The following is a 288,358-nucleotide window of genomic DNA, read 5'->3' as shown; positions in this document are numbered from 1 at the left end:
GTTCTAAAAAGGCTTATTATCTGTCATTGCTGTCTCAGCCAGCATATCATAATGAGTTTTGGATTATTCCTGTCAAGTCTCAGTGAAAGTTCCCTCTTCAAAGAAACAAGCAGCATCATATCTTTCCTCCCATATGCTGCTGCTTTTTACTCCCATCAGATCTACAAGGTATGTGGTATGTAAAAGGGGGTGCAAAATAGTTTTGAATTGGTATTAAAATGTTGATTTCAGTGGATGTTAAATACTGATTCTTCACATCTATGTTCATCATGAGGGAAGGTAAAAAGTTTCCTGTCATGAATGCCTCCTGCACAGAAAGTGAATTTAACACCTTTTAGGACAAGTTGATTAGAATAAGTACAAATAAGTTGAGTAGAATAAGAATGTAGTCTTGAAGTAACTGAAATTTGAAATTGTGTAGCTAAAACTTGTGGTTAAACATTTTTCTTAAAAGTCTTATCTGAATAACTGGTGACACGTTTTGGGATTGTTTATTGGGTTTTCTTTCATTCCTCCCTACACCTCGAAAAACTCAACAAATAATGATTTTCACATTCTTCATTTTAGTTCATGATTATGGAGCAGGGTGATTTGAGTAGTTCATTTGGGTTTACAGAGGGCTTTCAAAAAGATCTCTTGCAGAGTTACAGAGAAACAACACACCTGAAGATGTAAGTATCTTTTTTTTGAGGAGCAAATCTCTAGTGTGGAGGAGAGAGGATTGAGGATTAGTATGGGTGGCCTCTAAAATCACAAGTAATCCAGGGAAAACTGTATAATTCACTGGCTTTTAAACACGCACATCAACAATCTCATAAGTACATTTTCACGTAGCAGGTTTTGAAATTGATTGGCAATTTTTTGGCTACCAAAACTAGCTTTACACTAGATTCAATATAAGGAATGCATGTTATAAAAATCTGCATTAAATATAAAATAATATCATGTTTAGTAATATCCCTGACCTAAATGCTGCTGCAGCTAGGGAAGTATCCTAGAGTATCCTGCATCCTTGGAGTATTCCTGTTTTTATCAGCCACTGCCAAAGCTGGTTTTGTTCAGGTGTCTATCCTGACCTGGCTCAGAATGGCTATTTTTTGTACTGTCTGCCATTATGGCATTCCAACATTGTATGCTATTGTGTTTTGTCAGTGTTTTGTGATAATTAAATACATCTCTTGCAGTGAAGAAGTGACCACAAACAGTTCCCACTTTGAAGCTGAGCAACATTTACTGTTGACCATCATGATCTTTAGTGATCATCAGGTTTCTTAAAACAGGTTATTATATTTGGATACCTACACGTGACCAAATTCCACTGATTCAAGAGTGTTCTCTAGGACTTCAGAAATACTTAAATATAGGTACATGTACGGTTTTCCTCCTAAAACATTCTGGTAAAACAATGGCTAGTCTTGATAAATAACTACAATTATTCTTAAAAATATGTCACTAAGAAGTAACGAAAACTGTTTATTGTGGTACTGTGCCTGTAAATACTGGGAAGATATTTTCATTTCTCTGTTATTATGTAGAGAAAATGAGAAAATTCTTATCATGTCTATCAAGTAAAGCAGTTGTCTTCTGGCAAGCCTTGGTTGTCTGTTACAGGAATATGTATGCAAAGTTGTAGTCAGTCTACTGAGATGATTTCTATAATTGAATGCAAGCTTGTCATTGCTGCCTTCTTCCTTAACCAGCTAAGGGAAGTCAAACATCAAACTCAGAAGTACTGTAAATTTAAAACCAGGACACACTTCTTATTATAAGTAGTCCCTAATAAATTCTGATTTATTTGATCAGTTCTTGCATGCTTCACGTTTTTGTTTACATGATCCAGTGTTGCTGCCAAATAGTTTTGTCAAAATTACAATCTGCATATGAATGAATTTTTTTTACTTTCTTGTGCTTTCCCCCACCTGACCACTTCTATTGCTTCACCAGGGATGTCTGCACAGTGCTCGAGAAAATATTTTTGAGTATGACTGGAGAAATGCTAGTTACAGTGCCCTTTACGTTTCAGAATGTCTTATTCATTACTCTGTAGCGTGGTACATCCAGGTCTTAGCTTTTTGATGGTGCATTTTCTGTCTTTCCAGTTTACTATTGGGATATGATAGCAACATTCCTTTACCAGTCACCACCCCAAAGTACAGCCTTCAGACATACAAAATACTCAATTTCAAGAACAGACATAAAGTCTCATCACAGTCTAAGGAGCTTCACAGAGATAATGCTGGGGGGGGGGGGGTGGGGGGAGTGGGAAGGGGGTGCAATTTCTTATTTCTAATTATTCTTAGTTTGTGACTGCTGTTTGCAGTTACGCATAAAAAAAAACCTAGGAGCAAAAGATATGTATGCCTCAACCTAGAATACTGAACCACAGCACTGAGAATGCACAGTAACTGAATTCCATAGGCTGCACTTGCACAGGTGTAATAACTACCCAAGTAAAATGATTTTTTAAAAAATTACTTAAAATAACTAGGCTATAAAAAAGCAAAATTTGCTACTGTTAATATAATCCAAAATTTAAAAGTTACAGTAAATGGAAACAACTTTGCTGCAGCCCATCAGTGTAACTTGGAGTAAAATTGCAAATCCACAATCTTACAAGTATTTGTTTTAAAAGGAGGAGAAGTGCAAATTGCCCACCTATTCACAATATGAGGATATTTACATATATTCACAATATGAGGAACTTACTGAGTTTCTTTAGTAGCTGGTGGATTTAGATTAATTTAGCTAGTGCAGAAATCTGAAGAGGTGACATGCATGGAACTATAGAAATACCTTCTTGTCTGTTGCCGTGGGTGTGATATTAATGAATGTTAAAAAGTGCATGTCTCAAAAGAGAGACTAAACAAGTTGTTTGGGGGGGAAAAAATACCCTGAAGCATTTTTAAACACATAGCAGCCACCTTCAGCATAGAATTCCCTAATGCACAAATGGCTGAAGGCTGTCAGAATAAGCAAAAGAACACGACTCAGCAGGCATCCATGCAAAGCTAGACAGCTGTCTACATTTGCTCCCCTTCTGAAACAGGACCTGGACTAGACGGATCCACTGTAACCACCTTTTGTTCTTACATGACTGTAAACAGAGACCAGTTAAATGACTGCCATCTAAGGTGTAAACACCTGAAGTTCAGTCATCAATACCACTCTTCATGTCTGAGAGATAATTAATGTCTGTTGAATTAAATATCATCTGAGTGATGATTAAACTGTTGGATTTATATCTCTATATCTGAAATTCCTTGCTTTGCACAGCTTAGGGTTGAATTACATACACATTCTTATTTTGTTGTGTTATCTCAAGTTCCTTCAGGTTTTTATCCTGCCTGCTTTAAAAATGATGGCTGAAGCATCCTTCGCTGTTACTAAGAATGGCTAAAAATTCTTTTTTTGCTTTTTTCTTTCCTCCAGACTAGTAGTTTAGTTTGGTGTCCAAGTCCTGCCTATGTCTCAAAATTCCATATGAGGCATAGATGCTACCAGTCAGTGCAACGGAGACTTGGAAAAAGTTGGGTGTAGTCAGTTCTCTTGATGTGCCCTCAAAAATAGCATCTTCACATCAGTGCCTGTCTTCAGATTTCAGGCTGATTAAGAAGCACAGGAGATAGAAATTGCAGACCCAGTATTTGAAATCAAACCTTTATTTTCCTGAAGAGAGCCAGAAGACCAAAAGGAAGCTAATACAGAATTTCATTTCAGGAAGGGCAGATGACTTACTTTACAACCTGAAATTATTTGAAAGAAAGAGCCAGGACAATTTTTAGATCCAGTCATGCCTGCTTTCTATACACTGGAAAGCAGGTTATGAGGAAAAGCGGGAAACAAATACAATTACCACTTCTTTTGCTGATTTTTACATGTTAGAACAGGGTAGAAAATAATCAGCACCTGGCTCCACCACCCACCAATCACAGAATACACCTTAGGAAATTGTCTCAATACCAGGTTTCACTTCTTGCCTTCTTTTCCCACACTACATGATGGCTTATCTTCAAAGCATTCCCATTTCACTATCTTCAGACAATTCTGTTTTGCAGGTGGAAAGCAGCTTTTTGTTTTTCCTCAGCTTTGATCGTTACCATATGGTCTTTCATACGTGCTCAGGGTCTCTTTCCAGGATCACAATTTATCTTCCTCTCACTGGACCATTTTTCTGACCGGTTCTCTGTACGAAAAACTACTCAAAGTGATGTGGTTCTTGGAAATATTTTGGGTTTCAGGCAGAAACAATTGCGTCATGCCAGGGGCATAGACCAGTGGCCTGGCCTAAAGATGAATGTTATCAGGTAGGAGGCTTTATCTCAGAGGAATGTTAACCTAAGACAAAAATACCCGTAAGAGAAAACAAATGGTGTCACAGAAACAAAAATCCAGTTCTTACTGGCGCCTCATGGGCCTTTTATTCTTTTCCATAGGCATTGCCTTAAAGATTCACAGTCTTTGAGTGATGTGGTTGTGTGTGCTCTATTCTGCTATGTGTTTTCTGGAGTTTGGAATTTTTTTTTTGGCCAGTAGGCTCAGCGTCCCACATTGGTGCGCTTAAATGACCTTCACCATCTCCTGAGGGCATAAAATGGCAGTGTAGCCAACTGTCTCATCTGTGATTAGAATTGCTAGTTGTGTCTAGGTTCTTGATTCTTTTCATCTGTAGCATATTGCTAATCTGGTAGCAGTCTAAATCAAAAAAGTTTTGGTTTTAGTTGTCATTTTAATTTTTTTTCTTACCTATTACAGCCCTGCTGTTTGAATTGTCAGCAGTGTAAAAAGTTCTCTGAGTCTTGGCAGCTTGGAAATATTCTGTAAAAAATTAGGTAATATTGGGAAATGTTGATTTGTTGAAATCATTGTGATTTGGGGAAAATTCTGGCTGCAGTAACATTAGTTTTGAAATATTTTGCAGCCTGGGAATGATTTCAGATCAAAGCCTCTAAACTTGCATGAGAGTAGCCAGTAGCAGGAAAATACAGTATCTGGGGGGTGCAGTTAAGGGTGTGGCACATGCTGCTGCTACAACCCAGGTGAATTCCCTGTTAGGCTAAGGAATTCCTCTTTTTTGCTGACACAATACCCAGTTATTTACAGGAAATAGAACTGTTCTAAAGAAGTGACTGAAGCAAGGAGAATAACGATGGGATACTCACTCATGTTATGTAGGAATGACCCAGGTCTGATTTGAAGCCAGAACTTCAGTTCTGAATCTTAATGTCTCCTAGGAAGCTGCTGTGACTGTTAATTGCTGTAGTTTATTTCTATCTTACTATTTTTCTGTTTTTCTTTGCAAGGAACTTCAAAAGCTCCAGGTTTTATTTCCAGGCAAGGTCCTCAGGGATAATATTTCCCCACCCACTTCTAATTAATTTAGAGTATCTTCTTTGCCAGATCACAGGCAGAATATGCTGCCTCACAATTCTCTGCCAAAATCTGGCTTAGAAAGAAAAAGAACTCCAATTTCTAATGCCATCTTACAGAAGCAAATTTGTGAACTTTGGCTTTGAGAGCATCAATAGCAATCAGTAAAACTTGCTTCAATTTTAAAGAAGTCCCTGGGCAATAATAACCTGAATAAGAGAATACTTAGTCATGTGACATAGGTGCATTTGTTTCTCTTGAAGCCAAATTTTGTCTTTGTTATGTGCAAACGTTTCTGGCCTGGCATCCTGGTTCAGAGGCTAAAACATTCTAGCATATCAGGTGGAACAATCCTCTTGCAATATATATAAGACTGTTCTCACAACCTTCACCTGCAGTGATGCTGATAAAAAGATTTGCAATCTTACATTCATCCAAATAAGCTGTATTGCTGTTTCCCTGAGATCTGGGTAGTCTGAGCAAGTTTCAAGGTTTCCTTGTGCTTAATTTAGCAGCTATTAGTCCGGCTTCTTGTAATCTCAGAAGCATTACTGTGTGTACACTCCGCAGTTATTGAGCCCTTTGTTCTTATCATTACAAGTGGAATGTACAAGGACTGCTTTTTAACTCTTTTTTTTTGTTTCTTAAATCTTTGTGTGAATATAGGATTCTTCATGCGTATTTTGATTCTACTTCTTGAAAACCAATAGAAGTCTACCTTACCTTAACTCCAAAATAAAATTTCTCCTTAAAGTAGTGTCTTTCTTATGTCAACAACTTCATCACTATTAAGAAAATCTCTCCTCTGAAGACAAGCTGAGAGAGGGCTGCACAGTCTGGAGAAGGGAAGACTTTGGGGATGCCTTAGAACAGCCTTTCAATACCTAAAGGGAGCCTACAGGAAAACTGGTGAGGGACTTTGCACATGGGTGTGTAATGATAGGACAAAGGGGAATGATCTCAAACAGACTAAGAGCAGGCTTACATTGAATATTCTGAAGAAATTCTGTACTGTGAGGGTTACTCAGAGAGGTTGTAGATGGCCCATTCCTGGAGGTGTTAAATACCAGATTGGATAGGACATTGAGCAACCTGGTCTAGTACTGGCAGGGTTGGAGCTAGATGATCTTTAATGTTGGTTCTAACCCAAACCATTCTATGGCTAGAACACTTTACAGTTATTTGGATCTTACCAAAACATTCCCAACCCTGATTGAGGTGACTGGCTTTGTTGAAAGAGAGAAAGAACAAACCATTTTGCAAGCAGTATTGCAGATTTTCTCCCAAAATGAACCCATATGGATTGCTAACTCAAATACTCTATGTTAACAGATAGCTAAATGAGAACCTTCTCCCCAGTCAGATAAAGATTTACTTCATAAAAGCTTCTGCAACTTCTTTTGGAAATATTCCCATCTTTGGAGTATGTGCTATGCCACCTGTTTATGTATTTATGAAACGCTGCTCCCTGCGGGACAAGTCTGGGTTGTATGCTTATTTTGATAAAGCACTACTTTAATCTTCAGACACTAAGTAATTATCTCCTACCAATGAAGTTATGTCCAGAAGTAAAATATATTATACCTTTTCTCTCTCATTTCAATTTCCCCAAATTAACTGCTCGTTGTATACATGTAGACAGTACTGTGCTATTTCAAAGCTTTTAACAGAATTATAAATGAAGGAGATACCTGGGACTCCACTGAACACCATCTAACAACTCAGGACAAAGTATTCTGACTGTGCATTTGTGGCATGTGTGCAACAGGTGAAGAATCACTGCACAAACTGGTGTTGTAAAGCAGTGATCATCAGGGCAGCAGTGGAGTCTCCTTTAAGTGAGTGTTCATGTGTTTCACTGTTGGTACCTTGCAGATGCTAATCTGGTGATAGGAAGTGATTTTTACCATCCAGCTAAATAAAGATTGAAATGTTGCTTAATCAAATAAGCTTATGTTCAAATGTTTCCCTGGGGGTGTTTAACTGGTTTGATGTCTGCATACTGTTAGCCAGCTCTTGGTATTCTCTCTACATCCCCTTCCATTTTATCCACAGCTGAGCTGTAATTCCAGGTAGATGCTACTAACTCAATACTAGGAATATATAAATTATTCTTCCTTTCTGGGATCTTCACAATTCTGCTCAGTGAATGGACATCATATTAGCTCCAGCAGGCTGGTTCAGAGAACTTTCCCAAGACTGATCCTTTATTGAATAACTGTTATGGTTAGTCAGTATGTTCAACAGAAAATTCGTAATATATTGCAAATCATTTTTAGCTCTGGGATTTCTTATGTTCAAGGGAAAATAGGATTTCCTGTTGCTGTGTGTGTGGCAGCATCATCAAGGTGCTGATAAATACATAGAATGAGCTGGGTTAGTAGAAGTGACTGTTCTTCCTCCAAAAAATGTCTCACTCATCATAAATCTTATTGTAGAACTAAAGGTTGACTTTATACATCTGGAAGCAATAAAAGAAGTGGCCTATACTCTCCAAGTGTCAAGACGAAGGATAGGAGGTGGTGAATGACATCTTAGAAAGCCGAGCAGGGACCCTACTTCACGTTGTCCAATCTTTTACATTGCTTTCAGAATGGTACCAGAAAATACCAATGCTAAGTAAGTTGCCAAGATGGTTTTTATGCCATCTGGCATAGAAGGCTATGACTCTGACCTCACATCTTCAAAATCATTCTCCAAAGACCAAATCTGGATGCATTGCCAACATGCCTACGTGCTGAATTTAGAATGGAAACGTAGATGAAGTGATTATTACAAACCTGCATCCCCAGAAGCTAGAACTTACTCTTCTAGCTGATCAACTGGTGAAACAGAGTTTAGGAGATTGCAAGAGAATTAAGAGTGTCTACATTATAAAAAACCAAAACGTATCTCCTCTGCAAACTCCACATTCTCAGAATGTTCAGGCAAAGGACATATGGAGCAGTTCACTATGCTTAATGTTCCTTAGGGCATCAAACATTTTCCAGGTCGTCACACACACAGAGGTTTGACAACTCTTTGGTGATCTTAAATAATAAGAAACACAAGTCTTGAGGGCCCTGGAATCAATCACAGCCAACTGTGGATATATATTCTGCTGTTGTCTACAAAAATATCTGCTGTAAATGCAGATTCATTATGAAGGAAAAACAAAAAGAAACGAAAAAATCACACCAACCACCATGGAGGATAATATGTGAGAGTAAAATTGGAAAAATTAAACATGCCACATGGCCTTAGCAATAGGACATTTTTTAAGAGAAGCTGCCTAGTGGATCTAGAAAGTAAGCACTGCCTAACCCCATGTATAAAGGCGGAAAACAGACAGGACTGTTAACTCCATTATGAAAACAGGGTAGGAACCTCTGTGGCTACAGATCTGACAAAGTCCTCTTTGGACCTCATTGAAGAGAAGCCGGCAAGGGTTTTTTTTTCAATATTATGAAAATACTAGTAAATTCTGCCCCAATATCCCATCACTTTCTGTGCCCCTTTTCTGATGCTTCAAAAGAAAATAACCCTGTCTTCCTTCATTCCCCAAAAGCCAAATTATACACTGAAGGCAAATGTAAATCTGGCCCCTGCAGGTAAACAGCTGGCAGCATTAAAGTATTTAAAACATGGTGCAAAAAAGATGTATGGAAATGCAGTCTCCTTTCAAGGCTCTACTACAGATACAAGAAGTTAACCACTCAAAGATACAAATCACAAGTTTTAACTTGGAACAACAGGATCACTTATATCCTGTCGTCAAGTCCCACTTACACACTTGTGAGTTGCTAACATAAAATATTTTATTCCTCGTGGTAATTATTTCAAATGCTACTCCAGAATGGTTTATCTTCAAAACTCTAGTCCTATTTACAAACTAGTTTTATTTATAACCAGTTTATATAACTTTCCACTTAGGTGCTTTAACCAATATTCCCTCTCTGGTAAGGGCTTTCTGAATTAAAATACCTAATCAGATTCCTTTCTAGGATTTGATTACAAACTAAGCACATCAAGCTCTTTCTTTAATCTCTTCTCAGGCCAGTGGCTTGTCATTTGCCAAATCCTTTTAGTAGCCATTGCTTTAATTTCTTTTATGCATAAATCATGTCCAATGCAAAGTCAAAACATAACTCAGACTGGGAATTGTAATTGGTTGTTGTCATTGAGTTGATGAAACGTGTTTCTGTCGCAAAGTGCAGTTAACCCTAACCAGCATTTCATTAAGTATGAAAGATCACAGACTAAGAATTTTCTCAGAAGTAGAAGATGTCATAAATTTGGCAGTGACTTGTGAATCAGATTCTAAAGTGGGGAGTCTGGAATACCAGTCTGGTCAATCTATTAAATGGAGACACTGAAAATTTTCAGCTAAAAACTGGGAAAAATAAATTGCTGCTCTGATTTTTATTGTTTTATTTTTACTTCTTAAGGAAGTAATTTGTAGCTCATTAACAAGTTGCAATCAAACATGGAATTGATTGAGTAGTTTTTAACTGCCTTCTGATGGCCCTGAAGTACTTTGGGTTTAGCAGTTTTATTTCAACATGTGAGACGTGTCCAGAGGCTAGAACAAATAAATACATACATAAATAAAACAAATAGCTATTTAGAGCATTGAAACTACTGAGAGTAGGTCTCCATTTTCACTTTCTTTATTGAGTTGGTATTTTTTCCAATAAAATTCTATCATCAGTTGGGCTGAAAGTGTTGTCACCTCTCCCTACAAACTTCGTCTTATGAACTTCAAAACAAGTGGAGAGTTGACTGAATATAGTCAATAAATAACAAATGGGAGTTGTTTTCCTACTAGAACAGTGCCAGTGGTGGTGATTGGTCTACTAGTATTTACCTTCCATTTGCAACACAGTTTGCCAATCTGATGATTATTTGTGTATAGTCACAAATAAGATAGATGAAGGAGAAAGGGAAGTTATTCATCAGGAGTGCAAACTGCAATGTGACAGCAGTCAATGTATATCAGGATTGCAACTGTTGAAACAAATGCTGATTTGCTAAACCCAAATTGTTTAGGAAAGGCAAAGTGTTAAGATTTTCCTTTGATAGCTTCACTGTTCTGGTCCTTATTTAAGGGCAGAAGAAAGAAATATGCATTATAAAAAGTGTAAACTTTACTTGAAAGCATACTTCCTTAATCACTTAACTGCAATTTAACCTTAGAGCTAAGAACACCACCATAATTAAATATGTAGGTTTCAGTGAAATTGATATTAAAAATTCAGTTAATTCATCCAGCTGCCTGTTTCCAGTCTATAAAAGGCTTTACTTTCCTTCGAAACTTTAGCAACAACTTTCTTTTGAAAGAAGCCAAATATGTAAGCAAAGTAAATTTTCATCAGATTTTCATCCCAATCCAGGCAAAGTTCCATTTTTGTCAGACTACTGAACAGTATGTAAGCTTTAGCATGAAATTCCAAAGTTCTGTGACAAAATTTATTCTTTGAACTTGTTAGTATTCAAAAACTGACAACAGTAATATCCTGAACAGGTTACTATGTACTACATAGCTATTTTAATTAGCTGCTTTTCTTTACAGTTTCTAGGAACTTTAAATGCACTGCCATATAATTTCTTGAGGTAGCTTTTCTACAGAAGGAGATGCCAGGTGATGTACACGTAGGTATATATTCTAGTTTGAATACGGGAATGGAAGAGGAACATGGGTGAATGATTAGACCTGATAATCTTGAAAGTGTTTTCCAACCTAAACAATTCTATGAATTGCTGAGACTTGACTATGTCCACAAGACATTCCATTCTGCTCTGGCATTGAAGTGGGTTTGGAAACTACCTCTCAATCAGATGGCATTTGCAACACTTTTGTTTTATGTGTCCATGTTTTCAAAATTGTATCAAGAAATCAAATGGTTGCTTATCACAGATGTAAAGTATTAAACCTGCATGTTTCAAAGTTTCATGGTACTGACACTGGCAACTTTGGAAGACAATGAAAAAGAAATGCATGAAGTAGGAATGCACGGAAGAACAGTTTCTCTTTTTTAACTGAAATGCATGGGCTATTTTTTGCCACAAAATGCAGGGTTAGAGTGTTTCAGTGAAGAGGAAACTATTGCTCCTTGCACAGGAAGAGCTGTTGGAAGGAGATTAATTATCTGAGTTGTCAGAAGTAACATACCTTGACTATAATATGAAATAGCAGCATACAAACAATGGAAATAAAAATATAAGAATAAAATGCAGTGTGTTAGCTAACCAGTCCTCAGTGTTCTGCCAAAGTCCCCATTGTCATTAAGGGCAAGCTGAAGGATTCCAGAAGTGAGACAAAGCTGTGCAGATGAAATCCTCAAAAGAGGGCATGACTGGCTCTTCTTTGTTGAATGATGAAGTTACTGCTATGTTTTTGAACATGGTATCTTAAAGAGCATTCAGAGCTGGTAGACTAGGAGAAAGTCTACTCATCTTGTTGCCTTTACACCATCTGCCAAGATAGCATCTGGCCTAAGCCATTGAGACAGCCCTGCCTTTCAAAACACCAGCAAACTTTCTTTTCTTTATGCATTTTGTGTGTGATTAAAACTGAGTTGTTGGTTGGTACTACAGCACTGTTGGGGTGGTGTTCTTAGCTCTAAGGTTAAGTTGAAGTTAAGTGATTAAGGGAGTATGCTTTCAAGTAAAGTTTATACTTTTTATAATGGGCCATGATAATTTCTCAGCAAGCCCCATACCAGAAAAAGATAGAACGATGCTGTAGTGAAAAATAGACCCTGTGAGTGGCAGGACCATGGCAGGGAGCAAGACCTGTGCTTTTAATCCAGCATGGTAAACCAGTGAATACAAAAAGCAATGTTAACTCAGCTGAGCACTACCTGTCACTTGTGTTCTTTTCCACGTGGTGTTTTTTATTGTTGGGTGTATCTGATACCTTTGTCATGAGGCATGGCAGAAGCTTATGGCAAGATGAAGTGACCTAAATTAACCAGGCAAGGATCAGTCTAAATGTATTTAATTCTTAATGTGAAAGAGTCTACATGCCAGTCTGCATTATTGTTGTAAACTACTTGTCAGGTGCACAAGATTAAGAAAAGGTCCATGGCAAAGATCATTCCCATAAAAGGAGGAATTCATCAATAGCTATAGGCTGAGTAAAATTCCTGTAGGCTGAGCAAATTCATAAGGTAGGGTGCCTCTTACGCAGGAGACTGTTCCCAGCAGAGCTGTATAAACCTTGCTCAGTCTTTGTCGTTGTTCCTCAAATGGAGGCTGTAACCTCATAGGAGTCTGCAAGAACTGAGGCAACATGTAACACATTTCCATAGACTCCGGTCTTTTAAGGCATAAATGTTTCAGCCAGTTGCTGTGCATTATGCAATAGCCATCTCCAGGGATTTCATTGGCTGTCCCAGAACTTGCACAGAGGAGTATTAATCGACTTGCACTTCACATTAGGGAATCAGAAGGTAATGGGTATTTTCTACACTTCAATGTATAACAACAAATTATCCTCATCCTGATATTATCTGTATAATGAATAGTCTGTTCTCGTTTTTCTCAGTACTGTTTTTTAAAACCTCCAATGCCTGACATACTTACACTCACAAGTCTAGTGCAAAACTTCCTGTTGAATGAGCTGCCACTGTACTGCACCATTACAAGGAAGAGCTTGTCATGGTTTCTGGAATTAAAATCCACTTCCTCAGAAATAAATCAAAACTGCTGCTAAAGAAGTCTCAACAAATGCTCTTAGTCTTTGGACTGGCAATATGTGAGTAACAATTAAAGCAGGCATGATTACTCAGTAGGAAAATGTACAATGCTCACAAAATACCTTTGGGCAGGGAGAGGCATATTGCTTTGGCGTACTCTGAAAAAAGCTGACATATAATTCAGGTCTATCATTTTATGCTGCTATACTACTACATTACTGCTGTATTGCAGATAAATTGTGATTTCTAAATAAAGCAGTAATTGAAACCTGTGTGTAGAATATGAATCCTATGTGGATTCTTGAACACATCACATGTCTCCACTACAGAGACACACAGAATTCCACTTTACCAAAAGAATAATGTCAATTTACTCTTCTATTAGAAAATACGTCCAACGTGAAAATTGAAGTTTTGTTGTAGCTCCTGGCTTATATAATGCAATATACAGCAGGTGCTCTGAAACCCCAGTGGTTGTAGCTCTGAGTTGTCTTTCTTTTATTACTTTGCACAAGCTCTCTTCTAGAACTGTAAGGAGAGGAGGGGTTAGAAACATAAACAAAAAATGAAGTGGTTGAGGATACCTATACAGATACATCCATTTTCAAGTTCAGACTTCAGTTTTGACTCTCAGTGTTAGACAGACTCTGCTGGGTTTTGTGCATTTTGTGGTCCACAGCTCCTGTGTGTATCACTGTTGCAGAGGAATAACAGAAAATGTAACTATTTCTATATTGGCTAAGAAAGACTATTTAAGACCTCTAAAATAGAATTTACAATATAAATAAATAAATAAAAAGCATTAGCAGCAAAATTAGATGGGAGCTAAGAATTCCAAAGAGCCCATAAAGTAAAATAGTTTATGAAAAATCACAAATAATTTTAAAATCTGATAGTAAAAGGATGTTGAAGTCCAGCTAAGTATATGATTGGAGAAATTTAGAACTCTTATTAGATATTCTGTGTATTGTCTTCTTGCCTTTTTTGGGTGCTTGTCTTGCTGGCTTTGAAACAACAGTCTTATTTGACTATATACATCTCTGTGAATCACAGGAAGCCCTTAAGGTTCATAAAGATAAACCACCTGACTCTATTCCACAGTCCCCAAAATACTTCACAGCAGATCAAAATAGTCTTATACTAAATTTCAAAATGCCGAATCTGTTTGTAAGTCTATCTAGATTTTTCTAGCAAAATTACACTTATTTTCCCAGAGTTCTTTTATACCCAAGCCTCTGCTTGAGTGTAAAAGCAGGTAAGAGGTCCTCTAGATCAGTTACTCATTATGTAACCTCATGCAACACAGATGAATAGGTACCCTAATTTTTTTCAACCTTCAAGCATTACAAGCAAGCCTTTCAGAGAAACAGACAGCACATGAATAATTTTATTCTTTTCATTGGCAGGCTCATGACTTTCATTTTTCTGTTGGACTCTGAGGTTGTAGGGAAAATTCAGTTTCCCTTTCTTTGTACTGTGTGTATATGAATGTCAGGGATCAAACTTCCTTTGAGCTTTTCAACAAAGAATGAAATGTTATTGGAACATATTGCCCTAAGAATCATTGCAAGAACATGATGATCCCCAATAGAAATGAGTATTAATGGTCTTGCAGTGTTTCTAAATATTTTCTCCTGCCAAAAGTTTACTTATGTTTTCCTGATACTGACATGGAAAACATTGTTGAATTTAATAAATACCTAGATTAGATGTTAAACTTACCATCATTTTCACTTACTCATCTCTGAGTTGGTCTGTTCCAAGGAATGATTGCTGGCAATTGTTTAATACATCAGTTATTCTAGTACTATACATTAGATAGTAACTCCACATTATCAGGAAAACACATTTCTGAATCTTGATCCACTGAAGGGTGATAATTGGAATTTTTTTTAGGAAACACTAGAAGGAGACTGAGAATAAAGTAGTAATTTAGCTCTTTCCAAGCTATTTTTGTGCTTCTGGAAAAATTGTGTGGGTTTCAACAAATCATTTTGGTTAAAGCAAGGTCCTTTTAGTCACAGATTACAGCTTTAGATTAAATAATTTTATTTTTTTAAGACACATGTGTCTGAATTCTGCATATCTAGAAATACAAAGAAAAAGGAATTGAAGAATGACAGAGGCAGGAATGTGATGAACTTTTTTTCTCAGCCTTGGAATATCTAGTTGGTTTTCATTAATGCAACACAGATCAAGGAAGGATAAAATGGTGGAAATGGATCATAATGGTCACAACAAACCCAGAAGAATACTGAAGAGTGGCTGGAAAGCTGCCCCATGGAAAAGGAGCTGGGAGTGCTGGTGACAGCAGCTGAACATGAGCCAGGCTGTGCCCAGGTGGCCAAGAAGGCCAATTACATCCTGGCCTGGATCAGCAATGGTGTGGCCAGCAGGGCCAGGGCAGGGATTGTCCCCTGTGCTGGGCACTGGTGAGGCCACAGCTCCAGTGCTGTGTCCAGTGCTGGGCCCTCACTGCAGGAAAGACACTGAGGAGCTGGAGAGAGTGCAGAGAAGGGCAGTGGGGCTGGGGCAGGGGCTGGAGCACAAGTCCAGTGAGGAGCAGCTGAGGGAGCTGGGGGTGTTTATCCTGGAGAAAAGGAGGCTCAGGCTTTATCACCCTCTACCACTGCCTGAAAGGAGGCTGTGGCCAGGTGGGGGTTGGCCTCCTCTCACAAGTAGTAGGTGATAGGATGAGAGGAAGTGGCCTCAAGCTGTGCCAGGGGAGGTTTAAACAGAAATTTAGGAAAAATTTCTTCATTGAGAGAATTTTCAAGCATTGGGCCAAGCTGCTTTGGGAAGTGGTGGAGTTACCCCACCTGGAGGTACAAAAGGCATGTAGATATGGCACTTGAGAACATGGTTTGGTGTTGGACTTGGCCATACTGGGCTAACAGTTGGACTCATAACCACTGTGTGAAGATGATGTCACGGGAGGGGGGGAGGTGTCCCCACATATTTTTTTAAGGCAGGAATTTGCCTGAAAATTTAGCTAGAATATTGTTTTCAAAATTAGTTATATACTGTGATCCCATAGGATTTCACAGAAGTACAACTTAAGGCTGTGCATCACGAAGGTCTTGTGGCCTTAATTAGCATAGTCTAGCAGGCACAACCAACGTGTCCTAAACCTCATGTTTGAGTTATGCCTATACAAAAAGATTAAGCTCTGAAGAAACACAACTCCAATAACTGAAAGGAAAAGCATTGGCGCTTAAACCCCTTGGTAGATGATGAAAGACTTGAATGGAAATGGAGATGAGAGAAGACCAGAGCAATTTGCAGTACTAAAGTAGTTACAACTATGGAAAGGCGTGAGCTAATGTCAGTATAGATGCCATAAGGGCTATAAACAGATCAGTTATCCTTAACTGGGAACACAAACCAGACGGGAAAACAAACAAAAAAAAATAGAACAACAGGCAGGAAAATAGAGTAGGAAAAGGACTCTTATCGCCTGTGGGCGATAAAGGTAGAAAATTAAGAGAAAAAGAAAGGTAGAGAGGTTTTACAAGAAGGCAACTGATAACAGTTTATTTTTCAGTCTGGGGTGGGGAGGCAGTTTGAAAGGTGGGGAATATGGTGAAGAGTGTGCATGAGAAAAGGAACTGTAGAGAGATATTTAGGGGAGACATTTTAAGGTCATTCGTTTCTGTATATTGGCAGTAATCCATTGTGGAGAACAGACAGCTACTGTAGTTGTTAGTAAAGATAAATGTCATTGAATTATAGATGAACATAATGGAAAACTTCATGTCTAGCCATTGTGTAAAATTAGGAGTGGGACATACTGGCTGTGTGGGCTTGGTAAATGCCAGGTGCATGGGTGAGTCGTGAGCATGGGGAAAGTCTGTCTTATTCAAGTGGTCTATTCAGTTCTTACACCAGCACTGTAATGTCATTATTCTTTTTTAATGCTCTGTCTGGTGAGTACAATCCAAAGAATAGTAAACACTAAGTGCCTTAGTGACTATCTCAGCACATCCATATGTTTCTGCTTGCATGTTCAGTGCAATGGCAGAGGGGAAATGACTCACCTTTAATGTGGTGATTGTTCATAAAGGCCTCTGTAATCACACCTGCTAACTACATGACATGACGCTGCACTGGGTCACAATGCATAACATGCTAGTCAGCCTCAACCAGTCATTCTGAGGTTACAACTGAATAAGTATTTAACTCTTTATCTCTTCTGACATACAAAATTTTCTTTACCTAAAATGCATTATTTTTGCATATATGTGAACATTTACTTGCCAGTAGTCTGGAAAAAGTCATAGTGGAGGTGTTTCTCCCTCTATGCCCGTGCCATACAGCTGTTACTTTCCATGTACCATTTTCAGCCTGTTTTCATCTTTGGCTGTTTCCCCCTCATACTATTCTTTATATCACACACTATTTGTCCTTCTGCATGTTATGTTTGAGAATGATTCTTCCCTCATAACCATTAAATGTGTTGATACCCCACTTGCCACAGATTGCACTGCCTTAATACAGAATTCAGTTTACAATGTTATGTTTGAGAATGATTCTTCCCTCATAACCATTAAATGTGTTGATACACAGGTTACCATGGGTTGTGCCTTATGTGAAAAATGACCAATTGAAACAACTGGCCTACTCAGACAGGAGATTGATAAAGAGCAGTTGGAGAATGAACTACAAACAGCTAGCCATTAAAGGCAGAATTCTATAAAAAATATGAAGGCCTGTTATCTACAGACATAGCTTAAGAACCCAAACATATTGAAACATACTAGCAACATACTTAAAGCAGTAACTGAAAAGCTGTTATATTTTCTAATGCAGTTTCTGCATGTTTAAGTAAAATACATCTGGTTTTACAGAAACTAGTAGGGAGAAACAAGGAGTAACCTAGATTGCATTAGTAAAAAGTCCTCTTAAATTCCTTTAAAATAAACCCCCTACAGACTAAATCCTATCACTTCTTTTTCCTGTAACAGACAGAGAGAGGATTACAAATGGTGTTCTGGAGTGGGTAGCTTAGAGGAAGTATGTCCCCCTCTTTAACATTCAAGGTGAAATATCTGGTAGATATTTCCAAGGTGCATCTACCAGGTTAGGATACAAGTAAACATTCCCTGCAGTCTGACCATGCCCACCTCCTCCTGGTACTCCTTCCTCCTGGGGACAGAAAGTCACCTCCAGACAGAAAGTGTTTAAGACTTGAAATCATTTTACTTTGCAGCTCCTCCCTGACCATTTCTGCTTGGCTTCAATTCTGCTTGAAAGTGAAAAAGGGGATATGATTTGGGTAGGGGCACACATCTTCCATGATTCTCATTCTCTGATTTATGGTAGAAAAAAATCCACTGTCCCTGTGTCTGTGATTGTCAGTTATTCAAATATCACTTGTAGAAAAGGAACATTAGAGATTTATAGAACATAGAAAAGTAAGCACTACAATTATATTATTATAGCAAAAAGGGGGAGGTGGTGGGAGAGAAATGGCACTTCAATATAGGGAAAATCCGTGTCTATAAGTTACTGCAAACTAGAAGACTATCCAAGGAGTTATCACTATATGCTATGTGTTTCATATAATCTTCCCAAGACATCTGCTGTCAGATACAGTTGAGATGCACTGTTGCTTTTACATGCTACATCTGTTCTTTATACTCACAGATTTAGTTTCTCAGACTGGATTTTGCCTCCACGATAGTTACCTATCGTGGTAACTCTGAAAACCACACCCTCCCAAATATGATCCTCAGGATAAAACCCCTAGGAACTCAAGTAAAGAGGCCTCTTTCCTTCCAGCCAGGCCCATCCCCTTGTATCAGAGGAACACAGTCACTTGGCTCCAGTTCCAACATACATTATCACTTATTCCTGACACGAACACTTACAATCTGTGCCACTTTCCGGCCACTCAGCCACCCTTTGCTTCTATGATTCAACTTCTGAAGGTTGCCGCCAGTCTGAACGCCTCCTCCGTGACAGCTACACAGTGTGTCCAACACGCTGTAGGAACTACCCAGGGAAGGGTAAGGTTCATATCTATGCCATGGACAACTCTTGGATCTTGCATAACACACCCAACTCAATTAAAATTGGCAAAAAATCTGCAAGTGAGGAAAGTATGAATGTACACATCTAGTCTACACTTCTAATCTACACTAAGAAAATGCAGCTCACTCCAAACTAGACCAACATGGAAGAGAGTACTTCATTATATTAAGTACTCTGGCTACGGAAGACAAACACACTTGCTATTTCTGACCTACTTGCATAAGCATTCTGAAGTTCCATCACAGAAGAAACTCCTGCCACATTCTTTCCCAACCACCTAAATGTTGGCCTGCACCTAAAAAAGGTCCACACTGGGCTGCATCCAGCCCTTTGTGCTGCCCCACCTACTGGTGTTAACATAAGAGCTGCTCCCAAACCAGAACAACCTGGCGTGGCAGGGGTTAATGGGGTGATGGGGAGGGGAGGGTGAGACTAAAGAAAATAGCCCGACACTCTTCCCAGCTTGTTTGATGGAGATGCGACCTGGCAGCATTGAAAAGCTTCAAGATTAATGGAGAAAAGGCGGAATCTGACAGCTTTTCCGCTGGTTTCACTCCTCCTGGGTGGGCCGATTGCTCTTGAATGTCACTTGCTACTTAATCTTGTGTATCTGAAACAGACTGATGTGTTTGGGGAGCCCTGCTTGCTCTGTATAGACATCAATTGGCAAGGCAGATAAAAGGAAACTGCATTGAATTACTCTCTTATGCCTTTTATAGAGCACTTTCTGACTACAAAATAATTAGTAGCCTCATCCAACAAAACCCATCGTGGCTAGGGTGCTCGTTAAACACCCAAAGTGAGGAGGAGAAAGTATTGCTTATTCTCTTCCAGCTCTTTCCTAGAGCTACCATCAAAGCAAGACATGTTTATACTCAAATGAAAACATCTGTAGTTAATACTGTCATTTAATATCACCTCACTGTCTGTGGGATGCTTGCATTGATTTTTTTTTTTTTTCTGGATGATTATTTCTGTTTGCACATTATCACTACAGAGTTAACAATTTATGTGCTACATTCTCTCACTGCAGAGCAGAAAACCCTTAAGTACTCTTTAAAAATGTAATATATCTCCCACTCAGTGAACATGATACATTTTCTCTTGTAGTATATAAAGGAGGGCATGGGAGACTAAAATGTAAGGGTTTTTTTGTTTTTTTTTTCTCCATCTGTGATGAAATCAGATGGTGACTGTCTTGAAAAGGACATTTGACTCTTTTTTTAATCCTGGAATATCAAGTCAAGTTCTTCTATGTCTTTCACCCATGTCATGCCATTTACAGCAACCTAGAAATAGTAAAAAAAATTTAAAAAGCAGCCTCTGATGTTTGTAAAATTTGCCTCATGTCCCACACTGATTCACGTGCTATAAATCTGAGTTTGTCCCTATTTGTTACTAAAACTTCATTTGGAGCTATACTAGTGGTATAGCACAAAGCTGACATTGCTGTTCAAGTCTGCAGTCCACAACACAGGCAAAACTCTGGCACTGAGTGAATTGAAAGTTAACATTTTAACTTTTTAGGCATCTAAATATTTAGGAGTTCTTTGTTTTGCCAAATTACCTTCTGCCCTTTGATAGACAATTGTCTGAAATAGATGCACTGAGCCAATTTGACACAGGATGTATCTGTCATAAAATTCTATTTTTTCCTTTTCAAACAACAGAAGTAATCACAGTTTAGTCTTAAAACTGTGGATTTTGTCACACCACCTTCTAAGTAAGGAAAAGTATCCCAGATTAAACATCAGCACCACCACTGTATTTCAACTGGTACCTAAAAAACAGTTAATAGGAGACGACTGTGCCTTCAGCAATTACACAGACCTGTTCAGTTGGCAGTGGGAGAGAAATAGCTCTGTTCTCTGCAGTTTTTTACAATATTTTTCCTCAGACCTAAGTGGCCCTTTTTAGAAAGAAAATGTGATTTTATGCATGCACTTACAACAAGTCGGAGGAATAGCAGCCATTTCAGTGGGGGTTTTTTCATCTAATTTTTATGCCTCTCTTAGGAATATAGGAAACATAAACTGAACAATTAATCACTAAAGAAAAAGCATCACTAAACTCTGTATTATATTTATTTACTACAGTTTTTTTAATAGGGGAATCTGCAGACACTTTACTGTTTTTAAACGAGCAGCTGTTATTTTCTGATTTTTTTCTGTTTCAGCTGCACAGGACTACTAAAAGTATAGCATATAATTTAAACAATATTTAAAAATTTTATAAGCTGTTTGAGAAATTTAGATTAGTAAAAACTTCATAAAGTCCAACTGTTGATTTTTTTAAAATGTTTGGCTGATGATTGTGTTTTAATAAATGAAGCATAATTACACATTTAGTGTAAAAATCAAATCAGTATCTGTTTTCCCATATTGACATTTCAAAGTTCAGATTAATTCTCTACTTTAAGTTTGTTGCATGCATTTCTCAGCCTTAAACCTCTAACAAACATTGTAAAAAAGGTAAAAAGAGCAACCAAACTTAGTTATGATAATTTATAGGAAATGGATCCCATATCAGGTATACGTTCACTTTATAAAGATTCAGGAGTGAACAAAGAAACACTAATGAAAAAGAGGCTATTAGAACCTTTTGGCAATATTGTGAAAAACAAGCAGCATGACATCCTAGAAACTAAAGGGTCTTCACATCATTTCCCTTCCCCCTTCCCTAGAAGGATGACATTTGCATTGTTAAAAAATACACAGGACTTTAAAGATATTTGCTAAATTTTGTTGAAGGCTCTTAAAAAAAATTCTTTCTGCAAATTTAGTCCAGCCAAATTTATATGCTATTTGTCAGGATAAATCTTAATCTTTCTATATTTGTTCTTGTTTACTAAACATTTTTAAGATTTTTAAGAGCACTGATCAAATTCTACATGCACATTTAACTTTACCAGTTAAGTTCATGAGACCTGGCAAAAATGAAGGTGAGCCTGTGCCCAAGTGCTTACAGGACCCAGATCTTACAAGTAAAGCAACCTGAAACAAGCTATTCTATCCTTTTTAAGGATTAAGGCAAGAGAATCTCTGTTAATTATATGCATATCCTTTATCTGTAAAATTTATCACTTATTAACATGCTACCAATGTTTTAACAAAGTAAGAGTAGGGGATGCAGTCAAACCTTAAGTAATTCATACAAAATGTCTTTAAAGTTTGTTTTCACATTTGGCCACAAAATGGAATTTCTTGTCTAAAGATTCTTAGTGCAACATGTTGCAGCTATGCTTTGATTTGCAGCCTAGTTCAAACTACTTGAAATCATGGGTCATTACACAATACACCATTGCACTCCCTGTGAGTCCTCTTCCCTGCTATTTTGGTGCAGTGTTTGTTCCTCCTTCCTAGCAGGATCCAGGCGCAGTGACTGGTAAGCCACTGATATGTGCAGATACACACACACAGGTGCATAAAACAAAAACCAGAAAGAGCTTTGTTTTCCTTCTGCTGCTATTCCACGTGAAGATGCAATCACAAACCAAGAATGCCTGGATGAACAACACTGGTGGTAAGCTTAAATGGCAGACAAAACAAAGTCTGATCTGTTTAAACTTTTATACTCCTACAGAAAAAACAAGAGGCTTCCAAGGCCGAGTTGGGCTTCACAGTGACACAGCCAAGGGCGACAGAGATGTTGTCTGGAATTGTACTGTCAAATGGAAGGAGGCCTCCACATGCACCTCACTGCCCCTGTGCAGCCTCACTCCACTGCCCAGCACAGATATGACAGCTTGGCAATTGTTGTTTCCTGTAAAGAAAACACAACACAATTTTTTTAACCCCACTGCTCTATATTGAAACCCATGTTTTAAAAGGTGGTTTCAAACTCCTGAATATAAAGGCTGGAAGGAAGCAAATCAACAAGACAAGTTGAGTTGAAGGCTGATAAATCTAAAGGTAGAACTTGTCCTGTTGCAAACACCTTTGGCTATTATTCTGACCTGGAAGCTGTCAGAGTGGGATGACTTTCAGGATCCTGTCCTATCCCTCCAATTCCCATTTCATTATGCCATAGTGAGATGAGAAGGAGAGAAAGTGATCATGGTGCAAGAACTACTTTCTCTTCTTCCTAGTAGGATTGTGCAAGACAAAGGGCATACTCATAACATGGTGCTCTACAAAGATAGGACAATATTGTAGTCAATAGTTTTTTTTCTCAAAACTGCTTCATTGCAAAAATTCCACGAGAAAAACTTTTCCTTTGCAAAATGGGCCAAAATTCCATGTTACCATTTTCTAATGTTGTCATGTCCCCAAAATATTATTTTTCCCTGTGATTCATCCTCAAAAAACTTGTTAATATTTATTTCAAGTAAACAGTTTAAAATGTGCTAGCTTTTCCCAGGAGCTCCAAGGCAATATTGTTCCCTAATATTTAAAAAACTGAAAGGTATCATTGCAAGTGTAGGAGGAATATACAGTCCTGGCTGAAAATCCATGTTACTGCCAAGACACAGCATCAGATGGGCTGCAGGGTCCCAGACAAGAGCTGGAGCTGAGAAAACCCTGAGTGGTGCTCTCTAGGCTACCTCACGCTCCCTGTGTAACAAGAAGGCAGCACGTCACAAACACTGGAAGGGAACAGGGCTTAGGGAAAGCTGTGGGCACATCTGACCCTCATTCAGCAGGAGAGAAAGCAACACTAAGGCAACATCTCTCATCTTCCAAGCAGGGGACTGAGAGTCCTTGTGGGAGGTCCAGCCTGCTGGAGTGGGACAGCATGAAGGTTCTGGGTTTGGGGGGAAACAGCTGCTGTGGCCCATTGGTGCAATTGATAAAATGGAGAATGGGTACGTGTGGGTCTGTCAGAGGAAAGAGTAAAAACTTGGGAAAGGTAGGAAAGGGGCTCAAGCAGAAAGGCTGTGCATCACCAAGCACCCCTTTAGCTTTTGCAACACAAGCTAAAATATCACTTAGTTCCATTTATGTGAGAGAGTACTGAGACAACTAACAGGTTTCCATACACAAGCATTTGTGTAGATATTTTAAAAACTAAATAAACTATATATAATTGTCCTAAGATATAATATTTTTGTAAAGATTTGGACAAAGTGGCAAAATGACCAGGACTCTGCAATGCTTGATTTTTTGCAAAACCACCCTCCTGCCCCCATAACTCCGAAGGCTGGGGTTTTATCTATCATCCTTTCATAGGGCCCCAGCCTATACCCAAGGTCTTGGCTCCCATAGTGTTGTTTTGGAAATAGAAATTAAACCTCCTTTCTCATGACTGCCAGGGAAGCAGGGCTCTTGCAACCAGTTTCAGGAGCCCTTGCCCTGGTGCTGTGTTCCTTTTGAGGTCCAGCATGTGATCCAGTATGCTTTACTCTGCTCCTGGCCACAGGCTGCACTCAGACGGTCACTTTCCAACCCCCTGCTGCCTGACTCCATGGAGGAGTAGAGGGAGCACGCCTTGGAATTCAATTACCTCCTCCCCATAGGGAAAGGAGAGGAGGTAAGAGGCAAATCAGAAGACAGAAAACAAAAGGTTGAGCAACTGCCTGCAGCAAAATAGGGAATTCCACGAGGGAATGCTGAATTTGGTGGCACCCTGATGAAATGCCAAATTGTGTAGCCGTTGCCTTGCTGAGCACAGGGGCCCTGAGCCTCAGGGAACAGGACTAAGATAAATTGGATCAATTCACACAAGTTAGAGGCATTGTTTCAGATTCTCATTGGAATCATGCACATGACATTGCAATGGATTACACCATGTATTTTTAAGTTCTTCTTCTAAACTAAAAGGGTTGTTTGTTTATTTTCCCCTCTGAGCAAAATTGTAAATTCCATTGCTATGAAATACATGGAGCTATTTTAACAAATCGTTGCTGCACATAAACTATTGCCAGTCATCTAATGGATTATTGATGATATTTTAATTAGGCTGGCCACTTTACTGAGACCAACTGTCAGTGAATCATATCTCGTCTAATTTTAAAATCCTTAACTCATTAGCCTCCTTCTCCTCGCCTCTCTTACTTTGCATCTGTATTTTATATATGTGTATATATATATATGTATTTACTACAGCTACATATCTTTTTCACATTAGATTAATTTTACTAATACATCAGCCCATGGTCCAGCGGGAACCATCTGCAATGCTGGTTCAATGCATACTGGTTCAGAAACCCCTCATACTGCAAAGCTGTGATGCAGTGAAAACTCCCACTGCTGGGTCTAGTTTTCTGAAGTGTTGCTGGGTAATGCTGCAACCATGGGCCTTGTCCCTTCTGCAGCTAGTGTGAAGCCAGCATGTATTTCACACTGTGAGCTGTGATCAGTGTGACAGAAAAGTTCTGGTGCACATCAAATTAGGTGAATGAGCCAGGGGTGATCTCATTCTTACTTCAGAGACTACTTACTAAGACAGACTGCTGCAAGTGCTTCTGTTCGTAAGATGGTCTGTGGAAAGTCATTTATCTGTCTTATCCAGAGGGAAAAAGAGCTTCCTACTGCTCAAGGGTACCTTCCCCAAAGTAGGAGGTAGTGTCATGTCAGAGACTGGACATCAACATCAGGTTGATTTATTTCATTTATAATGAAGCTTTTTTCTTACTGTGCACTGTGAAAGCATGTGAGCTGCAGCCACACCCGAGGGGACATGAAGGACAGAATAAAATGTATGGGATTTGTGCTTAATACCTGATATTTAACACCCTGGAAGGATCATTTCCCTGTTTTCATTTGTAAACCCTGGCTGGAAAATGCTTAATCTGGGGCAGGGAGAAGCCCATTTCTCAACGCTTTTCTGTTAGTCTTACAGTTTTAGAAAAGATGTTGGTTATTCTTTTCTCAGTTCCGGAGGAATCTTAGAAGTACCTACCTACCTGATGAAGTGCCTCTTTATCCCATTGCAGAGTTTTCACTATGAGCTTCATTCACTTTTCTTCATGACTCATGGTGTTTTATCTCCCAGGAGCAGAAGTAAGGCACCTCTGAGATACACACTGATGAGACTGGTTCTTCTGGTCATCTGCCAAAGCTTGTGGTTATCCAGTTTCAGAAGACAGTGAAAACCATGGTTGTTTATATCAGCCTTTAATTAAATTTATGGCAGACTCTAGAGTTTACTAATTTAAGGTAGTTGCCTAAGTTACAGTCCTGTGTTAATCTCTGTTCCCATTACTGTTCAATATATTAAAAGTGGTGTGAGAAGGCACTATTCCTGCTCTCATACCTTCCAACCATTCCTCACTGGTGCTCATATTTTGTGTATCCCAGCTTCCACTGTTTCAAGCAGCCACACAATGGTTTTTTATTTTACAAACAGAGAAAATTTGTTACTCCCAGAACGTATGATCACAGCAAAGTTCCCAGTGCCTGAAAAGGTGGTCTGTGATGGCTTTGCTGGCAAACTCATAACTTTGATTAGTAATGGTGAGATGTTAAATCCCCATTACATTAACCTCCATTCTGTCTCAAGTACTTGGAATACCACCAGGCCTTGCAGAACACAATTTTTTTTCTTTCTCTTTTTCCCAAGTTTCCAGCACAGCCTGGAAGGGCAGCTGACTCTGCCTTGGTGTGTTAGAGGCACAGTGCATACCCAGCTGGCTGTTTGACAGAATTTGCTGGGCAAAGGCACAGAGAAACTGCAGCGCAGTCCAGAAAGCTCTGATGAGCACTGGGATAAAATAGATAGTTTCTCATATGCCTGAAGTCTACTTTTGGAATAAAGTATTCCTCACTTTGCCCACTTGTTGATTTGCTTCCTCTGCTCTTGATGCCCTTCTATGTTTCCTTTCTTCCTCCTCTTCTCACCACCTTTGTCTGCTCTTTTCCTCACCCTCCTCCCCCACCTGTATCCCCTCTGTCCTTTTCCTGCCCCTCCTAGAGTTATCCTGCGTGAGGAGCAGCCAGTACTTGGATTTCATGTGCAGTCCCTCATGCCAAGCGCCTGGTGCCAAAGCAAATGTTACATGCTGCCTGGCTTTGGGCTGGTGAGTGCTACACAATGGGCTGAGAACTGCTGGGAGTTTGGCTGGGGCTTGGCAGCAGCACCTGGGACACCTCTGCCCACCCCAGCTCACCATGCCTCCCCTCTTCACTGCCCGTGTCCCATGGACAGGGCACGTTCTTTTACCTTCCAGCCTGGGACAGAGGAGCTGATGTCTTCCTTTCCCATGGTGTGGGACTTTGGAGGGCACCTTTCATTAATTGTTTGATAAAAAGCTATTTTGCCCAAGTATTTTTGCCAGTGTTTTTCTGATTTTTTTATGCCTAGTAGAAAAATTGATTAGAAGAGAAAATAAAATCATCTTACATATTTTCCTCACTCATTCTTTCAGGCATATTCTGTTTCATACCACTTTTATTAACAAGATTATTACTGATAGTGGATGAATCTGATAATCACAGCAAGGTTTCTACAATTGTTGACCCTAAAAGAATCTCAATTTCCCTCTACAGGACTATTTTGCAGGCTAATCAGAAAGAAGGGTCTGCTCTTTGAACTGTTTTCTCTTCGCTAATCTGGTATTCAAACAAATTAAATTAATAAATTTAAACTGACATGCTGATTTATTTTCAAGAGCAAGGTCTCACTTTGTAATATTGTTTGAGAAGATTGTGATTCCTCCTCAGCTTTATTTTCTGAGTTCCAGACAGAGGTTGTATAAAAATAGTAACACATGCAAAAAGATGGTTTTTTTCAAGCCATTATTCTTAATTACACACATCCTTGAACCATTCTTTTTTTCCTTAATAGTTACACCAGTCGAATGTTTGTGCATTGTTATCATCTCTCCTATCAGTCTCATAGCTCCACATGACTAACTCCCCTAATCTTCGTGGCAGGGAGGAGCAGTGGAGATTGCAATTGTTGTGTATCCCCTGGCAGCCTGACAGATGAAACAATCCCCACACAAGGCTCCGCTATCAGCCGGCTCCTCTCATTACCTGGCAGCAAACTGGCCGCCCTGAGAGGCTGCTGCCCACGAGAAACTCCACCGTGGCAGCCCCCGGTGGGCTCAGCCAGATTCCTGACTCCCCTGCTGGTCTCAGCTCAGCACTTTCACAGCTAACTAATTTTACAAGTGTCTCGCACTGAGACAAAAAAAAAGGACACTGGTGCAAAAGAGAAGGAGAGAGGCAAAGCACTCAGCAGTGTAAACTGTGGAGGAACATGTGCTGGCCAGAGGGGCTCGGCCTCTGTTTAAAGTCACTGATTATATGCTGTCCTCATCCTTCTGCAAGAAACCTTTCCCCACTGCCAGCCCATGGGTGGGCAGATTCCCCAACCATGACTTTTAAAGTGGAAGAAAAATGGCACTTCCACAATAGGATATGCAATTCTGTTTAATTTCACAATAGATGTAGTTAAGGTAAGCAATGACTCTTATACTACTGGCACAGCTCTTTGAGAGGGACTTCCACAGAGGCTACACAGCTCTTCTTCCAAAAAGTAACAGTTTAGTGTGGAGAAAGCACCTCTCTCCTTCTTTACAGAGGGGTGATTTAGGTATTTCCATTCGCTTAGAGCACTGACCTGGATGTTCCTACCAAAAAACTGTCTTGGACAAAACACTGCACCACTGCTCTCCACATCTTAACAAGAGGTGGACTTTCTCCAAACAGTGATTGAGGTCTGTCTCAGTTTTGCCAGAATGGGACAGTTGTGGCTAAGGAAAGAGGCCAGGTCCCCAAAACTCCCTATTTCTCTAGCTCATATAACAAACTAGTTTAGTTTCTGATGGCTCAAAGTGAGCATATATCGAGCCCATTAATAATTACAACAAGGATGTCCAAGAAAAACTGGGAGAAAAACATTAGGAAAAAACCCCCCTAAAACCTCCCAAAGAATCTAATCATGATAGGGTGAGAAAAGAATGTGGCTGTGGATTGATGGATGATGTGTAGATATTTTTTGTTAGAGACTTATGAAACAAGTAGAAAGTCCAGATGTTTCAGAGACAGTAAATAGTTCAGTGTTTCTGAAATGGGTGTTGTCAAGGGAGAAAGTTAACACTGAGATGCCCAAATAGGTTATATCTTCTACTTGGCTTTATTAGTTGGTGTAGCTGAGGTTTTCTTCTATAAAGAAAAGCATTTTGAGCTTCATCTAAGCAATTCTTTTTTTCAGTTTATTTCAACTAAACACATTAGGCTGGAAGTTGTAACAAAATTGGATCTTAGTGTAGGACCAGGTTGCTGCTGCACATGACCAGGGGACAAGAAGCATGATTGTGGGTTGGTGTGATCTTCAGTCCAGTTTTATCTGTATTGTAGAAAACCAGAGGCTGAACATTTCACTCAAAGGCACAGAAATCGCTCTGTACTCACACATTTCTAACTTAGAAGGTCACTTCCTGTCCTCCTCCCAGTTCCTTATAGATTTGCACCTAGCCAACTCAGCTTGGAAATGCTGTTCTGCACTTTTACTATCCCCATCTTTTGTTTTCCACTGTCAGTAGCCCTGTTGCTCTTTCTGTTGCTATGTATCTTCAGCCTTCAAGAAACTCTAGTTCACTCAGCCAGCCACCATTAGTGGGCTTCTTAAAAGACAAACTTAAATCCCAGCTTTGATTTGTGATTTGCTCTGCTAATGCTTTAATTAGTAATAGTTCTTCAATACTGTGACAACACCTAATTAAGCACAGCTCTGCAATAGATGTGTCTTGACATTTTATTTTGGTGGATTTTCAAACAGAGATAAAACCTTGCTTCCAGGCTTTGGTCCAGTCAACCCAGTGGCTTCCCTAGTAGCAACACACCTGGCAGTGTCTTCTGTAGTCTACAGAAAGTTTTCTCCATCACTGCTGGGGTTTGGCGGCTGGTTCACTGTTCCTCTCAGCAGGCTCTTACTGCTTGGTGCCAGGATTTTCATCTGCAGTCTCTGGGCTGTCCTTCCACCAGCTCTGCAGGGATGGAGGAACAACTCTGCCTTCCAGAAAGCACTCTGTGTCCTTCACAGATGTTCACAGGTGTCTTTTTGAAACTCTCCACGCATTAATCTTGGGTAAGTTCTTGACCTGATAGGCATTGGATATTTTGACTTTTTGTCCTTTCTGGAAGAAGGGTTTTCACACCCAACAGTCCTTGCAAACTTTCATGTATGCATTAGTGAATGTTCTTCCAGTGGCTTGGAATATGCATATCTACTCTTTCCCTGGGAAAAAAAAAATAGTGGGCTGTACTCATTCCTTCCTCCATAATGTTGCAGGCTTTGTGCTATTTATGGCTCAGCACCCACCTCCAGAGTCTGTTCCCCCAGTTTACTGCAGCATATTCTGTACCTCTGTTCACACCCCAAGGAGTCACAATTCCTTAAGATGAAGAGATCGCATACTGCAAGTCAGATAGACGATACTTTCACCTTAGTAAGTGCCTTCCTTCAAAGAATTTTAAGTCTTTAGGGGCACAAGGCAACTCATACTCACACCATCTGAGATAGACTGGCAGGTTTTGCTGCTTCTTGTCCTCTCTACAAGGAAAATATGCTCAGAAATAGAATTTAATTTACATTTTAAGATTTCTACCTATTTTAATTTTTCTAATTCCTAATGGCAGTTCTGAAAAGACTAGTATCATAAATAACATTTTCCTTGGACCTGAGGTGTGGTGTATGTGTGAGTGTGTTGCATAAAGACAGATTCACACCTCTTCCTTTTTATACAAAAATATTGTTCCTCAGCACCTGAGAGCACCTGGAGCATTAGTAATGCTTGGAGCAGAACAAAGGACAGTATGTAGGATCAAAGTGTGACCAGTGTATGCAAAATGTAATCATAGTTGGGACCACTAAAATTGCATGACCAGCAATGATTTATTAGTAGTGCAGAATCCAGGGAAATACTCCCCTCTAAATTATTGTTTCTCTGGCTCTAAGCATTCAATACATTCCCAGCTTGAGCCAGGGAATTTATTCTCTCCTCTCCTCTGTATTTGTCTGTGGTTTGCATTATCATTCACTAAATATACTTGGACATGACATTACTTTTCTTGAGCCACAGATTTGAAAACTTCTGTGACTCTCCCTTTGACCCTCCACCATTTCAGGAATTTCATAATTAAATCAGTAACTCACACTCACTTAATGAATGGGGCCTCTTTTTTGGCATTAGATAAATTATATACTTTTCAAATAAGAAGGGAAGAGTAACAAAAATTATCCAAAACTCACAAGATTGAAAGACTTGAAATATATAATTTTCATGTTTACACAATTCCTCTCTTTCTTCTAGAAAATATGTGAAAGTAAAGTGGATAATCTGCCACTGAGACAGCTTAATGGTAGATCTAAAATATAAATGTCTACCATTTTGTCTGAAAAGCTACCATACTTCTGTCACTAACTATTTTCATTAACAGCTTTCATGCTTCATGGAAATATTTTTCTGTACTGATTGTTCCAATTTTCAAGAAGCCAGAGGAGGAAGCATTTGTCACCAAGGGCCAAAAAGAACAAGTTACTTGGGTCTTAAATGAGCCAGACCAAAAAGTATCTTACGTTGCCTAAGGTATAAGTATATGCTCAATTTTATAAGCCAGTGATGTCAGGTTTGGTCAAAATTAAGTTTGTCTTGGCTGTGAATTTGCTGAAGCTATTACCAAATACACTGAGGGCTGGGGAATCTGCTGACTGCGACTTCGAGAAAGGAGGGGGCAGACTCAGCTTTCAGAGAATCTGTCCACACCCACTGGTGTTTCATGGTGGACTTTGCAGAGCTACTGCTAATTGTGAGATGTGCCCCACTATTGCACTAACACCAATTAAGGAAAAGAAACAGCACACAAAGTGAAATTTCCAAAACTCAGTAAACGTGTTTTGCTGCTAAAGACAAAGAAGAAAGAGATTCCAGAGTGTGCTGGATCTTGAGATGGGTAGCTTGTGCTACATCCATTGCAAAAGAGGAAGATGAAGAAGAAAATATCTGCCAGAAATGGGATAATATGGGCCATCTAAAACAACAGACAAAGATACATCAGCTGAGCCAAAAAATCATTAATTGGGATGCTGGTCTGGGAGTTCATGGCTTTGTAGCCTTGTAAAGGCTGGTGCTTGACTCTTTCTTTTGCTAGGATGCTAGACAAGTTCATCTTTTGAAAATTAGCACATGTGACTAAATACACAATGATAAAAGCACTTATATTATTTCCATAAATTCCCCTGACAGCCATTTGAATGCAAATTGAGCAGAAAGAAACCCTGTTTAAATGAATTAACAAGGAAAGGCAGCGGGGGGATGTGGGGGAAGAAACAAGACTGAATACAGACGTACTAGATACAACCTCTTAAAAATAGAGTTGGTTCATATTCAATATAATTGAAGAAGGCATTTCCTATACCTTTATTTAGGGTCAGAGCACTCTTAATTTATCCAGCTTGAGTACACTGATACAGTCAAGATAGTGAAATATTTCATCTATTTAATCTATTCCAATACTGCAAACCAGGGACTGCCTGTTATGTGTTTGCTTTCTTGCTTTTGTCTCCATGAACAAAAGAAACAGCAACCTCTTAATTGAAAAGATAATATCACAAAATTGAAATGATACAGCACAAAAACTGTGCCACATGTTTAGAATCTGCAGTAAACTTATCTCATTTTGGTGAGCCTCTGTTACTGTGCTTGCTGACCTGGCGTGTGCAAGCTGTAGAAGATTGATGACTGTTAGATTTACAAGAAAGCTGAAGTTAAGCAGGAAACCAGTTTATTTTATCTTGAAAACTGTGAATTAAGCTGAAAGGTTATTCCACTTCAGAGTGTGGTAGATTATTTAGACTGGGGTTTTTTTGTTTTTTGTTTGTTTGGTTGGGTTTTTTTGTTTTGTTTTGTTTTGTTTGTTTGTTTTTGTTTTTGTTTTTGTTTTTGTTTTTGTTTTTGTTTTTGTTTTTCTGAGAAGGGGATACACTGGTCAGTGCAAACTTTTGGTTCAGTGCTGCTGCTCTACATTGCCATAGAGGAAACTGAGGCTGTGGCACTGGTGCTAACACCAAGGGATGAAGATGAGGAGTAAGGGCAGAAATAAACTTCTTCTCACAAATTCACCACCAAAGAAACCAGATGGAGACTGCAGGTTCACCTGGTGTTAGTCATCCCAAAGCATTTCATTGGAAAGAATTAGTGAAAATAAGATGAATGGAACTTAATCTTGTATGAAGTAGTACGGAGAAAAGAACTCCAGAGGGAAACCAGAAAGAAATAAGGCATATACTCTCTCCACAGGTACCTAAAAACAAGCATCTGCTGCAATATATCTGCATGCAGTCCTTTCAGACCATGAAGAGCAGTAGGTAGGAGCAGACCTATTGAAAAACCAAGTACGGGTTGCAAGAAGTGGCACTGGTGACTCACTGTTGAACAGTGTTCAATTGCCATTCAGCTCTGGTGAGTCAGGGATAACTGTACAGATGGATATATCATGTTCAGAAGAGATGTAATATCATGGCACATCAAATTCACAAGCATATTTTCATTTGAAAATAAGTTACTTAATCATAAATAACTTCAACTTAAAGAAAAATTTAATTTCTTTCCCTATTTTTTCAATAAAATTGCAAACTATTTTACATAGTTCAAAATATTTGAGGCTGATGTGGCCACATAGCACAATTCAGCTTAAATAGAATAATTTTGAAGTTTGCCTCAAAATTAGAAAATAGTTGTTTTGAATTATAGCAAAAAACAAATGACATATTTAAATATCTGTCCATCAATACAATAGCAAGGGCTTGAAATAGGCAACAGAACAGATTGAAAACTGTGAACAGATATCATTTCTTTATGGCTAACTGGGTTTGACTTCACATGGTTAAAAGATATATGTGAATGTCTAGCTACAGCTGAAAGGAATTAACTACATCCAACAGATCCTTTGTTGTACAGACCACATAAAAAGATAAATCTATTAAATGCTTAGCCAAATGACTCTTTAAAATTAGTCTTTCATGAAAACCATCATTCAATCATCTTCTTAATGTGACCCAAGATGTAAATATGCAATACCTGTACCAGGTGAAATTACACCGTTGTACACATTGCCTACCTAAAACCATAGTGCTGCAATGCAAAGCACAGATTTTCTCCAAAGGACTCTCTGACAAAACTGAAACTCAAGCCATGCTGGGGACACAACCTTGTCTCCCCTGCAGAACAGCTGCAGAAGAGAGTCACAACTGTTTGCAAGGTGCAAGAGGACTGCATGCTATTTGTGATTAGTTAAATCAAACCCCTTCTTACCAGACAAATTTCATTGAGTTACCAAAGTGAACTCAAAGCTTGGGAAGCTTAACATGAAAGGATTACAAACTTGCTTTGCTGGTCTCATCTGTGGGAGCCTTAGTTGCATAGGGAAAGCACTGCAGTGAGAGTCTATGCTCAAGCACCAGCACTGCTTCAGAGTTCAGATGATCTTTAGGTCAAAATTATTCTGCATTTTATCTCTCCCTCTGCCAAATGGAAAAAAAAAATCCTCACTTTTGTAAAGAATGGAGCGAGGCTTAATGCTGCAGACTTGTAAAGCTATTTGAATAACAAAGAAGACAGAGCTATAGTTAGAATAATGATACTAAGTTAGGATGTTCCAACAACACAAAACTATGGCACTGATTAAATATTGATGTGAGAAAGAGAATTGATAGAAACAGATCACTATGTCAGACAAAACATCTTCCCTAGAGAGCTAATAGCTAGTACTGCTCAGACAGACATTCAAAGGCACTCCATGAAACCTAGATAAAAATGGGGAAATATTGACACAAATTAATCTATTTTAACCATTGTTCTGTCTGGATTGCAAGATACTACAGGTAATGCAGCAGTTGCTGTCTGAAAATATGCATGCTTCAAACTATTACCTACACCTGTAAACTACTGCTCATGTGATGATGGTCTGAATGTCAGCAGCATGACGGGTCTCAGCTCATATCCAATAGACAAGGGAGACTCTGTGGAAGGCTCCAGACAAAACTGGCATCCTTGAAGGACAGCACTACATCCTTACCACTCTCCACACTAAGCTGTATGTAAAATTTTTAAAACTGCCCTTTCTCCCAACAAGATTTAAATTGCTTGAGATGGGGAGAGAGAATCCGAGATAAACAATCAATTAAGGAAATATTTCCCAGAATTATTTTGAGGTGTTGTCTGTCAATGGTCTGAGCAGATGTGCCTTGGTGTTGTGCCTGTTAAGGGGGCTAAGCTGTGCTGTTAGGCAGCCTCTGTGCTGAACTGTGCCACAGACACTACCTTCCAAGGAGAAGATGTTGTCTGCAGCCAAGTCACTGCTCAAGGCATTCCCAGGCCTCATAGTTACTGTGGCTGTATGAGAAGGAATCACATCCTTTGGAAGTCAGGGCCTTATTTGGGATCCTGAAGACCAAGAAATGAAGCAGCACATCTAGAAAAGTTTGGTTGGTTTCTATGCTTTTAGCTGAATAGTTAAGGTGAGGACCAGCGTTCTGAACCAGGCAGTTTCTGACCAGGCACCAGACCCACCACTTCAGGGAACTGCCCAATCCCTTGAGATGAGAAAAAAATAAAGTAAACCTGCCTGTCCTAGTGAAAAAAGGCCTAGAGAGTGACCTGGCCAGTCAGAGAGAAAAAATTTGCCCCTTCTACCTATCTTCAAGACCCACATCCATGATACCATGACCAAGGTTGTTTTGAAGGTGATGGACCAATAAACTAAGCCTCTGTTTCTGAACTACATTTATCCTATGTAGGGAGGTTGATACTTATCATCCTCTCTAGTCAGGCAATATAGATTTGCTAAACTCACCCTGCACTCACCCTCTGCTAAGGAAATGCTCTTTTGCTCCAAATATTTTTGTCCATCTTTTCATTCATTAAAGACTTTTCATCCACTGGACACTCATTCCATGCTGTGTAAATGCTGCAGATATGCAGTGAATTCACAGATGGAAGGAAAAAGGTATAATCCCAATGGTTTGTGAGACCATCAGTACCAGAGGGAACCCATAAAAGGGTTGACAAACTGCTTTAGCATGAAGGTAGGCCAGTCATGACCTAATTTTGACATTTGGGATAACTGCAGGAGGATAGGGAATTTTACTGGGCATCAAAACCACACAATGTGCAGTTTGGAAAGGTGTGTAACAAAGACATACAGAGAAATGAGGACAGATGACAACATTTCAAAATAAAGTTATAGTTATGCTTATCTGAGACTAAAATAGTTCTGGTAACAGAATCTCATATTTGCATCCTTTGAAACATCAGTGAAATATTTTTAATTGTTTTTCAACGTATTTTCTCATATAAAAGGATCTTTCCTACAGGACTCTTTAAATGAGTTACTTTGGTAATATTTTTCTCTCTGAATTTTCTATAACTTTTAGTTCAAGAAGCTGAATCTGATATACTGTAGCCTTAAAGTAACCACAGAATACAGACATGCAGAATATAGATACTGCTCAATAGAAGCAAGTCATTTTGACAGGCGAAGAAAAATCTGAGCAATTCTGAAGGAGAAATAAATATTGAAACAATTTATGTACTCCAGCTATCACAGCCCATAAATGATTACATGAAAGAGATATTTTACAAAACGCATGTAGACAAGATTTTTCCTTTGTTCTGTAACCACAGATACAGCTTAAGTTTCCTCATAGGAAACTTTAAAATGGGGAAAAAATTATGGTATTTACCTTACCATATGGAGGTCTACATATTTCAGTACAATGGTGGTATCCAACATGCTTATCTGCACTCCCACTTGACTCTACATCTGTCTAACTACCCAGGAGAGTGATGCATCTGGAAAGGTTGAAAAGGCCAAGGGAGTTTACATGTATTTTGCAATGTTCTTGAGAAAATTTACTGGAGGGAGGTCAACATGTCTTTTTTCTTGTATCTCTTTGCCATTAAATAAAAACACATTGTATGTTATCTGAACATCCTGACATCTAGGTTTATTTGTTAGTTTGTTTGTTTTCACTAAAAATGCAGAAATGTATTGGAAAGTGTTTCCTTTTGAAAACTTTGTATGCAAGGGGAATGCTTGAGAGGGCGTAATATGAGGATTAGTACTGAGTAACAGATGTAGATGAAGAGATAAAACAGGTTTCTGATGGAACAGATTACAGTCAAAAATGCTTTTTGAAGAAGTTCATAGAGTTGCACTCCAAAAATTAGCATCTTTGTTATTTATGGTAGTGATTCATGATAGCCTGTGACAGAATGCAAGGGAATGGGGCACGTCCCTGTGAGAAATGGTGGGGAGGGCTGAGCAGTGCCAGGAAAAAGGACTTGCCCTGGGGGTGGGGAGACCTTTCACATGCCTCCTCTGGCCATGCAGCCGGCCAAGGCACAGGCTTTGATCTGCCCAGGATGACAGTGAGCCAAACTGTCCCTCATTCAAATGAATCCACCAGACAGTTGTGAGACATTCCTCAAAGGGTCACCAGCACAGGGCTGCGGAGGAGGGCAGCTCTGGCCATGCTCCTGCATAACATCTCCTCACAGCCACACCACCTGCTGCAATTTCCCCCCACATCAGGCTCAATTTGTATGCAAATCCTCCCTCATTTATTCTTGCTCCCTTCGGAAAGGACAAATTAAGTATAATAACGGTAATTGCTTTAATAACATGAAGAAAATGACACCTTTATGGGACCAATAATCAAAGACTGAGACTGTAATACAGCATGACAGGTGTGAAGGCATGCCACCAGCAGTGATTTTCCCATTTCAGTATTTCTTTCGTCACCTTGAAAAGTGCTTGTCTCGGTAAGCCAGGCATGGCTGGTCCCTGGCTGCAAACTCCGCACTGTTCCTGACCAGCCAGGCGGGGTTCCCGTGGCAGAGGCACCACTAGCAAGCAGCAGCTCCACTGGAGCAGCAGCTGCAGATCACCAGCACCAGGCTCTGGAGGATGTGGGTTGGCATTACCTGGTGAGGTAGAGCTGCTACCAAGGCCTCCTCAAACTGGTGTCTCTCCTCAGCTCTGCAGTAAACTAATATCTTATGGCTGACAGGTCACGGGCTCAGGCAGATGGCCATCCCTGAGGAGGCCTCAGTGTCTGAGGTCTCAGTGCCATTCAGAACAGTGGCCCAAACCTCACCAGGCTCACCTTCTGCATTCCTTATGCAGAACCAGACATTATCTAATTTTGGCAACTTTTTCTGGTTTAATTCTGACATTAGTAAATGAGAATGAACTTTCAGCATGGTCAGCTGGAGCAAGGCACATTTGATCTTGGCTTTTAGTTATAGTCAAAGTCATCTACTAATGGTTACATTTTTTAGCTATTAGTATTGCAACCTGTAATTAAATCATAAAAGAGAGTCTCACAACTATCCTCCTGTAATAGTCCCTGCTTTAATGAAAGATAAACCCAGCATCAAAGATCAATTATTGCATGAACCAGAGTTCACACCCAAAATAAGCAGATATGGAAACACAAAAGATCATGAGAAAACGAGCCTTCATGCATACTGTGATGAAGAAAGAACAGAATACTGTGTCTCATGACAACCACGAATGAACTGGTCCCTGGGTGCCAGGGGAAATCCAGATCTGTGTTAACAATTGCTCCAAGGGCACACTTGTGTGACACGGGAGAGAGATGTGCAAATAGATGTGAGCATCAAGAGGTTTTAAAATGTTATAGCAGGCAGAAATTAAAAGGATTCAGTCACTGACTGGAAACATTGACTTCTAGTGAACACCTCCTCAGGCCTTAATCAGGTTAGATGCGAAGTGGCTCTCACAGACCAAGTGCTTGAGAACATGCTAATCACTGGTATCCACATAGTATAAAGTACCACACTTGAAAGAAAAAACAGTTTCTGTTTAATTTGCTTTGAACCAAAACCTAAAAGCAAAACTGCCTTCTGAATCTCTCATAAGCAGACAGAACAAAATTTACCATCCATTTACCATTACAGAGGATTTGTCCTCATTATTGAGAACCTAGAAAACAAGATATTTCTAATCTACAATACATCTGCATACATTTTCTTAAATGTCTATGTCACTAATACATCTACATATGAAACCACCGTATTTGACCTTGATATTAAAATTCTTCAGAGATCAAAAGCAAGTGCTAAAAATAGGCAAGGTATTTATATAGCCCATAATAGCAGAATCCTATATTACAGGCACCTCTCAGTGGAGACAGGCCTGAACTGAAATTTCAGGTCTGCACATCATACCAGAAGAAAGAAAACAAATAAACAAAGAGCTGATGTTCTGTCTCAGGTCTCAGAAGTTTACCAGGAATGTTCCTGGTAAGAGGTAAAAGACTTTGGTGCATGGATGTTTGGTGTTCTTAATGCTCCAGAAATTTAAAAAAAAAAAAAAAAGAAAAAGAAAAAATCAAGAAAAGGAAAAGAAGCTCTCTTTAGTCTGAGAGTGAGCCCTGAAGTCAGCATGCTATGTGAATGAAATGAGAGAGCCACCCAAAAAAAAGCCTCAGCAACACACTGCTATCTTTGGGTAAACATTTGTTTGCAATATCTTTTAAAAATAATACTGTCAACTTCAGTGACTGACGATTTCACCCCATTTATCACTGACAACCAGAATTATTTTTTCAGCTGTGGATCATGTTAATTGTGGAAGCTAATAGAAAGGAATGTGAGGTAAATGGTCTCAATACCTTTAGTACATGTGATGACTTTCACAGACTTGCAGTACTGTATTTACTGTAACCAAAAGGTCATGCTCTATATCTTAAAGGCAAAAGTGAACTTTCCTGCATCAATCATGTTCCTGCAAACCATGCAAAAAATATTATAGAAAAGGCAATTAGCATTTTTAAAAATCAACCTTAGTTTCAAATAACTGAAGGAAGTTCAATTCAATTCTTTCAATTCTGACACACATGTGTAAATCAGAGAGGATTACAACTACCTAGCTGGCAAAGTAATTAATTAAAAATGGACTGTTAAATGCTGTTATAACTCATGCTACTCATGCTAATTTCTTCTCTGCAGCAATATAAATACTAAGAAAAGGATGATATTGCATTTTTCATTCCACAGTTAGACCAAAAAAAAGAAAAAAGAAAATTTTTCCAGATTGTGCAGTTAATCAGTGTTAATTTTAAATTGTGCCAATCCCATAAGCAGGGACCTTGAATGTCCGGGTCCTACAAAAATGCCATACATGTCAATGCTATAATAAAATAGATCTGATGTAGTTTTGCAAACAGGTATTTGTTTTCATGAGCATTAAAATTTGATACTGTCAGAAATGGGGTCTTTGAAAGTTACAATAATACAGCAATTTGGGTATAAGTTTCTCTGAGGAATGTTAGGATATGTGCTTTCAAATAAATGAGAAGGTGACAAAAGACAGAAAATGCTATTTTAGTGTATGTTAACAGAACACAAAATGGATTAATTTCTATAGAAGAGATTTTTAAAGTGTCAACTTTAATGCACAGCAAGAATTACTACTTTCAAGAGACTATGTCAAAATTAACAAGCCCAAAATGTAATCTACCATAAAATTAGACTCTTTACATTTTTTTTACAGGATGCCTTTTTGATCCTGAAATATCTATCAACCTTTCCAATTCAAGACAGTCATATTGTGAAAACACCAAATACTTTGCTGTGTGATTGGCCATTAAACTTGTTTTGGTTTTCCAACATTTGCATGCAAGTCATGATTTCTTCTCTCCTGCCTTCCATCTCTGGGATTATGCATTTGAACAGCACCAGACCTTTTGTCTGGGATTTCCATGATTTAGCATTTCAGCTGGCACTGTTTTATAATGAAGTTCCAAAGTTCCTGTCCTTCAATATTCAATGCTTCCTTAGAAAGATGGCAGCTCTTCATATGTGGAAGTTGCAAAACCACAAAAGGATTTTTTGTCTTCTTTTACTTATTACATACAAATGCTTTCTAGTGCACACTGAAATGCAATAAATTATAGTTACATTGCATGGTAATAAAATTAACAACAGCATTTCACTTTTGCAAGGTGATAGGTGAGGAAAGAAGTACTGTGGTGGCTTTCTTGGTTTTATTTGTTGTCATTTTTAGATACAATTCATGCCTCTTGCCCCTTTGCAAGTGGGCAGGTTTTCAAAAATATATATAGTTGTCTATATAGTTAATTTCATGTGTGAGGACATGTTTCTGTGCTTAGAAAGTTATTGCAACAGCTTTTTATCATAAATAAGGTCTTTACCAAAACCAGGCCGGAGAAGAGGAGACTGAGGGGAGATTTCACCAGAGTCTACAACTTCCCCATGAGGGGAAGAGGAGGAGCAGGCCCTGATCTCTGCTCTGTGGTGAGCAGTGACAGGATCCAAGGGAATGGCCTGCAGTTGTGTCAGGGGAGGTTTAGGCGGGATATCAGGAAAGGGTTCTTCATCCAGAGGGTGTTTGAGCACTGGAGCAGGCTCCCCAGGGGAGTGGTCACAGCACCAAGTGAGACAGAGCTCAGGAAGTCTCCTTACAATGCCCTCAGACACATGGCACCATTCTTGGTGATGGTGCTGTGCAGGGCCCGGAGTTGGACTCAATGATCCTTGTGTGTTCCTTCCAACTCAGAATATTATGAAATTCAGGCTATTTTCAGGTGAAGAGTGTCTCTTTTGCCATAATCATCCCAAACCCGTGCTGGGCCTTCTGCTGATTACTTCAGTTGTGTTTTCTGTAAACCTGAAAGGATTAGAATACTTCTGTTCTCTCCCAATTTACTGCTACAGGTAACTGGAGGTCCACAGACTACTGTTAGCACCAATATTGACATTCACATATCTGCCTTTCCTAGAGAGACCCAGTGATTAAAAAATCAAAGAAAAATAAAATATTTAAGACATTATAAATGGAAGTGCTGAACATGATATCCCATTCAAACCCACCAGAATACCACATATAGTACATTTTCCTATGAAATTTATATATAATGAACAAGCATTACATAGCCTATTTTGGTTTCTCTAAACATAGCTGTGATAAAAGCTAAAATACATTATAAACAGCTAGAATTAAGAATAAATGTCTCAGAACTATTTAAATTAAACTTCAGTCAAACCCACACAAGAAATTAGTCAGTTCACTCATGAGGGCAGAGGATTGAAAAGGGTAATGATATTCTTCAGTTTCTTCACCTAACTGCACAGCCTATTTGATTTTAGGTGTCCTTTTCATCTACAGATGCTGAAAAAGGTATGGTTTTTGTTTTCATATTGGATATGGGACTCCCTCTTATCCTCATGTTGACCTGGGCCCTGGATGACTAACCCTACAGCTGACACAAACAGATGTTTTTATTTGTTTAAACTATTAGGTCAAAGGGCTGATGAGCTAATGAAAATTCTTTTAAGAGCTATCAAATGAGGTATGATTAGCTGGTTTTCAGTCCCTATTTGAATAAAACAAAAGAATTAAGAAGAATTCTCAGTTTACAAATCTTTCATTTCATTCCTAGTCTTGGTTAAGAGGCAGATTTAAAAAACAGTGACATGAGAAAAGCATACCTCAGTAACTGCATTACCAACTCCAGTCTAGTTTAGCAGTGGTGTTTTTCCATCAGCTGTTACAACTTGCATTGTGAGAGCACCTTCTACTCAAACAGTGTTTGACAGGATAACATTGAGCCGTTTCAGCAACCTTCTGTTTTTCCCAGAATACATTCCTTTGCTCAGCTTCTGTAACTTCTGTTTTATATACGTACTTAGCTGTGTCATTTATTGAAAAATAATTTCTAGTCACATAAATAGGTCCCTCAGTTTAATATTCTGGAATAATTGTGTAGGGATGACTCCAATCTCTGTTTCATCAATAAAAGTGCAATATCTTTCAGATATACTCCCAGAGTAAAAACATCTTGCTGTGGATGAAATCAGCTGATTTTGGAAATTTCTATTTCATACATATGTATGTGAATTTGCAACTCTTTATGATGTACCAATAATTATACCGTAGTATTTGTTTTCACTTATGAGTAAATAATTTATCTTGAAGAATCCACATCAAGGTAATATGCCATGCTCCCAAACTGGCTACTTTCTCAAGAAACAAAAACTTATCAAGTCAGTTCTACACAGTGTTGATTTTATTTTCTTTTTCTTTCTTTTTTTTTTTTTTTTTTGATAGTGGAAAGTATAAATCACAAACAGTACAAGTTCCCCATGTCAGCAGTTGACCACTTGATTGGGTCAACTTCTGTTGATACTGTATTTTTAGTATAAAGTCAAGATAATATGGCAGTTAACTAATACTTTCGACTACAGTAAAGATACAAACTTTAGTAATATAAATTAATTGCCATTACAAAAAGGCAACTGTATTAAGTAATACGGTACAAAAATCTGCAACTTCTATAAATATAATGAAATGCAAGAAGTTAAACGAAATAACACATCACAGATTTTTGTATAGCGCATTTGAATAGGCAAGCTGATACACATGGAGCATTATACAGCAAGAAAGAATATCAAAACCCACTAAGACTTAACTTTTAAGCCATACAAATGCTAAAAGTACAAGTACAGGACACAACATGAAGCAGTTAAAATTACCAGCTCAGAGTGGGCAGACAAAGAAGCCTTACTGATGAGTTGTAAAGCATTAGGCAGCAGACAGAAGGTTGTCAAAACCAGCTGTTGTTGGATACTGATTGATAATGTTTTCATTCTGACGGCTGAGACACCGCAGACAGCCACAGGTCTGAGAAGAAGCCCAGTGTGGGCACACACACACACACACACACACACACACAAAGTAATTTAACAGATGGCTAAAGAACATTAAAGCACAATATCTTTTTTTAAAAAGACAATGTTCACTCCTTAATGAACTTGCACGGAAAGAAGAGCCTAGTGCCCAAGTTTATTCCACCTAAATGACAAACACATGTGAAAAGATTAAAACAAACAAACAAAAAAACCAAAGCAGTTAAGATTGGTTATCTGAAAACTGCATGGTGCTTACATATTCTACCATAGCCAGAGCATTCAACAACACTACAGACAAGGAAGTGTGACATGAGCTGCTATGAACATTGTTATCCCCTCATAAAAAGGTGAAGTTGTTTATAGACATTTAAAAGGTACACATCCATTAAGTCCATCTACAACACAAAACCACAGAAGTACTACATTCAAAGTAAAGTTAAGTGTTGGTCTTAGCCTTCAGCACTTATGAGGTATTGTTCCAACCTGTGATGAGGAATGTTCACTATATTAGTAAGAAAAAGCATACTCAAAATAATTCTGAAAATTAAAATCACTGCTTCTGTGCAGTTGACATGTGCCTACAGAAAAAACATTGAAGTATCAAAAGGTCCTAGTCTAAATGGCCACTGGCATTCTCCAAAACCACATTATCAAGGACTTCTTGGGCATTTCCATGCAAGTTATGTAGCACCTTCAAACAGTGCATAGCTGGGAGATCATGACCAAAAGTTGGAGCCACTAAAGTTTTTGGACCAGACAAACTCACTGATGGTAGAAATAGTACAGTTTCAAGAATGCAATAGAGTTGGGCTTATTTTCATTTCCTGTACCTTTTGGTCCATAACTAAACAAAAGCAGGAGAAAATAGTAAAAAAAAAAAAAAATTATTTCACATCTTCTAACTAATGGCCAATGAAAAAGCAGTAACGTCTTGGAATCCCACATTTTGCCTCCCCAAACTGCCTGCCTTGTCTGGGAAATAATGCTCCTACTCCTCCTCCCTGCTTATTTTTCATCGTGCCTAAATAAAACAGAAACTTGGCGATCTTGTGGAAATCTGGGAATTCTGTAGCCTTTAAGCTCATGTCAGCAATGAGAGAGTTTGGAAATGTAAATTAGATCCAGTTCCTCTTTAAAACCAGGGAAGGGAACCTCCTTAGCCCTCACAAGAGAAACTGATGGGCAGCTGGTCGTGACTAAAGTGTGCAGAGAGAACTGAATCAAAGCAGGGCTCCTCTGTACTTTAATATGAACAATTCCAGTTCTTGGTTGTTTCCAAGAGTATTAGCAGTGAGACGACTGACCTGACAGGAAAGAGAACATAAAACAAAGCAAGGACATGCCCTTCAGGCTTCCTGCCTATTCCATCTCAAAATTAAACAAGGAGTTTACCAGTTTTCCCAGCTTCTTTTTGACAATAGGAAGCAGTTACAACAGTGGGAGCAATGCAAGAAATTCATGGAAATTGAAAAGTAAACTAAAATTCCTATGAGAAACATTTTGTTTAACAAAGAGCAAAATTACAATTAATAGAGAAATGGCTTTTATGAGCCTTCAAAAGCTGATGTTTACTATTTTCTTATCCCCAAATAAACTAGTAAGAAACTACAATAAACTTCAAACAGAAGATAAATGCTCAGAGTGGAAAGAAATGTTGCTTAAAGCCCCGAAAACAAGGCATTGTGTGTTTCAAGACGGAAGCAGAGTTGATGAGCAACTAATGACACCTCACTCGAGTTTGTGTTTGCAGACACTCATGCACAAGGGTAGCTGAATGCACAAGGCACAGCATTCAAGGCATGCACCAGTCCAGTGACTGGTATCTGCACATACCCTGTTGTCACTGTGAACCAGTGGCCTGGCACATTTCTTCAGTGGACAAAATCAGTTTATGAGTTTTTTAAAAATCAACAAAAGGTAGCCAAAATACTGCAAATCTACAGTGGGAAAACACAGAAAGAGGAAAAGTGGACTGTGTTACGTGACCCAAATCAATTTTTTCTAAATGTATTACAAATGTTGTTTCCAATTACTACTTTTTCATCTTCTAAGTAACATTTAGCCCAGAGGAAGTTTGAAAGAACAAGATATAATCCCCTTGAAAAGAGAAGCTTATAGTACAAACACTGGAAGACCCTTAATTACTGGATAGATGCCTTGGCAATGTTACAATAACAATAGGAGCCTAAGAATGAGTGATAAAGGAAGTATTTAAAATCACTTACACTTTTAACTAGCAATAAAGCCTCCACAGATGAACAAACAGATATTTGCTCTGCTTTTCTTATGGAAAACTACTTTCAATGAAAATTATTACTTTATTCAACTTCTGTATATTTCTAAAATCTTTCATATACTTCTAAAAATCTTTTTATTTAGATCACCTGTTTATATAAACTGATTTCCCCAAGTACTGTTATCTGTGCACATCTGTTTGTTAATTTATTTTTCTGCAAACTTCCAGCAAAACACCATACTGCCTCTAGCAGGGTTTTGCAGTGACTTTAGAAGAGACTCAACTACCTTGTGGAGTCCACTACTTCAACTGTGTTTTCGCTTAGTAAAACTTCAGGAATACCCTTTGCATTAACATGAAACTGGTTGCGTTTTAGGTATCCTATTAAGGTTCTCAGTGGCTGTGCTTTTCCATAATGTGAGGTTAATAAATGAGCTAAATTATACTCATAAATTCTTTAGAAACATTGTTTTTAAAATTCAAGGTAACACGTGGAATTCATCCTTTATGGACTATGTTGTTTTTGTGCGTGTAAATTTTTCTACCAAGGACGATCGCGGTGCAAGAAAGCAACATGCAGTGTGCAGAAATAGTGGCAAACAAAGAGGAACTTTCTACTTCAGTAGTGTAGACAACTTTACTGGAAATAGCTGTGTACCTGATTCACAGGACATTTATTTTAACCAAAGGACATTCTGCATTAACTCTGTATGAACAACATATCACAGCTCAGCCTTGATACTACACTGTAATTAAGCTGTGACAGAGTGAGCAGGTACAGCGATGCGTGGGAACCTCTTCTTTCTCTTGGCTTTCACATTCTTGAAGGTTCGAAGTCTCTCTCTTCTAGCAAGTTTATTAGAAGGGAGAAGCTGTCTTTTACTGCCTCCATATCATCCAAGGAGCAGGGTTTAAGAATCCAGCGCTTTCCACGTGCAAGTGGCTCAAGTTCAAAATATTTTTTTATCTATTAAGAAAAAAAAAGAGACCAATGTATTATACTTGACAATTCTCTGTCTCACATCTAAAAAACCAAACCAAACTAAAACAAACAAAAACATGCAAAAAATCAGGATATTCATTTTTAGAATCTTACCCACAGCTGTTCTTATAATACAGGTTATACAACATGACCTGAAAGTGTTTTCTTTAGGGGTGCTTGGAAGCTACCATTCTACCCATACATTTAACAGCATGGGAGGTCTGAGGAAGAATTGTACTGACTTCAGGCAAACAGCAAAGCACATGAAATGTGCACAAAAACATATCCAAAACAGCAAAAGTAAGTAAGAAATTGTGTTTGTATTTCAACGTTAAAAATGTATGTTTCATTATACTCCTATCGGTAAACACTTAAGATGTAGAATTTGTCACCATACTACTGTAACTTCACAAATTAAACATAAAAAATTTACAGATCCTAAACATTCCTCTCAAACATGAGCTATAGCACAGCATCTCTTAGTGACCAAGAAAATCCTACAGAAATAAAAATTCTTCCAAAATTGCTTAGTTTTTTAAAAATTAAACATAGAAGACTAACACACTAATGTTAGTAGGATGGTAGCAAGTATTATACATAAAATGTCATGCAGTTTCTAGGAAACACCAATCATTACTGACACTGCAATCACTGTCAAGACATAAATACAGACCCAGAAAGACTGAGAAAGGAAAGATTTTAATTTGGTAGTATATTCAAATTACTTTTCAAAATAGAATGTACAATATCAAAAAAAGGTTTTGATGTCTCTTAGAAGAGAACAGCAGCCTGCAGGTTATACTGGTCCACAGTTTACTGTTTTCATTAAAATTTTAGTCTTCAAAGCTATTTGACCGAACAGTCTACTCATGTTTGACTTGTCCACTAGAATTTTAGTTTTTACATCCAAAACTACATCCCTTGGTTCCTGCTACTGTCTGTATATCAACAGAAATATTAATTCCTGACTTATTTTGCACAGTTTTGTTCATTGTAATTATTTCAAAATACTCTTAATTTTCTTTTAGCAGAGACTGTGCTGTCAATATGCAGCACAATCACAGGAATGGTCACTCACAACTTGGTAGGCAGTAGAAGCCCTAGACAGGCAACTGGAGCCTCGCTGTGTAAGGCTCCATGGGCAGAAGGAATGAAGAGAGGAAAGAAGAAAAAATGGCTTTCAAAGCCCATACAAACTGCAACGTCTCTGTGTAGCTCTTATAGTGTCTACTGATAACAATTTTATCTATTAATGAATTATAATAGAAAAAACCAAATTGAGTATCAAGTCACATAATTCAAAATTCAACCATGATCAGGCCGACTATCTTATTTTTTGGAAAGGAATTTCAACCAGAATGTTTAGTAACAAATATTAGGGAAAAAAAAATTGTGGTTTTGAGATGAGAATTTCTGCTAACCCAGAAACAACACTGTGAAAAATTTTAAATATGTCTTTTCATTGAAGTAGAATTGTACCAATAACGTTTGAAAATGAAGCATAGTACTTGACATTCATTTCCCCTCAAACAAATTTAGAAAACATAGAAGCTGAAATAAATGGGGCTTCAACAAACCAGTATTTTAATAGCAACACACCAACTTTTTAGCATTGCTATCTCAGTGCCACATCAGTATCTGATATGTTAGTACAATTATATGTCATAAAAACCAAACTAATATCTACAAGGGATGTATTGCAACTTTTCCAGCAGCTTGAATTTACCCCCATTACTATACTGAGTTAATGGCACTGATCACAGTATTGGAAAAGCGGGGTAAGGAAGCTCTGTTGCCTGCTCCAGCAGCAGCCTCCTTGACTGTCACACGAGGGGAGAAGTAAAGGCTGCACGGAAGGATAACAAAGCAAGGTGTCAGGGCAGCCAGCGGATAGAGCTGCCCGCTGGTGTTAAGCTGACAAATATGGCTGAGTAATCTAAGATGTTTCAGACCCACAACCCAGAGGATGTCCACCACACCCCCTCTACTGGAAGACTGTTGCCATCAGACCCTGTAGCTCACTGAAGGCAGTCTGCAATCTTCGTTACACAGCCTCTTGGATTAGGGCTCTGCCATGTGAAGGAAGGGCATTACATTGTAAGGATAGCGCTTGGGTTCAAAAGTAGAAACAAATGCTCAAGGAAATGATGGCACTAACTAGCACTGAGTCTTGTGCATTTGTGGGCAAATACAACACAAGATACCAAGGTAGCCTCTAGCCAAGAAAAATACAATGCCTTTAAGCCATATTTCAGTGACTGCAGATGCCAACAGGTTTAGTGAAACAAAGTTTGCAAATAAATTATTTAGATAACCAAAGCTGATCAAAATGTGGGTTTTTTTTTTTTTTTTTTTTTCTGTGAAATCAAAATGTTACTAAATTAGTGATGTGCTGTCATCATTTTTCACACTAAGGACCAGTTCAGAGTATCTGCAGTAATAGGTCCTAGATTAATGCTGAAATGTTTGTTCAAGTTTGTTAGGTGGTTGTTTTTAAAATGTGAGGGTTTGATACTGGCATGAAAGCACAACTGCTTATATTCACAAGTAAGAGTTATTTCATTCATACCTTCTGCAGAAGAAAAGAAAAAGATTTGCTGGATGACTAGTGTCTAATACTAATCTAGAAAAATAACACTAATTGGCTTACAAATAATAACTAACTAAACCAGAAGTAGCACAGAAGTGATTTTTCACAACCCAAGGGACACTTTGTGGTCTGTTACTATACTTCCTCATTTAAACTTCATACCACAGTGGAGTTTGCTAAACCTCAAGGTTTTGCGAGCAGGCTCTCTGGACTTTGAAACTTCCAGAAAGAAGTTTGCAGACCCAAATATTTTCCAATTTACTGTAACTTCTTCTCCCGTCAACTCAGAAGAAGTCATTCTGTTCTAAAGGCAAGTACTTTTTTTAGACTTGAAAAAACAACCGTTTTTTTTACATGCAACAGATGAAACATGAAAAGATTGACACAATCAGATGCCCAATTCTTTTTATACAGTTGAGTTTTCCACTGGAATGCACTCAGCTCTCCATCCATGTTTGGTTTTGTAGTTCCTTTCTGCCCCACTGACCATCATCCACACTCATTCCCTGCAGATTTCCTAAGAGGATGTACAGTGATCATCTAAGTGTCCAAAGAAAGCTGAAATTCATGGAATACTCACATACCTAGGTAGTTCTTGCATAATCAGCAGTTACTATTTTACAGCTCCCTTCAATCACACTAGAACAATGGGGTGAGATTCTAAGAGAAGCTCTTCTGTCTTCCACTCTGCACAAACAGTGAAAAGCGTTCTGCCTGTTCATGGACACTGAAGTGAAATATAAAGACTCAAACATTTTTCAGAAGTCTGATGCATTAGATGCACATTTACATGCTGGCTTTGCATTTTCAAGAGTTTACTTTGAGACTGCGAAATTTTTAAAGATATAATCTTAGAAGAAAATACAACCAATTAAAGACTTCTTTACTAATTTTTACAGGATATCATTGTATGTCTTGACTCCACATGGGGGCCTTGTTTTATAGAGAACCTGACATTGTATTTATGCCACATTCTGAAGTCAATAAAATCTAACAATACACGTTTGCAATTCCCACTCTTCCCACACTCCACCTTCTAAGTCCTATTCTACTGGCACAATACACTAAACATATGGTTATCAAATGTTGCTTAACCTACGTGCTAGAAAAGTCAAGACACAATAAAAAGGATCAGTGCCCAGAACCTCAGCTGGTGTAAATTATCATAGCAGTGTGGAACTGATGTTACTAAATTGATATACGTAAGCTGAGTGACCAGGCCCTGCTGAAAGCTTTTCTATGTTCTATTAGTGAACTTCATCATCTAGTCAGTTCACCACCCTTGTGAACATAAGATGTATAGGAAAACTTAGATGTTCCAATACATGAGAAGTGTAATCTCTATTATTCAATATGAAAAAAAAGCTCATTGAAAGCATTATTTTTCATTTAAATTCAAAATTATACTACCAAATTTCATCAACATAGAAAAGCCCATTGTGATTAATCTGCTGTAAACAAATACAAAATTCAGATAGTCACTTACATTACCAGGCTGGTAAATGGAGAACTTAATGAAAAAAGTATTTTTTCATCATTGCTGTTTTGTTGAAAATTTTCATTTGGGACAAAAAAATTGTAACAAAACATGTATATTATATCCAGTCAAAGGCTACCTGGTCTTGTCAGTGTCCTCAATAGACTAAATTTTTGAAAGACTTTCACAGGATTTACCAATTATTACTGCAAAAGGTATGAATTGAACTAAAATAATCTAATTTGCTGAATCCATGTATTAACCATAAGACTTAGTTTATTCATCCATTCCAAATCTGCATGGACAAGAAACAAAATAATAATGGGAGACTGGAGTAGCCCATATTAACACTGTGAAAGTTTCACTGAGCTGTGATGCTGATAATATCCTTTCAGACTTCATAAAAATATGCTTTTTGGAGCAACCAGTTAGAAGATGCAGCAGAGAGAGGGAATTTTGCTTGCTGCCTCTACAAACAACAGGCAAGCTGCCTGTAACAATTCTTGTGCAAATTCAATATATTTGGAGAAGAGAAAAAGCCAAGAGTACTTTACTTTACATAGCATTAAGTTTTAAAAAGGGAAACTACATAAAATTTGTAACTTAAAGAAAATTAACTGTGCAGCTAAAAAAGTAAAATGCTTGCAGGTGGCACAGAAAAAAATACTATAATTAGGGGCTCAGAGTATATTTATACTACTTCAGAAGACTTTAAAATAAACAAAAAAAAAGTTTTCACCAATTGCAGCAAGGAAAAGGATGGCATTAGAGGTAACAGAAGTCATGTCTAAAAAAAGAAAAGAGAAAACAAAAGAAAGGAAATTCTGGCAAATTAAATAGAAACCACAAATGTTGACCTACTAACCATAGAGTAGAACTCATTACTTAAATCACCACTGACGTTAAAAAGCAAACTGAAATCCACTCTAGCTTATGTTGGTGTGCTTGACTACAAACTGCACAGCCTCCCAAGCCGCTGCATGAACTTTTCTGCTGGTTCTTTTCTGAGCACAGTGATTTATAGGATTGTGTGGAGTGGACTGATAGCCACTTAATCTTAAATCAACTAGTTCAATCCACTGTCACACAGGAGTTTACATGTCCATGCTTTTCCTGAAAAATCTGCTAGAAAGCTTCTTATCTGACAGTCCACTTGGCTAAAAAGGACCTCCTGTCTGACCAGAGCAGCTGTAACATGCACAACTCTCAGCCAAAGTTTTGTAATATTTATTCATCCTACAGAGACACTTCACTTCTCCTAAAAAGATACTTCATGTATGCCTGCTCGTATGCTTCTTCTTAACAGTGATCTCATCCTTGTCTAGAGGGATCCTTGTAATGCACCTATGCATCATAAGCACTCCTCCTAAAGCACCTGTACCTCATGTTTATTGATTCCATATGCAAGATCTCTTACACAACAGGGAGGGGAATGAAAGTGCCTCCGCTGATGAGAAGGGATGGTGATGTGCTGCGGTCTGGAGCAACATATGCACAGGGCTACTCCCTGGAATGCCAGCTGAGGTCCAACAACACTATCAGCAACAGAAATGTTTTTATATTCTAGCTCTTTGAGAATATATATTTCACTGCTCACCGACTTTAATGTGCCAAGGAATCCAAAGTCTGTATGCACAATGTTAAAAATTTGCAATGAGTTCATTAAATACATATGATAATCAGATTTATGTAATTGAGCTGCCTTTTTCTAAACTTTAAAATATAACCTGCTGAAGTAAAATCAAAAGAAAAAATAAGTCTGTCTTCTTCAGTATTTCTGTGTCATGGAAGGGTAAGCAATTTCTCTAGACAAGACTACAAAACCATCAGAGGCTTTTTAGTACATTTCACAAGTAGTGGTGAATGCTTTACAAATTGGTATTTCTAGTTTGTACAGCTTTCCAATTTTTTTTTTTTTTTTTTTTTTTTTTAAGATTTTGCCTTTTATAAAAGACTACCTGAAACACATCCAACTCAGCTTTGTAAGAGAGCTGGATGATATTTTTGGCTTCTAAGTCTTTACAAAGGGGAATACAGTCACTTAAAGTAATGTACACAGTGCTTTGTGCATGTTTCCATCCTTGTTATCTCCAGTGGCCACAAGTCACAACACTTTTCAGATTACAAGTGATAGTTGAAAGAAACGTATTTTAAATAAGATAACTAACTATTCAGAATGAAGAAATAGGATGCCTGACAAATCCACAGAGCCACACTATTCCAGAGAGCACAGAGTATTGGCAAATGCAAGCAGGAGACAAGAAAAGGGGGAATGAGCTAAAGAGCTGGAAGGTTTTTAAAACAGAGAAGTTGGGGTGGTTTTTTTACAGACCGACAATGGGTCTGGAAAAACAAGATGGATGAGAGTGAGGACAGAAAATTGCAGAGGTTGCAGAAGTACCACTGAGATTTGTATGTGGATGGAAGCAAAGATAGGCTTTGAGAAGCTACTAGGATCCATCAACTCTTTGCACACACTCTTTGAGTTACCACATAACAGTGTACTACAGTGCATTAGATTTTTTTAGATTCTGTTATTTTGTACAAAAGAAATAGTAAATTGTGTAGCTGCCAAAAACATACACCTGTACTTTGCCTTCCATGTCTTATCCACCCAGGATACTCCTTTCATATAAGCACGGCTTTTCTTACAACTGGAAGAAATTGAAATAACATGAGAAGAGCAGCAGCATACCTATATAGGGAAAACCAGACTTCCAGGTGAAGACTCATATAACTGTATAACCAGATAAGTTAAAAAAGATAAGGACTCACAATTACCCAAATCTAGAGTGAGTGAAAGAGCATCTCAAGTGATAAGGGAAACAATAACAGAGAAGAGAATACTGTACAAAAATGCATGCAATGAAAGCAGAGTAAAATATTTTTCTCTAATGCCACTTTAATTCTTTATTCTACTTCAAAGAATTACTCAGAAGTGAAAATCAAACATCACTTTAAGTTACTGCTCCTTTTGCTTTCTCTCTTACCCACTGTGTTTTATTAAGTACTGTGGGTTGCCACAGATACTGTCTGACAGTTACATACTTACACATAAAGTGTTAGAATATAAAATCCTAAAGAGTAATGCTGAAAATTAGCCCTGGTTAAAGATAGCTATTTGGAGGTGTCATGGATTGACCCTGGCACGGTGCCAGTGCCCCCATGAAAGGTGTATTTCCAAAATGGTTACTGTGAGATGTAACCCAGAAACAGAACAAAGCAGGCTCCAACTTGGGAATGGAGAGGAAAAAACCCCAACACTTTATTAATCTACAACACAGAGACAAAAAGAAAAAAAAAACAAAAAACAAAAAACCAAAAAACAACAAAAAACAAAAACCCACACACAACAATCCACAATGGAACACCTCCAAAACACTCCTCCCCCCACCCCTTTAACACCCAATTCTCAGTCCAATACCGTCCTCCACACAAGCTCCCCCCAGTCCATCAGGAGAGAGGAGTCTCCCTCTTGCACCATGGGCCTTCCCAGGAAACACAGTGGAACTTCTGTGCTTCCATGTCACACACGGCAGATGCCTAAAGAGAATCTGCCGTGGTGACCATCTTCCTTCCATGTCCAGTGCTCTCACCGCTGTCCATAGATCCAAACTGCTCCTTAGGTCCTTTTAAGAATGCCTTGCCCAGTTCCAAGAAGTGGCCTTCTCTCACCATTTGGGACGCCTGTCCCCCCTATATTCACTCCCCTGGGGCCTGGGGCTCTCAGGAACAGAGATCCTTCTCCGCTGAAGGCAGAGGGCTCCACCACACCCTCCCCCCTCAGTCTCTGTTCCCTCTACTTCTCTTAATGGCCTTGTCACTCCTGGCTTCCGGCCAACCGCTTCCCCCGAGGTGCAGTCTCTGCATTATCGGAAGAAATTGGTTTCGTCCCATGGCCATGTAAGAGAAAAGTCCAGCTAAAGCCACTCCAATCATCTCCTCCATCCAGGGCACTTCTCATCTGCTGACATTTCTTCACCTACTCAAGCCTTCTTCTTCTTGTTCATCCTCCGTCCCCTCTCAATTCTCAGCTGGGGAGGATCAGTGTTTTTCCAGCTTCCATTGTCTCAGGACCAAAGGGGTTAAAACCTCAGCCGCAGTCTGCTGGCGGCTGGACACCTTGCCCCCCCCCCGGCCATGGTGCCAGCACAAGATATCAAACTTCCAGCCAGCACAGTCTCTCTATCACTCTCCCGAGGAGGTGGGGTGGGGGGGAGCTGCCCGAAACATCCCAGAACTCCTCCAGCCCTGCAACTTGCAGGGGCTCTGGCCTCCCTTCCCACAGGCCGCATGGCCTCCCCCTCGTCCACCCAGATGCAGCTGGGCAGGGGAGAGGTCAGATCAACTCACCGACCAGACTCAAAAGAGAAAGTCCCTCCAGGAATCCTCTGCTTTTAACCCCTGGGGGTTCTCAGAGGTGTATCCACATCACCAGTGGCCACACCAGGTGCTAATTTTCAAATCTCACCACTGATTGGTTTGACCATAACTTTCCCAGAAACTCACTTCCTGGTCAAACCACGACAGGAGGACATCTAAAATTCACATATCTTTCTTCCTCCACACAGAGCACAGACACAAAATTGCCAATTTACTGTATATAAGGACAATTTTCTATTTTAGTGTATTCATAGCACATCCTAGTATATTCTTAAGCTATACTGAAAATGACTATTTGAATATAAGATCAATTTAAACTTAGGATAACTCATTTAAGTTGCTATTGCTGCTCTAATCTGTTAAGAAAAGTATAGAATGGAACATATCCAAAGATAATTTTATAGGAAATCTACCGAAAAATTTTACTACACCACCAGTCATCTCCTCTCTACAATCTCTGACTCAGGTTTATTTTTGCTATAACTTCAGTTAAATAGCTTAAGTAATTCAAATAACTAGTAGAGACTCAACACTCAAGACCTTTAGGAAACATGTTCCAGAAACTCAGAGTTTTTGTAGCATTCTTTTTTCTTAAATAGACTGCAGGTACTCATGGTTTACTTCAGAATATAAAACTTCTGACAGAGTATGCTGATTTTAGCAGCAAAATGTGCTAGTTTTACCTATAGATTGTGGTTTGATCTAGTAACAACATTGAGACACAAGTACTGAGATTTTTCCCTCCCCAACCCAAAAAAGTTTACCTGTGATATTGAATGTCAAAATAACCTTTAGAGTAATGAGAAGTCCAGAGACCAATCCTTATTATGACATCCTTTCTGCAAATAGCATGTTTTCTGTTCCAATAGCAGATAAACAGTATTTTCTGGAGAAGTGCATATGTGATGATTCATCTGCATTTGCCTGAACATGTACATAAATCTAGCACTTGAACAAATAACATCTGTATACTGTGCCCGCATCTGCAGAGCACGAAAACATTGTATGGACATGTACCCTTGTATCAGCAGCAAAAGAGCAGGATTTCTAAGGGCTTTGTGGTTGGCTCCTCACATTCACACTGCTGACACTGTTCCAAGTTAACAGTCAGATTGAGCACAAAAGAAAAGTCACTCAGCCGCAGCTGTGGTTCTGTGAGGTGTGTGCTCCCACAAGCACACGCCGACAGTAGTTGTGCCTATTTCCCTTGCTCCTTACAGGGCACAGCATGTTAATATAGGATGGTTCCGACCTCCCTTGAGGTCTTTTGCCAATGGGAGAATTATTTATTATACGAAGTGTGCATAGAGGCAATGGAAGCCCTGAAATAACTGCAATTAACCATTTCTTGTTCAAAAGCAAAAAAATGCATAATAAATCTATTTGAAACAGTTAACATTAAATACTTGTTAAGCAAAAATTGTTCCCAGAGACCATGCCACTGCCAGGTTCAGTTCCTGGCTGTCAGAACGCCACAGGTTCTGTGACCTCCCAGCTGCTCCAGCACCAGGAACTTCTTTCTGAGGATTTCTTTCTGCCCTGTGGTTAGAGGATGCAAGTCTGTACTTTGTGTTTTCTAGATCCATACCTCTGAGAAGATTAATGCCTCCAAACTCACAGCAAGCCAACACTTAAAACTACTATTCCAGGCAGCTCCATACTCATCTATTTTTTGATACTTTTAACTCTCCACCTGCAATTATGGCAGAACTTCTCCAGGTTCTCTGACCAGGGCTTGCTTGACTATGACCCCCTCACTGCTTCCAGATTTCTTCATAAAACACAAGGATACCAAGAGAAAAAATACTCAGCTCAATTCAAATACAGTCCTGTACACTGGAGAACATCCATGTGCAAAACAAATATGCCACTAACCCTAAAATGATAAGAAATGCATGAGCATGAGAGATAGGAAAAAAAGTGACCACTTTACAGCAAGACAGGATGTTTTAAGTCAAGTAAATGGGAAGTAATATCAGCAAACTAATTTGCATTGAGATTTGCAGCAGTGGTGCTGGAAAACACATGGATGACCAGATGGAATTGGAGGAGGTGGGTGAATACAATGAGATGCTAAAGAAGAGTATTGCTCTTTTGACTCTTAAACTTAAAAGATTTTCTCTGTTTTTTAAGTGCCAGAGTTATTTCTCCCATTAGCATAGGTTGCAGCAGGGAATTCCACCTTTCTGAAAAGTCTTTTTAGTAAAATTATTCCATGGGAAGGGATAAGAGAATGAATGATGAATATTTTTCTTTACTGCATTGAGAGATCACTTCCCTACATTATATTGATCTACTCTTCAAGCAAAGAGACTAAATGATCAAGAGTTGTGCATACAAGAAAGAAGAGAGATATAAAGATACCTCAGGAAAGATATCAACCTTGACATAAAAGAATCCAAACCAGCCTCAAGGTACCATAAAATGGCTTGGGTTGGAAGAAACCTCAAAGATCATCCTATATCAACCCCACTGCCATGGGCTGAGACACCTTCAACTAGACCAGGTTGCTCAAAGTCCCATCCCACCTTCAACACTCCTTGGGATGGAGCATCCACAGCTTCTCTGCTCTCTTAAAAATTACTGTATCCATCCCCACAGTAAAGCATTTCTTATCAATACCTAATCCAAGCCTGTTTTCTTTCACTTGAAAGCCATTCCCTCTTGTCCTATCACCACATGCCCTTATAAAATGTCTCTCTCATCTCTCCAAAGAATGGCCAAACTCTGACTGACAGCATTTGTAAAATTTATGGTTTTCTTAAAGGAGAGCTACTGAAAATTATATTGAAGGAGCGTAAAACAGGTTTTGTAATAAAGCTATTGTTACTTTAAGTGAATTAAGGCTTTCTTTTGTACATGCCACTGTGGAATACCTTTAAAGTCACTGAAAAGCCATATTATTTCTGAAAAAAAAACAACACCAGGAGACAGGTGCTACGTCCTAGTAATGCCCCAATTATTATGACTGTACCAATGAAAAACAAAAGCAGATTCTTGTCAAGTGATTCTAGCAGAAAGGGAAATCTGGCTTTTACAAGCTGACAGACAGCTCCTTCCCTCCACCTTTGGATGTGACTTGCCAATTTACCAACAGGCCCTAGCGTTACACCTGAGGTAAGCACTGCACGGAAAATGAAATCAAATATAGCAAATGTATAGCTGGCACTAAATTTTTATGAGGATGAGAATATTAATATCATTTGACTAAAATATCTTAATGCAACAGATTTTTCTAAGCATTCTTCACTTACCTTAGAGAGCAACTTTTCTATTCAAAACTGGGGTCTAATAGAAGTAAAATCACCTCTTTAAATTCTGAGGTTCCGGCGCTCAGCTTAAGTCAGAAATCTGCACATTTGCAATTCCTAATTGAGTTTACTTTACATTAGAAATCATAGGCTAAGTTCTCTGACTACTAGTGACAAACGAAAATGTCATAACCACTAGCTTTTACAGAACATATTCAAAATTGGTACCATTTTACCACTTCTTGATAATGAAATATTATATATGTCTACAGCTAAAAAGACCTTAACTAAATACTCCTTACCAAGCCAGGAAATGTTCTGTGTATTGAAGCTAACAAGTTTAAATTTCAAGCTCTCATATGAGAAACAACCAATTATCCCGTCTGAAACACAGGCTTGTAAAACTCTCAGTTACTTGTAAAACGGTCTGCTACACACGAGTAAGATGGTGTTTAAATGAGTTGTTTGACTAGATGCATTCACCATGAAATTGATTCTTTTAAAGAATTATTTTTAAACTTGATACACGTTAACTGCATAAACTGAAAATGGGAAAAATCTGGCATTATAAAGTGTAAGTTGCAGTATGAGTTTAGTATTTTATGAGGTCGAGGGTTACTTGAATGAGAAACCCATCAAAAAGAAACAGCCATTTGTGAGGCAGTAATTGAAAGGTTTAATATGATTAAACTATTCTGCTATTTCTATGCCAAAATGTATAGTATATAATCTATTGTTATATCACCACTGCCTGTGCAACTCCAAAGTTTTACAAAGGCAATAAAACAACAAATAGAACATCTTTCAACCATAAACACCAAAACCAAATCTGAGTTTTGATTTTTCTATAGTCTGAAAGTAGCACTATATCATAGCTTTTTTCTTGGCACTTCCAGATAGATTTAATATTTACTATCGTGTTATGTCTATTATTCAGTGGGTGGCATAACGGGATAACTAGCAACAGGTTACTGAATATTCTTCAATCTTCAGCTCAGAGACACAGTTTTCAGCTTTATATGGTCAGATTTCAAAGCAAAAGAAACCATTGTAAGTAGGTAATGAATTTAAGTATATCTATTTAAAGAAAGTCCACTAAAAAAATGTCCTTCAATAACATTTTAGATTTGAATGTTTAGTACAGTCCTATATAAACAGACAGACAGATCATGCCAGCTTTACTGAAAAGACTAGAAATTGTAACTAATGTTTTATGTTTGCTTCCATAACTGAAAAATGGTTAAATTGCTTTATAGTGAATCAGTTTACTAATGGTATGCTGCTAATAATTCAGATGCTTTAGTGACTTATAACAAAAAAGGTCTACTTGGTAAAGAGCTAGAATTTGAAATATTAATAATGCAATGCTTCAAACTGTCTCTCACTAAAGAGATAACATTCTTGCAAGATGAAGCATTAACAACAATTTAAAAAAATTAACATTGCAAAGTGTTTTACACATTGCTCCAGAAAAGCGGGGAAAGATGCAATGCTGCAACTGCAATACTCTTTTGGAGAGGGATCAAATTCTTAAGACTTCAAATAAATAAGTATTTGCACATTGTTCAGCAATTTACTCAACATGCAATGAAGAGTGCCACCAGCCACATTGTTTTATAAGACCAGCTGCAGACAGATTAATAGAAAGGACAGTGTCATCATCATGTCAGTCAGACCACAGGCAGTGCAGCAGGAATTGGAGAGGGTAAGTAGAGATCAGCCATATAAAATGGCTTTAGATGATTTACAAGCAATAAAACATCCTGCTTCTAAAGATGTCTAATCCATGACAGCAGAAATTACTTCATATTAAAAAAATTGCAGTCCAGCTGGTAGTGTATCAGCTTGATGTTTGCCAGCTAGAAAGCACGGATCTGCAAAAGGACTTGACAACATTTGAAGAAGAGTATACTGAAAAGTGAACAATGCTTAGAAAAAATCAAGATTGAACAGTGATATCTATCACAGAAAACAAAAAATGTTTCCTTTGTTTCTTTCACAAGAGTTTAAATGTATTAACAGTATTTATCAGTAAAAGAAAGTATAAATTAAATCAATTGGGTTTAGATTAAAGACAAGCATGGACAAACAAGTACAACTGGATCCTATTAAAAAAATCCACTGTCCAGTGGTCTGATTAGATCTTCAGCTGTTCTTGTGGGAGGGAAGACAGCAATTCTCACTAAGAGAGAATTCTCATTGAATTCTCAATAAAAGAGCTCATTTCATAAAAAACATATGCAAGACCATAATGCTTCTAGTAGGATTTGAATACTTTTTAATTAAAAGTATTTTAAATTAAAAGTTGACATATCTGACTTTTCTGAATTTTACCAGAACTGTTAGACAAAACACAAGGTTCTTTCTCTCTTAGCCTTGTCTGGTTTTATGCACATAGTATATGAAGACAAAAAGTCAGTGAAACTACATTTGAGGTTATACTGTTCTAGTTACATAGCCTGGACACTCACAAGGCATATATATGTAAACCAATCCTTATTTCTGTGAACACTCTGTCACTTACTTTGCCCCATGAATTTTCTAATCTAAATGGCAAACATGAACAGTTAATTATTTTTTTGTTCAGTATTCAGAGTATATGATTGATCAGCTAAGTTGTTTGGTTTGCCTTCTTCACTAGATGACATTTTAAAGCATGTCAGTAACAGACAGATAATCCAATAAACAACAACGCTCATGTTTGCACACAAACGCTCATGTTTGTGCCCTGAATAATGTGCAACTTCTCATTCTCTATTTTCTTTTCACTACAAACATTCAGAGATATTATTATCAGTTATTCAGGTGATTCATGCTTGATATAGCAGTGTAAGAAAGGTACTGGATTGCTCTTTAGATATCAAGTACACCTTAGTCTACAAGCAAGAACATCTCAGCTTGTATCACATAAAAACATGAAGTGACATTATCATTAAAATGGCTGCCCAAAAATGCACAGCTGAAGCAAAAGGAGAAATACGATGTCTTGTTAATGACCTATCCAATACTGCTATGTCTTGTTAAGCTCTTCTAATATCTTGATGGGCTATAAAAAAGTAAAATAATTTCATAAAAAAAATTTATTAATAGAGCAGTCCATCTACCTATAACAGTACCAATATGCAAAACACCCAGCACAGCAGAAACATATTTTATGGGAAAAAACCCCAAACATTTATGGTCTTACACTTTGATATTGGCACATACTTAGCACTCACACTTTGCAAGACACTGTGATACCACAATGATGTAGACCACGCTCTGTGTGATACAGACAAATCTGGAACATCTTGAATCTAGTTGGTGCTTAAAGCTGATGAGATTAAGAAGGAAACAGAAAGAAGAAAAATTAGCAGAGACATCAAAAAGAAGGACAAAAAAAAAAATCCCTTTGCCGACAATTGCTAGCATTAAAATATTTTACAGCCGTGATCTAGGCCACCTTCCTGCAGAAGGAAGCTAGTGTAAAGAAGTGGGGGTCAAACCTAGAGTGACATGGTTCACTGAATGACGAAACAGAGGTCTACATATTTCCTTTATGGCTGCTGGCACTGGTTTTGGCCTAGAAACCTCTAATGAACAAAGAGAGCTCTGATCCCTTCTGGAGCCATTCATATGTGATTAAGATTCAACAATACAGCACTTTGATCCACTGAGTTACAGAAAGATTGGATGTTTCCTGAAAAAGTCATTTCGGGTGAAAAGGAAAGAGAAGAAAAGAAGAAAATTTTCCTGATCAGGTCAAACTTACTGAGACAGCACTCTTCTCACATCTGACATTCATTGTATTCTCTTGAGATTTTTGAAGCTTTGGAAAGATGACAGATGACTGAGGTAAGGAAAAGAGGAGTGAACTGTGGCATCAGTGTCTCAAACTCAAAGAATAAATTTAACTTTTTGAAGATGGGATAAGATTAATTTTCAAGAGAAGGAAATTGAGTTAGGTAATGCAAGGCATATTGCAACAAAGGAGGACATACAACCACTACAACAAACTGGATGGCATCTTTCATAGATATGTTTGAAAAGCTTGCAGCACTTGTTTGAAAAGCACAGTCAAAAATACATACTTCCTCGTGCTGATGTAGCTGAAAACAGCAGGAGATATATGGGTAAGTCTATAAAAAAAAAACTCAGAGACTGAACACCTGGTTTCTTTAAAGTAATCTTTCTATCTTGACACCAATATACTTCACATAACCCAAGAGAATTAAAGGCCTGTTTGAAGTTAGAAGAGCATGTTCTTGACATACCATTTGGAGGAGTATTTAGTTTTTTTCAACAGACATAAGTATTAAGCACAGGTGATGGATTCAGATCCACAGGAATGAACGGAGGCTGGAATGTCTAGACAACCAGGAAAGCATAACACAGGTGTGACAACTCTGCTTGACTATCACATTCCAACATTTTCAGTATAAACTAAATAACTTCCATCATCTGTTGATATAAAAGCAGAAGAGGAAAAACATATTTGGCTTTGTCTATTACAAATGTCTACTCCTAATAATTTATTTTGGAACCTAACTCTCCTGTTCATATTTGGGTTGGATGCTTCTAAGTCCACCTGGGAATGGCTCAACTCTCTGGCTATCCAGGACAACAGTTCTTAGTTCAGAACACTTCAAGTTATTTGTCACTGGTACAGTCAGACTGCTCATACTTGAATGCTTTTCATGTGGCTGTCCTACTGGACAGCAGGTGATGGTGATTTTTTTGCTCAAAAACAAAATCTTCACAGTTTAAATTTAAACTCTAACTTCTTGAATCCTTTGCTAATGTATGTGTTCGTGATTCCTCAAGTACAAAACAAGCAAAACACATCATCTTTCCCCAGATGATTTTTAAGAAACAACGATGTAGAGCTGCACTGACAGCCAACTACCAAAACCAGGAAAGCTGAGGTGAAAGCAAAGGGAATCAACAATGTGGTAATCCTAAAAGTAAAATCTAAAGGAGAGTTGCCACCAGTCTTGTACCATGAAAGATAATACCACCCTCTATAAACTCCTCTGTTTTATAGTGCTATAATGCCAGATGAATATTAAATAAATCTTGAACTATTATGTGCAGTACCCATGGAAGGCCGTTAAATAATATGCTCCCTAAAACAGTATGACTAAAAAAACTTGTGTGAAAAAAGCATTTTCCATTTCTAACTGATTGAAGTACAGTTTACCTGTTTTGGAGTTGAAGTTATGGAAAAGTTTTACTTTTCCTGATGTCTTAGGATTTTAGCTTTTATATTTTTCATATATTTGTAATCCTGTAATTCTTTAGTGTGTAACTCTAAACTCCATATTCATTGTTAACTACTGTCTTCACATTTTGGTCAGACAAAACAATTCCTCTCTAGGCCTGGGAATCAAGCACACCTTACTGTCTCAGGCCCCAAGAAATGTAAACAAAAGTGAGCTGGGGGCGGGGGAGCAAACTTGGGGTAAATGACTTCATTACCTGAAGCTGTAATTGGAAGATAAACCCTCAATATGCAAATTGACCAAACTTACAAAAGTGTGAAAACCTGTGACCATCATCCGTTTGTGGTTGTAGCCCCTGGGTGGGCTCTGTCTGCCCCAAAAGTACCTGAAGACCCTTCAATAAGTATTACTGCTTTTTATTTTCTTAATTTTGTCTGGCCTCTGTTTTCAGGTAAGCCTGAAAAGGCATCATTTCTATCACACATCTGCAGTATAGCATGTTCAGCAGACAGCTGATCAGTAAAATCTTCTGTAATTAATGTTTGATTACTCCTGTCATAATTTCTTCTGCTTCACAGAAGATAATCTCTAATTAATAATTTAATTTTAATCAACTAATTAAAAATGTATAGAGTCCATTTGCTATTACAAATCCATGAAAAGGAGACACTTTAACAAATCCATTAGACAAGTACAGATACAATTTTTGGAGCTATACAACTGTAGAAAAAAACCAGTCTCTTTTGAAAAACTGACAGTGGACTGACCTATGAATTACCAGAGGGGTAGGAGTCTGGACAACAGCACTCTCCCATGACATTTCAAAGCTGCAGTTCATCAATATCACTGCTAAGAGCAGGGCTTGCTCTGAAAAACCAAATCAACTTATTGATCCTACTTATAATTAACAACAAAGGATAAATTTTAATGGCAAGTAAGTAGTTAAGCCAGCCACTAATTACTGCAAACCTGCAACTGGACGCAGCAACACACCTGTGCTTTCAAAACCTCCTGCAGCCACATACAGCTGAGATGTCTGACAGCCTAAGTGCAACTGCTCTTATTCACCTTTAGGAGTTTTCCGCTTTCCAAAGCTGTCTGTACTGCAAAAGTACCCCATGTATAATTGTGTGACAATTTTCATTATTTTCCACATATTCTCCACCTTGGAAAGTCTGTCTTGTTCTTTTCTAGTGACTGAGGAATTGATTTTTTGACATCAGCTTTCAAACAAAGAAAAAAGCACTAAACTAAAGGTTGTTATAACAGATTATGATAATTAAAAATTGCATACAGAGTACTGCTGTTGAAACCCTTAAAGAAGCTTAGTTATGCCCAGCTTCTTGAGGAAGCTTTCCCAGAAAGCCCTCTGACTTCCTTCGTCATTTAAGTTCAAAGTAAAAGACATAGCAATCTTTTGACTGAATTTGTCTAAAATACATGTGGCAAAGTGGAGCTTTCACTTGGAGAGCTCCAGCCCACCTTTGGCTCCCAAATACCCAGCTGCAACTAGGTTGAAGGATGAGAATTTGGCACATCAACAGCAGTCAAATAGGAAAAAGTTTACTCCCAGGCTCCATAGCTAAATGATTACCATTTTAGCTTTGACTGGCCCCCTGGAATAAGGGAGACAAGTTTTTTCAACATTCACCAGCCATGAGCAAAGTCTGCTTTATTTCCTATTCAAATTTAACTGTAGCAGTAGAATGGTCCGTGTTAGTCAGGGACAAAGGTGAATGCTGCAGGACTGAAGCCCTGTGCAAATGCTGGACTCACAAAGGGTGACTAAAGCTCCATTTGTGGGCTTACATTAAAATCAAGTCAAGTATGCCCAACAGAAATGAAAGAGAGCTAAGAGGTCTACACAGTTGTGCAGTTGTGGGATTTTTGTTGTTGTTGGGTTTTGTTTGTTTGTTTGTTTGGGGTTTTGTTGTTTTTTTTTGGGGGGGTTGCTTCTTTTGGGACTATTTGTTGAGGATTTTTAAGTGCAGGTGGGTTGTTTATTTGTTTTATTATTTTTTCTTTTTATTTGGCTGGGTTTTTTTGTTGGTTGGTTGGTTGAGCTTTTTTTCTCATTTTCTTGTTTTCGTAATTCAGCTCAAAAGAGAACTCAGGAATGTAGGAATAGATGAAGAAATGGTAAAGGAGATACACAGCAAAAGAAAGATTATTCCATTAGAAACAGAGGAAAAGACACAGATCTCAAACCAGAAAGCTCAGATCATGATGAGTTTCAGATTAATTTTGTTTACTAGAAATTGCAAGAGGTCAGTATGAGCCATTATTGCATAAAAACTCCGTCTTCATTACAGCTACTCATTCCTCTCCAGTGTTTCCCATTCATTTCAGTTGAAATCTTTAATTCCATAAAGTCCGTATTTTGGGTCATAATCCTGGGTTTTAAAAAAATTATTTTTAAATAGTACTATCTACTATTAAAGAGATATTCCTTTAATATCTCTTTAATAGAGATATTAAAGGAATACCACACTACTCCCTGTCTTTCAGACCAACGTGAATCTGGAAAACCTTCAATGTGAGTGGTGTTTTTATAATTCATGCTTACTCATTAATGCAAGTACCAACTGCAAACCACTTTACTATCCACTCTAGTTCAACAATACCACTGCTAAATGCATGTCATCATCATGATATACCTTGAAAGTATGGCTAATAAAACAATATGGTAACATCTCCCATCCTCATACACAGTTACAATATCTAATATTCAGCCAAAGGAACATCTAGATAGATAACCATATACATCATATATAGAGAGAAGGTAATAGATTTGAACCATGTCTTCAATAAATTAAAATTCAGATCTTGGAATATTTTTTAACATAACTGTTGAGCTTTGGCTTCTCTACTTCTCTATCACTTGGTTTCATTCTAAGAGGGCCCACATCTAAATGATGACTACTACTTTGGGCATCATTTAAGGAGGCATAAACAAGCTTCAGAATTGACACAAATTACGATAGGAATACTAGCTCTCTTTCTCAAAAATACTATTGAATTTTTGAAGACTTTTGTGCAAGAATACTATCTCATGCCCAAGATATTAATGAAGGAAATGTCATCTAGCCCCGTGAGCTAAATAAGTACTGTTTTCCCAGTCTTGCAGATGGAAAGTGAAAAGATTACAATCCTGAAATGGCAAGTTACTTCACCAAGTGTTTGATTACCAGTTTTGAACAGCCCCACTCAGATGGGTAAATACTTCACTTCTGACTTGCAAGCAATTTTTTCCAATTTTTCCCAGCCACCCCCATCCCAAGTATGTTGGAATAAGCTCAGCCAGGTAATGGCTAGCCAGAAGAAAAACAACACTTCTTTTTAGGAACTCACACCAGCTCAGACTTGTTCTTTTCTGAGTCTGTGCCTTGGAGAAGTTCAGGAAACTTGTCATTTCTACACAGAAACTGCCTCCTAAAATAGACTCACTTACAAACAGGCCCTGGCAGCACCTGGATCTGGCACATCTTATAACCCCAAAAGGGGAATGACACAGGTGAGTTAGTGAGGAGCTATGGCATGTTTTTGGATTTTCCTTAGACCCCTTGGCTTTTGGGAAAACAAGAGGCATTATTAGTGCATATCACCTAGATATTTAATCAATTCCTTACAGAGGAGTGAATGCATCCAAATTTGCACTCAGTTAGCTAGCCAAAAGTTGGACTGCCAGGGAGGGAACAACAGAAAAAGGTGTAGAGGGTTGGTTTCCTTGGAGGACAAAGGAAGACCTATCTCTCTTTAGGTAATCTCTTTAGATGCACAGAATGGCCTGGGTTGGAAGGCACCTTAAAGATCATGTACCTACAGGCACCTTGCCATGGAGACGGATGCCATCCACTAGCCCAGGGTGCTCAGAGCTCCATCCTACCTGGCCTTGAACATCTGTGGATCATTCACAACTTGTCTGATCAACCTGTTCCAGTGCTTCACCATCCTCACAGTAAAGAATTTCTTCCTAATACCTATTCTAAACCTACTCTTTTCTCAGTTTAAAGTCATTCCCTCTTGTCCTGTCACTACATGACCTTGTAAAATGTCCCTCTCCAGCTTTCTTTAGGCTCCCTTCAGGGACTGAAAGGACACAATTTCATGACCTCAGAGACTTCTCATTTCCAGACTGAAAAATCCCAATTCTTTTAACTTTCCACATAATAGACATGTTCCAGCCCTCCAATCATGTTGGTGGCCTCCTCTTGACCTTCTCTAACAAGGTGGTGTCCTTCTTATGTTGGGGACCCCAGCTCTGGATGCAGCACTCCAGGTGGGTCTCAGCAGAGCAGAGCAGAGGGGCAGAATCCCCTCCCTGCCCTGCTGCCCACGGGGCTCTGGATGCAGCCCAGGACACGTTTGGCTCTCTGGGCTGGCAGTGCCATGGCCGGGGCATGTGCAGCCTCTCACCCACAGCACCCCCAAGCCCTCCTGGGCAGGGCTGCTCTGGGGCTGTTCATGCCCAGCCTGGGCTGATACCTGTCCTGATCCTGGTGCAGCACTTGGTCTTGTTAAATCTCATCAGATTCCCATGGGCCAACTTCTTGAGCTTGCCCAGATCAAATGCTGGGAAGCAGAAAATTATAGTAATTTAGAATAATGAAAAAATTAGGATTTTTAAAATTAAGTTCTTTCCCAGTATTTACTACTAAGATGAATTTTATGTTGTAAACACAGTAAGCTTTCTCATCTACACGTCTCAACTTTTTTGCATAATTATGATATGTCCATATTAAATGTTAATTTTTTTCCCTTTCAGGTAAGTTTGAATCCACAAATTCAGTGGGTATAAAATAGTAAAACTAAGTTTATACAAATCAGGTTTTGTTAGCAAATCTATCTCTTTATTTTCATGGGTAAATTTATGCATAAAGAATTGCAGTATATTGAACAAATTTTTGCCATTTTCTCACATTAACAGCTATATTAGGAAATCCAGTGCTACATATATGTCACACATATAGTTGTTCCAAAGATAGCTGAGACTTCTGCTTGGCATGAAGCCAAGGAAACTAGATTCTAAAGCCCATTAACAGTGTATCATGACTGGGAATTAAAGACTCTTGTGGAACCATAAACTGTCCAGAAAGAAAATGAGAAAAATAATAAAATTTGATCAGAGGGTTTATATATTTTTATTAGTGCCTGGCAGCAGACTAGTAATAGACCATTTAAATGTGTACAGCAATATAACTATATTGTGTCGGATGCACAGTGCTGAAAAAGTCTGCAGACAGTAGAGTATGCATGCCCTAGACAGTAGAGTAATAATAATTTAAAATACCCAATCAGCCAACCAACCATCTAAAAAATTACCAAAAAACAAAACAAACCAAACAACAACAACAACAAACAAAAACCCAAACAACAACAACAAAAAAAAACCCCAAAACAACAAAACTAACCCAAAACAAAACCCCAACCCCACAAAACCTGACTAGACTTCACACAGCTCTTATCTGTATTTATCAAGGAGATATTCTCTGGAACAAGGAGATTTTCTAAAGGAATCAAAACCAAGTGTTTCCAGACTATCAATGTCAATAATTACATAGCAAGCACTGCCGGGAAACTAGAATTCCCACATTAAAATCCCAATCTAAAACACTCAAAGCATAACTACCCCACCAAACTCTGTTTAAATAAGGTAAAAATAGCTGTTTGATGCACAGCAAATTTGCACAGTACAGAAGATGAATGCTTCAAGGTAGAACTACCTCTCTGTCAGTGGCTGTAAAAAGTAATATTCTGAAGTACAGCTGGCACATTAGTCAAGAATATCATAGCAAGTCAAAGGAATAAAATACTACTTTCTTCATAACAGAATATAAAATGAACATAGAGTAATATTTAAGTTAGACTTTATGTTTCCTAAAACACTCAAGTCCTGAGAAGCCAGATTTTTTTGGTTGCAAAGTTGTGTGTTTAAATACCAAAAGGACTGTATTTAGAAAACCAAGGATGTTTAAGAAGTTCCAGGATTTTTTTTTGTTTTCCCATTTAAGTTTAGTGACACTACGAACCTAATATTAATTCATCTTAGTTCCCAACACATTTGAGACGTTTGTGGATGTAGAGTTAATGAACACAACAGAAGATTCTCCAAGTAAATACAAACAGAAAGTCAGAACTTTAACTGATTATGGAAACATTAACGGTAGGTTTTTGTTGTCCTCCTCACCCACTAAAATGGTCTTACTGTTTACTTGTTAAGATATTTATATATATTTATACAGAATTTAAAGATAGAAAGCAAAAACTTCAAAGAAAAAAAGAGAAAATAAACATGGCTTGTTTATCCCTCTTCATTCTTTCCCCTGTCCCCCCAGTCAAGTGCCTTTCCTGTGCTTACCTTGTTCTGATCTTTCAAATCCACCCAACTGGACAAGAACCATCTGCTGCAGCACCACAGCCCACAAGGCCAGGAATAGCATGGAGAACCATAGCATCACTTAGCCCACAGGCTGTTTTCTCACGACTGCTGAAAACATGTCCAACAGCCAGGTCATACTGCCTTCCATCTCCCACAGAACAGATTGCAGTGACTCAGGATCCTTCTGGGTCAGAAGACCGCTGGGCCAACCTGCTGCTGCCATACACAGAACTAATTCACTCTCTCATAGCCACTCTACCAAGCCTATTTTCAAATCATTTAAATGCATTCTGGCAGACAGCTATGACAAGTAAATGCCTTTTAGCAGCAGACTGAAATGAAGCTTTGGGACATTCAATGAAAACAGATGTGCAATTCAGTTTAACACTGGACAACTTGTTTTTCTTAACATGCTTTTTTCTTAAATGATGCTTCACCAAACTATAGCAAGTGTTGTAGTGATATCACATTTTCTCTGCATTTCTGGAGGACCTCTTAGAACTATACCTGGGGTCTTAACACCCTGCTGTGCAAAAACTGGTTATTTTAGTGATTTGATTAACCCATTATAGGTCAGTAAAGCTTGCACACATTCATGTTAGTTGACTTCACAAGTTGGCTATAAAAATTATACAGAGAAGGGGAGTGGTTACTGCCAGAGACAGAAGAACTTTAAATAATAAAAATTAATAAACTCTACAGCATAATAATTCAAATGTAATTATAATGTATGCTTCCTTTTTGTTTCCTGCTTACTATGTAGTAGAACTTATATTGGCAATTAAATCACAGTAAGATATATGTTTATGTACTGAGCTTCCCTTATGTTCTCCTCATCCTCTCCCTAAACACACAAACCAAGAAGACACAGAAATTAACCAAACTGCAAAAAGTCCCACAACTCCTAAAATAGTCTGAAAACCATTTGCTTGAAAAAGATGCAGGTACCACCTGAAGTCAACAGAGAAGTTTTCCTATTGGTACCTTATATGGAAAGAACTGAGATGTGAAGTCTTCATACAGAAAGACAGCTATTAAGCAAGATAAATAGCATTGTCTTTCCTTGCTATTATTCTTCACTGCTCACCACAGTCTTATACACTCTGATAATAATCCACTGACAGCAGAATGAAAAATGCATTGAGAGCCTCTGATATAAAGAAACATAGTGAGTACCTATTAGTACCATAAATATTACATATTTTTCCAATTAAAAATATAAACATTAGTTCCATAAAACTTTTGTATTACATTAAACCAAGTTTGAGATACATGAATTGAAGTACAGGAACAGTGAAATTCCTTGTTTCCCTACTTTGAAAAAATATTTTAAAAGTCGATATAGTTCTGGAACATCACAGCAAGACTGATTTCAATACAGTATAGCAATAATGATAGCTTAAGAACCAGTAAAAGGAGGCAAGAAAAAAAAAACCCAAGGAAATTATTTTCTGAAGCAACTGTGATATCTGCAAAAGGACAGAATGAAAGTGATTGGTAGCATCAAGACATGTAATAAATCTAAACACTCTGTGAAGGCACCATGCTCTGTACACCTCTGCTGAAAATTGCAAATTACTTTCAGTAGTGCTTTTTTACTCCTGAAACGTGTTCCAGCAGTTTCAAACACAAAAGGACTTTAAAAACCAGTCCCAGCTTTGCTGGCTGCTTGTCTGAACCTTTTGCTGTTGTTTCCTTAATAGCTATAGCAAAGATGATTTGTAGCAAAGATGAAGACTTGATGACTTCCTAGGTGTTCTGTACACAGATTTCAGGAATGGTGGGAAAAGCTCTTCATCTGGCACAAATCCTCCTTTCTGAGGAGAAAAGTACAGTGGAAGTTGTAGCTTCAGACAATTATGTTCTTTTTCCCACCCAGAGATCTGTGGTTCTTAAACACTACAAGTTACATGGCTCTTTACTGACAGCAGTCTTCTCATGTAAAAGGTAAAAATATTCTGGTGCTAATGAAAAAAGTGTAATGTACTTAGAAACCAACTAGATACCACGGGTCACAAAGAAAAAGCTTGTAGGCAATGGGCTGAAAGCCAGAAAGAAGCCCTATTAATCTGTTTGCTGCAGCTGGTGCGTCTTTCTGCTTCTCCTACTGGAGAATCAGGATTATACTTTGTCCATGCCAGGACTACTGAGGCATGTGGAAAGGTAAAGCACAACTCAGTCAGAGAGTGAAAACAGACAGCTACTGTGCTACCCAAGCAATTATTTCTGGATACTGGCTTTCTGTATCTCCAGGCAGGCATCTCAAGCTCAAAGAAGCTCATTCTCTGTTTTAAAAGCCCTGATACTCCAAAAGAGATATTGTTAAAAAGACTGCTGAGTCTCAGTAACTACCACCAGTGCTGTGATAATGAAGGAAGAACTGTTCATAAACACCATGTCATCTCCTGCTCCCTGTGAGGGCAACTTCTAGTTCAACTGCAGCCATTCACATGTGAGGCTCTGCCAGGTTATGCTTGCTTACAGACTGCTCATGCAACAGCAGCAGTATGACTGAGTGCAAAATCTCCCAACTGAGAATAAAGAGCTCTTAAGTAAAAAGAGAGAAATGTCAACCTGAAGAGACTGGGCTTTTTTGTAGTGGGAATATCCCCATGGAAATTCCTTCAAATCGAATATGTAGGACCACACTGTTTTTAACTAACAGTTCAGGAGGCTAATTTAAATTATTTGCACAGAAAAAAAAAAAACAAAAACCAAAAAAAAAAAAAAAAAAAAACCCAAAAAAATAAAAAAAAAAAACCCACCAAAACCAAAACCAAAAACAAAACAAAAAAACCACCCCAAAATGAAAACAAAACAAATAAAAAAACCAAAAAACCCCCAAAAAACCCAACAGAACACAAATGAATATACATAGAAAGTTCATTAAAAGAATACCAGCTGTGAATGAAAAAATCAACTATTGCACAAAACTTATCTACAGAAATAAAGACCCACATTTTTATTAATTTTAAGATCCAGACATGCATAGTTTGCTTTGTCAAACTTTGTAGCATTTTACAGCACTTTCCAGAGTCAAAGTGCCTATTAAGTCTTTCATGGTCAATATTTACCATAGAAAAGTTCTCTCAAGCTGGGTGTCAAGAGAAGAGAACTGAGAGAAAACACAAAAAGGAGCCACTAAAAACCACTAGGTTTCAATGACCCATTTGGCACTAAACAAACAAAATCTATGATAAAGACAGTCAGATAGAGAAGCCTTCAATAACTACAACCACATAGTTCTTTGCGCGTTGCCTTGCACATCCTCCCAACTTGATCCTATTCCTTTCTTAAAGAATCACCAGTAAATTAAATAGAATCAGGATTAAATAGAATGATAAGTAAAATTTTAAGCACATGCTGAACTTCAAATATTTGAAATGTACCATTAATACATAAAAAGAATTTAAGACATTTAAGGACCAGAGATAGGACCCTTATCATCTCTAAAAGTAAGTCCTTGTTTAAGAGCTTTGAAAAATCAAGGGTTAAAGACTAATAAATATTCTTAATGGCTGATTCCTAGAAGAATCCTTGCTGAATCTTACTCTTTTGCCTTACCACCAAAGTATCTGCATGTGCTTCAGACTGTCTGATGGCCAATTTTTGGCTCTCCATACTTGGTACTAAGCTCTGTGAAGCACATCTTTCAGAAAGACACTGAAGAAGAATCTGCAGAAGGAAGTTTAACAGCCAACGATGTCAAGAGCACAATATCACATGATTGACATTAACACTTCACCAATACAGCATGCCAAAAATAATCAGGAATTAATTTAGGCTCGATTTGTCAAATGAGATGTTAACAGTTACATTCCTAACCCAGGAATGCTGATTTGAATGTTGACTTTGAATGCTGACTTAGTTTTCAGAGGTGTTGAGAACTTGCAAAGTTCAGGGTTTCAGACCTTGAACATCACACCATTTGTTGAAGTACCTAAATATAAATTATGTAACATAACTGGAGGTTAGGTTGAATTGCAAACAAGGTTGAATTTTCTCATCAACAAAACAAAATTTTGTTGATGAGAAAATTAAAATTAGTCACTACTTTATTCCAATGAAACAACCAACAGAAGCACCCAGAATTATGTGGCAACTGCGGTTTTACAGCAGTATGGAACCACAGCACTGTAGCTACATGAAACCAAATCATGGTAGCTAGAAAGCCACTTTAAAAGTATTTTCTACAGCAAGTTTTCAACCTGGAAACAGAAAGAAATAACACTGATGTTCTTTGTTGTACCCAATTTTGAATCACTTTTTGGGAAGATGATTGTAAATCATTTAGGCAGAGAAAACCTTTCCATAGATGGCGACAGCTGAAATGTATCCACACAAAAACTAAAAATAAAACAGAATTATGCATCAAACTAACATAAGTGTTATCTATTACAAAGTGCAAAAAGAATGCAGCTCACACTGAACATAAACCATAGCATGCTCAGAAAGAAGACCACACTAACCTACATGCAACCAACTGAAAATGTAAAATCAATTACAACTTTAAAAAATTGTTACACAAAAGTCACCTGTGTGCACTGTGTGGCATGGGTCCACACGGACTTCAGTTAATCTGGTCACTGTCCTTTGTTGTTGATGCAAAGATTAGCAGAGAAACAGAAACTTACAGATGGAAATGTGCCTGAAGCATAAGCCCTCTCTCCCACATACCAATAAGATTCTATCTCATGTACTAACTGGAAGCCAAGCACACAGGGCAGAACCTTAGTATAGGTTCCAAAAAAGCAAATTAACTGTTTCTCAAAAGAAGCAATTTAAAATAAGAACAATTAGAAGAGAGAGAAATCATTCATACAAGAGAGAAATTCTGTTCAATGTGGTACCACTGGCCACTAAAATCACCCGCCAATAATCATCTATGCCTGACAAAGTATGATTCTGTTACCAAATGAATTTGCAGCAGGATGGAAGAGAATATAGAGATAGCAATATTTCCCCCTTAAAAACAACAATAATAACGTAGCTGCAGTAGGCGTGTTGTCAGACATTTTTTTCTTTACATTTATCTATATATTAGAAAACCCAAACACTTTACTTTAGGAAAAATAATGTTTTTCTCCTTCATATGCAAATGCTCATCTATCTACATAAAAACAAATTCTTGTAGACTGAGAGGGAAAATTCTCTCCCTCCTACAATTTCGTTTTTCACCCCCAAATGTCATATTATACATAACAGCAAGTTACACATATGTATAGAGTAATAAATGACTTCATACACTGTTGCATCAGAAGACACATGGAATGTTTGCAGTAGTCCTTACAAAATGCCATTTTTAGGATAGCCCACATACTTGAGCATTTGCTTCACTTTCATCTGCCAAAATATGTAATAGGATGAGTGTTTGGCACTTAGAACTATTTTTTGGTTCTTATTTGTATCTGGAATTACAAAACATTTTATTAGGAGAAAATGTACCTTAAAACGTAATTTATGGAGAAGCAACTTCAGTGTTTTCACTGTATCTGTTTCCTCTTACACAAGCCATACACAATATGTAAGAAATGGATAAAGCTCAATGAAGGAAAATCTACAACTAAATCCAACCACATCAGACTGATCTAGTTAAACAAGAATACATGTTGCAAATTTTGTCTCCCCAGTTAGCATTTTTGGTGTCTAAATTTCCATCAATGATCTACCTACTCATGAACACGGGTCCTTTAAAAGGATATCCCACAGACAAAATAAAACCAAACTGTGAAACTCACTACCACAGAATGCTGTGGATGCCAGAAGTGTAAATACATTCAACAATTAATTTGAGAGATTCATGGAAGCAGCATTCTTTTAGGTGGAAACTATGAACGCAACACTGCACGATTAGCAAGTACCTAAAGATCACTCAAAAGTGGGATAGGATGATGGGTAAAGCATCACTGTGTACCTACACTGGTATAATGGCACTGCAAGCCAACCATGGTCAGAAAGGGGCACTGGGAAAAATGATCCTTTGGTGTGACGCAGTGCAGCAGTTGGTGTCTTGCAGTTCCATACCGAAGCTTTTATCCGAAACACAATGAACTTCCATTCTGTGTATCATACCTAGATCTTCTATATATAAACTGAAGCAAACATCAGAGTGATGAATTGTCTAGTGAAGCTGATGCACAGAGAACTGCATGAACCTGTTATTCATGCAGTCTCTACATTCATACTTCACTAAGAACAACTCAGTATACCTGTCCTTACATTGTCTTGCCAATCAAAACACCCATATTGAACCTATATTAAGAAAAGTGTTATTAATATTTTAAAACAAATAATTATTTAGAATAATTTAAAAATAATTTCGAATATCAGAAGATATCTTTGCCATAATTTAAGTCCAAGATGAGATGGTTCTATAAAAAAAAAAAAAAAAAAGAATGCTCCATACTTTCTGAACACACAAAATTATGCTAAAGCATCTAACACAGATACAGAAGTTTTTGGACATGACAGCACATAAAAACACTCATTCCAGGAGCAAAAGACCCCAGAGTATGGAAAATTTTTCTTATCCAATGGCATCATATGTCAGTTTCCTTAAGCAAGAAAATACAACAAAATTCCCTACGTAATATTTGAATGCAAATGAAAAGCAACCTTTATAAAATCAGATTCAAAAATCCAATTATTTTTGAGGAAGAAGATTACATTCAGATGGTAGAATAGGAGCATAGTTTTGATTAAAAACAAAATAGAATTGCTTTTAAAGAGAAAAAACTTAGCCAAAGCAATGCCATGTAGCAAATGTTCTTGTGGGGCTACACTCCTCTCATGATCCAATGTAAATAAGGAAAAATATCCATATAAGAAAAGAGCTGGAAATCAGAGTTTGTGACTTTGGTTTTCCAAATTTGATGAGGAAAAATAAAATAAAACATGAAAGAATTTAATGCTATTAAAGGTCTAGTTTTTTTAAACAAGGGAGCCAACCAACTGAATGTAATGAAACGAAAGCTAAAAAGAGATAGAAAATCATTACCAAGTCTTGGACACCAACTGCAGATTTCTACCAACATAAAATAGCTATAAACATTTCAAAATAAGTGCGAGGCTGAACCATCAAAAGTGTAAAAATCCCTGTACTTCAGGGGAGGATTGCAAGATTGAGCCAATAGGGTGCAGCTCAATACTCTAGCAGAGAAGGAGGGAACATTCCTCAAGTATAAACCACTAGTAATTAGGCTAATATATGATGTGCACAGCAGCTTCCAGGTTTCTACCATATAGCATTCTAGTTTATATAATTAACATTACTTCAGTAAAAACCAATAGCAATATGTGTTGTAACCTGGTGTTCTGGATAGTTGCCTGTTGGACTTGACTTTCAGAGGCTTTTTGAGTGCAGGATATTTGACATAGTGTGAAAGGCCATAAATAGTTTTAACATCACTCAAAACTACTAAAAGATATCCACAGATGAGCTACAAACTAAAGTGGAGGAACTCATGCAGACAATACAACCTTGGCAGTCAGCAAAGCTTAGACTTCCCAAACTTCCTGGTTGTTTTTCCTCTTGCTTTGGGTATATAAAAAAAGAGGAAAACACAACCTTTTAAAATTTACAGTCTGCTATTATGTTTCTTAGCAGTCATCCATGGGTCAGTTATGGGAAGATACCTTTCACATGATGGATAAGAGAAGTAAATTTAATTTATGAAAAGCATTATGTGAGAATCTAGACTAAATCTTACCTTGTTTTCACCAACAACAAGCTTGGGAATTAAACAGATTATAAGCGCTAAGTATTAAAAAAAAACAACCCTAAAGCCATGTGATTTTACGTAGTATCTCAGTAGGGAGACAGTGTGGGCCAAGAGGCTCACTTCACAGGAGGTATCACTGCAAGACCAGAGCAAAGGCTGCTCACCATGTCCCTTGACCATGTCCCCTGGGTTCCAGTTTTTTCTAGCTTTGTTTGGCGTATGGACATAAAATCTTCAGGAGACTGAAAGTCTCTGACTGATAGAGATGTCCAGTGGCATGAGGGCAAGTATTGATGTATTAATGGATCTCTGACATTACCACTATTTTTGCACACTAATTTTATGCAGCAATAGGACAAACTAAAAAGTCCTATTAAAATAAGTGCTTGAGCAAAACTCCTGTTATCACACTGTCTAAAAATTATGTTAAGAAGTCATACATTTTCCCTCACACATCTCCATGCCCTCAAAACTGCTCCCAGAACTTTCATGTGGCTTTTTCAGCACAGCTTCAAATCACAGATTTTGTGATTTACAAGCATTTTTCCCTGCAGAAGGACTTTCCCAAATCCCACCGTACAGAGAAACCTGCACAAAATAAGATCTTATTATAACAGAAAATATACTTTTGAAATAAAAAGTTCAGTTACAAACCACTAGAAATGACCACCTCAGTTTTTCAAGAGCACCCTTCAGGGTACTGAGTACTCCATATTTTAAAATACTTGCTATTAGTTCTGTAGATCTAACCATTGCTGTATCACTGTCAAATGTTTTGGATAAGTAAATTTTGTATGGTTATCCTATTTTCAGCAGAGGCAACTAGAAATTGTCTTTCTCTGTCTGTATCACTGTACAGACATGTCTGTAACACTTTGATGGACCTTTCAGAAGGTGAAATTAAAAAGGAGATTGCTGAAACATGCCAGTATGCTTCTAGTAAATGCAAAGCTGTTCTGGTCAGCTGAAGACTCCACATTTAGGGGTTTTTTATATCATATCACCAATTTTATAGGTTCTAATAGGAAGTTTCTTTGTAAGACTTCGAGTTTTCAAATAATTTTATGAATGTAAGTAAAGGCTTAGTACCACCACAAAGCATATGGCTAAGGATCAACGCAATGAGATCTGAGTTACACAGAGACCTCATTTATCTGTGTTTTTGGAAGGCAGAGTTATGTAGCCTGTATTTTCACATTAACAACTGAGAGCACTCCAAAAATCCTGGCATGGCCAATGACATGGAAGTTTCAGGTCCTATGATTTATTCTCCTCCAGCACACATAAATTAGTGTATGTAGATGGGATCCTTTCACTGAACTAGAGCAGAAAATGCAAAATAATTTTCGCTGACAGATTTTTTCTTCACCTGTTTTTTAAGAATTAATTTACAAGTCCTTATGATTTTGTCCAGCATATATGTATATCCACAGACATCCTCCATTCATCCATTTGGCAGAAATTAGGACAAGAAACAGCTAAATAAGTCCTACAGTGCATTTAAATATTACATCCCTGCATTCAACAGGTAAGCCTACATCTAATAATCTTACTGAATAAGAATAGAATGAGTGCATGTGTGTAGATGATAAATTTGATCACAAAGCACAAAACTTTTACTGAAGGTCATAGTAAGTGCTCTCATTACTCAGTTTCTTTTGTACATTGGTAGGATCTGACCTTTCCTTCAGACTGCCCAGCAGTTTTAAGTTTGTCTGGTCATATAATTTCAGTGCAGCCTTCATCTGAAACTACAGAAGACACTATTCATAAGTATACATAACTAGCAATGATTTTTATTTAATTAGATTTTTAATAGAACAGGTTTAAAATTCAAATTGGGAAGAATAAAAGTAAGAAAAAAACACATTTGGCAAAACAGAACATCAGCATGGTGTCCCATGCAATCCAGGGAAATGAGACACGGAATATTACTGCATCATTTTTTCCCAGCAGAGTTAAACATCAAAATACCTTCCCTTTCAGTTTATACAAAGGCCAGACACAGAGAAAAATGCACAAAGTATGACATTAGCCATACTGGAGTTATTAATGGAATAAATGCAGCAGTCAAAGACCCTCTGAAGATAAAAGCATCACTCTCTCCCATCTCTGGAACTCTGCCCAAATCACAGTCATATTTTCATATTTGTCGGCCTCTTTTCCCTTGTAATGAAAGAGTTTCCTTCATAACAGTAAATAAAAATTAAGTGTTCCTTCTGTGCTTCAAAGTAAAATGGTTTCAGTAATGATGCAGACAGTACAGTGTGCATCTTTCTAAGGAAAGATTTACTGCTTCAATTTCAACTTAACATTTTGTATTGCTTCAGGGTTAAAAATACTAGGACATGTAATCATGCAGAAATCTATTTCTTACAAGCAAATTGGTTGCTTTTTCTGGTATCTAGCCCTATGTTTGAGAAGGGTCACACTTACTCATTAATACTCCGAGAAAGAGGTTTTTTAATGTAAACATATGTGCTGTAAAACTAAGTCTTGCATAGTCAACAGTTAAATAATCCTTAAAATTTCATTGTAGAATGTTAACTAGATTTGGCCTTAGAATTCTTTCTGCAGGAGAAGTAACTGAGCGAGAAAGAACAGTTATGTCAATCACTGATTTGACAGACTGACAGTTGCATCAGTTATGACAATTTCTGGTCTTACAGACAATCCACAGAGTTTCTGTACAAATCACAGCTATTATTGTTTGAACTAAAACCAAACTTTAAAGCAAGATCTCTGGCCTAGTTTTAAAAATTGCAGAAGCTTTGACATAGGAACAAGTCACCGTGGAACAGAGAGTTATGTTTCCAGGAACCATGCTGACAGTTTACCTTGGCCCAAGACAAATTCAAGACAGTTTACATCCTCTGAGAAATAACCTCATTTAGATTTGTGCTTGCTGAAGGCTAAGTGGGCATGGACTATGATTGTGAATGAGCTGACCTGTAGCAAGTTCATATCCCATTGCAACTGTCTTTCCTCCTACTCCCACCAAGCACTTCCTGGAGCATGCGAAATTATTTCTGTATTTAACTCCCTCATATTTAAGATACCCTTCTATTCAAAATCATCCATGTGTTCACATACACATGACAGTAATTTCTGGTTTATTTACTTGTTTACATAAGAGACACAGCTTGTTATTTTAATTAATAGTAAGTGATTTTGCTGTATCTGAAACCAGATATTCAAAACACTTGACTCTGAAAAACAGGCTCCAGATCTGTTAGAAATAGGGTTAAAACCATTATAAAGTATTTGGACCTAAAAAGACAATGCTTTCTTTAGCTGAATGAGGAATGGTAGTTTCAGTCTTTGGTATTCAAAGACAACTTTGCTGTTACTATTGCCCAAGAAAGTCCTGCTGTCTTAAGTTAAAGTTGAAGCATCAGGGAGAACACAGAAATGCCAGTGTTGCAAACCACATATCATTGTGCAATGTTTCATCTTATCATGACTGCACATGAAGTTAAATAATAGTCTTAAGTGGTGTTGTTCATTTTCTAACTAAACTCTCTGATTAAAAAAAAAAAAAAAGAGAGAGAGAGAGAGAAAAAGCTGTGGCTAGCATATAGTAGACCTTTAAATCTCTTTAGGAATCCTTTTCTACTTACTGTAACAGTGAGCTATTTTCTGTCCTCCCACTCTCACCCAGAAGCAATGTCTGCTTGTCACTTAGATAGCTGCTCATGAAAGATATAAGTAGTAACAAGTTGTTGATTTCAATATTTAATTTATTGCCAAGACTAGAAGCAATAAGCAAAAATATGTTTGACTACAAGCAGTCAGCAAACTAAATACCACCACAAACAAGCCTGTATCCTTTAAGTGCAACTCAACCGCACCTTACAGCTCTTCTCCTTTATGCAGCAAATCTTTACACAACGAACTTCTAATGAAGCTGGAGTGTCTCTACACTGTCCTGGATATCTAGCCTCTTGACATAATGCAATCGAGCTGTTTCTTGCTTGTTACACCTACATTTTTTTTATTATTAGCAAATTTGGTGTCACACTGTGACCGAGTCTATGCAAGGCAGCACTCATGCATGCTTTTCTCTAGCACATGTTTTTGGGGCCTGCAGTCTGAATCTCAAATACAACGGTGAAGGGACCTTCAGGTCTACGAAGACTTGCAGAACATTACCCAGATGCATTGTAACAGGACTTGAGGGACACATATTATGGATTTTGAAGGGACTTACTCACCGTTCTGCACCTCTTTCAATGTATAAGGGAAGAGCAATGTCAATTATCCTCATAAGCTAAGAGAATTTATAGTTACAAGTAATTATTGCTTTATATTTTCTTTCAAAGTCATAAGCAAAAGATTACATTTTTAAACTTATTTTTTTCATGTTTTCCAGAAGTTATACCAGGTAATGCACATTTTTGATCTGAACCCAAGTGACAATCATTTGAATTTTTGTTAGGTATCTATTTCACAAGAAATGTTCAATTTGGTAATAAGAATAAATTTCCTGAACTGAGTTCCATTCAACCATGGTGCATGCTCTGCAGATCAAAATAACACACCACATAAAAGCTGGTTTTAAAACCTCCTGGATTGAAGATTTTTAATTAAATAAATGAAAAAAAGATTAATATGAGCAAACGGGTTATCAAAAGTTTTCAATCTGTAGAAATTTCCTGCATATCCAGAATGAAGGCAGATTCAGTATTGCTAATGGCGTACAAGTCTCAGTGTGGTTGTGGGAAAAAAAATCCAAAATCCACAAAATCTCTACAAGCTCTTCTAATCCCTGCAATAAACTTAGTAAGATAAAAATAAGGGCAATGAAAAAACTGCATTGCAATATTGAGGGAGCATTGCCAGTTGCTGCTCTCATTTAAATGGGGATCTTTTGTTTGAGCTCCCCTGTTGCTCACTGCAAGAATAAACTGCCTAGACAAGTTCTAAACCTTCAGGTGTTCCATCGGCCAAAGTCAATATTTTAAATACCACTCCAAGAACACCACCAGAATTATTAACTTAAAATTTTATCACGAGTCTCAGGATATTTGTTGATTTTTTTTCCACATCCCAGTTTCCAGAGCCACACAGTGACAAGAAAACCCCACTTGTTGAATTAAACGAAAAGAGTTGTTGGAAGTAAATACACTTAAATAAGCAGCCTACCATGTTCCTTACCAGCTTTGGGTTAAGAAGGTGGGTTAAAATGTAGTTCAATAAAATTCATGTTGCAAACATCTAATCACAAGCAGACAGAAGTCTGCACTACAGTGCTCCACGCTCAGTCTTCTATAAAAATACAGATGGAAAAATGTTTTTTTTGGCCATTGATCTACTTGATCATTGCCAACAGCTAGAAATCTAGCAGGATTTGTAGCTCATGAATACTTCCACCAAATTTTCTGGTAGTTTTCCTTAAACTAGAACCAGTATTTTCTTTCTTTTCCTTTGATTGAGCTTCTGCCAACCAACTTACTTTTGCGCATCAACCAGTCCTGCAAAATACAGTGACAGACTGCTGAGACCATCTTAAAAGAAAAAAGCTCATGTTGATAGGATTATGACAGCAACAAGCCTGCAGCTCTCTATTCCTGTTGGATTTTGATGCCAGGAGAGTTCCCCTAAGAGAGAAGAAGTTCTTCAAACTCCCTGGGGGAACATTTTGCAGAGAAGGAACACTTGAAATTTGATTTGTCCACTGAATGAACAGCATTAAAAGTCTGTTCAAATGCTAAAACAAACACATGAAGTACAGCACAGCCAAGTAACTTTACTTTATAAATCATATCGTTTTCATTTCCTGAATTCATAACCACAGTGATGCAATAATGGAAACTTTTGTATGTTTATAAGTTAGATGACCCACAATCATTCCCTACAGTAAGCACTAGTAATTTCTGACTATTAAAATAATTGTTATATTCTATTGCTATGGTTTGCTTAACATTATAAGGTGCGTTTTCTATTCCACAAACCGTATTACATTGGCAGCAAGATTTCTGACCTTAGCCAACAGTATTGGATGTGATTAATTTCTAACATTCTTTTTGGAAGTCAAAATAAACATCCACTCAGTTTTCTTTGTTTGCCATCTCAATATCCTAAGATGGTTGGCCTTCTCACAAATTCATGTTGGTTGTCCCTAGTTAACTTTTTTTTTTAAATGTTTGAATTACATCCAGTTAGATTATTTCCATTTAAACTCCCTTTCATCTAACATTAATCCCCAATTGTTGCATTTCATTTAAAATAACAATCCCACATTATATTTTAAATTAAACTTTCAATTAAAATAGACTGTTCAGACTTATAACAAAAAGTAATTGATGTGGCAAATAATGATGGGAAAATGAAGATGCCTTTTACACAAGTCTATATACAAAGTACTGTATTATAGAATCAGATCTTAAAACACCACCACATCAAGAAAGTTAGTATGTACCATTTAAGAATATGTAGAGGAATTGCTTCGGGTTATTATTTTGCAACCCTTCTTTCTTAAATTAGTCTCCATCTCAGCATCTTGTACTGCTTAGAGGTAGAAATGAATTTGCTCTCTCAGCTTCTGCCATAGATTCATCACCTATGTAATTAACAAAACTACTGAAAAGATACCTTGCAGATTTTTTCAGAGTTCTTCTGAAGGAGAACAAACCTGTCCTTTTGTAGAATAACACACAAAGTAGCCATGCAAGGTTGGATTCTACTCTTCACACTTCTAACTAATATTCAAGCATTTGCTTCACACCTTCAGTGTAGTAGCTGCTTTCCAGACACTTGAGAAGGGCAGCCTGTTATCTTTCAGACAGCAGATCAAACTAGATGTGCCATTTAAGTAAAATAATCATAGAATAGCTTGCTGGAAGTAACAACCACACTATGAGGCTCAACAGATGAGACGCGATGAAGAAATTATGTCTATACAATCTGCTTCATCCATTTCTTTTTATAATTGACTCTAATCTTTGCATCCTATGTCTCATTCTCAATTTGTTTAATTGGCTGAAGTCTAGAATGGCCTCCAGCTGTCTAGACCATTGAACTAAGAATGCAACCCTGCACTAGCTCCAAGTGGAATGCCTCAAGTTTTGCTCCTGGAAATTTACATGAGCAGTTATTCACACTGCTTTCTAGTTTGTCTTTGCAAGGTACTTCCTGTTCTACTTGTTTTAATTGCCTACCTGTCATTCTACCAAAGCATTACCTGACTACCAGTGTATTTACCATAAATATACATTTGTTTGGCAAACAATTACAGTTTTTCTCAGTGTGGATCTTGCATCGTTCTGCCCTTTCATTCACTTACAAGGTATATTTTATGTCCTTCCATGATTTTAATTCCATTATTGTGCATATTTGCTTCAGTACAATGAAGTATCTTTCTCTTTCTTTCTCTCCTCTTCTCCCACGTCATAATTTTTCTTTTATTATGGGTGCATGACCCTATGGCTTAAGAGTAGAAAATTCCTGCATGTTTAATCTTAACTTTCCCATAAACTAGGTCTGCTGGAAATGTTATGTGTTACATTTATTTTTTAGAGTATGTTCTTTGTAGCACTTCAGTAAATAGTTATTTAAAGTTTATATCCAAGAACAAGGTGATTTTAAAACACCCATAGTTACATATTTTGATTTTTTTAAACCAACACACAACTTACTATAGCTCCTAAAGAGTTTAATTAATTTTTCTATTTTCTGACATAGAAGATGCCTTTGGGCTGTGTACCTGTGGAGTGATACACCAATATTCTCACAGCTTTATTTCACCATTTACATCAACCAATCGTCCCTTTGAAATGCCAATCCCTGAACACTTAAAAAAGATTCTTTGATAAGGATCTAACTCAAATTAGTTGTCTCCCCCTCTGTCTTTCCAGCAGAAAAGTGACTTGATACACTAAGAGACCACTCGACTGACCCTATCAACCCAATAATTTGGCAGATGTGGTATGCCACCAGCCTATTAAACCTCCAAGTCTCATGAAGATCAACAAGTGTGCAGAGCACTGTTATCACATTAACTGACCCACTCTCTTAAAGAATGAAGCCCAGATCCAAACCTCATTAGAAACTGAAAAAACCACAGAGGAATGTAATAGCATACATATTTTAACTACAGAAAAGCCAGAGATAATCCTCAGATCAATTTTGAGACTCAAGTCCATTAGAAGTCTGTACCTTAGACTCCTTCCAAGGTTTTTCTCATCTTCACATTTTTAATTTAGCATCTGCAGATTGTGCATCTCTGTTCTTGTTTCCAACTTTTTTGTCTGCTTATCTAAACTGTTTAATAATTTGAAAGTCTATTTTCTTGGATTTCTATACCCATGAAGAGAGTCACTCTTCTGTATGACTCTCCCTCCATTATTAAGCAGCAAAACCTCAATGAAATTTTCAATAAATTTTCCTTCAGCTTGTTTTCATTCCTTTTGATGATATCTGCCAAATCTCTATATTCTCTTTCACCACAACTCTCCACAGGTAAGGATTTCTGTTTCATCTATATTTTAATAATTCTCAATTATATTTACCAGATTTAAAACCTATCTTTATGTGTCCCAGAAAGCCCATCCTATTTTCTTCCAGATAATTCTTTCTATTTGATCCTTCTTACTCTTCCATTATCTCCATACATTGTCAACATCTTTTGGACAGCCTGTAAAGGGATTACTCACTTTCATGATATTGTTATTTGTACTTACTTAAAAGTACAAGCTTACCACATACCAGTTGTGCAATCCTCCCTCCCTCCAATTTTATTAATGTCTTTTTTTTAACTTGCGCTTCTCTATAGAGTTATTTCTTTATATTTTACATGCTCTCCTGATTAATTTTTTCAGCAACAAAATTCAGACACTTGATAAATAAAACTAACAAGGCATATCTCAAGTCTGCTCAGGAAAAAAAGTTCATCCTTAATCCAATACTGTATCTCTATATAAATTACTGTAGTGAGGTGAATGGGGTGGAGAAACTATTTTAAAAAGAAAGTGACTCCAAACATGGCCCAAATAGTGAAAATAAGGATGCAAATCTAAGCACAATTCTGAACAAGATCAGCTAAAATGGTTAAGAAAACCCAGACAATTTATACTTGATCATTAATAACATCTGAACATCTTTATGAAAATTTCTAGATGTTTACCACTTACTTTTAGAGTGTCAGTCTAGGTTTAATAAGTTTAAGAAATAAGTTGAAAACAGACTGAAAATATAAAATGTCTCTAGTCAATACCAAGATGGCAGGCGACAAAGTAGCAGCATCGAAAAATATAAGTCTTTACCTTCGTATAATTTTTTTTTACATATGTATAAAACCACTAGATTTTAGAAAAATGGAAACGTTTTTTAATAGTAAAGAATCCCATAAGAAACAAAACCAGTAAAAAGTTTAAAGTCTGAACATGTCAAGGCAAAACAGTCAATAAAATACAGACTACAGAGCTTCATGTAAATTGCTACTACTTGTGATAATCAGGAACACTGAAACAGAAGTGAAAGTAGAATTCAGCTACAGTATTTAGCTCAGACTATTAATTATCATTTCAATTAAAACATTACGAGAAAGATACACCACTTTATCATTAATAAAACTTGTCTGTATTCAGTTGTGATTCTACCCACAGTACTTGTGTGCTCATTAATATAACTCTAACCTTCCCAAGTATTGTATCTTGCAAAGGATGAGGCTGAAGTCTGAATTTGAAACTATAACAGTAGTCCTAATCAACATCTAAATCTTAAATCACTTAATACATAACAGATTTAAAATTTGCTGCTTGATTCTATGGAATTAAAAATAGTGGTGGAATAGATTTATCTGGAGATTACTTAAGTGGGCAGGAAGTAAGATCAGTAGTCTCCAGACCTCCTGAGGCACTTAAGCAAGAATGGAGAAAGGAGACCTGCATTTAAATAACACAGCTGGGAATGAGACAGGAATTTCCCAAAGTGTCAAGGGAATCAAGCGAGAACATAGTGAAAGAAGCTGCAGAAGTTAAAGTTAATATACACAAGAGTACACACATACTGAAAGAGCTTGTCTGCCTGTAATATCAAAGCAAAAGCAGTTTCAGCACATAAAACATGGCTGACATGAAAGGACTTATAGCTCTGAATACTACTACCATACTTTGAATTTCCTTTAAATTAGCGGCTGTCTCACAGCAGCTGCTTTATAAGATTCAAAGCTTTATTTAGTTTTGATAATGATAGTAAGGCATCCCTCATTCCTGCTGGAAAAATTGCCAAGTTCAGTATTATGAACATCATCTGGGCCCTCTACCATATGGAAATACAGATCAAATCTAAATAGAAAGCTGACTTCCTTCAGACACTTTTGGAGTCAATCCTGGATGGTAACTAGCTATTCTAGTTACGATTGCTGAATGGAAGAGACAGAATTTAATAAAAAAGAGCTAAAACTTATATCATCAAGTCTAGCACTAATAGAAATCTTAGAATTGTGCATATTCTCTCTTAAAATTGTGCATATTCTCAGGAGCTGCAGAGTACTATTTTTTATTGTTATTTATTTTTTTAATTTTTACATTTAATGGGTATTTTTCAATTTAAATACCTGGCAATTACCTTAGACCTTTGTAAGCTTTACTTAAGCTACTACATACTTGGATCCAACACAGCACCCTTCTCTCTTTCTGCTGAAGCCATTTTCTATTCAAAGCAAAAGTATAAATTAGAAACCAGTTTCAGTCTGCAAGAAAAAACCCAGCAGTAATTATTAATAGAACTACTTACTTTAGTGTAGCTCAAAATAATTTACTGTTATCAGTTTTGATTATTTTTTAGGGAAGAGATGGAAGTAGCTAGAAAATCAGTATGATCCATTTTATAAAGAACAGAAAGAACATTATCATCACCCCTGTATCTTTACAGGGGCGTGTTTTGCCAAATCACTTTCTAGGCCTCTCAAATGGACATGAAAATAAAGAACAGACCTTTAGCGACTAATAGGATATCTTGATTGAAAAATACACAAGTCACAGTAACTCAAGGTAGTGGGTGTAAATTTTTTTTTTACAGACAAATAATGCCTATGGCCAACATGAGAAACTGGCATTTAGATTTAAATCCTAAATTCTATGACATATGTTTTTATTTTGAGTTTTTCCCCATCCCTGATTCAAAGCACTGGCAAGAGAAATTACATCAACAGATTTTTGGCACAGCCATGACAGATCCCACATTACAATGAAAAAAAAATTCCCCAAAAACTGTGTGCGACATTTTCTCTTTGAGACCAATGAAAGTCCAGCATTAGCAAAACATGACATGCCAGACTTTCACTATTACTCAACTGAATACATAAAACTACTAAAATGTTGATGTTCAGAGTAACAATGCAGTCCATGGATTTAAGGTTCAGAGGTACCATCAGATCACTCAATCTGTGTAACACACACATGGCATTTTAGGTGGTATTTTATGTAATCACTACAATGACTTGTATGACTTATAACTCATGGACCCCTTTCCTGACGATTCAAACGATTGGAGGTAAAGGCAATGTGCTGCACTCCAGTTTCTCAGAGGTACAATGAGATACCATCCAGAAGTGTTAGGCATGGGAATGCTGGAAGAAAAACTGAAAAGGAAATGCAAGCAAAAGTACTTTAGCTAATGTTAGCATCTCAAGTCAGCTTATAGTACAAACACAGAAAACCATATTTCAGGTTGCCACAGTAACAACAACCAGATTAGAAAATTTTCACCAGATTTATTTGTTTGAAAGGAGGAGAAAAACCCCATGACTGTCATGAATCCCCTGGGGTATTCTCTACATATGCAGAAAGCTAGGTCAGAAAACACATTTAAAGTGTGTGCTGTGTATATGAATAAGCTGTACCCTTACCCCAGAGTACTTAGTCTGATCCATATAGTTTCCCAAACAAACTGCTATTGTATCACTAGAGCAGGAAAGGGAGAGATGAACATGTGGAGGCCTCTTTCAGCACACACACATGGACTAGAAGACCTTTGAGCTGCAAAGGAAAGCCATCTATGATAAAAGGCGTGTCTGAGAACACTGTTCTGCATGCAGATGGCTCCTTCCATTGCTGAAATGCAGACTTGGATCACCAGCAAACTGCTGGCTGTGAGCTCAGCTGATGTCCTCTGCTGAGTGCACAATTGCTTCACTGCAGCATATCTCAGGCTTGGTGGAAGTACACGGCTTTTAATTCATCTGTTCACACAATCACCCCCGCAGCCAAATATGAGGTATGCTTCCAGGGTCCCAACAATAAAAACCAGAAACATGTGAACAGTGTTTGTCATACCACCACAGCACACAGATTTACAATGCCAAGAAAAAAAAAAACCCTAGCAATCCTGGTTAAGTTCTAGCTTTTTTCAGAATACCACAAAATAAGTTCTTCAGCCTTTCTAACACTCTCCATGCAATTTTGAACACCTCTGTGGTCCTATCAGGGGATGTGACATCCGCTAAGTGTGTTTGCATTGTGCCAGACAATGTGTCAATGCCCACATACTGTAAGACTGTTCAGAAAAATTTCTTTGTGATAAAATACCCAAACCTTTTTTACTCACATCAAGCAACTCAAAATTCTTGCAACATCCCTTTTCCTGATCAGGATTGAAAATAGCGATGTTGATACTCAGGCAGTATTGTACCTTCAAGTTTTAAGCTCTGAGCCTACCAAACTGCTGTAATAACACTTTTGTCAGTGTAATAACACTTTTTGTTGTCCAATTTGAAATTCTTCATGTCTCTGTCAGTTCTGGATATGTTTTTCTCTTTTTTCCTATGGTTTAAAAGGAAAGCACTACCACACAAGGGCAGGTAAAAGAAATTAAAGTTGCAGAAGAAACCCAGGTTGATTAGAGGACAGGTAATCATATTTACAAATAACACTGATAATCAGATTTTAAGAGTTCTGACTAACACATAGTTAGATACCTCTCATTTATTTGCATATTTCAACTACTTTACATCTAGTAAGGGCAAGAAACTTAAGTAAGCACACAGACAAGCAGATGCACAAATGAATATCTGCACTATGTTTATGGGTTCAATAAGTACGTGATCAAGCATAATTCTATTTTCAGCATGTCTAATGAAGTGTCTGTCATGATAAAAGGATAGAAAAAGCCCCTTGCCTTGACAAAATTAATCTTGCAAAATGATAATTAGGAAGAAAAAGATCTTCTAAGCAAATTTACACTTAAGGGAAAAGGACAAGACTGAAAACTAACTTTCAATACTACAAAATTAAACCTTAAAAAAAAAAAAAGAAGAACAGCAAGGCTATAATACGGGCAGTACTTCTACCAGTTGTACCTGAAAGCATTTTTCTGATGTAGAAAGTAATTCCAGGCTCCTTCTTCCTATGCCACTCTCTTCAGACCAGATTGAGTCAATTTGCAATCCTGAGCTTAAATTTCAAGAATTCATTTTCTATGCTCTTTCATAAAATACTAGCCCAATGAAACTGAAAATTCAGCCTGAGCATTTCTATCAAAGGGACTGGGATAATTTAAACTAAAAAACATAAAATGGATACATGAAGTTTAAGGTACCACTAGTTCAAACTCAGCCTGGAACTTGACAGCTTAAGTGTGATCTTTTTATTGCTGTTCATCCAAAAGAGAATTTGTACTTTGGAGAGTCCTTTGCAAACTGTGTCAGGTGACTTGCCGATGGTAGCACAAATGTCAAAATGCAAGCCAGATTTGTACTGATACTGTGGAGTTAATAAGAAAAGAAATTGAAATAAAAATATGTATTGTACTATAAGGCAAGAGGATGCAACACTGAGTACATGCAAGGAATAGATCTGTTAAGTAAGGTGACATTTTACATAGCCACTTTTCAAAGTAGAACTACATTTTAAGGGCTTTTGCATATGTTTTACCTAGAGACCTCTGTGATGATGTGCCAATATCAACTTCCCTTTCTCTTTAGTTGCCTGTTTTATTTGATTTCTTTCTTCAGATATGTGCCAACCAGTTCAACTTGTTTAACAACATTTTTTTAAAATCAGCTGCCTTGCTGGAATGTTGAACTGATGCATGTGTGGGTGTGCTTATAATGCATGTAAAAATATATTAAAGCAATATAAAGGGTCTGGTTTAAGCCTATAAAAGTAAAAAAAAAAATTAAGCACAATGGCCAAATACTGAAGCAGACACCTCTTTATATATCATAATACCTTACAAAAACAACCACCTAACTTGCATAGAAAGTGCTGTGGAAGTGGAAGTGCTATGTTCATTTAATACAGCTGTGGTTTATATGGTTGAACTGCAAACCTAATGGAATACCACAGGCCATGTTATTATTTAATGGAAGGAGTTAGACTTGCAAAATGTTTCACTGTCAAATATCATAATATGTAATAAAATTATGCAATGTAATATATTTGATGATTATATATATTGGATTGTACACTAAAGAGAATTCTTTCCAGAAAAATTATTTAATAAAATGCTGATGACATGAGGGTAACAAGCAAAACAATTGAACCAGAATGTCAGATGGGGATATACTGTTAGTGAAATCAAAGCTGCATCCTGATCTGGAAAAGCGTTAAGATTTCCTTAATAACTCAGCTTGAGGCACAAAAGCTTGCCTGTTTTAGGCTCATATCTCCAAGTCATAAGCAGCAATTAGCAATCCCTTAGGAAATTTCAGTTGCATTGTCCGACCTTTATGTTTGTGACTGAAAAAAACTATAGGATGAGAATAGATGCACAAATCTTATCAGAGAGACAAGCTCTCAACAGTCCACATGTCCACCTAACCCTGGTAAATCACACTAACTATAAGTCTTCACGCTTATGATATAAACTATTTTGTACTGTTTTGATAAAACATTAAACAATAAATGACAGAATAGTAAAAAGGCTTGAGTCAGAAGGGACCTTAAAGATAATCTTGCTCCAACCCTCTGCCATAGGCAGGAACACTTTCCAGTAGACCAAAAGGTGTTGCTTCTTAAGTCCTTAATACTTAATTGGATTCATTTTTGACAACTGATAAAATGTCAGATTCTTCTTGTTCAAAATGGGAGAGAGAGAGTAGAGTTAATGGGAGGTTTTGGAAAAAACCTGTAAGATTTTACAGCTCTAACAGTCACTTCAAGATACTTGGATGATCAGCATCATTTTGATAAAGAACAGCTATTTGTGCAAGTCCCGCCTTCTGCTTTGGTGTACGTAGGTACTTCTATTCTGCTAGTGGAGAAATAAGCTTGTTTGCTAAAGGAAGTGGAAATACACCAAGTGTTTTTTTCATCATTGTATAAAAAGAACTGTTCAGAAAAAACCTCTCTTCCAGGTCTCTGTCTTGCCATATCTCTGTCATCTGAATATTTTCACTATCTCTGAAGCATGGTCATATGCTTTGCATCTTTTCTTAATGCCTCTGAATTCTCAATTTTTCTCCATTTTTCATCCATACCAGCTGTCTCAAACAATCAATTTCTTTTTTTTCGATTAAGCATACTGCTGTAGTTTTGACAGGAAAAGTGAACAAAAAAAGCCACCCACATCACCTGCCCAGTCTTGACTTTTGGATAATCGCCACTGACTTCACCTGCTTGAATTGTTTAATGATTTTGTGAAGGTGGGAAGAGCAGTAGGGTCCTGCTTTTTAATCACTGCTTGATTTTTTCCATTATGTGAGGGGAATTAATTTGCTTAAATCAAACCTTCTTGGTAAGTAGAAGGTATCTGGTATCAAAGACATTTTAGGAGTCCTCCCAACTCAGTAATTGTGCTTGCCTCTGCCTGTCTCACAACAAGCAAATTTGTGAGGAAAAAATTATGCTTAAGCTTGTCTAAACCTGATTGAAGATACATGGACAAAAGAAAATGGTAGTCAGTGGAATTTTTTTTTTTACTTTACTCTTGTTGGCATTGTTTGCCTTTTGCTGTCATTCACCCAATAGTGGATCCAAAAAGTAGTAACTTAAGATTTTACTCATGCACTAATTCAGCAGAAGTTCCTGCCACATGGAGTTCATAGGAAGGTCTCAGGAGATGTAAACCAACTAGTAGCTGGCCCAGATTGGCCCTTTGTGCTTACATACATTCCTTCTTGTAAAAAAATAGAAAGTTCCCTCAAACAGTCCTCAGTGATTGCAGACGCTGACCTAGCAAGTTGGAAAGATAATTTGCTAACAAATGAAGTGTTAGTCATAAAAAGTTATCTATGCTCATCTGTTAGAGCTGTAAGGCTCTACAGAGTGTTATTTTTAAACACCTGAATACTCAAAAAGTCATAGTATAGCTTAAAAATAAGAGTTATTCCTGCAATATTATATACTTATTCAGATTGCATGCATTCCTTGACATTTTGTCTTTATCAATGCAGGCTTGATCTTTTACCAGTCTGTTTATATGCCTTTGGTAAACATCATCTATATTTGTTGACTATGGCTGCACAACTCCCCGCTTTGACATGGCAGATCTTGTACCAACTGCAAGAGCAACCAACTCATCAGGCACCAGCCTACCAGCCCAATCCACAGAGAGCAATTTGCAGGTGTCCATTAACCATGGAACAAAAACCAGGCCCACAAGTTCAGCTTTTACTGTGATGGTAGCTAAATCTCACCCTGACTTTTGCTCAATATTCAAAATTTTCATGCCAATTTGACTACTTGAATCTCAATATCTTGAGCAGAATGCTTTCTGTATCATTCCAGAAGGCAAGGGGACATAACCATCTGATGTAAAACCATTCAAACAAAGAACTTTGTCATCACATGTACTTAAATTAAACTTAAATTTAAACCGCTCTCTTCTAGTAAGTACAGCAGATTAACACTAAAATGGTTGTAGTTGAGCAAGATGTACTGACACAGATATTAGAGGATACCACTGTCATTTCACAAAGCAATCCTCCTTTATGTTACCTCTTTGCAATTTGATCAAAAATACTTCACCATTCCAATTTAAGACTTTATGAATCTAATCGCTCACTTGTGCTAGGAGTAAATGAAGTAATGCTCAACCTCCATGATATTGAAACACAGTATCACGTGCAGTTTCTAAAGCATTTATCTCAAAATCTGTATCTATTTCTTGTCCAAACCAATACTTAGATATGACTATTTTACCAGTATTTCTGTAAAGGATACAGCTATAATGAAAAAAGTATAACCTAGATGTTAGAATCAAAAAGCACTTTTAATATAACAGAGTGGAAGGTTTAATATATTTTTCACTCCTTTTAATGCCAGAATTAAATTTATGTCAGAGCTATCCAAGTTATCAATATGTGAAGATGTCAATCAAAATAAATTTTCCCTATGGTTTAGTGCAATGAACTGGAATGAATGAAATTACATTGAAATGGTCACTTTAGGTATTGCAACAAATTTAACAAATTTATAATTTTTTTCTTTCCAGTAGTATGAAATACCTGTCAATCTATGCCTAGTACTATGTTACATAAAAATTGACTTTTTAAATAATAGAATACAACAAGGAGGGAAATAAAATTCTCAATTATTTCATGCCATGTACAAGCACTTATTTTCTCAAATTTATATGTCCGCCTTCAAAATACATAGCCCATGTTCTAATTTAAATGAGCAAAGCCAGATATATTAAGAACTCACTTCTCATTTAGTTCTTTCTAACTCAGAAGTTAGTTCAGGTATTGGCAATTTTCCTTTTGTTAATGAACCTACTCTTCCCACTTTCTTCTCTGGACATTTTATTTTGATTCTTGAAAAACAAAAATCACTTTCAGTTCCAGGAGAAGATATTAGGCACTCAGAGAGTATTGGTCAGGGGTCTAAAGCAATACAATTATTTTTACAAACTCTAATCACTGAATTTCAGGCATTTTTTATCCAAGAGGCAAATACACTAAACAACTGACTGAATTCTTCAGGGTCACGCAAAAAAAGAGCTACGTGTTGTATTTGCTAAAAAAGGAAATATTTGGGAGAATCGGGTGGGAAAAACCTACTGAGAGAACAGGAGTCAACAACAGATGGTAGATAAAGGAGGAAATAATCCATAAAACCTATCTGCATAAACAAAACAAGGCATACTTTTTCCTGCAGAAGCTCACAGCACATTTCTTACTAGACAAAACATTGTTGTTTTAGCTGTGGTGGAAAATTAACAAAACTAAACCAAACAGAACAAGCCTGACATCAAGGTGCTAAGTGCAACCTGGATTCAGAGTCTGTCCTGCAGCATATATTTAAAAGAAAAAGACTGTTTTATGCTGAACAGCAGTATCTTGGAAACACATCCTCAAAGTAAGAGTCAAACAACAACATTTTATGAGAAAGCTTTTACCAACCTGCTTACCATTCATGTCAAGTAATTACAATTGAAAGGAACTGAAAAAAAGATGGGTCTGCCTGGGGACACGAGGACCCGATCAGCCCTTTGCTGTACTGCAGATTTGAATAATAAGGAAGAGATCTCATCACAGATACTAACAGTAATGACTCTATACTACTTCAATGTAAAAAATAAAAATAAATTACTGAACAAGTATTATTTGATAGTTTAGCAAATAGTTCAGGATCTTAATAAGTCTAAAAGTCCTACTCCTATTTTTTGCTGATAGTTTAGCAAAACTATATATTTCTAATAAAAGGAATGTACTTTGATTTTCAAAGATAGACAAATTATTTTTGGGAAGGCTAAAATCCTAACTCAGAATGATAATTTCTTTATGTTTTAAGTAGCAGATTACAATAGCATCCACATAACAATGTAAGTGGTTCCTTTTTAAGGAAAGGCCATGGCCTGAGGCAAAGGTGAGTGATAAAATACAGGTCAAGAGGAGCACAGGAGAGGAAGTGCACTGCAACTGCCTAGCTGTCACTAGAGAGATCCCTGGGAGCTCTCCACTTGCCCTTGGGGTGGGTGGAGCGCATGGGAAATATTACACTTGCCAAGGTGGAAGACCAGGTGTCTGGGATAAAATTATTACAAAAACAAGACAAAAACTGGCGAGTAACAATTATGTAGGAGCAGAAGAGCTCCCCAAACTTCTGCAGGATCAATGCAGGGGATACACTGAACTGAAAGCAGAAGACATCCTTAGTTCAAATGAGAAAAGCACCTCTCCTCTGTTCAGCTTCTAGCTAAAGCTCGGAGGCAGGTATGGCCTGCTCTGCTCTAAGCTGATGCAGCCTCACCTTGGGTCCTGTGTGCAGTTTGGCCACCACAAGAAAAAGCCATAAAAAAGACATTAAGCTATAGACAGTGTCCAAAGGAGGGCAACAAAGATGGTGAAGAGCCTTGAGGGGAAGCAGCACGAGAAGTAAATGAGGTCACTTGGTCTGTTCAGCCTGGAGAGGAAGAGACAAAGGAGGTAGATAAAGGAGGAAACAGGGAAGGGGAGACCTCATTGCAGTTACAACTTCCTTGGGAGGGGAAGAGGAGGGGCAGGCCCTGATCTCTTCTCTGAGTGACCAGCAATAGGACTCAAGGGAATGTCCTGGAGCTGTGTCAGGGGAGGTTAAGGCTGGGTATCAGGAAAAGATTCCCCACCCAGGGGTTGGTTGGGCACTGGAACAGGCTCCCTAGGGAAGTGGTCATAGCACCAAGCCTGACAGAATTCAAAAGGCATTTGGACAATGCTCTCAGGCACATGGTACCATTCTTGGAGATAGTCCTGTGCAGGGCTAGGAGTTGGACTAGATAATCCTGACGGGTCCCTTTTAACTCAGCTCATTCTATGATTCTATGGATAACTGGGCTGGCAAGGATGGAAACATCAATGGTTTGCTAGTCATGCTGGAAAGCAGACACTCATGCTCACAATACCACCTAACACATCCTCAAATAAATTACAGAAAATCTAAAATACCTATTTGAAATAAAAAGACTCAAAGAATAGCTGATATGGTCACTAATATCACACAAAGGTCCACACTTTCAAGCCACATCATACACAGAAACTGGAAACGGCATCCATACAGTCTATGTCAAACAGGGCCAGATCTCCTGGCTTGCTCACCTCTGTGACAACTAAAGCTGTCATCTCACAACTCCCCATCAAAACAAACCAGTCTGGACCAAGACGAAGTCATGCAAGCCTGAGTTTAAAAAGAACCTTTCCCAACTTGGAAAAGAAACAAATTAAACCCATATGTTACATATGAATCAAGTGTTTCCATAAGCAGCTGAAAGAGTAAAATATGGTTTTCTGTGTCCTGCACTGATTCTTTGTTATCGAGGTGAACTTGTTTTTCAGAAGACTGCTCTGAGATGTTGAAGTTGGACAAGAGTCAAAAGTTATTGCTAGTAGGGCACACAGGCAGGCTTATATGCAGAAAACACCATCACATGAGCTTTGTTTTCTTGGGAAACCAATATTCAAAAACAATTCCTCAAAGGATATTTATTTTAAAGCAAAACCTCACTTGTGACATGACAATAATAAAATATCACATATTTTAATAATGAGAGTTCACACCACATTCCTGAGACAAAAATCTAAAATCCTGTTCCAGGGAGTAGAAAATTCAAAGCAAAAAAGCCACCTTGCTACAATTTTCTAAGGCACTGAGGCATTTCTAAGGCTGAATTAATTTCTAGTTCAGACTTAAATACTGGTAATAGAGGGACCATTGAGATTCATGACTGATTTGATACCCCAGAACCCAACTCTCTTAAATTAATTAATCTGAAACTCATACTGTCCTCCCAGTATTATGTTAAAGAAAATTGGATAGAAAAAAAAAAGGTGTTCATAAAAATAAGTGGTTCTTCCATGAGCTCAGCTGTTTAACTGATTGCCATGAGCTCATGTGCAGAACCTGAGAACTTCACTATCATACCTCTTGTATTAAATCTTCAGTAACATTTGTGTTGAGAGAAGAAAACAAAATTGTATCTATCACTCCATAGATTTTAGTCTACAAAGAACATATCTTATTTAGCATGCAAGAGTAGGAAAATAATAAAACTTCCAACAGTATTGTCAGAAGCTTTTTAATTAGTTATAATATTTGGAAATTTTACAGCAATTATTTCAAAAACTGAGATTGTGGGAATTTTGGCTACAAAAGAAAATCATTCCCTACTGGTTGGGGAAAGTTGCTAGATTTAATTTTTTTTTTGTTTTGAAGTAAAACATTTCAACTGTTATTTGAATACTTTTGTTTCATATTCTGCATTACTCCACTGTTGAGAACAATCTTTTGAACATAAAATAAAGCAAAGTACTGGGCTTTTTTAGAGCTGTACTATTGAACTCACAAGTTCACACAACACATTTCAGTTTCAACAAAAGATTTCTTCCTATTGTAAACAAAAACTTGTCAAGATAGTAATTTGGTGGCCTTTCTCAAGTTTTTTCAAAGCCCCTCAAGTTTCCTGACCACCATACCCAAATACAGCAGTCAAGCTGGATGAAGAACTAGTATTCAGCAGGTGCAAAGACCCAATCAAAAAGACATCTGCCAATAGCATGTTTACAGTTACTATTAATTTGTAAGCTGCAAACATGCCTTTGTTAGAGCACACACTGGCATGGCTAGAAAAGGTTTCCTAGTTGCCTAATTAATCTGTTAAAGAGTCAATTAACAAAATAGTTGACAGTACTGTCTTATAATACTTATAAAAATATTAAGACTGGTAAAACATAGACTGCTGTTGGTTTTAATATTTAATAATCCAAAATATATTTAATATTGTTTAATATTGTTACTATTAATTAATTTCTTTGTAGATCATAGAAACCAAAATAAGTTTCTGCTGCAAACATAGATTTATATCTCATCCTTAAAATCAGTCAGGTGCTATTGTCAAAGATAACAGCCATTAACCAAGAGGATGTGGCTATGTAAACACAGGCAAGCTCAAAATCCTACAGTAGAAATAACAACCCCTCCAAAACATAGAAACAAAGATAAGGAACTATCCAGTAGTTACAATCTGAAGACCTTGTGGGTGTAGGGGAGAACAAAGTTCTGTACTGATCCTTAGACAGCATCATCATTCTTCTAACAGGAGGGAAGGCAATCACTCATGAATAAAAGTAACACTAACAATTTTTCCTGCTCCTCATGGCAAGTGCCACAACACCAGCAATTTCTTTAAGAATGTGTTTTTCAGAACAGATCGTGGCACATTGAAAATATGAGAATATAGGTTTCTTTCAAGATGTCATAAGAAATACACCACCTCAAGTGTTCAGTACCTTGCCCACCTAGCATTATTGTTCTTCTGACTGGAAACAAGATTCAGTTTTATGTTAAGAAAAGCTTATGGGCTGATTTTCTAAAGCAAGCAGCTTGCAACTAGAGACAAAGTTCAGAAATGCATACTCAAGACAAAAAGAGTCTTAATAAAGGTCAAAGGTTCAGATAAATTCTGCCTTTTGGCATAAGCATTAGGTGTATTAAAAAGTATTCAAAGGGACTTCAGTCACTTTTATGCTCAAGTAAGATCAATTTATAGTATTAAACACATCTGTTCTAGTATCTTTAGTAACTATGTTTACATAACAAGCATTCTCTGTCACAGAATATTATAAAAATACTATTACTTACTCAAGGATCTGAATTCCCTAGGAAATTATGTGGGGCCAAACAGTATTATACAGTTTTTCATAAGTGTTTATGGCAGAACTTCAACTACTTTCCTGTTAATGAAGTGTCCAGAGTGGTTTTTTTTTCCATGTTTATCTTAAAAACATTAATTTTCAGAAATTAGAAACATGTGACAATAATGACTTCTGCATACGGCCAGAAGCTAAATGCAGTCTTTATAGTGAGAAAGATTAATAATGACTTATGTCCCAGTAAATCAGTTAGATTCACAAAACAAGAATGTTTTCACCAGCAGCACTGAAAACGCTGAAGTCTCTAGCAAATAGCATCTCACAGCTCAAAGAGCTGAAGAACACCTATTGTGCAAAACAGTCAACACAGTACTTTTTTTGAGTTGAAAGTATTACCAAATAGTAAACGCTCACTTTCTTAAAAGAGGTAAGATGTCCATACTCTGACCTCTTGCACAGGAATAGCACTAAATAAAATATTAAACATCCTAAATTCACTGAGTAGTCACTAGCAGCACAATTTGGGGCTTAACAAGTAGGTTCAAATTTTCACTGTATGCAAAACTCATTCTACATTTCAGTTTAGAAACAGAATATCCATTATATAAGATCTACACATAATTCTACACACATGCAAAGAATATCAAGAGGATATCCGCATGCAACTTTTTTTAGCAGAAGTAGTAATGTTTGCTGTGTCGAGGCTTGCTGACCATAGTTATCTCATGCTCCATAGCAATGCAAAAAAGCTCTCTTCAAAACCGCTTTTCTTTCAAAACATTACCTTTTTTTTTCATGTCTCCAACTTGAACTACACACACACACACACACACACACACACACACAGAGTTCAGTGCGCAGCACACTTAAAGTTTTGTATATAAGGAAGCTCAGAGAACAGTCAACTAGGCAGCTCTTAAACTCAGTCCCAAGTTTTGCTGAGTCACCTATAGAGGATGCAAAAGCAAGTGTGTTTTGTGTAGATGAGGGAGGCAAGGGAAAGGATTAATTACAGTTTGCCAGTGCTTTTCCCATACAAGTGTGGGGTTTTTGTTTTTTGTAGGCTTGTTTTTCTGGGAGGCGAGTCACAGGTGCCAACTCTTTAACATCTCAAAAAGACAATGGACAAAACCCAGAATCTGCTGACCTTTCAAGCACAGCAGACTGTGGTTGAACATAGCAGCACACAGCTACAGAGCACATTGTGGGGCTGGGGCCTGCAGAAGGCAGCCCAGTGCCACGTGCTGGGCAGTGCCCGTGCTGATGGTGGTGCCTGTGAGAAGACTGATTCTGTGAGAGTTCTGAGTTCTGTGAGAAGACTGATTCATTAACTAGGCTGTCACTGCCACCTGCCAGCTCCTTCCCTGGTATGTTAAGAGTTTTTCTCCCCCTACAGTATGCTGGCATAGAGCAATTATTTGCTTAAATAGTTCAGTTCTAATTGCTTGGGCTAGCTTTGACATCAGTAGTATAGCTTTTAAACTCTTTTTTGGCAAAAATTTAATCCTGGAGATGATATGGGATTAATAAACAACAACATGGATTATGTGATAGATGCTAACTTACAGCAGGGACACTGACAGGGAATCCTGGAGCAGAGAGGCAAACAGGGTGAGCAGAGTGAGATGGGGTAACTGTACAAATTCTCTCTGCTCAGCTGTAGAGGAAGATCAGCAGCCAGAGACAGGGAAGAGGAAGGGGAAGGAAGGCAAAAGCTGAATACCACTGGCATGTACCAGCAGCCACCCAGCACGGATAGGACAGCTCAAGGCCTTCAGAGTTGGTCCAGGCATAGAGCTGGGATCCTCAGAAGGGCTGCCAGCAGAGCAGCACCATGTCCTACAACTACAAGCCACTCAGCTTGCTGAACACCAGAGTAGTTGTGGCTGGTAACCTCACAGAGCCATTACTGTGTTAGTCCCCATGCTCATGAGCAACCAGCAGCTGATGTCCGTCATGGAGCACAAAAACACACAATTAGTGCCTCTATTGAGAAACACCTGGGCAACTCAAGTGACAAATGCTTTCCTGCTTGCTGGCTATTGTATTTAATACAGCACTTCACAAGTATGATCTAATATATTGTGAGATTTGGGACAGTGTTACTATGGTTATAACCTCCTTTGCTTTCTTCCCCTTGCAGGGGGAAGGCAACAAATTGCAGGCAACAAATTAAAAGTAGAGCAGGAAATATTATTGTTCACAGATATGAACTGGTCCATTGTCTTCAGATAATTCTCTTTCTCCACCATCAATGAAGGTTTATTAAAGGTTAGAAGAAAACAAATGATCACGGGTACATAGGCTGGGGGACAAGCTTATTTTTGCTAATTGAGATGGAAAACTTCTGAGGCCCAATTCCCACCTAAGGCTGCTTACTATGTAGCTTGCCAATCTTTTAGCACTATTACAATTAGATTTATACTACCTTGCCAGACAAAATACACAAAGAATTAACTGGAATGATTACAAATGGATACTTTTTTTTTCCTTTTTTGTTTTAAAAAAACCAAGTTACCCAGCTGCCAGAACCATTGTTCCATTTAAAATGGAACATCTACCAAGAACTTTACATGGCCCTCATAATTCCTGTTCATCTATCTCAAACCAGTCAAAACAAGTAGAAGTCCATTTAGGAATATGGCTGAAATATATTTAATCCATAAAGAATATATGAAACTGCTTAGGGAGGATTTTAAAAGGGGGTTAATTGACATGGGTAAGAAATTTTGCACTTGTAAATAGAAATAATTTAAAACAATGCAATTTTCTTTGGATAAAAGATCATCCTATTGTCCAGTGCAAATATTTTAAAGAAAACCAAAGAGACTGAAATTACTGGCTCAGTTTAGAAATTATGACATTGAACAAATCAAAGTCAAAAAAAATAAAAGCACAAAACAATACTGGGAGATGAGAGGTCTAGTCAGGTTTTAGACAGACTATCCAAACAGCTGGAAAAGATGTAGATTCTCTGAGGGAAATTTGTAATGTATTTGACTCATGTTTTTGTGGAACTGTGGATTATCCTAAGGGGTTTGAAAGAAGAAATACATGCCAAAAAGTTACAAACATTATCTGGAAAATGATAGTATTTTAGTAGTTTTCCAGCATAGCCAGCAATAGAAATTAAAGTTTAAAAGTAATGAAAGAAAAAGTAAAACATCAGTTGGTGGGGTGGTCAAAATGAGAGATTACCTATTGATGAAAGGGATTCTTCTGCTTTGTTTTCACAAAATAAAATAGGCTCATGTTTCCAAAAACTAAGTTTTCTTTAAAAAACATGTTCTCAGGATTAAGTTTTTTAAAATATTATAAATTACTTTCTAATTTTTGCAATTTTTTTCATCCCTTAAAATGACAGAACAGAAATAAAATTCATCATTAATACAACTCTTACTGGCTTGCTTTTTCAAGTCACATATGTACTACACTCTGTAAGTGACAGACTACCCTTAACATGTGTAATACTGTCTCCTCGAGTAAATCTGTTTTATAATGATTATGACTTTACAAACTCTTTATTTTTAGAAATTTGCAATATGCTTCCTCTCACCATTTTCAAGTACTTCATAAAACTGGTAATTATAGAGATATTTTGTGTCTTTGCACGATTACATCTTCTCATGTTAGAAGCCGTTTCATGTAATTAAAGATGGAGCTGGAAGGCTTACAATGTCACTTTTCCAGACAAAGGTTGCTATCTTCCCTGAAATCCATCAAACCCAGATAACGAGGGTGTTTCATCTTACTAATTACTAATAATTTACTAATTACTATATCAGTAATAAAAGTAAATATTCAGAAACTAGTCCAAGTAACTGGTTTTTTTTCTCAATTATAAGGTTTAGGGTTTTTTGTTTCTACTTCAGTGACCCAGCATTTAACATTTGGGAGGCGTACTAGGTAGTTGTGGAAGAATAAGGCAGAGTTTGCACATCTTGCAAAATAATTCAATTGACATGGGCCAGTGACAGATAAGTCTCTGTGTAAAAGGGTGTGCATAGAGCACCTGATCAATGACAGGTGGGGAGAGATGTTATGGGCACTCAGAGCTTGGCATGGCACACCATGTCACAGCAGGGTTTTCACAGCAGGGCCCTAGGGGGGTGACACACACCTCCTTGAGTTGCACAGGTGTCAAAGTCTTAACATCAAAGGAACTGACAATTAAAATAAACCATTTCCCAAACAACTGTGTCCCAGCTGATGGAAGCTACAGAGAGCAAGTGAAACTGTGATGTGGAAATGGAAAGCAGTACCAGGAATGCATTTGGAGCGATTAATATGCGATTTAACAATTCTCAGCACAAGAAACTTGATGAATCTCAGTATGCCAGAGCAAGATGCAAATTATTTCTGAGTCAGGCAAGTAAAGCGTTCATTAAATTACCGATCAAACTGAAGCCAGCTTTGAACACAAGAAATTTTGATCCCCTTCTACTGTGGGAAGCCTTCAGCTGCGTCTCTTGAGATGGGCTGCTGGGGTGTGGTCTGTGTTGGTGGTTCTGCACGGGGGGGTCCTGGCACAGGAGGGATTCACATGTGTAGGTGCCTCAACCTGCTCTTCATTGGTAGAGTCCTACTGGTGGCCTAACGAGACATGGCCCGAAGACCTAAGCATCATTGCAAATAAATGACCAATACCTATCCTGAGTACAATTCACTAAGTTGAGCACATGGAAGGAGGTTGTAGGAGCCCAATTCTGTTCCCAGAAAAACTCAGAAGTATTTCAGCCATTAATTTTTGTTTGGAAGACACAACTCTGCAGAAGAATAATCAAATTCAAATTGTTTGCAAGCTTAACAATATTAAGGCTGAATGATGAACACATCCAAACCTTCAGGGAAAAATCCTGCTTGCTCTTTTAGTCCAAAAATGACAATTAGATTTTAAGCGGCACAGTTGAGCAGATCCAAACACCAGTTTAAAATCCAGTCCAGAATCCAAAACATAGCAGCCAACTAAGAAGCATCTGGGGACATCCTGATCAGACCAAAGAATTTATAACATAAACCCAGTATTTGTTTAATAATCATAACAAATGTACCAAAACACATTAATATAAAGGCCAAAAAAGTAATTGCATGTACCCATATACAAAATTCTAACCAAATTCTACTTCAAACTCATTACATTTGAGAAAGTCTGAAAATGGGTTTTCACTTCACCTTGAAAAATTACTGATCAAGCAGCAGAATTTTAATTTTCAGTAGATATCAAGTAAAAAACATGTAATGAGAAGAGTCCTGCTAGAGTGGAAGACCTGTATGTACCTACAAATCATAGTTTGGTGGTTTTTTCCAGCACCAAAATAAAGAAATGCAGATTGACAAATGAAGTTATTTAAAAAGAAAATGTTTTTCCTGTGTTTTTAATTTAAACTGTATCTCAGTGTTGGATCTGTTACAGAAGCAGAGGCAGTCTTTTCAAGATGTGCTTAAACGCTTGTGCACAAATATTTCTTCATTTCAGTAATCAGACGGGTCTGTTTTAAGACAATAAGATGTGACAGGTAGCACATTTGTGGGAGATCAGTGATTCCCTTGGTTGCTCTGCAAGATGCAGGTCTAAAGGCATAGTGACATCAACCAGCCGAGAAGTGCAGTAATCCCCTGGGACTAGCTGTCATGTCTCATTGTCCTTATGAAAGAAAAATGGTAAACAAGGAAGCCAGTCTGCAATTATGAATTTATGGATGTTTGTTAATGAGTATCTCAGACCTAGTCAGACAGCTCCTTTTGGAGTATTTTTCAAATTTCACAGGCTGTTTCAGAATGGTCCTTCAAAACTGATTAAAAATGCCACCATCATTAGATTACGTGAGAAAAAAATCCACACGAAAAGTTGGATATTGTGATTTAACACAAATACACTTTGAAAGCCTGGGGAAAACACCTCCCCTCTAAGTTTCAGGCATCAGTTCTTTCCAGCGAACAAATAATCCAAGGATGAAAAAAAAAGAAGATGGAGAAAAAGAACTTAATTCATAATGGTACAAAAAAGAATGACCCAAGAGGACTTCAAGGACCAAACTTAATATATTTCTGGTTTAAGACACACAGACAAAAATGAAATATCAGGAATCATATATTATGATTTATGCTAAAGGAATCCTTCAGCAAAATTGCCAGACAATTACACAAAAAGATAATGAGGATAAGATGACACAATTTGAATACAGATCACCCAGACAGACACCCTCTTGGCCATTTAGTAACTCCAAGCAGACAGTTTGCAGCAGTTCTCTTACCTGAACTATCCTTAAAATCAGGGAAATCACCCAGTTAAAAACAAAAAAAGTCCTCTTAGAAAATCTTTTTCTTAATATTAAATTAAGTACTATTAAAAAAAATAGAACATAACTAGAGCAAGAAAATATTAAGAGAGAAAAACACTGATGATTTATAATGAGTGCTGGTACCAGACAGGGGAGTAGGGTTGGGATGGCAATGGATAAGCAGTTCATAAAAGTGTCTTGGGCTGCAGGTCATATACAATCTAACACAATATCTTTTTTATGGGAGAGATTTACTTGCATGTCTGCTTAATGCTTTGCTGCATGCCTGGGTATACAAATGATCCTTTAGAGAGGTACAGTGCTGTTTCATATAGGGTGTTTAACAGTATCCAGGCACCAGTCTGCAGCTGGAGTTTTATAATTGATCAGAACATATTTTCCCCAAATAAAACTAATTTTTCCACAACTTGTTGAACAACAAAGGCAAACATCCACTGAACTACCTGACAAAGCTTTAAGAACAGTCTGTCCATAGAAAAGAGAAGCAGATAACAGAACAGTGCTTACTGTCAACAGCTGAGATTCAACTACGTTAACAAGTTTTGTCTGAAGTCACGTTTCACTTTATTGCATTGGGGAACCCATTGCTACTCACCCATTCAACACATTTGCCTTCTTGCAGATTAACCCAGGTGCTGCACATTGCACAGGTCAAACTAATTTCTGAGCAGCATGCCAGTGAGCTCAAAGACATGAAACCATTCTGGTTTGAAGACACAAGAAGCTCAGTTTACTCTTCTACGTTCAGTATACGGCTTCAAAAGGTGGTAAGAGAGGGAGAGTGTGGCATTGCATCTGCAATACATTTCTACTCACCAGTGAACCCTCTCTCCCCAAATGCATCTCTGCAGACTCTCCATCTAACAGATACACTCACAGATACACACCCACAGGCTGAGCCGAGCTGGAGGGCTGATGTCCTAGCTCAAGTAATTGAAGTGACCTTGGTAGAGCCACAGAGGCACCAAGTGAAAATGAGAGATCAAGCATCATGCAGCAGTCTTGCAAGTCTCTGATGTGCATTATTTCACATATTCAGGTCATCAAAGTGGCCACTGCTTCAGCTCAGCATGTCACAAAACCTTGTCACCAATTGCTCTATGAAACACTATTGCCCATACAGTTAAAAGACATAGGGCACAGTGCTGTTCCACATCTATTTACATTCAGACATTTCTATGGCAATATAAAAATCATCTGATTCAAATATAAATATTTCTATGCAGCACTAATGTAAGTCACCCGAAGAGGAGACTGATTAATTTTCTAAAATTATCTTAATATATAATCTTGGCAAACCCAGAGAAAAAAGATACATATATTTGGAGCATTTTATGTGCAATTCTATGGATTATGATTAAAACAAATGAGGGAATTATAACAGGCTAAAAACCTAATAACATATATTATAGAATTTTAAAATAGAAAACTATTATGAATTATCCAAAACAGGACCAAGGATCTTACATTTGTGTAAGAGACACTATTTTATTTAGGGCCAAGATATCATAGGAAGACTAACAAAATACTTAAGGATGCTGGTTTATAATGCTTGAACATGACATATCCCAACTCTTGCATAGTACTTGATTTAGGTTCAAAGTGCTTTTCTTTTTCACACTTCAGATATAAATGGAACCAAGGAAAATGAGATACCTTCTTGCTCAACAGTTTTATATGTAGATAGTTACTGTGCTGCAGATGTTTCTACTGTCATTACACACTCTCATTTGAGCAAGATAAAATAGTTAATTACATATGCTTTAGTATATGTTTGCTTAAAGAAAAGGTTAGCTTAAACTGTCTTCATCAGTAGATTACACCAGCACATTTTACTTTGCTCCAAAAATAGAGCACTTGCAGTGCTGGATATGCCATTACAGTTCAGGGCCAGTAGTCAGTGTTTCGTGGGGTAACTTCTCACACAGCTTATGGCTGCTCCCCACAAAACTTGACTTGGCTGCATTTTCATTTTGGTTGTTGCAATTATACTTTCAAGTTGAAGATAGTAAGATAGATGGTGTTTTTTTGCCACAACAAATCCACTAGCTTCTCTTGGTACTATGGAACAAAGTTATGAAGATATCTCTATTATTATTATTTTAAAAATTAATTTAAAAAGAAAAATTAATAGTATCATTCCCAAAGGGAGTTATAGTAAGTATCCATATCAGGTGACCTATGAGCCCAGGATTTTAGAAAAATGAAGTTAAGAGTCTGCAGCAGCTAAAGTAAAACCTTTTTTTCACAGGGCATCAATATTTCTCCCTTTTCTCATATCTCCAATACAAGATTGCATTTTCTTGAACTGTTGGTATCTGCTTTATTACCAGTTCCCAGAGATATTGGTCGAGTCATTCATGGTCTGAGTGGATTTTTGGAGTGGGAGTGGATGTTTTATTGTGGGGGTTTCTGTTAAAAAATAGTTCACTTATACAAGGATCTACCACAGTAATGCACAGTGTACACACTCAAGTTGTACTGGCTTGAGAAATGATAAAGTTAAACAGTTGCCAAGATCCTTGCATTGGCTTTTTTCCCCTCAAAACAGGCAAAATTATTGTGAACAGTAGGAGCTATACACTGAAAAATTTTCCTATTTAAATCAAAACCTTTATTCTTAACTTCAAGGATGATGAACAACTTGTTGAAGGCATATGACTACAGACTCGAGACAAACCTTATAGGGAAAACCTACCTCTACAGTTTTTGATCACTTTGACTTAATCAAGCCACAGAGAATGTTCTTGTCGGTGATCCTCACAGTCTTTGCAGACACAGTGCATCACAAGAAACAAAAGCAGAGTTACCGAATGGAAACTGTCTAGACAGTCAGCAGAAACTTGAGCATTAGCAGGCGGCATCAGCATGTCTCTGAGCCATGACAAGGGAGGATTTTGTTCTGTCCCTAGAGATACTTTTCTCTTGAGCACAGTTCCCACCTGTGAACAAAATGTGTGATCTCTTCATAGGTTTCTGAGTGCTTGTGAGCTTGCTTCTACTGTGTGAGCTCCGGCTGCATGAGCAAGAGACCAAATCCCCTTTTTGAGGACACAGCTAGAGTTTTTAACTACTCACACCATGCAGCTTGGTTGCTGCTATAGCAGCACACACAGAATAAAACTGAGGGAAGCAAAGGGCTCTCATTTCACATCCCGCCTTCACTCTTGTTTGGAAGAAAGGGATGATAGCATAATGATTCCCGAATGTCTTAAAGAAGGAAACGTAACAGTGTCCTAAATTTCCTAATAACTCAAGCATCAGATTACTTCAACTCTAATCACCATTTCTATTTTATAACCAAACCTGTAACTTAATAGCAGTGCAACCACATGGAAAATAAACTCAGAAGAATGTTGATATTGAAAAATCTATAAGCAAACAAGTGTAATTTGATTTGGGTTTTATTTTTGTTTCTCTTTTCCTTTTTAATTTTTAAAAAGGCCAGTTTGGTTTCCATGAGTATATTTCTTTTGCAAAAATTGATTCTACAGATGTTTATGAATTTAGAAAAGTAAAGCAAGAGTGTTGCAAGTCAGCCTTGGGAAAAATCATCACAGACTGCTTTCATCAACTGCAGCACAGAACACTTTAATACTTACCCTTCACCAACTATAAACTATAGGAAGTATCTAGTGCATTAGCTGTTTCCTGCTGGTACCTAAAGTTTAAACATTTGTGCACAGAATGAGAACTTGACAGCCATCTGACTAGATAGATTGCTTTGGTTGTAGTAATGCTATTAAAACCTATTAGTTTTTATGAACATTAGCATAATATTTAGTATATTGGAACTGCCTTTTTTTAATCCAAAAAAGTCAGCAGCTTACTGCCACTGTCAGTTAAATGATGTTAAAATGATGCTAGTCTCAGTGGCAGCATGCCTAACCTCAAAATCACTGAGGTTCATTGCAGCAAGCACTAAATCTCCTCAGTGTCCAGTGGGGACAATCAGAATTGTGCTGATTGAGAGGAATCTACAACAAGGATACAAAAGGGTCACCACACCTAAACAAACATTGTGGCTGAAGGCAATTTCAACCTTTATATGTTTTGTAAACTAGAGAGACTTTTTTCCCAAAGAAAAGTAAAATGAGATTCAAGTCTTCCCATTTATTTTCTCTTAAATCATCTGGTTTTCTAGTATTTATTCTTTACACTCTGCCAAGCAATATTATAATTTACAGCAGTTTTTGCTGATAGAAAAAAACCTGGAAGCCCTCTCCAATGCCAAGCGACAGCAGTTTAGAGTGTTTAACTGGTGAGTAATGCACTGATGAAATACCGCAATGCAAATTTTTTTCAAAATATTTAGGACTTCGAGATTACTTGCGGAAATGGTAATGTTTCCTAACAAATCAAGTGTTTCAAGAACAGACCACCCAAATGTATTATCATAAAAAGAAGTCAGATACTTAATTACATAATAGAATGACACATTTCTACTTTACTTCTCTATTTTACATTTTTTAATTCCTTTTTTTAACAAAATGTATCCTCTCTAGAGAGTAAAAGATTTACAACAGGAGGCGGGTTGAATTAATTTGCTAGTAACCAACTTCCTCGTGTTCCAATTACTTTGGAAATAGTTTAGCTTGAACCATGATACTGTACATACAGCACAAGGGAATGAAAACACTACCCCTTTTCTGCATCTGAAATGGTTTTCCTCAGACCACCTACACTGACTTAAACCATGCACACTCTCAAATAAATTTAAAAATCACAGAATCATAGACTTGTTTTGGTTGGAAAAGACCTTTAAGATCATTGAGTCCAACCACTAACCCAGCACTGTCAAGTCCACCACTTATGGACCACTTCTCCAGTGCTTGACAACCACTTAGGTAAAGAAATTTTTCCTAGTATCCAATCTAAACCTCCCCTGGCACAACTTTGAGGGCATTTGCTATCACCCTGTCACTTGTTATGTGGGAGAAGAGGCCAACCCCCACATCACATCAGCCTCTTCTCAGGCAGTTGTAGAGAGTGACAAGATCACCCCTGAGCCTCCTTTTCTCCAGGATAAACACCCCCTCAAGTCCTGTGAGCTGCTCCTCACAGGACTTGTGCTCCAGCCCCTGCCCCAGCCCCACTGCCCTTCTCTGCACTCTCTCCAGCTCCTCAGTGTCTTTCCTGCAGTGAGGGCCCAGCACTGGACACAGCACTGGAGCTGCGGCCTCACCAGTGCCCAGCACAGGGGAACAATCCCTGCCTTGGCCCTGCTGGCCACACCATTGCTGATCCAGGCCAGGATGCCATTGGCCTTCTTGGCCACCTGGGCACACCCTGGCTCATGTTCAGACACTTCCAGTGTCTTTCCAGCCACAATTTCCCAAGACTGTAGTGCTACCTGAGGTGTTGTGACTGAAGTGCAGGACGTGGTACTTTGTCTTGTTGAACCTCAACCTCAGTCCATTAGTCCAGCCTGTCCAGATCCCTCTGCAGAGCCTTTCTGCTCTCCAGCACATCAACACTCTCACCCAACCTGGTGTCTGGTACAAAGTGACTGAGGATGCACTTCATCCTTCATCCAGGTCACTGAATAAAGAGGTAAACTGGACTGGTCTTGACACTGAGCCCAGAGGAGCCCCTTTCATCACCACCCTCTGGGCCTGGCCATCCAGACAGTTTTTCAGCCAGTGAAGAGTGCACCTGTCCAAGCCATGAGAAGCCAGCTTCTCTGGGACAGTGAAGTGGGAAATGGTGTCAAAGGTTATACTGAAGTCCAGATAGACAATATCCACATCTACCAGGCAGCCAGTCTAGTAGATGTGGATATTATCTAACTGGACTTCCACATCTCCCTCATCTACCAGGCAGGCAGTCTGGTCACACAAGGAGATCAGCAATGATCTCTGGCTAAGCAGTGATCTGCCTTTCTGCCTGGGCCCAATACCTGGCATACCCTGTACATGCTGTGTGATGGCAGTCAAATAATCTGCTCCATGACCTTTCCAGCACTGAGGTCAGGATGACAGGCCTGTGAGGCCAGATCCTCCTTCCAGCCCTTTTTGTAGGATGGCATTATACTCACCAGCCTCTGGGAAGGCTTTTTGGGACCGACCCAGTTTGCCAAAACTGCTTGTAAATGATGCAAAGTGGATTGGCGACTACTTCTGCCACTTCCCTCAGTCCTCTTTGGTGGTTCCCATCTGGCCTCATAGTCTTGAGTGAACAGCTGATCTTACTAATAAAGATTATTACTATTAAAGAGGAAAAACAGGCCTTAAGTACCACTGCCTCCTCCTCACCCTTTGTTACTATGTTTCCCCCTGCAATCAATAAAGAATGGAGATTCTCCTTAGTCCTACTTTTGTTGCTAACATATTTATACAAACATTCTAAGTGCCTTTTATGTCAGTCGCCAGATAAAGTTGTAATTGGGCTTTGGGCCTTCTAATTTTCTCCCTGCGTAACCTCACAACATTCTTGCAGGCCCCTTCAGTTGCCTGCCCCTTCTTCCAAAGGTCATAAACTCTCTTTTTTTTCCCTGAGTTCCAGCCAAAGCCCTCTGTTCAGTTAGTTTTGTCTCCTCCACTGCTGGCTCATGTTTCAGCACACTAGACGGCCTGCTCCTGCACCTTCAGGATTTCCTCCTTGAATAGCCATCCTGGACTCCTTTGTCCTCTGCAAGTCCAGGATGGCAGTTCTGCTGAACCCCCTCCTTACATATTCAAGAAGTGAAAACTCTCTAATTTTTATGACAGCTGTACCTAGGATGGCCTCTGGCCACCACATCACCCACCATTCCTTCTCTGCTCACAAACAGCAGGTCCAGCACGGCATTTCCCTCACTGGTTCACACACCAGCTGTGTAAGGAAGTTGTCTTCCACACACTCCAGAAACTTCCTTGGCTGTTTCCTCCACACTGTATTGAATTTCCAGCAGACATGTGCTAAGTTGAAGCCCCCCACAAGAACAAGGGCCAGTGATCATGGGACTTCTTCAAGCTGTTTACAGAATATTTAATCTGCTTCCTCATCACGGTTGGGCACTCTCTAACAGATTCCCAGCAGGATATCTGCCTTGTCATTCTTCTCCTGATCCTTACCCATAAACAGTCAATCCTCTTGTCACTATTGTTAAGATCTAGACAACAAAAACATACCCTAAAGTAGAGGGCTACCTCGCTGCCTCTCTTTCCTTGCCAATCTGTTCCAAAGAATTTCTAGCCCTCTACTACAGCACCAGTTGTGCAAGTCTTCCCACCATGTTTCCATGATGGCAACTATGTCATGATTTTTGTGCTGTGGAAAGGCTTCCAGCTCCTCCTGTTTGTTGCCCATGCTGTGGACAGTGGTGCAAACGTACTTGGACTATTGATCCCACTACCTTTTGACGGAAAGAAGCTCTAAGTCCTTTGTGAGCATTCCTAAGGTACTTCCATGGTTTATAACACATCAATAACCCTTGTGCCTTTGCTGCCACACAGATCTCCATCCTCTATCTCCACCGAGACAGGAGACCAAAGGACTTTGCAAGCACATTTGCATTCATTCAATATATTTTATATGACTTCAGGTTTTGGTCAAGAACTACTGTATTTCTGCTGTCTGTGCAAATGTGAGATATTTCTTGAGCTACTTCACAGATTTTACAACCAACCACCTAAATATCATATTTCTCAGATTTTTAACTAGCCTTCTTTGACAAAACATACAACTAAAGACTCCTTAAGCAATAAAATGTGAACTAGAAATAATTTATGTAAAAGTTAATTTGCATTATGATGTGCAATGCTTTATTTATGCCAGTCTGCTAACTTCCAGCAGTCAGCAATTCAGACCAGGTATTCTACTTTTTAACACAAATAAACACACAGTTCATATTAAGACTTCATAAGGCCTTCACAAATACTGCCTTAATGCACACATATATTACTAAACCTATCCTTCATATCTTAATTTTCCTCAAAATGAGGAAAAATATGTTTGTAAAATGTATGCAGCAATGATATGTCTGAATATTCATAGTTACCTATCAGAAACATGCCTTAAACACTGGACAGCCTAGTGAATATTAGGCAGACACAAATTGTATTTTTCTATCTGAGAGCAAAGTGCTGAAACAACTACTTTGTACTTCACTACCTATAAGCCATATTGTGTGTTCATCACCATTTTACAGAATAGTAAAGTCTACTAAAGGGACTATCAGTATCTGATGAGAAAGCAATATGTATTGGCAATCCATTAGGAAAGGGTAACAAAAGGACAAAGTATTTAAATAATTGAATTTCACAGCAGATAACTTTAGTGGGTGCCATAAAACGTGCTATATCTGTAAAAACATGAACATACTGAAGGGGAAGAATGAGTAAAACTGGATCAGAGGTGCTCTGGCAAAGAAAGCAGGGAAATAAAAGGTATTTGTAAAAGAATTCAGTACTGGTCCTTCTCCTTTTCTGGGCAATTACCCTACATTTCCTTCTGGGACTGTGACAAGATATTTATTTTATTCTTTTTTATTTTATTGCACTGCAGGCCTACCATTTATTTTAACATATTCAATGGGTGACTTTGTACTTTCCTTGGGTGGCTGTCCCATTGGTATACTTCTTCTGTGAACCTGAATTTCAGAGGATACTATACCTCATCTGAAACTAATCTACTGTGCAAAGAAACTTCTACTTATCTCCTCACTGCACTAAAACTGTTTAAACCAGATGTGTCAAAGTTATTCTGCAAGAAGGGACTGAATTCCACATTTAATTATGCCCCATGGAGCAGGTCATAAACCTCATGCTATCACTGACTAACTGTTTTTGATCTCTCTTGAAGAGAAGCTGCTTTGGCCCAATGACTAAACACAAAAAACAGACCTATTAAAAAAAAAAAAAAAAAAAAAAAGTTTCAGACTTGCTTTGTAAACACAAGGAAAATAACTGGAGAAGAAAATGGTATTAGATGTTAATGTAGCACTGACTGACAAACAGTATAATGGGACAGAAAACTGCTAGCTGTGTGGAAGCAGAACTAGTGCAAGTTTTCACTTCTTGGGAAGTATCCCATTTGTCTCATTCTGCAACAGAATGGCTGGAAGAAGTTTAGTCTTCCCATGTCACAGTGTGGCTGCATTGTAAAATGGACCATGGAGACATCCTAGAACAAACATCTCTCTCTGAAAGAAAGGCAGGTACATTGAGAGATGCAGAATTTCACTGATTATGTTTACAGCAAAGGCATGTCTATCCTCCAGCTCCAACAGGAGTGTTAGTACCACCACTGGAAACAAAAACTTGTAGCTTGAAAATTAGAAGAAACTGGACAACGACATAGCTGGCAGAAAAAAAAAAAATCAGAAAAAAAATCAAGATGGCCTGTTAAATTCGGTAACTTAAACGTTCTCCATCTTTTCAACCCATACATCACTGGATTTGTTTGAGAATTTTTCACACCTCTCTACAGTACACACCTCCCAGCTGATCATCTTTTCATACCTTATTTGTTGTTGACACACAGCTTCTGTCTATTACTCCTTATGTCACCTGGCTTTATCAAGAAGAGCTTGATTTCATTATCTTTTTAACTGCTTCTCAAGTATTTTTACTGCATTTCAGCCTTCTCTTTGCCAGACAAGAGAAACCCAACTTCCTTGCAGTCTCTCCTGGTTAGAAGGTGTGTCCTGGTTACCCTGGCAATTTGCCACTGGACCATCCTCACTTTCTTCATACCACTGCTGACTTGAGGACTCCCTAACTGAAACACAGTATCCACAGAGGAAGAGAAAGGGCACGGTGACTTGTGTGCAGCTCTGCAGAGCTGCTGCTAACACCCAGAACAAAATTTGGACAACTCATTCATGGTACTAATCACTCATGTGCAATCTGTGCAATGAAAATGTAACCAGAAAGAGAGAGATCCAGATGGTAGTGGCTAGATCTGAAATGTAATTAGTTCAGTCAATACAGTAGTGTATTTTTAGATCTTCCACTAGTCAAAACAAGAGATGTTGCTCAAGAAAATTTAACATTTCTTAAAAAAAAAAAAAAATTGCAAAAAATGTTTGCATGTCAATTCTATAGAGACTTTTCTGACAATTTAGGCAAGGGCTGGAAAGCACATTTTAATTCATACAATGGCTCTAGGTAGGAGCACTGCCAGAAAATATTATTTGGAACAATTCTTGGAATACAGAGGTTCATCTGTTTTGCAAAAGAAAGAATCAGAAGCACATAAGTATAAGCAGTTATTTCAAACTTGCCAATTAAGCAAGGACACCAATAGCTAACAGATGCAGTTATTTGCAAATGGTTTCAGCAAAACATACATACTACATATGACAAATCCTGATTGAAACCTGTGTCCCGGCAGAAATGCAACTATAATACAGACCTGTCTATTAAACTCAGCATTTGTCTGAGGGGTATTACACTAGCTATTTAATTTGAATTTCAGTAACAGTATCTTTCAGATGCAAAGTTGGAATGTAGAAAAATTAATCTAGATTGTCATTTCCCAGAAATATTTAAACCACTCAACAGAAAACTTGCCTTTGGAATTTTTCAGTATGGACTAAGAAAAACTGTTCCTACTCTGAAGGATCTCTTTCCAAAAAACAGACCTAATTGTTTCCAAACATACCTCAGAACATTGAGGAAACCCAAAGCAGTTTAAACACTGTGGCTTTGATTATCATTGACACATACATCCATTACATTGTTTAGGTCTGTTTTGATAAGTGCTACACAAACACAGCAAGAGTGAAATCACAAGAGGAACACATATCATCTGGGACAAAAGAGAAGAAGGAGACACCAGCCAAGTAACAAATGGCTACTTCATGTCTTGAGCTGTGTAATTGGCAAATTTCAAGAAGAAGGAGCCTGAGAGCAGGGTATGAGCTACCTAAAGGAAGGGCAGCTAAATGGATCATCTCTATGAGCAGGCCATCACAAGGAAAAGGTACTGTAAGGAGAGTCAAAAAGGGTCATACTGCAGAGCAAGAAAACTGGTGAAAAGCTAGATGAGTGCATTCCACTTACCAAAACAATACTGTTAAGTTTAAAATAATTTTTTTCTAATTAAGAAATATGAGTCCAAGGGCTTTTTATGGAGGGACACCAACACGAAGAGGAAAAAACCCAACAAAAACTACACAAAGCCACCCCATCTCTCTCAAGAAATGTGACAAGTCAGTAAGGAACTGGGTTATCCATTTTGAGAAGTGCATAAGGTAAGCTATGGTGGTTTATGTTATTGTTGCATTTCAGTGGTTATAAAACTTCACTGGAGTGGTGAAGAGTCCCATTAGCTCAATGCAGAATGGTGGTGGTAGGCAAGATAACAGTGATAAACCACTTTAAAATGTCTGGTGCACCACAGACACACCATGTGTTTCAAGGACAACAAAAATACATGGCAAACCAACCATTAAAACCATTCATTCAAAACACAGTTTGACAGTTTTCATGAGGCCAGTTTAAGATTATGGATTTTTTATTTATTTAAGCATTTTTGTGAAGTGACAAGCCCTTTCATACATAGGTTGAACTATGATCGCTTTCTAAATTACTGCAAACACAGTTCAACTTTTGTTGTTTTCATCTTTTGCTTTCACTTTTTGCCTGAACAATTTTATGAAATATTCTTAGTTTCTGCCACCTTCTACCCACATTAAGCAACTTAGGACTGTAAACGAGGGCAGAGTTTTCAGGCTGAATGCAGCGTATTCTCCATTCCCCTAATCGTGCAGAACCTCCTCCGCCTCACATCTGCAGGGCTGGAGCATTGCCAGTGGCAGGTCTGTTCTTCACAGCATCATTCTTTCAATGCCGCTGGGGATTTCCTGCAGAAGATAATTTTGACCATATCTTACTAAAAGTTGATGCCCTTTGATGGCATCAAGTTGATAGTTTGATAGCCTGTGCAAATTTGGTCAACTGTCTTGCTTAATTTCTAGAATTTCTGGCATTCTCAGTAATAAACAAACCCCTTGATTCACACTACCATGACGACTAGCAATTTTGGCAGCTCTGCAGTTCAGACCCAAGGCTGAAATGGCACAGGAGAAAGAACACTGTTTTCCGTTCCTGTGAACTGACTTTTGAAGTCATGGCTGTAACACACTGGGCAGGCAGCTTCTGGGCATAAACACAGGACAGTTTTTAGGACTAACCACCATGCTCTCTCCACAGAGCCGAAACCAAGATTAAAATAATATTTGCATCAAGAGAAACTATAGCTGTAAAGAGAGCTAATTTTGTGCTTGTATGGTTGGAATATTATACTTGAACTTTCTCAGAAAGTATGTACTTTCCTTTAACACAAAATTAGCTTTGGGTGTAACTATTATTTGTTTTTTAGCAGAACCTACAAACTACTTCTGTTTGCTTGCACCTAAATGTAACAAAAAGATGTCCTCCACACCCATGAAGTATAATTTTAGGAGCCAGAGGCTTCTGAAAGACCCAGGTGAGCTAAGAGCTGGCTCTCATCTTCTTCTAACCACAAATGGAAAGGTGGAAAGTCCTAAAGAAGGAACAACTCTAATCCTATTACTCTTTTGCCGCTTCCACACCATGCCAGCCAAGCAGTCACCTCAACAGCAGTCACATTCACTGTCTCCCTCTTGCGGGATTAATGGACCTTTCCTTGTTGCTGTCAGAAGATAGTACTCCCATCAGGAAACTTCCTTTGCTCTAGCTAGTGTCAGATATCTGAGATGACTGATCTTTTTCATCGTTGTTTTTTGCTTTCTGGAAGGACTTCACAAGAGTGGCTACATTTTAAAACTTAAAATTCACTTGCTAAATACTGTTTATGATTGCTCATTCATTCTGCAAAATTTTCATATTTCAAGCACTGGTCCAATTCTACCAGATACTGGAAATCACTAGGGAATATCTGAATTAATATTTTCCATCATATGAGTAAGAGAAACAAATAATTGTAAAAAAATTAGTTTCTATACTCATCTTTACCTTTCATTTTTTGTAAATTAGATTTGGAATATTTTTTATAAATTTTAACATTCCTCTATTTCAAATGATAAACTAATGGTTTTGTAGGTATTAAACCAAAAATTTTGGCTGAACTGCTAATAACCGAATAGCTGAGTTTGTGTGTGTGTGCATATAAATATATATATACATATATATACACGTGCATGCACAAAAATGCAACACCCTGAGGTTAAATTATCTTTACAAGAAGATTCTCCTTTATTATTTTTTATCATGGTAGAATCTACAAACCCCACTAGAAACTGGGGCCCCACTGCATGATGTGCTGTACAGACATCTATTAGAACTCAGTTACAGCCCAAGAGAGTTTACAAATGTGAATTTCTCCTATGATGCACATAAATACAGTGTGGCTGTTCAGTTCTTCAAAACTAGCCTGAATAATACCCTCGAGAGCACAGACTATCAAGAAAGTACTATGATTTGGGTTTGACTATTCTTATTTTTAAAAAAAGATTAAGTAGCACTTCAGCTTAAAAGCATTTTGAGAAGCAGTGTATTAAAAGACAAACATAAAATGGACATATACCTCTTTTATAAAAGCAAGCCCAACTAAAAATTAATCAAGTTTTTAACTGCTGAAACAGTCAAAAAAGGAGTGCTTTTGCAATGGCAAACATTTTTTTGTATGGAAAGAGGTGGGGTAAATGTTTCAGTTTAGCCTTAAGCCAAGGAAATTAAATCAGCCTCTCATACTATCAAGAATAAAAAATAACTTGGTGGGCCTTCTATCTTTCACCCATCTCACAGTGTTTTTTAGTGTTGCACATTGACAATGAAACAGCTCATCTCACACACACACACTTGTTTAATTACTCAGTTTTACTGCAATGCGTGATGCACAGCTGTTGACTTGCACCCATTGCAATAGATACTGCACATACAGAACAGAGGCTCAGCCTCAGTGCTTAGAATGCATGTGTAACAACAAAAAGAGCAGATGGATAAAGACAAATTCCAAAAATGAGATAAAGCTGGTCAGAATATTCTCAGCACAGTGGCAGATAACTGGATCTTATATATCTCTCTATATCATATACATGGCAAACTTCTTTTGAGGTATATACAGAGGATAAAGATGCTTGTTTAAGTGTTAGGTGAGCAATTGAATTTATTATCATAAACAGAGTTAGAAGACTTCACACAGGCCTGCAAACACTCCTGATTAAACACTTATTTTCATGAGAACTGAAGTAATGAATAAAGAGCTCTCTCTCTTTTAATATCCAATTGGATTCCATGAGGAATCCCCATCCAATCAGTCCTCTTTTTTTTTTTTTCCAGCCTCTTAAAAAAACCCAACAAAAACCCCCTGCAACCGAACCAGCCAAACACCCCCCCTTCCCCGTGCCCCTGCAAAAAGCAACAAAAACCAAACCCAACCACCCACTGAACAAAACCCCCCAGTGCATCAACAGCATTTATCAGTCAAATGGGTACCATGTATAGGTCCTGTATATTTCTAAATATTACAGTGGCAGTGACAGGAACATAAAAGCATAATTATAAGAGCATATGAATAAAAAGATTCACCAGAGTCTTATAATGGTGATTTTTTACTGTGAAGTTACTTACAGATTCCCTCTGATCTGACTTCAGATTTGTATGAGTAAGCTATTGAGTTGGTAACCCTTTAAGTACAAATCTTTAGGGTAAACTGGGAGCAGTAGTTAATGTAAATACAACACAACTGTTCTCAAAACAATCAGTTGAAAATTATTCACATTTTTGCTATTTCCTGATCAAAAGCAGCACCTCCTGTTAATTTACTAAGTGCTACACTCCAAAATTAAGTTTGTGGCATCAAGGATACTAAAACATAAAATGTTTACCATCAAAGAATGTAAATATTAAAATGATTAAATAAATTAGAAGATTAAGGCCCCTAGGATCAGAGAGGAAAGGTCTGTAACATTGCTTTTCCATGTGTATATTTCTCCCTCCCTTCTCTTTTTCACTTATCTTGCTCCTTTTCCACCATCTCTCCAGAACTCAACAGGAGATCAAAGGATGTTCCACCCATAGTAAATCAAGCTAGAGGCTGCCAGTCTGGAGAACACAGCCAAGCCACAACTGCAGGGGAAATGAACACAACTGCACTTACATCAGCAACAGAGGTTAGTAATTTTTAAAGGATAGAAGTCATATATTCACTGGTTCCACAGTTACAAAAATGGTGTCTATGGTTTAGACATCCAATAACAAGGTTAAAACATACTGTTCACTTTTAAAAAATAACCCAGAAGCTGTTTTCATTGTTCTAGGAAAATACTATTTTTTTGAAACCTGTTCTTTTTAAATGTTTAAGTTAATATTCAGCATGATTCAGTCTAATTTCTATTAACATGTCTGCAAGTGTAACAATATCCATATCCTTTTCAAGCTGTTTGAATGTGGGATTTTTTCCAGCGTTTTCTTTAAAAGTTTAGCTGGCTGTTTTATAATTTGTCACCTTTTGTCTTCTTTCAGCAGTATGTCATTAAGTCTTTAATTTGGCGTTTCCTGTTGTCTGCAGAGGGATATATGCTGTTTTAAATCCAAAGGACGGCAGACATAGATGGTGGGTAAAATCTGTGAACCATAAGTAAATTCTTATAAGGAACATACAAAAAAGATTGTTCTTCAGTCAGACTTAAGCCATTACTTTCTTCAAAAGAAGAAAAGACGCAAGTTAAGAAAAAGGCACCGCCAAAGACCTTCTGCCCAAATGTGCATCTCCATGAAGTTTCCTGCTGAGTGCATATGAATGCACAGCGATCTGGGAAAAGGATCCAAATAGGATTTCAAACATCCAAAAATTTTAACTCAAACATTTAGGTATTTCACCATGCTGCTATTCATTCATTCACTGATTTTTTTTGTCTTAGTTTAAAGAGATGCTAAACAAAAGGAGAAGAGCTCTACATGTATTTACATTCCAAAACTAAGCTCCCCTTACCACCCCCCTAGTCTGTCATCCCTTCATAGCTAAACAAACCGTAAAGTCTAGCTCTATGTCCTTGAAGCAAAGTCACAAACACAGTAACAGAAAAGTTTGGTCTTTCAAGAAAAAAAAAAAGACAAAAAGCGGTTTTAATCTATTATAGCTGCCCATGCTGTTTTGACACCACATTCAGATAATATGTGCAGACTGAACTGATGGAGGAATGGGATCAATTTCTTTATTATTTTGCTCTTACTAAGCTTTGTTCTTTGACAATTTCCCAGTCATGAATAGCTATTCCTGTCCTACTGCTAAGACTTGCTCTTAGATACAAATGATACATTTACCAAAACAATTTTGCAAACAAAACCGGAGGCTAAATATTTTACCATGTAAAAGGCAGGCAAGACCAATGGTTGGCTCTCTGCAGCTGAGGGGTTTCCACGTAGATGAAGCTTGACAGACCCAGCCGCCTGTGCCACAAACAGCCGCAGGGCCCTCTTAGGAGCCGCTGTGTGCTCCAGCCAGGGCAGGTCACACACTGCAAACACCAAAACCTGCCAAGTTTTACCATTTCTGACAAAACAATACTTTTAATACACTACACACATACAGGCAAGGGGCTGTATCTTTCCCAAGGAGGTGAGAACCTTAACAACATTAGAAAGGCACATCATTACTTTGAGAAACTCCACAGTACTCTGCTTGTGCTGAACTCTTACAGCACATGTGTAGTCTCTGGTGGAAGAGGCAGCAATACCCCATTTGAAGTAGAGCAAAGCATAAGAAGAGAATGTAAATGACTCAGTGGATTGCAAAGAAAGTTCCTTCACATGGAGAATACATTTAACCCACCTTCTCTAAAGGATTCATAATGAATTATACCATCTTCTGTTTGTGAATCATTTTTTAAACTTTAGTATAGTATACACAGCTGGAAGATTTAAACATAGGAATTTACTATGAAGTTATTTATTCTTATTATTCAAATGCAAAATTATATATTAGAATAATATATCTTCATAACAAGGCCTCTGATGAGAGTGACAAACATTACTTTGGAAGCACTTACAAAATTACATCTTTTGATGTTAGAAGAATCTGTTGAGATCATTGTGACAAGGATGATAACTTGAATTGCATTCTCTTCTGTTTCAGTGGTGAAACATTGCTAAGCACCACCTTTTTGAGCATTAAACATGCAACAAAATTTCTTTCCTAGGCTGCTGCTAAATTATATTAGACTTTCTGACCACATCCATGATATGTGTTTTGCTTTGTTATTCACATCCAGCCTTAAAAGCTGAAGGATTCCAGAACCTGACTTTCTATCTGGCTTGTTTGGAAAACTTCTGGCCTCTTCTGTGCCAAAAGTACAGGAGTTTTATGATCTTGAAAGTTGTACAGGTTGAATTGATTTCTGCTATCAAGTATGAGGCAGAAATTTATAATCAATGTTTATATAACATCTTAATTGCTCATGACCAGCATTGCTACATTCATATCAGTTTTTAAGAGCCTTCATTTGTATGCTTATTTTTTCATAAATATACTTAACAGGTTTTCTGAAGCCGTATGCTGTCATGAACCCAAAAGGAAAATTCTCCTAGAAATGGTCAAAACTGCTGCAAAGACAGATCTATGTGGGGCGGGCATTCTGAAAACATAGAAAGAAGTACTACACCTATTCTGTTTAACTCCCCCACAGACTTTTACTAAAAGCTTTCCTGTGGTTTACCTAAATCCATTTTCAAAGTGGACTAAAAAAGACACTCTTAACATCCTCTCAGAGAGCTACTGTAGAAGAACTATTCCTTGACAGATATTTGGGCTAGTTCTTCAAGTAGACAAGCCTTATGTGGTACCTTTCTTGGCATAGTTCCTAATATTACATCATCCACCACAATGCTTCAGTCTATTGTAAACAATTTTGTGGGTAAACACAGGTATTCTTTATCCCAAGTCCTCTAAACTCCAATATACTTCTCATCCATAGAAGGCTTTGTGTATATAAACACTTTTTCATCAAGTATTTGTATAGAAAATGTGAACTCTGAACATTCACTAATATTTTTCCATTGCACAAGGAAATTTTCCAGCCAAATTAAAAAGAAAGCTCCCTAGCTGTGTTCTTTTTAAACAACAAACACTGAAACTTGCTGTTTCAATCTAGGAAATTAAGCATTTAGAACTTCAGAAGCACATAAACTTTAGGACTCAACTTGAAATTGTTCTTTTTCCTCACCTTTATAACAGAAAAGTACCTATTCTAATATAGTAGTTGCACTGCTAATCCAAAACGTCACATGCTGCATTAAACCTGTTCTGTGATGATAGAAAACATGTGCAACTGTGCAGATACATCCATCAAGAGAAAGGCTTCCAGTAACTTTAAGACAGAAAACAGCAAACTTTAGACCCCAAAGGGAAAACAAAAGAAATAAAATGTAATTTCACACTTTGTCAAATGAGAAACTACAAAATAGGTAAGATGTCTCTCTCTTTTCAAAAGCAGCCAACTTTGCAAGCCAGCCCACTCCAGCCAAAGTAATAGAGCATACCTCTAGGTAGCCTTCATTTCCCATGTAATAACCCTGTCCTATCCTTATATGCCAGCATTATCAACACTGCGTTAGATTATTTCAATTCAATAAAATATTATTTTATTTCACTTGAAAGTTTGAAACCTTTCATATGGAATTGCAATAATTAATTGTTTCACATATATATCATTGAATATATTGCAAGATACATTAAAGATGCAACAAAACCATTGCTTTCCTATCTCCATAAACAATTTCAAGAGACATTGGCAAATCCCTGCTGCTTTGGGACATGCTAAACTAAGTTTGAGCACATAAAAAGCAGGTCTGCTGGAAAACAATTACTCAGTCTCAAAGGATGGTAAGGCCAAAAAATGTAAAACCATTTATTAAAAAAATGTTCTCAACATGACAACAAACAGGGCACTGCAGAAAACAAAATTCTTCTGGACATCATCAAAAGGCTGTTCATGACCTGGTTAGAGAAGATGCTCAAAGGCATGACGTGGGAAGCCTTTAAAAATGATACATGCAGTCATACACCATGACAAAGTGATTATTTTTTTGGACTCTACAGTCTGCATGATTTCCATCTGCTGTTTATTCGTTCTCTTCACCCTCATCCACTCATTTACATTTTGTTAGAAATAGATACATTTTATGTCTAGCTGTTTCACAGTCCAGCTTTGTTCTCTTGCTTCCTTCTTTCCCACCCAAATTCTTAAAGGTTTCTAGATTTTTCTTACAGCTTTTTCTCTACACTGTCAACCTGGTTGCTAAAGTGTAGAAGACTACCACAGCAGTTCTAACTCTCCAACCTAACCATTGAAGCTTTCCCTTCTTGCACCCAGCCCTCCAGACACTAAAGCTTTTCATCTGGCCTATAGGGTTTTAATGTCTTTGGAGGTGAGAGAAACATACGCAAGTACAAGAATGGAAATCCAAACTAGCCAATTAGCAAGTCCTCCGCTAAAGAACACACTCGTATTAGTCAACAGTGACACTGCCTGGCTTATTCTTCCTCTAATAAAAAAAAAAATCTTTCCAAGAGTCCATTGCTATTTCTGGGTCCAAGCTGGCTTGAACATTACTCCTTTGTAGTCCATATCTACAGATTGTGCATCAAACAAGTTGCAAGAATTCTGTCTCTGCCTCACATTTAAAAACAAGATTAGAGCTCTTCCTCTAAAAGCAAAGTCTTAGAAGTTAAGTCCCTTCACATATTAACAAGGCAACTCTACACCAATTACCATACTCTGCTCCTGAATTTTCAATAATGTTATAAAAGCAAGTACTCAGAAGCAAGTAAAATGGGGGGTAGACCTGCTTATGCAGACTGAATTTTGTCCTCTCAACTGCCATTAAAATACAAAAATAATTACATTCATCAGTAGGGCCCTATTTTCTGTAAAGATATATCTTTGATTCCAGGCAGCCTCTGGAAAATGAGTTCTCCATCTCTATGTGCATGTTAGACCTAATGAAGAAAGCATAACCCATGCAATTTGCATGACACTCTGGTAATAAAACCAGAGATCTGCTTTTGTACCTTCCAGTTAGAAAGAGAGAAGCTCCCAATTTTAGTTTAATTTTTTTTTCACTGGAATTCACCATTACCATAAGGCAGTTAATTACAGTGGGAACAATGCATGGAGCAAAACAGAATGACAACCCCCTGTTTTGGGGTTTTACTCCTGGTTTAAGGGCCAGTGTGTTTAGGCACCTTCAGAAGAAGAAGGATGCTGTGAGGATTCACAGCAAGTAGCCTTGGGTAGGTCAGAATTCTTTCCTCCATAAAGAGTGATTAGGAAAACACAGATTATTAACATCAGTCAGGAGACATGACACCTGATCTCATACTTTTCTGATTACCTGCCCCAGGACACCTTTGTCTGGGCCAAAGGGTATTTAGAGGGAGGAAAGCAGCTGCAGCTGTAGCCACCACTATTTTATCTGTGTCCTGTCTGGAGTTTAAATTGTGTGTGTCATACTGACGCAAGACACTAAGATGGTTCAAGTGTTGTGCTAATAATGCTTAGTGATTTTGGCAGGAATCCAGGAACACCCTGTACAAAGGAAAAGCTAGACAGATTATGACAATTTTCAACGGTTTATAACTTGCTCAACTCTCCAAAACTTTTCAAGGAGCTAGCAAAAGACTCTTCCCCGCTCTCTACCTTTCTTTTTCAGGAAAGTAAGTAGCTACAAGAAAAAAAATCCTTTCAAACCAGGAAGCATTAATATTGAAAGGAGTACCAATAGCACAACAAATTTGCACTTTCCCTCAAAAATTCCGACACCGTCTGCATGACAAAACAGTAGCAAAACTCCCTTATAATAGTCAGTTATCAGCCTGCATAACACTTATGAGCCTTCATCTTGTAAAATCCCAGTTCTACAGCTCTGATAAGACATTTTAAAAAATGCCAGAAGTTGTTTTAAATGTGAGGACCTCCTAACACGAACATGTTCTGCTGGTAATAAATCTATCTAGCAAGATTACTACTTGGAATAACTAATTGTATAGAGATCCTCATAACTCTGAAACATCAGGTACAGTACTAGACATAAACAGGGTTCACCTGAATCTTCAGGAGACTATCACTATCTCACTTTATATACAGAGCCCTTAATCACAAATTTTCACTACGTGTCATTCTTTTGCAAGGCATTTTAATTCAGAGGGAGAAAAAATATCCATTTAGTTGCAGAAGACATTTAATGATAGGAAATACATTACTGCACAAGCATCTGGAACAGTTGGCCAAGCCATCAGAAAGCTGTGATTTTTAAGAAATGTTTTCTCTATAGAAGACTTGAACTGACCTAGTTAGAACCTTAAACAGAACCGGAATTATTCTGTAAACTTTTAAAGGTCTCGCCTGCAGGAATACATTTGTACAACTATCATCCTGGAGTTGTGTCTAGTCCAAACTTTAACAAATTGACAAACACCATAAGTGTTCCCAGAAAAGAAACTTGTTTAGAAGTTTCAAATCCAGCTACTTTAATGCCTGGTGAGTGAGCTTGAGCAGTTTCATTACTCAATTCTCAGGAGAAAACTGACAAAGACAAAAGTTTTTCTTTACTGTGCAGAAATGGGTTGTGAGAAAGGAAACATTAAGATAACTCAAGCATTGGACTGACTGTCAACAGGGTCCAACAGACTAATCTATTGGACTTTGACAACTCTCTAAATTCAAAACGTAAAATGCCAGGACAGCCATCATATATTGAACAAAGCAAAAATGCAGGACTTAATATTGATAACAAATACCTCAAAATCTGTGTCAAGCATTTTGTTTCAGATAAGAAAAAAATTTCCTCTTAATGTTCCCAATTTGGCAGTACATAAAGCACAGGTAATACTCTAACCACCTGTCATACATAACTCAGTTCTTAAAGTGGGCTCTGTTATGCACAGCAGTAGGTTTAGGAGGAAAAGAAAAAACTAAGATGAACATGACTTTTGCCCCTAAATAAAAAGAAAACAAAAACCAAAACTAGTATGGAATAGAAGACTTGGGCATTTTCAAACCTTTACCTCATTCATAAACAAATAATCTGTGTGGATGAATCTACAGTATCAAAGTTCTTCTCCAGAAGGAAAATGAACATATTATGAATAGTAAATAATGTCCATGAATTTTCAGTCACCTAGGCAGGCTAGGCTTTAAGTGGTGTTCTTATAATTAGTTTATTTCCCAACATCTTGTATTGTACATCAACTTTTTGTATTCAGTTAAAATCTGAAAATTTTATTTTTAAAAAATGCTTATGAAACATATCGTGCCTTGAAAATGAAACTCCAGCACAATAGATCTGTCTTCACTCTCTGAATTATTCACAGACAATATCCTGTTCATCTCAATACAATTTTATTCTTACAAAAAGCAAACAATACAACTGGTTTGGGGGTTGGGGGGGAGAGCTGCATCCCATCTTGTCCTAACCAGTCCAGAGCAATTCTACATGGGGAGATTCCTCTGGATATTATTTAGACTTCCTTAATGAAATTCAGGTGTAATCCCTAAGGCTCTATAGCAAAGAGTATCTTTAACTCAACTACAAAATACGGTATTTGCCAAAAGGAGATTAATTATGTTTAGATGTGTCTACTATGAATACCAACAAGTCTAGAGCCTCTTCAAAATACATTTCAAAATTCATTGAACTTAAAATTCAGTAGTGAACAAAATATAAGTGGTTTATAAAATACACTGGCAAATCCAGTATATAAAGACTTTGTTTTCATTTGTTTTAACTCTAATAAAGTCAGTCACAACATGAACTCCCTCTCTAGCCCATAGAAAATACGTATGGGGAGCAAAATGTTCAATTCTACTCCCAGATTGCCACAATACAGTCTCTGGTGTAATCTACAGAGGTTTTCCACCAGCATACTATGGGGCCCAAAAAATATGTGCCTTTCAATTTGTTTCCTCAGATACATTTCCTAAAGAGAAAGCTTTATCCATCAATATTATTTTGGTAAAGTTTTGTGTTTCTTCAATAGTTTTCATGCAGTTTAGATTAAGAGTAGAGTAAGAGTCAAGCCCTGCATCTCTTCTGGGCAAACATCTTTTCCAGAAGCTTCAGCATCCAGATTTTTTATTTATGCTATTATTCTGTTAATACTTTCAGCTGTCAATCCACCCTCTCTCAACCTGGAACCATAATGTACTCAGAGCATTCCAGTAGTCTGCAGGGTGTGAGACTGCTTTTTGTTGCCAGAGAGATCTCTGAATGAATAAGAAAAGCAAAAATATTGACTAAAGAAAAACAAATATTTCTAAAGGTAAAACTGTGAATGGACATCATACTAAACCACAGCCCTTCCCTACTTTTTAATAGGAATATAAGGGAGGTGATGTTTAGATTGTGCTGTACATTTCAGGCAAATATCCTCAAAACCAGTCAACACCTCAACTTCAGATTTACAAAATACTGAAAATAGGCAGATACTGAACAAAACAGTAGTTCTGCAGAAAGAAAGCTATCAACCCACTGACCAAAAGAGCAAAGGAGGTATTTACAGAGTCAACTAATATACATGCTTTTGCATGGTAATTTAGTGCCAAGGAAAAAAAACAAAACAAAGAAATCTAGAAATACCAGGCATTTTGGAGCTTTTCTTCATTCACTACATCAACTTTCTGTTTTACTTACACAGGCACCACATAAGTCAATGCAAGTGTCTAAACCCAATAAGCAGTGATACACTAACTATAGTCACATGCTGTACCCCTGTGTCCAGATTTTAAACTGTTTAAAATCATAGAGGAAGAAAAAACCACAGAAGAACCAATGCTGACAGTCCTTGATTATCTTAGCACAAACTATTAATTATTAAATCCTTTATTTACTGACAAAATGTAACAATATCTTCACTTCTTTCATCACTGTAGTGTATTTATTTTTCTTCTCTAAACTCTTCAGACTCGATCCTCTTACCTGATTGCATTGATGCACGCTCATGAATGGTGTCGCTGTGGGGAGGGCTCTCTTAAACTAATAGAGCAGAAAAAGCCTCAAAGGGATGCTGCAGTACAAATACTTGTCTAGACATAGGAAAGTTAATTTAACATTGAAATATAATTTAAACAAGCTTTGGACACAAATCCTTCAAAAAGCTAAGCTTCGAGTTTTATGTTGCATCTACATTTATAATTGTACCACAAGTCCATATTTTGAACATTTTCTATTACACAGGCTACCAAGGCAGGTAAGTCTGACTGAAGAGGTAATTGATGTACTTTAAAATTTTTAGTATTGTTAACCTTGAGAAAAGCCTCTATATTCCTGACCTGCCTGACTTTTCAGTTTTAATAGCAGATCTGATCTCTCACCATAACACTTTCCTTCCTATAGACCTTCATGAGGACTCACAGTGATCTGTGCTAATAATGACTTTTGTGTATAATAGAACAGCAGATAACTGAGAATTGAATTTGATTTAAAAAACAAGAATAATAAAGCAATTCAGGTTCTCTCATACCAGAATAATGTACTCCCGCACCTTGTACAAAACCACAGAAAAACAAATAGACAAGAAGTCAGCAGGAAAACAATAAAAAAACAGTAGTAGCTATTACCTACAGAGTTCTCTTGCCTCTCATTTATAATAATCAAACTGTGTTCTCTTAAGAGAAGTGTTTTTCCCAGTTCATGTGTTAATGTTATATCTTGTCAAGTTCTAGGAGGAGAAGCCTAAAACAGATCTAAAAGAAAGACCCTGTTCACTAAAAAAGGAGCCATTCCAAACTGGAAAGGGAACTGCAAGGGTGATTAGAAGGGGCAGACTGCTCCGCTTAAGCACCATAACTACAGAGAGATGTACTCCTGATGATCAAGGAAATGACCAGGTCAAGAAAAATACCCCAACTCTGTTCTTCTCAAACTTAAGGTCCAGGAATAGCTAACCTAATTTATGTACGTGTCTGAATGTCAAATTCTTCAGGCTGACATAACATTCACACATTATTCTAATTGACAAACCCTTTTAAAACTCATAAACTGGTAATTAATCAATTTGTCAAAAGAATATTAGAACATGCCATTTTTGATTTTTATCTACACACAGAAGAAGGTTCTATCACCCAATTATTTTATCAAATACCCTTTAATTTTGCATTTCTTCTTACTCTGACAACTACAGAATGTCCCCGCTTGTTGCAAAAAAACCCTAACAAACAAAACAAAGTTTTCATTTCTTTGGGGTGTTTTGCTGAAGAAATCTACACACATTTGCCATGAGTAAGCTTGGATTTTCGCAAGGTGTTTGTGATGCACTCTTGTACAGCAGTAAACAAGGAGTATTTGAGATGAATTCCTGAAGCATGCCATAGTTCATAAAAACTGTGAAGAAATAAACAAGTAGAGTTTTAAAAAATGCAGGCAAACCCAAAATGAGAACTAGAGACACCTACCCTCCCCTTGCCCAAATGGGGCATCTAGGGAATGTGGCATCCTCCTCCTGTTAGGAAGATTGTCACCTTGTCTTCTTTCCTACCTCCCTGGGAATTTCTTTCTGGGCTGCTCAGATGTAGTGAGCAATAAAATGCAGACGAAAACTCATCCTCTTATTAGTTTCAAAGCATCTTCTTTTTGCCAAGGTCAATAGAGCAACACTCAAAGCTTTAAAAGAGACTACCCTGGTTTTTATATTTTTAACCAAAAGGCCAGTATGTTTGATGGGAAAATAATGGCAGGGAAAAAACTGGAGCAAGCTACTTTTAGAAGAAAAACGAGGGAGAAAATAAGTGTTTCTTCCTTAAACAAACATGTTAATAGGATATCTCTGTTAAGTTAATAAAAAACTCAAACAAACAACTTACAGCCAACCAACCATCCAACCCAATCCAAGTTCCTTTAGTTACATGGGAACTTCCCATATTCATGTATCAAGTCTTTACATACAGCTCTGACCATCAGCATCTAAAGCTGCAGCCCACTCACTGCCAAGGACACCAGTGGGACTGACTCTTATTCACCCAGTTTCCTGTCTCAGCATGTGCAGGACTTCGTTTTCTCTGAGATACTGACATCAGGATCTTTAGCAGTTTCAACCACAGGTGAAAGGGATGCACATAAATAAGTGGTCATGCTCCACGGTAACAGTAGTCTGGGCACAGACTGCCCAAACCCCTTGTTCATTTGTTTTTACCTGGATAACTACAGCACTGTCCTGTATCCTGAATCTACATAGTCTTCTCACACAAACACCCTGCAGACAAAATCCTACTCACAGACCAAAGGAAGGCAAAAAAATCTAAGATCTGTTATCTCCAGTTTTCTACAATTTTTCCCCTTCTTGTCACTTTGACATTATCTTATGATAGACACAATTCTTGGCTGTAAAGATGCTGGCTGTCATCTAGTGTACCTTTCACAAAAGAAAATGAAAAAAGGGGAGGCAGGGGGCTGCATGTTCTTCCAGTACTTCTTCCTGTAAGAGTAACTGAAAATTCTGGAGAACAGTGGTAGAACCTTCTAGAAACTGCAGCCATGATCCTAGAATACTGCTGCTAGGCATTTCTGTGGAAGACCTGAAAACCTAAATGTCACCACAGCTATACTTCTTTAAAATTTACTGTTTATCTGCATGTTCAGAAAGGCCTTGCTTCCAATGTACACATGTGAGGCAGGGCAGAGCTGTAAGTTGTGGTGCTCCAGCTAGACCATCACACATTTGGTTCTGCAATATAAAAAACCTCACACCACTCCAGAACACAACAGGAAAGACTTGAAATCTTCTAAACTAGTAATGAAAAATAGTGAAATAATACCTGTGATCCTTGAGTACCATTCAGAAACTTGTATTTTAATAACACCTAGAATTCTAAGTGTGATCACTGTAGAACACATATTCTGGATTAAATATACTCCCCATCCTGGGACCTTGAAATCTTCGAACTGCAGAATTCTACATAAGAGCTCTCCTGGAAAATACCTGTATGGACTTTTAAACTGTAGTGCTCCTTTCTCAGAAGGACTGAGCCCTAAACATGAACTATTCTAGTTCAACTTGTCCTGGAATTTAATTAAATCATCATGTTCTTATTAAAAGGACTTTTGGGGTATTTTCTTCTACTGACAATTTTTCTAAAATTGCAGGACTTCTCATTTTACATTTAACATTTTTTGAAAGCACTTCACAGTTTTTGTAATGTATACAAGTACATATTAATAATTGAAATTGAGAACTGCAACCTTACATCAATGCCACAGAAGAAATAATTTCAGTCTCTATAAAGATGGTTCTGTTTCTGTATGCTAAGGACTGATCAAATTCCCAGATTCCCAGAACAACTGCTGAATGTATTTCATCATGATTTTAAAAGGACTCCACCCTCTTAATTAAGCCCAGTGAAAAACACTTTCAAGTTGTCTTCAAAATGAGGAAGGGGGAAGGTGTGAGATTTTTGTAATGGGTTCTGTATAAACTGAAAAATATACAAAATGTTATTGCATACTATTATATAGCATGAACTAGTATGAAAAGCAGTAGCAGTGGAACTGCTTTTATTACTTATATGATAGCCTAAAACACTAAACACATTGGAAGGTCAGTAACTGCGACTTATCTTAGCAACTCTGTTTCTAAGAAGACAGCTACTGGAACAAACTTAAGTGCATTTGGAAGAGGGTATCACCATTCGTGAGCACATAAGGGTATTAAAATGACTATCCCATAAAATTTTTAGATGTATTTCTCTTGTTTTGGAAAGAGACCAGACTATCCAATCTACTTCACAGAGCTTGACATAACTGAAATATACCACAACATGATGTGCCTGTTTATTTTGCCATTACAAAACCTGCCTGCCATGTTCTCTTTGCTTTTCTTTTTTAAGCAGAATTGAATGCAGTTTGATGACACTTTGATAATATTTAGTGAGAAACACATAATTTGATACTGAAGTATTTAATTAGTCTTTGCTTCAAGATAAAGCTTGAAGTCTGAATTTCTTAGCACTTAGTTAAATATTGGATAATGATCTCATTTAAATGATGAAGTAATTATAGAAAATATGTAAAAGGAATTAGCTTGGACACATCACCAGCATCTTGAAAACGTGCTAAATGATTATGACGGACACTGCTTGACAGGGCTAATAAGGCAGATGGACAGAAGTTATTTCATTGCATAATAATGCTGATGGCCTTAAAACTATAATTTTAAAATGTAAATAACATACATTTTATTTATGTATATATAATATATGCACGAACATTTTTGCAGCTGAGTCAATGAATATTTAAGACTTAATTTTCTACCACAGAAATCTACAACCTCATTAGACAATTTAGCTAAATAGTAATAGTAACTACACAGAAAACAGTAATTTCTAAGTGTATACAAGTAAACTAGTATTCTCAGACATGAAAACAAACTGTTATCCAGTGAAGTGTTTACTTCTTTACTGAATTGTGGTCAATCCGTAGATGAAAGCATTTTCACAGCTCATCAGACAGCATGAGATGCAAAAGTGAGGAAGAAAAAGGATGGTCCAAATCCGATAGGGTAAGAAAGTTGTTCTCTGTTTTTCCTTCTCCCAGAGACCTGAGGTGTCAAAGAAAACACTAACATGATTGGAAGATAGAACTCTTTCTTTTTATGGCTTAAAACCAATAATCATATAATAGCAGATAGGAGCCACATGAGTTTGCTGCAAAATATCTTCTTATCTGAAGTGAAAGATCGTAACACTTATAAAACTATCAGATTGATGCAGCATGTGTCTGCCACTAACAAAACAGAGAATGGCAGGCAGTGAAATCTTTACTACATGTCAAATTACTATGAGATTTAAAGTAAAAATATGGAACTCTGACTGGATAAATTGAAGAAGTACAATGTCTGGCGTGGGGGAGGGAACCAATGGGACAAGGTTCATTCACACTGACTAAACACTTTTGGTTTATATGTTCTTCCTGGATATTGTACTTAAGAAACAAATTGTGACAAAAAGGTGATGACGAAGTTATATAATAGGAAACTGTTTGGGGTTTTGAGGGGTTTTTGTTTGGTTTGGGGTTTGTTTGTTTATTTGTTTGTTTAAAAACTAATTACTGGCAACAACCGATGAGAGAGAATTGGAGGACAGGGATATCTCTTAATGTTTCCTGCAACTAATTGTTCCCAGCAACTAAGGAAATAATTTAAGCCTCCACACAAAAGATAGCTCCAACTGCCTTTTTTCCTTAAATATTTTCACTTATGGAAACTTGAGTATACACTAAGACTACCAGCAAATACATTACAAAACTAAAGTCTAAAGTACAGGGACTAAGTACAGGGATTTGTTAATTCACATTAAAAAAAAAAAAGTACGTGATATTCTATGTGCTCAGCACATCCCTTGTGATTAAGTTTTGCTCCCTCTTGTAATTTTCAAAGACTTCAAAATGAATACCCTATGATTTCCCTCATTATAAAAGACGTTGTTTTATATGATATTACAATTACAACTAAAAAGTGCTTGGCAGAGATACTGGTAGGTCATTTATCTATTCAGCTTCTTTGTCCAAGGAATGTTTTCTGCAGATATTCCTCTTGCTCTTGTTCTAGCATCAGTTCCCCAAACAGAATGAATTTGGTCAGTTCCCCTGAATTCAACAAAACATTGTTTGTTTCTTTTATAAATCTATCTGCCTGAGGGATTCAGAGCTCACTATCTACTTCTTAAGAAAATATTATCATTGTTGTAAGTAAGGTTTTCTGGTAACATAAAAAATAAGAACTTCAGGCTGATGGAATAAACTGGTAATTTAAGTATTTACTTCCCTATATGGCTGTTAATGAAAGCAGCAGAGGTGTTGCTGGTGTGATTTTACAACAAGTACAAGAGAACGGGCAGCTTCAGCCAGTGTGGCACTTCAGCCAGCACTTAACAGAGATCCAAAACAACATTTCTTTAGGCAAGTCCACAAGTTTGTCATTACACCTCTTCCTTCCCTTACCCTAGCCTACTACTTGGCTCTTCACCCCAGTTTGAAAGGAAGAATGTTCAGTTCCCTTGCAGAACTACTGGGAGTAATTTTTCACTGTATTTTGGAAAATGCAATAAAAGTGTGTCAAAACAGCTAGAGCAAAGTATCTTTAAGGAGATGTATTTTGCTTAACATTCACAATACAAGATAACTTCTTACAATAAGATTCTTGAATTTGTTCTGCTCTGGTTTTAAACACTGTAATTCCTGTGCTTTATACCATTTCTCCTCCAACACCTTCAGTATCATTTTAGAAAAGAATCCCACAAAATGAGACATCTTTTAATATAATCAATGCTAATTTCAATTACTACACAAATCAGAACAAACCCTCCCTTCCTTAGTTTTCAATAACTCATGAACAGTTGTTTCAGTTAACTCATAAGCAGTTGTTTTCACTGGGCTGTACATATTGAGCCCTGTTACTCATCCCTCTCAAACCAGTCCCAGCACCCTCTTTAATGCGGGGTCAATTTGTATGCAAGAATGCAGGCAGTTATTGCCCTGTACTGAGATGTCTGAAAGCCTCAAACTGTTGATGTTTGTTTTGATCTGCTTGAGAGATGCAAGGTGATTTTGAATACTGTTGCATACTTCATTCTTGGGTAGGTCAGATATGTTTCACTTCCCGAGTGAAATTTATTGGCAGCAACTACCAGGATTTCTTAATATTTGCTGATGGCTTCAATTACATATGCCTCATGCTTATTCCTACCATTTTTTAGAAGATTTCCCTAAGTTCTTTAGCCATTTGCTCATTCATTAGCAGTTGTGTATATATATAAAAGAACCTGTTAATAAATTGTCTATTTTCAACTTATGAACTTGGATTTAAAATACCTCAAGTCTTTTGAAGAAACACAATGACAAGCATGATGACTACATATTTTCACAAGCTGTTACAGACAAGCCTTTTTCCAGCACTGGATACTTCCAGGAATTTTCTTCAAAACTCAAGACAGCCACTGTTGTGTATTAAAAGCCATACCTGTTATTAAAATACATCTTTGTATCATGGCAAAGTGCACTACCATCAGTCAGACGATAACCAACTTCATGAATGATTACTGAAGTATTTAATCGGCATTTAACCCTTTTAAGTCTTTGCTACTTGGCAATTTTTGAATCACTTTATTCTTGGGAGCCAATACTTTCTCTGAGAATGAACAGATACATAGAAGAAAAGCTGCCAGTAGTACAAATGACTCTTACATACATACACTACTCCTCACTCCTATATTCTCCATAAGCTGGTCATTTTCTTCCCTTGTCAGCTTACACTTCTTCATCTCCTGGACAGCTTTCAACTATGTGACAATGAAGAAATCAAATACCAAAATAGCAATAGCTACATATCCTCTGTATGACAGCGTAATTTCTTCTGCCTTAAGGCAGTGTCTAGCATTGAAATGAAAGCCTGTTTACTCCTACTGATGTATATTACACCAAAGACTTAACTCTTGCTTACATAAGACTTGCAGAAAGACCAATTTATTCACAATGGTTCCATTTAGATTTTAGAGTCCAAGCCAGGCATATATTTCATTGACAAGATAGTGAGAGTAGTTGGACAGAACCCTAGTTCTCATGCAAAAGAGGAACTTAAGCCCTACTGCTACTTGTATTCCTACACATAAGAAACAAGAAAGCACACATTTACTCTTTTAGGTGTTGAAGCTGTTTAAAATGGTGACAAGTTCAATATTTAAAAAAAAAAATTATCTTCAATTTAAAACCATTTAAAAATTGTTTTTATACTTAAAGTCCAATGTATTTGAAACAGATCATTCACATTTTAATTAAAATCTAATACTTGTATGACAGGGTCTTGGAAATAGGTATGCTGTTCTAAATTGGGATGCATGATTCTGATACTCGCATGAGAATCAAAGGAGAAAACTTCAGCTAAAATGAGCAAATGAAAATGCACCAATAAAAACTGTAACCTCTTGAAGAGCAAAAAAATAAAATCATTAGCTTCACATATTTTAAACACATCTGCAAGATATTAGCAGAGAGTTGAGAGGGCAACAGCATTCACGCAAAAGTCATGCAGGTTAGAAGCACAGCACTCTGTAAGTGCTGCTGGCTATATCATTCAGCGCACGTGAGCAGTTCCCCCTGTTGCCCACAAAGGTGTGTGTTCATGACCAAATGAAGTCACTACTAACTACCTGTTCATTGTCACCCAGCACCACACAGTATATATTTAGCCAAAATTGTTCATATACAACAAACCTTTCAGAAACATCTGTAAATTAAACACGTTCATGAGTAACTTCCAGGGAACTGAGGCCAACTGGTACAAAATTACATGAGTCCAGGGTGGTATACTCCCTTAGTCTGCAAAACAGAGTGGCCTCACAGAAATGGTCTTTAGGGAATGATCCTTGGAACACTGACTACCAAACAGTGTCCAGAAATTAGCTCAGTGGTTTTGGCTTTAAGTTAATCAGGACATTTTTTCTGTAAAACTTTTACTATGGACATAGCCAAAGAAATTCAAAATGTCCCCGGTCCGGTCTGCAGCTACAGAGAAATATTGCAACCCATATTCAGTTGGTAAAGGGGAAATAGTTCAACATAATTTTAATTAAAAAGAGGCAAAATTAGAGCCCAAAGCAGAGGAAACAGATACTACTTTGTTACTGCAGTGAGAAGGCAGCTGTTTTTATCTCTGACGATGGCATCTGGTTAAAAAATTCCATACACACAATGCAGACAGGCAAAAAAAACAACCCCATGCCTGTGTTCATAAACTACACAGCTACCTGACTTACCAGGGTTACTTTACACTCCCACATCAGATAACATGGTTTTTGCCACTTTGAGGGACTTGTCCTATCCCACCTTGTTTCCTCAGTCTGGCAATCAGGTCTTAGGAACAAGATGGAGACCAATGAGAACTGAATCACCATCCAGGAACAATTAGGAAATAATCATGACATTCACACTGCAGGTTCTAAAGATCTGATGAAGCCACAGGCGCAGTGAAGAATGCATCTCACATTATGGTACAAAAGGAAACCCTCCCAGCTGTGGCTGAGTCACATAAAGAATGCATTTCACAAAATGCATTTTTATTGGGCATGTTTTTCTGTTCTTCTATAAACAGTTCAGGTATGTGACTTGAGCCATATTCTGTGCAATTCTTTAAGCTATGGTATTTAATATTAAAATACGTTTTATGACATAGCAGATTAAAGCAGGATTTTCCACATATCTGCACTGTACAACATTCTCCACTATATATGGAAACTCCACTACTGTCCTTTGGCAGATCTCTCTTTTGTCATTGATTATATTCAATTTTACACAAAGTAGCTTAATTAACTTTTATCAACTCAGTTTTCTCTAGCAAATTTTGCAGGCTTGGAGGATAAAAATCTCTGGCTTTTTTTAACAACTAAAATTCTTTATCTGTAATAATTGGCAGAAATTATACATGTACAAAATTCATTTTAATTAACAACACTTAGCTACAATTATTCCACACAAGTGTTTTTCTAGCTAGACACCTTAATGAGCGCTGCCTCCTAGTACTAATCAAAATTAAAAAATATATATACTTTAGCTATTGCTCTAAAGACTGATTTTATATTGTTATGTTGAAAATAAACCCCACATCTTCTGTGTAAGACAAACAAAATAATGTCTATGTATTCAAGTGTCCTTGAAACAAGCACTGATTTTATGGCACAATTCCAATGCCCAAAGAAACAAGATGTGCAAGCAACTTTTATAATACATGGAAATTAAGATAATTTCCACAGCTAGCAATTGGTCCTTTAAGCCCCATTGGGAACTTAGGCTGAAAGATAATTTTTACACTCTAAAGCAACTTCATAAATTACATAGTGGCAATTCTCTAAACAGTTTTAAATATAAATGCTGTCTAAATATCAGTCAACTAAAATTGCTCTCAATTCTCTAACTCTTCTGAAATAACTTTTTTGTTTCACATCTGTGGAGAACATAAAATCCTGAAACTACAGGAGTATCTCACGTGGCCATCTCTAATTTAACTAAGTCAGCTTATCTGAGTGAAAGAACGTAACAAGCTTGATCAGACAGACATTATCAAAGTGTTTAACTCAGAGCTATAAGCCTAATCTTTTGCTGTCTAGCATGCACTGGTTAAGCCCTATAAAGATGACACAACTAGATTCATAACAAATTTTGATTTCAACTTACTAGGTCTCAGAAAGCAAACACTATCATCAGGAATTTCCAGAAAGGATGACCTATAATCTTCTGTTCATATAACACTCAGTCTTACTAGGTTATACTCTGAGAAATACCTAAATATTTTAAATGTATCAATGTCTACAAATATCTCCCATCAAAACATCTATTTGAGATTGAGATATTTTAAATGTATCAATGTCTACAAATATCTCCCATCAAAACATCTATTTGAGATTGAGAGTTTCCGTTCTCACAGAACAGGTCAGGTTGGACAGGCCCACAGTGATCTGGTCCAACCTCCCTGAACCAGCAGGGTCATCCTGGAGCACACAGCACAGGATTGCAACCAGTTGCAAACATTCCCTGAATATCTCCAGGGAGGTATTCCTGGACTCCACAACCTCTCTGGACAATCTGTTCCAGTGCCTGGTCACGCACAGAGTAAAGCATTTCTTCCTCATGTACAGGTGGACTTTTCTGTACATCAGTTCCTGCCCATTGCCTCTTGTCCTATTGCTCAGCAGCACCAAGCAGAGCCCGGTCCCTGCTCCGACGCCTCCCTGCAGACACTGACAGACACTGATGAGGTGCCCTCTCAATCATCTCTTGAGGCTGAAGAGGCCCAGCTCCAGCCTTTTCGCACAACAGAAACATTCCAGTGCCTTAATTGTCCTGAGCTGGACTCACTCCAGGACCTCTGTGTCTCTCACATCCTGAGGAGTCCAGAACTGGACACAGCACTCCAACTGAGGCCCCACCAGGGATGATCTGGGGTTTGTTTTGGTTTTTTCCTCACTCCAGTCTTTCTAATTATTGAAATCTGACACTTGAACTAGCAATTTTTTAACATTATTTAGCTCATTTATAAAACTAGGTAAGTGCATTTTTGTAGAATGAACAAATCATACAGCATCAAAAATAACAACTATACGAGACTGTAACTTACAAAGTATTACTCCCTACACCTAGAAGGTTAAGTTGATTAAACAGAAGTATGAACAGTCTAATGTATGACTTTTTAGAGATTAACCTCCAATTTCAGGTAGGAAAGAAGAAAGTCAAGGGCTTTTTCAGTCACAGAAGATTCATTTTTGTGGTCCAAAACTGCTATTTTATTATAAATACACTACTCTAAGTTTTCATTTTTTCTTTATATTAGAATAGCTAATTTCATAATTTAAACTATGTCTTGAGCATAATACAGACTTTTAGGTGTCCTCAGGTTTTGGTCTAATTATTTTACATCATGTGCTGAAGTATGGCTATAGTGAAACAGAGGTAGTGACACAATCACACAATTTTTAAAATACTACAACAACAGAAATTCCTGTATTAAGACCACATTATCAGTAAGTCTTCCTTTTGCTGGGTCACAGAACTCAACAATTAACATCAAGGGTCTGACACTGAGTAAAGCCTCAGCTTTCATCTAATTCAGAGGACCTCTTCAAAGCTTCATTATAAGATTTAATTGCACTAATTAACAGAGATCAGAGTCAATTAGCTATCTGCAGTCTGCACATCACATCACAAGGCACCTATGTTTGCAGTGATGCTGCATGACAGGAAACTAGATCAATTAATGTAACACAACACTTGTTTTCTTCCCCAAATGTGCATCTCTAGAGTTTGGATCCTCTGTGCAAATGTTGTCAATGCTGCTAAACCCAGAAAAAGCTAAGTAACAATAAAGCTCTTTACAAATAGGATTTACTGGGGTTTTTAGCTATAACAAGAACTTCCAAAAAAGCACCAAGAAAAGCAGTAATAAAAAACCCCAACCTACCAGTGTCCTTTTAACATTCCAGTATGAAGGATCAAGCTTCCTGCACAGGTACATTTTTAACTTCAGAAGACATTTGGAGAAATAAATAACAAAATAATGAACTTTTCACACTGCAGGCACCCTTCAATCTCTCTCTAAAATGCACCTTTGCCCGCAGCTATGCTGGACAGCAATAGCATGCACAGCACAGACACCCTTCTGCCATTCCTGAGCTTTGCAAAACATTTCTTTGAATGCAATGTAACCTTCTGTTCCCTATTAATTACAGGCTCAGATACCAGTGAGTAGAAAAGTCTCTTCACAGTATGTATCAAGTAATGACATCGATTAAAACAGTGGCTCCAACTTTCAGCTGAGCCAAGACACGCCTAAATAACTGTGATCTTCATTTTGCTTCATTAGAATATGCACAGAAATATAATCCTAAATTGTTACACATACTTTCTACTAGTACACTGCAATGACCATTATTTAGGTATCCAAAGTCTATCTTGAAGGCTGGCCTGAGCTTTAACCACGTATAGCCAAATCATGATGTGAGACCAAGAAAGGAGTGCCCAGTGGTGTGCCATGTGCCAGGGCATCCAGAGCCCAGCACCACAACATGGCACATGACACCTGGTCTGCTCATAGTCCTCCTGCAGCTGGAAAACACTGTGTAGATGCGCTCTTCATCTTTGGATGATTTTATACATTATTTCTTATTTGATCTTAAAGATTGAAAGATATCTTAATTTTTTTGGTGGAATACTGAAAACTGGTTGTTGCAGGAAACTTCTGAGTGCTTTTTATTTTTTCAGCTTTACATCATTGGCTCATATTCTGCATAATAAATGTCATATCAAATTCTCTTGTAAGTGGAGCCCTGTTAAATTCTCATACATCAATAAACCACTGAGATGCCACAAAGCCACTGCTTTAAGTAATGAGGCTGAGTTTACCAAGTATTACGCAAGTGACATGGGTGCAAAAATCACTTGTGTAAGTTTTTAATGAACAGACAACAATAAACTCAAGAATATTTTTCTGCTGATAATAATGTACATGCCTATTTCAATAACAATGATAAATATTAATATGCTTTTTATATTCTTATATAGATATAAATAAAAAATTAAACAATATTGATCATGCTTCAGATTGAGAAAGGGATCAAAGGGATCTAAGCAAATGAAGGCTACATAAGGTGAGATGCCTCCAGTTAAAATAAATGCACATCAATGGCTTCTGAAAGGAGTAAGATCAAATACACATATATTTTACTGAGCTCTAAACTGCCCACCAGCTTCTCAACTAGGGCAGGAGTTGAAGACTGTGTGGAGCCAGCCAGGACAACCAAGAACATTCCTTCTCCTGCAGGTAATCACAATCCCTCTTCCCACTTGGAAAACTGGTGAAACTACATCTTTAAAAGTAGTTTGATCTGTTGACCTGAGATTATGATTGACCTTGATTATAATTGTAGGTTTATTACTTCAAAACCCTTGGGAAACATTTATATGAGAACATTTCCATATTTGCTTTGCTAACCAGGTCTTGACACACTGCATCTCCACAAAATCCACCAAAGCACTCTAGCAGGTTCTAAAAAAAGGAGACAACCAGAAAAAAAGAGACTAGAACCTAAGTGGAACTTTTCCTTGGGAAAGCATTACTACTTTGGTGTTCATACTGATTGCAAAATACTCTTTCTGCAAATAAAGAAAACAGAGTAAAAATCAATGAGATTAGAGTATGCTAGGAAGGCTTAGGGAGTAAAAAAGGGATATAGGAACATAGGGAAAGAACAACCATGTCAGAAACACTACCATAAAAATCCTGTGTCCTGTCTATTTACCATTATACATATAAAACCAAATAAAAGCCAGAATCACAGAATCAGTTAGGCTAGAAAAGCCCTCTGAGATCATCAAGTCCAACCTAAGCGCAAACACTACCATGTCAACTATACCACAGCACTAAGTGCCATGTCCATTCTTTCCTTAAACACTTCCAGGAACAGTGACTCCATCACCCCCCTAGGCAGCCCATTCCAGCATCTAATCAGCCTTTCTGTGAATTCTTCCTAGAGCAGAGCCAAGAGCCAAACTATTTTAAAAACACAGAGCCTGCCAGAGTTCAAGTGTTTAGACAATGCTCTCAGGCACATGGAGTGTTTCTTGGGGCTGTCCTTTGCAGGGCCAGGAACTGGACTTCAATCACTATTGTGGGTGTCTTTCAACTCAGGACATTCTACAATTACATAATGAACAAAAGTTGGGGTTTGATGATTGTTTATTTCTCCAACATCCCCCCCCCCCCCACCCCTTCATTCAGGTAACACAGCAATTAAATTAACTATAGGTCCTTGGAGCTTTTACTCTGGGCTTTGATCACCAGACCCAAAAATCTCAGTCCATTTCTGTATTCCATCCTTACGGAATGGAAAGGAACCTAAAGAACCTAAGCAGAGATGCTTTCTCACACCCAGCGAGATGCTGCTTCTCTTCTCTATGCCAGAACTGGGCAGAGACAGAAAGAGTAGCCAAGCAGCTGCACAATTGCAATAAACGCAATTGACTGATCCCTTCAGAAAAATTTTCCCCCCATTATGTTCTAAAACCTGAGCCAAAGTCTTGTGTATTTTGCTTCATTTTTAAAATCCTTAAGTATGCTCATGAAAAACTTTCTTGGAAGAGCAGATTTTGATTACAAGTGATTTTAAGAGAAGCTAATACTATCAAAATTCAAGCAAAATTCATACTGAAGGATATACTTAACCTTATTCTAAAAACTCGCATGAATCAGATTACATTCACAAGTCAAACTCATAGTTCAGCTTCCACTGTTCATGTCAGCCGTTTCTGCCTGAGTACAAAATCTTACTCAATTTGCTCAAAGTTGACAGTAGTCTACATTTTATCGAGAGAAGGAAGATTCAGAGGTTTGGGGGATAAAGAGATGGAAGAATAGAGGCCTGTTAACTGGTCTTTATTTTCCTGACTATTTTGGTATTTTTTATATTCCTGAATATTTTTTTAGGTGATCAAAGGAAAATGGGTAATGGAATTTGTTTTTCCTGTATTAAAAAAAATAATTACTATAGATTACCAAATCATTAGAAAAATCTCTGAGAGGAGACACATGAATAGTTTTGCCCTTAATTGCAATTACTATAGATTAGTACTCCTGCTGGGAGTACTCCTGTTTTCCCTTTCCATATTATGTGGGTGGAGCAGATCAGATGATCAATCCTCAGGTTTTCTCTTAATCCTCTAAAATCTCCTATTCTTCTCAAGTTCCTCTCGCCTTTCCTCACTGTCTTGTCCCTCGTTTATATTAAGCTGGAACATAGCTTTCTTCAGGATGCTATAATGTTAAACAGTCAGTACTGGCATGATAATGTGATTTTTCCTGTCACTAATGAAGTTTTGGTGGCTTAAAAGAATTGAAAACAACAATCAACCCAACAACTAACCTGCCAACAAACCAAATCCCCCCAACAAACCTAAACAACAACAACAACAAACACTTGCAAAAAACTTTTTTGGCACTATTGAGGAGATACTGCTATGTTGAAAGCGAGAGGATTTGAAAATATTGGGAAAATTAAGGATGTTAAATTTCTTGCACACAATACATAAATAATTTGCAAATAAGAAAAAAAAATAAAAAACAATTTTAGAAAGATTGAATCTGAGAGATAAATAAGGTTTGGGATTTCCCTGATTTCTTCTAAGCTATCCCCTCTTTAGAGACCTCCCCATCACACAGAGAGGAAAGAAGACTAAAACCAAGATGAATGACACAGCTAGACTGAAGTGATTCTGCCTGAAGTTTTCTGCTCAACTACACATTCCTGCACCAAGAATTCAACAACCAGTTAAGCACTTGATCTGTATGCAAGAAAGAAGCATGAACATAGGACTTCTTCTCACAGAAAATTTTCATCCAACCACTTAAAGCATCTATGTGTGGCATTCACTTCTTTTTTCATCGTATAAGACGAAAATGCTCTCAGAAAAGCTTAACCTTTCCAGAATAGCAGTAAAGGACATCAAAGGGATTAAGGTTTCCATACACTAAACCACTGATTTTCTTGTGTGACGTGCAAGTTCTGTAAGACTAGCAAAAAAACTAGAAATGAAGACCAGCACAGACTTGCACATCACAGCAAGCCAACTCATTCTTCATAAAAGCACATATCTTTTCAGCACAGGAAAACTTATGCTGGATGTTACAGGTTTAGGCCTCTATTATAATCTCAATCTCCTTTACTTCTAGGAAAAAGGGTCAAAATTCTTTATGATGTTACTTGTACATATTTTAGTTCTCCTGCCATTCTCCTACTTCTTCAGAAGAACATTGTTATCCAAACATCTGTTGTTTTCTCTGTAACATAACGAACAATATTTTATGGGTTGTATATTCCTCTAGAAATATTGCATATGTCCGCAGTTACATATACTTTATTGAAGGCAAGAGTGAAAAGTATACTACTTATTTTCCTTACACCTGACTGTGTCTTACATTTCTCATGATGAAGAACAGGACCAGCAAAGTCTACACCCACTGTAAAGGCCTGTTGAAAAACTACTCACTTCATGATCTAAACTGCTTGCAATAACAGATTATCTGATTAAAGCACCTCTAACACAAGTAGATAAATTTATCTTGCCTACAGGCATAAATGAGAGTGCATCTGCAAACTTACAATAATGTTTATCTATTGGTCTCTTTCACAGTTCAATAACATGCACTAAAGAAGCATTTTAATACATCCATCTGCCTTTTGTAGTTCAGGGGAAGGGGGGAAAGAAGGAGAAAATGCAGACATCTCTAGTTTTCGTGTAAGCCAACAATTTAAAAAGGGTCTATTACAGTACACTTGGCTCCTGACAAACTACTCGAGAACCTGTCATATGGCATGCCAAGTTCTTTTAAACCTCTGAACAGGTTTATTATTACTGCTCTACAAAGTCTGCAACAAGTCTTGGCAGACCTACCACTCAGCAAGAAGAACACTAGACCAGATGTGTTTAGAATTCAAAAGTGCAAAGTTGCCATTTTCCATTTACAAGTCACCTTTAATCTTTTCAACTAACCTTTCCAACTATAGTCAATCCACGGTCTTGCCTACTTTAGCAAGACAGATAGGTGAAAATGTAATGAGAGAGTTCAGTTGTCAGGCTAGCTCTTCATAGGCCAAAACCACTTTTCTAGTACTTTTAATTAGTCTTTGGGTAAATGTAATTGAAGACAAACTAAACTGACTAAGTGCTGCTGGGCAGCAGAACTACAGTGCACAGACACACACTGTTTCAGAAAATATTCACTGCAGCACTGTCTGGAAGATGTATGTAAACACACACATCTTCCAGACAGAAGATTAATTTTGAATTATCTGTCCTCTCCTCCATATTCCCCCTTTCCATCCCAGACTCCCCAAATCACAACTGACAAAACCATCATATTAAAAGTGGCCAGGATGTCACCAATACTGACCAAATGATCAGTGATAAGCATTTCAAAATGACGCAATTATTAATTTTCAGATGGCCACGTAAAGTAATACTGTAATAACACTTATTAAATTGCTTTTTTCAAAAGAGTTTCTAGCTCACAGAATTAAGACAGAACAAGCTTAAGAAAGACAATTAACAATTAAGATTACAGAGCATAATTCTCTGAATAAAATGACAGCTCTATCATATTCAGGACATAACTAATCAGAACAGAAGAGATTTTTTCATATAAGACATATGTCCCTAGCTTGTGGAGGCTAAAGGGTTCTCAGAGGTTTAGAAAACTAGCTAAGATACAATGGAAAATATCACAGTATTTCATAAAGTGCAAGTATCAATACATATCTTAGAATTCACAATAGCATTTTCTGAAAAAAACCCAAGTATTTTCTCACCTGGAACTCTTTATAAAGAAGCAGTTCTCTTCAATCTGAAGTGATCAAATAACAAAGAGTATATTTTAGGAAGTAGTTATAACACTGAGGTAAAGTACTACACTGAATGCGCATTAACAAAGGAGTGAATTAATCCCTGATATAGGTTACCTGAAGAAATATCAAATATTTCAGATTTTTTGGTAACATACGAGGTTTTGGGTTTTGTCTTTTGTTTTGGTTTTTTTTTTTTTATTGGCTGTGTGCATGCATGAATTTCACAGCATTTTGCTAAATATCATAACAAAGGACAAAACACCAAGAATAAATGAGAGAATAAAGCATCAGTAGTTTCTCAATCCCAAAGTATATAAATTTCAAAACACATCATTTACACTTTTGAAGAAAGCTCACACTGCAAGGAATAACTGTTGAAACAAGTTAGGTTTCCTTTCAGGTGCAAACTGCCAGTTTGGTATAGGATACATAGATTCCACAGTATTTCTCAAGTGCAAGAAGCTGTGCCTTCATAAGAAACAATAATAGTATCTTCAGAAAATGTGTTTCCCCAAATTTGCATGCTACTACTAGTCTTTCATCAGACATTACATTAACTTAAAAACATTATGTAACTTTAAAAATTGGCAACAAATTGCATTCTCTATAGAACAGCTCAATATGATGATCAATTCTCAGAAGCAGCTAGGAACACACCACGCAACTTTGATTTCAGAGTTTGACTTGTTTTTGTGAAAGAACAGTTTCTAACAGAGTAGCTACAGCACAGTATAATGAGCACAGGGTTTCAAGCAGCAATGGTACAATGTTAACCTACAATCAACTTATGTAAGGCCCTAGCAACTTCAGATGATTTTTAAATATTAACCAACACCCAATAAACTTGGCTGAAGAAGCCTCCCAACTTTCTTGTTTACTGCTGGCATTTGCACAGCAGTACTCTTCCACCACATATCCACACAGCCCATATCTTTGAGAACTTCAGCAGTGCAACACCTCAGAGCACTGAATCAGTATTTCAATTTAGACCATGTGAACCGGTCAGAGTTAAGCGGAAATCTTAAACAGCAAAATTTAAGAAGCATGCTTCTACAAACTACGGAATGTACTATGGAATGTCTTCACACAATTTCAGCAAAGATGCCTTCCAAAAGGATGGTCTTATATAGCTGCATTATTACCTGTCTAGCATGACAACCCGATTTCAGGATATTATGTAGGTATTCTGCTTCTTCCTAGTACAAACCAAGATGAGCTGCTCAAATGGGGATGACCTTAAAGAAATAAGTATCACACAGTTGGTGCTCTCAACAGCTTATGTACACCTATTCTCATCCTAATGACAGAGATCAGCAGTTGGAAAGGTCATGACTGAGACCTCCCAGGATGATGAAGAAGAGCAGCTAATCATGCCACAAGTTATGCAACTGCTGGGGGGGGAGTTCAAAAAACCAAAGCAGATAGTTATAAAGACAGGCCTATGTACAACAGATAGATATCTATATAACTGTAGGGATAAATACTTACCTGTATGCACAGGAACATCAGACAGTGCCAGACACTCTTCTCCTCAGGGAAAACTCAGAACCATGAGACACTGTGAATTTTGCTCTACATGACCACCATATACCTTCCTATATACCTCCAAAGTGAGCACTGGAATGTGACTCAGAGATTGATGAATGTAAGATTATCTATGTTAATATTCTGATAACATTATGTCAATGAGGTGAAAGGATAAGCTTATAGGAAACGAAGGGGGATTATTTCTATTGATCAAACAGAACGCTGTTAGCAAACAGAATTTTGGGGTAGGAAACTCATTGGACAGAAACTCTTTTTACACAGGAATTTTTCCACTTGGGTCATGCACTTCTACTAATCAATAAGCAACTTTCTGAAGACAGATGAAGAACAAACACACATTGCAAAACATGCCATAAAATGGGAGTTGCTTCTTCCGACGATATGATGAAATACTCCAAATGACACAAATGTCCTCCTACAAATCTTTCTGAACTTAATGCCAGGACATGCTTAGTTACTGTTTGTCAAGTTAACTTCATTTTCTCCTTTCAACAAGCACCTCATACAAAAAAAATCCTTATTAATTAATGTTGTTATTCCATAGCAACTTCCTTTACACAGTCACAACAAAGACCTGTCCCATCATAACAAGATTACATAAAATATGCATGCACCTTAGTTGTATAACACCACCTAAGATGGGCTTTAAATACGCCTCTTTTACTAACAGTTTTTCCTTAAACTGCATGCTTTTTTAGACAATCAAAAAACCGAAGTTGCTTTCTTCAGTTTAAGAAAGCTGGTTTTATGGTCTTGCTGCTTCTTATCTCCTTAAAGGAGTTATTAGCATTATTCAAAAAGATAGTTGATAAAGAACATTTAACTGTTTAACAATACTCAACAGACAGTTGATTATAGAAAGACATGTCAGTGCACATATGGCAGGCGGATAAATTATGCACATCTGGATTACTTTTGGCAAGAAACACAACTAAATGTCTAACGCCAAGTTTAGCAATCTGTCACTATCAATATGTGCATTTATTTAAAGACGTCAAGGATTCAAAGTTATATTTTCTATTTCTTCATAAAAGTTCCAGCTCTTCACGAGACAGCAAAACAGGTGACAAAACACATTGCATAAATTGCCAAAGGCTGTATAAACAGGGAAAATTTTTAACTTACCATGCTTACAAGAGTAGCCAAATTTCCAAATCAACTCTACCCTTCACCAGTTTGTAACAGTATTTAATATATAAAGTGATTATATAATCAAGTTCTGAATTCCCAGCCTCAAAACTTAGATGAAATTTTGCTAAGTTCAAAGAAATTGAAATAATATGAAGCTATCTGAAAAGTTTCAATTATGACATTGTTTGTACAGTAACTAATTAATTTTTGTGAAAGAGTAATGAGTAAATTTACTCATCTCTAACTATATTGCCCAAACTAAGTAACAGATTTATCAATAGGGAGAACTTACACTACACTGAAAGGCAAGCATAAAACTGAAAGTTGAGAAGTCATGTTTGCTCTTAATTCAAATCTAAGACAAGTAACCAAAAAAAGGAAAGTACAATTGATATGGATTAACATTTGCTACAGAAAGCAATAGTTGCATACAAAAAGAATTATCAAAAAAAAACAGACCAAGTTTTTCTCAAAAGAACAGAGAAAATTATCAAAAAGGCCTTTATAAATCTGTAAGTATCTTTAAAAAATCAAAATCAAATTTTGTGGCAAAAAGCCTAGTTGCTTTCTTACACATTAAAATAATTCAGCTTATACTAAACATAGGGAGAAGGGAAAGAAGTATTACCATTGTTTATCATTTTTTATGTAAAAAAAGCTACAAAAACAAGTTGTAAGAATTTCAAGACTATTCATTGCTTGAAAGGAGGTGAACACCCCTTAGCCTGATCATGCTGCTTCTTCAGTATCAGAAATTCCACGCATTAGCTCAATGATCACAGTATGGTCATCACCCTTGGTCCTCTTATGATTTTCATCTCTGAAGGGAATAAAATCTCATTCTGTCTTGCTTACACTGTCTAGATGTATTGAGAGACAACACAAAGCCTTAAAATAAATTTAACTTTTATATTCATATTAATATATGAATACATGAAAATTATAAAGGTTTTGATTTACAGTTGTAATAGAGGCTTAACTACATTCAAAAGAAATTGAAATTGCTTGAGATAGGTCACAACATGTATTCCAAATACCTAGTCAAAGTTGTATTAATATTTGTTATACCAAAATACAAAAATTTCATTATATATTTCAAAACCTGAAACATTGGCATATTTTCTACAGAAGTAGTAACCATTTACATTTTATTTCACACACGCAAGAGGTAAACAAGTAGCTACAATGTTTAAAATTTTAAAGAATTAGCTGATTCATCACCTTACTGAACACCAAATCTGCAGCTTTGAGTGAGTCTTCACCTAGCCAAACATAAGAGTAGCTGGAAAAAACCAGTAAAAAGACAGCAGAATTATCTGCCTTCCTGATAAGCAGTCACTCCAGTGGTAAAGATGCTGCACTGCTGGGGTTACTGAGACAACAGTTTTCATACCAGCCTCAGGACAAACACACTAGGCAGCATGAATTCACCCATGTCTTAGAGAGTTTAAATTAGATTAATATCTGTTTGTCTTTCCACTTGTACTTTGCTGCTAATTCACATTCTAGTGGATAACAGTGCCTGTTTCTCACCATACATAATCTATTTCTCTTGTCTCCAGTACCTCTAAAATTTTCACTCTTCTTCACAAGTACTCAAAGGAAATATGCAAAATTTGGCACAGGCACTTCCCACCACAGAAGGAGTTGAGAAATTCTCCTGACAAGTATGCATAGGGTAATATTTTAAGCAGATGATTAATTAAATCAAATTGAAAATCTCTTAAAAAGGATAAGAGAAAAAGGGTTTGTTTACTAGGACAAAAATCTTGAACAGCACTGAAATGGGTAAATACCAAGCTGAACAGTCACTGGTTAGGTACTGACAACACAATAGTTTACACTCCCTATTGGGCACTTGACATGAATTACTTACATGCCAGCTAAAATAAATGGACATGGAACTTGGTAACTTCAGTTGTATTATATTTCACTTTAAAATTCTTTTAGCAGACTGGCAATAGTTTATACTGCGTAACAGTGGTTCTTCCGTTGCACACATATATTCAAACTCCAACTATTTACCTGTGTCTAGACACACTGAAATGCCTTGAATGTTGAACTCTCTACCAGCAGAGGGGGAACCTCTATTGTGATTTCTTTCTTTCAACACAATCTTAAAGGCAGACTTCTAAATCTGTCATTTAGCTTCTAGTGCATTCTTTTTACAAACCTCACATGCAGGACTAAGTTAACACTCCTACTCCCCCTTCCCGTGGGCATTCAAGACAGAAGACTAAAATCAGCTGACTATGCTTGTTGCCTTGATCACATCATGAGACAGCATTTCTAAAGCTACTTCATAATTTTAGCCTATACCAACCAGCATGACTGTATGTTAAGGGAAACATATACATTCAGATTTTTCTTGAACCTTATTTTAAATTATGTCTTATCAATATGAAGGACTTATTTCACTGTCACAATCTTTTAGAGCTGCTTTTTTTTTTTTTTTTTTTTTTTTTTTTGTGGAGAAGAAATTTCATCTTTCACAGAAATCAATGTGCATTCTTCTTGTACCTGAATTTCCAAGATATTCAAAACTTCATATCTTAATTATCATTTCGAGCACTTACAAGAATCTTCTATATGGACATAAACTGGAAAACAGAAATAACCTATTCCCACAAAGTCTTATGCAGCAAGTCAACAGTAAATATAAAGAAATGAACCTATATTTCATACATCTTAGTGATTGTAATGACTTCTCCTACTATGGTTAATTCTCACCTTAATTTCCTTCCCTTGAAAGACCCCTCAGATTAAAGCAAACTTTATTAGTTATCCAACAAAACAATGGATCACTAGCTCTGATGCTCAGAAAGCATTATATTATGGTATTCTGTTAAAAATAAAACCTCTTTCTGTCAATAACAACTGAAAAATTGGACTGTGGGCATTTGCTGGAGAATCCTCAAGGTGGAAGCTTTATATATAAAAGCAACTTAAGAATAAAAATATTTTAAGTATACAGAGGTTTTATTCCATTTATGTATTTTCATTTACATCACCCACGAAAGATGCTTTAGATTGGAGTTATCATGAAACAATAGTAGGAGATATAAAACAAGAAACACAGATCTAATGTAATTCAAGAAAACATTGTAAACAGATACTCTTTTTTTTTTAAGGGCAAAACATTTTAAGTGCAAAACATTTTTCTCACTAGAGGACAAGTGCCAAAAAAAGGAAAAAAATTAAAATAAAATATCTAAATCCCTGTCTAACTTTGCCAAAATCTAATCTGAGTGCTTATATTGTGCTCAAACAAAACTTTGATCATAAATTTCTTTTCAGAGACCAAAATGAATGACAATAGGAAAGCAGGTTTCTATGGCAGGGCAGCTCTGTTAAAGCTTTCAATAACCATGTCAGCTCCCAGGGGCTTTAATTTGCTTCTGTGGTGGCCTTTGTTTCTATCTTTAAAGAATTCAGAAACTACATGACATACATGTACTTAATTTTTTTTTTTTTCAGTATTCTTTGGTAAAATTCTAATTGCCCTCAGACACACATTTCTGAGGGATGATGGTCACCAGAGCTGATTTGCAGAGCACCAGACAGGTGAGGATCTCAGCCTCTGACAAGGAGTCCCAAACGCTGGCAATTTCAATTCTTTTGGGGAGGTGAACAGGCAAGCACAGCTCTAATTTTCTGCTTTTTAGTATTCTTCTTTCCACTCAATGCTTGGTGACATTAGCTGGCACACCCTGTCTGTCAATATTTTTTTTTTTCTGCAGAAGTAGTTTCATGGGGGAAAAAAAGAAAGAAAAGGAATTTTCTAGGCCTATAGTTTGCTTTTCTCCTCTTCATCTCTTCTCTCCTGTTATTTGCTTTTTAAACTTAAGATGAAAACCTCGGGTCTGCAAAGACAAGCAGGAGCTTACTACTGCATGGGAAAAAAAAAAAAAAAAAACAAACCAAAAAACAAACCAAACCTCTCTTGTATTTTCTAACAATAGCCTGCCAGCCTCAGAAACAGACTACAAGAGACATATAGGTTGGCTCTTCTAAAGCAAAACTTCAGATACTATGTGTAAATAATATTCTCTAGTGTTATGAAATACAAAAAAAAGCTGATATGGCCCTAAAATGTAGTACCATAGTACAGGAACAGCAAGATCTAGTACCAAGCACACAATTTAAAGAAGTAAAATTGAGTGATTAGAAGGGTTGTATTGATACATGCTTGCCATAGAAAACTATGATGATAAAGTTTAATTTTGGAAATTTTCCTCAGTGCCTGAAAGCTCATGAACAGAAATGGTAGTGATAGCCATAATTCTTCCTTTGCAGGAACAGCAAGTAGTCCACTAAATGGGTAGATAAGGCCAGGCTACATGGTGCCCTGAGCAACCTGGGCTAGTGGCTGGCACTCTATCCACATCAGAGGGGTTGGAAGTGGGTGATCTTTATGGTCCCTCCACCCTAGGCCATTCTATGATATCTAGAAATTGAAACTAAAATCAGAGAGGTTTTAAATAATAAGGTGACAGAACCAAACTCTTTTTGAAAGTCTTTCAATAGCCAAGAAGTAAACACTTGCTCAACAAGAACACACTTCAATTTTTCTCTTATAAGCAGAAATTTAGATTTTCTGAGTGGTTTTGAGTAAGATAGTTATAAACATCCTGTGAATAATCACATCTGTCCCAGCAAAAAAAGCTGCAGATAAGAAAACATTTCACTATTTCTGAACACTGCAGAGAGCATCCATCTAATGAAGTCTGAAGATGCAAGAGAGACAACTGTGATAGAGGTTGTTAGACTGATGGTCCTGATCAGTCCTATCACTGTTGTAGAGAGACGCTAGTTGTCCAGAGTGCAGTCAGCTGAAAAATGCTATATTTGTGGAATCCTGTGGTGTTTTGCAGGATTTCTGACAGATTTTTTTACCATATTTCAATAGAACAACACCAGTTTCTTGGTGAGTCTTTTGTGGCACTCAAATAGCAAATTCCTTTAATAGGTACAAGGTTGCCACAAATTTCAAGTAGTAATACTTTATAGCAGTCTTTTAACAAAACTTGCACTCCCTTCTGAAATGCATCATTGGTCTAAATTAAGAACTAAGTAACTGATAAAGAAACATTTAAGTTCCACAGAAGAGACCTGGGATTCAGATTTACAGCCATCTTTTCATGGATAGAAGAATTCAGAATTTTATCAAAGCTTGCAAACAACTTCACTGAACAAGCTAGCTGACACTATTTTTTGCATATTAATCAAAATTAAAGAGTCATTATCTATTAGCAATTACATTCTGTATATTCATGCTAACAGTCTGAATAATTGCCCCAAGAGGGGAATTCTGAAACACTACCAAACAGAAATAATTTCTTTTTACATGCAAGATTAATGAATACTCTATTAAGAACATAAAGTCAAGCAAAATAAATGGAAACAACTGAAATAACCTAAATGGTAACAGGAAATTTTAAATCTCTAAGTTAAGGAGAATTATGGCCGTTGACTTATACATTAGCAAAATATCAGTGGATTATTTCTGCATTCTCTAATACCACAGCTGAATTGATAAGCAGGAAAATTATCAAATACAGAATATTAAATCAACATAGTTCTCAAAAAGCATTAAACTCAGAGGATGACTCAACTGTTTCTAGGACAGACATCCTTCAAAGGAAAATACTAATGCTAACACATACTGAAATGAATGAAAGATGCAGAGTAATTTCTTTACAACAGATAACTAATTAGAAGATGCCCTATATTTTCTATGTCTCAGGAAACTCAAGAATGCCATTTCAGAACTTGAAAGTGCTATATTTATTTCAATTATTGCAATAAAAGAGAATACAAACTGATATAAAAGAAATCAAAATCTTTTCCAAAGTGTCAAGAAAGGTTTTGAATGACAATGTTGAAGTGACAGAGAACGTCACTCCCTCTTTCAATTTATTTGCAGCTATTGCTCTCCAGCAGGTTATAAAGCAACATATAGCTATATAAGTGCACTAAAAACTGTATTTTGAACATAAATACAAAATTTAAACCCAATTTTAATTTAAAAAAAAATCAAATTTCAGATGCATAAAATAACCTAAGTTATGTTTCCAACATTTCATGTATTTTACTCAACTAACGCAGTGATTGTCTGACAGATAATCCTGAACACGGCAAGTAAACTCTTCTTTCATTGCCTGATCACAATACCCTGGCAATACACACCTTATTCTCAAGCACTCCTAGTTACCCGTTACAGGTTCAGAATACTTGAAATTGTGCTTTTCAGAAAACATAAGTTGAAATAATTGCAAAGCTAGGACAAGAAAACCATCGTACTGATTTATTGTTTAAATTATTTTCATTACTCCTACAGTGAGAGGAAACAATACTGTGACCACAACAGCAACATATGTGTGGTGTGGGACTCTCTGTGACCACAGTTCTTACAACTGATACCACGTTTCTTTAATTTGTGTATATCAGGTTCCATGCATATAAAAGCACAGTGAAGCAGCCTGAATAACAACCATGTCAGAAATGGAGAAAATTTGAAGTATTCAATTATTAGAATGATAGCACCAGTTGGTGCTAGTAGTCTTGTTCTCCTTTGTTTGTCCAAACTTTTGCATGAAGCTCTTAATTCCTGCTTAACATACAAACTCTCACTGGAATCACTAATAATTAAAAGGCCATTAGCTTTGTGGTTGTACCTGATAAATCTACCAGTGCTTAAATTACTGTAAAATAATGGCAGTCTGCTTCAGTACCTCAGAGATGACAAGCAATTACATTAAAAGACTGACATGCTCCAATACTACACAACTACTTCAGTCAAACATGTAAGTGCAGGGAGCAAGATGCATGAAAAAGACCCAGACATCCTCCCATCTGAAAACCCTGAAGGAAGGTGCAATGTAGTCATAGATGTAACTCCAGTCATCTCTGGTATGATGACTTACAACTGAGGTGTCTGTTTAATTCAGATTTTGCACTATAAGAAGAAAACTGAGTAGAAGTAACAGAACCACAATTATGAATCTGACCCTTCCTGAGAAGGACAGTTTTGCAAAATATTTCGTATTCAATAAGCTAGATTTCTAGTCTCCCCTCTGGCATGCTTCCGCCTAGGACAATAGTCAAGTTTCTCCTCTTTCATTGCATCTGATTCCTCCCTCCAACCCCTCTCTCTCTGAACGGTCTCTATTTTAGGGTTCAGACACATATGGTATTTGTTTTGTCCTCAAATGCCTTAGGAATATTCAAACCTATGCACATCCTGATCAATATTATATGGAAGTGGATCTGAACACCAGACCACAACTGAACCAAACTAACACAAAGAGACCATACATGCCCCACTGCCAGACACATGAGATTTTAAAATTTTCTCTCAGCAAGGTTCTACTGAAAGTGGAGAAAGTGCTTTGCCCTTGTTTAAATGCAGTCCACTTCTACAGCATCCATCCCTCTGCAGAGGGGTCAGGGATTGATGATCTGATGCCTTTTACATGCACAAAAACCGTCAGCCAAACCCTGAGTTTACTACCCACAAGAGCAGACCCTTTGAGCTCTGACCCAGTTGGGTTACTAACAGCCTGTAAGTATATTCCTAACTAAACCCTGCTGCCAAGTAAATATCAACAAACCAACATGTAACAAAACAAAAAACTTAATTCAATGTTCCTGATTTCAAAACAGGCAGTTCTTCAGTCAATAAACATTTCTTCTAATGCTACAAGTAAGTGAAAGGTGACTAACAAGCAAAAGACTTTTTAAATGTCTGGCAAGTTTGGAGAGCTTTTGGAAGGAATAAGCTTGCCAGAAACTGCTGGCAAGCACACTCCCTACAACAGCCAGCAATGGATATCCAAGCATGCATTTTTGCTTCCTTTCCCAGACATAGTACTACCACCCCCATCTTCTTACTTATGCAGGGAAAGGGTGGCATTATTGAATTTGTTTTCTTAGTTAAGCAAATTTTTTTCCTATTGCACAGAAGGAATGATTTCCAAAAGGAGAGGTAGCCAAATACATCTGGAGAACATTTTAAGCCCATTTTACAGGTACTAAAAACTGAATTGTCAGAGTCCATTGGCAGAACACAACACTTCACTTTTATACAACATATTAGCTACTGCATTCCCAGTTTAGAAGAGTTTGAGAGTTATACTTCTTAAATAGAGCCCTGAGATGCAAATAATGGCCTCAGGAAAATGTAAAAAGTCACACCCATTCTCTTTAGAAAATGAGCACCTGCAACTACTTTTATATTTTGCTTTTTTTGTTTCACTAAACTTTGTGTTTGCACCTTATTCATGATGTGGATTAAATCATAACTACTTCACACTATAGAGTGGAGAGATCATGGGAAGTGAACCTACAGGAATGTTTTGCTGGAGGTTTTAAATCATGACATCCAGATAAAAAAGAAAAACTTTGCATGTAGCATTCTAACACCTTTATCAAAAGTTAAAATCTCTGTCTTAAAACAAATGCTTTCTAAAAATGCAACTCTGAACTGGGAGAAAAAAAAATTCCACAAGCTTACATTTGGCTGTATCCCCTCTTCTTTTGTCAGCTGTCTTCCTGAAGCAAGCAACAATATTACCATCAAAACAGAGCTTAATTGTTTCATATAATACCTGGCAAGTTTATGTGAAAACAGTTTACGTTGCAGAAGACTTTTTGTGGTTTTCAAAGCACCAACCTGCTAAAGCTATTCACATCTTAAGGAAAGCTAAGAAGAACACATGACAATTTCTCTTTTCTTCAGATGAGTAATATTTACTCTTCCAGAGCCTGTGACTGGCAGTATCAAAAATATACTCTTGAACTGACTTTTTTTTACAAATCAATTTTGAAATACTGCTCCAGTGTCTTGATTTCTAAACACACACCCACAAAAATTAGTCTAGCAAGATGACATTAGTCTCTTCTCACTGACCAAATGCTTTGTAATAAGCAGATTGGCGGAGATGACTTAATTCAGACACACTGAGTAACTGAATAATTAAATCAAATAGAAGAGCTAATAAAGAGTGCATAGAGACTGCACAGACATTATTTAGGGAATGGAGAAAGTAAATGGAAAGAGAACACTAGTAAGGCTTAAATGTGCCTTGATTCAGTATTCTGATTTGTTAAACATTTCCCCATCATTTTATGCCCTAATAAGTTTCCATTGACTAACATGACCTAAAAATACAGAGAAAGCTAGCTCAATGCAGAGTTTCCTAGAATCTCCACCAAGCTGCTGGAACTACATATCAGTTAAAATAATTGAGAAAATGGAAGCATACATATCATAGCAAATTTTTTTTTTTGAGACTAGTGTTTGGGTGTAGTAACAAGCAAGTCACTTTGAACATCATGCTGTTTCAAAATACACTAATCCTATTTTAAATTCTAATAATAAGTGAATTTTACAATGTGTTAAAAACAGGAATGACATACTGTGAAATTAGTTGAGAAATGCAGCACTGAATATAAAAAATGTACTTTGTTACCCACATTCAACTGTCAGTTAAACCTCAGGTTATCAGGAGGTAAAACTATACCTTATATGCAGTGTAAACAAAAGATGACCAAGATAAACAAAAATAATCTGGCACCACATATTAATACATAATCCAATACAAGTTAAAACCAAAAGTTAATGTTCAATGTGAACATGAAGCCTGACATCCTGTTGTCTTCTCTTCCCTTCAACCAAGAAGAGATACTCCCTTAAATGTCAATGAAATTATTTGAATTATCAGTGGGAGCACAGTCCTCTGAAGTCAGGTAAGAAATACAGTCTTAGTTATGGGTCAGCTATTCTCAGCCATTTAATTTTATGTATTTCTAATTGCAAAAATACACAAGGATCAAGACAATCACATCTGTCTATGCAGTACAATCTAAAAGTTAACACAGTTGAATGGCAATAGTGAATACCTGACTTTTGAGAGCCAACACAAGTAAGAATCAATTAGTGAAACTTCTGGTAGCAGAAAAAAGTACCTTACCCCCAAGACCACCCATTTGTTTTATTACCTACTGCTACAATGCACAATGATAATATAGCTAAAAGGCTGCACTTCAATTTTCACTAAAGCCAGCCAGATCAGAAATAGCAGTGACAAGAGTTTGCTGTGAGTTAAAGGCTATCAATGCAACTGCTTGTACTCTTCAACTCATGGAGACTCAGGCTACTGACAAGTGAATGAAATAGAAGAGTAAATGTAATTTCAGGAATAGGCAGCTTCAACTTTTCATTTTTGCAATTGCAAAGCAGCAGGCTGTCAATTGTAATTGCAATTGTAATTCAAGTGTTCTGAAGCAAGCTTTACTATTAGAAAAATAACTTTTTAGTACATAAAGATAATTTTTGTGTGTGTCTGCATTTGTAAATGTAAGTTTAAGATAAATCTATACCTATTTCAAGACCAAAGGCATGATGATTAATGTATACTCCAAGAGAAACAATCAAGGATATGAGGGCAAAAAAGTATCATAACATGATACAGAAGATTCAAAATCTACATTCCTGGGCAAGTAGCGCTAAAATATTATTCTTACATACATATGCATATGTGTATATACATATGTGTATGGATTTAATAAATACAAATAAAAATTATATATTATACAAACACGTGTACACATACACTCTACAGATCTCAAAATAAGCAGCACGGGCACATAATTAAGGGGTCCCCAGGGCTCATAAAGAAAGTGCAACGACCTTGTTAGTGTTTGGCCTTTCTTTCGCACCCAGTCTCATTGTAAAACAGTCAACCATGAAAGTACTTTAAAAAGCTGGTTTTCTTTTTATTTACAGCATGATTTTATAATGTACCATTCATGTTTTATAGAAGCTGGTACTTCTGTATATCTTTCTGCCAAATTCAACATGAACCACAAACTTTCTAATTTACAACTTTCAGAAATTTGAATGCTTTTGAATACTGGGATTTTCAACTTTGCAATTTAATGACAACCCTGCCTTTGGCCTTTCCTGACCTGTTGTGAAGTAAATCAGGCACACTAATGTGGGCTAACAAGTCTTTTTCACACTGTTCGATCACCCTGCATCTTTTTTCTCAGCAGACACCGCCTCTCTCCCACTCTCTGTCTAGCCATCCTCCCTCAAAGCAAACAAAATGGTCACTGTAACCCTGCATTACTGCTCATTAGATCACAGGTTAGTCAAGTGGAACTGCCCGAGGTTCCCAAAGGAGAGCTATACTTCAAAAATCTGTCCATGTCAAATGAAGAAAAAACCCCTGAGCGTGGGGTCACCCAGATCAATGATCAAAAGAGACTGAGAATAGTGGAGGGAAAAAAAGAAAAAAAAAAAAAAAAAGGCAAAAAAGGCCCTTTTTTGTAAAAAAACCAGCTTTCTGTACAATAAATCAGAATAGAAAAATACTAAGCTTTTTTCTCCACTTTAACAACAGTCCATTTTAGCTTTAAAATGTTTTTTCTTGTTTTTCAGAAGATTTTATAGGAGTAAGAGTACTTTTAAAGTGTTAAGATTGAGGTTTCAGTAAAACTCAAACTTACATTAAGAAAATTAGCAAGACAAATAATAATGGAAGATAAAGGAGATTTTATCTCCATCACATAAATATTTAGCTATTCCAAAATGAGTCAACATCAATTTTTATTCAATTATGACTTTAATTTAAACAAATCATATACTCTAAACTTCATGAGAAATGACACGGATAGCGTGTCCACAAAAAAGGTAGTCAAGCAAAAACTACATAGTCTGAACTCTTCTGCTACATGACAGATGTGCAGGCACGTGCAATACTTCAAGAATGTACAGCACCATGTCTGTGGCCTCTGTTTGTCTTTTATGTACATAGGGCAAATTTCTTAGTAACAACCACAAAAACAAAAAAGTCGAAACTGAATAAATAAATTTAAAATACAGTAATAATTTTAAGTAATACATTTTGATTCATGGAACACATCAAATTACTCAATGAAGAGCACTGACTGTTTAATAAGGGTCTGTGCAAACACAGGCTATAGATATCACATGCATTAATATTGTTTATTCAAAATTATTTATCTATTTCTAAAACAACAAACATACCCTGTGCCACTAATGAAGATACTGTTGAAGCTAAAGGGACCTGATTGTTTCCTGGAATATTGGTGGCAGAGCATCTTTTTGTTTACAGCTCTGAAAAGATTTCTTTTCCTGCCCTAGAGAGTGACTCAAATTTCACTCGCTTACTCCCTTTATCCTCAGCCATGAGTAAAGGCATAATTAGCAACAAGGAACAAAGGTAAACAAATTGGAACAGAATATCTATAGTAGATTTGTAGTTAATATATGGTCTGTTGCAAATGCATTACTGCAACAGAACAAAGCTATAGGAAAGCAAAGGAAAGAAATCCTTAAAGTACTCAAATGTTTCATATAATGTAGTAAACTATTTCCTAATATTTATTACCAGAGTAACATAAAAAACCAAAATGAGACTGTAAATGCTGTGATAATACATTATGAAAAAATACTGGAAAAAAATTACAGAATAAGCTTGTATTAACAGAGAGACTGATGAAGCAACTTATTTTTAAATAAATAATGCAATTATAACAAATATATAACAATATATGCAGTAATCCAAATTATCCACCTCTGGAGATATATGTGGATGAAATGAAAAGTTTTTTAAGCAAAGCTCATTCACTAAAGCAGGTTGGGCTTTTTGTTGTTTCTCGGGTTTTTTTTAATCAGTTTTCTAGATGCCTTACACATCTGTTAATAGGCAATGGATGCCTATTAATACTTGAAATTGAACTCCAGCATGCATTAACTTTAAAGATGCCCACACATTAATAGTGACTCTTTACTTTTAAGACAGTATTAATACAGCACAGGCTTTCTGACACTTGCAACTCTGCATCTAATCAGAATCTGAACTCAGTACCACAGAAAAGATCAGAAAAAGCAAAGATATTGAGAAATATGTAGTCACAGCTATGGATTATTCAATACACTGTCAATACTCTTTTTAAAAACAGTAGGAAAAAATATAAGCATGATGTGTGTAAACCTGAATAATAAATGAACAAATTTTCAAGTAAAAAATTGCTTAACTTTGCCTTTTTTAATATGTTACCTAGTTAATTTGTATGATCCTTCAAAAAGTTCTTTTCTAGACTAACTCAAAACTTAAGCCTGTTCAGATTTTAACAGAAGAAGTTACTGTTTCATGTCAGACTGCTGTAATAGATTTTCTAAACATTTAAACTTTTTTGAGAAAACATTTATGCTTATAAAGATTTCAGCATGACTAATGATATGCTGCAGTATCAACAAATCATCATTAAAATAATGTCATTATATTCCAAATCCTGCTTCTAGTCTTGTGAAGGCAATTGTTCCCAGATGCTGGAGTGGATAACTCATGCTTCTTCAGAAGCATGTCTGCATCTGCTGTTGAATCACTGCAAGAAGTGGATGGGAAAATGGTTTTCTCTTTTTGAACCAGAAGTCATTATGCACTGAACAGAAGTGGTTTCTGAGGAAATAATGGACACTGTTCAGCCTATATTGCTATAGAAGACGGCCTTCAATGGCTCCAATTTTCTTTAAGTAAAAACTCATAGTACTGCATCCTCACCAACTGTGGGGCCCTTCACTACTTTTGAATTTTCAGAACTCCATTCCATTCTTAGTTTTTGTTTGAACCCCAGAATGCTCTCTACTCATCTCTTCTGCTTTACTGCCAGTAAAGTCTTGGGAGGTAACAGAAAGAGGTGCATGAGAGCAGCACCTTTCTCTTTCTCCTGTTACTCCTTCTTTCTGGTTCATTCCATTTGCAAAAACAGCAGTGTCCTGTCTAGCAATCAAGCTCACAACACTTTGATTTTAGTCTTCCACCACACCCAGAGAGCATCCAAGATTTTTTCCAGGAGCATAATGGCTTGAAAGAATGCCAGGGTAAAAAAAAATGAGTTCAAAACTGAGAATGGATATGAAAGAATTTAATCTCATCTTACAGTAGTATGTGTTTCCTTCCTGGCCTTTGACAATTGTAGCATTGTTTCAGTAACATCCAGACCACTGATGCAAAGATGATCCTTTCCCCATCCTGTCACGTGGGAAAACATCATTCTTTCATGAATTCTCACATACATGCCAACATCTCCATCTCCAGAGATTTATGGTTTGTTTTCACTCATAGGAATTCTACACTCAAAAATCTAAAGAACCAGCCTCTGATAGGCCAGTGACACATCAATTTTCAGGTTTGTTCTTCCTCACGCTGCAGCTCATATTCAAGAGGAATTCTCTTCAAGCATCTTCAGAAATGTTGATTTTCATAAGGAACAGAAAGCCTCCCATGCTCAGGCTGAGCTTTGAGCACCTTCTATTTAAAGCAGATTTTAAGAAACTCTGCATACACATATTTCCAGCAAGGTCCTCAGGGTGTTGGTAATTACAGACAATAATAACCTATGCTGTGTCACAGTGTAGATAGTATTGAGGCAGCTGAAAATTTTCTACTTTTGCGGCACATAATTAAAATCCAACTTGAAATACTTACATAGATATAAAATGGATAGATTTCTCCTGCTGTGGTTATTGTTGAACTTCCCTGACATGACCAATTAAGATGTTCATCATGATTTCCCATGTGTGTGTGTGTGTAATTCTTGCAGAATGGATGGTGTCCAGAAATTAAATTCATACACTGCATACCTACTCTAATGGAATGAAGATTATGTGATCATAATCAACTTGAAAAACATTTCTTTTAAAATTTACTTTGTTATTGAGTACCAAATATAAATTATGTCATTCAACTACAGAAAACTACCTTCTCCTTGGTAAATACAAGGTTCACAGTATATTTAACTTGCCTTTAATCAGCAGACTTATTTTAGCACTAGAATGAAAAATAGAAGAATAAGTCCTCATCTTTTAAAAAGCAGCAGTTTGTATTACGGAACTCAAGATTTCATTCTAGTACATATACACACGTATATCCATGTAAGATTGGTGTTTGAAAGAAAAACACAGACTAAATAATTTTTATAATACAAGAGTTTTCACAAACTTGATGCAATGCATTACTAAATACTTTTCCATTATTTTTCAACTGATCCTGAGACCATTTTTGCTGAAATGCTAGAGTTATATTTGGAAAGTAGTTATATAGCCACTATTTTGCTCCATTTGTAATAGTGATTAGTTCTGAAAGAAATACGACTTCTCTTGTTCATGTAAGATGTCACTAACAGTAATTAAATTTTTGAGCATTCAAGAATTCCCTAGAATAGCAATATCACAGACATAGAGGCTCAAAGAGTCATAATGAATGTGTGGTCAGATTTGTATCAAACAGGCCTCAGGATTTCATTTAATACTCTACTAAAGCACACCAAATTTTTACCAAGCAAAAAATATTTCAGAAAGAACTGTAAAAAGCTGTGCTCGTCTCTAACAGTGCTTACTGAATACCATATAAGCATTTTTAAGTACACAAATATTTATGAAAAACATTTACTAAACTATGCATATAGATTTGTATCTGAAAGCACTTTAAACTTTCTCTCATAAATTTACTTTTTATTTTTAGAGACTATGCTCTATCTTTACAGTCTTTGTGTTTAGTTCTGCAAGTGCAGGCAACTCCTTCTCTTTGAATGACATTTTCCATCTTCTTTCTTTGCTTGGAAGTCAACAAAGACACAAGTTTTCAAAACATAGTGAAAATATATGCTTCTTTCCTATCTCTCTCTCAAGTCCAGTAAAAGTAATTGCATACCTACTCTAGAACATTCATTTTTAAGTAAGAAGGAAAAATCATTTTCCCATATTTCCTGTATAATCTTCCTTTACTATGGTTCACTATGGTTTAGGGGGATAAGCCAAAAAAGTGTGAGAAATAGCACGGTAGGCAGAAGGGTCCAACTCTAACTGGATTTTAAAGGTCCACACCTCCAACTTTCCACGGCAGTTCTAGTTTTACACCTTCCTCCTACCTCTTGTTTGTGCCTGTACACCAACTATCCAATTGTCTTCTCAAAAGACCTTGAGGAAGGATAGTAGTTAAGTAATTTTTAGGTCCAAACCAGGTCATCACATGGTCATACAAACAGACTGTCATACCTGAAAGATGGGGGAGGCAAAGAGACCAGCAAGCAAACTGCTGATGAAATAAATACTCAAAGTACACACCATCTATATACATATAAAACAACCATTTGAAGACTCAAATAGTACTGCAAAAATCCATGTCTGATGTTCAGAACTATATACACCAAAACTCTTCAAAATCTACTGCAAGACATGCAGCTGCTTTTTTTTGCGGACGTGTACCTGGCACCATTTGCTCCAAAGGGCCATTCAAGAGATTTATTTCTCTAAATAGAGTTTCATGTTGTGAAATGGGTGAATGTGGACAGGACTTCTGTCTTAGTAGTCTTAGCTACTCCTACTCTTTATCTTCTTGTACATTGTGTGTTCAGGTGTGCTCGAGCAATTTTTTGCTATCTTCAGGAACACCATTCAAAATCAGAATTTCTATGGGCAGCCTTTGAACTCATTTCCTTGCAGACTTACGTATTTGTCAAGAGCACAATTAGGAATTTACCATTCAGAGAGATACTTTTCTTTGTTAAGTTTTTGTTTCTTTGTCCCCCATACACTGGGACAGCAATATTAAGCTTTACTAAGTGATATTATTCATCAAAACATGATCAACTATACCAATTTATCTTTTTATCTAATGAATATATTGACAATTGCATGTGTTATGGCTTTGTTTATTTTAAAACATGATTGAAACACAAACTCATGCAAGGAAAATGTGGGGTTACTGTTTGGATTCAGTCTTGCAACTGTATGAAATTCCTTGCTGTTCACATTTAGCTAGGATATGGATAATTCATTTAAATTGGTTATCTTTTTAGATTACATTTTTTATATATTATTTTTATCATAGGATCCTTTTATGTCTAAATCATTTTCCTAATAGGTATGAAGAAATTTGTAATCAGAATGGAAGTTCATATGAGAAATGCAATTAGGAGTTATGTTTCTGTTGTTCTAAACAGGGCAAAACTAGTATTGTCTAAACACTAGTTTAATAATATTCTGCTCTTCTGCAAATGTGTTCATAACTGAAGTCTGACAAATAACTCTTCTGTTCCCTCAAAGGCCACAGTTGTGAAGGAAGCAGCCAATACTCAAAATAGCAGAGTCCAGCTCCAAAACAATCTTCAAATATCAGGGGATACACCTTGGACGAAAAGAAGCATTTGCAGTGAGGGGATTGCAAATATTAAGGTCACTAAGGTCACTATGATCTCAAAAACAGGGTAGGAATCTATATTTTGGCTATTTACTGCAGTAATCTGAAGATAAATCATCTCTGAAATAGTTCCTTGACGAACCAAGAATCTGTCCCCGATTTAACTTTGCTCTGGATGTCCCTGTCACAAAGCACACAGATTTGCAACATCTGGTCTTTGAAAACTCAGATTTGAGAAGCTTGACCAGGGTGAGGATGGGACAGACTGCGGAGAAAACTTTCATTTTCACTCTTGGTTGTAGGCTAAATTTTTGCAGTACCTGCTCCTGCAGAAAACATTTGCCCAAATCTGTGAGCTAAGATACTGCATACTCTCTGAAGCTAAACCTCTTTAGTAGTCACTGTTCAATGCAGTTTTTCAGATTGCTAGTAATGACATGCATTACTCATATACTGAAAGGGTTTCCAAAGAGAAACCATTTTCCCCTAACTAGCAGAAACCACAAACAGCATGAATTATGGAAAAACAGTACAAAGACATTGGAATATAAAGAAATGATTACATCCTGGAATTGAGCCTGTCATACTAAGCAGCCAACTTAGACCATTGACAGGCCCAGAAAGCCCAATTTGCAGCATGCTCCATATCCCCATTGCCAATACAAGCCTGCACAGATGCTGGCAAACCTGAACATTTTCCTGCAAGGGTTATTCAGCTTTAAGGCTTCAAGAAGACACTGTTTATCTACAAAATTATTTCTAGACATAAACAACAGAGAAGAAACTGGCAGAGCAATAGATAACAGCCCTCACAACCCTAAGATGGCTTTTTTCATTAAGAGAGTCACCTTCCACTATTCTGCTAACAGAAAACCTAATTAAACACTGTCAGTGATTCAAAATCCATATAATCTCGAAAAGATAAATACATCACAATCTATGTAAACAAGCAACAAACCTTTCACACTCACTTTTGAAAATATTGTTTGCACTTACAAGTTTTTTAAAAATCTTGATCTATCAAAGAAAAAAAGGACAGTAAAAATTACTCTCCTATGGAGTTTCACACCCCCATCAAGTCAAAGTAAGGTCTTGTATGCAAGAAAAAAAACAAATCAGAACTTGTGATCAACATAAACTTTCCATATTATTCTTTCCCAACAACTACATTTAAAACAATGGCATAATCTTAAAATAGACTGAGAATAAGTTAATTTACTGTTAACTAGTAAGTCTACATTAAAAAGTTCTAGCTTTTTTTAAAAACAGGGAATTTAGAACAGGTCTTCAGTGATTTCTCCTGTTACTAGTGGTCACCAATTTAAGTACATGAAAGAAATTTATTATTTGCCTGAATTTTTGGATAACTGAATAAAAACCCACCAACAGGTTACACTGTATGAATGTCTTCACATATATGGTGTTAGAATAGAATAGTTCAAATGGAGTGGATCTACACTGATCATCTAATGCACCTACAATCTTAAAAAGAGCCTTAAATATAAAAATAGAAACATCACAAGTCAACACACTGCCAAGCAAGAACTTGCTTCATCAAGTTTGGAAAAATTAGTTCAGTTTGGTTCCTCCTTTGGCCAGTCCTATGTGGCTTCCAGGAGTACGAAACAGATTCAGACAAGCATCCAGAATAGGCTGCTCCTAAAATATAGTGGCTATGGACAACTTCCAATACATGCAGCTCCTAAATATTGCTGTGACCCGGGAGAAAACTGCAAACTGGTTCAACTCACAAGAATACACTGCAATACTCAGCGTCTGATACTCATACACAAAGTAGTAGACATTACAAAACAAAAATTACAAAGTTGATAATCACAGTAATTCCTGTTCCCTTTTAAAGCAATTTGAAGCACTTTTATCATACTACTCTCCTGCAATATTTTAAGCCTGTAAGAGAAATATGACTAATCAAAACCAGTTTCAACAATCAAAAGTACTTTTTTGTGGAAAAGTAAAAGCACATTCTGTCAGGAAGATACTTATTTAAAAAACATATAATTAGATAAACTGTTTTGGAACTGCAGCCTGTATTTTGGAAGCCATAGCCAAACTGATATGCCACCACCTCCCCTCATATGCTGAGTAACTAAATTTATTTTTCATTTGTAAAATTTTTTATTTGCTGTTTCATAAGTTTTCTAAAACTACAGACAGAACTGACTTATATATGATTAATTCTTTGTTACCGTAATTTTAATCTAAAATAAAATTATTCTGGAGCAAACCTATTAACACAAAAACAATTGTATCAGTTTTACAGCCTGGTTAATATATGCAGTCTGTATTTCAGCATGGCTCAGTAGAAATCACTTAGCAGATATTTAAATACATCTAAATAAGTGCTATTGTCACAGGAAAAAGAAAACAATTTACAAATATCTTTGACATGGGAAGACAGAATAACCACCATAGAAGTCTAAATAAGAGAAATATGAGGGACATCTTTATTTATAGTTTCTGAAATGAAATGCCATGCCAAGTTTACTTTCTTAAGTTCATTTAAAAATCAAAATTTAACTAGAAAACAGCTAACCAGCAACAGAATTCAGGGAAAAAAAGGACTACATTTATTGATCAGTATTTCAGCTTGACTTCTCCTGTAATTTTCCCTGATCACTTCAGTAATATGAACTATATTCTGCAAAATGGATTAGGTTAAATTACATTTCATAAATTAAATAAGTTATTTGGACATTTTTGCAAGGATCTATTATAGCTGTGAATCGAACTATTCATTACATTGCTTATTACTCACAGCACGTAGATTCTACAGTATCATTTCTACCCAAGCAATGTATGGAAAAAACCACATTTAATAAGTACAACATTGTGAAAAACTGAAGCAACTGCACTTCCCAACAAAAAATATAACTAACATCTGTTGCAGAAACTGCTTGGCACTTGCACAGTTTTGTGAAGAATTTTTGTTGTAGATAAATATTTTTCTACATTTCCTATTATGCACCACTCAACTCAGACATTTTCCTTAATTATACTCCAAGGAGTCCTTTCATATCCATTAAAGAAAGGCAATTTGTTGCCTAAAAAAATGCATACACATTTTTAAATTTCAACTGATTCATCTGTCTTCTAACACATGAAAAAAATCAAGAAAATACCTATAATTAATGGACTTAGTTCTGCAAAAATTTCTAATAAAACTCTCAATGCTCAACATATTACATTTGTTACATACTTTAATATGCTGGTTTTATGTGAGCAATGGTCTTGCAATTCATCATTTTACTTCTATTCCACATCTCAATAATGAGGAAAATAGCACAACAAAGCCTTTAGGAAAGCAAGAAATTACCATTTCAACATTGGTAAAATTACCAAAGGCTTCTACTTTGTATACACAGGAAACACAGATCATTGTTTTTTCAGGGACAATGTAACAACTTTGTGACATTTCTCTCTCTTTTTTTTCTCCTTTTTTTCTTTTTCTTTTAATTTCACTTTCCACTGCTCTTAATTAAAGAACTTCAAAATCACTGAGCTCTTGATACAGTGTGCGTTTTGACCTGAGAATATGCATGTACTGTGCACATTTAAGAAAACTGTTGTATTCTGCACACATTCTGTTGTACTCATACATTAGCAATCAAGACTTGTCTGCTAACATAATAAACCATATGTTTTGTTTTCTTTTAAAGCATGCAGTAGAAACCCATTTAAATGCTATTGTAAGAATGAAGTGAAAAGGAGAGTACTGCCAATAAAAGAAAAGAAACGTTAACTTGAAATACACAAAAAATTCAGTTCAGGCCCAAAAGTCTACCCACATGGGCCCATCTGAAAAATAAGAGAGCTACAAATATAATTTGCTGTAAAGCAAACCAACTGGCATTGCATTCATTATTAATATGAAATTGGGCAAAGAATATTTCTTAAATTTTATTTGCTATCAAAAACTTCACTTAATATTGAACCAAATTTAGCCACTTTAAAAATGAAAAATATAGTAAAATTAGAAATACTTAAATTATACAAGAAACAGCCCTTTTGATGATGAAAAATGTGATCTGTATTGCTATATGAAAAAGTTAAAGCCAAGGCATATAGATTATATTTGGATGATAAAATCCAATCAGTTTTGTTTCAGGCTATTTTAATTTTTAAGTGGGAGGTTTTTGCTTTTATGCTGTATAATAAACTAGACCAAATTTGCTTTTATGCTGTATAATAAACTAGTCCATTACTAAACTTACATATCAAAATCCATATTACATTTCCTTTAAGTATTCATTACTTTTTCCTAAGTCTGTTTTTTTCTATGAAAAAGACCTAGAACTGGTAGGTTCTATCCCTGTATAACTTTTGTTTACTTTTTTATGTAACTTCATATTTTCAATCCAAATTCTGGGGTTTTTTTTCCTTTTTCCTAAGAATGAATTTTCGGAGAAAAGGACCAACAATTGTAAAAAATATTTTACAGTATAGTTTACAAAGCTGTCACAATCTCTTCTTAAAAACACTGCTGTACTCCACTCACATTTACACCATTTTCTAACATATAATAAGCTTCATTTCTTTTGACTCAGAAAGGAGACATACGTAGCAGTAAAGAAACAAAGGCTGTATGTTCAACTATACTGTACTAAGAGCAGCTATTCTACAGATCAGTTTGTTTGGAGCTGAAAGTCTAAAACTTCATATTTCAGAAAAAGAAAAATCTAAGAAAGAACCAGTTTAAATCAGTTTAAAAGCAGAAACACAGTAAGGTGCTGAAACAGTTTTCACTCTGCCACACTCACAGAACAAACAGATTTCTCATATAATCTTTAAAAGGAGGAGTCCTTTAAATGACATTTATGAACAGAATGACACAACCCAATTTCAACTTCTTACTACAATTTCAGAAGTAATTTTCAGCATTTCCTCAAATGTATCTGACATAATAGGAATGTAGACAAGACAAATTTCTCAGAAACTGAAGAGCAAAAGGTACACTGAATAGAACAATTACATAATTTACTGTGTGATAGCTAGAAATTAGACAAAAACATTACTCCTTGGAACAGGAAGATGAGAACCAGTTCAGGACTTCAGAACAGGAATTGCAACTCTGACCTCAAATCGGTACACAGCAGTTCAGAAAAAAGCTTTTACATAAAAAAGACAACCTATGGCCACAATGTATTGCTTTAAGCAGTGGAAAAGAATGGAGTAATGGAACAGTGCAAAATTAAAACTAATACCAAATAAAAACCCAAGTTAAACAAAAAAAAATCACTGTCCCAGCAGCTTTTCATAAGAGTAGTTTTAAAAACATCTTTCCTCCCTTAAGCAAAATATGGTGAAAGCAGAAGATCTGTTTGTATCCAAGTATTACTTGTCTGTTTTCCAGAACAGCTAAGTCTGTATAGAGTGCAGTGGACTAAGTTTTTAGGGATTGGGATTCCTCCTGGTCTGCATACTTACAGTAAAGAAGAAACTGAGGCCAGTCCTTAACCAGGATGTCAGGGTAATAAGTAATAGGGGATCAGTGGTGTGCAGAAAGTAAATACAAACAGGCAAGAAGCTGACACATTAACATACCTCTTGTACTGAGCGAGCTGCTGGCTTGTCTTGGTGATTGGCCAGTATTAAAAACGGCAAAGTACATAACTGTGGGTGCTGAAGAGCAGAATGCAGCTCATTCCTAGCAGTTTCTAGATCATCTTCAGAGGAGGCGCTGTCTAGTACAAATATTACCCCTTGGGATCCTTGGTAGTAGCGACTCCAGTATTTCCTGATATTATCAGCTCCTTTCAAGACAATAATGAGAACTAATTAAAACAAGAATAGCTTAACAAATGTAACACTTGTAAGTGAAAATAAACCATCTACTTAGAATGATCAAAATAATTAACTAAATTTTCTCTCTTAACCATCATTAAAAGAATAAAAAGAAAAAAAAGGTATTCAAAAATCCAACATACACACACACCAATGTCAAATCAACATTGTTTAAATAAGGAAGGAAGTTGACTCAATGCAGCTTTCTTCCATTAAAGCTTCTGCTCTGTTAATGAGTACTGGCAGAAGTACCATGCTGACAGTACCACACAGCCTAATCCTTTACCTTCTCACTGGAATATCTTGGCACTAATACCTAAACCTTTACCCATTCTTTTTCACTTTGCCCTGCAGCTCCTTGTCATAAACCTGCAGCTTCTGTCATGGCAGTTGCTCATTTCTGATAAGGTCTTCCAGTTCATCTCCAAACCATCAGGCATCCACTTCATAATTGGGGAAAAAAATTGGCATGTCAGGAAAGCCTATTAAAGTAATTAGATATTTAATGAGGAGAATGATGATACAATAGTGAGTTGAACAGTGAATGAGGAGCTAGGGTGAATGCAAAGGCATTCAGTTCATCTACTTTTGCTCTGTCAACCACACTAAGGATTCTGGAAGAGCCCAACACAGACACATGAGTGACTGTATAGGCTTATATGCCACAGTAGTTTTTAGGACACAGTTCAGCAGCACTCAGCCATCTCAACAGAAGCCAAGCACTAAGGTTATCAACAGAAAGCTTTTGTCTCCCCTGGAGAGCAGCATATGTTGTAGCAATGAGGTAGGAAAAAAAAAATTGTATTTGACAGCTGTCAAACTATCTAAACTATGATTTGGATATGGGCTATTCTTTGTATGTCTGGATCTGGCACTACACTCATGGGGACAAACACTAAACAGTGAACAGCGGCAGCAACAGTCTAGTAGAAAACTTGACATGTCTGCCAGACAATGACTTGCAGAAATGTGCAGAAGGTACCTTTTATAGACACTTTTCTTATTTTGAGACAGGGAGAAGTGAACTTCCATATATACACAAGAACCAAGAGCTTGAAATAATGAAATTCCACTTTTCAGTGAAACAAAATGGCACAAAATTTCTGAGAAACATAATGAGATTTTAATGTAACATAATGATTGTAACATTAATACAATACTTAAAATATTAACTTAATTTACACATTGTGCAACAAAAAAGACACTCACTAAATACAAGTGAAGGAAGAAATAAAAATTTTCTCCAGGAAACTTACATATGCAACTCAAGAGTATTCAAATCTTACCTAATAGAGTGACTCTTGTCTTTTTACTAGTCACACTGGAACCCTGAACACTTTGTTTCTGTATCTGCACCCAGCACAAGCTGTCAACACAAAAGCACACACACTCTTTCCTACAGAGAATACTGAAGTCATACCTAATAATTTTTTTTCTGCAAAAGATCTACAGAGCTGACTACTTAAATGTGAACAGGCACAGGACTTAATCAAGACCTTGCTTAATCTCTCTGTTAATTTAACCAGACTCAAAATAAAAATGCCAAACAGGACAGATGTTTTATTTATTTAATCATCAGGATCTGAAGATTAATATTATATATACAGAAGAGGGACTGCATTGAAAGCTAATTCTATGTTTCTGTAGCATACACATATCTGTCAACTGTACTTGTAAAGAAATTTTATAGCATCTGTTAGATGCCCCAGTCTTTCTGAACAGCTGTCTACTTCAGAACCAAGTAGAGCAAGCTGCCAGAGGGACACTATTTACACAGCCACACACAGCAGTGTCGCAGGCATCTGAAGTATCACATTACTTTAAAAACTAGTAGAGAATCATTTTCTATTAACTTAAAGACCAAGACCATGATCAGTTCTTTGAACGTTTTTTTTTTTCCCCTAGCAACATAACATCTGTCTTATGCGCTCTAAGCATCAGTCAGCTACTTTTCAATCACATGTCACTGCTAGAATCTAAGTCTTACCTTTGTAACCATACTCAGTCTAAAAAGAAAAACTGTGGTAAACTGCAGAGCAGTTGACCTCTTGTATCCAGGCACTTGGAAGAAAGCAGCTCATGGATCCCTACATGGGACACTGAAGCCAGAAAAGGAGTATGCTGATTTGTTGACCTTACAGTCCTGTCTTTTTGGTTCAGGTTCTTTAGCAGCTCAACTTTGTTCCTCCACATCAGTTGTCCCAAAAGAACCACCACCAAAGTATAGCAGTCCTTTTCTCTCCAGCCCTGGACAGTCACCATGGCATAGGCATAAGAACCAACTTCCCATAAGAACAGCATCCTATGAAACTTGGCATTTTCTTTGGGATCTTCCATTACTCTAATGACATGCCCTGAAATTGCTTACACTTCAGTTCTGAGGAAATCACCTGAGGTTTAAGAATAAAAATAATTTGCACTAAGCAAACAAGAAAAAACTGATAAAGCATGTACCTTAGGGTGCCATTTTAAACCATTTTTCTGGCAAATGCATTAGAAAAATAAGTCTTGGCATCCATAAGCTATCAGCAGCTGGAAGTCACAATTTCTACAAGACAAATAACCTGATATTCTTTTGCCTTAACTCTTCATATCCAGAGAACAGAATCTGCTCTCAGCTTCTTTCCTCAGAGCAGTGGAGTGGAGTGATCCTGGAGTTATCCTGGGACGGAAATACTTGTCTATGAATAGTGTTTCAGCCATTCACATTTTGTGGCATGACAAATTCAGCCTTAGAAAGCAAGCAGGTTTTTTTAGGTGGAGTTCAGCAAAACTGTCTTATTAATTATTTTTTTCATTTATTCTAAAGGTTTCAAAGACAGGAAGATGCCTAGTCTGAGGTCTTTGGAAATCCAGAATATAATGTGTATCCATTAAACATCCTTAGGGTCTCAGAAGACTGATGTGATAAAAGCAGGAATTTTACTTAACTAGTACCCAAATCATCCCATCAAACAATAGTAACACACAGAATAAGCACTCAGATTTGTCAGCCTGCTATCATGTGTTTCTCTAACAGCTTTGAACCATATGTCTGTTTCTCCAACCAATAAACTGCCTAAACTAAGACTAAAAAAAAAAATCTCCAAAACTTCAGAAAAACATACTTCACATAAGACCTAAGGAATGTACTATGTGACAGGTTCACTAAAATGTGACATTCAAGGTAGCAGCTTCCTCAAACACAAGCAAGAGCCACTACTTATGGCTAAGCATATGATTCGTTTCCCTCAGCAATGAAGGAACTTACAGGAGTGGAACTTATAGGAGTGACTGAAATATGCAATTTACAAATAAAATAGGGGGGGAAACCCACCAAAATCCCAACTACAACACAACCACACCACTAATTCTAAAAGAAAAGCTGCTATTCAATCAAACATAGGCTTGAATTCCCTTATAACAGGAAAAAAAACCAACCCACCCCTTGTAGAAAAATGACAGGATGCTGCAATTAAAAACCCCAACCATCTAGCATTACTACAGGACAGATTTACTCAACTAATCGTAATTTTAAAGACCTTTATTTTAATATTTTAAAATATCAAATATTTTTTCTTTATCATCAGTCAAAGCGTGCCCATATTAACACTGAATTATTTGTATCAGTGTTAACAGTACACCTTGGGAGCTGGGAAGAAGATTTTGAGTTATGTGCAGTTTAACATGCACCTGAATGAGTACACACAAGTACAAGTACACACTCCTGTAAATATTATGCAAAATACAAAGCTGCAAATCTACCTTTCAGCTATGAATACTTCTTTTTACATCTTCATTCACAGTGGTGGTTTGAGGCTACCTTCAATTCCCTTCTTTTCAGTACTTTCAGGAGAACAGAACATAAGTGTTACAGAAAAAATTCACTGAAAGAAATTTGCATGTATCAAATTTGTTACTTGTCAGACTTGCAGCAACTCTGCATCGAGAGCACAATGAATGTCACAGAGCCCTTGCTTTAACACAGTCTCGTCTGCAAATTAAAGTTCTTGTTAACCTCAAAATACATCACAGGTCTGGAGAAGTTATAGTCCCAAATAGAGAGGAAAAACTTTTTTTCCCTTCCCATCAAAAACAGTTAACATGGGCACATGAAAGAATGCAGGCTGCAAACAGCTTTTCTACAACTTCAAATATATCACGCATGCACCTACATACTCTGAAGTTTTATAGTTAATTAAAATATTATATAGATCTTTCCTCTACTGATATTAAACAGAACATTTCTAACAAGCATAAAGGTGAAAAAATGCCAAGGACTCTACCACAAAATCTTTTGGTGTGCAACACTGGCCATGGGTGGGGGAGTAAGAAAGACGAGAAGGGAAAAACAAATATCTTATCCATTCTTGGCAAAATTTCTAATATACCCTAGTCCCTTACCCTAAGAAAATCTTAGGAAAATACATGTTTCTAAATATATGTAGGGCTAATACCTTCACTTCACATCATATCCTCACAAGTAAAACTGATGTATTTTCCTGAGTAGTCAAGAACATGCCTTAGAAATCCTAACACGTTCAAGAGATGTGGCTGCTCCTTATCTATCTTGGGCAGGTTTCCCAGTATTCCACCCTTGAATAAATCCTGTATACAGTAGCGGGTTTTTTGTTGGTTGTTTGTTGGGTTTCTTTTTAATGTGCTGCCTCCTTTCTATGACACACAAATTTATAAATCCTGTTTAAGATACCTGCTATGAATCTGCATGAAATTTGTCCCGTCTGACAGAGACATCCACAAAGAGATAAAAACGTTTTTGCTGGTGTCATGTCAGTCATCATTCCATGGCTACTTTGTATGGCTGCTGCAACAACAGAGATGCTAAACCAAAACCTTCTCCCATTTTCAAAAGTCCCAGGACTTCTGCTTCCTCGGGTATAAGTGATCACAGCCTAATTTCTCTAGACTTTCAGGCAGTGTACTCCTGCAATGCACAATACGTGGCAGTGGGAAATTGGCACTTTTTCTCCAGAAAGAGGAATATTTTGAGACTGCCAAATCAGCTATATGCACTGCAACAATTCAAATATGGTATGAAAAACAGCATAGAAGAGAGAAAAAAAAAAAGAAAATGTTGAAGAAAAATTCATCTGCCTTTGTATTCAAAACATACAAAATCAGAAATGCATATAAGTTTATGGTACTTAATTTTATTTTTCTTATCAAACCAAAGTTTATGGAAACAATCTCTGTCATCTGCCTGCCTTCCAGGCTTTCCCAGTGGGATTAATCTGGAAGTCAAGTCTTCAGTATTTTCCTTATTAGCTAATTTAAGTGCTGCTTCCAAATTTGAATCTCCACCTTACTCTGATATTTAAATCTGTTGGAACAACATTCGGGTTTCAAGCACTTGGAAGTTTTAAAAATATTATACTTATACCTGCCTGCAGAAAGTCAGTTTGATCTACTTGGTTGTGTGTATTATACTACCATGCTAAAAAAAGCCCCTTGCAATTTGAAACAAATATCTCCTATTCTAATCAAGAATATATAATTCATTATAAAGTTTATTAAAAATTTGACAAATTAATTTAAAAGAAATAGAAGGTTATGTGTGCCCTGCAATATGCTTTAACATCTATTTAAGCCAAATATCTAAAGATTTAATAGTTTGCAGCAGGTAGCACAGACAGCCATTCTTCACCCCTTCTTTCTCTGTTTTTCTATGAGTTTGGGGTTTTTGTTTTTTAAATTCACAAACACACAGTATCCCTTCTAGGGCTAGCAAAGACTGGCTGGCATCAAGATAACCTGCATCTGTGTCCTTCTCCCACATCTGCAAGAGAACTCTGAGACAGCCAGAGTCTCAGAAGCAGAGGCACAACTCCACAGACTGCTGCCAGCGCCCAGCAAGGTTCAAATGTACCCTCCCCTGAGCTGCAGTCACAGCTTTGATATCAGTGCAGTTAATCTCAAATAAAGTTCAAAATACATCTATCTCTATGGCACTTCAAAGTAGTAGTCATACAAAAGAAGTGGCAAGTCTACCACAGTTGTGTATGTCTGTTAAGCCTTTTTGCGAATCGGCCCACAGAAGTTCAAAGATTTATCTGTCTAGAATCAAAGATAAAACTTTGGGAGAATGTTCCCAAAATATTTGTATCATTTCTGACGCTTAGCTAAGTTGCTACACTCTATCCTTTGATTCTGCCTGCAGAAAATGGCATTGCAAGCCCAATAGGAGGCAGAGACTTTTAAGCAAACCAAATGTTCTGCTTTTCTCTCCAAAAAATATCTCACAAACCAAAACAACCAGTCCATATCCACAAAAAGCTTAACTAGGAAATTCTGTATTTTGCATATCCTATTTACACAGGTTTGATAGGCATTACTTGCATGGTTCCCACTTGCAGTGAGACAAACTGCAGGTTGTCTTCTCACACTGCAAAAAAAATCTGACTGTACCAAAAGTACAGTATTTCCAAAGAACAGTGGTAAGATCACTATGCTGAATAAGAGCTTCCTCAGACTCCCATTAAAGAGGTCCATAAGCAGGTGTAAATGAACTTTCTTGTCCATGAATTGAAGAAACTATGTGACAAAGCCTGGGTTTAGGCACCATTTGAACAGCAGGCTGAGCATGATTGATAGCAAACAGATCTAACTCTAATGCTTTCGGCAGAGGAATGTATCCGCGCAACGCACAGTGTGGACAGCTCAACAGGGTCATCTAAAAATTTCATCTGCTAAGACATTCTGTAAACTGTTTGATGCAGTTATGTCGCAGATGGCATTGCATGTACTCCACAACCAGATTTTGTAGAGGTGTCAAGTGCCTTTTACTCAAGTACAGTATGGACATTTTATTGCTTTCTGTTAGTTCATCCCTCTGTAGATGACTTAGGCTGGCATTTACTTGTTTGGGATCAGTTTTCTGAGGACTAACTTGATGAAATGTTAGCTGCTCTATGTTGCTAGAAGGGTGTTCTGTACTCCCACAGAGCAAAGGTAGAGAAATTTCATAAAAATATTTGAATTTTAAACTCTAATTAACAGAGCAACATTATTTTCTCCAAAGTCCATCATTTTTTTTCACAAGTCAGATACTACTTGACAACTGCTGCTGTCTTTTCCAGAATTTCATATTTTCCATTCAATTTGGACTGCACAACAGTGTGGCTTCTCCTCCTATTCTCTTTTCTGCTGCTCTTTACTTCCAAATTAAGGCAAAATACACATGGTTTGTTTAACCAAACCTATTTAAAGCTATTTGTTCTCAAGCTGTCACCTAAACAATTAATTTAGCTGGCCTAAGAATGTGAATTTATGACTTTGGTAATCAAGCTTAAGAAGTAATAGCAGTGGGGAGGCAAGTTCTCATCTCTTTTCCTGGGCAGGCTCAACCAACTGGAGACAAGAACATTCCTGATATTAACCACTCTTGCTAAGGACTTAACAGATTTTTGTCTTAAATTAATTTTCCAATATGACTACATAACATGTACTCTCTATGTTTGAGAAACTGGCTTTAGAGCGTATCACAAAACCTAACACAAACATACGACAATATATTTAAATAAATGAGGGATCATTATTAGATCCTATAGCATGTTGTTAGTATTTTTAAACTTTGTATGAAGAAGAACTTCTCACATCCAGAATCGTTCTTTTAAATATGACATGGCTCATTATTTGGCATCTCAGTCATAGTTTCTAGGCCTCCATTTACAAGATAGCAAAATAAATTATTAAACAACTTATTCTAAAAACACGACTGGAAATTCTTAGTTGACTACCAGGATGGACCTTAAATCTTGATACAGACCTGAATAAATATCTAAACCACAGCTTTATATTCTGTTTTGAAAGCATTACAAGTGCAAATGACTTTAAAAAAGAGGAATAAATGGTGCTTTTAGGCACTGTGTCTCCAGGTTGGAATCTGTTAGAACCAAAGCAAAAGCTTCCTATTGCATTTACACCTCCATTATCTGTCTTGAGACAGATTTTTACTCTTCTCCCACTCTTCTCTATGATCATCACACACAATGTCACCCTTAGTTCCCACAACAAATTACTGCACTGTCAGAGGAAAGCATCACAACTGTAGTTTCTTTCCATACCATTACTCAGCTGAGTTGCATAATAAAGACAGATATTTCCAATTGTCCTGGTAATAGTACATTCTGAAAGAATGTGGACTAGGGCATGGCATATCTCCACAATAATTTAAATTATACATATTATCTTTTAGACCAAATTTTTTGGGGGAAAAAATGTTAATTTTTTTTTTAGCTTCTTGGGGACAAGGAAGGGATTATTGGTATAGCAAAATAGTAACTTAGAGAACAGGCAGTTCAACTTGGTCAGCAAATAAAGCAAGACTTTCTTTTCAAGTAATTTAAGAAACCTTAATGTTATATATGAAAGCTCTCTATACATTTTTACTTTTTCAGGATCAAATTCTAGGTTTTTAAACAAAACATTTACCATTTATCAAACTGGATAAACCCTTTATTTTCTGTTAGGACTGCAAGTTCCTGTCTTAGGAAACAAAACCAATAAAAAACCAGGAATTGTGTTGAATTTTTAATATTCTAGAATCATGTGCTTCGAAGAAAAACTTCTGCAAAGAGAGCACAACAAACTTTGTTCCCTGTCCCTAAATCTTAAAGGAGAATGAAGAGATAATCAGTCCTTTAATAGATTAAAGAAGGGAGATTATGTTCTGTATATTTTGCCTGAAAAATATTTTTACAATCCTGTAAATTTAAAAATTTTACAATCCCTGTAGAAACGAAGAAATAAAAACTGGCTTCATTATCAGCTTTGGAAACAACTAGCACAGTAAAAACTTCATTGACCTCAAGGAAGAATACTGCTTCAACAAAACAGAAAGGATACTACACAGTCAGTATCTGTTTCACATAAATGCTTGGCAGCTGAATATAAGAACCTTAAGCAGTATAACTTCTGCTGTGTTTTAAATACTGGCTGTTAATATGTTACTGTATGATGACATATGAAGATGTTACCTAAACCTAAAAAGTCAAAACAACAAAAAATTAAAACTATATAGAATGTCACTCTGTAAATAACATCTAACAACAGGCAGTGGTTGTTAAGGAAAGATGCCTCTCTTCAAGTTTCCAAGATCAAATGTCTGGAGAAGACTTCAGCACTACAGAAAAGAGAAATTATATAACAATAGCATAATGACTGAAGGCAAAAACCAGGAATAAGACAAAAAAATCCCCAGCAATCAGGCAAAACATGAGTTTCTCTTCAACATCAGAAGCAGAAATTCCAAAACAAAATGTAACAGTAATGTCTCAGAGTGACAAATGAAACATGTTTTATTTTCATATAGGAGCAAGAGAGAAGCCGTCTCTACTCCAGAAAGCTCAGGTTTTACCCTCATCAAACAGGAACACATTTCTCAGCTAAAAGGTTAAATGCTGACTAGAGAATTACAGAATGTTTTAGGTTGGAAAAGACCTCTAAGATCATTGAGTACAACCTTTGACCTATCAGCACCTTGTAAACTAGTCCACGGCACTAAGAGCCATGTCCAGTAGTTTCTTGAACACCTCCAGGGATGGTGACTCCCTCGGCAGTCATTCCAATGTTTAACAACTGTTTTCGTGAAGAAATTCTTCCTGATGTGCAGTCTGAACCTCCGCTGGTGCAGCATGAGACCATGTCCTCTCATCCTGTCACTGGAAGAGAGTAATCCCTACCTGGCCACAATCTCCTTTCAGGCAGTTGTAGAGAGTGATGAAGGCACCTCTGACCTTCCTCTTCTCCAGAATAAATACTCCCTCAGCTGAGGAGTTTCCTCAGCTGCTCCTCACAGGACTTGTGCTCCAGCCCCTGCCCCAGCCCCACTGCCCTTCTCTGCACTCTCTCCAGCTCCTCAGTGTCTTTCCTGCAGTGAGGGCCCAGCACTGGACACAGCACTGGAGCTGTGGCCTCACCAGTGCCCAGCACAGGGGACAATCCCTGCCCTGGCCCTGCTGGCCACACCATTGCTGATCCAGGCCAGGATGCCATTGGCCTTCTTGGCCACCTGGGCACTCCCTGGCTCATGTTCAGCTGCTGTCACCAGCCCCCCCAGGTCCTTTCCAGCCACTCTGCCCCAGCCTGTGGCACTGCCTGTGGCTGTTGTGATCCAAGGACAGGACCTGGCACTTGGCCTTGTTGAACCTCACCCCCCTGGCCTCTGCCCATCGATGCTGCCCTCCAGCAGATCCTCTGCAGAGCCTTCCTGCCCTCCAGCAGATCAGCATTCCCACCCACCAGGGTATCATCTGCAAAGTGAGTGATGGTGCACTTGATCTCCTCATCCAGATCATTGATAAAGACATTAAACAGAAATGCCCCCAATACTGAGCCCTGGGGAACCCCACCCATGGCCGGCCACCAGCTGGATGTAGCTCCACTCACCACCACTCACTGGGCCCAGCCATCAGGCAGATTTTAATCCAGCAAAGAGTGCACCTTTTTGCTGTCTGTAAGACAAAGAATGATAGAACACTTTGGATTGGAAGGGACCATTAAGATCATCTACTTCCAATCTCCCCCCAAGAGCAGGAACACCTTCCACTAGACCAGGTTGCTCAATACTCCCTCAGCTGAGGAGTTTCCTCAGCTGCTCCTCACAGGACTTGTGCTCCAGCCCCTGCCCCAGCCCCACTGCCCTTCTCTGCACTCTCTCCAGCTCCTCAGTGTCTTTCCTGCAGTGAGGGCCCAGCACTGGACACAGCACTGGAGCTGTGGCCTCACCAGTGCCCAGCACAGGGGACAATCCCTGCCCTGGCCCTGCTGGCCACACCATTGCTGATCCAGGCCAGGATGCCATTGGCCTTCTTGGCCACCTGGGCACTCCCTGGCTCATGTTCAGCTGCTGTCACCAGCACCCCCAGGTCCTTTCCAGCCACTCTGCCCCAGCCTGTGGCACTGCCTGTGGCTGTTGTGATCCAAGGACAGGACCTGGCACTTGGCCTTGTTGAACCTCACCCCCCTGGCCTCAGCCCATCGATGCAGCCTGTGCAGATCCTCTGCAGAGCCTTCCTGCCCTCCAGCAGATCAGCATTCCCACCCACCAGGCCGTCATCTGCAAACCAAGAATGCACTTGATCCCCTTGTCCAGACCATCAATAAAGATATTAGACAAAACTGGGACCATAATGAGTCCTGGGGAACACCACTAGTGACCACCAACTTTTGGAAAAAAACAAACTTTTGGAAGCTTGCTTTTGCTCTCTTACCAGACAATGAAAAGGTAACGAAATCAGCATTTTTCTGCAATATTTCATATAAGATTACATAATTTTTAAAAACAGACATGCAAACACCCATAGGTCAAAGGAAAAAGGAGGTAAAAGGCATAGTAAAAAATTCTGACAGTCCTTCTGTCTTTGAGAAGAGATAAATGGATGAAAACAACAAACCAAGTATTCTGGATTACTCCTCATCATGAGCCAAAACTCTCCCCTAAGATAAGATTTCTCAAAACACACATACCACCCATGATCAGAAAAGGTTAAGAGACTTTAACAAGGATCTGCTATAGAATACACAGATTCAATTCTTGATTTAAAAATTGTATTTACCTACATGAATTACATATTTCATATAGCTTAGGTAGCAGAATGTATAAAGTAGACTGCAAATGATTCACCCTATTTTAAAGAAAAATCCAAAAAGTGACATTATAACTAAGTGCACATAATGCACATAACACACTCAAGCAGTATCTATACTATCCCTGAGGAGTGGTCCCTTTATGAAAGAAAACTTACTGGTGGGTTTTTTTACAGAATACATGCTCAAACAGGAGCATGTATGCTTAAATCCATGGACCAGTGGTAGTAAAGAGGAAATTATCTGCTTTCCACATGTGTTTATCTCAAAGCCTTCTTGGAACAAGTTTAGTTAAGTCAACTACTATGCAACTAGATCTCCTGAAACTTTCCTTAAGAACCAAGTCAAATTCTACCCCAGATCATTTAACAGAGGTTACAAGCTCACTGAAAAATCTAATAAATATCCTCAATATTAAGTCTACTTTACTTAAACAAATAATAAAGAAAATATACAGAAATTCTAGAATATGAAGACGATACAGTGGGTTTTAAATTAGAAGAATATTAGACTCCATGAGAACCCTCATCAGGAGAGTGTTTTCTTGCTTCTAAAAAACAACCTCAGTTGAGACTGAGAGTCAGAATTGGGAGCCAAATAGGTTGCCTGTATATAGAAAAGTTTAAAAAATCCTACAACCATAAAACCATTGCTCCAAAATCCAGTAAATCCAACAAGAGAACAGTTCTCAAAGAATATAACTCATTATAAGTTGGCTGCCTTTGCAACACTTTCAGTGGTGCAGTAAATATCTTGATTTGACAAATATTCACATAGTTACCTGAGCCAGTTCACATAAGTGAAAGTTTATACATACAACAAACACAAGGAACATACATTTCCTTGAGCTGCCACATGAGCCATACTAAAATTACAGTCCAGTTTGTATTTCTGTGTAACTTAAGCACTTCAATCCAAGAAATTACATTAAAGAGATACACCATACACCTTCCACTCCTCCTGCTTTTTATCCTTTGCTCTTTGAGAGCAGGTTTTGTACAGCTTTTCTCAACTTTATCTGCTGACATTTTTAACTCCAGCTGTACTGATCTACCATTTTAAAATTTAAAATAACTAACAATTTAAAACAACTGACAGTTATGATGAGATTTAGACATGCATGTTTTATAAACAGAGGAATAAATGCCATACCTCCAAGTTCTTTTACGTTCAAAATTGCATTCTGGAATGGCACTGCTTTTATACTAAAACCTAAGAAGAGAAATACAGAACATTAGTAAGCTATTTGTTAAAGGGGCCATTTGGAATCAATTGCATACATTCAGAAAAACAACTTTTTCCATCAAGTACCTGGATTTTGCTTGAGAAATTCTATTTCAATGAGTTTAAAAAGACAGTTATAAGTGGGTGGGAAGGGGTAAGAGGTGGAGGAGTGCCATAGAGTGGAACAAGAATAAATCAGGATAAGCAATGCAATTTTCAATTATAAGTAACTGGCACACAAAATCTAACACAAAACTTCCATCCAGACCTTCTACTAGAATATACTTCTATACAATCATCTTTGCTGCATCTAGAACTAAAGTGGACAATCCAGACTACCACTAAAATGAGGTGATCATTCTGCAAATTTTAGGAGACCTTGAAAACAATGTGCAATTCAAATCACTGTATTCTTCCATTTCCATTTAAACTTCATAGGTGTTGGTTGCAGCTGTATTATTAATTTTCTATAAATGTTATTAACTGAAGGATCCTTCTACAGACCTTAGCTGGATGTATTAAAATGGTCATAAGCACATTGGAAATATTTATGAGCCCTCTATTAGCCTGATTTTTGCTTAAAATTGAAATAAAATTAAAAATCCCCTCAAACAAAAACAAACAAACAAACAAACAAAAAAAAAAAAAAAAAAAAAAAAACAAAAAAAAAAACCCCACGCCAACAAAGTGTGACCTTTACCCTTAACTGAAAATTCAGACAGACAGGAGAAAGGGCATGTGAAAGACTCCCAGCCATACCAATGTATTATACACTAAATTTTGCATGTTCAGTGCACACATATATATATAAGCATACATAATACTTTGTAAAGGAAAAATTATGTGTGCTCTTTCAGCAAAAAATATCCAGAAAGACATTCAATTTATTTCCATCTAGCACAAGTAGTTTCAACATGATTACATACCTGTGAACTGAGTAAAGAGGTTTTGAGAAAATATGTTTCATTTCATGTTTATTTGCTACCATTTAAGAGAGACAAGATATTTTTTTGCCCTGGTTAGACCAATAAGGTGCTACAGTACTACTACTATGATCAGTGCTAGATGCAATAGAGGAAAGTACAAGAAAATCTGAAGGGAATAACTATGAAATATTTTGGGGATTGTTATCTTTAGAGAAATCCTAAACTCTTCCTAGAAAAAGGGAAAAAATGGAATGGGCCTGATTGGCATTGATTAAAAAAGCAGAAGTATACATTATAGCTTGAAACCTGAATGGAGAAGTTGTCACATTGTATTCTTGGACAGTCCACAATATTGTCTGATATGCCACATTTAAGAAGATTTATTATAAACTGAATACCCTAGATGTGCATCTTTTTGGTTTGCCTGCCTAGTATTCTCCAGAGCTAGTTTTCATTCCTAAATTACCTCATCATATATTGCACCTCTCTAGAAAAACAAAATCAATTTAATTTTAATTAGTGGTATTTTCATTAATTTCTCTGACAGCTCTATACTTGCATTTATTGCTGTTACTATTTATTTCAGGGTCTAAACTGCTTAAGTATAATCTGTTTTAATCCCAAGATAAAGCACAAGAGAGGGATAAAAAAAATTTTAAAAAGGCTCATTACTCTACAATTTCCTTCTAAGTTTTTGAGTTAGTCACCTTCTCAGAGCTGACTGTCATATCTCTCTAACCTTGCCAGTAACACCACTACAGAGGCCACAGGTTAATTATTCACAGGTTAATAAAAACACTATTTTCTTGTACCTGTTTTACATTTTACTTACATTTGTATTAAATAGTCTTATGTTCTTGTAGATTAAGAAAACATGCAGTGAAAAACAGTTAGGGTTGCTAAGGCACAATCATGAAATTCAAGCCCATGAACCACAGCTACAGGACGAAGCTGTGTTACTGTAAACACAAGGTACTTGCACAACACTTAGTATCAGTTCCATCAGCAAACCAACCTTAATAATTGCTGCAGCCACTGAACCTGATTTCTTCAACCTCCATGACCTAATCTGCCCTCTTTCTGAACTTTTCAGCTAGGTATTCCCTCTTCTTACTGAATTCACATGTCTGTTTCTGTTTTTTCTGGAGCTGTTTTGTTCTTGGTTTGTTTTTTGTTGGCTGTTGTTTTGTTTTGGGGGTTTTTCAATCAAAACATGCTTTTCAGTATTAGACATTCCGGTTCACCATTATCAAGATGCCTATTCAAATTTTTTGGACTTAAGATACTTCTTATCTGTGGTTGTGCTGTCTGTTTTTATGTAAGTCCTCAGTACCACTGAAACTTTCTGTAAATTGATTCTTTTGATCACAATCTGCCCTTACTACATAAACAAGCCTGCTGCTCATCTAAAAAGCTGGGATTATCACCAAAAAAAATCATATTTCCATTACTTCTTTCTTTTCAGTCACTACCATATACCACAAGGCAGCATGGACCAAGTACGTACAGAAATAAATCCCAATTAAAGTCTCACAGCATCACTGTCTTATTCTATTTTACAGCACATTCTCTTCCCTTCTCTCCAATATATAGTGAGACTGTTTAAAAATCAAAGTAAAATGAGAAGAAAGAAACATTTTAATGTGTGTCTACAATACAGTATGTTATGGTTCTGCTTCATTAGACCACACATTTTTTACTTTTAACATATTCCAAATTCTATGTTCTCATGGGTATTCCCCAATATAGGAACAAATACTGAAAGAAAGTATTGGTAGCTGCAAAGTGATCCATTAGGTACTTTCAACAGCAATATAAGTAGGCTGAAGTTCTCTACAGCCTTTGCTATGTGTTTCAGTAGTCATCTTTGGGCAATATTCCAGCACACCATGGAATAAAAGCAGCACCCTACCTGTGGTAGACACGATATTCTCTGAGCTTTCACTGCAGAGCTGAGACAGAAGACTTGTCTTCCCAGAACCAGAGAGGCCTATGCAAACCAAGTCATACTCAGGTCGTGGTGGTGGCGGTCCCTTGCAGCAAAGTGCTCTAAAACACTGCCAGGGCAGGGCAAAACAAAAACAAAAGGAAGAGGTTAGTTTTCTTTCTTGGCAAATGTTTATTCCTTTAACCTTCTAAGAAGGAAGTTTATAAACTTGAAGGCATTGGAGAGAAGCAAAGTATTATTCCAACTTATCATTTTGACTAAGTCAACAATTAATAGACTAAGACCACATCAACTAAAATCTAGAACAACTTTATAAGAAAACAAGTATACATGTTAACTTTTCACCTAAACATCAAAAAGCTGTGTGTCTACTTCCCAACTAGCACGAACTGCTCACACCACGAGACAGGCTCATGCCCTATACAGCTCTGCAGCTGATTATGCATGAGTTTCCTTCCTGTGCTAATTTCATGCAGTATCTGGTGTGAATATCAGAGCCAATCCTGAGCAGCTACTGACCAGGCTCTACCTGCTGTCAAAGAAAAGAATCAGAGACCTTTGCTCCACTAATATCCTTTCCAGGCTTGCTTTGTCACGCATTTCAGCCCAGAATAACAGCTTGTAAATAAATAAATAAATAAACAAATAAAGCTTTCTGGACAAAGATCTAGTAAAAACCAGATAGATATCTCACTTTCCCTGGAGAAGTATAAATTAATCATAATGTAAACAAATAAAAATCTCTTACACAAAGCCTACTTCAGATTTCTGCCTACTTCTCTTAAACAGTTTTGACAAAGTAGGCCAAGTTTCCAAAAGGTTCCTTAGGTCCTCATTAAGTTCTTCAGTTCTTTGTCTACATGCAATTTAGAAACTTTTTATGTAAAAATCTAAAAGCATACAATTCCAGAAAGCTAGGAAATTTATATTTTATGTATAAAGCATAATTACCCACTAATTTCCAAGGTAGACTTCCGCCACCCCAATATACATAGACATAAATAACTTTTTCCCCAGTATCTGCCACCTTTATACCAAAGGAAGACATCTGCTCTAATAGGGAAGGGAAAACATGTCTGTGCAATCAGCCCTTTCTCACACATTCTGTTTTTACACAGCCCCAGCTCTTTATTTCCATCTTAACCACAAGTCTGCACCGCACCGATTGCAGGAAAAGAAATCCAGTCTTTACAACCTTAACCTAGTTTGTCTTGACAACTGCCCAGGTTTTCTCACTGAGGGCTACTGGAGGAGCAGAGCAACTGAACTGATGTCAGTAAGACTCTAATGCAAACAGTGGGGTCTGACCCTGTGAGCAAGTCATCCAGTGAGAATGTGATTATAAAACGACAGCTCACTCAACACAGAACTTTAATTGGATTCTTTCAGTATAGATGGTAAGCTATTACACATGCTGCCAAAACAGTTTTCATTGCTTTGAAGAAGCAAAAGACACATTCAGGAAACCTACAAAACTACTTCAGCATCTTTTAAAAGAGTGAAAGGCAACACTTTATAAGAAGTAAGAATTTGTACAATAATATTTAAGCTTAATAAAAGCAGCAGATTTCAAAAATAATAGCTTTGCCTGTATGAAGATTTGATTCAAAAATCAAATCTGTTTTTTTTAAGAAGGTTTCCTCTTGTTTGTGTCCACAACTCAAAGAAATAAATTTGCCTGCTTTATTTACTGATTTTTTATTCATTTACTAGTTTATACTCATCTCACAGGTTCTACAAAGCCACAGCAAACATTCTACTGTGGTACTTAAGTGAGAAAGGCCAACTGAGTTCATTGAAAAAGATTAACTCCTTTAAAGAGAGCTTCCAGTTAATGGATATCAAGCTGAAGGCCACATAAAATCCTTCAGAGTTTGCCAGAGCTCCTGAGGCTGTGTCAGACCCTCTATAGCCAGTCTTTAAAAGGATTCCATTTGTCCCTGTCATCATGGCATCTTTGCAACAACCTCTTGATGTGACATTGAAAAACATAAAGGAATAGAAGAGCTGATGGAATTCTGTGCTTCTCTGGCCAGCCACTTATGCAACCAAACATGACACTCAAGCCCTGACAACATCTAATAACATATAGTTCTGTGAAAGATAATTTCTGCTCTTTGTAAAACATAGGGGTGGAGGCTCTGTGGGTGACAGGCAGGTTTGTGAAATTCAGGATCTCTCTACTGCCAACTCCTTAAGTCCAACTTAGACTGGAGAGTCTTTATATGCTGTGGATGAAACAAATGATCAAAAATCCAGGTCAGATTGCATCTCCAAAGTAGCATACGTAGACTCATCACCCTCTCACTTATCCTTTACTACTAAGCACAGTTAGGCATGAAAATTTCAGACAGACCCCTAGAAGACAGAAACATGGCTCCCCCCAGACCACTCTTGTATTTTATTTGGTATGATTCCCTTATCTTTGCTACATTCATGACTTGGTCCTTCTGCTAGGCTAATTTCCTTCAGTAACTTGGTTTAGTTATAATGAAAACATTTTTTTTAATATTCTAGCTTCAAAAAGCTGCTGAAACTTAAGCTGTTATGTATAGCACTTAGCAGCAGCTGAAATGAGAAATTCTTGTAGAGGATGCTTGTAAAAACAGATTTAGACTTTATAAACTTGTTTCGCAACCCTCCTTACTCAAGCTCAATGAACATCTTTCCCATTGGAAATATCACCATACAAACAGTCTGATCTCTCTCTTCCTGTTCTCTCAGGAGCCTGAAGTTACCTGCCCCCTAACAAAGTTAGGGCCATTTAAGCATCCATTATAGAGATTAAACCTTTATTGTCACAACTGTGACAGCTGCATCTAGTAGCTACACAGTATCTGTGGGGAGTAAAAAATTCAGAAGTCACAGACCACACAAATAAAATTGCATTTTATATTCTGCCTTTCATTATAGACAGGAAATGCATCCTGAAATATTTTATAACCATGGACTACAGCTACACATTATTTAAGATGTCATCACATACTACAATGCACTCTGAAAACCACAAAACTGCAAGAAAAGTGTACCAGTAACTGAAGAAGTCATTCCAGAATTCCAAAACACGAATACATCAAAAACATTGAGAGAGTTGCTTAATTCACAACTAGTGGTCAGTTCTTTCCCAAACCAGCATACTTTCCACTCCATTTAGTCAACCCAAAAGGCATAAAAGAAGCTCAAATTAACTTGCCAGATATAGGCCTGGAAGTCTCCTCCATTGGTTCCCTAACTTGATTTGCTCAATGGGCAATAAAATCATGTCTTTTAGGTATTACAAAACAAACTCTAAACCCAAACAGTGCCTCTTAGAGGAAGTGTTGGAGCAGACAGAAAAGAAAACATTGGACTACTGCAAATACAGGGTCAAGCAGAGCTAGTTGGCAGAGTCAGTGAAAGGTTGCTTAGGACATGGTCATGTACTCAGACCCCACTGCTAGAAACAAAAATGGAACATTTTTTTGAGCCTTCTCATCTTATCAGGGTAAGACGTTACTTAGTATAAAGGAAATGACATGTCAAATTGTCAGCTTTCCTAATTTTTGAGAATATCACACTTAAAGCTATAGCCAGTGGATGGGGAAATAGACATGAAAAGAGAGGCAGGCAGGGAGAGTCAGGAATTCATTTTTTAATGAAGAAACATATTTTTAAGTACTGAAAATAAAACAATAAGGTACCTTTACAAATGTATGCATTTAATCAGTTTTTGAAAAAAAAAGGATGGATTCATCCAGGAAACAGGGAGTTATTACATGTGCTGCAGTCTGCAGAAATCATTGCAATATTCAGTAGCACTGTTACTTTCATTTTACTCTTCAGTGTGCACTAATGGTGCATGCGCATGTATAATCATTTTTTAAGAGTTAAGGGAAGAAGCTAGCCAGTTCTACTCCTCCTCACAGATTTCCAACCCAACAAGATGATTCTGGGTTTTAGACACACCAGTATTTATGCTGACAACCCTAGACAGTGTCCTTTTAAAGCCCTATGGAGATATCTTCTGGGAAAAGCATACTGTGTTTATGGCAGGGATGGCCAAACACTTCTGATGTATGTGCTGCTCAGAGATCACAGATTGAAGATCTGGGCAACAGAATTAGTACTCCCTGCAACACATTAAACTGCCTCCAGCTGTTGAGTCTGTTTCTGCCTACTCATTGTACTTCTCGTTTCACTCTCCTTTTTGGGGTGAAATACTCCATTATTTCTGCTTTGTTCTGGACCCATCTCCTGTCTGTTTCTTTTGTTGCCACTATTTAATAGGGACAAACAGAAGCAAGGGATTTCATGCTTAGTTGGTTAAACACACACACTCCCATGGAAAAATACTTTAAGTTAGTGTAGCACTAATGCTAACAAACGAAGCATTCAGAACTCTTGAAATACAGAATTAAGGTTGAAAGCTCAACTCTAACTCTGCTCCCTTCCCCCCCTCTTGGTTTTACTTATGGATATGGTCTCCTTTTACAATTTATTTTTCATTTAAGGTATCTTTGAACAAACAGGCTTCTAGTACTTGCACACACTTACATCCAGAGGACTAGTTAATCATCTGAAGCTGTTGATAATACTCAAGGAGTTTATTAAAAAAAGTCAAATTTGCACACAGTAGGTTTCATAGTTCTGATGTTGTCTGAGATCAAGCAAGCACAAGAAACTTCAAACCTTGAAGAGATAATGTGAAGGGGGGTGCACAATGACGCAAGACAGACAGTCATAATGTTAACGATAGGAAACAACTGGGAACAGCAGTGGAATAATTGAATGCAAGCAATAAAACACACAAGGCACCAGAATGAAATTATAAATTGGGGGGGGGGGGGTTTTGAAGGATATATAAATAAACTATATTTTAACTGTGTGAATACCTTAACTTTAAATTATTACAACAAAATTCCATGCCTTTCACAGTGTGAACTAAAGTTGCAGGCTCCTCAGTTTCCATACTGCTGTACAGGTAGTTGTACCTCTAAAAAAAAAAAAAACAAACAGGATTCATCTTCATCTATATGACTTCAGTAATAACAACAAAACCTAAGATTGCTGTTCATTGTTCATTTTGTGGCTACTGAAAAGATGAATGTAGATGCAAGTAGCCACTGCCAGCCGAGTGATGTTCGGCACAGGTAAAACTCCCACTATCATGACTAGACAGCTTCTCTGATTAAGCAGTGACCACTATACTCAAGATCCTCCACCCCAATGGAAGGCTCAAGGTCTCCTAACCTGCTACACCACTCCTTGCACAGGATAAAGCAATCCTCTAGTTTAACCTGGCTAAGGAGTGAGTGGCCAGCCCACAGACTGAACCAAAAGCACTCCTCCTCCATGTGGATCTACTCCTCCTCAATTTATATCAGCCTGAGCTGCAGAAAAACCAACTAGTTTAGGCATTAAAGATAGGATAATGTAAAAAAGGACAAAAGAAAATTTCTCAAGGAAGTTTTAAAGAGCAATCAGTCTTGGTGATATCCTACCTCACAGAAATCATAGAATTGGTTGGGTTGGAAGGGACCATAAAGATCATCTAGGTCCTGCGGCCCTGCCAGGGGCTAAGACATCTTTCACCAGACAAGGCTGCTCAAAGCCACACCCAACACTTCCTAGGATGAATCACCACAACACTCTGGACAATCTGTTTCAGGGTCTCACTAACCTCACATTAAAGAATTTCTTCCTAACATCTTATATAAATCTACCCCCTTTTAGTTTAAAACCATTCCCCCTTGTCCTATCATTACATGCTGTTGTCAAAAGTCCCTCACCAGCTTTCTTGGCTGCTCATTTCAGGTGCTGGAAGGTGCTCTAAGATCTCTTGAAGCATTTTTTTCCCCAGGCTGAGCGAGCCCAGCTCTATCAGTCTGTCTTCATAGACAGACTCAGGCCTCCTCTGGACCCACTCCAAAAGCTCGATTTCCTTCCTGTGCTGAGGACTCCAGGGCTGGATACAGCAAGTGGGGTCTCACTAGAGCAGAGGAGAAGAGCACAATCCCCTTCCCTTGCCCTGGTGGCCACATCCCTTTGGATGCAGCCCAGGACACATTTGGCTCTCTGGGCTGTGTGTGCCCATGACTGGATCACTTCCAGCCTCTAATGAACCAGCACCCCCAAGTTCTTCTCAGCAGAGCTGCTCTCAATCTATTTTCTGCTCACAACCAGCCTGAGGTGGTTGGGATTGGTTGGGATTGTTGGATTGAGAGCCTTCTGCTCTCTGCCCAGCCTAAGGTGCTTGGGATTGTTTTGTCTCAGGTGCAGAGCCTTGCACGTGACCTTGTTGAATTTCAAGTGGTTCACATAGATCCTCCTCTATTAAAGGGACATATGGTCTAGAGCAGGAATCTCAAATTCTGCCTTCTGACCATGAAGAAATACATTTGGATTCATTGGTTGTAATTGTTTACCATCCCCTATCAAAAGCTTTGTGGTATTCCAGAGTAGCCAGATTCTGGAACCTCAAAAGAAGCAATAGCTTTAAAAAAACTTTCAACATCCCTGGTAATCCCAGATGAACAAGACACAAGACACAGGCTCAAGCACTAAAACCAGACAAATTGCAGAGATATATTAATGTTTTAACATATTTGAAAACTCTGCTACCAACAGAGAAGGCTTAGAGGAAATACAGTTAAGAAGAAAGAACTGGATGGCTTCTGACAGGCCAGATATGATGCCATTCAGAGCTATAATTTCAAAGGACTTCATGGTCATGATAATGCAATTACAGTGGGTCAAATTGCAGGAGATAATTTGTTTTATCTGATATCACATGAACGGCTCTTAGATAAAGGCTTGACCCAAAGTTCAGGAATCATAAAAATTCAATAAATGCAGCCAAAGGCATAACTTCCCTGGAAGAAACTGTAAGGCAACAGGAGTCCTTTCCCTACCATCAGCCAAAATAAACCACAAACCTCTAATGCAAAATGGAAAATGAGCCTCTCTGACCTTAATCTCTTGCCCACTCCCTATAAAATCAAAACCAAATTATGATTCTCCCTTATATTCACACTAGAAGAAAGAATGAAGCAATAAATATCAAGTTCAAAATGTACTCAGATACTCAGTGAAGTAGTATGATTTAAAAGCCTACATAAAATTAAATGGCAGACAGCTATGATAAACCAAAGCTGAGTCAGCAAACAGTTATAAGCACATGCACAGGTGGTACTCTGAACAGAAGACACGTCACTTCACTGCAATGTCAAATCAAGCTCCAAGGGGGCTTTCGGACGCTTCTAAGTTCCATCAAGTGCAGAATTATTGCTCAAGTTGTTTCCTCTCTGACAGTTTGCTTTCCACTTGTTTTATTGCACAAGAGTAACTCATTCAATCCACCCATCCATTCACATTTAACAGCAAGAGACAAAGGCAACAAAAAAGATGAATGAAAGCCTTTGCAAACAGTTGGTTTCACAACTTAAGGACGCTAACAACACTAAAAGAAGCCTGAGGAATCATCTAAAATACAAGCAAAAAAGGCAGTAGCAGCACCACCCAAATGTGCAAAAATTAAGGATGTGACACTTCCTGTCATTTCTAATTTCTGGTAAGGATAAAAGATGTATACATTTTTTTCTTAATACGCCCCCTCAAAAAAAAAAACCACACAAATAACAACTAAAACAAAATCACACCTTTGAGTTTTAAGCTTGCTAAAAGTCGTTCCTGTACAGTTTCTGAGACAAAACATAGAAAGCTCTTACAATATTTATGCGTGCTACAAGGTGGGTTACTAAACAATTTTTTTTTTCAGCATAGAATGAATAATTCTGTTCTGTTCACATGGGATCACAAAAGCAGAAAGATGCATATAGACCACTTGGTGTTCTTTGATTTTTTTCTGAGCTGTCTACTTGACTACATGCCAGTCACATGCAACAGCATGCTTTGTTTCTTTTTTCTCCTCAAAAACTATTCACAAGTACGCAAGACCTTGGACATTAGTATTTGACATACATGGCACACATAGGACTACTTTAGTAACAATATCAAAAAGAAGATTTATTGAAGCAACAGAGTGACATTTTTAAGCCCCATGCTGGAATGGGTCAAAGGAAAAAAATAGAGAAATATATCTGGTGCAAAGAGGAATCTGGCTGTACACTAGATGGAGGTAAATGAAGACTTGCAATGTATTCCATGCATTTAAAAAGTAAAGAACAAGAAAAGTTACTGCTGCAGTCCTACTCTTAAAACTTGCAGGCAAATTCAAAGTATACTAAGAGAGTAAGACCCATCATGGCCTGTGAAATGAAACTTCTGAATTTTGCAAAAGGATCTATATAACAAAATGGTCTCAAAAAAAAAGTTAAGTGAAAATAAACACAAATTAATTTGAAACATAGTTGAAAAAAGCATGGGAACAGCCAAGCACAAACAAGAGAAGTGTGTCCTCATGCACTAACAGCCAGAAGATCTCAAGGGGGATTCAGGTGATTCCAGTGAATAAACCCCTGAAAAAAGTATCAAGATCTGACTTCTTCCATCCTTTGTATCAGTAACATTACAGAAACAGGCAAACTCCAGCGTATTTTTGACAACCAGTTCCATCCAAAGCTTTCAGAGCTGTTTGGCATCATAATCATAAATAAACAAAAATAATTCCTGGGCTGTGTGTTTCTCTTGAGTATCAAAAAGCAAAGCAACCTAGAGAAACGCTAAGCGTTTTGAGGGATGAAGTAGAAATAACTAATGTTTACTTGAGGCAAAGCTTCCTCTGAGATTAAGCCCCAAGACACGTCTTGATCCTTCTCATGAAAGATTTCAAAACTAATACTTGACATCAAATCTGAGAGAAAAGAGGAGAAATCTCTGAGGACAGTGGTCCAGACTGCTTCTATAAAGTCTGTTCTTACTGAATAAGTTCATAGCTGAGATAGAATAGTAAGTACAATAACATTGTAAGTAACAGTCAAGTAAAAAAAACTGTGGAAAAAACTAAACTAAACTAAATCAACCAACCAACCAAAAACCACCACCCAACAACAAACCAAAAACACACAAACAAACAAACAAGCAAACAAAAAAAACCCCAGAGAGACTAAAAGGACCCATTGACATTTGTGGGATAGTGGGAAGCCACACAAACATGAGAGCTTTAGATTCAATTTGCAAAATACCATAAAGCAAAATTAAACACAATCATGACAGTGTGACAATACATTAAGAGGCAAAGTACAGTTTCAACTGTGACTTTTAAACCTGCTCAGGAATCCCTGCTGCTCTCTGCTCATGCATACTAAACCAAGAAGTGAACAAACCAACAAATGTTCGATTGCCCTAAAATTATCAGGGGATAAGGAAAGAAGACATGAGTAGAAACTGATGCAACAGAAGTTACTAAAATAGAAACAGTGTATGCACCTAACATCATTACCAGTACACACAATCCAACAAGAAGTAATTGGAGGATTTAGATAATAGAAGGAGGTGGACAGAACAAAGACAGCCTGATTTTGCAGACTGTGCAGGTCTTCCAGCCAAAGAATTCTTCTGCTTGGAACACTAAAGACAAGACTGCATTTCAACACCAGCAAATGGAGTAAGAATTATACCAATATTAGTGCAGTCAGAAATGGGAGATCCAATAGACTGTTACCAGTCTCCAGCGTTGAATTTGAAACACTAGATAACTGCAGACTATAAATATCTCTTATGCATTAAGCTCCCTATGAATTATTTAAATCTTATGTGGCCTTTTCCTCTTACTTTCCCAGTACACTATATTTACAAAAAATGAGAAACTTCAAGGGAATACCTGTTTTGACCAAAAGACCCTAGGGAATATACACAGGAACCTCTCTTCCCATCCCCTTATACAGCATTAACAGTTTTACTTGGCTAGCACAGCACATTACTACCATGGGAGGAAAGAGACCAACCCACACAAAAACATTAATCCAAAATATACAATTAGAGGAAGGCATATGAATCTCAAGAACCATTAAAAATTCTTCAAATTTTAATCAATGGAAGCCTCTTGGAATGCAGAACAGGTTTAGCCTCAATCAAACTCTTAATGAGTTAGGTTTGAGAAACTTCAGCCATTGAAAACATCTCATGCTCCAACACAGGCATTTCACATTTCTCCTGACTCCAGTTGCAAGTTTGGATATTTTTTCTGCCTACATACGGCATGTCTGCCTACATGGAGCTTCTCAGCTGCCACCCTGCTGATGAAGACTCCATTGGCTATTTTGTTCACTTAGAACTGCAAAATCAGAACTGAAATTTATTACTCCTGAGCACGCATAAATCAAGGACTACACAGCCTTTAAACCATTTTAAAGAGAATCCCAAGAGATGCTTTAGTTCTAGTGCCTGAAAGTTTGGGAAACACAACTCAGTTTGAGATGGGGATTTTCAGCTGATAGGGAAGGGAACAGATCCTACAGACAAATGTGTTAACTACAGAGAATAGTTGTTTTCACAAGTTTGCACTGTTTAAAAAAAAATGAACAAAACCAAATTAAAAAAAAAAAATCAAACCAAACCCACAAAAACTCACACAATAACCACACAAACAGTATTTTTTTTTCTTTTTTAGTGAGTATTGACCAATGCATATTCATCTTTTTGAGTTACATGGGGGGAAAAAACCCAAATAAATGGTAAAAAATATTGTGCAGACAAATTCTGGACACACAGATTATGTTGCCTTTGAAAAGCCATGGCTGAATTTTTAACATTTTTTTAGGTGAAAATGTAAGTTGGCAAGAACGAGGTTTATTTTTTTGTAAAAACACCCATTATTGTGGCTTTGCTCACAAAACAGCCTGCCATACAGCTATGCAGACTCATGGGTAAGTCAGTGTGCCTGCTTTGTGGCGCTGACAGCCCAAGCCAAGAAATTTCTCCTGATGAAACAACCACCACTTTTTATCAATTAAGAGGCATGAAACACTTCAATCCACAAGACTGTGTCAGATTTTTTTTTTTTTTTTTTTTTTTTAAGTCTCAGAACTGCTGAAAGCCTTTTAAGGGGAATTAAATTTTTCTCCTTTGAGTAGGTGCAGCCTCCAGTCAGCTCTAGGAAACTAACATTTTTAAAATAATCCCTGCACCTGAGCCCTTCCTGTGCAATCTGTTTCCCAATGATACTGCTTTCATTGAAAGTGTGATGAGAGTCCTGCAATTATTATGCAACAGTTCCATTAAAATTTATGTCATTTAAAAAAGCAAGAGATTGTTACTTAAGAATACACCTGATGTTAATGACTACAATCACAAATCTAAGCAGAAATACACTTAACATGTTGTTCAGATAACTGAGCACAGCTCTGGGATGCTTCATTCCTCAGCTGATTTAATGCTTAGCTGTGAGAGATTTAATACATGTTCTAAGGAAGGTGCAGACACTTCAGTAAGAACTGACTCACTGCTTCTTACAGGAACTAAAATTTTATCTTTTATTCTAGATCAGCATAAATCTTGCCAAGCTGGGAAACTCCTTTTTGTTGGCTAGAGAGAAAAAATCACTGAGGACCAGGGAGAATTGCCATAATGATGAGAGTCTATCAAAGAAATATAAGCAATCTGTAGCTGGTAGCATAATTCAGAGTGAGACTATGAATAAAAACAGGCTTAAGAAATGGAAGACAGTTGTCTTTTAGAGACTAAGACATAGGATTAGTTGTGAAAGCAGTACACTGGCTTTAATTCAACTTTTTGTTTTAAGTATCTTAAATTTTTACATTCACTTTCCTAAAAAATCACTAAAGCAGATTTGTAAAGAATTGTAATAAAGAACTGGAAGCTGTGATTTTGTAATATAAAGGCATAATAAACTTTAATAGTGACACTTCAGCAACTGCCAATTACCTACGTATCATTAAATCAGTATTTTTGAAACACAGGGAACATATAGAGCATGAGAAAAGATGCACACAGTTCTGTTCATGCCACAAAGTTTTTTTCACTGAAAAGGATGCTTTCACAGCTCACAAGTAATTCTTCAAAACAATTTATTACAATGAAAAGATACAACAAGGCATGGAATATATCATATCATTTTGTACAAGGACTAAGGAGTGCAGCAGAGTTTGATTATATTATTGAGGAACAGAGTTACAGAGTGTAGGATGTCAGAAAAAACGAACTGCTCTAAAACATGTCAAAGATCATGGTAACTGGAAAAGCACTGGAAGAATTTTACTTTCTTAAGTGATAATAATATAGGCCTCTTTATTTGAAAAAATATATAATTGATCAGGTTTCCTCATCCTCACAAGAAATTCTTAAGATTATGCTGTCAAGATTATTGCCAGAAAAGCATACAATCACAAATTATGTCTTAAAGAGATCAGTGCTCAGTCAGGAAGAAATGTAATCTATAAAAGCAGGGAAAGAGACGTTACACCTTGGTTTCCTAGAGCACTGCACACAATCCGTATCTGATACCTGGAAGTAGAATCATCATACACATAGATGAACTTCTACGTGAGAAGTTTGCAGAACAGAGAGAATAACAGGGTGTTGATGTACTTCTGTGTTAGAAACACTACCTCTGTAGACTAGTAGGAAGCAAAAACTCTGCCCCAAATCCAACAGCCCAACAGAGTAAGAGCTGGTAGTGAGGCATCAGCTCTTACAACTTTGGACAACCTAGCTTGGACTTGTACAGTTGAGCAGGAAGTACCAGGGACCTCTAAACAGATATTGAACCAAAGAATTAAAAGAGGAGATCCTCCAGGACTGCAGTCATTTCCAGTTCTGCAGGCCAAGAGCAGAAAGATCAGATTTTTAAGTACTTACTGCAAAAAAAGTCTTCTACTCGTTTGTATACCAGCATTTTACAAAACCTATATAAAGGAGAAAAAATGCTGTTTGCATTCTCTGACAAGTTGAAATTTCTGACACCCAAAAAACAGCACAAGCCCTTAGATCTCCTGCAACAGAGTAGAGGCAAATTGTGTCAGGTCACTATCCTCAACTGATGTGTACCAAGAAAACCAAATTAAACAATATGGAGCAACATACAAAAAAAAAAAAAAAAAAAAAAAAAAAAAAAAACAAAAAAAAAAACGTAAGACTGACCATTCCTCAAGGCTCACCTGTTAGGCAGAATGATGAATCAGATGTTCTCCTGCTACTATTAATCACACTGATCAAATCTGAAAATTTGCTAACAGTTACTGTTTTTCCTATTAAATTTTCCAAGTTCCTTACCACAGGAAATTAAAATATCACAGACCTTTTTTAAAGCATTAAGTGTTCTCTCTTCAAAATCAGAAATAATTTGATGGAAAAGAACAAAATATCTAGGCCTAGGGTTCAAAATTAAGTAAATAATGAGAAATTCTAGAGAATACATGCTGTCTTGAGTCATTTTCCTAAAAAAATCTCTCAAAGGTCTTTGATATTAGGAGGTCACTGTGATTTCCAAAACTAATGCACCTTTGCCTAAATTTTCAAACTGACACTAGCAGTAAATTAGTTTATGTTTAAGTTCATTCTTAAAAACAAATTTTATTAAACCTATTTTTAAATGTGCCTAACTTCACTAAGTTGAGGCTAATGTAAAATTTAAAGAAAGGGCAGGGAAAAAATCTTAAGAAAATTAGCAAGAAGGGTGAAGAACATGTTGCTGTTAATGTATTACTTCTAGTAAAATACCACTGAAGTTCAACATAATCCAAGCCACAGTGCAATGTGTGTAAAGCAGCCAAGAGTCTAAGTTCCATACACTAGAAGAAAAGCAACAATTACATGGGTTTTTTTTATTTTGTTCAGATTTGGAATTTAGTTGTGGCACTGATTCAACCTATTTGTACTTCAAAAGAAAGCCATTCTGCATGGAAACAGTCTAAACCAACAACAAAATGTCAATTTTGGTGCTAATTTTGCTTTTAAAGGCATCAGAAAATATGAGAACATGATTGTCATGTCCACCGAGCACAAGGGAACTAGAGCAATTTAAAGTAGTATATTGCAAGAGGACACAACTGAGCTGAGAAGTCTCATATTTGACTTGTGTCCAGAAACAGGAATCAAAATGAATTATTAAGCTGTAGTCTAAATGTTTGAAGATTTTTTCGGCTGGGGACATTACACAGCCTTAAATGGTAAAAGCAGTTAAGTCCTGTCCCAATAAAAATCCTTAGAAAAATAATCTTCTACAAATAAGATGAAGCTCCAACAGACCATACATTGATTTGGAAATGTTCACATTAGAAAAATCACATTGACAGCAATAAGCACACCATTCAACAATATGAAACCAGGTAAATATTTTTGCACTAAGCATACATATGAACTCCATTGTAAAAACATTCAAACCTGCTTGGCCACACTGAAGTATTTTAATGACAAATGTATCATGATTCTTCTTCCTGCAGTCTCCTGCTTTTCTCTTCTGCTAAACCTTACATTCCAGCCTAATAGCAATATATTTTCTCCTCCAATCAACCATACTATTCAGTGGCACTTCCTAGAAAAATTTTTCTTGTGTGTCAAACACAGAAGAAAATCCTTCAAGGGACAATTTGATATACCACAGATGCCATTTGAAATAATACTGAACCAAGAAATTAAGATTTTCCTTAGTAAACCTATCAGCACAGAAGATGTGGTAGAAGTACATATTTTAGCAAAATTTAACTATATTAAGCATGTAACCTGGACTTCATTCCATAATTTTAAAGCTATGTTCAGAAGGATCAGAAAAATCATGCAGTGGCAAAGGCCAACCATGCAAAAAACAAATGGAAAACTCTACATGCAAGATGCAGCATGATGGTATTGCATTATTGTGCTCTCATGAATCTTTCAAGGGAAACAAAAGCAGCTCATATGTGGCATTTTTGAGGACAGCAAAGTCTTCTTCATAATTTTCTCGTTAGAAATAATTTAGTGCTGCCTGGCTAGACAAATACATTGACAAAAAAAAAAAGGTGACTTGCAGGTGCCACACAGGATCTCATTGAGGGCAAACAAAAAACATATTTCCTGGAGAAATTGCTGAACTTCTATAAACAATTAAACACCCCATTAAATTAAACTACATATAACAAAGAACTGTGTGAATTGGCAGTGCAACTCGATCATTAGTGTTCTCATACAATTCTGTGCTTCCCACATTTTCAGGAATTAGACCTGCAAGTTTCCCCATTTTTACATATATTCAAAGAATTTAACATTATTAGACTGTCATAGATGACTTATGATTTTTGGCAGGCCATCTGCTGTAATAGCTTTGAATTTCCCTTAAGTGCATATTGTGGATGACTTATTTTAGCAAGAATTAACACTACCTTGAGCTCAAACAAAACCTAAACTCTTAACTCCTTTGCATCACTAACATGCCAGGTGAAGGTCAGTGTTATACATGTGTTATGTGCTTAAGGTAGATTAAGATGCATGACATGCTACATATATTGGACATTCTTTTGATCTTGATTTGAAACTATTAATCCTTCTAAAGCAGAATAAGACCATCTCCATATACTTGGACTATGTACTTTGCATCTCTGGTCAGCAGAGTCAGAACTCAAGAAAAATTTCAAATAAATACTTTTCCAGTTATATTAGGGTTAAAAATTAAGCAAGATTGCTCATGCTTGCCATTCCACAAATTCCAAATATATTTGAAAAGTCATACTAGTCCTGTTCTAGTCATTATTCCAAATTCCTGCAATATTCATTAGTCTCAGTGTAAGAACCACCACGAGTGGAAGAGCAATTTGCTCATAACATTTCCTGTGTTGGTTGCACACTAGATCTACTTTTTACTGTAGCATATTGGAGAATTTAATCAATCTTCCCAGAAAGAATGTCAGCAACAAGAGTTATTTCAGTGGCTCATTAGCTAGTTATTAGAAACAGACTTCATCACTGATATCTTAGGACAGTGAAAACAAAAACCAGATTGTATGGATTTGTTTTTAAAGAATGTGATGTAATCATTTTTGCCATTATAAATTGATACTGAAAACAAATATTGGCAAAGAAAGCAAACATCCTATACCTTCTGGATTTCTCCATTGACCACACATAGGGAACAATACTTCTCAAACACTACAAAACACTCCTCTTTCAATACAGGCATGAGATAACACTTTTATAAATGAATGAACAAAACCTTTGATTTTCTATTTTGTCAAAGGGAGAAATTTCAGTTACAGTTTCACAACCACGTTTTTCCCTCAAAAAAATACTGACATAACGATCCTGCAGTTTTCAACCACTTTATACTGCAGATCATGTGGCAGAACTGTCAGCCAAACCCTTCAGCATTTTCTGCTCATTAGTTTGGGTGTTCTCCATGCTGTAAATGAATGGGCACATAACTTTGTTCATCCCCAACATTTGCAACACTTGAAAGTTTCATTCAGAAACCTGAGGATCTAGAAGTTCTAGAGGCATTTAACATCATGAAGGTGAAGATTCCTGAATTATTTCACTGGATTTTTATATCCCACGTGGTACATACAGTTTTCTCTTTACCAGCTGAGCCAGTATTCAAATAATTTCTTTTAAATATCATTTATATTCATGAATCTGTAAGGAGAGACTTTGGAATATGGCATCAAGTTCCAATTAGTTTTTTTTCTGTAGTTTTCTATAGCCTGATAATGTCAGTGCTTAACTCACTTTGGTCAATGCTTCCATCCAAACAACCAAAGGAAACCGTTTCAATACTGAAGAAGATGTTATTCCCTAGTTGTGCTTATTCTACAGTCTCATCTTATTCTAACATCATCCCAGGTTAAGATGTACTGCATGGTAAAGGTCAAGTTTTTATTTTCAGTACCAGCATATACTATGTAGGGCCCACCAAAATGAACACACGAAGCAAAAGAGAATCTTCTGGATGGTGTAGCCTCATTCCTTCAGGGGGATTTGCTCGTTTGTTGTTTGTGGGGGAATGTTTTTTCTTTTGCAATTGCCAATTTTAAACCATAGGAGGCTCGGGCTTCAAAACCCAACTACTGAAAGGACTGACATATCCCAAAGAATGTAGGAGGAATTTGATTAGGCTTTTTTATTGGGAACTATTTGTAGTACTCCTAGATGCTTACATAGTAACAGTAGCTAAAAACTCTTACCATCTTTGGCTGTCCAGGAGACTGCACCCCTTCTCCAGGAATGTGGATTCAAGCATAGCTATCCATGTATTCATCACCCCTAGGCTGAATATCACTGAGCGCTACACCCCAGGGATGAGGCGTTCCAAGTGAATCAACAGGCACCCTGGCCTGGGAAGCGGCACGTGGGGATTGCTCACCCGCGCCAGGCAGCCCGCTGGTCTGCTAGCAGATTCTTTCCAAGATCGGGTGCTTGATTTCATGCTAATGCGTGGGAGGGGATCCGTTTCTCCATTAATTTCTGTGATGATGGCAGTTGAGAGATCATTGCTATGGGCCAAATCAGGGGAGGGAGGCTCATTTCCACCGCAGCTGACTTCAGCAGTGAAATACTTGTGGTGGTGTCTCGACCGCAAGACAATTATTAGTTCAGCAAAATTTCCTCTGTGATAGCATTGTGATTATAGGAACGGGTTCAGTGCCCACAAAGAGAAAAAGTAAAGCACCATCTCAGAGTGCCATATTGAATTTCCCTAGGCATTCATATCACATTACCATGCATTTTGAGCAGAACATTTGAGCAACATTTTTGTCTTAACAAAAAATACAATTTACAAAGTGGCATGGAAAGCTTTTAAAAAATGAAAAAAATGCCCCTTTACATAAAAGTAAGAATAAGGCAGGAGCAAAAAATTTACAACAGATTTCTTTAATCCAATTCTATTGGTTTTCAGCTGGAACAGCGGTAACATAAATAAGTAGATCAATCAAGGCAGAGACCATTCTGTAGTTCCAATTTTCCATGTCTTCCCAGTTACAGCAACTCCTAGTTTTCTGCTCTAATAAACAAGCTACTCACTTCAGTAAACAGTACTTTTTGTTAGTCAAGCCTTGTATTACAAAATAGTTTCTGGCCTTGATGCTAGATTTTTAATACTGGCTATTCACATGCAGCTCTGCACATCAAAAATGCTATTGTACCACTGCAGAAAATTAACTACCTAAGGCACAGACTTTAGAAAGCAATCATTGTAGATACTGCGCAAGACAGCAAAAGCTCCAGTGCATCCGGATCAGGCAGAGGAAGAGAACACAACAAAGTCCCTTTTTAAAAATGGGGGTTCACTGATTTGAAAATAAAACAAGTAATGTGCTTTACCCAGGCCCTAGATAGCTCAAACGACTGTGTGGAGCTACACACAAACAAGTGCTACTTAAGCCTTTTCAGGTAACGCACAAAAACAAAGCAAATGTTAATTAAGAAGTGGATTCTTAGTACTTCCATACATTACATACAATCATGCAAGTTAGCTCAACTCAATAAAATCTCACACATAGATTAGTGCTTATGTACCTGAAGTGTTTTCAAATTAATTTTAATTACACTGCAAATTGTGCACAGACTAGACTGCAGCTCAGCAAGTACTGATGTAGCATGTAGCTCAACTCACATTTCTTTATGACTATCAAAAAGTCATAAGGAAACCAAAGAGAAATACATGAAGCACTTACCGACTTGATAGCCATTAAAGAAAAATCTATCTGTGGAGCAGAGAGAATAAAGATATCTGTTTTCATAGAGCTGGATATTTTAACATCAATTTCAGGTTGCCCTGCTATGTAAAAACAGTAGCATATTAACACGTTGCTGTCTTTTGGTTCTGTTGACTTTTTAGTGTCTTTGTGGATGCCCTAGGTTTCCTACATGAAATTAAAATCAGTCTCTCAACTCTGAGCCTTAAATGCAGCCTCATATATAAAATAAACAAACCCATTTCCCTTTGTTACTTGCAGAGACACTAATTTCCCTCTTTCAGAACAGGCATTTGTTAATGCAAATGCATCAAGGCATCACATTTTTTCCTTATGTTTCAGATGACAATATTGCCAAAAGCAAAAATTTCTATTTGTTCAAATTTATTTTGTACTTATACTACATGTGGCATACTGAATGTGCCAGCTCTCAAAAATCACAGTGCAGTCTTGAGCTGCACCCTGTGCTAAAAGAAATCTGACTTACAAAATCTAAGAAAGCCACAGCAGTATAAACACATAATAATCTTCGAGACAATCTAAAGCAATTGAGATATCCAGATAAATGTCCTGGGAACTTTCTGAAGGGATGCATGCAGCTGTAAATGGAGTGAGGACAAGAAACAATGGACAAATTGAAGCCCAAGAGGTTCAGACCGGATTGAAGAAAATGCTTTTTGCCCACGGGAACAGTCCAGCACTGCCCAGACAGGCTCCACAGCCCTTATCTTTCATGGTTTCTTCCACTTGGTTTCAAGACCAGAACTAAGCTGAACAAAGCCTTGAGCAACCTAGTCAGACCTTAAGCTGACCCTCCTTTGACCACAAGGTTAGACTACAGACCTTCCAAGATCCCTTCCCACCTCAATTGTCCGGTAAAAGCAAGACAAATCCTACAGTGCCCTTCTGTGATATTTCATCTATACAAGTCTTAAGTGACAACATTTTCCAAGAAACACAGTGTGTAAGTCAACAGTGTTCTTAAAAATCTACCATAACTGGGGAGGGCCCTTAAAAAAACCTGAACAGTTTATTAATTTGAATAGACTTCCACAGACTGCTTGATCCAATGCAGGCATGTTGATTCACTGCCACTTTTGCCCAGGTGCTGAGACCAAAGCATGCACACCAGCTTAGTCACAGGGTGAGTAATCAGTACCCAATTTATTGTTTCTTTACCAGTGAAAATATCTCTAGAGGTGTATCACAATGACCAGAGTGGTTTTTTTCTTTGTTTTTACAGTCAGGGGAGAAGAGAACCCTCTCACACATTAACTGGAAAGGAATCATCAAGCATCTGCCTGTGCTTCTGGGAGAGCTCTGGGACAGCTCTGAAGGACTGCCAGATCTACTTACTCAGAATTCTTGTTTGCACGGCAGGCAGGTTGCCAGACTCAGTTAAACAATACCTGAGGTCTAGTTTATATTCCCACCTAGGCCAGATAGCTGGGATTTAAAACACTTGCAAGTTTGGGTGTGAGGGCGGTGTGCATTGACAAGGGAATTAGGCCATGGCTCTACAGGATTTCTCTTCTGATGCAAGATTAGCTCAAGCAGCTCTGCTTTCCCCCTAACCCAATTTTCCTCAACATCTGCACAGATGGAGAAGTGAGGGGCAGAACTGGAGACTGCACTGCCTCTGGGGTGCAGGAGATGGACCTGGGATCCAGAGTGTGGCCCAGGCAGAGTCCAGAGTAGAGTGCCCTGGTTCTGCTGTTCAGGCAGGCAAGCTGCAGAAATCTTCTGCCTTCGGGCTGGCAGGGACAGGCTGGTCCCTATTGATTTTAAAAACCAGGCCCCTCTCAGCTGCTCACTTGCTTTTCAACACCTACTCCACTCCTCTGCCCCCGTGTCTCGCACACCAGTTGCCACAGTTTGTTTCCTCCCCACTCCCACTTCTCTCTTCACATTGTCAGAAGAGAGGGGAGATGGAAGCACCCTCTTTCCCAGTTCATCACCTGTCAAAAAAATCTCATTAAAAAAAAAAAAAAAAAAAAAAAAGTGACTCACCCAAGCACAAAGCCAACAAAAAGTTCTAAATCTTGTTGCTTGCTCATCTCCTGAGTTAGGCACCATGGGTGGCCCACCTCTTTCCAGAATGTATTGTGAGGGAGCACCCCTAGCCATTGTGATGGCAATACCCAGCACCACCACCCAGCAGCTCTTAAGTTTTCCTTCTCCACTCCAGCCACATGCTCACAGAGCAAACCATCCTTGGCTGTGGTATCAGGGGTCTTTGCCTCTCAGAACTGACAACAGTTTGTAACACACTGACCTCAGGCAGCACAACACACCATCCTGCCAGGAACCTGGCTAGGCCCACTCTTTTATCAATCCCTCTGTTACTTTTGGTAAGTTTAGACTGATCCGGAAATAAGACTGAGCGGGTTGAGGGAAACCAAAACACAAGCACACAAAAAAATGTGAATCTTTTAGCCCACCTCTGACAAATTCATTTGCAATGAACAACAAAGTAATGCTAAACCACATTGATTAAGGTGAGAAATGCTTATATAAATACTCTTATTATCTTAAGTATAAGTAAATAAAAGTAGCTCTAGAAGTAGCAATTCTTGAAAATTTAAACTGTGTAAAATTTTTAAGCTGATTGATACAAGTTAAGGCAGCATGGAGTAATATTTCATTCCAAGTCTTCAATATATCAAAACAAAACCAGAAGTATGCTGAAAGAAAAATCTCAATTCTTCAACTTCTAAGAAAAATTTTACATCTAAAGTCTCCCAAGCTGTATATAGTTTTCCAGTGCACCATAAGCAAGGAGTAAAAAAAGTAACCAAGTATAATTTACTGGTCTTGAAAAAAAAATAAAATAAAATAAAATAAAAATAAATCTATATTTATTGTTTGTAGATACATGTTTTAAAACATTCAGTTAAAATCAGAATTAAAAAACTATAGTCAAGTTACAATGTTTACTCAATTATTTAAGTGCTGTATTAATAGTAGTTAATTTTAAGTTCATATGTAAAATTAGCAGGTTAATTAAAATATCTGAATGCAACAAATGCTTATTTTGATAAAGCTGGAGTACAGGAAGGAAAATCATAACCAAGACTGCTTCTCCTACTCTGCTTAAAAGGCAGAGTGAAAAAATGCTGCCACTGACACAGGAGAAGGTGAAACAGAGAGACAAAGTTTGACAAACCATTAGACCCAACAGCCATAGATAACATCCCTATGAAATATGAAAAGAAAAGAGAAAAAATAAGAGAAAGAACAGCCCTATGCCTTCTCTGCATAAAAAGAATTCCTATTCTCCTGTGTAGATTTGTTTCTTTGATATTTAATATTCTTTTCACTAAAGAACTTAAAGAGGAAAACTTTGTAACAGTCAAACATGCTCAGAACACATAAATCACAGAAATCTCCAAAAAACAAGTATTATACCATCAAAGCCTCTGATCACAGATTTGCAAAATATAAAGTATCTGCTTTTTCCAAGATTCAGCAATACCCTGCTGCTGTGTAGCAAAGAGGCTATCAGTCCCCAAAACAGTGCACAGGGAACATTGTTTCCCTGGAGCTGATTCTCGTCAATAGTACTTATATATTTAATTTTATTTGCATATTTACCAGATATATTTACTTTCTTCCAATGTCACAAATCTCCTTAAAGCAAGAAAAATACCAATAGCAGAGGATAAAACTATCTGTAAAGTGGCTTTATATTTAATTGAATTCTTGTTCTGATTCATGATCAGTAATAACTATTCCTAGCAAAGAGGGGACAGACTTTCCAAAGCACATACCACAGAGAGACTTGCAAATTAATTCAAGTATTGTGTAAAATTGTTTCTTCATTAAGTGGTATACTCCTCAAATATACAGTTTATTATAACATCTGGATCCTTTCATCATCCCATTACTCCCTTTGCTATTCTTGAAATATCCTTGTAACAGGAAAACACTTTCAAAACATGCTCTGGCATGTTAAAGCCCAGAGCTTGCCACTGCAATTCAGATATTTTAAATTTACACTACCTCTTGTTTCCACCATCAAATGTACCAGCATGTCTTAGCATAATTTAAAAATTCCCCAATGCTTCTGCTTAGCTTTCCCACTGCAACACAAATTGCTGATGCACCCCCCCCGCCCCCGCCCCCCCCCCAAAAAAAAAGCAACAAAAAGATACTTCAAAACATTTGGCTTATTTTAAACATGCTTTCCTCAAAATCATCTCTCCCTGGTCAACCATCAGTGGTTCTTACATTGCATAGTAGCTATGACCCCTACGTTTGAGGTGGCATGATCAAAGGAGCGCTGGCCAGACTTGGAAAAACATTTCCACTGAGAATGGACATACTGCCTGTCAAAAGGTTATTCCCACTGCGTACAGGGAGCAGCTCATATTACTGCAGTGTAACATGAAAGTGCAAAATCTAGCCGTAGTAATCCACATACATGTTTTTCTTTCTAAAAAGGGCATATGGGAGACACTGGCTAGAACAGAACATCCGTATTATCATTTGAAGGGAGGGGATGGACTGGCGAGGGAAAGCTTCCCTAATCAATACAGCTGTAGGAATCAGCCTCTTAAAAAAATACTTTAAAAATTCTGCTTCTTACCATACCAATTACCTCTCTTCAGTTGCTTTCCTTCCCTTTAGTTAAAAATTTATATATGCAAATATACATCTACATATAGATAATCACACATACATATGATCAGACTTTACACGCTGCGGAAGACAAAATAACTTTGGAGGCGTAAATCTTAATGTCAATGACAGGAAGGCTTTGGTGAACCATTACCATAAATCTGACAAACGCTAATTTGATGGGTGGCTGTATCTGTCTGCTGCAAGACCAGTCTAGACAGTCTATTGAGAAATCCTAAAACACAACTGTTTGTTCCCTGTAACACCATCTGGATATGGCAATAAGAGCCGACCCAGTGCCATTCACACATGGATCAAAGCACATGCTAATGCCATCATGAAGTCATACACATAAAAAATTCAATCTGAGAACTCTATGCAATTTTCCTAAGTCCTCAGTGAAGAAACCTCAGACTTAGCACAACTCAAGCTAAGTGCATGAAGAGGGGGAGAGAGTGGAAAAAAAGAAGAGAATATTTAATGAGCTTGGCCTTCCCGAGGAATGTTAGGCCACCCATTGTATTGGAAAAGGCTCATGTCACACTTCAGTCATGGCACCCATCAGGGTGCCCCTTTACAAAAATTGATCCGGAGGTTTTTGTAATTACCTGTTTCAAACAGAAAGAGTGCCCAGAAAAAGGAGAAGGTTTCTGAGGTGTAAATCTTGCATTTTCTTATTTAAGGCAGAGCTGGCAGAATTTGCAATATCACAGACAATATTGAAAACCCCTCTCTCATTAAACTGCAGCATGGCACTAGATCAAAGCACCAAGGGCCCCCTATTGAACTTCTCTAAATATTACAAACCTAAGAGCAAGTCTGGCTATGCAAAAACTAAAAGTAAAGCCAATTTTTTTCCTGCTTACAGAAAAACAAATCACAGCTTTCCATGACACAACTTAAATAGGTAAGCATACTACACAGCATACCACAAACTTTAAATTGTCAAAGCTTCATCTACTACAAAAAGAAAACAAAACCAAAAAAACCCCAAAGATTACTGGGGGCTTTTTTCCTGCAAAACTCAGATCTGACAGTTTCTGGGGTGCTTTTCTAATACTGTCCTTCAAAAGATTCTTGTAATTTTTTTAAAAAATAGTGCTTTATGCAACCAAATCAATAATCTGCACAAAACATTTGGCTTTGTCATCAAATCCACCATGTCTTTCTGTTAAGTATCCACTAATACTGGGCTTCCAGCAATTATATTGTTCCCAGCTTTTTGAGCACTGAAACTACATTTCTTAGTTAACTGTTTTCTTTTTATGATGTATAAGTTAACAACAAACAGTCCCCAGTCTTTCTGGAAAAGCTATCTATAAAGCTGGTCTGCTGATCCTGAAGATATATAAAGTCAGGAAGCAAAGGCAGGTTTTAACAACCATTTTGATACAAGTCCCATCTTTAAAAGCTGACATCCTATCATTTAAGTATTTTTCTCTAATCTTTTGAAAGCAATCTGAATACTGTTAGACTTCAGTGATTCTTGTGGGTCCCTTCCAATTCAGGATATTCTGCGATGCTACACTGTTATGGTGATGTTTCATATTGAAACCATTGTAAGATTACAATCCTAGCTCCTTAAATACTTTTTCTTGTAAATTAAAAAAAGGACAAGTATCAAAATTTACTTCTGCCACCATGAGCAGCTAAATGGAAGTTAAGTAACTTATTAAAACTGCATTTTAAACTTCTATAAGCTGATGTTAGTAATTTCCTTATTGCCAAAAAACAGAAATAGTATGTTAACATGAATGACCTGTCATAAAATAGTGCATCCCTAAAAGTTTCATAAAATTACTGCAGAAAAATAAATTCCATTCTTACTTTAAAGAACCTGCAAAAATTCTGTATATCTGCACACAAACACAGAAAAATCACTCAAACTAAACTTCCAAACACAATTTAACTCTCCATCTAACTTGAAAAAATACGTATTTGTAAGACTAGGTATGAAGTCACAACAGCTATATTGTGGTCCATCACTGAAATAAAACTGTAAAAAAAAGTACACTACAGTCATCAAGATGTTCTAACCCAGTGTGAACATTACAATTGTCTTAACATTTAAAGATCTGAGTTCTACATATACAGTTTTCAGTAACAACTTTAGAAGAGAAACAAGTTCAGACTGTTACAGAGATAAAATAGTCTGAGGAACTTTCTGCTACCATGCCATAAGAGAATCAATTATAATAACCTTTTTTCCGTGACTTACATTAAAATATTAGCATTCCAATAAAAATAAACAAACAAAAAATTCTTTAAAAACTAAAATTTAAAAAAAAAAAAAGGGTGGGGGACTGAAAAAGGTATTGTTGCAATCAGATGACTTTAAGACAAGAAAAAAAAAAATAAGAGTGATCAAGTAGTCTTTCTGTTTAAAGTGTGTTCATGGATAAACAGAAAAAATCTCCACTAAGATTTCCGGTACTAGAAAAGCCAAGAGATTGGCCCTGACTTATGACTCAAAAGACTGATACACTATGAGTCATCAAGTTTTCAGACTGTAGAGATATTTCAATATGGGGAAGTGGGAGATTTACAGGAATGAACTGTGCATCACAAACCAACACTTGTTTCTGCAGAAATCAAGCAATTCCCCTTGGGGAAGGAGTGTGAAAATGTGTACATATCACAGCAATTCTTCATCACCTTTGCAACAGGATTAAATGGCATCATACCAGCATTAGGGTCTTTCATGTCTGAATCATGTACAAAACAGATAACTGAAGAATACACATGCACTTAATATTTGTTTAGAAATACACAGAATCTCCTGTCTCCTCCAAATTCCTACATGGAGTATTGCCTTAAAAGAACTAACCTAAGTTTAGGCAGAACAATATATGCCCCAGCTGTCAATGTTTCAGCAGAAGACACATAGTGAGTGAAGGGCATGTTTCGCAGGACTTAAAACTTCCAGTGACTCCCCTTCACGCTGTGCAACAGGACAGCACTGCCATCTACTGCTCACTGCCGCAGCACCACCCTTCCACACACCTCCAAAAACTCTCCATCAGCTTAGAAACACCTCTCAAGACAGAACCTTGAGAAGCCAGTCCCAGGGAACACACCTGCCCCAGTAACTCCTCCAGCGATTCTCTAATTCCACATAATACGAAACAAAAGGCTGTGCTTCTTTACTCAAATGTCTTGCGGACCACAGAATTAACTGGAGCACAGAGGGAAGAGCTGCAGCTGCACCCCAGAGGTAGTCACCAGGTAGCTGTGCAGTGCCCCCTCCTGCTTTCCCACCAATGCAGCCATATGCTCCCTGAACACCGAGTCCTTTTTCCATTTTCCAGTCCTTTTCAGAGTACAGAAACATTAATCTGTTTGTATCCTGAGAATCTATCCATTTTCACACATGCACAAACATTACATGGCTACACGAATTACGTACCCAGTGTTACAAGAACAACAATAATTAATTTTTCCAATTTTAGCAGTACAAACTTATTTGTACCAAATGCTATAGACTCAAGTATTTTTAAAATAAAGCTTGTGGATAATCCATGGACTAACTAATAAAAAGGTATTTCATTCAGCTGCTTAAAAGAGTTGCTAGGAAATTACTGACATGTTCAAACCATTTCAATTGCAATCTTAATACGACAAAGAATTCAGCAGAATATAAGCATAAGGGTGCATTTGTGCTACTGCCCTTCCAACTGAAAGAAATTAAGTCCAACCAGTAAGCTTGACAGGTTTTGAAGAATCCATCCTCAAAAGTGCTATTCCCACTAACAAAAAATTTTGATCCACTAGAAACTGATGCACAAAATTTGAAGAAAGGACATTACTGATTTTGTTAATGGAGCACATCTCACATGGTAATAATGATGAAACTAGTGAAAGTAGCACATTTACATCTTACATCTGTAAGTACATTGAAGACAAATTGAACCACCTCATTATGAAAAACAAAAAAGTTATTACTGTTTTGCAGAATACCAAATAGCCATGTAATCACTTCAATTCCAAGGCAACTGTAATATAATTACAGTACCTAGCTACTAAAGTCTCCCAGATTCCAGAACAATAAAAGGTTACCTGTGGCAATTTGAAACTTGATTGTGACAAGTGGTAGAGGTGGAAGACAACTGAGGTGGGAATAAAATGCTGAGAAAAATTATGAAATCTGTAATTAGACTATTGTGAAGTTACATAGACAGTTTTCATTTGCTGTTGTTTTGTGGTATTTGGGGATTTTGTTTCTTGACGGCAGAGTCTATCAAAATGTGAATAACTTTTCAGAAACTTCAAGAATCTTTAGGATCTTATAACACTCTCCCAAAAACCTCTGCAAACACTCTACGCTTCTTTCTTCTTAAAACAATTCTTCAGAGAATGTGCAAATATACTTGCTCTGCAGAGCCCACAAAAGCAAGTCACAGCATTTTTGTCACAGTAGACAAAAAGAAATACAGATTAATTTTTTCACAGACGATATTATACTGGGGATTTGGTACAGGCCACTCAAACAAGAAGACCAACTTGACAAGGTCAACTAGAGGCAGAGAGGAGCAGCGTCACATTCACTTGTCCTGGTCCTCATGGGGAATTTCAGCCTCCCAAATATCTGTTGGAGGAACAACACAACAGAGTATATGCAATCTAGGAGGTTCTTGGAATGTGTTGGTGGCAACTTCCTTCTCCAAGTGACAGGTAGCCTGGGAGGAATACCAAGGAAAAGAATCACGTTAGGAAAGCTAAAAACCTCATATAACTGAATCTGGTCAGGGACATCAAGGGCATACTTGTGTGACTGATAAAAGGAAGATTAGAGAAAATATAATACCTGTTCAGAAAGAAATGGACAAGAACAAGGAGAAGACTGAACTACTCAATGATTTTGTTACTTTCAGTCTTCACTGAAAAGTGTTCCAGCCATACTGCCCAAGTAAGAGAAGGCCACAGAAGAAGAGGAAGAAGAGGAGGAAGAAGAAGAAGAGGAGGAAGAATAGGAGGAGGAAGAGAAGGAGGAAGAGGAGGAGGAAGAAGAAGAAGAAGAAGAGGAAGAAAAGGAAGAAGAGGAAGAAGAGGAAGAAGAGGAAGAAGAGGAAGGAGAGGAAGGAGAGGAAGGAGAGGAAGGAGAAGAAGGAGAAGAAGGAGAAGAAGGAGAAGAAGGAGAAGAAGGAGAAGAAGGAGAAGAAGGAGAAGAAGGAGAAGAAGGAGAAGAAGGAGAGGAAGGAGAGGAAGGAGAGGAAGGAGAAGAAGGAGAAGAAGGAGAAGAAGGAGAAGAAGGAGAAGAAGGAGAAGAAGGAGATCAGGCTCAACATCTGAGGAACCTGAAAGTACACAAGCCCATGGAACCAGGTATTGTACAACCACAGGTCCTGAGGGAGCTGGCCAAAGAAGTGGCTAACCTGGTGTGAATCATATTTGAGAGGTCATGGCAGTTCAGTAAAGTTGCCACTAGATAGAAAAGGGGAAATACAGTTCCCATTTTTAAAAGAGAAATAAGGAAGACATGGGAAACTACAGGGCTGAGAGTGCCACCTCAGTTCCCAGCAAGATCATGGAGCAGATTCTCCTAAAAACTGTGCTAATGCACAAGGGAAACAAGGAGGTGAATGGTAATATCCAGCACAGTTTCCTAAAGCATAAATCAATGTCTGACAAACCTGGTGGCCTTCTCTGACAGGATTAGGGATGGGTGGTGGATGAGGGAAGAGCAACTTACATCATCCACCTGAACTTGTGCAAAGCATTTGATACTGTCCTACATGACAACATTGTTCCTAAGCTGGGGACAATGGATTTTATAGTGGTGGAACATTCAGTGAGTAAGGAATTGGCTGGATAGCCACATGCAGAGCGACATGGTCAATGACTCAGTGCCCAAGTGGAGTGGAACAAGTGCCACTCTTCACAGGCAATACTGGGACCAGCTAGGCTGAAAATCTTTATTGGCAACATGGATGGTGGGATTAAGTGTACCTTCAGCAAGATTGTCAACAACACCAAACAGTGTGGTGCAGGTGACACACAGGAGGGAAGGGATTCCTTCCAGAAGGGTCTTGACAGGCTCAAGAAAAGGACCTGTGCAAACTACAAGAAGCTCAACAAAGCCAAGTACTAAGTGCTGCACCTGGGTTGGGTCAGCCTCATGCACAAATACAAGCTGAGCACAGAACAGACTGAGAGCAGGTTGGGACATCTGATAGCCGAAAAGCTCAATATGACCCAGCAACATAAACTCACAGCTCAAAAAGCCAATAATGTCCTGGACCGCATACAGTGAAGTGGCCAGCAGGACAAGCGAGAGGATTCTGCTCCTCTGCTGTGCCCTCATGAGACCCCACCTAGAGCACTGCAGGCTGCTCTGGGGCACCCAACAAAAGAAGGACACAGACATCCTAGAGCAGACCCAGGAAGGGTCACAAAAATGCTCAGAGGGCTGAAGTACTAGTCCTATAGGTAGGCTGGGCTTGTTCAGTCCAGAGCACAGAAGGCTCCAGGGAGGCCTTATAGCACCTTCCAGCACCTGAAGGGGCCTACAGGAAAGGTGGAGAGGGACTTTTGATAAGGGCACGTAGTGATAGGGCAAGGGTGAATGGCTTCAAACGGAAAGAGGATAGATTCATGCTACGTATTAGTAGGAAGCTCTTCTGTGAGGCTGGTGAGGCACTGAAACAAGTTGCCCAGAGAACTTGGGATGACCTATCCCTAGAAATGTTCAAAAGAAGGCTAGGTGGGGGTTTGAGCAACCTCTTTAGTGGAAGGTGTACAGACCCATGACAAGGGAATTGAAATAAATAATCTTAATAATCCCTTCCAACCCAAACCACCTCATGGTTATATAAACTGGAAAGCTAAAGAAACTCAGTTTTCATACAGTTCCCATCAGGAAGTACTGACCACATTAATCATTCTATCTCTCCAACAGATCTGCAAAGAGATTTTAAGATACAAGCTAGTAGACTGTAAAATTCAACCCCAAGAATTTATTTGGAACACACAGAAATTAACTTTTAGATTTTATGCATGCAAATCATTACCTTTTTCTTACAAGCTACTTTTTTTACTTGAAGTCACTGATGAACAAGGGTATACTGGTTTTTGCTGGGGTAAAGTTAACTTCCTTGACAGTGGCTGGCATGGGTCTGTGCTTTGGATTTGAGCTGAACACAGGGTTGATAATACAGAGATGTTTTTGTTATTGCTGAGCAGAGCTCACACAGAGCCAAGGCCTTTTCTGCTTCTCCTACTGCCCTGGTGGTGAGGGGACTGGGGGTGCCTGGGAGGTTGGGAGGATACACAGCCAGGACAGGTGACCCCAGCTGAGCAAAGGGATTTTCCAGACCATGGCGGGGGTTAAACCACAACAAAAGGATAAAGATAAACATGACCAATAAAGAGATACTTCATACCTTGGTACATCATGCTCATATATAAAGCGGGGGAAGAAAAAGGAATGGGGGGACATTTGGAACAGTGGTGTTTTGTTTTCCCAAGACACTGTTGCATGATGGGGCCCTGCTTTCCCAGAGATGGATGAAAACTTGCCTGCCCATGGGAAGCAGTGAATTAATTCCTTGTTTGCTCTTTCAGGGTGTGTGTCTTTTGCTTTGCCTATTAAACTGTCTTTACCTCAATCCCCAAGTTCTCCAGCTTTTACCCTTCTGATCTTCTTCCTGATCCTGCTGGTGGAGCAGTGAGCAAGCACCTGCCTGGGCTTGGCTGCTGGCTGGGGTCAAACCATGACAAAGGGATAAAGGTAAACCCTACCTGTAGTGACACTTAAAGTCTTGATAATGGAAAAGGAAAGAATTTTAACTGAAATCTAAATGCTTCTTTTCGTAGTTCCCCCTTTTTATATCTGAAAAACAGATGATCAGCTTTACATCTACCATAAGTCATGTATAAATCTGAAGCCTTATAATGACTTAAATTCTTTACTGTTCTTTATACCCAGTAAGAGGAAACAGGTTCCTCCACAAGCAAAGCTCTTCTCTTTCCAAAGTGAGCATCTAAGGTCACAGGTATCTATGTTTAGATTTAGAAGTAAAACCAGCCTATAGTAAAGAAATAGTTACCAACAGGATGCTCGTACCGAAAATTACTTCCATTATTTTATTTTTCTTACACAAAAGATTCTAATTCATCTTTGCAGCCTGATTAAAATCATCTCACTTCATTAACAGGGTATCAGCTGTTCCCTCATCACAAGATGACTTCTGGAAACTAATACTGAAAAAAAATTAAGTAAGTTGAAAAAGAACAGAGAGAGAATAGCTAGAATTGTTAGACAGTCTTTAAGGTACCCTCTACTTCTGGGGAAAAAATGCATTATTCGATGAAAATTGTAGCATTCCTGAAAATAACAAAGAAAAGCCTAAGTTCAGTACACACAACTGTCTGAGAAAAAGCAAACAACATACTTATGACGATGATTCAATAGTTTCCATTCCAACAGTAACTCACAATGACGTTAAACAGCGGCTATTAACTAGACACTTTTACATCAGCAAAGCTGGATAGCTTGGATTCAAGCATGCTGAGAGGTGGTATAGGTACCAGCTAGACTGATAGTACTTACTGTAATTAAGGTTTGAAAAACTGGAATTGGAAAAGTTCACAAGAACAGCAAGAACAGAACTGCTATGTCAATATTTACAAAAGACAAATTGGATGCACTAAATAATTATGACTGTCAGCCTAAAGCAGATTTTGTAAAGAAAAATCATTTTTATGTAGTGAAATAGCTGATGAAAGATTTGATTATGAACAATTAACATAAATTACACAATGGATGTAAATCAACAGGTCTACAGACAATAGACTTACTGTTCTTAAACTGAGTGTCAAAAAGTAAGTCTTCATGCAGTATTCTTAGTCTTCTGTAATACCCTACTGTGCGAAACTGAGTGTATTTTCCTTAACTCACTAGAAAAATACAATACCAACAGAACACTTTTAAAACTATGTAAATGTATTTGATTTATGGGCTCCTGGCTATACCTTTAAACAAGGCACTGTGAAGGAGTGATGCATTTCTACTGTGATCACATAGGCCCTAGCCCACACTGTCTGGTATTTAACAGCACCCATCCCAAAGAAGCACAAGATCATCAGAAACAGTGAAAGAACACTGAAACTGAAAACCACAGTTTTTCAATATATTACTAGGTGTCCAGGAGCACAGCAAAACTTGGAAGAGACACTGCTTGAAGGAATCTGTGGAAGGTCATTATTTTTAAAGGGACTGAATGTGCAGTGGGTTTCTTAGAGAGAAGATGTAGAAAGCAAATGGCAGGCCACACCAACTGTTCTGAGCACAGGCAATGAATGGCAGGCCTAGAAAGAAACAAAGTTGTGCACATTTCTATCTAGACATTAAAAAGGTGATAGTACTTTCTGCCCTGGGAAATAAAGCCTCTGAAAATTATTTTGGGCATGGTAACTAAATTTGCACAGTGCATCTATAAGAATCAGTCATAGCCTCAAAGGACCAATGTCTGCTTTGGCGATTAGGGAATTACTAAACTGGAAAAGTAAGAAACTATGATGTCTGCAGTTGACACAAGAACAATCCCAGGGCATTGTTGTTGTTTGTCCTGATGTCCGCAAAGCAGAGTGTTCAGTCTGGAGAAAAACAGAATCAAATAGGTCAGGGAAGAGTCAACAAAATAGAATGGTGAAAGAATAGAAAAAAAATCTCAGATAATTCAGGGATTGAGGAACTCATAAATTCACCTTACAAGATAAAGAGTAAGAGCAATCTTCCTCAAAACATACAGAAGAGGATCAAAAATGCCATAGGCATTCATTAAAGGAGAGGCAATTAAACACCACAACTTCTTGCTCAGAGTATAGTGAGTTTCTTATGACTGAAAATACTCAAATCAGAATTAGAATGTTTGACGTTCACCTCAAAATAGTGTTGTAGTTCAGAGGGCATCCAAAGATTTATTGTTGTCTTCTTAATCTGATAATAAACATGATCAGAACAAACCCTTCTGGATTTACATCTATTGATTTGGATATCCAACATATATTGTCTGGACAACCAGCAACCATGGCTTTACAGAAAGAGAGAAAAGATGGTGCACATCCTTGAGATGAACAGTTCCATGCCTGGTTCCACCGGTGCCACTGTGGGCTGTTCAACATTTCACAGAGCTGACAGAAGCCCATATTATGCTAAAGCGTCTCAGACACAGAGATAGCTCACATTCAGAGAAGTAGCTGACATGGACAACACAGAGTTCACTAAATTACAACTGCTACAGGCTGATTTCAGATCTGATTTAATCTTAAGGCATCCAGAGAGAACAAACAGCATAAAGTACAAAACCAGCTTAACTCCCCATTTAAAACAAAACAGAGTGATAGTTCCAATTCTGAGAAAAATACCTCTTTCTGGAGGACTCTGGTGCCTGTCAGACCCAAGAAGAAAAGCAAACTTTTCCATAGGATGCCCTGTGGGACAGAGCAGCAGAAAAGGTTTCCTGCTTACCTAGCCTGTCACAGGGACTTCAAAATATGTGGAAGCAGAAATCACTTCTGCAAGATGAAAAAAGAAAGGAGGTGGGGGGGAACAACACCACCCTTTTGTAATTTTCACTTTCTCTCCCTGCTATAGATACGAAGCCAGCCACAGGCACTGGTTAAGGAAAAGAAGGAGACCTGCAGATGTTGAAAGTGAGATTGTCACTACCACTACTCCTGCTACAACTGAGAGAACACAGCAAGATCCTTTGCAGCTGGACACAAATGAGGAAGAATTTTGCTCATCCACTCCCACGTGTCAAGTGAAGTAAGTCTAGAGGACAGAGCCAAAAGATGTAACACACTGACTTCAGTGTATCTCATCTGGCTGTCTGCTTCAGAAAGCTTTTTGTAAACTTTAAATTCCTGTACCATGTTTGGTGCATTTTACTAAATTCTATAGAAAATGCATCCAGATTTCAATGGAAGAAATTCTGTTTTGCTTGCAAGCATCACTTCAGAGAACTTCAGGTGCAAAAGTTGAGATATGCTGTTCACCTCTCACATCTAGTAAAAGGTTCTCCAAGCTACCTTATGCAGCTGGTCACATGTATGCAATCCCTATGATTTTAATAGATGTGCCCAACTCTAACTAGAGGTCAGTTAATTAGAATTGAGCACCAGCAGCAATTTAATCAGTGAAGCAAGCAACACCAGGTCATAACACAGGGAGCAGTTTGACATAAACAGCTTTTATTTATTCCATTTTGAAAAGTAACAAATTGTCCTTTTTGTATTTAGATCCAGAAATAATCTATGTGTCCACAAAAACAGATTTGTAAAGTCTGCACTAACTCAAGAATTGAAATGGCTCCTTCTAGATGACCATGTTTTACTTCAGACAGCTTTTATTCAAACCAATGCAGTAGAGAAAATTCATCCGAAGTGCGGTGAGCTTGAAAGAAAGACACCAAAATTGTCATTCAGAAAAAGATCAGTTTCTGCTGAAACCACACTTCCTTTTCCCATATGGGAACTTACTATAGGGAACCTAATGACTGAGAAAACATTTCAGAGAAGAGTGTGCATACACACCCACACTGGAACAGATTACCAATTGTTAGGCTAGTGAAGGCAAGCATATTTCTCTAAAGCAATCCCTTCTCCTCTCAGGAGATAAATCTTAGGCAAACAATACTTGCTAGCAATGAAAACATAAGATGTCAACAGCTTTGTAGTTTGTTATGTTATTTAATATCAAGTTTGTGCAAAGCACAGTGTGGGAATTAAAAAAAAAGAGAGAGAGAGAGAGAGAGAGAGAGAATGCAGAAAGTAATTTCTAATGTTTTCAGGTCAAATTCAGAACATATTAGTTAGAAAAGTCTGGAATGATACCAGAACCACATAAGGCCTGTAGGAGTCTTGGAGATGTTCTCATGAGCCAAACAGGCATAGACAAAAGACAGCGTTAAATATGAGATAAATCTGAATTTAAATTCAGCCAATGTGGATAAAAAGAAAATAAAACAAACAAATTCTACCTGACCTGAAACTCTCAGTAAGCCACAACACAAATGTCAGCCCTCTCCAAAGAACTGCAAAATGAAACAGATGTGGCTAAATAGACAATACAGTGTTCTAAGAAAGCTCCCCCTGGAAATTCGGTTTACATTTCATAACTTGCATATAAAAATCATGTAAGGCGCACTTTTTCCACAGCAAGCCTTAAATATGATAAATTTCTTCCAGTAATGATAAATTCTTTCTGTTTCAGGTACACTTTGCAAATAGAAGACGTATGCTCCTACCTTGCACAGCTTTACATTATTATTTAGGGATTATTTAGCACACATTAGTGCCACAGAAGGTCCTTCAGCTCCCACATGCAGCAAATTCTAGAGTATGGCATTTGTCTAAGACAAAAAGACTGAGAATAATTAATGTTCTAGAAAACCACAAATAGTAATGCCCAGAAATATGATAGAGGACATCTGTGAACAAAATTAGGCACAAATTTCTTACAAGATTTGTGTATTGATGACTGATGATACAGGTCTCTTAGACATAACAACAGAGTTCAAGCCAACACTCCTCCTTTAAGCATGAAGCCAAACCAACAGCTTATGAGAATTTCTCAGCAACTTATATTGAATCAGGTGATGCAAAGTTGGCACTGGAATGCTGTCTTGGTGAACATCCTGATTTGGACCAGACACTCCTAAGCCTAATATGAATAGAGCACCAACTTCACATGAACAAGGAAAATGTTTTTAACATGCAGGCAAGACCTACTTGGTAAATGCCAGAAGTGCAAGACCATTCATGGAAACCTTATGAAGACTGACCCACTCTCACTCAAGACGAAGAATATAATTTCAAGAGTACTTTCTGAGTGTTTAATATAATCTGATGAGATAAGGCTTTTGTTAAGAGTTAGAGCAGTTAAACAAAGGTTATCAGAAAAACGCAGGGCAAAGATGGATTCAGAAGAGAATTACTGAGTCATCCAACAAGGTAGGAAAGAACTGCGAGGCCTGAAACATCACAAACCTGTAAGAGCAGAAAAACTAACACTTTCCTCTTGCTAACACTGCAGCTTACATAATTAATACATAAGCAGAAAAAATAACTTCACTTTAAAAAAGTGGTCAGTCTTCTGGGCTTAAATTTCTAGAACAGTTTAGCATTAAAATTTCTCTGAGTTACAGTATTAGATTCAATGCTGCACTCTTCCTCTGTTTCTCCAACAAGCAGCAATTTAAAGGAGCTCAGAGAAACAGACAATAAAGCAACAGGTGGGGAAAATCCAGAAGGCCTAGAAAGTACAAAGGGAGAAGGCTTGTGGAAACTTGATGTTGGCAAATTAACTTTTCCCTCAGCAGCTGAACAAATTCTCTAAGGTCTCCACTATAGATAATGTCATAATCTCTCAAAATAAGTCCCAGGACTTCACTATTCTCTTTCAAAGAAACTGAAGGATTTGAATTAAGAAACATCTTTTTCAATACATAGTTCATTAGCAACAGGATAATATGAACAGAACCCCCGTGATCACTTTCCTTTGTATTAGCTGTACTTACACTGTTTTCTACAAAAATTTTAAAACTAACCTTTTCATGCAAAACTTTCTTGAAACCTTGAGAACAATACCAATACAAACTTCATTACCCTGCTGCAAATAAGACACTCACAATGCTGCTACAAACAAGTACACAGTATTGGTTTGTGAAATGATCTAAGAGGTGCTACACAGAGCATTTACAGTCAACATAAAGGCTGATGACCTTTTCCTCCATAGTATGAAACAAGAGCACACATGGAGTGGACCCTTTTTAGTCTCTATTAACTCAAAGAGGTGCAGATATTGTGAGACATCTAGCACTCAGGGATGTCAAAAGAGTAGGCTCAACCCTTTCTGTGTCCATTCTGCACTGCATTTTCCTGCCTCCCACATGCCATCAGCTCCCTGGTACTAATTTGGTCCCTCATATAGACAGTTCATGTACACTGAACTGTCAGAAATCCCCCACATGGGGGAAAAACACAGACCAACTTGTAAACCTGGCAAAAAAGTAAACAAGATAATACAAGATAAAACATGTGCACTACATGCACATGCTTAATCTCCAATGTTAAACCAAGCAGAAAGCTGGGGGGGATCATAAATCTCAGAGCAAAATTCCCTTTTAAGCAGCACAGTGGTCCTGGCAGCTGAGCTGTCCCCCAAAGTCTCATTTTAACCATTCCCTCATTTTACAGGTTTGAACATTTTCCTAGAAAAGTATTTCAAAAATATCACAACAGCAGTCCATAACATTATGAACAAGGTAGGTGTTCAAATGAAACAAGATCTCTAGATCACAACTACCTAGACACTTGTGATAATTCTCACTCCCTTGAGTCTGAAAACTTATTCTTGGTTGAACAATGAAATCTTAACTAAAGAGTTAAGAATTCTTGATCTTCATTTGCCTTCCTCCCCCACCCCCTTCCCTCAGATAAACAACATGCTCTTTCACATTTGGAGCCACTGCTGAATTTCAGTGCTGGCTTGTTTGTTTGCATCCTGAGGTTTTCTTCTAGGTATTGTTTGTTCTCAAATATATCCAGAATCTCTCTTCTCTGTAGCTCTTGGCACTCATCAGCTTTCTTCATGAGCTTTGCAATACAAGACCGTAGGTGAGACAATTCAGAACCTGCCTCCACCAAAAACACAACTGTCTAACCAGAAGGGATTTACATTGGTTCTTGCAAACCAGACAAATCTGTCTTCCTGGCATGTCTTTTTTTCAGAATGCCTACTAACTTAGTCAAGAAAATGGAAATGCCAGAATGGCAAACAGAGGAGTAAAGGTGTCACAGGAAACTTCTGCTTGTCTCAAGAATCTTGCACCAATTTCAAATAATTAGCTATGTAAAAACAACCCTGCCTTGAAAAGTCACAGGGACAGTTTTACTCTTTGTCTTCTGCAAATACTCCATAACTGGAAGAAGAAGATGGGTAAAGTTCCTTCTCTGGAGAAAACTGCACAATGATCTGGAGATGATGCACCTGTAAAAACAGTAACTATGCTAAAGGAGTGGCTACTTCCAAGGAAACAAACAAACAAACAGACAAACAAGATTCTTCCCTCCTGAAATGTACACTACAGCAAAACCCTACTGTTACAAGATACTACACAATACCATAAGTGACAAGAACCAAATAGGTTCTACCCATTCACCCACCAGCAAATGCATTTAGAACTGCAATGCTAGGAAAAAGACAGACAGATAGTAAGGAAAACAAAGTGTTTAAAACCCAAATTTAACCACTAGGCACTGTGAAAAATCCTCATAAACTTCCACAAGTTCACATGGGGAATTTTTTATGTTTTTACTGAATGCTGGAGACCCCAAACAGATTGCAGATACAAAGTAGGACAGTTTTTACATTCTTATCTCCCACACAAATGCTACAGGGAGTAACCACTCTACTATGTATTACTTACATACCCACAAGTGCTTTGTTTCTATAAAAATAAAATGTAAAAGACCCAAACACAAAAAACCTAAGGCAAATCACACAGAGCCTAACAGATGTACAGATTTGCAGGACAACTGCAAACAAAACAGACCCCTGTGGATCCTCCCTAGTATCCTCCTTCCTCCCTTTTCTCCCCTGTTTAGCCAAGAAGGAAGATTGCTGTGGATTGTCACCGTTCCTGCAGAGCAGCAGCATTGCAGAAGGTGGCTGTCTCTTGGCTTCCCACAGGACAAAACCCTAGAAATGCTGGGGACTGAAGGTAGGAATGCTGCCTTTCTGTTCCTACATTTTACACCCCTTTGCCCTGACACCAGTACATTGCTAATTTTCCTGTCTCTCAGGTGTCAGGCTCAGGTACCCACTCACCCGAAACTTCCACTGTGCAGGAAGTGTCTGTTTTCCATGAGGTGCTACACTGCACCATTTCACACACCCCAAGGGAACTACTCCTGCAATTTAGCTTGCATATTCTCCCTTTCTGCAGTCTTGACTGCTATTGCCAGCCTTGTAGTCTCTCTGCTGTCTTGGACTCACAGGGTCATGCCATCCTTGTTCTCCTTAATGAACAGGTACACTTACTCCATGCTTTATTCATCACTCCATCCAGTGTCCTGTGCCTCAGACCGTAAAGTCTCCCAGTAATTGCTTTAGATACTTGCAAGTCCAAGGATTTTCCTGTATTCTACTGAAGGCAAGATAACAGTAGGGAAAATAGTGGAAACAAAACCTGAACAAAACCAGCTCTCTCACCTTGCCTCACACCACACACAGACACACACATTCACTCACTTTCCCCCATCTGCTTGACTTCAGGAAAATTCCTACGTTAGTCCCAGTCTCTTCTTAGCCTTCTCCTCATAATAGAACCCTAGGTCACACCCTCCCTTTTGGCAGGGATCTAAAACTTACTCATCCCCAGTAGGAATGAGGGCTCCGTGTCTTAAACTACAGCTTAAAATTAAGACTGCAAGCAGTGCTTTCACGACAACGTGGCAGGCCAGCTCTTCGCTGGAACACGAATCCCGCTCTTAACTGCAGCTCTGAACGTTTTCCAGCAGCAGCGGGCTGCACTCACCCAGCCGCACGCCTGATGGGTGCCGAAGGCGGCGGAGGCGCGCCGGGAAGCGGCTGCGGGCGCCCGGGACACCGGGGCTCCGGGCCACCGCGCCGCCCGCCAGGGGGCGCTGCCCGCCGCTCGCCGCCGCGCAGGGCGCCCCCCGGTGGGGGCCGGGGGAACCGCGCCCCGCCAGCCCCGCGCCACCCGAGAGGACACGGCAGGCCACGGCTATGGCCACCGCCGGCCACGGCCACGGACACAGCCACGGACACAGCCACCGCCGGACACGTACACGGCCGGCCACGGCTATGGCCACTGCCGAACACGGACACGGTCACGGCCACGGCCACGGCCACCGCCGGACACGGCCGGACACGGCCAGCCGTGGCGCAGGCAGCCCGCGGCGCGCACGGTGCTTCTGTCCTGCTGCTGCGGCTCTCACACCCCTGCTTCAGCACGCAGGCTGCCAGAGCCGGCCGAGCTTCCTAAAGAACCCAGCAGTCTGGTTATTCCTAAGGAAAACGATGGATCCCGTAGAGATCAGAAGGAACCGGGTGCGGGGGTTGGGGACAACACACGCCACAGGAACTGAGGTTTAAAAGAAAAATACTTTGGTTTCCTCATTTGTTTTTTGTGGGTTTGGTTAGTTTTTTGAGGGTTTTTTTTTGGCGGGGGAGGTGGGTGTGTTGGTGTATAACAGACTTTAAACAAACCTCCATGAAAATACATTTAATTGATAACACTTGTGAACTGCAATTTCAGTGGTCTGTTGCCAGACTGCAGTCGACTTTTCTGAAAGACAGAGACAAAGGCTGCTTAGGAGCCGCACTTGCTGAATTACCTCTATACCTTTGCTGGAGAGCATTTGACAGTGTACAGCTTTTTAATCTGAAAAAATTTGTTTGCTAAACAAGTTCCTAAGTAACTTTCTGATGCTATTGTCTCCTAACTCTTCCTAACAAAACAGATCTGCAACTCAAAGCCACATTGGTTAAACGGAAATTCTAAAGCCAACTACAGAAATTCAGTTTAACCAAGTTGAGAAAATTCAAGACAATCATGCAAACTTATATGCTATATACTAGAGGAAACACTTTTCATTCAATTACCTCAGAAAGAAAGTGGGCAGATTTTATTAACATCTAAAAATACAACCTGGTCTCTTGGGTTTTACCTGTCAGTATCAGAAAACCCCAGAAGTAAAAAGACAAAGATTTCTTCATACAGTAAGTCTGAAAAGTCCAATAACCACCTTGACTTCCACTTATAACCAGCAAGAAGGTATTGTGTGTACCTGAACCCGCTACACATCTATGTCGTGCTCAAGGTACATTCTTTAAAGATTAGAACACTAAGAAGTAGTTAGAAAATAGACTAAAAATCTATGTTTTAGAAGACCTTCCTTGAAGCTTGCCTCTTTGCTGTGCTTCAGCTTATTCTGCTACTCTGCTGGTCTCAGACACATTCCCTTCCCCTTCAGAAAAACTGCTGTCCTCACTACTATGCCAAAAAGATCACCCATAGACTATTCACAAGAATTTCCAGCAGTGTGAGAGGACAGTAAGGGGCTGTGTGAGAGACTGTGGCCCACGGAAAGGCTCCGCTCAAGGATGATCTCAGTGGTAACCGAGATGGGGGCAGGGCAATAGGTCCCAAGCAATGCCAATGGCATGCCATCTTCAAAAGGCCCCAGAACTGTCCAGGGACCTACAGGATTATCAGTCTAGATTTGGTCCCTGGGAAAGTCACAGAGCAAGACTTCTACAAGATGAAAACAATTACAGTCTTAAGCAGACAACTTAGGATGGATAAAAAGTGATTGGACAATTGGCTTAGAGGCAGCAGTTAATGTCTTATAATCTACCAGGGCTGCAGTAACAAAGTGGAGAACTACAGAATCAAAATCAGTGACTGGTCCTTTATCAGTCCCATGGCAGAAGTCACACTTGTCAAGTCTGCACATCACATCCAGCAGGGCTGCCATCCAGAGGGACCTGGGTAGGGTAGGGTGCAGGAAGGTGGGGAGGGCTTTGAGCAGTTCAGCGTGGAGAAAAGCCCTGCCCAAGGAAGTCAGTGCCTCAGGCAGCAGTGCAGGCTAGACATGGCCTGCCTGGCAGCAGCTCTGCAGAAAAGGCCTCAGGGCTGGCAGCAGCCAAGGGCAGCTGCAGTAGTACAGACACAATCAGGAGATGGAGGAAAGTGGTGGTTCCCCCATGATTCAGTACTTTTTAGACAACACCAAGACAAGATACTGAGTCCTCAGTTTGGGCTCTCCACTGCAGGACTCCCACTTGCCAAACTGATGTGAGCCCAACACAGGCCCACCTGGATGCTCAGGGACTGGAGCAGCTGCACAGTAAGGTGACCCTGAGGTACAGGGCTGCCTCAGCCTGGAAAGGGAAGGCTTCAAGAGCAGCCCTCTTCTGCCTACAGACAGGTTACTGACAATAACGAGTCAGGCTGTGTCATGGTGGCTGAATGACATACACAAGTTGAAAGACAGCAAGTTCAAACTGGAGATAAAGGGAAGTTTCTCCTACAGGAACAGTGCAGCAGTGGTGCAGGTTTCACAGAAGTGCTATGTGGTCCCTGCTCGTGGAAGTTATTTAAAGAAAGACTGCAGAAAGCTCTGAGCCACGTGGTCTAGCATCTTTTCTGACCCTGCTTTGAACACAAAGTCAGACTAGAGATACCCAAGACTTTTCTGTCCTTAGCTGTACTGTCCTCTTCAGTGCTGGCCAGCTGCAATGCAAAACTGAACATCTAGTGAGCTCATTAACTTTTTTTTTCATTTACATTAATATTGTTAATTTAGTGGGTGACCAGATTCCTATAAATTCAATCCATAAAATGACAGCATGTTTTCAAACCTACTTTCACAGAAGAAAGACACAGAAAAGTGAAAATCCTACTGATTTGAATCCCGAGTCCTGCATGGTATCATCTTCTGTGCTTTTAGAGATCAGGGAGGATGGGCTTTCATAAGAAACATAACACTGCCCATTACATATGGTCATCAGAAGTATGAAAAGACCTTCATGACTCTTCAAGCAGGTAATACAGTAACAAAACAAAGTTGTGGGAAAAGCTCAGTGCTGCTCTCTACTTGCAGCCGGTGTAAAAAACACATTCAAGAAAATCAGTACTGGACAAAAAACCTACAGGTTTGTTTGGAACCAAAACTAAATTCCCTCTTTAAAATGGGGAGAAGAAAAATCAGTTCCAGAACTTTTCACAGGCAGAGTAGAAACAAGAAGACCTGCATTCACCTGTACCAGAGAAAACAGGAAGCAGATGTGCTGCTGGCATGCAGAGAGATGACAGAGTCCCTCTGTTAGCAAACAAAATTCCCAATGCCGAAGCAAGAGGTACATCATAACACAGAACACATGAGCTTTCCCAAATCCACCAATCATTAGCAAAACCCTGATGTCTGCTTTTAAAAAGGTCTGCTGTGTATAGTCCTCATGACAGAGATTACTGAACAGAGGAGTTGATTCTTGTATAAGTAAACTGATTAAAACTTTGTACATGCTACTAAGTTCTTCACATGAGAAGTGGTGTATGCAATAGGTGTTACTCCTCCAGTCTCCACAGGAAGGTGGCAAGACTTTGAGAGGGAACAGCGTTTAGCTAAGAAGCATACTGCATAGAGCAGTCAGACAAGGGCTTGTGCAAAACTCAAAAGTTTCTGAGATGGCTGTAAATTACAGGAATCTCACATTTTGAAAAACAAATGGAAGGGACTGTGTAAATATCAACCACTATTAAGAACAGCTTTGAAAATGACAACCTATCATTTCCATAACAGACAAATCCTCAACAGTTCGAGGAAGGCTTACAAAGAGGAATGGCTATCACATAACCAGCTGAGTTACACAGATTGCCAAAGCTTGGAACAATCACCATCTCATCTGATTGTTAACCTCAACACTCTGCAGGTCCAACATCCAGAAGCAGAGCTATAGTAACTGATCAGCCCCACTTATGTATCATGATCTTGAGCTCCATCCACACTAGGTACATAACATACATCCATCATGCTCTGGGCTAAAAAAGGCATCACTGGAAAATGAGATTGACTAGGAAAGGCAATGAGAAATAAAATTTAGCATTTAACCTTCCTGCTCTTCACTTAGACTTTATCTACACATGAGCTTACTATTCCAATTACAATTATTAATTACATACATGATATTGCAAGAAGTCAACACGACATAAGACCCAGCAGAAAGACTGTCTTCTTCCACAGTTGCCCAAAGTCTAGGCAATTACTTTATGTCCCTGCTGTAGCCATATGGCCTATACTAAAAGATCCTAAAAGCCACCTTTTGTAGAATGTTCTGTTTTGCCAATGGAAAAAATGTCCAAGATAAGCAAACAACTGCAGGGGAAGAAAAAGTGTACAAATACATACATCACTCCTACTAAACTCTCTATAAATACTGATCTATTTTTCCTCCTCTCCCACTGTTTTCCTTCCCTTCCTGTTTTCTTTGCTAGCTTCAATAAGTATTTCAGGTACTCTAAACACACCAATGAAGAACTACATGTGTATGTGGAAAAACAGCCTTACAATAGCAATACTGCAACAGTACAATCTTAAAACTCTACAGTGTTAATAAAAATCCTAAAAATACTTTGAGATTTCACCTGGAGAAATGCAGAAGCATGAGGGGATGGCTACTGATTGAAGGAAATCCCCATTTTCCTACTTCCTTTCTCCTACTTGTTCCCTTACCCTCTGCCTCCTATCTCCCGCATGACAACAGCAGTAGACCAGACAGCTATCTATTGACAAATTTTATTATCTACTGACAAATATATACTCTCACATTCACACTTAATTTATCACTCCCCTGCAGCTGCAAGACTGCAGCAGAGAGAAACCTTTTGACTGGTTGGGCTCCCATGAACCTTTAGGGCACACCCCAGCATGTGCTGACTACCAAAAAACATTGGGGAACAGGAGACCTCCTTTCAAAATGTCAGGACACAGAGAACAAATCGAATTCTATGCCAGACAGGAATAAAAATCTGCATTCATAAACCACCTCTTTCCAAGCCCAACTTTTCCACTACAGTAAAACAGTGGGATAATGGGAATTTTCCATGTTGTTTCCTGTTATGCATCTATTTTCTGTTCCACAGAAACCTGTTTGGTTTTTGGGTTTTTTTAATTCTCTCAGAAAATGGAGATGTGCCATTCAAAATGCAAGAAAACAAATCATTTACACAGCATTTGGAGACAAATCCTGGGAAAAGTATATGAGTACAGTGAATAAAATTGAAAGTAATTTGCTATCACACTGCTGCTTCATATCATTATGTGGATCAATCGTGATGTGGTGCATTGCTGGCCTTTGCTGTACTCTCTGTACACCATGCTTGATGGTGCCACAGGACCAGCTGGTGTCATAAACACCAATCTCAGATTTGAGGTGACAAAGAAATGTCTCTGGTAATGATGTTTATTTGCCCTTCTTAGGTCTTTTGACAGTGAAGACAAAGGCACTGCAACAATCCTGGACCTATACAGGACAAATTACAGCAAATTTAGTCTGTTTTACAAATCTATAGACTATACAACCTTGCTTGTTGTAGAAATATGAACAAATCAAGAGATTTTCTCATTACAAGCAGAAGATTGCCAGCTTCGTAAATGTAATTCCATCGTTTCTGCCATGGAGTGGCTCTGTTAGAACACTTACACATTTCAAAGGTACATGCTATTTTAGATAACCAACAGGAGTATGACTTAGCTGGAGTGTGACTTAGAGAAGAACTAGTCATTGCTACAGCCAGCATTATGGATATGTAGTGGAAATGGCGGCATGTTCCAGGAGGATGAGAATTCTGGGAGAAAAACTGAGAGAAAAAAATGAATGAGTCTGAAACTGGGAAGTAAGTTATAACACAGTTTAAACTTCAGCTACTTTATGCTCTGTTATATAACTGAAGATGTTTTACAACATGAATAAATAAAATTCAGCATTTGTGAGGAACCCTGACAGTAGCCATGACTGCCACAGAAAGACCCACAACAGCATAGTCAAGGTGTATTTTCAGTAAGCTTTCTACAAAATTTTCAAAACCTGAAGCAACCCAAGTCATCATGACAGAAAAAGAAAAGCCTTGTATGAGCAAGTAATTGGTTAAGTGTCAGGAAACAGAGGGTCAATTCTGCAGTGCAGGGAGGCCACTTGCAAAATTTCTCAAGAAGCTGTGATGGATCTGCTGTGGCAAAGGTAAGCAGCAAGAAACAGCCAGTTACTCAAAACAGTACAGGGTAAAGATTCATGGAGGGACACTGTGAAACTGAACAGACATCAGAATGGAAGGTGACATTCAACAAATAAAGTGATCTACATATAGGAAAAAAAACAGTAGTCCTTATAAGTTGATATGGTCTATTGCTCAGAAAAAAGATCTGGGGTAATGACAATCCCTTTAAAACAGGAGTTTAGTCCCTGATTTAAAAAAAAAAAAATCAGAATTAAGGACAGGAACATCATCAAGCCATTGTGTAAATCTGTTTCACTATAACCATATTTATACCTAAGACTATACCTAAAAATTTTTATTTCCTTTATATCAAAAATGTTAACAGATGTGGAAAAAGGACAAAAAAGGATTATCAAATTATGGAATAACATTTCCTTCAAGCAATCTTAAACCTAAGCAATCTCAGTTTCTTTATTCAGGAAAAGAGAATTTTAGAGAGGTCTGACACACATATGAAAGTTTAGGTAGGTTCTAGAGGGTGATGGTAGAGGTAACTGCAAACATCTCTTCCCATACAAGGATTAAGAGCCACTGAGTCCAGCTCATCAGACACAACTTCAGAAGGACATGAGTGGTTCCTTGTGGAACTGGTAGTTTAGCTGAAGTACCAGCAGTTTATTTGAAAAAGAGGCCATGTATTCTTCCTGACTTCTTGAAGAAGCTGGACATAATCAGAGACACAAATCTAGTGATGATAAAAGAACGTGAGCTGCAACAACCTCCAAAATCTCTTGGACTTAAAAGAGTTGCAAACTTGTAATTTATGAGGTAACATTAGTGCATACACATTTCCAGTTCTTACAACTTCATAGGAATTTGTTTATGGCTCTTGTAAAACATGTTGCTGGTCAAGCAGTGTATTTGGGCTGACCTAATATGGCCATCTTTGTATTCTAATTCTACTTCAGAACAAACAGCAAAAAAGAATTTGAGGCAACAACATCTAACTCAGTTTTTCTCTACAATTGTTAGCAGTAGCTAATTAAATTACCACCACCCATCCTGTGCAATGAATGACTCATGGATTCAATGGGGAAAGGAAGAAGGAAAACAAAGCAATGTTAGGTAATTAAAGGCTATACCAAAACACACATGAAACACAGAAGGCAAGTTATGCAGAATTATCTTGCTTGTATATTTCCCAATCTGTGATAGCCTGGCTCTGCAATCAGACAATTCTAATGTCTCCTAAATTTTGAATGGTCTGGAAGAGTTTGATGTATGGATCTTCTGAGGGAGAATGTCACTCATATGTCAGATTTAAAGGAATACTTGCAGAATCTCCACTTGCTTTCCTGGAAAGAGACAATGCATAAATTATTGAAGACTGTGTTTTAAACTAAACTGGGTGACTTGGACTTGAGCAGATATGGGAGCACTAACTATGTTCTAGCAGCTAAGACAGGTAATCACGCTTCTCTCCATCCATTCCAGGTGGATCAAAGGTGCATTTGACTATTGATTTAGATGTTAAAGAAGAAGAAGAAATTAGATGCCAGTACACTGACAGGGAAATGGTTTTTGTCATCAGTACCAGAACATTCCACACACATCTGCCAGTTCCAAGGTTACTGCTGTAGAAGTCCTTCTGTATCTTTGGCATCATACACAGAAGGTTATGGCTGATTATGTGTTAAAATTGGGCTGAGTTTACTAATAGGTACATCTGTCAAAGGGGAGGCAAAAAGAATTTTTTTTTTATTCTTAGGACAGAACCTTCAGCAGTGAGTAGAACATGCTAACAGGGCTAATTATAAAGAGAACTCAACTTCACAAAAGCTGATTGTTTTTAGGAACAGACATTTACAGATTGTGTTTTTGGAAGAAGAATAAAACACAGATTTCCATACAAATTTTCAGGAAAAGAGGACATAGTCTCAAGCTGCACCAGGGAAATTTCACGTTGGACACCAGGAGGAATTACTTCACAAAAGGGTTGTCAAGCATTGAAACAGCCTGCCCAAGGAAGTGGCAGAGTCACCATCCCTGGAAGTGTTTAAGGAAAGACTGGATGCGGCACTTAGTGCCATGGTCTAGTTGACAAGGTGCTCTCTATGACCTCAAAGGTCTTTTCCAGCCTAATTGATTCTGTGTCTGCCAGTGGCTGCTAAGACAAAATGTACAACACAGCATTGAAGTATGCATGTGTAAGGCTCTGAAATATTGGTTGTAGACTACCTAACGAAAACCTGAGGTTTCATACCTCTAAGACTGTTAGCTGTTCAGGGCAAATATAATTAAATATCCTTACAAACACTTAGCCCTTCAAATGCTGTTAAACTCCAACATGATCTTACAGCATCAAGCTCCTCTACATACTACCAAAAAAAAAATGTATAACCCTTTACAAAAATTAATTTTCCTCTTTAATGTAATTATTCAAAAAAAGAGTCCCAAATTCTGTAGCGGCCTCTGAAGTCAGAATGGGAAGGATTTAAAAACTATCACGTTTTTTGTTTTTAAACAGAGCTGGAGGAATTTTATTTCCATACATTTTTAGCAAGAGATGGAAAAAGACCTCTGTCATGCTTTATTTATCAAAGTTATTTATCAAAATGCACCACTACCATGTTTCTAGCATCCACATTTGCTTCTTTTCCAAAGAAAAGAAAGGACCAGTAGTTTTATCCACTCATAGTAGTCCACTTCGCTATTTGTCATAGCTTTGTCACTTCTCATTTTGCATGCTAACACACACAAACTATTTTGCTAAGTTACATACAATCCCTCTGTTCTAGTCTTCATATGTAGCTATTTCGTTCAACATGCATTCATGCTGCACTGGTCATTTATTTCAAATTCACTAAAATATGAAGCACTTAAGTGGGCACAGACCTCCTCTTTGCAACCCAGCTAATCTGTTCTCTTTTTAATTGCACTATAACCAGTTTCTGGGTTTCATTATCTTCCTTCTTTGAACTGGTATCTATTCATGTGCAGTTTAGACAACTACACTGATTTACAATTAAATTGGTTTACACCAAGGCTGTGTCAGACTATATTTTTGTAACATTCAATTCAATGTCCTTTCTCAAGAGTCCACTTGCTGTCTGAATTGGTTTTCAAATAATGTATTAGTATCACAAACTTATGATACAGTCTGTTCAATTTCTGTGCACCAACTCATTTGACATCTGATAAAAGACAAAATAGTATTTTAATAGTAATATTTATGCCCAGAGTCTGCCAGTCAACAGATTCATTAATACCAATTAAGATTTGAACCACACAATTTCACAGTAGCTACTGATGCACTTATATTATCCAGGGAACAATCATCTATCTTTAGCTGGCCACAGCTCAGCCACTTCAGGGCAAGGTGTGAACTTTGACACCTACATCCAGGAACTGCAGCTGTTTATCATTCTCCTGACCTGGAAGAAACAAGTTACTAGTAGCAGCTAAAGTTAAGATGAATAACCATTGGTAATGTAGACTCTTGCAAGACAGTGCCAAGGAATGGAGAAGACTAGTCTGCAAGATTTTTGCAGTAAAACTTAAGGAGAACTGGTAATATTTGCTTCTTTTAAATTCTCCTTTATTTTCTGCAAAAGGCTTGGAGACATTAGGAAGCATAAACTAACATGTTTAACAGCTGAATGTCCACATGAAAATAGGTGCAGAGAAGGACCACACAGTCTCACAGTATCTAAACCCACAGTCCTGGAAGAGAGGAGGTAATCACTAGGATTTTTCAGATAGGAGTTGCTGGTTTATAACCACTCTCTAAAGCATAGCAGGATTTTTCTCAGTAATTTTACATGAAACCATATACACTGTGAGTGATAAACTCTTCTGAGTTTTTAATAAGCAAACACTGCTTTGCAATCACAGTGTGTTAAGCCCTCAGGCAATACCCACATGGTATAGAAGCACGCAGGCTTTACAAAATAGCTCTGTAGGACATGTTTCTTATGACTAGTCATGCAGCAAGACAACTGAAGCAGACAGAAATTTTACAGAATGTGGTATGAGACAGTCAAATTAGCAATGCACAGGCATAAGCCAAAATAATGACTGCGACTCAGGAAGAAGAACAGACCATGTCTACATGAGTAATTTGCTTATAACAAGTATTGTCACTGTTTCTGGTACTAATTAAAAAAAAAAAAGTGCAACTAGTTTAAAGATGGAAATGAACACCAGAGTTTTCAAATCATTAACATGTATGCCATTGATTTTATTCAAATGTTACTATAAAACAGACCCAGAGATGTCAGTTATGCCAAATTACTTTAGCCACCAGGTGCCTCAATCAAATGCCCCAAAGAATTGACTAGGAGGCTATTATCAACACCTCAGCTCCATATTTAGGGTGCAGAGCAGGTAAAATTACCAGCTCATAGGCAAACCACCTCCTACCATAGTGGAAATGATGGAAACAACACAGGCCAGACAGTCTGATTTCAGAAGAAAACCATATTCTTGATCTCAGATCCAACAATCAAATTTAAATCAGTCATGTGAACCAGAGAACAGGCAACTAAGAACCCTGTCTTCCACTGTCCTCCATTCTCTACATTCCTTTCAATGCCTTAGAAAAGGCTTTCATAAAACTAACAAATTGCTCAGCACAAGAATATGCATCTTCTCCAAATCCCAGATGACCAGATAAAAGGCTGAAACACAAATTTTCTTCCTCCCTGCCTCTCATCTCTCTCTTATTTTTTTATTTGGGAAAGGTAGGTGGGGTAGTTTTTGTTTTATGCTAGAATCATTGTCAGATTTCATCAAAAAATTCTCTGAGAATACATATTACAGGATTCTGAGAACCACAGCTCTGAATTTATGCAAGCTTTTACTGTAGACTGAAGAAAACCAATCAGCAGTGTGTATTCAAAAAGCTGGAAGTAAGAACTCACAGCAGCTTCAGAGAGGCATGAGAAGTATTCAGCACAAACTACATAGAAAATAAAACCCACTTTTGGTAAACTCAAGATTCAGCATTGTGCTGACTCTTCCCACTTTCAGTGGGAACACAGGACTAGAGAGGATCATTGTTGAGTCACTAATTTCCATCTTCCACAAGCGCAGGTATACAAACAAGTATTTATTCCCATAATGATTTACTCATACAAGGAGATGGACAATCTCAATCTTGAAGATTCACTTTGGTCTGTTCTCCTAACCTCTGGACATATTTTGAGCTTCAAGTCATCTCTCAGTTCCTCATAGCAGATTAAAGATCACCAAAAAGAAATTCCAAAGTCAGAAAACTAGCAATTCTCCAGAAAATAAAACAGATAAATTGCCAGTGTTTTGAGCTTGCTAACACTAAAAAAGTCTTTGAGGTATAATTTTTCAGTTAGAAAATGTTTTAAGAAAAAAAAAAATCAAGTAACAGATAATAACTAAAGAGTCACAGAGAACTATTAGCAGTCAGCACCTCACACAAGGTACAGCCTAACAAGTCAGGGCTTAGACAAGGACCTGGCTTAAAAGGAGGACCATTAAAAAAATTAGATTTTTTTTTAAAAAAGAAGAGAGGTAAGAACAGAAAGAGAACAGAAAGAGAACAGAAAGAAACTTTATAGACATTCCAACTAACAACTTGCAGACCAAGCACTTGAGGCAGTAAGCATTAAATTTGTAACAATTAGAAAAGGCAAAGAAAGGAGGAGTGCACATTGCATGCATACACCTCTTGGGTCTCAGAATCCTCTCCAAAATCTTCTGTCTATACAAACCAGAGGGGCAGTAATACAGAATGATTTTGATCCACAGATAAAACAGGTTAGATTGAGTGTCACAAGTGACCTTCCATTCAGACACAGTTCAGGAAGTAGAAGGCTAACATGTTATTTCATCAAAGTGTGAAGCAGAAAAGTGAAGCAGAAGTTGAGCCACAGAAATGCAAAAATAAAAGCACAAAGCCCTTACCAGCACTGACAGAGAAGGTGATCCTGGCTCCCCTCAACAATTTAGATACTCATAAGAAAAAAATTAGGCACAGTAAACTAGTCCTGACTAGAAGGAGAAAACACTTCTGCTGAGACAAGACGTCTTTAAGGAATTATACAAGAATTTAGCAAACCTATAAGGTTAGCCAGGAGTAGTACTTCTGTGAGAATTATCTCAAATTTAACTACGAAAGACAAATGGAAGGAAAAATAAACATTTTAGCTAGTTAACTTTACAGAATAAGATAATATAGGAGAATACAAAAGAATAAAAATATACAAAGCCTGTTGTGTGGCAACACCACTCAAAGCAAGAAATAACTTAATACATGCTGCCAAAAAAACCAACCAACCAACCAACCCCAACTGTGCCTAAATTCACTCCCACTGTGTTTTAAATCTGAAGGCACCCCAGTGATTCAAAACTAGCCTGTCTGAACAAGCTGTTATAAAATGTCAACAAGATTGACAAGCATTTCTTTCCTCCTTTCATACAAAGGTATTTCCCAACTCTCCTATCACAGCCAATCAAAGGTTTTCCTATTTTCTTCAGGTTACATCAACCATGATATCTGCCCTTAAGGTAGGGCAGCATCTCCAAGATGAAGATTAAACAGTCAAGCGTACTGCCAGAATTAGAAGTGGTTTCACATTCTGCTACTGCCTCTCTGTTAAATCTCTGTCTGTGGTAACTTCACAAAGGATTTCCCTGTTGCTATGTAGAAAGTCAGCAACAGTGATTTGACTGTATGGAATAAACCACAGACAAGCTACTCAGCAGGCACATTTAAACAAAACAAAAATAAGGGGGCTTGAAGTGATAGAGTGATTATTGTTACAATAAATCAGCATGCAATTTTTGAGGGCAGTTTCATTAAACTAGTATTCACCTTGCATTCAAGAACAGGAGTGCTCTAAAGAGACAGAATCTAAACATTTGTTTTATTAACAGGGTATGTATGAAAAGTCTCTACTCCAGTACCTGACCACTTTCTTGCTCAACCATGAATATTTTGCAGAGAGTTGAGAAAAGCCAGATGATTTTTGATTAAGAAAAAAAAAAATACTGTTAGAAATAAGAAATTACAACAGCTTGGAAAAAGAGGTTTCAAATAATTTTTAAATGGTATGAATTCTTCTTAAGCACTGTCCGGAAACTAGTGAAAAAACTGTTTCTGAAAGGAAACTGCATTTCTCAATATACAAGAAGCTGTGTGTGAGAAAGCTCCACCAAAATAAGTTTGTATTGAATTATTATTTATATCTACATCCTGTTTAGCCATTTAGAAAAAAAGTTCAGTTCATGTTCCATAGATCCCTTTGTGTAAAGCTTTAAAAAGGCTTCTGCTAAAATAGGGAGGGCCCCCGTACTTATATCCTCCAATTCACACTCTGTGGCAACTCAGAACTTTCAACCTTGATTTCCCCAACAAAAATAAAGTCATCCTTATCATTTCCTCATGAAGCAGTTGGTTTTAAGCTTTAAACAAAGAAATATAAAGGGGATATTGAACTATAGGGAAAAAAAACTCATGTTACTGTTTATAGGTCTATGTAGCTTGATCAAAATACTTGACTGAGGCAAACCCAAGTTTTGCCAGAGAAGGCTATTGTTTGCCAAGCTATAGCTGTTTTTCTACACCTTTCTGCAAGTTCCCAAGACTCATAACCCTTGAAAAAGGCAGAATTGGGCACTGCCTAAGGACCCTATCCTGGCTTAATTATAGCAGCACTGCACTGAAAGGTAACTGAGGCTTGCTTGCACTTTGGACACTTGCCTACTTAAAGTGATTGGTTACCAGAAAAAGTTACAGCTTACATTCAGGCACTCCTCATCTTCAGATTTTTTTCTACAGAACAAAAGGTACTCCAAATACATACACTCATCCGATGCAAGCTAGCACAGGACACCTCTGGACCCATACATAAATGCTTTTGCTTTCTCTTATTACTATTGTTGGCATCAAGTAGAACATCATATACTAGAATAATCCTATATTTCAGTGCACAAAAATACAATTTGAAGTTCAAGTTATATGCTGTATTTCTGTAAAAGAAGACCAAGAGAAGCCTTATCTGCTGGGGCATGCGGGAGGAGAAAAACCCAACAAGTTCCAAAAAAACACAGCAAGCCAAACAACCCTCAAAAATACTGCATCACATGTGAAGTCCTGAACACACAGAGATTGTTTCTTTAAATTATTTTAATCTCACAATCACTCTGAAATGTATTTCATGCTATTAACCACCATTATGAAAGCATTCTGTTTTCAGGCTTTTTGAAAAAAAACACGTGACGATAATTTCTACAAATATGTTTTCTTTCACAATTGTAAAGGTACTTCTAAGGCAGAAATTGTATATAGCCTTCTGCTCAAATTATTAGATAATTGTCTCAAGTCACTTCATTGAAAATAGGCTGACTTGTACACTTGGGCTTTATTTTAAATAAATATGCCATTCAAAATTCAGTATTATAATATCTAACAATACAATCTACTTCTGTTTTAATTTTACAGAATAGGAACTAGCCGAAAGCCAAATTGTTTACAAATGTTGCGCGAAAACATGCCAACAGAAATGTATTGTTTGAAAATTAGCTTTCATTCCTGTGGCTTTCATTTTTCTGTGTTTGGTTTTACTCCATTTAAGGACTTATTCCACACATCCACCATGTAATTAAAAAAAAAAAAAATATTACTTCTCCCTAAACAGCTTCTTCTTCTTGGTCTTGAACTTCATTCCACTTCAGTTTTAAACAGGGGTATTCACATTAGGTTTCATACAAAATGGAGAAGTTTAACATTAATTTCACCTCATAAGACAGTTAGGACCTGCCGATCAGAAACTGTATAAGGGTATTTCAAAGATATAAGAGTCTAAAACCAGCTGCACAGTATCTCGTCTTGTAAATGTACTGAACCAGATATGACATAGCTCAACTTTGCCATTTTGACAGTGACAGCACTGAAAAAAAAAAAAAAAAAACACATTACTTAGTAAGGACTGCTATTTGCCCCTTCAGCTCACAGGGGCAATCTGAAACTGGTGGGGGAAATCAAGAAACTCTCCTCCATAAAAAATTACTACCCTTATAACAGATTTTTCAACTTGTAATTCAGGTAAGTAGGACTATATAATTAAAGTACAAATTAAGAGAAAACCTAGAAAACTGATAATTTTGTAATCTAATATTTTGTCACCAAACCATTAAGTTACAAAAAATAGCAAGAACTGTCTGAAGATAAAGTTGAAGAGAGTCCTGGTACTGACAGCCAGTAGTCGGCCTTTAGTGACATGCAACCAGAATGTGAAACAAAGTCACAATAAAAAACACAGAAAGAACACCATCTTTCATAAAAATCACATATATTGGCTTAGCCCTATAGACACATTTCCAACTTTTAGCAACTTTCTGAGTGTTAATTATGAATAGAATGAGTTCTCTCTGTAAAAGATCATATAAACACCTTCACTGGAGTTATTCATAAAACTGAATACTAAACTAAAAATAACTAAATTAATAACAATTAAATTAATAAAATAAATAAGAGGGAGAGTGATGAGGGGCAATGGCTTTAAACTAAAAGAGAAGAAGTTTAGTTAGATGCTAGGAAGAAATTCTTTACTGTGGGGATGGTGAGGCAGTGGCAGGGCTCCCCAGAGAAGCTGTGGATGCCCCATCCCTGGCAGTGTTCAAGGGCAGGTTGAAAGGTGCTCTCAGCAGCTTGGGATAGCGGAAGGTGTCCCTGCCCATGGAAGGTTGGTTGGAACTGGATGATCTTTAAGGTTCCTTCTATGTTCTGTTGGAAATTATACCAAGTTTAATTTTTTTATATAACTTTAGTCAGGGGTTTTGTTCACTTTTGCCCAGGGTAAAGGACTTTAAGTTTCCTTTTAAAGGACTGTTTCACCTCTTGAGGACTGATGACCTTAGCATCTCAGCAGACTGGGAGTAACACAGAAGATACACAAAAGATAAGGACCATTAACAACCATCAGCTGCAAAATCACCCCTGTCATGGCTGGAGACTCTTGATTTGGGAAAAGATTGGTAAGAAAACAAAGAATGAGTTTCATCAAAGGTGAAGAGATCAATAACCAACTGGAAACCAAATACAAAGAACTGTTAACTTGGGACCAAAGAACATTAAAACAATTAATTTCTTTGGGCTTTGAAGTACAGATATAAGAAAAATTCAGTAAAAATTATGTGTGATTGAATGACTTTCTCCACATAACCCAGGCAATGTGGGGATGAAATTGTTTCTGTTGCACATCCTGGTCAGAACATCCTAGCCAGAATAAAGTAATGCTTTAATTTTCTAACACTAAAAATGTTGGAGAGTTTTTGTTTTCTCTGCAGTTTTAGTGACACCAACACAAGCTTTTTTATGGTTCTATGAAATGCAATAATTAAGGACTGAAATCTAATTACATAGCAAGTCATACTACCTGTAAACCAAATACCATCCAATGATGGATGCATTTTGAAATGGGTTTTTTAGTTCAAAGTTTACTAAACTAAACATACGAAAGAATGTTAGAACCATTTAGGTTAGAGAATGTTTTTATGATCTTTAAGTACAAGCATTAACCCAGCATGGCCAAGTCCACCACTAAAACAGATCCCTTTGTGCCACATCTACACATCTTTTAAATACCTCAAGGGTTGGTGAATCAGCCACTTGCCTCGGAAGCCTGTTCAAAGTTTCACCACCCTTTCCAGGGTGGAATTTTGATGGTGGGTATTAGTGGATATTAAGTATAAATAGTGGATATTAGGAACACATTTTCCTAATACCTACTCTAAACTTTGCCTGGCACAGCTTGAGGTCATTTCTTCTTATCATATTACTTGCTGGCAGAGAAAAGTCTGACTGCCCCCAGTTTGATAAAGACATTAAACAGAAATGCCCCCAATACTGAGCCCTGGGGAACCCCACCCATGGCCGGCCACCAGCTGGATGTAGCTCCACTCACCACCACTCACTGGGCCCAGCCATCAGGCAGATTTTAATCCAGCAAAGAGTGCACCTTTTTGCTGTCTGTAAGACAAAGAATGATAGAACACTTTGGATTGGAAGGGACCATTAAGATCATCTACTTCCAATCTCCCCCCAAGAGCAGGAACACCTTCCACTAGACCAGGTTGCTCAAAGCCCCATGTAACCGTGAGCTAAAAAGTTTAAACCAAAGCAAGAAAGATTAACAAAAAATTTAGGCTAGATCTTAGAAAAACAGTGTAGAAAGTAGGACTAGTTGAGCTCAGGAAGAGTTTGTCAGCAGAGATTATGGAACCTGATGTGTTTTTTTTTAGGAAAGCTGTCTGGTCAGGACTGGTTTGGTCATAGTTCATCCCACTTCTGAGCCAGAAATTAATTAGATGACTCTCACTCCTTTCAGCTCTATTTGTTATGATGTTATCATGTGAACATGAAAAACAGAAACATTTGTGCATTAAGGGAGACTCCCTGTCTCTGAGGCTTCGTAGACTTCACCGATCTGTGCCATGAAGTCTTGCATCAGCAAAACATAAATACTTAAGTCATTTGTCTATAAAACACTTTTCTCTATTAAGCCTTTCTTCCAAAATGTATTTCAACCTTGTCAAACCCAAAAGAGCTATTAAAAAAGACCTTTACAGAAAGACTTTTTTTGATATCCCAAATTAATCTTGGAAAACCCCACCGAAACTCAAAGCCTGTTCTTCAAATAAGGAGTCTGTTTTCAGTACAAAACACAGACAAAGCCAACAGAAAGTTACTTATGTCAGTTTAAGAGCTAAGGAATACAGCAGTGTCCAGTACCTAAACAGCAACACAGAGACCAGCAATAGTTCAACATACTGAGCGTGTAATAGTAAAAATTTATATACCACTTCTATAATTTCTTTTTAGTCCTCCACTTTTCCTTAAGAAAAGAAGTCCTTCCTTGTGGCAGTTGCTACAGTAAGCATACTTCACATGCTGAAATATAACACAAGCAGCTCTCTTAACAAAAATATTTCAGCAATGAGGGGAACAGGGAATCAAAACAAGAAAATCTTGAACCCTGGTCACACACAATATGACAGTTAAAATATACGGGGAAAAATGGTTACTTCATTTGAATCAGATGCTAGGAGAAAAAAATGATGCCAGCTTACCTGGTGCACGTATCTCTTATAAAGCAGCCTTGTAAAGAAAGCTTGGAAGAAGTCCGAGGAGAACAGTGAAGTGACACCATATGAAATTAAGTGACATTCTTTGCAATATTATTCAAGAACTTGAGCAGATTACTAACATCTTCCTTCCTCAGGAAGGAGCTTCCCACACTACAGAATTTTAAAAGAGAAAATCTTTAACTCCCATAAAAGAAGCAACAAAACCCCTCTTTTATGAATCCCATGCTACAATTTGCAAACAAATTTGGAATCACAACATATTCTTTCTAATTGTGTTCTAATTTCAATGATAAAAAGAGCAGAAGGCTTATATAAGCACTCAAATGCCCAGACACCAAACATCCAAGGCATGCACTGCGATTTGGAACCACAAGTCTTGCATACAACTTGCAGTATCAATAAATTCTTTTCATTTTACACCTCACTTTAGCCTGATGAAAAATAAAATAGCTTGTGTCTCATTGGGAAAGTTGAGCCAGTATCCATGAAATCTGGGAATACAAGCATATGGAATAATAAATCCATCATGAGGAAGAGTTCCACAGGCATTTCAAATACATTCAGATTTTGTACTCACTAAGGGCTTTATTCATATTCTCCATCTAGGGTTGACTTGTCAATCACTAAGTTATGATTGGAGAGTGACAGCTTATAAAAGATTAATTAATTACAGGCTCACCACAAAACACATCTAAAACAACAGTTTCTTTTATTGTGGTTTTCTTGCTCATTATCCAACAGTCCTAGAGCCTCAGTTCAGCTTTGTTTACTCCACAGTAGTTGTTTTTTGGGTTTTCTAGTTGCTAGGGGTTAGAGTTTTGGTTGGTTGGTTTTCTTCTTTTTTCTTTTTCTTTTTAAATACATGTCTTGACCTTCTTATTTATGGGTTACTTGGATTTAAAACTCTCTTTTATGAACCCTATATTATTCTTGCCTGCTGAGGTCCAGTATTTGGGGTTCACACCTACCGTGGCCATTGCTTTTTAATCTGATATGACAGGGTGTGTATTTCCACACTTGATCCCTTTCAGACTCACCTTCATGTCCAAAGTCAAGTGAGATGGCACAGTGAAAAGCATTTGAGAACCACTGAAATTAAGAGTTACTTTTTTCTAACATCCCACTATATGACCCAATCTCCTCATAAACTTCTCTCTTAGTAGACTCATTCTCTTCCATGGCCAATAAATTCAAGCAGAGAAAAAGACAACACACAACTCTTATCAAGAGCAAGGCAAAAGCATCTGAAACACAAATCTTGGTGTCAATAACGAGAAGTCTTTGTCAAGGCTCAGTCAACACATTTGCTTCACTTTCCCTCTATGGTTCCAGATTTTTTGCCTATAAAGATTCAACTTCACAACAAATCCCACCTCTTTTTCCACACACAGACAAGAAGTGCACATGGCAAGATCTTGCATGGTTTCCCAATACACTGATGTGTTTGAGGTAATCCTTGTCTGCCTGCAGCTTGCTTGTCACAGCAGAAACTTGAGTTAGCATGGAACAGAGTATCAACCTCTGTCGGGCCTCTTGGTATGACTGTGTACAGAAGAGTTATTGCTTACACGTAGGTATTCCAGAGAATTGCTCTGGAATGTCTTCCACCAAATCCAAGATGACAACTAAATAAAGTAAGCAGATCTCCAAGACAGCACTAACACAACACAGGCCTGGTTAAGAAACAAAATCTCCACATGCTTTGGAAGTGTGCACACTTTTAGAATTAATACACAAATAATTATCTTCAATTAGGGTGAAGTGTATATGTCTGACTACATTACAGTGTAAAAATCCATGTTTAATGGAATTTGAGGCAAAGATAAGCAAAAAAAGATGGGTCGTGGTTTTTGCCTGAGATGCAACATTTATTAATGTTGAGGACATGTTTCACTAAACCAGGTTGCTCAAAGCACCATCCAACGTATCCCTGAATACTTGCAGGGATGGGGCATCCATAGTTTCTCACAGCAACCCATACCAGCACCTCACCATCTTCAGCAAACAATTTCTCCCTAACTGAAATTTGTCCTCTGTCAGTTCAAAGCCATTCCCCCTTGTCCTATATTACTACATGTCCTTGTAAAAGTCCCAGCTACAGCACGGAAACATGTTGCCTTGTTTTGAAAAAGAAACCACTGAAAGATTATGGATCTGTTCAACATGGTGCCAGTATATGCCCAAGGCTAAAATGAAGTTTTGAAAATGCTACTGAATAGCAACTCTCAGTTCTGTCATCAGCATCCAGCTGGAAGCCCAGAAAACAAGTACAGCAGACTTGTGTGTCCCTCTCTTAAATTACACTTTTATTTGGAGAAGAGGAGGAGAAAGTGGGACATTTCATTCCATTGGCTGATGGTGCTTTCCTTACTCTAATTTTAAAAAACCCTCTTTCAGATGACAAGCTCTGCAGGATTGTATCTGGAGATCCACCAATGTTATTTTTCTGTAATGTGTAAAGGTCCCAGTATATGAATCAAGGATTTTGAAAATGCACATGCTGGAATTTTTTGGGTTGTTCTGTGCAGCACAGAAGTTTGACTCAATGATCCTTGTGAGTCCCTTCCAACACAGGACATTTCATGATAAAATAATTGCATGACAAATAATTTGTGTCAGTGAGGTCTTGAAGACACCAGAAGTATTGAGTGAAACAAGGTAGGTCTACAACATTCACTGGTAGCATTAAACAAAGCTAAAAAATCAAGCTGTAAGTTTGGGAAGCCCTGGGACAAACACTGCTGCAAATAGAAGTACTAGATTTAGAAGTACTAGATTTTTGATTGCATTGACACAGGCAATTGTGACAATACCAGAAAGAGAATTTTAAAATTTTGGTTACAACACACCATGTCAGCTGTATGTATCTTTGCTTTCCCTGACAAAAGATATTCTTACACCACCTCTCACATTTACCATTTCCTAAAGGTCTATTGTCCAAAATGGCATCTGAGATCCTTGTAACGCTTACTTAAAAGCTTCCTTTTGAAATTTAGGTATACATAGTCATACGAGTGGAACCATAATATGAATATATGACATCTATTAAACACTGTTGCTTTCTACTCTTAAACAATATAATACCCAGTAATATAAACACAGTAAAAATTCTATGTAGTTTTGTACTATATAAATCCTTGCCATAAAAATGAAATGGCACTCAAAAAGTTTTCATATGACAAAACATAACTAGCTTTATGATGTGTATGCAATATAATCAAACTGATCAAAATACAAACACTGTAATAGAAGGCAGATCTAAAAGCACTATTTACTTTAAAAGTCTCTAAAGGATGCTGTAGAACAGCCTTTCTAAAAGCATTTATGGATTTAATTACAAATTAATACTATCTTAAACTACTTTGAAGACATCAGACTATAATTACAAAGAAGCTCTAGCAACAGATATTCAGCAAACCACTTTGAAAACTAACTTCAAAACCTAGGCAACCATTTTCAACTTTAGGGGAGAAGAAAAACTAAAAACACCATGGATATACGTATAGTGATGGTAAGAATTAAAAGTGTCACACTAACTCATTAACAGATTCAATTTTGTGGCATTTGATACACTTCCTTTTTTTTTTAATCTACTATCCACTTGTATGACGTCTTCCCTTAACAGATACCTATTCTTGAACAAACAAGGATGTCTTCAGAAAACAGAGTTGAACTATTTACAGTAGCAATCATAATAGTAACTTACCATTGATGGCCTCAGGATACAGTGCATGCATGTTCACAGGAAAAAGCAATCTTCTCTCACTCTAAGACTAACAGACAATTTTTGAGCACACAGAACAAAAGTTTAGGAGCTGCAGAACAAACTTTACCCACTTCTGCTGTAATATGGAGTCTCGTGAAAGATGCAATTACTCGGCAATCATAATTTCTAGTGCTCTGTGGTTTTCCAATTGCTGCTAATGGCACAAGACAGACTAACAACAAATACTTTACAACTCATATGCAAAAGCAACACATTTTTTGGCAAGATTATGACTAAAAAAACCAGAGCAATATAAAAACCCTGCAACTACATGCAAAATATTATGAGTAATATATATTACTGTAGCTCCCTATTTCCACTTGCAGATAACCTATTAGATTCTTATTTATAACTGTATAAGGCAGAGGATATGATTGCATGCACACAGACAGCAGGACATGCAACTTTAACCATAATCACAGGGAGCTTGCTTTTCCTCACAGCTTAGAATTGCCCAACTAGGAATCCTTGCAAATCAGTTTGCTCTTCTGCACATCTCATTGCTATGCATGGTCCCAACCACAGGATTATAGAATGTGAAAGGAAAAAATTCACTTCCACTGAAGAGCTCCTTCTAGTTTTTTCACCCATTCAATAATTCAAATGATACAGTGAACTAATATATTTGCAATTGCCACTAATTCAACATTGGTTGAATCCCCTATCTTTCAAAGTCCACAATCTGAGGGCCCCTTTGGTTTCAAACAGGTCATTTTTTCATAGGAGACTATCCAAATTTTGAACATTTTTACTTTGCAATGTACTTACAAATTACCTTTTAAACCTACTATATTAATTTTTTTCTTTTTGTAATTAAAGAGGCTAATTTGCAAACTGCACCAAAATGCTCAGCAGAGGCCATCAGAAAAATTCTATGTTCATACCATTACCCCCTGCATCACTTGAGCCAAACAAGAGTAGGTTATTTTCCATGTGGAGCACCACAAAGGCAAAATACAACATTCTGACAACACATTACACAACTGTTTTCTGGACAGGCAGCAAGAATGAGGATTTAGAATCCTCACTTCCAAAGGGAAGAAGCAAAACAGCACTTATGTACAGGATAACTAACCCCACAGCTTTGATAAATGCAAATTGAACAGCAACTTGCTAAACAGAAAAGATTGGAGACTTTTGTAATGACGATCTGGGCTTCTCCTCTTGTCCTCCCTAAAGCTAATGACCTGTGGAAAAATATTGCTGTTCTCTACAGCAGGAAGAAGCCATGGACAACAGAGACAAATCAGATGGAATAAAACCTGTATTCATAAAGTCCCTAGCCCAGGACAAAGCTCTATTCCAACTTGCAAGTTTGTCCAGCAGAGACTCTGACAAAAATTAACAGGATAATTTGGCAAACCATACCTTTCCCAGTGAAATCAATTACTAATTGTCAGAGTTTCTCAAAGAGCTGGAAACCCAGTGTATGTCACTGAGTAGCCCAGGGAAGCATTGCTGTCGCAGCAGCACTGGCTGCACCAAGCTGCTGAGCTCTTTTAGCAGGTAACCTGAGCTGTGGCCACAACGAGAGCCTCTCAGCAATGTCAGCACAGCTCACTTTAACCAAGAAACTCTGTGGAGAGACAGGGCAGACAATTGTACTCTGATCCACACTCCTGGCCCAGTCTTGATTCTCTCCCCCTTCACCTGCCTTTACTTTCCTCATTTGAAAAAAATGTTACAACTATTCCTTTATTTCAGGAAAAGTAGAAAGGAAAGTCTCAGCTCATAGTACAAAACCCACAATGTATCTAACACTCACATGCACAGAGTGACACACGCATCAGGACAGTATGCCCCTCTTTCTCCTGTTTAGGTTGGTAGCAACACAAATCACAGCTAGCATGGTTCAAGCAGCTTGACTACAGGTTTACAACAACAAAGCAGGCATGGTCCCACCCAATGCAAGTCACTGCCAAGACTGGGGTGATAGCAAAAACCTTTCATTTAAGGCTGGAAATCAAAAACATTTAGACCTTTCCTTTCCAACAGGCTATCCACAGAATATCAGCAGTGACTGTGAATGGAATTATCCACATTTCCCCAAGGGTAGCACATAAAAGGACTTTTTCCTGCTGCACTTTTGTGCTTTTGTTATGCTGCTCATGTCAAGGACACGACATGGGAAAGGGAGGAGTAGACAGGATATGCTATATGAACACTGTTATTACTTTAACTTAGTATTTTCCACTGGGAAACCGTGTCAGGGCGGGGAAGAGTCTCATAGGAAGCTTTCCACACTCTAAGTCACAGGCTGGCTCCAGGAACCTCCCAGGCATGTTCCCATGATTACCTCCTATTTCATGGCTGACTTTAGTTATTGGCTTGGTTGATTTTCTATTCTTTTAAGAGCTTCCTCTCCACCACTTCATGAGTAAATGTTATTTCTGTTTTGTTCTAACATCAGACAAATTCCTTAGCACAGCAGCTGATTCCAGCCAAACCATTTCAAGACATGAATTTATCATTATAAACAAAGACAAATGTAAGTAAGTCCAAAGTAAACCAGAAAACTAAAAGCACATTTGCATCATTTACTATACCGACCAAATACAAACTATAGCAAGCAAAGCTGCAAAAAAGCATCATATATTTCCACTTCTCATAGCATTCAAATTCAAGCTAAGAGGCTACTAAAACTAAGATATCGGTTACTCATGATTTTCAGGAAGAAGATGCCAGCATTGGTGCAATGTAGCCACAGTGCATCACTTTTGCCATACCCAGCATTTGACAGCAGAAAAAGCTACAGGGAGCTTTTTTGTAATCCTTGTGTTGCTTTGAAATAAAATTATTTATCACCTGACGCCATATTTTGAAACCAAGAACTTACTTTCTAATTTCCCAAAACAGGAAAATGCATTTTTCAGTATTTTACCTTCTAATACACATCAGTAAAAGACCATGCTTCCACTAGCCCTCCTCAGGTATTTTTGCATGTTCTCATCCCTGTAGAGGCTTTTGTCCTTGTTTTTCTATCTAAAACAACAAGTTATGTGAAAATTACTTTTTGCATGTCCCTGCAGTCACATTTAAAGGTTAGGGACAAAAAGAATGCCTTACTACCCCTGTTGAAAAAAGCTTAAAATTATATGCAAATGGATGAAAAAAAAAAGTCTCAAGGGCTAGTACAGAGTATCAGAGAACCTTCTAGAGTATATGTGCAGGCACACGGTTTCCAAGATGGAGTATAAAAGCGGCAAGTGTTCCAACATGTATAAAGGTGGCAAGTGTTCTATCATAAAAACTGTCTTACAAGGCAAAAAAATGTGGACTATTTTCCCTCTGAGGTTTATGTAGGTAGAATTCTCCATCATTATTTTAACAGGATCTTTACCTGGTTAAGAAAATTAAATCAGAAACAGAAAGGAAATAAATTATAGCCTTTGTTAGAAGCTGTCATATGCTTACAGTCTTCACAGTCACGCAGATTCACAAATTTATCTGCCTGCTCCCACACATCCAATTGACACATCTGATGCAGACACTAGTATGGTGGAAGAGGCAGAAACCTGCACCTGAAAAACTGGTACTTCTGAGAGAAGCTATGTGAAACGAGTTTTATTTTCATTGGCTGGTTGATTTCTTTATCCCAAAAGTTTTCATTTGAGTTTATGATAATGTTTTCCTTTTAGACAGAAACATCTATAAGCTTCAGACCCCTACAAATGTCTATATAGTTTTCATATTAACCACCTCTGCTTTGCTCTTCCTCCCTTCAAGGGTATATACTTTAAAAGTAACCTCATCTAGTTAATTCACCTGAAATAGGCATTACATCTCCTCCTGTGTTCTTGCAAAGATGTAGGTTTTCTCCTCACTGAAGGCAGCACAAACTGTTTTGCCATAGATCACCATATAAACTCTTCCCCCATCTCATAATCTGTACATTCCATAAAAACAGGAAGCCTATTTAATGGTGTGGTACAGTTGATGTAATGGGTGCTTTAGAATGTTACTGATAAGCAGCTTGATAACAGACTAACAGTTGAGATGTCTGTAGTCCAAAGGACTTAGAGCCTTACTTGCAGCACTGTACCATGAGGACATGCAGAACAGGAAGTGTCCAAGTACCTCAGTACAAGCTGAACACATGCTGCTGCTGAGGACTGGCATCTGAGAAACTGCTTAGACTTTGGATAAAAATCAATCAGCTAGCAAACAGAAAATCGACTGAATCTGCAAAATAGCATGCAGCAGAAAGCACAAGACACAAGGAATTAATTAGAAGGGAAATACGAACTGGAGTTTTGTGGAGGTTTGCTTCTTGACATGAGTATGGAGCACTAAATACCTGACAGCTGCCAGACTTCTGACACACCTGAACAACAAATCCTGCAACAGTTACAAGCACAAGCAGGTATGGTGCAGAGGCAGAAACTGTCACACTGCCTTTCTGCACAGCTCTCACTTCAGCAGGCCTCTCTGTTTACTATGATACTGAACTTTACAAACCTACCCTCCAATCAGGTCATCTGAAACTCACCTTTCCAATGACAGGCATTTTATGTAAGCCAGTACTCTCTGCAGCTAGCATGTTCCTAAAGGAACTATTTTAGCCTTCAAATGCACTTTTACATGGCATGCCCTGCCTGGTACAAAGTGGCCATAACGCTGCATCTGCAGGTGCTCAGAAGCCTAGTCATCATCCTCCTCACTATCCCCCCTTAAGTATCGGCAGTCAATGAAATAAATTTCTTTCAGCATTTTAATAAATGAAGCAAGCTGTTTTTATTTTGCAATTTACAACATTTGATAAAATTAAGTATTTTGCTGCCCAAAAGCCAGAGTGAGATACCAGTTATTTAACTATCACTATAACTGCAGCTACCACAACTTAGCAGAGCACTCTAGTATATAGACAACACCTGACCTATTTTAAACTAAAACAGAACTGATTACTGTCAGAGGATGTACTACATTTTACCTTCTTACTCAGGTCTGTAATACACACATATTTATACTTGGACATTCCCTCAAATTAATTTGAGCAGCTTACTCTAGCCTTCTAAAGAACTAGCAGACCATCTGAGTACCTTGCAGCCATTGAAACCTCAGACTGTAACCATCTCTGATCCTTAGGACAGTATACTCTTATCACACAGTAATTTTTAGACAGAAAGTCTTCCTAAGAAATTTAAATGCCATAAGGAAAGATGCCTTTGACTCTTCCCTTCTACCATTTAAAAGACTTTCAGATGTTGAAAACAGAAAACAGGTAAATGTCATGGGAAAAAAACCTCAAGCAGATATTAAACACTACCTGGAACCAAATTCTGTGAACAAAAGCAAATGTTAAGCTTTGAGATTCTGTCCTCAAGACCTACTGATGGCACCTAGCCGTCATCACTGTTGTTCAAGACTCACCTACACTTTTGACTGTATGAAGTGGAATGTTCCAGGCTTCCTCCTGAAAAGTGCTAATAGAAGGAGCAGCATTCCCACTCCAAAAGCTCCAGGATATGAAGCACAATTTGAGCAATTGAGTCTTATACATTGTGTAAGCTCTGTTTACAGTACATTATTGTAATGTATTCATTAAAGTTAATTTCTACAAAACCCCATTCATCTAAGTGTTCTCATTAATTAGAACAACTGGGAGCAGAAAAAAAAAGCTAGAATATTTGGGACACATAATTGAAGTAAACTTACTTCCTTTACGTAAGTTTACTTACTTACTTCTTTTATATAACTTTTGCTAAGTTTAACTCATAAGCATTTCCAAAATGTTAAGGCTCTCCAGATAAAACTTAAAATATGTGCATTTGCTAACATGTTTTAATATGTGACATTACTCAAACACCATAGATATTTTATGGCAAATGTACATAAACCCTCCAGCAATTACATTTTACATGAAGAATTTTCAGCAACTGATGCCCATGAATTCTAAATTTTCTTACTCCTCAAGAGGCTGGCTGAATTTTTATTTACCTTTTTTTAACTAAAGTGAAGGATATTTTTTCTCTTCTGGTTTTAGGAAATCTTTGAAAAGACAAAAATCTACTGTAGTCTGTTTATGCAAACTAGCATGACAAATCCCTTTTGCTATCTGCATTACTTAAATCCAATCCTAAAAAACTTAAGTAACTTCTTTTCACTCAAATGGCACCAGCACTAACAAAAAATAGTTAGTTAGTTAGAACATTGCCTTACCGTGTAAATGCCAATTCTACAAACAGCAAATGAGAGCTGGATACATTCAGACATAGTCTAAAGGAATTAAAATAAAGACATTATCAAGAATACTGTTTATTAAGAACTACTTTTTTTTTCCCATCTCTCCCCTTTCCCATGAAAGAAACACCTTCTTCAAAGCTTTATTAAACAACTTTAGAAAAATGTCATACAAATTCAGGTTACACAGATACATACTACCTTTCATACAGAAGCAGCTAAGTGCAGAGGTGTCAACACCTTCACACTCACTAGTTCAGTATTTCATTATAGGTCTCAAATTATCTAATGATCCCAAAAATGCCTGTACACAACATTAATGATTTGTATGTAAGTTTTCAATCTCATTTATTTTTATCTACTCTGATTTAAAAACAATCTGCAAGAATCATTTTAATGGAGTGCTTTTTGGCCTCTTAGTGTACTGTAAAGAGCTTCTGTGTTTATATTTTTCTCTCCCTTTACCATCACTGAAGCCAGCTTCCTCTATATACCAGAATAATGCATATAATTTAATGTTTGCACATTTCTGAACCCTTACTGCTTTAGTTTTCTAAAGTAGAACATGAAAATAGAACATTTTATTTAATCTGTTCTTAAGCTGGGAATAATCATATTAAAAGTTTTTACCCTCAATTTGCTCAACTTCCAATCTGCTGTGATGCCACAATTCTATGTCTTCTGCAGTCACCCAGAGAGGCTGAGGATGGACTACGAATTTCTGATGAAACAGATGAAAAACACCTTCTTTAATTAGCACAACAAAGCCAGGAAATAAATGCAGCTCTCCAACACCAAAATAAAAACTACTGTATGTTTGCCATATTTCCTACATGACTAGGTAAAATAAACTAAACTTACAATTATTTATTCAGAAGAGTAATTGAGGAATTACTTTACATAAGGTGTTTGAAAGACAAAGCCTTCAAGCAGAACACTTTCATTACATGTTTAAAAAGTTCACATATTATCTAAGATGAAGTGTTGGATGATACACGCTTCAAACACATCAGTCAAAACATCTTTTCAGCATCTACTTTCTGATATTTCCCTCCCTCCAAAAAAAATTTGAATTGAAATACCCATTTAATTAAAACTGGGATTAAAAAAAAAAAAAAAAAAAAAAAAAAAAAAAAAAAAAAAAAAAAAAAAACCAAACCAGATCTTATTAACTACAAGTAATAAAAAAATGTCTAGCAACATTTTTCTTTTGCTGTTAACTGTTACATCTAAATTTTAAACAAATACTGAACTGTGTGGAAGTCAAAAAGCACAGTACAAAAACCTGAAAACAAACTTCAACAGCACAGTTGATTTTTATTTCTTACTGGAAGTAATCTAGCATGGTATTAATGATAAGGAGATGCTGACTTGAAACACCATTTCAGTTTAAGGAGATTTTTTTTTTCAGTTTTAAGACCAAACATCCAAGTCTATCTCTTGTACTCTAAGCTTCTCCCAGAAAGAAAAAACTGACAGAGAAATAGGAACTGACTTCAAGAAATCCTACAGTTACACAAAGCGGGGTCATAAACCATACCCCTCCTGACAGTATTTGCAGACCTTGTTCCAAAGGTTCCAGGGATGGATGACTTCCCCAAGCAATTCAGTCCAGTGCTTCATTACCCTCTCTACTAGAAAGTTTCCTAATGTTTAACCTCAGTCTGTGGCAATTCAAGCCCATACTTAAACAGTGTGCAATATATTGAATGATTTGCATTTTCAGTATCCTGGCAGAATCTATGTTGCTGGCAGACACAACTTTATATACAAAGTAAATGATTATTTCAGCTTGCAAGAGAAGTAAACATGCAGCAGCAGCAAACCATTATAGCTTCTTCATGTATACAGTTTGCTTTTATTCTAGACAAGCACAGCATTATAAATTGTTTTCTTTTTTTAAATTTTTGTTCACTACTTCCAGGCTATGCATTAGTGGAAGAACTAAGCTGCAGTTCAAATTCTCCAGCAAGCCCCTGTAGATCCTTGCTTCAGCAGAATAAAACAACCTACATCCCGTGTTACCTTACTTAGGCATTGTTGGTTTTGCTACTGTTAACATTCTGAAACCACAGGCTATTTTAATTATTATAAGGCATGAACTCTGTCACATATAGTACTGATGAATGTTTCCCTTATGCATTTCCCAGTGAAATATTAAGATAAGCCCTTCTTCAAGCCTCCAAAATAATGCTTATAAACTACATTCTATGGTGGTAAAAAAGGGTCATTAATTCCAACAGTACTATTAATATCTATTATATTCACCTATCCTTTCTTCTGAAAATTTACATTCCCTCCCCAGAAGTATTTCAGTTTAATCCTTGAAAAAGTGACAGAAATTGATTCAAATAATTAAAAGTTTAGTGATACTATCCTTCAGACTATCAGTCTGACTGAATTAAGATATAGTTGATAATCTGTTGCTGCAAAGGGGAGTTTATTCTTGATACTTGGTTGTGCAACTCACTTGGGACCATACAACTGGGCAACAAAACAGTTGTTGGAAAATTTAGACGTAATTTACTTACAGTTTATTGTTGCTTTCTGAAAGGATTTTACACCGTAAGCATGAAAATAAAAGAAAAAAAATGTAAAAATATACCTACAAATACTGTGAAAGACAGATACCTTGTTTGACACAATTCTACAAAGACTAATTCTTCACAGATGTGATTTCACATGTCTAAGGTGAAAAATGGAGCCATCAGATCAAATATGCCAAATATATGCATGCATCTCTTCCAAGAAGCACCCTTCTGCCTAGGCAAAGGGTCATCTCATGAACATTAAATAATTTCTTCCACTGGAAAACAAACTCATGGCTAACTTTCCTATTTGCCCAAGACTTTGTTATTTTAATCATACCTTGTAAAAATGTGGCTATTTATAATGACTTAGAAAGATGTCTGCCCTGCAGCTGTGCAACATTCAAGTCACAACAAGCATCTGTTCTGTCCATTTTTTCAAGTATTCAGCTATGAGTACAGTAAAAAGCAATTTCAGTATTTGGTGTTTAAAAAAAAACTCATTCAGCTCTGACACAGGCACACAGTCTGTAACTCACAAAGCCATTGTTTTAAATATCTATTTTGTCAGCAAATACAAGATTAAATCCCTACTCATAATATTTACAAGAGACCAGATTTTGAAAAGATTAATCACAGCATGTTCTGCAACTGATGACTTCAAGCACCAAGTTGAAAGCACTAGCCTCAAGAACCTTGGTGGGCAAAAGGGGAGGGTGATCCTAATCAAGTTCTCAGGAAAGAACCAAAAGGTTCAACACCTGACAGAACTGTAGGAGCCAGTCAATTCTGCCACCCAGCAGAAATACTCACCTCGACTGCAACTCACTGTGACATAATCCTAAATAAATCACAGCACTGAATACAGCTCCAAGACCACAAAAACAGAAAGCGAAATGAGAAAAGGAAGATGTTAGACGTTTTTTTTCTGGTGATATGTTTCTTTAATACACTTAAGATCAAGACACACTTCTGCTCATTTATAATGAAGTGATACAACCCAGCAATCACTCGGAATTGCTGGATCTTCCAGGCAGAAGTTTTTCCACCTCTATTCTTATCTGCATCTTTTTCAGTGTATAAAATTGCAAAAATTAGCAATACAATGCATAAAATATGCAGGTTTTAAGGTACCTTTACGTATGGAGCCTGAAACAAATTCTCAGTGCTTATGTGTTGTACCCAAAAGCATGCACAGTGACACTACAGTAAAGGTAGCAGGAACTTTGACCAGAACTGCTGTTTGCTAACCTTGTATACTGAACTCCAACTAGTAACCCCAAGGCTCCCCTTTCTAAACAAGACACAACAGCCCACTCCTAAATGTTATTCCATTAATAACATTTCTAATTTAAACTCCCTGAATTCTTTTTAATAGTGTTCTTAGGGATAAAAGGCACAGAAATTATTTTCATACTCTCTTTTAATGCTGAATAAATAGATTTCTAAAATACCAATCTTCTTGTACATAATCATTAGAAAAATAAATCTCAGTTTAGAGACCAGAAGAAACCTGATGTTGATGGAAAACCAATGATATGGGAAGAGGAAATAGGACTAGATCCAAGAACTCCCTTGTCATCATAAAAAGTAATCAAGTGGATGCACCAGTGAACAATGCTCTCCTCTCTTTTAGGCAATATTCTCAGTAGAACAGTTTTCCATTACTGTTTCCAGGACTGCAGTGGCTCAGGCAGTGAAAGATACAGATTAGCCAGCAGAAAATTAATAGCTGCAAAAACAGCATAGACGTTTCTCAAGAATTCTGGACCTTTTCTCCAGTCTTGCTGAAACCTGAAATTATGCAAGTTTCTAAGCAAAAAGAAAGCACTGAGAAAAGAGATCACTCACTGTAGAGTGCATCATCTCTCTACACAGGTTGTCTGTACAGTTTCAGGTTCTCTCAGTGTTGTGGGCCTAACATAAAAGTTACCAATTTGTTAAAACACAGATGTCAGAAAGCCTTTCCTCATACATCAAGGCAGCACTTCCAAGCAGAAGGAATCTGTTAGGTACGTGCCCTTGGAGCAGATTAAGTATCTTCATAAATACCTCTGAATTAAAAGTCTCACCTCCTGTGCAGTCAATGCAATTCTGCATTGACTGAATATCTCAATTTTCCAACTGCAATTTCCTGTTCCAGAACTGATTCTAGATTCCTCCTCAATGAGGAGGAATATTGGATGTCTTTAGTCCATAGCAAAGCATCAGGGTATCCAGGGAATCGTACCTCATGGACCTATCCTTATGCTCCAGTAATCACAACTTCAGCATTTTCTGCCATCATATCTGAACATCATGTTTAATACTAAGCCACAATGGACCTGTCTTTGAAGACACTGTACCAATTCCTGGTCTACTCTTTTTCACATCCCTAACATTACTGCACAAGTGAGAATTCAACTACACTCACCTGAAAACACAGATCCTGGATTATAACTGTGAGTTCTTCTATATGGAAAAAACTTGCTTATTGCCTAATCTCTTTCTGATTTCAAAGACATCTAGAATATTACCTCCTCATACCAGTCAGCTGTCTTTTCTTCAGACTGAAGGGCTGCAAGTACTTATCTCTGCTTGTATGGAAGAAATTGCTTTTCTTCAATTACCACACCATCCTTCTCTGTATTTTCTTTGGGTTTTCAATACTCTTCCTGAGATGATGCAACCAGAAATGCAGCATGGAAGACAAGAGCAAACCTTATATTTAAGCAGTGTAAAAATGAGATCTTTCCCTCTTTTTCCTTCTTAATACTCTAAACTTGTTGACAGATGTCTGAGTTGAGATGACATTTTAAAGAAGTGTCCTCATTCCCTTTCCTGAGTACTGATGGTATTTTAAGGCCTACCCATGCATCTGTACTGCCATGTGACTTCTTCTAAAAATATATGCAACTTTGCATGTATCAACACTGAATTTCATCTGCCATTTTATTACAAATATCAAAAGAGGCACTAGATTATTTCCCTGGGTTCAATATGCATTCTTAAAGTTTGTCCCTGCATCAGCCCATCAAAAGCACATGCAGTTTATACAACTAAACACAAACATGAAAATCCCTTGTCATCTCTGCATTCACTTCTCCCTCTTATTCTGCCATTGCCAGAACTGCGCTCTCAATGCTCATTTGTATTTCTCATTAAATTTGTATTACAGATGACAAAATTATTACTTCATTTTAATTGTTTTTAAGTTTTTCACCTCTATTAGAGTCAAAATCATATTAACGAAGACTAAGCAATAGTTGTTGTAAAAGCTAATAAAATGTGGAAACCAGATGTTTCTTCCATACAAAAACTCCAAGTCATAATAAAAAAAAGAAATCTGCAAACTTACTTCCCCCATATCAACAGCTCCTAGTGGATCTTGGATGCCATCTTGCTTACTCAGACTCTCCAATGCCAAAAGCTAGTGTGGGTCCTGTGAACAAATTTTTCTTCTGTTGCTCCACCAAAACATACAGCACAGCATCAAAGATTTATGCTTTTCCTACTGTTTGTTCTTATAAGCAACAAAGCTCTAGGGCAGGACTGCATCTAGCAAAGGAGCACTTGTCAGCTACATTTCCTGCTTTGTGTCTCTTCCTCAGATAGAAGGAACTTACTTACACACTCACTGGCAATTAATTTAGTCACCTTACCAGGCTGCCAGAGAGAAAAAATAAATTCTCTATGCTGAAGAGCTCTGGCATGAGATGAGCCATCTTTTGTTAGACTGCAAATACCCTACTTATGTCCACAAGGACTTTTACATAGTCACAGTCAGACAGTTTGCTCTTCAGAAAATTATCCTGCACACACAGTGAAAAACAGCAAAACCAACATACTGCAGAGCAACACAAGCCAAAACACAAAGAAGCACAAGATATTTAAATACTGTTGTGGTTATTTTGTAGGGCTTTACAGCTCTTTGGCCCCACATTTGTGGTTTTAAACTAAACTAAAAATGCTTATTTTATTAATGGAGAGCTATTATCCTCAAACAATCACAAAACATCAGCACTCCGTTTAAAAGAATAAACATCACAAGCTGGCAGTATTAAAAAACATGAGCTGATGATACTGACAACAAGCCAAAAATGTTAATCAACATGTGGTATTAGAAGGAATATTTTGTCCTTACTAAATGCAGATATTCTCACTTACTAAAAGCTTGCATTTCTGACCTTTTGTGAAATTCATCAAGGCACCATGTTGTCTTGAAGCTTGGAGATCTGACTGAAGAATTCAGGAGCAGCATACTGCAGAGCAACATGGTGTGGTAGTACATAGCAAAAGCTGGAATTGAAGACCAAGTATTCTTACTACATACTTCAGACACTAATTCTGATCTAGGCCTGTAGTGTAAAAACCCATTAGTGAAGTAAATCTTTCCATCTGGTTTCATTTGAAAAATATTAAATGTCATCTGTGATCACTCTGCAATGCAAACCCAGGTAAGCATTACCTTCTTCAATGAAAAGACTCACATCCGATCCAAACACTAATACAGTTGCATGCACCTGACAGCTGTTGTTTTCTTTCCTGCATTCAGCTATATCTTTATTTTGAAACAACTGACAGACCCCTCATCCTTGTGTCTAATCAACTTCCCAAACTGAAGGGAGGATAATAAAATAGAAGGCCTTGTGCTCTGCAGAAGGTGTAAGTTTTCAAGGCTGTTATAGCTGATAGATCAGTCAACACAGAGCCCAAACACTCCATATTGTTATGTGACAAAAGACAGAATTCCTGTGCGAGGGGTGTTCAGCAAACAGTCAGAGGACATGGCCCTATGCATAGACTGTGGCCGCTCATGTTGCAGGCAATGTATCCAAATCACACCTGCGCCTCAGAAGAAAAATACAGAGTTGCTAGCATGGACTTTAACCCATTTTTCCTTATTCAAAGGACAGCATCTACAGGTTTACAAAGTTTCTGTGAAGTAAAACTCTTATCTTCAAACATATGCCTCTCTAACACATTTGCAGTGTGAGAAAAAAAATGTTTTCTACGTCCTGCAGATACCAAACAATGGAACTGGCAACAGCAATGGAAAGACAGGATCTGAAGTATACCAGAATCACTAAGTGATCTTGATCTATTCCATATTGCCACTTTCTGAATCTAAACTGTCCAATTAAATTAAAGGTCCTAACTAAAAGAAAGGTCTTAAAAGTAAGCGCCCCAAGAAAGAAAAGTTGCTCAAAAACATTTAATTTTTTTTTAAGTATCACCTAACACTTTAAGAACACTAGTTTGGATTACGAAGCTTTCCCCAACCAAGACTTCGTCAGAACACTAACTATCTAGAATGTGAGGTCAAGACTGTTTAGAAACCAAGCAGAAATTCTTAAGTCACTTCAAGGCCTATTCACATATTCATCTAAAATCTGAAAATTTAGTTGAATTTACTCAAAAACTTACCAAATTTTAGGTTTCACAAGCATGAATACAGGAGCAAAATAGTTTGTATACGCTAAAAACTGTGCAAAGAACAAGAACCCACCCAAACTTGTTATAGTTAAAAGAAACCAATCCCCAACAAAGCAACAAGGATTCTAGCACATTAGGAGTGCACACTCTCTTGGTATTGCAGAACCCATGTTCCTGTTTAACTCCTCAGAAAACAGACCAAAAAAAAAGGAAAAACAAAAATCACTAAAGCTGAATCAGTTGATCATTCAATAAGAGTTATCTTCCATTTCAGGTCAGAATATGCTCTTCAATACCTGCCCAAGAAATATTTTTCTCTACAACTAAGACAGTACATAGTATCTTGGGATATAATTTAGGGATAAGTTATCATAATAAAAATGCTAAAAATACAAAATTAAACAGGTTATCAATTTTTTATTATAAATCTCTTAGGCCAATATAACACCTTTCTTTTGTGAAGAGACAAATTCAAATTTCTACATCACTTTCTCAAACAGTTTTTAAAAATTCTACACAAATCAGGCCAATAGATTGAACAGAACATGTAAGAACTTTATCTAGTGAAGAAGATGCCACTGAAGAAGTGTATTGTGAAAGTCTACTCAGGAGCTTAAAATATGCATTGTAATTGCAGCACATAAGAAAAACCAAAGCGTTTTTATTGTTTCCCCACAAGTTCTCCAAGCAAGAACTGTAAGACTGGTCACATGCCATGCTTTTCACAAGATGCATCATGGCGTAACTTCTTAAATTAAGCATAGTCTACTGCACAGAGGCCAACCAACACAAGTCTCTGAATACACTAAAATCCTTCCAGACACAATGTAGCAAGAATTAAGCTGAAGAAGGTTGCAGACAGTACGCTGGATTATGCAGCCACAAAAACCTACAAACCTACGTTGATGCAGCTCACATAGTATTTTTAAGAGAGTTAACTAAATGCAAGAACAACACTTGCAAGTAAAAGGTGCCTCTGAGTAAAGATGTAATCTTTTTTTAGAGGTTCGACTTGGTTTAGTCATGTTGATTTAAAAAATAAATAAATAAACAAAAAAACCCCAAAACACACCACTCCTAACATCATAATTATACCAACACAAAAATAAAAGAGGCACTAGGCTGAAGAGCCTCTTCTAGCTATCAAAGATACAGAGGCCAGTGATGCTGTTTTGTTACAATGTAAAACTGCAAAAACAGACCAGAGCATCACAGAAGGTACTCTTTTAGTACCAACTCATTATCAAATGGCCTTAGCCATGAATCAAGGATCACTCTCTAAGTAGGGAAGGCACTACTCAGGTTCTGGGTATCTGCCCATACAAGTTTCAGGCCATATTCCTAGCTGGCTCCTACTGACTTCACCCTGAGAAGGTTCTGAATGCTTTCAATAACCTGATGATATTGGAAGGTGCTTCAGATGTTCAGTACTTCTTGAGATCTGCTTCTTAATAGGAAAAAGACATCTCCATCAATGTAGGTCCTATCCAGCTAGAATGAGGAAAAGAACCCTCCTATGCAAGTTTGGGAAGAGCTGGCTGAGGGTAGACTCCTTGTGGAGGTGTACTGACCCCTGAGTTCATGCAGCAACAAGCCTGACCTTGTCTGTCCTCACCTCCTTCCACTACACTCCCTCACTCAGCCCCACTGATAACCAGAACTCTGTCTAATACTCTGCCTCAGCCCTATTGCAAGAGGAATAAAACTCATCCTTTGCTCTTTGCCTCACACCGCAAGCCCAGGAGAAAACCTCACTGCCTGCAGGCTGCAACACAGGTGCCCAGCATGAGAAACCAGCAAAGGGACCTTCTGTTAGTGTTTTCATGCCCATGTATGTGCAAGAATGCAACATAAATGCACAAAACACAGAATTCCTTAACATGTACAGCTCTTTTTGCTATGGAAATAATGAGACAATTGCTCTAGAGCCATAGGTTAACATTCACACTGTAACTTCAAGTCTTGCATATATAAAGAGTAGGCCCATCTTTACACCAGGGCAGACTGTGACAACAAGCCAAAAACAGGTATTCACAACTAGTTGCCTAACTCACCATCATAATTTTTTTTTTTTTGTCAGAGCAGACTTTCTGAGGTGCCTGAACCTCATAATCAATGAGGTTTTTCAGAACTGACACCAAAGAAGGCCACACAACAAAAAAGAGGAAAAGGATCAGCTGGAGAATAAGTGTCAGGGGAAGAAGGAAAAAAAAAAAGTAGAGCTATTTAATCCCCTCCCCCCTTTAGTTAATACAAAAACATGCTCTTAGTTTGCAATGCTTATTAAATTTATTGTTCTCAGAGTGGTTGGCCTTCCACACAACAGCCTGTAGCAGTCACCAAGGTTAATGCAAGCATTTGAAAAAGTACAGAATGGCCAGTTTCATCTGGCCATAAGTTTATAAAGGAAAAGAAAATATCTCAGAAACAGCTCCAGGCTCTCAAGGAGCTATGAGGCTGCACTTGATACCCAGCAAGTTTATTATCAGTATTTCATTAACTAGGCTGTTAAAGAGAAGTCTGCCTACCATTTGTGCCACACAGGACTCATTTTCTAGCATCTCTCTGTAGTGTTCAAATTCAGAAAGGCAAGCCTAAAATATTTTTGGGGGTTGCAAGGCTCAATAAACGAAAATAGATCTTAGCTCCACAGACACAAGAATAGTGAAACATTAATTTAACGTATTTCTGGTTTAGTTAGCTGCCAAAAAAGCAAAAACCAGATACTGCATGCAGCTCTCATTTCAGCATGGCAAATATTTCGTTCATTAAAAAGAGCATCTCCAGAGATTCTGTTGCATTTGATGAGCCCCTCTTGAAATCCTACACCCGTGAGCATCCTGTGTGAAAAAGTACGAATGACAGCGTCAAGATTCTGACTCCAAATACTTCCTGGTTGCACTTGACACCGACAACGAACAGGGATGGCCAGAAGATGCCTGCTCTTCACTGCCCCAGCTGACGCTTCGCAGCACTCCACGGTGAAGGAGCGGGCACCAGTTCACAGCACAGGGCTCGAAGCAACAGGACTGGAGCAACGGGATGGCAACAGGACTGGAGCGATGGGATGTGCTCGTTACGCCCCCCCACTGCTAGGCTGCAAAGACCAGATACCGTACTAAAACAAAGCCACCTGCTCATCAGCCAGCCGTGCCACAGGGAGTCTGCCCGCCGAGGGTGCGCGGGTGAGTGTGCAAACACCAGCCACGATCCCAGCTGAGGTGCACGCCCGCGATACGATCTTTCACAGACGAATGAAGCCAATATTCATTAAAGAGCCATAAACACTACCCCGAATACCAGCTGCCCGGGCGCTCGGCTGATCCCGTCCGCGGTAGCAATTTAGTTCACTGAAGCATGCCCTAAGCTCCAGCATTTAGGAAAAAAACAGCGACCCGGGTCACGGCTTTAGCAATCTAATAGCGGCCAAATGAGCGGGGCCCGGCGGCTTTATCGCCCGTTAACAGCCCGCCGGGCCGGGCGCGGCAGCGCGGCCGGACCCGGCTGCCCCCGGCCCCGGGCTGCCCCCCACACCCCGTCGCGCCGCGGACGCCGCCCCAGCCGCTCAGTAAAATGTCCGACGGTCCGCTGCCGCCGGGAACCTACCAGGTAATCCATGTACCGGGGTGGCGCCGGGCGCCGCGCTGCCGAGCTCTCCGGAGGGGCCGCGGGGCTGCCCCGGCGGCGCTGTCAGAGCCGCGCTGCCGCCCGCACCTCGCGGCGGAGGGAGCGGGGCAGGGCCGGGCGGGGGCGGGACGCGCCGTCAGCTGATCGCACACGTGGGGGCGCGGCCCGGCCGCCCTTAAAGGCGTAGGAGCCGCTGCGGATCTCGGGGCTCTGCCGTCCCGCAGCCTGACAGAGGCCAGGGAAGGGCCACGGACTGCAGCACAAGTCCAGTGAGGAGCGGCTGAGGGAGCTGAGGTGTTTGTCCTGGAGCAAAGGAGGCTCAGGCGTGACCTTATCACTCTCTACCACTGCCTGAAAGGAGGCTGTGGCCAGGTGGGGATCAGCCCCTTCTCCCAGGAAACCAGTGACCCGGTGAGAGGACATGGTCCTAAGCAACGCTGGGCGGGGTTCGGTTGGACAGCAGGAAGAATTTCTTCACATAAGGGATGATTAGACACTAGAATGCCCAGGGAGGCTGAGGAGTCACCTCAAACACCTGAGGAGGTGTTTAAGGAAAGACTGGATGTGGCACATTGGACTCGATGATCTCATAGGTTTTTTTCCTAATCAGATTGATTCTGTGATGGTTTCCTTAAACACCCTTGAAAGCAACGCCCATGTCTCCTACTGCAACCTGACATCCCAACCTGAGGCTTTTTCACAAATATAAGGTGTTAGTAGCAATGCCTGACTCCTGGAGAAATGGAAGGAAACTTCTCCATGTGTGTGACAGTAGGATAGGAAATCTAAAAATGACACATCAAGTGAAAGAATAAGGGGAAAAAACAGAGTGTAGTTAAAAGAAGTAGGAGAGTAGGCAAGAAGATAGAAGAAAACAGCTGTAAATGAGGAGCAGGAGCAATAGGGAATCGATATTTGTAAGGATATTGGTGAGCAGTTCACCTACATCTAGTAAACTGTGGTGGGGCAACATAAATTACAATTACTGCTCTGAATTTTGTAACTAATTAAGGCCTATTGTGGACAGTCTTAATTACTGTATCCAGAGAGTGTTGATAAGATGTTCCCCTTGAGCCTGCCAAAACATCTTGCTAATGGATAATTCATTTTCCTCATACATCTAGTCTAGAAAAAAAAAATTATTCCTTTGGCCGTCCTTACTTTACTTTGAGATTCAATATCAAATACATCTGCATAGCAACTCAAGTTTAATTTTGATGAGAACAAATGAATTCTTTTCCTTTTAATTATTTAGAGGTTCATTAATTTTAGTACTTTAGTAGGTAATGGGTGGAAGGAGGGATACAGGCTTGGCCCTTCCTTATATTCAGCATTTTGGCTGTTTTTCATATAGTCACAGCCATTGCTGGCAACTGTCTCTTGATCATGAAATGTCCTTTTGACAGGAGGAACTACAGTGTAAAGACTACTTTAGCCACTACAGGGGTGGGTAAAGTAGGCCTCTCAATAATGTAACACAGGAGCAAGAAACTGATTTCATCACACTTCTGTCATCACTTGTGATTTTTAACATTTTGCAGTGCTTTCCCCTTAAAAATTAAAATTGTTTATTTCTTCTTTTTTAGCAGTAATACATCATTCTTGAGAACTGCTGCCTTGTGCTTGCTTCTCTAAATGAAGGGTGACTGAAATGAGAACAAGGACAAGCAGATATTTCAGAACTGTTTCCTGTGAGACAAATAGGAAAGGACTGGGAATTATTTCTTCTATAACTGATTGAGAAGAAAATAGAATTATGAATCTAGAGAGCTGCTGCAGAGATGCTGCTGTGATAGGAAAAGAAATAATTGGCTTTTATTGCAAGAAGGAAGATTAAGTTCAGCTACTGGAAAATAATGGGAAGGATGTTTCAACATGGACAGGCATCAAAGCTAGCAGAATTTTTGAAAGTAGCCATGAGTTATAATAACATTTCTCAGATGTAGTTTTAGTTACTTAGCACTGATGTACATCTGGAGAAAAAGAACTAGAAGACCCATCTGTTTTACATGAAGCTGATAGATCTGATTATGAAGATGCAGTGTGTTAATATATCCCAAGAAAAATGTTTATTCTGTTTCATAAGTGTGATTTTCTTTCTAGTTGATAAACAAGACCTCATGATCTGAATACAAAATCAGTTTTAAAAAATCAAGAAATTTGTCATGTATACAATGAAAATCTCACAAACTTGATCAAAAGAGAAGTCAAGCTTAAATTTATGCATTAGTCCTTCTGTTCACTGTAAATACATTATTCCTTGGGCCATTGCATAGCCTTATGGCACATTAATTTTAGTACATAAAGTGGAGATTAACACTGAACAATAGCAGAATGTAAGCAGAATACAAGTCCTATAGCACATGACTTCCAGCCTACATAGCAGTCATGATGTTGCTGAGATTTTTCTAGCAAGTCCTGTAAGATTTCTTTCATCTAAAATGAAGTTCAGTTTCATATTGGAATATATGCCTAATGCAGTGTAAGTTATCTTCATAAAGAAGCTTGTCAGCAGGAACTCATATGTCAAGATAGGAAGGAAGAGATCAAAGTATTTAAATGGAGCAAACGACATGTGTTGGCTGTGAGGTAATTAGTCTGGTTCCAAAAATGGAAGTGAGCTTATGCACAGAAGCACAAGTTTCTCTTCAGTGAAACCCTGTCTCAAGAAAAATTTTCTGTAAACTTGTATGAAAAATAATCAATCTGGGACTCAGACTTTGACCCTGAGAAGTGCTGAGTACAACATTGCTTCTGTCACTGCAATTTAATGAGTGTTTAACCTAAGAGCAGCACCTGACAAATTCAAGCATTTGTAGCTCTAGCAGTTAGCAAACTCTGGTAGTGGATTTGACATAAAGGTGTATTTGTTACTTAATAGATATCAGCAAAATGGGAATTTAAAATGTGAATACTAATTAATATGCCTATTTCCAAATATATTTGAATGGAATGAGTATATTTTTTGGAATTGCATAGCCAGCTGTATATATGAAAAATTGTCCAATGAGCATTATCTTGGAAAACAACTTGAATGGCAGGCAGTACCTCTTTTAGTCATATTGCTTTAATTTCCAGACTCGTTAGTTAAACAGATTCTGTCATAATAATGCTTGTATAGAAGTCCTGCAGAAAGCAGTGCTGCTATTTATCCAGTAGATGTACATAGACAGAGTGTTGGCACATCATGGTTTGAATGACCTGAAAACTGGGTATTTTACAAAAGGTTCCCTAAAACAAAAAGACCCAGTAGCACATCAGTGACTGAGACAATCTAAACCACTTTGCCACATGAGAATAATTTAATTCTTTAAAAGGACAAAGTACATGGTAAGTTTGTTCTCCCCTTGCTCTCTGCATCCCACACATTTTTTAAGAGGGGAAAGGCAATTGATTATTTTTTATTATTAGCAAGAAGGTGGTTGTTTTAATCACCAGGTTTTACTGATATAAGGAGACCTGATAGCTCTGTTTAAGAACATTAATTACTGGAGGGGCACAATATTTTACCCTTCTAATTAAAGTTGAGAAGAAAAGTATTTATTATCTTTGAAAGAACTGAAAGAGGCTACCTTACTCATACTTGTAAACATTAGTTTTCCAGGGTACAAGGTTGTTACAGCAGCAATCATGGCAACTCATCTTGGCAACTCATAGGATAGTTAGTAGGAAAGCAAAACATAATTTATACCTTCAGGTTAATACCATATACTTACTCTGGAAAAATAAAATCTGTAGAAAAAAACTCTCACTCCTGTCCTCCCCTCAAAGTTCTGTCTTCATACTTGATTTTTCTCTTGCTTTTACAACATCTCTGAGATTAGTTTTGGCATGTTTTGCTCCTTTGCACTGCACCTCATGTAATCCTGGTCCATTTTCTTGTAGTCACTAAATTTCCCAATTTTTTTTTTTCTTTTTCAGTATCCGTGTGATGTCACTCATATCTTCTCCACAAAGTTGTGTCTTCCTCCTTGAATTTTTCCACTGCTTTTGCAACATCTCTGAGGTCAGTTTTGGCATGTTTGTGTCCTTTGCACTTCACCTCATTTCCTGACAGACATTTTCTTGTAGTCACTAAATGTCCAAATTTTCTGGGTTTTGGGGTTTTTTTTCAGGCGCATTTCATTTGATCCTATCTCCTTTCCAGAGTGCTTGTGAATCTTTCTTTTCTGGGTCGCAAGATTTCGTTTCTCTTCCCGAAAGGAAATGAAATTTCCTTTCGGGAAGGGAAACGAAATCTCGCGATTTCAATGGGAATCAAGTGGGCAATCTTTGGACCATGTCCGTGCAGTTCCCAGCATCCCATGCCTTTTGATGGCTTTGACATTGGCGAAGATTTTTTTCTTTTTTTCAGTATCCATGCCGTGTCACTCCTATCCTCCACTCAGTGTTCTGTCTACATACTTGCTTTTTTCTCACATAAAAATGTGGACTTCTTTGATTTAGGATGCTCATACAGCAATATAAATGTTCCCAAATGCTACAAAACCCCTTTATTTTTTATGGCTAGAAATTTAGAATTGGATGCCTTAGAAGGTACAAACTGTGCTTAGTTCAAGAATACAAATGATGTAATAAAACAGTCTCTGACTTCACTGGCAGAATAGAAAAGAAGTTGGACAATATAGGAAGTTAAGATTAGTTAGAAGAGTTCTGTTGTTCAGCAGCTGGAAAACGGATAGGAAAAAATATTTGAATGGTCTAATGGTAATAGATTTCTAAGCATACATTTTAACAATAAATGCATGTGGCCAATTGTGACCAAAAGTATTTCCTAGAAATATCCAGAAGGGCATAAAAATGTAAAAAGAGCTGGACAGAGAAATGAAAGAATGAAGTTTTCATTAGGAGAGTTTGAATATTAAATAGATGCCAAGAGCAGTCAGCAGTTTTATTTGCAGCCCAAATTTCAGTAACTTGGAGCCTGCTGTTAATCAAACTCATGTAACTTACCGGGAAAGGGAGAAGGTGCTCTGTGTAAATAATGTTTGAAGCAATTTGCAGCTCTTTATCTGATATATTGACAAATGTCAACATGCAGAGATACTGCAGCCAAAGGTGAACGAACGCTATGACAGAAGCAAAACCTCTCAGTCAAAAATCTCTTTCTCTTTGCTCTAATGCTTTGCTACCTTCTGGCATTTTGGTCACCATGTGTACTATGGTTATGTATCTATTTTTTTTTGTTTGTTTGTTTTTTGTTTGTTTTGGGTTTTGTCTTTTTTGGTCTGTAAAAGAACACATAGATATGGAAACAAGCAAACAGATTTTGAGAAGGATTTTTCACCTGTTTTCTCTCTTGTTTCCTGAAATATTTGGCTGACCTTCAGGTAACCTCACTGGCAAAATAACAACAGGCAGTCTAAAAGCAAAGGTTAATAATAGAACAAGGTCAAAAGTAGAAACCAGTTTCCCACTGCAGTTACATATAGTATATATACATTTAGTATAATTATAATTAATAATTAATTTTAACCTATGGGTTATGAATAAAATGATTATAATATTACAGTTGATTTTATGTAGGTTATTTACTCTTTCCTGTGCACCAAAAATGTTACTGTTGATAAAATGATGCAAAAAAATTTGCATGAGGAAATTTGAATATATTATATTGCCAAGCAGGCTGAAATTTACATATGATATTTTTTCATTTCTATGTCACCCCAGCTCAAGTTGGTACTGCTGTAGACTCATTTTTAATTTCACGGCTGTTCTGTGTTAGGTTTTTAAACAGTCCCACAGCAATAAAATATGTAATTAACAGTCCTAGTCCTAAACTGGTAACCTTGTTTGAATTATTAGCAGAATTTGAAGACTAAATGGCCACAGATATCTGCCTTGGTAGTAGGGTTTCTGTGTTTAAGAGACTTAAGAATTTGGGAGCCTTAGACTTAGGGCTTTAGGGTTTCTTCCCATATACACTTAAGAAAGCATTTGCATCTTTCCTTGATTTCTTTTTTGTGATATGTAGAAAATAGTGGTCTTGTGAAGATAAAAAAAAAATAAATTCACAGTTCTGATCGGGTTTAATTCTCTATTGCTTGTGGCACTGTGGAAAACTTCAAGAGATGGATTAGAAGTTGTACTTTACCTTCATGTCCCTGCTAACAAGGGAAGTAAACCCTAAGAAATCTAGTCCTGTTTTTCGTAATGTCTGGTTTTCTGGGATGAACTGAACCTTTCAATTTTTGTGACTTAAGTGTGGTACATTTTATGAGGACTACAATTTTGTTCAAAGTTTGTAGTACATTTGTTTCTAATATTGTTTACAAAGTATTCAAATATTTATCTCTCATGTTCAGATTGTTTTGCCTTTTTACTGAATGAATATGTAAATAGAAGCAGTACAGTTAGACTCTGTGGTCTTTGCTCTAGTGTTAAAATGAAAGTACGTGTGTCCCTTTGTAGCCTTTTCTTTTATTTCCATGATGAATGCCCTGTTAGGCTAGAATTATACTTGTGCTCTAAATTTGCCCCTAAAAAAATGAGAGACACAATACTCAGTCTCTTTCAAATTATAAAGGGGTTGGGTTCTGATCCAGTTCTTACAGCCTTCCACCTTCTTGTTCGGGCTCAGAAAATACTTATGTTGATAAGTTTTCAAATCATAGTCTTACTAAGGTGTGAAAAAAATGCCATTGCTTTACTAGAAGAAAATGTATCTTATGACCTACATAATGCGTCTGTTGTGTTTGAAGATTTACCGTGCCCATCCCACAGGTTTGCCTGTCCAAAGGAGAGGAAGGTCATTACACAGATAATGCTCTGCAGGAACCTGGAACATGGGTGACTGTTGCCTGCATCAGTCTTTCTCTTCACTCCAAAGGAGGAAGATTCAATAATGGCACATTATGAATTGGTGAGAGGAATTATAAAGTCTCAATGCAAATGAAGATACAGATGATTCTGAAACAAAAGAAATTGCAATTTCCATATGACCTTGTGTTTCATATTTATACTGAATGTATTGTTCCATATTATATACCTACACTGTGTCTTCCTTAACAGTCCTGTCTTCCCAAGTCAGTGTGACTACAAACTCATAAAACTAAACTTTGCTTGTAGTGTAAATACAGCATATATTAGGAATATGCTTGGCAAAGCATTGCAGCAATATCTGAAGATGACCATTTTATCTCTTGCTAGATGTAATGAACATCAGATACAAAGTCTCTGTAGTTCAAGGTTTTTCTACACTTAGTTTGTTTCTGAGTACTAAATGAAAAGAAAAATGCTTTCTAGCAAAAATAATAAAATAACTGCTAAAAATTAATAAAAATTGTCTTGGTATGGACGTACCTTTGTGCCGGGTTTTAGTCTCATCTAGGTAGTACATTAAGTAGTACATTAAGAAGAGAAAGGACAAAATAGTAACACACAGCTTAGAGTCTGAATGCCACTTACCAGTTCAAACAAATGTAATTCTTTTATTCATATTAGGCAATTTAAACTATGCAGGCATGTGAACACAACTTATAATTAACCTGCATTTTGCTATGCAACATATCCTTAGGAGCTCTTTTTTTCTTTAAAGCACATCCTAAAGGCCTACTGACAATAGAAGCAGATATTAAATAGGTCCTTCCTAATTTTTTTTCTTACCTCAGCTTTATATTAGAAATCCACAGGTCAAGTTTTCACTGTTTGTTTCGTATCACAGATTTTTAAGAAACTCTTCTATTAGTGTGAGTGGAAATAAGAAAGGAATCCTCTGCAAAATGGATTGAGAATCCATTTTGAGATTGGATGAGAATCCAATCATCCAATGATGGATGAGAATCATTGCCCAAGAATGATTTGGCACCTCCTTTTAGTTCATTTATTTGGAAAACACTAAGTGAGTTTTACAATGCACTAATTCTGTGGTTTTAAATACAGAGAATGGTTGCCCATTCTGAAGTCACATGCAGAAATTCACTTATAAAAACATAAACTAAATTAGCATCTTCAGCATAACCTTTATGATTATAGCAGTACTGAGAACATCATCTCTCTGGAAGGCAGGACCTTTTGTCTCAGAAAAAGTAGAAAAGCCTATACTCATCTTTACAAAGATGCTATACTTGATTTGAAGACCTAATTCATGTTTCTACTAAAATCACTCTTTTCAATAGAAGCAAGACACCGGCTACCTGACTTTCATGTAACAGCTACTTTGTTCAGAAGTTTTCTTGTTAATTGAACTGGATTTTCATAGGTCTTATGCACTTATTTCTACAGCTAGGCAGACTTGAAAGGAAAATATAGCTCTTGAATTCTGGCTACCCAGCATGCCTCATCCATGGCCAAGAGGGAAATGTAAAGCAAACAAGTGAAGTAGCTTAGATGTGTTTATCCAATCAAAACTAAACTCTAAAAGGAAATTTGATGATATAATTACTTGTCTCATAACTAGCACATTGATCAAAAGATGTATTTTGCACTTTGACCATGTAGCCTCTGTGTTTTTGGAGTACACATTTTATCTTTGAACTTAAGCTAAATTAGCATGACAAGATCTGACACTGTTACTTTCTGCATGGAAGATTTTTTAATTAGAGGAAACAAGACGCCATCTGTTTGGACATGGGCAGCTGACCCCAAAATGCCATTGCTCTCACAGCTCTCTCCACTGTATCTTGTTCCCAGCCCAGAAGATACTTCCAGTAATACTGTTCCCGAATGACTGGAAGCTACCATCCAAGATTATAACAGCACACTGGATGGCTTCTGAATCCTTAAAGCACAGGGAAATGGCAACAAGAATTGGGATAAAGTGAGATATATTAGTTGGATTCTGCTTGTTTAAATCCTTTGTCTTACAGAATTCCATAGGATGAATAGAAATAAAATCTAGCCCCTTAGAATCAGAATAGAGACCTGGAAGGAGGCAGAGAGAGGATTTTATGAAGTCTCAGAAGGTCAAGACTGATTTGCAATAAATGGAAAAAAATCAGTATTGAGTTCTGCTGTGACAGAAAAGTGGCAATGCTCAGCAAGTGTATTTGAGAGTTTCATTTCTTAGAACTGATTGAAAGCAGGGAAAGAAGAACTGGAATTAGCTTTAGGATGTTCCAGTGGGAAGGATGACTGGAAAAAGTCAGGTTTGTGAAAAGGGGTGGGATTATAGAAAAATGAACCCCCAGCAGATCTTGCAAAACAGGTCCCAAACACTATTGTTCACTTTGGTGGTGCTTGAAAATTAAACTTGCCCATTGCCATTGGTATTGGTGAGAAAAGCTTCCACAGATTTCAGCTGATTTCCATGAAAAAGACCTGAATGGTTTGTTAGCAAGCCCTGTTTTCCCTAGGAAGGAAAACAAGGAAGTGTCTAATACCCATCGCTACCTTTTATAGAGCTTTTTGGATGCTGGTGGTAGTTGTGCAGTTGTACCTTTAAGATTACTCAGTTCCTAGAACTTATAAAAATACATAAATTGTTCATGTTCTTTATTCCTCCTTGTAGAATAAAACTTCAGAGAAATGTTTCTTTCCCTCCCAAACAAACGTATAAAAAATAAGAAAATAAAATTCATAAAATCTTTTTGATTGGTTGGCAAGAGTAAAGGATCGACTGAACTAGCTGGACAGAAAGAAGTTATTTAAATAATTTAATTCTGATCATTGGGCTGTGTAAAATCAGGTGTGGAAAACAGCTAAAGGCAAAGTCTATTGTAACTCCCTAGTATATTAACTAAGAAATGTAATCTTTTAAGAGTGTGAAAGCTATCTAACCATTTGTCTATAAACAGCATGGAGTAAGGGTTATTACCATTTAACAAAGAACCAAATGCTTCTGTGCCCTGGAGAACAGAAGATGGTCACTGATGGGAAGGATTCAGTCCAGAAAGAGATTATGTGCTGAGCTGTCTTGATTTTTTCCTGGGAAGGGGTACCAAATGAATAGAAGTGTTAATGACAATTACAGTAAATGTGAACTTGCTCTTACTACAGGCAAGATTAGGTCTGCATTCAGTTTTTTTCTGAGATAACCACAATTACTTACTGTATGTAAACCCACAGAATTAGTGCATTATAAAACTCACTTAGTATTTTCCAAATAAATGAACTAAAAGGAGGTGCCAAATATTTAATTTTAAATATCAGTAAGGAACCCTGAAAGAGCTATCCTGTTCACAGGCAGAAGCAAGCTGCTGTGAATCAGGGTATCTCTCAGCATTCCTCATCACTGCCACTCACTTCTCAGGCTCTACTAACCTTCTTTGGGATTCAGGATAGAGAAATGTGTGACTAGACTTCTGTCAGGATAAGGCCTCCTGCTGACAGACTTTGTGCAAAGGTCTGTATCATTAAATATGCATTAAGTTTTGAAGAGATTCAGGAATTAAACTAATTCCATATACCTTATAGTAAAATGTAACTGCAAACTAAGAATAGGCAGAATGCTCATTTTATAGTCTCCTTATGTTATACAAACTCTACATGACTGACTAAAATTCCATGTTATTATTTACAGGAAACTGCAAGTATATAATTAAGAGAGATAATCACAGGGTTATAGCAACTATGCTAATGGCAGTCCTAGGAAAATCACAATTCTTTGTTGTATGTTTTTTCACATATGCAGTTTTACACATTAGCATATACAGTCACTTGTCTCTCTTACTTTCACTGCAACATTTTTTCCTAATAATGTCCAGCTAGTGGCTGAGGCTTATTTTTTTTTTTACTCATTCTACAGTATAGGCATTAGAAAAATAAATATTTCGTCCTTTTGTCCCTTTGCTATTTTTAGCCCAAAGGAATGCGAAATTCAATTTCAATATGAACTTTGCCCAAGAGAGCACTGAAAGCTGAGTGTACAGTTGTTAATTTCAAATTGAATTGAAGCAATTTTATCCTGAAACAGCTTTTTTGGTAGACAAAATCCATTAAAAGTACTATAGTATGATGTCTATGAATATGCACTTTTTGTATTTTCCTTGCAAACTAATGTTCTATGGGTGAGTTAAACAAAAGCAATGGCCTTGTAGTGGACAATACAATTATATTTACTTTACCAGCAGCAACAAATGGTAAATCTGCTGAAAACCTCTTAATTTCTATTCAAATGCAACCCTTTGACAAACTTTAATTACTATGTGTTTTCTTATTTTCTGAATACCTACTCTCCCCTTTCTGTATCCCTGTAATATCAGCTGCATTGTAATGATGCCCAAGCCGCCACCCACTAGCAAGTGACATACTTGGTGCCATAGTAGGGCAGCTGGGAAAGTTTACCCCTTCTACTGTCTGCCTCTGATACCTGAGTCAGCAAGCTGTTCTTTAGTTTCATCAGGAATGTTAAAGGTATGTTCACATTAAACTCAATTTCTTCTTTGTCACTAGTAGTACACCTTCCTACTTACAATTTTCGTGATCCTCTTTGTTTGCTCTTTTTCCTCGGAAAGCTTCATATGATATTTTGTGGTTTTGCATATGTGTATTAGAAGATACTGTTTCTCCTAAAAATAATAATAATCTAAACAGGTCTATGATGCTGATACTTCTTCCTGCACTCTTTGAAAGTGGAATAAAGAGTCTGTGATTTTCCAGAAGCCAAAGAGAAAAACCTACCCTACAGACAAGAACCAAATTGGATTTCTTACCTCCCAAGGCAGTGCCCCTAACCAAAGTCCAGCCATCCTTTCTTGCTAATGTCTTGGCAGCAGCTTGGTGACCTATCTTGTCAGTAACAAAACCAGTTAGTGACAATCATCTGAGCAGCACAAACAATGCTGCAGACATGCTAAGGAACAGTCTTGTGTATCCAAGAATCTAAGGTGCATTAGAGACGAGTAGGGGAATAGATAAAACAGAGACCATATACTCTTGGAAATGCATTTCCACTCAGGCAATTTACTGTGTGAGTGGGAACTTTGCAATAACACTGCCCCTTTTTCTCACTGTTCTTATGTGTTTCCAGAAGGAGGGTCTAAATACACCATGTGAATTTAGCCACTTCAGTGCAATTCTTTCATCAATCCTTCATGCAATTACAACTCCAAAGGAGAGGGAAAATAAGACAAGGATGTGAATATTCTGACTCCATCTTGAAGAATTCTTGCTTAGGAATACACTTTGTTTGTCTTTTGAAGATCCTCCACATAGTCCTGGGGATGGAAAAAACTGGCAAGAAGCTGTGTCATGAAGTAATGCAAGTAATGGCCCTGAGATGGGTTTAGTTGGCCAGAGCATGGTGCTATTTACACCAGGTTTGTAGGTTCAATCCCTGTTATAGACTACTTAATTAAGAGTTGGACTTGATGATTCTTTGGGTCATTTCCCACACAGAAAAATTCTGTGAATCACAGTGTCAAGGATGCTGATGGTGCTCTCAGCCAAACTGTATCTTAAATCAGGAAAACAGACTGAAATATGGTAAGGTTGTGTAAAAGCTTTTTAAGGGCTAAGTATTTGATGTGGTAACTATGGATTTCAGCTCTTGAAGCAAGTCCAAAGCATGCTTTACAGGGCTGTTTTACTCTCATTAACCTATTTTAGATTTTTCCATTGAGGGAGAGGTTTCTTGCCTTTAACCCATCTGAAGAATATGTGAGAAGGAATACCTGTTGTATTTTATTTCTAGTTTACTTCAGCATGAAGGATATGGGTAGATCTGGATCATATATGATTTTTACAGTCCTGGCAAAACAACAAACTACTTTTATATGTAACTAGTGTGAAATTTGATCTCTTGCTTCTATGTGGAGGCCTTAAGAATAAAATGGAGGTGAATTTGTTAATTCATTAACAAGTAATTCTGTTAATACTTATTCAGAGAATTAAAGCTAAATATTGGTGTTATTCTGAACACATAAAAACCCATAAGTAATGGTACTAAATTATCCAGATACTGGGATATTCTTTCAAGTAAAGCTGTTTATATTGTGAGCAAAAAGCACTGTCTATTTGTGCTTAGAGCAAATGATTCTTATTAGTGTTGATCACTAATTCTTCATTTGCACCCTGCTCAGCAGGTCAGCATGCATATTAATGCATTGTCTTAGAACTGAGCCGTAGGCAAAAGTAATGTTTTTCACACACTCACTGTTTTAATGGCTAGCTTTCAGAAGACTAAGACACATTACTGCGTACAAACAGGTATTGGTAGAAGTCCCAACAAATTCTGTAGTATATAAATAGACTTCCAATCTAAACATTTTAACCTGAGTCCTACAAAATCCTGCCTACATTTCCTGATATCATTCTGCTGTAGGTGGGGAAGTACTGGTGTATCTCTGCTGGAACAGTGGGCAGAAAACACCCAACAGATTCAGTCTCTAGACAGTGAAGTGCCAAGAGGTTTCATTTGACCACATCAGCTGACTCGTAATTCTCAAGGGAGAGGAGCAGACAGAAGTCACAGCGTATTCAGATCTAACTTCACTTTTGAAAACTGTACATTACTATCTGAATTAATTCCCAAATGTGATTCTGCCTTTCTGCATATCTCACATCCTTATAGCAAATTGTGTCTTGTGAAAAACAAAGAACAGAAACTTAACAAGTGTGGTTGTAGTGCAGTAAATTTTTAAAATACTTAGGAAGAAAATGCTAAATTTCAGATTTCCTGTGCACATTTATTTCAGCCTGCACATGCTTGTATATTATAATATGCTGTCCAATTATATAACTCTACTGTATATTTTCCACTTGACTACTATATCAGTTAGAATTAAATTTTCCTCCTCTTTACTTTCTAGTAAAGAATTATTGATGCATGTGGTCTCATGTTTTTCTTATGTTTTTTACTCACCACTTCTCAAATTCTGTCTGAGGACAGAAGTCTTTTTTGCTGGTCACATAATCTGACATTTGCTTCTTCACAGATACTATGTTTCTAAGATTCTATGATACTAGTCAGTTCATTTTCACAACAATCCTCTAGGATGAGAGATTATTATTGCTTTCTTTCAGAAGCAGGAATGAGGCACAGAAAGTTAAAGGTCAAAGTATTTATTGATTTTGGGCACCTAACATAAACCAGAAAGGATTCTGTAATATTTAATACCGAGTAGCTACCGGCCAAACCACTTTTAATACTTCCTGGAAGTACAGCTCTCAGTGCCTAGCACTGCTGTAGGTCTTGACATTCCAGCTCAGACCTGCTGTAGTGGAACAAACCATGGGCTAATGGCTTTTTCTGCTAGCCTTTCTCCCCACATCTGGAGGTAATAACTGCAGGGGTTTGTATCAAGTAACAGAAGGCATCAGTCCAACTGTTTCAAACATGCAAGCAATCAACTCCATATTAGTTGGTACAAAAGGCAGAGCTGACATGTGGCAGCCTCGTATGCCAGCCAGCTTGGAGCTGGAAAGACAACTCCTAATGAACTCACCCAGACAAGAGATGGGAACATAAAGGGTAACAAGATGTTGGAGGCAAGTGCAGCAACTACATTTTGGAAGGCCATAATGGCTTTTTGTCTTCTCAAGTGAGACTGAGTTTTGCAAACAGTCATGTACCTGACATGTAATTGGTATGTAGCAAGCATATCTTGTAACCACTTTACCTAGCTCTCTAAATGCTTGCTTCACACTTGGATATGGAATTTTTTTAAAAATACATGCATGAAATCAATGTGTGACATTTGAAACCAGGAAATTAAAATTATTATCAGAGTATGTAAAGTGGCTTTAAAGACTAAAGAAATTGAACTACTGAGAAAAAATATTAACATAATGATTCTACATAATCAGAGTGTAGAACTGCAACACTAGGATAACTGAAACACACTTTTCCAGATTGCAGAATAGTTTGGTGTCTTTTTATTTTATCAACAGGATGCATTTTTTACTCTGGGAACAATAGCAACAGGAAACTGTATTTGATTTCTCAAAACAGCAGAGACCTCTTGCACTATTTTCGTACCTAAACTTAGGATGCTGGTTTCCTAGGTTCTAGACTAGACCTTAGATTACAGAATTACCACTTGATGGTATATTGGTCCCAAATCTCTATTGCACTCCAGGCTGTGCATGTTAGCCCTCCCACAATTACAGTTCATAGAAGAACTAATTACTATTGTTTGCACACTGATGGCTAAGTGCTCTCTACAGCTCGCTATACAAAGGAAGAATGAAGCATGATTTGGCATCTGATTTGGCCCTGACTCTTGTTCCTGAGCAGAAAAGGGGCCTGTCTCCAAATTACACAGATTGAGGTTGGAGAACTAAATGAAAAACATAATAAAACTATATCAAAGTAGGGAGGAACTAGAAAGCATCCCTTCTTCCTCTAGGTCATATTCTTAACTCTAAAATGTTGTACATTAGGAAAAAAAAAAAAAAAAAAAAAAAAAGAAAGGCCATTGCCAAAAAAATCAAACATTGAACCAGTGGAAAAAAAAAATGCCATAGGCTGTGAACCACTGGTATGTGATTTAATAGTCTGTCATTGTTCTTAATCCTGTTATTGTTTTCTTTGCTATTTGTTTCCACAGCAAAATTCCAGCAGTGGTAGAAAATGAATAGCGGTGAGACAGTTTGGAGTCTATATGAAACTGTCTGGTGGTTCTTTCTGTCCTGGATTTTTGCTAGAATAAGATTTAATCCTGTAGCCTTTACTTTGCTGATATCCTCAGTGAATGTTCTGGGAATAGCAATGACAGTAGGGAGTTGACAAATTGGACAGATAACCACAAATTATTCAACATCCAGCTGCCTTTAGCTACTATCACTCAGTACAGTTTGCTGAATGACAGCTTGCTTGTATGCTAATAACCAAATTTCCTTGTGTTTGGAACATTTTGTCTTTCATTCTACTTCAGTCTTCCTTATCCATCCATCAGTCATTCTCTTTGTAAAACTGAGTATGTTTTGAATTGATAACGAAATGTCAACAATGCTAAGTCCTTTGACAGCATGCCAAAACCCCCTCTGTGGTGTTGCTTATGATTAACTCTTCCAAATTTTCCTGTGGCTTTCTTCATCCCTGCACAAAGAAACCCCTCTTCACTTTGTCAACAACGGAGTCCAGTCTGCTATCTGGAAGTTCCTTTAACTGGCCTCAAAGAAAGCTACAACCTATATGGAATAGCTAAGTAAACACGCCCAGTAAATACATTAATTATTTTTTAAAACTTCTCTCTAAGAATAACTAATCACATTCAAGTTCAGTTGTACTAATTACTAATCTTTGACCACAGAACTACCCCATTAGCCTGCACAGACTTAATTTACCTCCTTCGTACAGCGAAGATTAATATGGAAGAAAGAGCTTCTACTGTGAAAATAAAATTGTTTCTATAACACGTGAGTTAAATCTGCCTTTGTAAATATTATTTTTCTCTCATGACCTCACTACAAACACTTTATTTCTTGCAGAGCATGCTATGTAAACATAAACCTTAGCAAAATAAAGTGTAATTAAGGATCTTCTGACCTTCAGTTGAACAACATACAAGCAACAGATTTTCACAGCAGTTACAATCTGTGTTATCAAAATAGCTGTATTGACAAATATGTGTTGGGAGGAAAGTATTGCAGTAATGAAAAGAAAGTGCTACCTTTCCTACTAAGCAAGTTTCTGGTCATGTTAAATAAATGTTTACATGTACAGAGATCTTTGTTTAAAGGGTATGGCAAAGACTGAGTTAGATTTTGCCAGTATTTTATATGATGCAAAGGCTTTTTTATGAAGAAAAACAAATCTCCATTTTTTCCAGCATATATGGCAGGAGGTCTTTGCAAATAGGCAAGTGTACAAAGCAGGTCAGAAAACATTTTTATATTTTGAAAATTCTAACATGTATAAACAGAAGGTCATATAAGAGAGAGGAGAAAGAGTTCTAAATTTCAGACCTAACATTCTTTTAAAGCATTCATGACTCACATATGTGGAATAATGTACTTATCCATGTCCCATAAATTAAGGTTCACAGTAAATTAATAGATAATCTTAAAAAAAAGTCTGTTCAAGCTCTGTCTTCTGAGACGAATGCATACCAGGAAAGAAAATGTAATTTCAGAAGTAGTATGGATGATAGTGTTAACATTAAGGGCATAAATTCTGCACTGATACACACTTAAGTGCAAATCCAGTAAAGATAAAGGATTATGTAGTTTATATATCAGAATTTGTTCCTCATACTTAACTGAAAACTATCAACAGAAAATGATTTCTAGCAGCAGATTTTGCCACCTCTGCAGCCTTTCTGGCATTGCCAAAGTCAGGAAATTAGGGCAATATGAGACTATTGTTTTAATTCCAACACAAAAGGAAATAACAATTCTGACATAGGAGCCAGATTTTGATTGGCTTTCACCATGTGGAGGGGCAAGGTGAGACAGTATTTTTTGCCAATGAATTATTCACTTTTCTTCTAAGAATTTCATATTATCCACTAAGTCACCATATGAAGACAATAGCATTGAGACACCATCAATGTCCTATCTGTCACTCTAAATTTGAGATTTTGGAGTAAGCCTTCCACTCTCATTACTTACCCAGTCAGTCTCCAGCTGCTCACTGTCAGCTAAAGATGCTTGACGCAGCAGTTAATTCCCAGGGTACATTGATAGCCAACAGCATATTTATGTCATTCCAGAGAGGAATTGTTCACTGACCACAGCAAACTCTTCCTGTAAATCCTTCACAAATCCCAGCAGTTTCTTTTTAAAGATTTTCAGGATGAAGTACTTCTACCCTAGGATCAGCAGCCAGTCACATTCCAGACCAACACGTTGACACTCAGCCCCAGCAAGTTCTCAGCTGAGTTTTTAGGGATTCTTTGAACACAAAACTTCTTAAATCTCAAAATTCATTTAGTAAGTTCTGGTAAGCAGTTACTTTGACAAATATATCCAGTACACTACATATCTTCGCTTAGTTCTTAGGAAGAAGAAAGAAACAAATATCAAAAACCAAAATGAGATACTGGGTGCTTTGTGCTAATTACATACTAGCATATTTACGTGTAATGTAGGACCTACACAATACATAATTTTAAAGAGCATAAATTTTGCTACTTCCAGAACTTCATAGGTGGGATCTTCAATACTTGCATTATTTTTACTAAAGTGGTCCACCTGAAAACATGCACAGCTGAAGATGTCCCCATAGATAGGGTTTTCACTTCTTAAATGTACATGCCAGCACTAGCTATGAAATTTTAACAGGCCAAAATAAATACATGAGTCTTACTCTACTTCATTGCCTTGAGCTATTCCTACCAAGTCTCAAGTAAAACCTTCAGTGAGGTAGAGGAGGAGGAAACCTGAAAATTGGCATTCTTCCTGGAACACTAGTTGATTTTTAACTGGTGAAAAGTAAGACTGTTTCTACAGCAAGAGTGCTTTGGATCCTGACTTTCAACAGCAAAACAGAGCTTTTGACCCCCTAAGGCACATTATTCTCTTTTAATTGTTCATTTCCTCTCTACTGTTTTGTCTGCAAGAATTGAACAGGTTATTATCACTCTAAAGAGTTTGCTTTCTATAGGAATTACTCAAGAATTTGTGAGGCACAGATGCATTTGCCTCTAGCATACATAAAATTATTTAAAAACAAGCCATGTGAATAACAAAGCAGATTTGTGTAAAGAGTTGCATGACATCACTGTAACTTGCACAGTAATGTAAAATTTAAAAATCATTGTTATCCATGTTGTATTTCATTCCTTCACTATTCTGTAAAGCTGTTGTTCCAAGAGCAGCTGCTGTGGTCCTGTCAACCTTCATCTGCTTCATCCTCATCCTTCATCTGCCCTTCTATCATCTCAACATGTCAAGAAAAACTAGTCTTGTAATAGTGGTTGCAATGTGTCAAAATGATAGTCCATTCCATGATTACTTATATTTCTTACAATACTTCCTAACAAATGAGCAA

General features: G+C 37.6%; 1 protein-coding gene and 1 long non-coding RNA gene across 9 annotated transcripts; one reads left to right on the top strand and one right to left on the bottom strand.

Annotated features, from left to right (window-relative positions):
- Window positions 1–46,595: 46,595 nt before the first annotated feature.
- On the bottom strand, window positions 46,596–269,583 carry ARL15 (ADP ribosylation factor like GTPase 15). 8 transcript variants are annotated; one of them, XM_041424600.1, is made up of 11 exons: window positions 269,524–269,555; window positions 264,669–264,780; window positions 263,840–263,923; window positions 263,019–263,156; window positions 258,605–258,695; window positions 257,954–258,010; window positions 208,514–208,543; window positions 189,939–190,083; window positions 187,029–187,088; window positions 174,051–174,259; window positions 46,596–46,907 (listed from the first exon to the last, which is right to left on the bottom strand). In XM_041424600.1, the coding sequence occupies exons 6-11, from the start codon at window positions 258,005–258,007 to the stop codon at window positions 46,755–46,757; spliced, it is 651 nt and encodes a 216-aa protein (XP_041280534.1). In that variant the 5' UTR covers window positions 258,008–258,010; window positions 258,605–258,695; window positions 263,019–263,156; window positions 263,840–263,923; window positions 264,669–264,780; window positions 269,524–269,555; the 3' UTR covers window positions 46,596–46,754. The 8 variants fall into 8 exon arrangements, with proteins under 8 accessions (XP_041280534.1, XP_041280536.1, XP_041280533.1 ...); XM_041424602.1 differs by lacking the exon at window positions 263,019–263,156; XM_041424599.1 differs by lacking the exons at window positions 263,840–263,923; window positions 264,669–264,780; window positions 269,524–269,555 and adding exons at window positions 260,506–260,521; window positions 261,316–261,370 and having other exon boundaries at window positions 263,019–263,074.
- Window positions 269,584–269,748: 165 nt separating this feature from the next.
- Window positions 269,749–276,811, top strand: LOC121346630. The gene is made up of 3 exons (XR_005954097.1): window positions 269,749–269,916; window positions 273,466–273,550; window positions 276,268–276,811. It is a non-coding gene; the product is annotated as an uncharacterized LOC121346630 (long non-coding RNA).
- Window positions 276,812–288,358: the final 11,547 nt, after the last annotated feature.

This window comes from Onychostruthus taczanowskii, unplaced genomic scaffold (assembly GCF_017590055.1).
Source record: "Onychostruthus taczanowskii isolate IOZ18803 unplaced genomic scaffold, ASM1759005v1 scaffold83, whole genome shotgun sequence".
Taxonomy (NCBI): domain Eukaryota; kingdom Metazoa; phylum Chordata; class Aves; order Passeriformes; family Passeridae; genus Onychostruthus; species Onychostruthus taczanowskii.
Note: the sequence above shows the minus strand (reverse complement) of the source record. Positions and strands in the feature narration are given on the sequence as shown.

What these genes read in the sequence shown, in the direction of transcription:
- ARL15 (XM_041424600.1), bottom strand. Translation starts at nt 258,007, where the DNA reads ATGTCTGAATGTATCCAGCTCTCATTTGCTGTTTGTAGAATTGGCATT. An exon ending in GTAGAATTGGCATTTACACG is followed by an intron (nt 208,544 to 257,953) that starts GTAAGGCAATGT and finishes TCTGCTCCACAG; the next exon opens with ATAGATTTTTCTTTAATGGC. An exon ending in CTTTAATGGCTATCAAGTCG is followed by an intron (nt 190,084 to 208,513) that starts GTAAGTGCTTCA and finishes CTGCCCTGGCAG; the next exon opens with TGTTTTAGAGCACTTTGCTG.